Below are 288,358 nucleotides of genomic sequence, written 5' to 3'. Positions count from 1 at the left end.
GTCTTTTATGAAATCTTTGTTCAATTGTTTTCTTCTTGTGTTTTTTTTTTAATTATTAGAAAATTTTATAATAATAATTTTAATCCATTTCAGTATCTCAAAATCTAAATAAATGTAAATTTTTATTTACTATAAACTGATCCATTTTTGTATGAAATTGCCCTGCATAAGGGACTTTCACCCATGTTGCCATTTAGGTGAAATCATCTTCTCTAAAATAGATCAGCGAAATTAAAGGATAAATTTTCTTAATTTTATTAACCCTAATCCCTAAACCCAAGTGTAATACGGGCTTCAGATCTAATACTTTTAGCCATATGGCTTTACTGCTCTAAATTCTTATCAATCAAAAATTTTTGGAAAAAAGTAACTTAGAATTGAAGTATTAAGAGCAGGTGACCTATTAAATTCTGAAAAAGCAATAAAATTGGTTGATATTTAGGATTTTGAGACCTTCAGAAATTGAGCTAAACCTCTAGTCTGAAGACCGTTTAACTTACAGAACATAAGGGAAGAGCACCAGCGATCGGCAGTGTTCCTCGGATCGTCACGTTATTATCAGATTGTCGCACCAATTCAAATGAATTTATTTAAATTATTATCTACTTTTTACAATTTAACTCCGACAAGAATGCAGTGCATTAGTTCAGATTTAATTTTTAAATTCAATTTTCCGTGAGACACCTGATTAAATTTGTGACGATCCGAGGTACAGAATACATAGTTGCAATTACATCTATTTTTATTAATTTATTGTAAAAATTTAAAATTTAAATACGGAGATATAGTTAAATGAATCACTAATATACCGATTAACAGACACAAAAATACCAAATAGTATTTTGAGGCTCATATTTTCAACTAAAGATCGAGCATGTCTCTTAACATTCCGATCCGTGGTACTCTTCCCTTACCTAGTTTTAATAACTTTTATCATTTTTATAAAACTACCTCAAAATCCAATTTGCAATTCAGGGGCGAACTGCCCCACCCTTCCCTATTATCGGAACTCAATCTATACATTTGAACATCCATTTCTGTAACTTTGAAAGCTTTTCGAAATCATTTCCGAATAGCATATGACTTCGAATAATTACTTTTAAATGCAGGGTATAAGACAGTGGGAATGGTATTTAAAAAGCATAACATTATCCCATCAATTTGTAACGTTTGGAGAGCATTGCAATATTGTGAGCTTAAACTAAGGTCATAAATTTTCGAGTTAAGTGCCCCTCGGAAAGGACATCAATTGGAAACTTGTGGAGAGAAGTGAAATATTCTTAAGTATATCTGTCCAGTGTCAATTGCGATGTCGATAATAAATTGATAGAGTCGCCGAACAATTAAATAATCTGACGTTCTAAATTGAGAATAATAAAAATGTATATGAGTGAGCCAGTCAATCTAATTAAGCAGACAAATTTATACGAATTCGTATCAATTTCAATTGGACTGGAACATCTCTAATGAATTAATTGAATCAATTACTGGCTTTAGTTAAAAAAAGAGAATGCATGAGAGTCACTTGAGGTCCATGGGGTGTATTATTTTCCATCATTGATTCCTTTCGTATCTCCATGAGCATTTAGAATTTGTTAAAACAGAACTTTTTTATTGGTCTACTTCTTCTCTCTTAAATGCCAGTTTTGCTATCTCCCCAAGTAATTTTGTCAGGAGATTAATTTGTCGGTTAAACAAATTTCATTGTCGACTTTTGCCATCGAAGGGAAAATTAATGAGTGACTATGTCGTTTGGATTTTTATTGAATAATTTATAGTTTGATTTGATTGGAAGATAAAATATCTCTTTCCAAATAGAAGTCAGGCAGCTGTTTGCAAAATCTCCTTCTCCCCAATCTTCTTTGTCCGGTAGTTTCTAAAAACAAATAAATTATTCTCAAGGGTTCTCGCCACATCGTCATTTTCTATCTTTCGTCAATTAGAATCTCTCTTTTTGGTGTTCAGGCGAAAAAAAATAATACTTATAGATTATTGCGACTGACTTTTTATCCCATTTTTTCCACATTATTGGGACATGAATTAAAAGTAGACTCTTCTGAGCTTATAAGTTCAAAATTTCACGAAATTTATAATGTGATACGCACAGTAAACATGTTGAACATTTTGAACATATGTTTACAAAATAGAAAGAATTTTAATGTACAACGCAGAATCACCCTTTGTTTGGAAAACGTGTGTTTGGCATTTCTCCTGAAATACGAAGATTACAATGCCATGAAAAGTGCGTAGAATACTTCTTGTTTTGTTAGTATGTTTTTGAAGTTACGTAGGATATACCTACGTCTCCCGTTCTTACCTAGGATATTCCTAAAGATCTCTCTTTTTTCATACACTGAGAGAAATCCGAAAAAGTCAAAATAACATTCCGGAAATGTTAATTTTACCCTACAGTATTGATTCGAAAACGGTGTAAATATTATCCTTTTTAGGTGTATTATGGGTTAAAGTTACCCTTCTTTCATGTTCATTTTACCCTTAAAAGGTGTAAAATAACATTTAAAAATGTTGATATATTTTTACACCCAAAGTGTTAAATTTATGACGCAAAAAAGTTAATCGCAGCCTCTTTTTTTCAGTGTATTATATAAAATTTATTAATGACAAAATAAAATTAATTATGCGTAACTTGTAAGTTATCGCATCCTCTTTTTAAAATTTTAAGATATTATTGTGTCTTATTTAAAATATGAAGCAATTTAATCTAGGTTAACATTAAATATGTCAGCATTGTCAGCATTAGTTAAGTTATAATTTACAAACATAAATAAATGAAAAGCTAGGATAAGCCTAGAAGAGCTTAAGGTGAAATTCTTAACGTGAGATAACTTGGATCGTATGCAAATTCGATTTGGAACTAAAGATGACAGATATTATACAGTATTTTGGAATCAAATTTCTGAAAAATTGCAAAATTATTAGTTAAATCAAAAAATAAACCTATATGGGATAGGATCAATACCAAAATGGGATAAAATCAACACTGGAGTACTCTAAAATCAATACCAAAGAGGGATGACAATACCCTAAAATCAATACGAAAACTGGGATAAAAATATCCTGAATCAATACGAAAAATGGGATAAAAACACCCTAATATCAATGTAAAAATGGAATGAAATCAATGCCGATATACCCTAAAATAAATACCAAAATAGGATAAAAATAATACCACAATACCTCTAAATCAATACTGTAATCAAGTAAAATCAATACTCACGAGGTATTGATTCTAAAGAATCACTGAGAAAAAAGAGAGTGCGATTAACTTTTTTTCCACATAACGTTAACATTTTTAGGTATAAAAATATATCTACATTTCTTAATGTTAATTTTACACCTTTTTTAGAGTAAAATTAACATGAAAAAGGGTAACTTTAACCCCTAATACACCTAAAAAGCATAATATTTACACCGATTTCGGATCAATACCGCAGGGTGAAACAAACATTTCCGGCATGTTATTTTAACTTTTTCGGATTTCTCTCAGTAATATTTTTTAATCAATACGAAAATGGGGTAGAATCAATACCGAAAAACCCCAAAATCAATACCACAATAGGATAAATTTAAAACTAAATTTACTCTAAATTTAATACTATAATGGAATAAAATCAATGGTACAATGCCCGAAAATCAATACTGGTTACGAATAAAAATTAGTGAATTTATGGTATTGAATCTATGACAAGGAATTTTTTCAAACGTATCCCAAAATACCTTAGAGTTTAATACTCACGAGGTATTGAAGCCCTTTTACTACCAAAAGTATCCCATAAATGTATTGATTCTAGGGTCTTTTTTCTCTGTGTTTGGATGAAATACAGATATAAATGTCCTCTGCAATTATGGCGAAATGATCATCAAAATCGATTGAGCAAGTGTCGAGATAATTGAGTTTATGGAATATGGAAATTGTTCAAATGTTTTAGAAAGTTGTAGTATTTGGTGAGATCTTTCATTTGAGCCCTCACTCGTCAAAATCGGTCAAATAAAACCGGAGATATGGCGTTTTGAATTTAGTGAACTTTGACCCCCATATCTCTGGTTCCATTTCAACCACAGCGAACCCATGCCACTTTTTGTAAACTTCATATCCTAGACTACAAACCTCTAAAATGTGATCAACTTGGACAATGACACTTTTGAGAAAAAATTAGTTTGAATTTTGAAGCTATCGCAACGCCACCTGTGGTAGCTTTTTGAACTTTCAACTGAAAGGGCTCATCGAGACGAAACCAAAAAGCCAAAATTTGTATCATTTATAATTTTTTACGTAATTTCTGAAACATATGTTCATTAACAAATTTTTGACGCACACTGTAAATATTTACAAAAATAGTAATAATTTTCTTAATTACGATCTAAAGTATTTGCAAATAGAATTTAAAAACAAAAACATTTTTTCCCTTTGTTAAAACTCTAATGAGAATTCACTGCTGTTTCAAAGTTTTAAGTTGATAAGTCAGCAAATTTGATTTCATATTTCTTTAGGTTACTTGTTAGCTTCGGAAAATTTCATGAAATCGAAATTCGCTTTCCTTTCTTTCCTTAAAGTTTTGAGTATGTCTATCTTACTCTTCGGCATTCTTCCTCTTTTTATGGACGTCAAAATACAATCAATTATTTGACGTCCAGTTTTAAGTGCAAACGAAAAGGATAGACATATGCAAATCATTTGACAAAAAAGAGTTGCGAATTTTGATTTCATGAAATTTGACTAAGCTAAAAGATGTACCAGAGCCATTATGGCTTCAACTCAGCTTTTAGAACAGGAAAATTTGAACAAATTAAAATTCATGTTCCTTTCTTTCTCAAATCCATTGGCATGAGCTTCCCCGCTCCTTCGTACTCTTCTTCTCCTTTTAAACATCACATAATCCAAATGTTTGCAAAAGAAAGGGATGTGAATTTTGATTTTATGAAATTTTCCTACACTGAGAAAAAAGAGGGTGCGATTAACTTTATTTCTTCATAACTTTAACACTTTTTAGGTGTAAAAATATATCAACATTTTTTAATGTTAATTTTACACCTTTTTAAGGATAAAATTAACATGAAAACGGGTAACTTTAAACCTCAATACACCAAAAAGGGAAATATTTACACAGATTTCGGATCAACACTGCAGGTAAAATTAACATTTTCGGAATGTTATTTTAACTTTTTCGGATTTCTCTCAGTGTAGGGTAAAATGAGGTGATTTGGAACCATTTACAATTTGGGACATTTGAGATTTTCTCATTGTTTTAAAGATTCAAAATGAAGAAAACTGTTCCTTTTCTTTTTAAACGTCTTCTTCTTCTATTTTGCAGTCTTTGTTTTCTCTTTGCTCATTTGAAACAGTGAAAAAATCTCAAGTGTCCCAAATTGTAAATGGTTCCAAATTACCTCATTTTACCCTAATCTAAAAAGTATACCGGTATGCAATATTGACCAAATTTAAATTTTAAGTATCACATGCTGTAATAAATCATTATGAAATCTTCAGAAATATCGGAAAAATTTCAAAGTCTATTTCCCATTCTCAAATTATAAAATAAAAATATTATTAGATAAATCAAATTTTGAAAATTAGGAAGAGTGTTCGTATTTTGGAAAAATTCATTAAAATTACATAAAATTTTCAGTCTCATCATGTTAATGCCTTCGGTGAATGTTTCCCTTAACTTTGGGACTATTGCATGGGCAAGATAAGGCCACCCTCTTGAGTATTTGTGTGCCCAAAATATAGAGTGGTCTCGAAATTTCTGTCTGCCAGTTGCACGATAAGAACAGCCCGATGGCCATTGTATTTTCGACGGGGTGAAAGTTGCTCCGAAGGGATGGAAGTTCCACCTTCCCAGCCATTCCAACCTCTCAAGCGATTTCCCCAGAAATCCTGATTGCTGAAAGCAATAAATAGCAATTAATATTTTTCTCAACTTAATTTGCAGTAATTTTCGTGGAAAAAAATAAATATATAGCACTATACAGTTCAAGTTGAAATTGCGTTGCATTTCGTCTGGGATTTTCCTTGCGGAATAATTTTCCCTCGTTAGTGGAGTGTGCGTGTCACATCCTTGAATACACAATTTCCCATTTCTCTCCCAATAATGTTGCTGGTGCAAGAGTCCTCAATGGTAGGAATAGATGTCTGTGTGTGTGTGTGTGTTCCCGTGAATATCCTGTGACTGTCGCTATGACTACCAAAGTAATCAATTGTGGAGATGGCATCATTAAACTGTGAAAATAAAATGGAAATGCACGTTAGAATGAGAATGGGACATTTTCTATTCTTTCTCCTCACAAAACCCATCCTCATTAAATGTCAAATACAATTTTCATTGTATTTTTCTTCACTACTATACTTTTCTCACCATTTCCCATTTAGATCTTCTTGTAGCAGAGTCTTCTTCTCCCTACCAGTTAGATCCTTTTCAGGTAAATATGTCCAGCAATTGTAATTCTCTGGCGCACTGCTGGGGGCGCATAAAAGGAAAATTTGACCATCAAATGGATTCCTATTGATGTGAAATTATCCAACAGGAAGCACTTCAACCGTCTCCCTTCCATCGTCATCAATATCGTTTTCGGATCTTACGAAAAAAAAAAGGAAGATAAGAAGAAAAAATGTGAATTCGTTCATAATAGATTAGATACTGTTGAAACTCTCAATATTCTTAACGCTACAGCAATTTTCCCGGAATTTTCCCTTAATATTTTGCTAAGAGGGGTGTAGACAAAACCCAAATCTCTTCTATGTCGGATTTTACCCTCTATAGGTTCTGTTATAAATCTTTAAATCCGATTTTCGAATGAAAATCATACAAATTTTACAAAGGAATCAAAACCAGATTACTTCAAACTTTTTTATCTATATCAAAGAAATTCCTTTAAATTTGATGTTTTTTTTATGAATACAAAAGATAAACTGAATATTTTTTCGATTGAAACATTATCTGAAGGATAGAAAATCGAAATGCTTTGAGATATCGACTTCGGTCCTTGCATGACCCCCACCTTAATTTACAATGTTGCGCCTAAAACCAATTTAAAATTTAAAATACAATAATTCATCTTTCCATTACATTCAAATTAAAAAAAAATCCCCAATATATTTCCTTTCATTCAAAAAATATTTTTCTCTCATTCTCCTGTGCAATTGTGTCCATCACTGAATGCCAAGAATATAATGGCCAGTTCCTGGTGAATGACATGGGTTGGCATGAGGGTGGAATGGGAGGGAAGAATTTTGTGGTCAAGGAAGGGTTTGTGGAGTAAAATGATGGATTGGAAACTTTGCAGACGACATACGATAGAACGAAACCCTCAATAGAACATTCTCTAAAGTTATCTGAATTTCCACGATGACTTCGAGGAAGAGATTCACTGAATTTTTCCCTGAATAAAATTGTAATACATTAAAGCAGGAAAAGTGCTGAACATTCTTATTTTTCTCATCCATAGTGCATTGTGGGTGAGTGTTGAAGCTTCCAAGTGCTTTTCTCACTTGGACGATTAATCAAATTTTCTCACTCACAGACCCAAAAATAGTGTCTTCCCTGTGTCCATAGCACAAAGGAGATGATGGAATCTGAGCTGGAGAGCGGCTTATGGACCCACACTGCCCACAATGAAAAATGATTCTGGGAAGGAATTGAATATGAAATTATGCAATGTAATGCTCAATTGTGAATATGTCACACTTGTGCCTGACTTGACTGTCGACGATTGACAGCCTGATTTATTGATAGTCAAATATTGGAAAAATCATCCTTAAGAGGGGAGACTTGCAAACATTTTCCAGTAATATATTTAGTTTTGAATATCAGATCTTAAGTCATAACAACACAAGAACATAACTTTTTCAAAAATCATATATTTTTCTAGAAAGTTGTATTTATCTTCTTGCATTTGCCTAGTGAAGAGAATTTAGGTCACGCCCCTTCGAGAATTTTAATCAAATAAAGGTAAAATATAAAGAAATAGTATTGTTGAATACTGGAATTCTATAAATTCTAAAAATCATACAATTTAATTTTAAACCACGCCCTTTAAAAATAATGGCCAAAAGGAGTTCACATTTATCAAATTCCAGATTCAATAATATGGTTCTGTGTAATACTATTCAAGTACACCACAATAACCAGTTAAATCCATTAATTTTTTTTATTTAATTTCTTAAAGTTAATTTTAAGCCACGCCTCTTTAAGAACTGTGACTAAACTAAGTTACAATATTAATAATTTTAATATAAATTTATAAGATTCAATAAAATACTGCGCGAGTCTACCTCAACTACAACCATTAAATCTATCTGGTAAGCTTTTAATATAATTCTGATATGCATTTTTAAGCCACGCCTCTTTATGAACCACTGTAGAGTCTTCCAAATTCGAACGATATTTTCAAAATTAACGGAATTCATGTCAAATGAAATTGTGCTTTGAATCAAATACCCGTATCTTCTCACAAATCTTCGTGGTGACGAACTTCCTTTTCATTTCGTATACTACTCATAATCTTTGTAAATACAGAGGTACCTCGATAGAGTCGACTAATTATTTCCAGACCTGTTGACTCGATTGGAGTCCGAAAAAAATCAATTAAAATGTGAAATTTTGATAGAAAGGGATATTATTTTATGTTTGTACTAGATCATTGGTAAATTCAAAACGATAGCCATAAATTCTGCACCCTCTGGTCAAAAAAGTCGTATGTTTAAACAAAATTTTGAGATTAAGGAATGATTTTACGAAATGTTTTTATTATTAATACAAATCTTAAATATAAATTACTCTCCATGTGGTATTATTGAGGTCCACCCAAGATGTTAAGATAAGGAAATGGTTTCTCAAAGATTTCTGTTTTTCACTTTTTTTTAGAAGTGCTCCAGTAGATATTTAATTATTGAAAATTCTGATGCAATTAAATCAACGTTATTAGATAGAATTTTTTTTAAACTTTTAGTATAATTAAAGAAGAGATTGTTAGTTTTTCTTTTCGTTATGACAAAACTATGGCTCTAAACTTCACAAAAACAGCAATATAACAAAATTTTCTCATTTTCTGCTTCTTCTGTAATATGGGCGCTAAATGGTTAGAGATATCGACTTGGAGTCTTCAGATGACCCCCTAATAAGTCAACCTGAGGATCCCTTCACCACTAATAACGTATTTTTCCGATTACAAGAAAACACGTCGTATGGGTTTTATTTAGAAGATGGAGGGGAGGGGTGGGGTGAAACGAAAGTTGTATTAATAATCTTCAAGTTGACTTATGGGGGGGTCCACCGAAGACTCCAAATCAATATCTCTAACCATTTGGTACTTAAAGCGTAAACGTGCAAAAAAGGAAATTTTAACCGCTTTTTGCTAACCAATTTTAATTTTTAGTTGCCTATTTGTTTTTGATCTAAATTATCTCTTGAGATACTAATCTTATTAATTAGAAATGTAACTTAAAATAAATTTACATGTTTTCTTAAGAAGGGTAATTTTTAAGTAAGTTCTTTAAACAGTTTGAATAAGTTTGGAAAAGGTTTCTACACTAGGTTATACTCAAAAAATCTAGCATCCTATACGTTTTTCCTTTTGTAATCGAGTTCATTTTTGTTTTGGTTTGTGCCATAATAATATTCACTTCCAAATTAATGATGGCTCAAAATTCAAAAAAAAAAATAGCTGTTGACTCTATTGGAGATTGACTCTATCAGGGGTTGACTCTATCGAGGTCCCACTGTATACCGTAAACAGCACATAAATATGATTTTCAATCATCTATACAACACGAATTTTCAACAATAACCTCACAAGTGACATTTTGAGATCAACCGTCTTTCGAATTATGAGATTCATATTTGAGATACTCTACTATGACTAAACGAAATTGCAGAGAGTTCCGCTTTCAAAGAAATTCCCGGAACCGAAAAAAACCGCAAATTCACTCCAAATGCAACAGAAAAATTGTATACCCACAGGGGAGGTTTTTGGAATAAGTTATGTGGTCTTCAGATCAAAGGCTTAACTTCTCTAACTGGTTGTTGGTCAAGGTTTTTGGGAAAATTTTGATTTAGAATTATTAAACATAGAAAGCAAATGATCAATGAGATTTAAAAAAACCAGTAAAAGTGACAACAATTTAGGATTTTGAAACCTTCGAGTGCTGGGCTAAATCTTTAGTGAGAAGGTCACTTTATGGAAACGCCGTGATGTAAGCAAAACATTTTCCGCCTATTTTTCAGCCTATTTTCAGCGGCAACGGTTCATAAGAAATGTATTTCCAATAGTAGGCAATCCATGTCAAATTCCTTCAATCCATTTTCACTTAAGCTGGAACTCCTTGTACGATTTTAATAAGTTTTTAAATTTATAACTTATAAGATTCAATAAAATACTGCACAAAGTAAAATGTAATTTTAAGCCACGCCCCTTTAGTAGTCGTAGCTAAAAGAAATTAAAATTTTAATTAATGTAATATTTAATAATAAGCTTCAGATCTACTACCCGAGCATACCAGAATTATCAATTTAATCACTATTAGGATTTTTATATAAATCAGTAAATTTAATTTTAAGCCACACCCTTTAAGACGAAATGTACTAAAAATTTTAATAAATTCAACTTTCTATAATTAAACTCAGTAATTCTGAGCAATCCTACCACAACCATCAATTGAATATGTTAGACTTTTCACATAATTCTTAAAATATAGTTTTAAGCCACGCCTCCTCAGAATCTATAATTAAAAAATATTAAAAATTTTAAGAAGTTTAGATCCCCACTATTAAAGTGGGGATATATCGTGCTTCTCAAAAATACTACAAAAAACCAATTCAATCTGTTACGCTCTTTATTCATTATCCTACAGGGGCGTGGCTTAACTAATAATACTTGTAGCTCCACCTATATCAAACCTTATGGGGGTTGTGGTATCAGGCTGAGCCATAATATCATCGTAATTAACATATTTTTTTTATGAACTTCAGTTAACTGCATAATTCCTGAATGGGGTGTGGCCTAAAGTTATTTGTAGGTAGAGTTTTCTCAAACAATGTAACACTTCTTTTATTGAAAAATAAAAAGCATAGGTTTTATTTTTTCAGTGAATTACGAAACGAAATATCTACAAAAGTCTCTCATCTCAAAATTTACAGTGCTTATTTTTTCAGCAATTCTAAACAAAATTCGCCGAAGAATAACATTCTATAAGCTCATTTGATCCCTATCCCTTCAAGGGATAGCCAGCGAAATAGAATTCACGTCCACTTGAAATTTTACCAAAGGTTTTCCTTCTTAACCTCTTTGGATGTCCTGTGAAAGTGTATTCTTTTTCCCAGAAAATACCCTCAGTGGAAATATTTCTTCTATTTCCATTTCGTAGAATTTTCCCCATCCAACTGGAGCTTGGACAAGAAAAAACCTTGCCATGAGGGTGAATGTTCGTGTTCGTTTTCCTTCCATTGGGATTTTAAAGAAACATTTTTTTGTGATTTGACCGGGAAAAAGAAGCGGAAGAACCAGGGAGGAGAGAATATGTAATGCGGCATGTTTCCCTCGAGATGACGTCAAAATATGGCTCCTGACCACTTTGAGGGAGTTTGGGGGAGCTATGGATAAAAATGTAAACGAAAATAGAGGCAGGAAAATGAAAATACATAGGTTACCTTACATAAATATAAGGCACTGAGGGGATGTTTCCAGGGCTGTTATTTTGTTATTTTTCATGTTACCCACCCAGAATCTGGGGAGCGATTTACAATGTGCCCTTGTGTACACAAGGAAAAATATATATTTTTATCTGAATAGATTGGTTGGGATCCCAGGGCTTCTCCTTTCCACGTGGAGATGGGCAAAGAAAAATTGCCAAAAAGCAAGGGCTTTTTTGAGGAAAAGAAAATTGTATATGGCAGATTGAAGGGAAGAGAAAAAAGACATCTTTGTCATTTTGAGTCCTCGAGATATGGAAAATGTATTTTTGCAAAGGAAATTTATGTTTTATTGTTGTCTTTTCCCCATCCAACGTTACTTTTTTCGCAAATGCTAGAGGAAAATTTCACATCATCCCAAAACTGCCAATCATTCATCCCTCGCTCGCCTCGAAAGCTGTAATACCTGGGCAAAGGAAATGCTGGATAGAACATAAGGTGAATATTAAACTTCTAAAAACAGTTTCTTTCGATAGCAATAAGTATCTGGTCTAACGTAATTACAATTTTTGTCTTGCTATTTAGTGAAAGTAATAAAATATTTCTGATTAATTTATTTCAATTTTTAATTTTTAAGTAAATTATTTTGCAATAAAAAAATAAAATTAAAAAAGAGAAAGATTAAACAACCTTTGCTTCAAAAATTCAGCTAATTTTGTTGAAAAATCAGCAACTTTAACTTGAAAAATTCAGTTACTTTTTTTTAAGAAATCATCAATTTTTGCTTAAAAAATGCAGCTACTTTTGTTGAAAAATTCAGCTCATTTTGTTGAAAAATTGAGGAGCAACATCTTCTTAAAAAATTCAGGAACTTTTGGTTGAAACATTCAGCTATTTTTATTGACAAATTCAGCAACTTTTGCTTGAAAAATTCAGCAACTTTTGCATGAAAAATTCAGCAACTTCTGTTTGAAAAATTCAGCAACTTTTACTTGAAGAATTCAGCAACTTTTTTGAAAAGTTGAGCAACTTTTGTTTGAAAAATTCAGCTATTTTGTTGAAAAATTCAGCAACTTTTTTTTCAAAAAATTCAGCTCTTTTGTTGAAAAATTGAGGAGCAACTTCTACTTGAAAAATTCAGCAACTTTTGCTTGAAACATTCAGCAACTTTTGTTTGAAAAATTCAGTAACTTTAGTTTGAAAAATGTAGCTACTTTTCTTAAAAAATGCAGCTACTTTTTTGAAAAATTCAGCTCATTTTGTTGAAAAATTAAGTAACTTCAGCTTGAAAAATTCAGCAACTTTTGCTTGAAAAATTCAGCTACTTTTATTGACAAATTCGGCAACTTTCGCTTCAAAATTGCATCTACTTTTGTTGAAATAATTAGTAACTTAAAAAAAATCTTTTGCTTGAAAAAAACTTGATTAAAAAATGCAACTAAACTTTTGTTGAAAAATTCAGCAACTTTTGTTTGAAAAATTCAGCAACTTTTGCTTGAAAAATTTAGCAACTTTTTTGAAATGTTGAGCAACTTTTGTTCAAAAATTCAGCTATTTTGTTGAAAAATTCAGCAACTTTTATTTGAAAAATTCACCAACTTTTATTGAAAAATTGAACAACTTCAGCTTGAAAAATTCAGCAACTTTTGCTTGAAAAATGAACATGTGTTTTTATTAGCACTTTACTATCCTTAAGTGCTTCCACATTATGTTATGAACCACATAAACGATTTTTCCTTGTATTGGCTCCTGTCACGACTATTTGGTGGTTTCAGAACACGCCGAGGACTGGAGAAAATAGTCGAGACATGAACCAACAGAATGATAAGTCGATAACGCAGAAGCACTTGAGAACAGTCATGTGCTAAAAAAAACATGTTCATTTTTCATTAAATTAGCAACATAAATCAATACTATTTAATTTTATGTCTTATCTTCATATTGGGTTAATGTTTCCCTTCCTACAAATATGTCCATCGCCGTCTTAGCATTGAATTTAACTGCCGGAACAAAGCTTTGATGGACTAGAATTTTTTAACCATTACTTTAATAAACTTTCAACAGACATTGTATTTTATTTTTACATTTATTTTCATTCATTCGTCTGTCCGTATAGTCAAATATTTAGCTGTATCATGTCAGTTCCCCAAAATAATTTAACATTTTCAATGAAATTTCTCCTATATCGTTATAAATATTTGAAAAACACCCTGTAGAAAAGAAGAAAATTCCATGAAAGATACTGAAAATCCTCCCTGAGGCAGAAAAAAGCACCATGGAATTTTCCCTCGTCAGATTTTCCATCCATTCGTGTGTATAAAAAATTTAAATCGTAATTTGATGGAAGGTGGGTGGATCCCTTCAGTCTTCCTATAAAACTGAAAATTGATAAATGATTGCATGAATAAAAATGTTGAAAGGTCGAAGGGTGACCCTGGCTCAATCGACAAAAATACACCCAAGGCGAAGAAAAGCGGATTTTCGAGGGAACAGAAAAATTTTCATGAAGCTCGAGGGATGAATTTTTTCCTCCTTGATTGAGTTTAAAGGAGGCATAAAGAATTTTTATTGAAGTCTATAAAAATTTGTGGCTTTTCACCAACGGGGGTGTGTTCATTTGAGGCCCTTTTTTCTTCCTGCCCACATATGCCATGAGGGATGATTTTTCACTTGGGAACATTTTTTCCATAATCCCCCGGTGAAATGTGAAAATCTGCTGTTGTAAATTTATGGATATAAAATTGTATAGTCCAGGAGAAGTCCTCCTTAATCCCAGTGAATTGTCATCATCCCACAAACTTCTTTTGTCATTTTCCCTAACAACAATGACAAAAATGCTTCTCTCACCCACAGATTTTATGATTGTTGGCCTCGCATAAAAAATATCTTACATAAATTTGCAACATCTCCAAGGAGAAAATACTGTGCAACTTTTCATGTGGACACTCTTGCTGGATATGCTCTATATTGTGCCCTTTTTTATGGGGATCCTACCAGCTTTTGACGCAGCACACAAGAAAATGGCACAAGTGAAAAAAATGTCGCGAAACATGATCCGCATACAAAATCAGCAATGAAACCACTACCTCATTTTTCCATCGGCAAAGCTTATGACACATCCACAAACTAACACTCAAGAAAATCGAGACTGACGCCTAAGCATGAATAAGAAAATTTAAGACACGCCTGACTTTTATTTATTATCAAAATAAGCCATTGGTTGTGGAATTTGTAAGGAAATGTAACAATTAGGGATGCAACATATCAGCAGAAATTTTAAGAACATATTCATTCAATTCCAAAGAATTCATTCGCCAAAAATAACTGAGTATGATTCACTTGTTCAGTTTCTAAAATTTCAATAGCACACATACATAATTCATTGATATTTAATACAAGAGATATAGGGGATAGTGGGGCTATTCTTATCACGTTTTTCTTTTTAGTAAGATAGAGGTATAATCAAATTACTACTCTAGAGAAAAACTTTTGTCACTTCAACAAGAAAAGTTTGTTAAAATGATGTTCTCCTAGAATATGACACAGTTTTGTCAAATCAGAAGCCAAACAAGATCAAGTTAAAAATTTATCAATATTCGTTTTCCATATAAATTTTTATAAAATCCAGTTGGTCGTCTTACAAAGTTTTTCTTTCAGAATACTTTCGAGAAAAAGGTTTGTCATTAATTTGTTAAAAATACGTCAATAAGAAGGTTTTCATGGTTATGTGAAATTGATAAGTTCCACACAGTTAAAATAAATAATCCAAAAACAATTTCCTTGTGGAGTAAATTAGTCAAATTGAAACTGTTTTTACATGAAAATTTTAAGAAATTTCCCATCTAAACGACCTTATTATATAAAACTATTAAACAAATCTAATTACTGGATTACCTTGAAAAAAAGTTTTGTCAAATTAACGAGAAGTTTGTCAAAAGGATCTTCTTTCATGCAGAATATGGAAAAGTTTTGTTGAATAAGTGGTCAACTGAATCTTATTGAAGTTTGTTAAAACGATGTTTTTATATATAAAATGTGAAAGAAAATTTTGTGAAATTGGTAATCAACATCCTTTTGGCAAAATATTAAGAAGATGCTTTTGAGCGCATAAACAAAGCTTTTCTTTTTGCAGAATACCCAAGTACCTATTTGACCGTACTTCAGATTCAGATCATTAATTAGAAAACTAAACTATGCTTTTTTTTAATTCTAGTATGTTGTAGCTGAGGTCGGGACATTTCCAACGATGGGTCATGCCCCTTCCTTAATATTCCCTGACTTGAGCTATAATCAAAAATGTCTTGACTGGACTGCATATTTTCGGTATTAATACAGTAGACTCTCTCAAATTCAGGCATTTGGGACCGAAACGTCACCCAAATTAGAGAGAAATTCTGGCATCAAATTGTTTAAAATGCAATGATTTTTTGTTTACTTGCATACTCATATTAAGTTTACATGCTCATATTAATTGTAAATTTCATGAAAAATGAATAATAAATGACGATGTTAAAGGAGCCGAATTAGCTAGATTCTACTGTAAAGCGATTTCAAAAAAAAATTTAGTTTATCGTATCTGAGATCGAGACCTTTCTAACGGTGAGCTGAATCCGTCCACACTTCCCACTCCTCCCCATCGTATCCCGACCCTTACTATATCGAACTTGGCCGGGTTTTATCTCTAATATTTATTAACCGATTTTATTGAACTTTCGTTTACTTTTATTGGCCTACTGTGCTCAAACTATTTAAAATAGAAAATGATTAGTGATAAACTCAAATAAGCTTATGGTAGCTGAGATTCTTTACAGGTGACCTCAAAATGTGTGCAGCTCGGGGTGCTTGCAACTCGGAATGGGTCCAGGTCAAAATCCCGAAAGCCAAAATCCCGAAAGGTCCAAAATCCCGAATGGGCCAAAATACCGAAAGCCAAAATCCCGAATTCTTAAAAATTTCATAGCAACTCCCACGATTAAACCTGCGCTTTCTGAAGGAAAAGGGAAATTTTCTCTGCCTTGCGAAATTATTCTACACATTATCCTCCATATAATTTAATCCCTTTCAGGATTTTGGATTACGAGATTTTGGCCCTTTCGGGATTTTGGCTGCCTCCGGAAGTTGAACTGTTTCTTATGTGTCCTCCTTTACAAATTTTACCCTATAATAAATATGTGTGGCTTTTTTCCTCTCTTTATTATTTCTAGCCTATTTCCAGTGCAATTGTAACAATGATATTGTAACAAATAACATACAGTCTGTGAAAGGACGTTTCCATCATTTAGTCCTGGAGACTGGAATCAACGCTAAGACGGCGATGGTCGCATGGGAACGGGAAGGGGGGAAAAAGACGATATGAGATGAAAATAAATTGAATTTAATTTAAATTGAATTGAAATATGTAAAGTGAACGAAATTCAAATAAAGACGGACCTACAAGTAGGTGGTGTGGGTGGTGTGGAAGTGGAATGAACCTAATATTTTTTGTATAATACAGGCCTATGCAACAATACTGTTTATGGTAGTGATTCTCGTGCGGACTCTATGCTTCGAGGAGACGGGGGCAACCCAGCGTCCAATGGATCGACGCGACGGCGTGGACCAGGACGCCAGCTCATTAGGGATGCGAAACTGGAGAACAGTGGCGCGCAACAGTCTCGAGTGGCGACGGGACCTGAGTCAGGCTAAAACCAGTAATTGGTTGTACCGCCGGTTAAGTAAGTAAATAAGTAAGATCCTCGTGCATTTGCGTTCATGCGTGAAAGCCAGCCAAAATATCAAATTGTTGGGTGGTTTTTGAGCGAAATTAAAATAGGAACAATGCCGATTTTTTAAATAAAAGTGAAAAAATCTTATCAATGAGAATGATTCTACTAATTATAACTTGATTCCTTATTCTTTATGGTAGCAATAAGTCGTTTAGCCTTATTTAAGACCAATTTATTATGAAGAGTTTCTTGCTTAATTCGCTCCATACGCATTTGATATCATTCTTGAGCTCATCTACGGTGCCTACGGTCTGATACTGTTTAAACCCTGTGTTTACATCTCTTGCAATTATGTCTCATAGATTTTCACTTCGTTGGGATTTGTGTCAAATAAATCAACTGGCCAATACAAAATTAACAGTTGCTTCTTCTGGGAACCACTCCATTACAAGACTTGCTTCGTGAATTCTCGTATTATTCTACTAGAAGTTGACATTACCACTGGTTTAAACTTCGGAAAATTCAACGATTTCGTGTATTCATTCACATAAAATGAGTGAAAACTGTTGCACTTCACTTGGACATTTTCACAATTTTTCACAGAGATGTTTACCATCCAATAAGCTGACACAGAACTCAAAGTACATTATAATAAATGTTAGTACAACAATATACTAATTTTACTTGATTTTTAAAGTGTATTTTTAGCTAATACCCGTTTATTGTCTCATGAGACAGACATTTTCTGAATAAGCTAAAGCCATTGCAGATTGAATCTATACGAAGAATTCAATTATCTTTTGTGTCAGACTATTGGATGATGAACACCGTTGTGAAAAATTGTGAAAAAGTCCAAGTGAAGTGCAACAGTAAATTTCCCCACCTGTACGTGATTCTTCCTCCAATTCAAAACCGGATGAAGAGGACATTCATCCTCGAAAGATCGTGAAGAATTAAAGAGTAAAAATCAAGAGAGGTCTATTTTTCCGTCCCCTATCTGCGTAAATTCAGCGTAAATTAGTGTCAGTTGAAGCATAGTAGGGGAATGTAGGCATGGTTCGCACAGAGTGAACCTTCAAACGATGCGAATTTTCTCTTTATTTGCAAAGAGCTGACCTACCATTTCTCATCTCGTTTCATAAGCTTAATAATGATCTATCTTATGGCTAAGAAATAGCGAAATAGCTCTTTACAAAGAAAGAGAAAATTTGCGTTGTTTGAAGGTTCACTCTGTACAAACCATGCCAACATTCCCCTAAAGGAAGCTTTCAGGCTTCGCACACACTCTGGCTTCAAACAATTCACAGTTTTTCCATATTCGTTTTACAAATCTAACCTAAGTTTCTCGGGAAACTTGTATTGAAAAATTAGCTATTGAAATATATTGCTATAGATTAGTCAAATTCATTAAGGAGTATTAATTTATTATAATAAATAATAATAAATAATAGTAATAAAATTAAAAATTAAGGAGTATGGGAAAAATATGAAGTGTTCGAAGCCAGGGTATATGCGAAGCCTAAAAGCCTTCCCCTACTAACTAAGGGAAAAAGCGCGACCTTCGAACGACATATGCATATTTATATTTTTTCAATGTTTTATAAATGAATTTGGTCCATTATAATATTATATTTTAGTAGCTAGTCCAATACCTCAAATTTCCAGAGAGTAGCTATGGGTCAAATCCATAAGGAATATAGAAAAAAATGAATTGTGCGAAGCTTGAGTCGTCCGAAGGTAGCGCGCCGTCCCCTACAGGCGTGTTGTATAGAATTTTCTTTGCATTTTGATCGTGAAAAAAAATTATATTGGTGTTCTAGCACTACAATAAACCAGTTTTTCTTAAGGGAGGTGCTATTATTGTGAAATCTGTACTACATCCATTAAAAAAAACGAATTCATAACCAATAAAAAGCATTGTATAACCTGTTCAGGGACAACCCCACTGCAAAGGTAGAGGGTTTAACGCATGCGTCTCATCTAATTTAAATAAATGTAAAATAGGAAGGGTGAATAATTCCTGTCAGGATTGGTTAAAGGGCATTGCTTATTACGACTGTTTTTTTTCTAAAGCCGTAACATCTCCCTGCATAAAGGCAATCCTCAGCGGAACTACTAAATAACGACAGTGCCTGAGGATTGCCAAAGAACTTCCTCTAATCCCTTTGGGGTGCGTCACTCAACAGTCAAATCACATTTTTGTGACAGACAGTGCAATTTTCCGACGCACTTTATTGCATTGGGTGAAAATTGCCTCAAGTTTCTTTTTTTTTGCTCTCTCGGAGGAATTTCTTTTGGATGGTGATTTCTCTTTGTGATGCAAGAAAGAAAATTCCACGATGAATGCATATTTTCTTCGGGGGGAAAATCCAAGGGCGGATCCATAAGGGTAGCTCCTGGAAAAAAAATCATGAAATGCAAGCCATAGAAGTGATTTTCAACCCCTCAAGTGACGTTAGAACTCAAACACCAATACATTTGGCATTTGTGGGGTTTAATGTACATTTTATGTATTTCTGCAGCATATAAGATTGTGTCGTGTATTTGCCATAATTATCTTTCTCAAGCAGTCCACACACTTGTTTCGTCTCTTCACCCTCCTGACCGCCCCTTTTTGCCGCCCGAGAAAATCAGCGCCGGCAGAGGGTGGAGAATTTCCACCTTCTTCCGACATTCATCAGGACTTTCCATCCAACATGTCCCCCTTCTTGTTTGGCAATGCGAATGAAGCGTGAAGGAAAACTTTGACATTCTCAATGCAATGTGTACATTGGAGTCTTTGCATGTCAACTTTCTTTCCCCTAATCGAGGTGGTTGAGTGATATTGCTAAACTAAGGAAAATTCTCAACTCAATGTATGCGAGGGAGAATGTTTCGTCTGCTAAACATAGCTGTTTTCTTCTCTTGAAGTAAATCTTTTATACATAAAACATTCTCTAAGTAAGGTAAAATCAACACAGATGAAACATACCCAGAGAATTCAAGGATCAATTTTTTAAATAATATTTAGTACAGCAATGTACTAATTTTTGTTAATTTTTTTAAAATATTTTCTTTAATTCTAATGCTTGTTTGTTGTCTCATATATTAAACATTTTCTGAGTAAATTAATACCTGAAGAGATCAAACCTGCCCTACAAATTCAACGATGTTTTTTTTGCATTTTAGTACGACCGTGTACAAATTTTTCATCGTTTTTAATTTTTTTTATCTAAGGCCTGTTTATTGTCCCACATATGAAACATTTTATGAATAAGTTAAAACCTGTATAAATTAAACATAAGCTAAAGAATTCAAAGATGTTATAATTAATATTTAATACAACAATGTACTAATTTTAGTCGATTTTTTAAAATAAATTTTTTAACTAATACCCGTTTGTTGTCTCGTGAGAGAGACATTTTCTAAATGAGCTAAAGCCATTAAAGATTAAACTTATACAAAGAATTCAATGATTTTTTTCAAATTTAAGTATTTAGTACAACAATAATGTACTATTTTTTTTGATTTTTAAAATATTATCCTAATGCTTGCTTATTTTCTCGCAAAAGAAACATATTCTGAGTAAGTTAAAACGTGCAGAGATAAATCCTACCCAAAAAATTTATTGACCTTTTTTAGATTATTGAAATTGTATAGAATTTCCATTCTATAGGATCTCTTGAAAATAAGAGACGAAAGACGGTTGGATTTTGAATATGCATGGAGGGAGAGAGAAGGAGGAAAAAGTGGTGAATAAGATCAGCTGGAAAGAAAGTAGGGGAATGAGGGGGAACGAGTATGGGCATTACGTAAGAGACTTGATTTTTGCAAAGAGACGTGAGGAGAGAAAAAGTTATAAGTTTATTTGTGAATTATAAATTAAATATTAAATTAAAATACAGAAAAACGACAGTGACGTAGAGTTAAACTGTGTTCAGTCTAGTAGTGGAGAAATTGGTGGAAATAAATAATTGGTGAAGGTGATAATTGTGTTTCACTGCCTCAGTGATTTGGTGAAGGGCATTTGGCGGTCTTTGAGGGAACGTCTTCTGGAAAATCCAGCCGCCTACGTTCCGGATCACTGTTAAAGACATTTAGTAAAGGAATATATATTTCCAGGTACGTGAATATCACAAACGGTAGAAGGAAGCCCAAGAAACACACAGTCCCTGACAGATTTATAACACCACAATATATTTATAGGTAAACTGGGCAGGAAGAAGAGGGTATTAGATATCACAGAATCCTATCACAGAGAAATTATTGTTTACCACAGGTAATTCTCCACAGAAATATTTAGTACAACAATGTACGAATTTTTCTGGATCTTAAAAATATTTACTAACCCAATGCTAGTTTGTTGTCTCATAAAATGAAACATTTTCTGACTAAGCTAATACATGGAAAAATAAAACCTATAGAAAAAAAATCCAACGATTTTTGTTTAAATAATATTTAGTACAATAATGTGCTAATTTCTGTTGAGTTTTTAAAATTGAAATATTGTGTGAATCTGATGCCTTTTTTGTAGTCTCATGTATGAAACATTTTCTGAGTAAGTAAATATCTACTAAATAAGAGATCAATCCCACTCAAAGAATGCAACAGTCTTTCTTTTTTTTCAATTTTAGTACGACAGTGTGCTAATTTTTCTAGATTTCTTAAATACTTTTTTAATCAAATGCCCTTTTGTTGTCTCATATGAAACATTTTATAAGTAAGTTTAAACTTGCATAGATCAAATTTTGTCAAAGAATTCAGCGATCTTTTTATAAAAAATACCGCTGAATTAGTACCGCTATGTACTAATTTTTCAGGAGTTTCAGAATGTTTTCTAATCTAGGCTATTTATTGTCTGGTAATATGATTTTTTTTAATAAATTAAAACTTGCAGAGATCAAACTTACTCAAAGATTTCGACAATTTTTTTCTTTTCAGTTCAGTAAGGTAAAGTACCCTTACTCGACCGGGTTCCTCTATTCGACCGGTGGGTCAATTTTTGAATATTTGATGGTGAATTTCATCAATTTCTATGAATTTGTCACTTATTCGTATTATTTAAAGAATAATTGACCTATTAATGTTAGATCATACACAAAATATTATAGCAAATATAATTAAATTGAATAAATAAATCTACCGGTCGAATAGAGGAACCGGTCGAATAAAGGGTACTTTACCTTACGACAATGTACTAAATTTTGCTGAATTTTTAAAAATATTGCTTAATCTAATGCTTTTATTAGACGAATGGAATTAAATTGTAAAATGTTCAAAAATTCTAAAATATAAAGGATATTTGTACTAAATTGACTGTACTAAATTACAAAATACTATTTTCGATCGACAATCAGAAATTCACGTTACGAAATTTTTAGAACACAGAAGAAGGGAAAAACAACATCAAATACCAAAGAAAAAAGAACTGAGGAATAAATTACACGACTTAAGAATTAAATGATATACTTGATCCATAATGTATCAAATGACCAAAGCATAAACTGATATAAAATGATTGTGGAAGAAATTACTATCAAATTTCCCAGCATGTGGTATTCGATTGATCAGTAAATGGAAAATTTAATAATAATATGATTGTTGGGTATTTTCCAATTAAAATTGTGGGTGGAAAAAAATTTCTAGAAAACATTTCAGATTTTTAAGCTCCACCAACCCCTCTGTACAATTCTTTCGTCATCGAGAAGATTCACATACTGTGAAATACCCATAAGAAAACCAAAAGCAAAGTGAAACTTGTGTGAACATTCTCTTTGGGGAGTTTTAGATTTAAAGTTCGATCTAGAGAGTTTGAGAAGATGTGTGGCTGTTTGTCAAGGAATTTTTATTATTGCATTCCGAGGGATGTAAAAGTTTTCCGTTTGTTTAATTTCCCAACCATCACATTTCACCAGCAGATGAGAATTTCTGCTTCCATGCCTTCCTCCTTGTCTCATATGTCTTTTCGGCAGAGGGACTTTAATGAAATTTTCCCTCCAGCAACATAAGATGTTATTTACAATCAGGCTTCATTGCAAATTGATGAAATTTGTAATGAAAATTTTAAAAGTCAAATTTTACCACTGATTGTTGCATGAATTTTACTTTCACTCTTGTTTGTTGTTTTTTAGGTGACCGGAAATAAAATCAGTGAATTAAAATAGCTAAAATACCTGAAATATTTACAGTGCGCATAATGTATTAATTGCGATCAACAATTCACTAACTTTTGCCATCAATCTTGTACGCACCTCAAGTGGTGAAAGTAATTTTATTGGAAACACATTGAAATTATTTTCTGAATTGAATCTTTTGATTGTCAATAACTGAAAATTTAATTATATCATTTGAGTCATTTTTAATTATGCTTTGATATAGCCTGAATTTTGATGTTAGTCATCCTGAAAGAGAATGTAATAATGATTTATAAGTAACTGATGTCAACTTGTATAATTAACTTGTACTAAAAAAAACGCGGTTTAAAATGCTCCCATAGATATCTTTCATGAGAATCCTTGAAGTTCCAAACAAGGATATTATGAAAAAAAATCCCCAGGGAATCTCCTTTAGCAATTTGTTCACAAGATAAGATCTTTCAGCCATCGTTATAATCCTGCCGAGGTAGCCTGGACTAAAATAAAAATTCTGGCAGATTTTTCTATATTTTATATCAAAACTTTGAGAAGTTGTACAGTAGAGCCTCGCTATAGTCCATATTTGGTTCCAGATTTGACACTTGGGTCGCACTATAGTCTATGTCATTTTTTTAAATTTATCAACGACTTTTAGTGTTGAAATTGCTCGACGGCTTCCGCTTTCTTTGCGATTGTTGTACTTGTCCTCGCTCTCTTCATTATGGATCACAATTATCACAACTACTCAATAAAGTTTGCCAAAAATATTAAAATAATTATGACAACATTGCATGTCGCCCGTACTAGAAAACATAACCTAACTTAAATTCAGTGTTTTTAAATCAACGGTCGATAAATTGTGGACTATAGAGCGATGGCCTATAGCGGGGTTCTACTGTAAGTAGAAGTACCTCAAGAATGAAAATTTAAATTGTATTGAATAGAATTATTTTGTCATTTCAGTTTTCGAGCCCACCCTCCATGCGACTACCACTGTTTTTCAAAGAAAAATCTCTCATAAAAATTTTGTCACAACAGTGAGTCTTGTAATATCTTGCAAAATATTGTCAGAATCTTGTTTTTATTTGCCAAAATGTCTATTTTTGGATCGTAAATAGTCTTGAAAGTATTACTTGATCATAATCACTCTCTACAGGAAGCATACCGGACCGTAATAAATTTACATAATAAATGCAGATATGACAACAGCCGATGCAACCGACTGTTCGTGCATCACCGACTGAATCGTGCATCATTTTGATATTTTATGATGCACGATCAATATATAAATTATATACTGTTTATTTTTTTTAGAAAATATTGTATATTACATACATATATAAATATAATATTGTTATCGGTTAAAAAAATGTATTTTTTATAAGATCATTTAAAAAGTACACTTTCATTACTTCGTATAGCAAAGATTAAAATTTACTTCACATTTTTAATTAACAATTTTCTTACATTCATTGTTAAATAATTTGTTGAACATAAAGAAAAACTATAAAACTTCTAAAATTACAAAACTCGAAAATTTGGATTTGACATATCCGAATATTGGATGTCTCAAAAGTCATTTGAACAAGACATTTTACCTTACGTCGAAAAGAATTGGCCTAGGTTGTAGTAAAACTAAAGATCTTAAACATACCACGAAGACTTAGCTGAGATTCTTTACAGTCTCAGTTAGGGCAAGTGTACCAAATTTCGGCCAGCTCGCAATTTCGGCCACTGTTTTTATTCCTCGAATTTCCATGAATTTTTAGTTTTAACACAGTCCATTGATTATACAATGCAAAAAATAACAAAAAATGTCGCTTGCACAAACGAGATGATGTGAAAAAGACATTGTAAGAATTTCGGAAGGGCAAGGAACTATGAGAACGAAAGTGTCCGAAATAGGCCGCCAAAGCTATATATCTACATTTTATTTACATAGCAATATCTACGTCTAAAATGTGTTAAGAATGATTTTAGAGAAAATTAAGACGATAAACTATCTACAAGGTTCCAAGTAACACTTTTTAAAAAGAAGTAGCAAATAAATTAAACTTGTATTAAAAATATTACATTTCAACAGTGAAACTTTCGCGCTTGCATACAACTTTGCCGAAATTTTTCACACTTACCCTATGTGATGGATCGTTTTCAAGTTTAGAATGTTATGGATGGGCCTAAGACTTTCGATTAAAATAAAAACTAAAGCCCCCCCCCCTAGCCCCACTGATTCGAACTAGAAGAAAGAGTCAAAAATCTAATATTGAAGTGCCTATAACCCCGGTTACAATTGTCAGAATTTGATCATCTTGGGTGATTTAGAAAATTCTCATTTAAATACTGCAAGTCTTCTGAACAGTCCTATTTCGTATGACTTCATCGAAAGTAAGATTAATCGAAAAGTCCAATTTTCAAAAATTTCATGTCGAATATTTCGAAAACTACCCTATGCTTTCCGACGAAGATTTTAAAAGTGTTTGAGTGACAAAAAATTAATCGTATATCGATCTTAGGATCACAACATGATTTCAACATTTTTCAATACTTCCGCTGGACCATTAAGAAAAATTGTATAAAATCTAAGGCCCATCGTTGCATACTGAATAAACATAAATCGACTAAAATTATACAATTTCTAGCCCCAAATACGTCAGTCTTTCGTATCACCTTTGTCTATCTCAAATGTCTCTACACTTGTGTTCAATTTAATGTTGAAACATAATAAAATATTGCATTGTGATAAATTCGCATTTGTGCTTGACATTGAAGTGAAAAGAGGACGGTTTAAAAATAAAGCCTCAGCGACTGATTGAAAATTCTCCGTGCGTCCAACATCAAAGACTTTGCTGGAGGAGGTTATAGGAGTGCATTTTGGTATCAGAGGCGGAAGATCAATTTACTCAAAGTATCATTGATAATCAAATTATTCATAACTGTGTACGAATTCCCATCAATTTGGTCGAGGGGATGTATTTTCGAGGCAGCATAAAAAAAAGCAACCCAGCAAAGAAAATTGAATTGATAGGCATAAAAAAAGAGAAAAAGAATATTACTATAAGCATTTTCTCTGCAAGAAACTGAAGCATCCTCCAACCTCTAAATTGACTAAATCATAATGTGGTACGCATATCTGATGATAAGGAGTCATCCTGATGATTGTCCATAAATACATAAATATCTCCAACTCTCGGGCCACCCTACCAGTGATCTTTGGGATGGAAAAGTGGAATTGTTTGCTAGTGGACTGAGTTTCTATATCCCAATAAATTCAGATAAAATTTTCCACCCTTACCAACCCACTCTAGTCCACCTCTTGATTTTTTTCTCCACTCCACAAGATAACTTTTTTTCTGCCCACGCTCGTGCTTTTTCCCTCCAAAAATGTGCGCATAAGAAGCTTCTGTTGTTATCCATTCGTCCTGACCCCTGTTCTCTCCCCTGGCTTCTGGTCCAGGACCAAACATTTTATACTCATGTTAGGATTTTGCGAAGAGAGCAGAAAAAATCTCATCCTTTTTTTACCCTCCCCGGCAACATCATTTCTTCTTATTATACATTCTGCCAAACTGGCAGATATAAAAAATGCCTTGACGATGGTTGGCTGGAGTCTCTTATGCTCTCGAGCCCTTGGAATGCGAGGGTGAAATGTTGGAGTTCCTGGGGATTCCGAGGGTTTCCAGCATGAATACATTGAGTGGACCAAGGAGGAGAGATTTTATATCCGATAAATAAAATAAAGAAAGAACCCAAGAGTGGGTGATATGGAGGAAAACCCCACGGCCAGTTTTTTTTCCCTGAGAAATTGTCTAAGACGAAATTCACAATAAATACACTCAGATAAATTTTTATTTATGGAAATTATTATTCAAAATGTAAAGTTTTCTTTAAGAAAAATGAGAAAACGCCCAAGTAGCAAAAATGAAGGGAGTATTATTAAGAAGAAATACAATGTCAAACTTTCTAACCGAAAAGCTCTTCAATGACTGTTTAGTGAGTTTAGTGCTTACACTGACAGCACAATATTCAGTGGCCACCCTTTTGATCCTTGCTTTTGATGATCCCGTCATGAGCAATAGTCATCGTTACGTCGGCATTTCAACGCAAAACTTACATTAATGTTAATTGCTATCAGGCAAGCAAAATCTTAGTCATTCTTTAATGTAGCATTGAAAGAGATTGTCAACTCAGGTAAAACCTAAAACATTGAAACACTGTCGTTATAATATCATTTCTCGCTAGTCATTCAGTGTTACTTGGAGAGGTGTCCCTCCCAAAATAAACTTATACCGCAAATGGGTCCCCGTCAAAAATCCGAAAACCAAAATCTGGAATATCGAAATCCAGAATGGACCAAAATCGCGAACGCCTAAATTCCGAAAGCCAAAATCTTATACGTCAAAATCATGAAAATCCTAAAGTCCGGAACACTAATCGAAAGCTAAAATCCCGGAAGCCAAAATTCTAAAAAGCTAAAATCCCGAAAGTCAAAATTCTGAAAGCCAAAATCTTGAACGCTAAAATTACGAAAAACCAAAATCTCAAAAGCCAAAATTTTGAACGCCAAAATCACGAAAGGAAAAATCTCGAAAACCAAAATCCAAAATATCGAATGCCAAATTCTTCAACGCCAAAATCCCGAAAGCTAAAATCAAGAGAAGCTAAAATCTCAAAAAGCCAAAATTTTGAAAGCCAAAATCCCGAATTTTTAAAAGCGTCATAACTATTTCCACGATTGCATCCGCGCTTATTAGATACAAAGGAAAATTTTCCGTGTTTTGGGAAATTATTCTACACATTATCATTGGTATAATTTCGATCCTTTCAGGATTTTGCCCATTCAGGATTTTGGCTTTCGAGATCTTGGTTTTCGGGATTTTGGCTTTTCAAAATCTTGACATATATTTAAAATTTCGACGCATTTGGAATTTTGTTTCTTCGGGATTTTGGCGTTTATGATTTTAGCTTTCGGAATTTTGAATTTTCGAGATTTTGACTACACGGAATTTTGATTTTCGGGATTTTGGCTTTGTGAAATTTCGACCCATTAGGAATTTTGTCTCTTCGGGATTCTGGCTTTTCGGAATCTTGGCGTTCATGATTTTGGCTTTCGGGATTTTGACCAGTACCGCAAATTCAGATAATTTTTTTTGATATTCTCCCGAAAATATGCAATTTTTTATAGGCTGATTACTAAAATCTTTTAAAGCGTATATTTTTTTTTATAATGAATTTCTTATCGAGGACCTAAGAAGCTTTTCAAAAAATAGGAATATTCGTTGCCTTAGAATTATTTTCTTAAAAAAAGAAATATTTTTATTTAAAATAATTTTTTTTTGTAAACATCAAAAAATATTTTCCGCTCAATTGATTTATATTCAATCAAATAGTTGCCGCCAAGTTAACGCTACAAATCCATATCAGGAAATTGACCAAAAATCCGAACTAGGACCTATTGTATATGCATATTCCTATTAAGATAGCCCACTCTTGCTCTAAATGACAAATTTTAAATTAGAATTTCAATTCAGTTAAAAATGTTAATATAATTATTTTTATTTTAGGTCATTGAAAATATGTGTATGAAAATAAACAAGTATATTAAGTGATAATTATACACATATTTCAAGCAATTTCGTAATATTTTCTCTGAGTGTACAAAAATTTTCTCCAAGTGATGCTATTTTCATTTCTCAAACCCACAAGAGAAGGTCTCCTTATACAAGAAAAAAAATAGCTAAGATAGTCTTTTCATTCAGAGTCCAAGGGAGAAAATCTCGTTAGATCGGATTTTTTTTATTGATTTGAATAAATAATAAATCCCAACGCTATTACATGGAAAAAGCATTTGCTTAGTTTGATCTTTGAAACTTGCCAACAATGTTAGATGGAGTGAGAAAGAAGGGGAAGTAAAAAACAAACAAGAGAGAAAATGAGCAATTCTCAAGAATATGAAGAATTTGCACTAGATAACATTTATTGAAATTGTAAATAAATTTGCTATTTTAATCATATTTGAAGTAAGAATTGCATAAGATACACTCCAGAGTTGATATCAATTCAAGGATAGCCATAATTTCAATGCATTTTATATAAATATTCATTTTTTTTATATCATTACACCTGTATAATTGTTGCATTTTTAATTTGGAATTCTTTTCCATTAGCGCATTGCGTTTTTCGGTCGCGTCGCTTTATTAATGAGGTAACCACGCGAAAATACAAAAAAAAACCTCTATGAATCTTCATCCAGAGAGATTTTATTATATATATCTAACTCTTAATTCATTATACATTTTGCAGGCCTTTTCTGTTGAGTACACATCCAAAAACAACAGATATTTTAATTAGGCTGCAGCAAAGAAAAGAGAGAAGTATCTCTGGAATTTTTCTCGCACAAATTAGAAAATAATTTGATATGATCTACACAAATTCATCTTCTTTGACTAAATTATAACAATGTTGCAATATATCAACGAAATATCTTTATATTATTAACTAACACTTTGGTTGGAATTGCTTGATCCTTTTGTTATAAAATAATGTTTACCTATAATTTACACACAAAAAATTTGTAAGTGTGTGGACTTACGAAAGGCTCGTAAATCCCATAACTTACAAAAAAGTTCGTAAAAGTTTGTGCTTTGTTTACAAACATTGTTCGTAAAATCACAGAAACAAATAACTCTTTTTATTCTTTTACAAAAAAATCTCGTACATTTGTGTTTTTCTGACAAAACCTTACGAACAAATGACAAACCTTTACGAACACTTTTCTGCCTGTTTACGAATATTTGTAAACAAATGTTTGTAAAAGAACAAAAAAATGTTAAGTGATCATGTTACGAATAATATTTGTAAAAAACAAAGTACAAACGTTTACGAAGTTTTCAGTGGATTTTACGATCTAATAAAAATCATAAACACTTTAACAATTTTAGGAGAAATCTCTTTCTACATAGAAAAAAAATATTTTGTAAAAATGTTTGTAAATGTTTGTGAATGGCGGAGTTACGAAATGCTCGTGAATCGTATAATCCACAAACAAGTTCGTAAAAGTTTGTACCTTTTTCACAAACATTATTCGTAACATAATCATTTGACGAACATTTTTTGTACTTTTACAAACATTTGTTCGCAAATGTTCGTAAACACACAAAAAAAGTTCGTAAAATTTTATAATTTGTTCGTAAATGTTCGTAAAATGTTCGACAGGAAAACAAACATTTACGAACAAATGACAAAACGAACATTTACGAACATTTTTACAAAATATTTTTTTCTGTGTATGTAGAATAAACATCTAATTTGCTTTAATAAAACTGTATTTATTATGATGTTTTAAAGCTTAAAATTTAAATCATTCTTTGAAATTATTTAAAATATAGGGTGAAAGGAACGCTTATTGACATTTTAAGAACTCGTGTTAAGACATATTGACACCCTTAATCTGTATCATTTCGGGTATGAAATTCGAACATTTCACTTTATAAAAATAGGTATACTACTGAAGAAAAACATCATACTACTTAAATTTTGCTAGATATACTAAATAAATTTCGACATTTCGAAGAGGTGTTCCATCGACCCTACTTCTCCATATGGGAATTCTTCAATATTCCAAATAAGAATACAGATTTTTTCCTTAAGAAACATAGTACTAAATTTTTATTTTTAAAATTACCTATGTCACAACCTTTTGACTCTTTTCGCTCCAGATAAATCGATAAATCAATTCATATTGCAAAGCTTTATTAAAAAAAATCCATTTAGAGCATAATCTGCATTAGGCTATTGTATCCTATTCTGAAAAAAAATAATTTAAGAATTCTAAAAAGAATTTTGACTTTTACAAAATAATTATTTCCACCGTGTTCTTATTAAATCAACCAAACGTTTTTCTTCCTCTAATACAGTTAATTGCGTAAATATTTACCTATCCCCACCTGACGATCTATCATTAATACAATCGTCAAGAAACCTTCCCTTCGAATAAAAACGAGGTATATATTTTAAAAAGAATCGAGATAATCATGAGACGCGTGCGTGTATTTGCAGAGTTTACAATTTCAGGTGGAGGTTCGAAACAATAGTCCAATGGGGAAGACCAAAAGCGGCAAATAAGGCCAAATATCGCACTCTTTTCCTCAACATTTGTTCCATTTTAGGTGAATGTGACAAATAATCGCCACGGACGTGTTTCAATTGAGCACGTTAGCTGCCACACCCATAAGCACATTTTCACTTGGAAAAATCATAAAAGGCAAATAAATTGCTTAAAATGTTCTCTAACATTCTGGAACACTGGTAAACAGCTTACATATTGCCTCGATTGAATTTTAAATGCTTTTTTTTCCTGCGCAAAAGAGACACTTAACATCCATAATGAGCACAGCATATGGCGTCAATCTTGGGGCATTTTGTAATAATTTTTAAATAAATAATAAATAAATGACACCGTGACATAAGACGATGACAAAAACTCGCCCTGTTTATGCACGACCAACAGCCAAATCAGCAAGAATATTATGAGATTTTTTATTCCTTCACATAGGGTGGAATAACCTCCATTCGACAATGAAGTACCTTTTTACTTTTAAAACGCTTTATTTAACAAAGGTGTAACGGGGTGTAACCAAGATCTTAATGAGAGACGGGTTAAATTTCAGGGTTATCCCCCCTAAAGAAACGTTTTTCAAATGCATTTTGCATTTTTAATTTCAAAATATGGTACTATCGTAAAAAATAATTTTAGTAGAATCCAATATGAATGTTAGATAATTAAAAAATAAATTAAATATTGTTGTAGGATATTTAGAGAAAAATATTCACTTAGGAACTACTGTTCTTTGAAATTCTGTTCCTCGATCCATCTTTGCACCGATTTTAATTATTTTGTCGGATTTAGATAAATACAATAAAAATTATTTCGAGGATTTTGGATTTGGGAGTAGCTTTTCATTGAAGGAAATAGCGTTTTTAGCTTTGAAAGCAATGTTCCTAAAGTAATGTTTCTAAACCAAAATGGCTTTACTTGAATCAGCCAAAATCCTATCTATCCGATTTTGATGATTTTAAGTATTTCTGATAGCTAATAACTTTTTCATAAGTTTTTCAATGAAAGAATAACAATATTGTTATTAGATAGTAAATATTTACTCAATGTCAAACTAATGAAAAAGTTTATCTACTATCCTTACCACTTAAAATCATCAAAATAAAATAAATAAATAAACATTATTTCTTGGTTTTAGGAAGAGGAATCAAAAGTAGCTTAAATTTTTCTTTGAAATCCTCTTTGGAAGCGTTCTAATAAGTTTTCTCCGCTTTAATAACATAAATCCATTTACACATCGAAACATATAAATCCAAATTAATTTGAAAAGATGAAAATTCCAATAAAGAAAATTATATCCATTTATGTATATATTTAAAAATCTAAAATAAGCCCAATCTTGATGAACCTTCCAGATTTCGTTAACTGAAAGCTCACTAAAGACACTAAGGAAACTTTTCCTAGAAGAAAAGTCCGGTAAATTAATCAAAAATTGATTGAAAAGTGTTCCTTACAAATCTAAAAACTTTTATGTTAGTTTCTTTTAAAAATTCGAAAACTTGAACATTATACCGATTTTGATTATTTTGGGCGGAAGTAAAAAGCATGAAAGGTTTCCTAGAAGAAGAAATATTTTTCAAAAGCTTCCCAAAGGTCCTCCCAAAAATCCATATAAAGTTTTTAAAATTAGATTTAGTACGTTTTTTTAAATTTGTACGTTTTTTTAAAATAATTTTGGGTTTTTTAAAAAGTTCTTAAGATTCAACAAAAGACCTTTCAAAAACCAGTACGCCTTCATTGGTCAAAAATGTTCTTGAACTATTTTAACGTTCAAACGTTCTTGAATTATTTTTAATTTTGTGTTTTTTTTAACTTTATTAAATATAGTGTAACTGCCCCTCCATGTCCTCCCCTTGCTACGTCAATGTTATTTATCATGAATAATAATCTATCGGAAAATTTACAAGATTTTACATTGATTGAAAAAATATATCTTTAAAAAATCTTAAGAACCCTTCCAAATCAAATATCGGACATGTCACACAAAAGTACCAATATTCTAACATAAAAGAACATAAATTTTATCACAAATTTATTTTTCATAGAAAAATAAATAAATTTTAGAAGTGTTGTGGAAAGTCTTGAATTGTTGCTTATCGTCTTTCATATTATTAGTTTTATTCTTATTGATTTAACGATTTATAAAAATATGAAAACAGGACATTACTTTGCATGCAATATCGGACATTTTGTGTACAATATCGACCAAGATGATAATAATTTCTTATGCCCTTCTGGGACTTTTTTAAAGTACCTTCCACAGCGACTCTTTCGTAAAGGCGACGTATTTTTTTTTATTTGGGCAAATTACAACTTTGTAATATTGATAATTAATGTTCATTTGTGATTTTGAAACGAATAACATTAAAAATATATAGAGTCGAAGGAACACCTATGACAGGGAACCCTATTGACATTTTTGTAAAAATCTTCAAATTTATTTAAAGTAACTAATAAAATATAAATAATACGACGTTTTTTCGTTAGTCTACGTTTTCTGGTAAGGATAGATGTTCAAATTTCGTATTCCAAATGGTACAGAGTAGGGTATCAATAAGTCCTGCCACGACTTCTTAAAGTATCAATAGGTGTTCCTTTCACCCTATTCAAAAGTTAAGTAAAATTTGGTCTTGTTTCTGAGAGGTCAATAAATAGCATGGAGTGAAGTGGCGAGTAATGATTACGACGGTGGCGTAAAACTAATCAAAAGTGGCAAAAAAGAAAAAAATTTTAAATTGTGACGGAAAATGTAATTTTTAAACGATTTAATTAAAATTGAAGAATAATCTTCAGGGATTATCGATAATTTTTGAAGATTTTTAAAATAATGTTAAGCTCTATTTATCAAAAAGTAAAAACTTTGCAAAGTGAAACAAAGTGTATTTCCTTTAAACTGGCGAGAAGTGGTTAAGCCACCGTACTTATTCTATTTCCTCATCTCAATTCACGTCCTCCGTGTGATATTGAGGCTTTTAAGTTGACACAGAAAAGGGAGAAGACAGCAAAAGAGGTTGAGAGATGTGACTATAGTTCAAAGTTAGCAACTTATATACATGAGATTTTCCTTCGTTTTCTTTCCAAGCCCACCCTTCTTATGGATGTTTTCGCTGTAAAAAGGTGAAATCAAATTCAATCAATCTAATGGACGCCACCCACAACCGCCTCTTTTTTTATTGTAACATGTCAATGCTATGTGGACTGCCAAAGAGAAGGATGGGTAGTAAAGAAGTTTAGAGGAGAACTTCCTATACAAAATGAACTTGGACTAAACTGAAAACTTGAGACTTTTCTTCCTCATTGTACCTTTATACACAAATCAACAATTCATCCTTGCCTTCGACGTCCAAATTGAGCTTTGTCAGATGATGAGATGGCCCGTGAGGGGTGGAATTTTCTATTCTTCCAACTTTCTTTCCTGTGCTTTCCTAAATTGACGAAGAGGCATTTTCTTTTTTTTTTCTTCCTTTCCAAAAGTGCCTGAGAGGCATGAAAAAATTGCTACTTGGAAGCCAATTTGCCCTTTTACTGAATTCTCTTTCTCTTCAATATAAATTTTATGATAAATTTAAAGCACTTTAAGATTCTCACAGAGTTTTCCATCAAACGGATCAATTTCTCTTTTCAAAAAAGATATAGCAATGCTCCTCAGCTTGGCGAAATGCTCGAAATCACGAGATAAATGTCTTCTTGAATTATCATTTGGTTGGGTTTTTCAGTACATACCTATTTGCTACCTATTAAATCATTTTGATTAAATTCATATATAAGTTATCAGAAAACCATTCAGAAATCAAAAATTGGTTAAGTTAGACCTAGCGCGCAGACCCAGAGTTTCCCCGAGAAAAAAAGACATTCGAAGATCGGTTTCGGAAGCTAATAAAAGGCATTATTATTTTTCGTTTCGTCCGCGTGGCGGTTGAAACAATTCCTTTTCGAATTTCGAAATGCCATCAGTGTCAACCTGTATTTCGCTTTGTTATGGAGAAAATCACAGCAAAGAAGCTTATAATATTCTTGTCTCATTTAGTCCCTTTATAACCACTAAGTAACTCCTTTTGATCCTTTAAGGATGATAGGGACACCGGTGTCCCAATTTTTTTCCTACGGCTTTCTAAAGTTATGTCTTGCTCTAAGAAGCCAGAAAAAGTGATTTTTTTCTTACGCCCAATTTTTTACCCTCTTGTCCTTAAAGGGTTTAAAGCCTCTTTCTCTGGTATTAAGTTTTTACAACCTTGCGCGAATTTTTAGTATGAAAATTCTAACGGAATTTATTGAATATCAACGACATTTTATTCAAATAAAAAAAAGCTATTTACTATTTAGTCGAGGCACTTTTGGAAATTCAATCTCCGGCTGTAAGCACTCCCAGAGCGGTAAATAGTAATTTCGAATATTATCTCAGTTAGATTCATTTACTTCATTCACAGCTCGAGCTTTAAAAATCGAATATCGATTTCGAAAGCCAACAAAATTACTAGTTGAAGTACTACTAGTAAAGTCAGGGGGGTGAACAGAAAACAGCTAATAAACTCAAAAGTTTTTTCGGCTATTTATCTCCGGAATAAACGAATAAAACCAATGAAAAACTCATCTTTGGTGTTCGCTCAGATGAAAAAAAATTCAAAATGTCAATTTTACGGACGTCTATGAAGAGAATAGGGGGTAATTTTGGTAGAGAAAGCTTTATATGATGGGTTACAGAAGATTGTAAGTCAATGTCTTTTACTGTTTAACCTCCAAAACGATTACAAATTGCAAAACAAGCTGTTATAATATTACTACTCTCTCATTGAGTTCGCACTGAGAAAAAAAATATGGTGCGATTAACACTTTTTCTTCAGAACTTTATCACTTTTTAGGTGTAAAAATATATCAACATTTTTAATGTTAATTTAACACCTTATTAAGGGTAAAATAACATGAAAAAGGGTACCTTTAACCCCTAATACACTTAAAACGGGTAATATTGGCACCGATTTTGGATCAATACTGCAGGGTTAAATTAACATTTTCGGAATGTTATTTTAACTTTTTCGGATTTCTCTCAGTGCGGAAGATAAAATAATTCGAGTCCAAAAGAAGCATAGTCGCTGAAATACGCTCAAAAATTTCTTAAAAGTCTCCTCAAAAGAATTTTCTTACGGAAAGTTAATAATTTCTATATTATCTTCAATTAGATTGTTACATTTCAGAACACGATTTTTACATAGTCAATATTATTTTTAATCGCAGCTATCAACAATTGTCGTAACTGCTGTGTAATTCCTTATTAAACTTCAACAGTTTTATTATAGAAATGTATGTTTAAAATCCCTCAAATAAGGAGTCTAAAAATTCTCAAATTGCAGAAGACCTTCATCCAAAATGCCAATCTATAATATTGAAGACACTATCTGAATAATTCTAGTATAAATAAAATTTTCATATAAATTACAATTCAGGGGGGTGGGTGGGAAAAAAGGGCATGGGAGAAGACAAATCGTGGAAGAGTGACGATGGTCATCTAATAAAATGTTTGATGTGCGCCTCATGAATAAAAAAGTTCCATGAAAATTTATTCGAAGCACCTAAATAAAATTGACCTTTTTTTACACCCAACAGTCCAGCGAAAGAAAAATCAACCAAGTCCACCCTCTCCTCATCAAAATTCATCCCTTACTGAATGTGTTTCTTCTGCTCGAGATGGCCAAAAATGTAAGTAAATACGAGAAGAGAAACAGGTTGAAGTCCCCTTGTCCATCTTCTTCGTCTTCCAATCTCACACCCAAATGTCCATCTCAGGACAGGCATTTAACAGCCCATGGGGGTGATGGGTGGTGGGTGGTATGAAAAAAGAGTCACGCAGTATATTTTGGGGGGCGATTCTATAAGGAAAACAACCCATCAACGGGATAGATACAAATTTTCCCATACGGACGGAATTTATTTTCATTTTGTTGACTTTGGCCTCCCAACATTGCCCTTCCTCCTTGGCACCACCCCTCTTGGAGAGGCCTCTTTTGCTCGTTGAGGAAAAAGTATTGGAAATTCACCCTCGAAGACAAGGGGCCGTAATGTGGGTACAAGTTAGAAGCTCAAAAGATGTAAAATTGTCCGATTGCGTCAGCATGTTCTTTGATGATTGGGACAAGAGGGTGATTTCTTCTCTCCCAACATTCACCTTCAATCCATTCACTAACCCAGCTGACCACAAACTTATTCCAAAGTGATCAGCGACTATATGCCAGCTAGTACAAGGTAAAGTATTAATAACGTAATGGTATTATTTTATCGTCATGTTATTGTCAATGATCTAACTTAGGTCAAGAACATAAAATAAGTTCTTTACGAATAAAAGATGGCTCAATTAGACTGCAACTAACTTCAGATCCCTAAGTAACTTTCAAATTAATAGTGACAATGCTCTTTTACACAAATACGTTAATGAATAATGTATACCCCGTTGTACTTTTTTTTTACAATGTAATTTATTTTACGAATTTCTGTGTGATTTACATTTCAACGCTAATTCTAATAGTTTCCAGCCTAAGCTGTTCTCTATTTTATTTTTATTTTTATTCTTAATTGTTCTATAATAGTGTATTGTGTATATTTAGGGAGTATTTATAAAACCCCGTTGTACTAATTCATGTACAGGGATATGAATTAGCAATGATTTTTATGTATGATTTACAAGTGATTTTTTTTTAATTGTATTAGGGGTCCATCTGGAAGATGATTGCCCCAAACAAGTGATTTATGAAGTGACTCTAGTTCCCGGTTCCTAAAAAAATATAATCAACAGTAGGGGGTTCCGGAAGTCATCGGGAAACTAAGGATCACTCAGGGAAACACATCAATTATCTCCAGAGCTTTCGGCTCGGCCTCCAAGCCTTATTCAGTCAGTGGTCAAATCTTGTAATTTTTTTTTTCCTCTAAGACTCGTTCAGGGTTTTTGGTCAGTATTGCAACAGGATATGAAAGGGAACGGGGCACTACCTTACACTGTCCTTTGACAATTTTTCTCAATTTTTGGCACAATTTAGATATATTTTCTTTCTTCTTGGATTCTGCTGGGAGTCTTTCTTTGTTAGTATCTTTGTTATTACTCACAAAGGAAGACACCCAGCAGAATCCAAGAAGAAAGAAAATATATCAAAATTGTGCCAAAAGTTGAGAAAAATTGTTAAAGGACGGTCTAGAGTAGTGCCCCCGTTCCTTTTCATGCCCTGTTGCAATACTGACCAAAAACCCTTAGAGTCTCAGAGGAAAAAAATTACAAGAGTCCCAAAAGGAAAAAAATAAATATATAAAACTTAACCACTGATGAAGGCTTGGAGACCGAGCCGAAAGGTCTGGAGACAGTTGATGTGTTTCCCTGAGTGACTGTTACTTTCCCGACGACTTCCGGAACCCACTACTGCTGATTGTATTTCACGTCGGTTTATTCCCACAAAAAAATGGGTTTAGGGGAGACTGGGGCAAAAAGTCACAAAATAGATATTTTATTTTTTTACAAGCTACTCGAGCGCTTCAGAAATTTCTAATTAGCGCAGTCTTATAGGAAATTTACCGCTGTAAAACTTTGTGAAAGTAATTTTCCTCTATTTTGTAAGGAAATACGTTTATCGAGCCAATTTCTAAAAGGTAATTTTGTGACTATTCTCAAAAATTCTGGGGCAAATAGTACCAGACATTGGCTATTATCATATTTTGATTCGCTTCATTACGGGCTTCCGTAAATTTGAAAAAATACCTTTTTCATAGAAAATTTATTCATCTACACACCTTTGTAAAACACCGTTTTCTCTGCGAGAAAAGTGAGAAAACGAGAAAAACGCTTTTCAAGCTATTTTAGAAAAAACACACAAAAGACTGTAAATCGTTTGACCAATGCAAACAACAAGCGGCGAGACATGATAATGACGTTTCTTTTCGCCGTGAGACATCATAAATTGCTTCGCTTTCTAGTTGCTTTTTGCGCTATACCTTTTGTTACTTTTTACCCCAAGTGGCCACTTTTAATAAAAAGATTTCTGGAGAAAAGAACTTTTGTGAAATTCTAAAATAGATAGCGGATTCGTATTCAAAAAATGCAAATTATTCGGAAAATATTCACTAGTGTATCAATTTTTGGAAAATAAGTAGGGGAAAGTGCTCATGCTTGATACCATTGAAAGCTTCGTAATGACTAAATTTTCCCTATGTTTCTCAATAAACATGACTCCACAATATATCTTAAAAACTGGCCACTTTCTCATAGTTTTTAAAATATGGTTGCGATGTGTAACATATATATTGTGAAACATAGAAAATTTAGTCATTACGAAGCTTCCAATGGTATCAAGCATGGGCACTTTCCCCTAGGTAATAATTGTTATCTTCTGCAAGGAAAATATTTTAAAAATAGGACTAAAAATTTCGATATTTTTTATTTTCTGAATTCCTTGTTCGAATTTTAAGAAACTTACGACATTGAAGAAGGTCTATGGAGGCTATCTATTAAAAAAAATTTGAGTCGCTATTTTTTTTACCTGAAAAATGTGTGAATTTCCATTCATCGCGAGAGTTCCCCGTAAAATGTATGGGTTCCCCGAGAGTACACTGAAAAATGTACGGGTTCCTCAGGTTCCCTAAAAATGTATGGGTTCTCCGAGTTCCCCGTAAGTTCCCTGGGCTCCTCGTGGGTTTCCCATGGGTTCTTGGAGTTCCCCGTTGGTTCCCTGACCAGATTGCTTTGAGTTCCCCGAAATGAGTTACCCGTAAATTGTAATTCGCCTGATGACAAATTTCTCGAATGACCAACAGAAGCCACGTACCACCGTTTCTTTCTAATGCTTTAGACTTTCATAGCAAGAACAAAGCGAATGTGTATCGAAATATTGTCCTATAAGATAGCTTCAAATCTGTAAGTAACATACTAACAAGAGAAGTGTTACAACGTTCCATAGTACATATCCCGAAAAAATGTTTTTGAATTTTGATTGTTTTTGATTTTCCCGTAGTATCAAGAGCAATGAGATTCAGTAGATGCAAGTCAATTCGAACGCATTATTTTTCAGAAAAAAGCCTATTGACTGATGACCTAAAGAAGATTTCAACCTAGAACAGTTGCATCATAGAGCGAGTACTCTAACACATGAACGATTGATTGTTCATTTGAAGCTGTGATCAAGTACGAAATTCAGTTAGAAACAGTGGGCGTTCCAATTCCAACAAAATTTCGTACTGTTAAATTTCGCGTCCAACAAAAAATTGACTAAAGCCATTTATAGAGTAGGAAAATATTTTGTTTGTTTTGAGAACACAATGGCCATCACCGTAACCAAAAGCAAGTCCCCTAGTTTTCTTCAAATGGGACATTTTATAGTCCAAAGTCTGGGCTAAAATATACCAGAGTGTCGTGCTCTAAGGGCAGATACGTTCGTCGTAAACTAATTCGTATTCCGATACCTCACGTTTGGTCAACTGTTTGGAATTCAAGTCATTTTTTTTCTATGTTTTCAAATATGTTTTGGATTTGTCCCATTGCACTTTTCAGGAAATTTTAAGCTTTAGACTATCCATTAAAATCTAATATTATAATCGGAAAAATTCAATTAAAACATATTGGAAAAAATGATTTGTTCGAAGCTTGAGTTGTCCGAAGGTACAACGTTTTCCCCTATTTAAAGTTCATATGTTACATGATAAATTCTGTAAATTCTTTAAATCAGAAACCTTTATATGGATTTTTGATCATTCTCTCAACATGAACCTGCTAGCGTAGTATATATTAATAATCCAATTTAATTATCAATTTTAAATATGCAGTTTTTAATAAAGTTTCTGGAACATATTGACAATCCGGATGCCATTGATCAAAGAATTTGAAAATCAGTTTCGCAAATTAGAAAACACAAATAGTTTATGACTGGTCAACTGGGTTAAAGCAGTTGATAAATCCAATTCCTGAGCTAGACTGAATTTCATTTGATCACCAAAAAAAAGGCATCAAACCCAGTGACTGTTTATGGTAAATGGCCAGGCAATTCGGCGAATAACAATTGCTAATATAAAACGCCCTTTACATGTCTTCAGCGGTATCCAATCCTTCAAAATGCCAATCAATTTAATGGCTACTCACAAAACAAGGGTTGGGTATCAATTTTAGAATTTCACCCCCGCACACAAAACCCCAAAAGCATTAATATTTATCGACGTGCCGGAATTCCATCATCAATATTTGGTGCCAGAGAGCTTCGAAAGTGGTTCTAAATAATGCAGCGCAGAAGGAAAAATTTCGAAGAAATGAAAGCTCGATGGAAAATGACATTTGCCTTTTTCCATTATCCAAATATTGACACCCCGGGTTTCCCTTGTCAGACTGGGAATCCACATAAAATGACTGCAAACTGAACAATTCATAATGTGAAATGGGAAACCCCTTCCTTAAGTTCCTGGTTTTTTTTTTAATATTTCACCCATTGTTTGCTCACGGTGGTTTCCAATTTCACATTGGGGCATCTTTCAGGGTGGAAAAATAATCTTAAGGGGTGAGAAGTGGATTTAGTGACATCGCCCCAAATTGAGATTCCACTCACACTGAGGAAAAGCAAGGAAAAAGTGCAAATATCCGTCCTTTTGTATTACCTGCTAATTGAAAATGGCTCGTGAATCAGCCCCCTTTATTCACCCAACCGATGTCGTCATTAGAATCCACCTCAGTGACGGATCAAGAAAGAATGAGGAAGGGTGTCAGAATATAAGAAAGTAAGGATATTCGTATAAAAGTGGCACATCAGAGAAAACAATAGATATTTAATGATCATTTTACTCAGAAAAGAAAGGTTTGAATTGGCGTTTATTCTTAATGTCTCAACTACAGTCTCTAAGAAAAATAAAAGAAAATTCACATTATTCCAAGGCATGAACGTTCGAATGGAGAGTACTACTTTTGCCTACTGACCGACCTAGGGTTTCGACTAAGAGAGTTGATAATCGCATTGTAGGCATCTTTCTGATAGTGATCTTGTGATTATCTGCTTCAAAAATTTAGAGTCATGTGGTTGCTGTATAACTTTAGTAAGAGAATAAGTGGCGCACTAGGCAAGACCGTTGGGTCTTGGGCGGTCCTACTCGGTGCAAAAATCGGAATGTCTGATTTAGAAAATTTTCACATGTACAAAAACGTAATTATAATGCATCGCCTTTGCCTATGAACTCCGGGAGTATAAAAGAATCACCCACACTACGGGAAGGCACTCCTGGACGATCTACAATGTACCTAGCAGAGTCTTCAGACAAACAAATAAAAATAATTACCTTATAGTAATACATCGATACGATTAATAATAATTATAGTAACTCTAATTCTTTTTTCAAAAGAAATGTTTTTTTTTTCAAAATCTTTGGCATATTGTCAAATGCAATTCTTGTAGATATAATTTTGAAAGTATTTAATGATTAGGAAAGAAATATAAAAAATAAATTTAAAAAATAAATAAGATACAGTTGTGATCTATTTTAGAATATTGGTCGCAATTCTGAGAGCCAGATCAAAATCACGATCAAGAAAATTTGAAAATTTTGATATTCTTAAATCAAAAAATCAAAACCATAAGATTAAAATTCAGCCAAATGTCTCGAAATCTTGAAATTCAAGATACAAAGTGTGTAGATTTCATGATTTCTAATTCTGAAATCAGTATTTCAAGACGTTAAATTTCTTGTATAGGGGAGACTGGGGCAAAAAGTCACAAAACGGATATTTTATTTTTTTACAAAGTAATCGAACGCCCCAGAAATTTCTAATTAGCGCAGTTTTCTAGGAAATTTACCTCTCTACAACTTTCTGAAAGTAATTTTCCTCTATTTTGTAAGGAAATACGTTTATCGAGCCGTTTTCTAATAGGTAATTTTGTGAGCATTCTCAAAAATACTGGGACAAATAGTATCAGGAGTGGGATATTATCATATTTTTATTCGCTTTGTTACGGGATTCCGTAAATTAAAAAAAAATACCTAGATAACATATTTTCATAGGAAATTTATTCTTCTACACCTTTGCAAAACACCACTTTTTCATAACTGAACGATAAAAACGATTTTCAAGCTATTTTAGAAAAAAAAACACACAAAAGATTGCAAATCGCTTGACCAATGCAAACAACAAGCGGCGATACATGGCATTGACGTTTCTTTTCGCCGTGAGACATCAGAAATTGCTTCGCTTTTTTGTTACTTTTTGCTCTATATCATTTGTTACTTTTTACCCCAAGTGGCCGTTTTTAATAAAAGCATTTCTGGAGAAAAGAACTTTTGTGAAATTCTAAAATAGATAGCGGATTCGTATTCAAAAAATCCAAATTATTTAGAAAATATTCACCAGTGCATCAATTTTGGAAAATAAGTAGGTCATAATTATTATATTCTGCAAGGAAAATATTTCAAAAATTGGGCTAAAAATTTCGATATTTTTTATTTTCTAAATTCCTTGTTCGAATTCTAAGAAACTTACGACATTGAAGAAGGTCTATAGAGGCTATCTATAGAAAAAAAATTTGAGCCGCTATCTTTTTTACCTTGGAAGATATTGGATTTTGAATTTTTCGATTTGTGCCTTTTTGCCCCAGTCTCCCCTATAATTTTTAGTACATCGTATTTTCTAATGACTCCGGCACACCTTTTAGATCTGGAAAATTTCATGAAGTCAAAATTCGAATCTCTTTCTTATTCTCACACTTTGTATATGTCTATCTCATTCTCTCGCACTCTTCTTCTTCTTTTAATCATCACAAAAACTTCAAATTAATCTAAATCAAATTTGAAGTGCAATAGAATAAAAAGGGATGTGAATTTTTATTTTATGAAATTTTCCTGATCTAAAAGGTGTGACAGAACCATAATGAACTAATTTAGAAATCAAGACAATACGATTTAAATCTAGAAAAAAGTTAGTTCGGTTGATAACAGCTAAACTAAACCAAGAAGTAAATAAATCATCCAGCAACCATGTTTGACATCATAGGGGAGAATGGGACAATTTCATGAATTCACCGCTTTGTAATATGGATATATAATCATTTTCATGATAATCATTAATAATAATCTAGAAATTCTTTTAAACATTTCTTGATAATTAGTATCTAATTTGAGACAAGTAGTTTGTTTAGCCTAAATACAATTCATTTAGGTAAATTAGCGAAAACAATTGAGCTACGTGAAACTGACCCAATTCTCCCCTATCATGACAATTTAGAACAAAGTTTTTTTTTTAATAAAATCCAACTGAAGTATTATTGGTTAAAAGTAAAAAGTTTATAATGCATTCCAAGGGAAATAGTCAAATATTATTGTGCCTATTGTATTGTCAATGCGCGAAATGTGATTTTCCACCCTTCCCAGCGGACCACCCGTTCTCTCTGGCCCTGAAGAAGGGGTGCATGAGGATCAGACCAAACGCATGCGCTACTTCCTCAGACATCCCGCACACACAGTCACAAGAAGAGAGGGATTGAGTTATATTTCATAGTGGAAAACTCACCCCATTCACTTAGACCACCCTCCAGGTTTGTGCTCATATTCAGCAACTGCAGGAATAATTTAATGGTGGCAGACGATGGAATATTCTGTTGCAAATGTAGCGCAGGAGTTTTCTCAGCCATCCTTCTCGCACATACAGCCAGTACCAGTACTTTGTCTCACAGTCGATGGCGTTGCCAGTGGCCATGGCTCAGGAGGGTTGACGGCTGAAGGGGGTGAAATCGATAGAGAATATTCCTGAAAATGATATAAAGTTATAATTTCACCATAATTTTCTCTGTTAAGCTTTCTTCTTCAAAGTCATGTTACAAATGCTGAAGTGACAATAAATTGAGGACATTCTCAATTCATCTCATTCCGTCGAACCATCATCATTTTTTTTGCTAAAAAAATCAACCCCTATTTTATTGTAAATGCTCGAAAATACATAAAAATGAAATTGTAAAAACGAAACCTAAGGGTGAAACCACAACCAACTTTATCCTGCACTCAATTTTGCAAAAAAAAAGAGTGGGAAAACTTTATTACAAGCCAGTAAATTTGAAAACACAATAATATTATTTTTTATTCCCACCACTCCTCAATTGGGGTGGATTTCCACCACAGCAAGGAAAAAATCCGAATGTCAAATGTTGCGTGACAAAAATTATTTATGATTCGAAGAATTTTCCTCCAGAGCCGATTGTGACCTTTTGAAAATTTACAGTTTCCTCTTGAACCCTCCTTCTGAAATAGACTTCTTCACCCTTGTGATTTGTCTGAGGGTGTTTTTTTTTTGAGGTGATTTCATTTTCAATGCAAGACTATTTTCAAATAACATCAAAAATCACCCTCAATTTGTGGTTCATAGCTACATTTTTCGCATGAATTTTCGTGCTATCCCATGTTCCGATGATAATACTTCAAATCCTTCAAATTGAAAGTACATTACACAATTTTACATCCCTTTCCAAATGGGGTGAATCGATGTTATTTTTTATTAAGAATGGCCTTTTCAATTTATTTAGCATTCTTGAAGAGCACTTACAAAAGTGTTTCGTTGCGCTCTTATGGCGTGAAATTGGATTAAGATATGAATTAATGCCCTTAAAACTCATCGATTATTCAATGAACATTATTTAAAAAAAAATCATGAATGATTCTGTCTTGCGAACTGCATCACCAAGTGTCGTAATAGCCAAGTGTCGTATCGTAAAATTTTGACAAATTTTCAGAATGAAAAATTTTTCTTTTAATTTCTTTTACGCTAATTAAACAATAAATACTGGCCTCAATTCTGAGACCAAGATCAAGATCAAGATGAAGAAAATTTCAGGATTTTAGTATACCAAAATCAAAAACTCAAGATCAAGATGTCAAATCTGTCAAATGTCTTGAAATCCAAGACACAAACCGTGTGGATATCAAGATTTGCAATTCTGGAACCAATATTTCAAGATTTCAAGACGTCAAATTTCATGTTTTCTTGAAATAATTCCAAGAACCTCTCGGAGATGCTTGGAATTTTCGAGACAGTAACAATTTGAAGAATGGAAATGACTATTGATGAAGAATATATCTATAAGATAGATGGTACAAAAAGGGAATTACTTCGCAAAATACTGTGTTTGATCTTACAATGTAATCGAAATGGTACGTATTTCTAAATGTACATATCGAAGTAAACCATATCGAAGTAAACCAGAGGATATCTGCAAAATAATCACATCTTGCATAAGCATTTCTTGATTTATCACCGATCACGAGTTTGGTTTACACTTCCTGTACTCCCGTTTATGACCTCTCATGTATTCTTTAATACGTACTAATTTATTTTGATAATTTATATGACAAAATTTCAACAAATTCAACAGAGAGATGAAGATATTTGTCAGAAGTGACGTTTCGTTAAGTGTGGAAAATCTTGAAATTTTGGTTCTTAGCTAAGACATTTTAAGTTCCATAATTACCTCGCGTCAGAATACGAAATCTTGATTTTGAAAATTTCGAATATTTCAATTTTTCTCTTATTTTCCAAAGCAAAAACCCTGATCTCCAAACTATATTCAATACAACTAACTATTTTCTATTAACGTCGATTAACAAAATAGATTTTTTGCTTTGGAAAATAAGAGAAAAAAATGTTCAAAGGCTGCCGTATTCAAAGGCAGACCACTTTCCCCTACTAGTATTTTTAAATTAATCTGACAGTTAGTGTGACATTGTAACCATTAAAGTATGTTACGTCGTCTTTTACGTCTGCCGTTATCGTAACTGTATTTTTTAATTAATTAAGTGTTGGTTTTTGCTCAGTTTTAAATAAAACCTTTTTTGTGAATCCTAAATCTGATTTCCTTCAGTAACAAATCTTATTCAAAATAAAAATTCAAATTTAAAAATTAGAAAATTAAGATACGACAATGATCGATACAAAAACCAATTTGTAAAAAAGGCTTCGGATACTGTCAATCTGCTGAGTAGCTCAGTGACAAATACTCAGTAAAAATTATGGTCAGTAAAATCCAGGAAGCAGTATGTTAAATTAGGATTTGAGATGGTTACAGGTGAAGGCCTTGAATGCTTCAGACGATGGAAGTTTCGTTCCATTGGATTTTGTCCTATGTTTTTAATGGATCATGGTAATTTAGATTTTAGTAGGTAATCTTATGTCTCACATTTTTGTATAAGAACCATGAGTATAATACATTAGGGAATATAGCAAAAAATCTACTGATACGAAATATTAAACATCCAAAGCTTCAAAGCGTTTTTCTATATCGAAAAAATAGGCCACGCCCACTTTAAGGCTTACAAAAGAAAAAATAATAATTTTAAAGGTTTTTAGAGAATAAAATCTTCCTGTAAAACTAAAGAAATAATGTTTTTTTAATTCATACAACATTTAACGAAGTTGCAAACAATTTTCGCATTTCCCGATAGGGACAATAGATTTTGAGGATGGAAAATTGAGATATTAAAGTCTTGAACAAAACGCCAGCCCTATTTATGGGAAATTCTTTGGCACATCCAAAGTGCTGTGAGTAATGAGAGGGTGGAAAATGAGTCATCAGATTATGATTGATGAACACTTTCATTGTTTGGAAGATGGAGGTCTGTCCCGGTATTATTTCAACCCTATCATCTCAACTGCTAATGTTTAATATTGAGCTCACGAAAGGGGTGAACTTTCTTCCATTCTCTCTCTACCCAGCACCCTCGAGAACCTCTTCCATCTCATTTGGGATAACATAATTTTATTTATATTAAACACAGGGAAGCATAGTGACGAGACGGATGACAATATTCCAGGAGAGATAAGAACCCCCCTAAAATAGAATATCGAAAGGAGTATAAGATAATGAGGAATATGGAAGAGACAAAAAAAGGGAGAAAGATGAAGAATTTGTGAAACATTGATGGATTGTGTTTGCAAAAGTCCATCATTTGCCATCTCTCTTGCTCCTTTAGATATTTTTCATCCCTGGGTGAAAATTCCACCCTGTGCAACATTTTATTGTATATTGTCGTCCTGTGGATAGGGTTGTAAATATATTTTGCTCTCCGTTCTACCTCAACCCCCCTAAGAAAGTCTTGTGAGATTGGGTGGCAGTGGGAGCTTTTTGGATCAATAAAATTCAAGAAAATGTAATGTAATATTTCACATGAGAGTGTCATAAATCATGCAATGGTCGTCCATCATAGGGGATTCACCAATGGTGTAAAAGGGTGATTTTTCCTTCTACGATAAAAAAAATTATGATAAAACAATGAACAATTCTCAAGTGGCAGTTAAAAATATTTCCATCATATTTTTGCGGTGATGTCTGGACACAAATCGCAATATTATACGATTTTTATACTTTAATTTCTCTCAAGAAGGGCATGCAATAGATGAATATATTTAAACAATTTCGGTATCGAACTTATGATCACTTAAGTACATTTAATTAAGGAGATTTAGTTACGGATTTTATATCTTCGCATATTACTTGGTACGTACTAAAAATCCATGCTCATATTTTTAATAAATGTTAGAGATTTAACTGAGTTCTCGACTAGTCATTACTAAAGCAATCTCAGGGATTGCAATGGCAAAATTACACAATTTTTACAAATTTTTACAAAATCTACAAGGTTTGTTACGTATTGCTAAAACAAGAAAGTGAAAGTGTTTTAGTACGTGCATGTACTAAAATATTTTTCATTTTTCAAAATTGTTTTTGAATAATACACTTTGTAAACTTTTTCGGATATTTTCAAGTCAATTCAAGCCATTTTTGCGGGCCAAGTCCACCTCTTTTTCAATAAATAATTCAAACTTTAAAAAATATTAACTGATTCAACGACACAAGTCATACATTTTAAGGCGCATTGCGACAATAATTGTGAAAAGCAATACATTTTAATCAGAAAATACGATGCTCACGATGTACTCTTTATATTTCGCAATTTTTTTTTTACATTATTCACTACCTCTAACTTTTTAATTTATTTCTCTATATTTCATGGGAGGTGTGGCTACTTTGAGCTGTGGGGCTAGATTGTTATACGACTTTTTCGCCTATTTCTAAATGAATCTGGGCCTTACAATTATTTTATTTTGTCTATCCATTTTGTCGATTTTGTCTATCCAAATTGCAGTATGTTAAAACCCAGTTTCTTTTAGAAATATGCAAAAAAATCGTATAACAATGTAGCCCCACGGCTCAAAGTAGCCCCACCTTGCCCTGTAGATTTAGCTTGGAATAGCTTTAACAATAGCCTGAAGCCTATATCACCAATTCGAAACGGTTTAGTACATAGATGTACTAAATATTTTTTATTGTTTAAAAATATTTAATACTAACAATAAGATTCTTAAGCGGTCTTTAGACTACAGGCTTATGGTGCCATTCCTATGAAAAAGTGACCATGTTTTTTTAGCACATTACTGTTCTCAAGTACTAAAAATGACCACGTCTGTTCGCATACGCCATTTCAGGGAAAATAAGGAGTAGAGAATATTAATGCTGCTCGCCGACTTTTCACCACTGAGAATTCACGGAAAAATTCATGGAAAACCTGCGAAAACCTGCGGTTGAGGCTAAAGTTGCCAACTCCCGGCCATCCAACTGCATCACGCTACCAAGCTGACATGACAGGTTACTTCATCCTGACTGAATGTCAGATGGCATTGTGATCGGGTGAAAACTTGTTCGGATGGAATATTTGAATTCGGATTTCGGTTGAACTTTTCTTTTATGTCGGTTCCTGTCATGACTATTTCGTGATCTTGAAACACGACGAGGACTGGAGAAAATATGAAGTTTTTGTGTAGAGAGAAGAACCTTACATCTTATCAATCATGATAAAAAAAATGTAGAAAATACTCTGAAAGTGAAAACATTAAATTAATCTTGTCGATTTCCCAACCGAAATCCTAATTCGAATATTCCCGCCGAGCAAGCTTTCACCCCCGATCACAATGCCATCTGACATTAATTGAAATAACATGTGAGAACAGTCATGGTCTTTTTAGTACTTGAGAACAGCAATGTGATAAAAAAAACGTGCTCATTTTTTCATTGGAATAGCACCATTATACAGGCTTCAGACCTAAGGCTTAGCCATATGGCTTAACATCTCTAATATCTTATCAGTAAAGATTTTTTGGAGAATTTTGACTTAGGATTGGATTATTAAGGGCAAATGACATATTACATTTTGAAAAAATCAATAAAATCGGTTGCTGTTTAAGGTTTTGAGACCCTCCGGAACTGGGCTAAACCTGAAGATGGTCTTACACGGTTTCAGAGTTGAAGTTTAGCCCAATTCCCGAAGGTATCGAGATCCTAAATTACAACCAATCTTAGTGATTTATTAGAACGAAATGGATAATTTTTCCTTGATATTCAATCCTATGTCACACTTCCCAAAAATCTTTCCGGAATTAAATAAAATAAGCCATATGACTAAACCTTACGTCTGAAGCTCGTATTACCCCAGTTCACGAAGGTCTCAAAAATTTAAATAAACAAGAAATTTAATGTTTTTAGACAGAGAAACATATTTCGTAAAATCGTTTGTTTATATTTGTGAATTTCTATTGAGAACTTACGAAATGCTCTTAAATTGTGTAGCCCACCTAAAAGTTCGTAAAAGTTTGTACTTTATCACAAACTTTGTTTGTAACATGATCACCTAACGAGCATTTACAAAATCTTCCGAATATTTTTCTGTGTGTTTACGAACATTTACAAAAAAAAAATGTTTGTAAAAGAACAAAAAACATGCTCGTCAAGCGATCATGCTTAGAACAATGTTTATAAGAAAAAAAGTACAAACTTTTACAAACTTTTTAGTGGGCTATACTATTTGCGAGCATGTTTGTAAGTCCCCAGTAAAAATTCACAAACATTTACAAACAATTTTACGATATAATTTTTTCTGTCTAAAATATGAGAGAAGTGGGGCATCTTTGAAGTAGGGAACCTTTGAAACGGAGCTAGTTTAATTAATGATGATGAGCTGGCGCAATGTACTTTGAGAGGGACTTTCCGGTGTTCGCCAGTGAAAAAGGGTCACCCTAAGATGAAAAAAACACTTTTTTCGTCTTGCCCAGAGCTTTCGGTCCCGATGTGGACCTTCTTCAGTGGTCGACTGAATAATGTTCTCGCAATTACTCTTAGAGATCGTGAAGTTTAAGGGATACATATCACTCATCACTATAAGGATGTCAATGTGGGGTTTGGTTTTTCTTCTTAGGAGAACTTGTTCCCTAATTTTTGTAACTAATTTTCACGAAATTTAAGAAGGAAAAATTTGATGTGAATTTTTGGCGTCTGTTACAATAACTACTAATAATTGTAAAATACAATTTCAAAAGCAAAAAAGCAAAAAAAATCCAAAGGTACCCCATTCAAAAGTGCCCCACTTTCCCCTAATGGATCATTTACCATTTTTCCCATTTCTAAGTCAAAATTTTATAAGAAATCTTGACTGATAAGAAATTAGATAAATTAAGTAATGTGGTAAAGGCTAATATCTGAAGTCCATATTAAAGTCTCCTGGAAGCCGTATAATCCGCAGAATCTATTAAATTGCCAATCTTGGTACGTTTTCACCTTATGTCCATTCTGCACAACTTTATGCAGAATACACCCCTTGCCAGAGGAGCCAGAAGCAAAGAAAAACAGAGAGAAAGCCTTATCAAACGACCCCAGTATTGATTTTTCGTCTGAGAGTGCATATAAATTCGGGATTATCGTATGGAAGAATTTTCTCCAAACTCACCCTCTGCAGGAGGGTGAGATGTCGGTATGAAAAACTATTCGTAAGGGCCATTCATTCATTATGCATTCCTTTTCTTCTTTCACATCTCTCACCACCCTCGCACCCACTGAGGGAGAAAAAACATTTGGCATGTTCTCCCTAGATATATACCCTCAATCCTGGAGGGTATATGGATTCTCTCTGGCCATTTCCTTCTTTCAGCTGTAAAACACATGAGAAATGCGAGAAGACTTGGGAAAATTTAATACATCTCATTTCTATGCTAATCTCCATGAAACGGAAACTTACAATACTAAGGGATAAAATTTGGATGAATTTTCTCTGGGAAAAAAAATGGAAAAATCGAGAAGAAGACTGAAAAATTTTCCAACCAATTCACTCAACTCTTAACATAAAACAAACGATATTGTGTTGGAAAAGCCACAAAGAGCATTTTTTCCAATATCCAGTACGTTTTTTTCCTTTTAATATTTTGTCAGCTCCCCAAATACATAATAAATCTATTATATATCCAAAGTATATAGCAATTTTCGTTGAAGGGTGTGTATGTAAGAGACGGAGAAAAAAATAAAATAAAATAGGAAAAATGAAACCAATCAAATTTTCCATTCTATTTTCATGTCGATATCCGCCGTCACATTTTCCATCTCTCTTCCATTTCCAACCATCCCAAATGGATGGATTGTAATTCAACTGACTTTTATATCAGCCTTCATGGGTAAATCGAACAAGGACCTTAGTTGGAGAGTAAAATGTTTGATATATTATTAAATGATTTTTTTATTGTACTGCCTTGTTACATTTTCGACAATTTTTTTCCTCTTCTGCCTCTTGTATTATGCCTCGGAGGGATACAAATTTTCCCATCCACAGGAATGGAAAAAAGGAAAATCATCGAGGAGAAAAAAAGAGGACAGCTTTTCGCAAATATTGAGAAAAATTGTGATATTTCGCCAAAAGCTTTTCCATCAACAGTGAAGATCTCTGAATTGCCAAAAAATCATATATGAGAAATAAAATACAACCCGGCTGACACAACGTTCTGACTTTGCACTTGTTACAAAACCACTTTTTTACAAATAAATTTAGAAAACAAAATCGAAAAAAATAGATAAACAAATAGTTAAAAGGCTTGAAAAATGAATTCAAATTAAAATATTTCGTATTTTGTCAAAGCCTAAAGAATTTATGAATAAAAAATAAAAATAAAACTAGTCAGTATTTTGTTCAATTGGTTAATAACACTGAAATATATTTCTAATATTTTGCTATTTCAGCAGAAATTGTCCTTTTGGTGAGCCTCGGTGTGAGAGTTTAATCCATAATTAAAACACTCACACTTAAAACACTAAAATTAACACACTTTTCATTAATCTTTTCTTTTGGGTATTGTCAAAATTCTGCCTAAAATTACACTCATCAGATGGAAAACATGTGGGAGCTCTAGAATTAGAATCACTAAAAACAATTTTTATTATATTAATAATTATCTAGGCTAGGTAACCTAGATACAAGAGAACCATCCGAAAGGATCTTTATCAATCTTTGTAATGTTGCCATGTAATTCAATAATCGAGCAAATTTTTCATTAGAATTTAGAGATTTTCCATACATAAAGACGTTACAGAATTTTCCAACTTAAATTACCTACGTTAAGAAGTCACTAAAAAGAAAGAAGAAAAAATTGTTAGTGATATTTTTTGTGATTTTTTCATTAATATAAGTTATAAAGGTTCAAAAACAGTTAATAATTATTTTCACTAACTAAATAGGGGCAATATCCAAAAAATAAAATAATCAAAGAACCACCTTGTAGAAATTTAAAAATAGAAAAATTGTTACAATTCAAATTAAATTCCTTCAAACAGCCGCTGAAGAAGTCACACTAGAGTGTCCAATGCTCTGGAACCTTAAGTGTTTTAATTAAGGATTAAAGCACCACAACAACGCTCATCGGAAGAACAATTTGTCCTGAAATAGCAAAATTAAACTGTCACCATTGATAATTCCCGATCATATTGTATTTCTGATGAGTAAAAGTTGCAAACTAGTCAATGGAACATTTTAGTATGTACAAAATCAATATATTACATAAATGGGTATACTTTACACAATAAGTGCATAAAGGCCTCTAAACATTGGGAGCAATTTTTGTCAAAAATCGCATTTTTGATAGAATTTTGACATTTGCACCTACAGCACTGCAAGCAATCTCCTTCAAAAGTGCATTTTTTATGAAAATTGATCCCAAGTGTAGAGGCCTTAAAATCATTCTAAAGAATATAAGAGTTTTTTATTCTCTATTATGCTAAAATTCAATTTGTCAGTGTATTCAAGGTAATGTAATTCAAAGGATTTAATTTGTAGAAAATATGGCAGAAGACATATTTTACAATAAAGAATTATTTCACGCTAGTGCATGGACAAAAACTGTTTACATCTTTTCTATTTGTTAGAACACTATTAAAATCACTGAAACTTTCATTTTTTTTAGGCGTATGCGTATCTTTCATTTAACAGTCAGGTGTCATTATATCAGTCTATTTTATGGGGCAAATATTACTTTAAACATCAGCGTGACAGCGCTACCATATTAGGATTAAAATGGTCTGACAGTCTCACCATAATATAGAAGAAAAAGAAGAATTGAAATGACAATAGGACAAACTGGGGCAGTAATAAACACAGAGTACTCTTCAATTCTTCCGGTGTTCGTCAGAATCTACTTTCTTTTTCCAAAATAAAAAGAATCAGGTGTTTCTCCAGAGACTTCGACCCTTGGTGTGAGTCTTCTTCAGTGGGTCAATGACTATGAGTACTATATGAAATATTAAGCTCTTTACTTATCAGATAAACATAATAAAACTTCTAAAATTTTATTTAATTTAAAGTGTGAAATACGCGTGAATTGTGAGTGTCACATTCAACATTTTGCAAAATCTTCAGTGTGGTCAATTTTGCAGATGTCAACACAAACAGTGCTGATTTTTTTTCGATTTGAACCACTAAGTAAAATTTAAACAATTTTTTTATAAAACAGTGAAGTTTGAACCTTCTACTCAAAGGTAAATAATCAGTCTCAGTAAAATTTATTTGCATAATAGCCACTTTTGTTTGTGCCGAAATACCCAATTGTCCCGAAATACACCATTTTTACTTCTTCACATTTTTTGCTATGTTGTACAAAAAATTATGCATTTTTCAACATTTTTCGGTAAGAATCTTATTCTGGATAGAATAAAAAAACATAAATATTTGTATAAACAAAGAAAAAAAATAATTTTAGAAGTCATTAAGCTGTTTGAAACTTAAAAGTGCTAAAAAGTGTCCCGAAATACGACACGTTACCCTACGTTGATCCAATTATAAAACAAATTCAGATGAATGAAATCGATTTCTTTTAATATTATTAAAATACTGTGCCACTTTATGCTATTACCAATTTTCAAAGTAATACCTTCACAAAAGGCAAGTCTAACAGCTTACGAGTACTAACATTCGTCTAAATACTCTTCGTCAGCCGGGTTAAGCGGATGATTCTATGTGATAGCAATGATTTAGAAATCGTGTATCGCAACGAGAGTGTGGCAAATTTATTGTTCAACACTTTTTGATGGTGACAGTGGAGGACAATAATTTTTGTGATTATGTGTTTTGCGGATAAGTGAGATGACAAACGAAAGTGGTACGCGTGGTAATTCAAATAAATTCACCATATAAGCAAAATCCTTTATTTATTTTCATTTTATTTTACTTTTTTCTACTTCTCTTCCTCCAACACTGCAATCATATATCTATTTTTATTTCATCCCCGTGATATTTATATGGTAAGCCATAAAACACATTAAATCCCATAGAATAATCGAAATGTCACATTAGTTTGTAAAATATCGGGTCCAGATTTCCACTCTTACATCCGTTTTGGTAACATTTTATTCCTCGTGTGCTGTCCGTTTTTCCCTTTTTTTCCACTCGCCGTATATTTTTTCCGTTGCAGAATGGCTTTGTGGAGAGGACGGGGATCCAAGGGAATGAGAAAGAGGACCCTTGGGGGATAATTCAAACGACTTTGGGCTCGCACATTTATATTCAGCCATTGCCGCACGAAAAGTGTCTCCGCAAAATGTGAATTATTGATATATGGATATTGGCTTCCATGGAAGTTTCCCATTTTACAGGAGAAAACCCATCCCAAAACAGGACGCGCAGCAAGGGAATAAAGGGACGAGAAGCTATTCTGAAGGAGGAAAACCTGCAAGCATGTAAGAGTGCTAGAAAAGATAATTCTCTTCATGTCTCGAGGGTGGTTCGTGGATTGAGATTTATTTCAAATTGTACCTCAAGAAACTTCCATTTTCTATTTTATTCACACATTTCTCATTCTCTCTCATTTTACATTAAAGTATGGATAGCAATATATGCTTAAATTAACCGTCAAATTGAAAAAAACAATACGAAAGAGTAAAGTAAATTTTATCTCAAATATTGGATATAAAATTTAAATAAATTTCTTTGGGAATATTATTACTACACTGAGTGAGAGAAATCCGAAAAAGTTAAAATAACATTCCGAAAATGTTAATTTTACGCTGCATTATTGATCCGAAAACGGTGTAAATATTACCCTTTTAGGTGTATTAGGGGTTAAATTAGCCCTTTTTCATGTTAATTTTACCCTTAAAAAGGTGTAAAATTAACATTAAAAATGTTGATATATTTTTACACCTAAAAAGTGTTAAAGTTACGAGGTAAAACAGTTAATCGCACCCTCTTTTTTTCTCAGTGTATAAAGGAAGGCTTTCAGGCTTCGCACATATTTTGGCTTCAAACATTTCGTGGTTTTTCCCTATATTCCTTCAATTAGATCAGATTCATTAAAAAAAATATTAGGATAATATGAAAATTTCGAAGCCAAAGTGTGTGCGAAACCTGAAAGCCTTCCTCCAAGTAAAAAAAAATACAATAAATTAAAAAAAAATCTAATGCAAACTTTTTAAGAAATTAAACTAAACACCTATCCATTTAATTTTGTAAAATAAAAAAGAAAATCTCTCAGAATTTCATTGCAGTTCTTTCTGCAAATCACCCTCAAGAAGTACAACTTGGGGGATGTGTCACTTGGGGGAAGGCAAAAGATCGGAAGTGAGAGGCACGCGCCTCATGTCCATTTGAGTGATTCAAACTAACAAGGAATTTTCTTTCATTTCACCGGCTTGTCTTTCAATCAAGAATTCTTACTTTAAATCACCTTCCCAACCCTCAATCACCCAGAATCCTCTTTTTATCAGTAGCCGACGTCTCGTCTAAGAGGAAGACAAAGAACTTTTGCAGAAAAAAAAAGCAGGGGATCACATTTCCAATTTTGTAATTACTTGAGCCACTTTCCTTTTCAAACTCCGCACCCAAGTACCATTGTGCCTCTAAATTTCACAAGTGGGATCAATTCAGGAGGATTCCTCACTATAAACTTTCTCCCTTTGGACACAACATGATTTTCCTATTACACAAAAAAAAGAATAAGAGTAGGAATCTTTAGCAAGAGGCTGGGGGTATAGACAGGATGAGGAAAAACTCATCTCGCACTCGTATTGTTCATCCCTCGTCTTTATCTCACTTTTATCCACACCCAGAAGCTCAGAGGATTCTGTTACTCACGCACATTGGGACACCAATCAATTCCGACCCAACACCTTCTTGTGCTTCTTGCCAATCTCTCGTCCATCCGGTCGAGGAGTATGGGGAAAATCCGTCAGAATTCCGTTGTTTGTTAATGAAAAATCCTCAGACGAGTGCCTTTCACAGAAACTCAAATTCAACGTTATTAGGGGTAAAAGTTCCCCATCGCAGGCTTTTTGGGAATCTCAAAAAATAATGCACAACCAAGTTTGGTATACTTGGTGAAATGCTCGAAAGAATTTAAACAATATTTAAATATTATCATTCTTTCAAGGGGTTTCTAAGCAAAGGTCGAAAAAAGTCATAAAATTAATCTAAAATCAACAGAGGAACTTTAAGCTAAATTTAACTATTCGAAAATTTAAAAAATTGAGAATCAGCCTGAAAATTTATGCAAAGGGCTTCTAATCAATTATCCTCATAACTCGGTATGATAGTTTTTGAAAAATTTACTGCCAAACTTTGCAGGCCAAATATTTTAGTTTAGAGGATCAACCTGACTATTTAGGCCCATGAGCCCTCTACGCAATAAAACAAATTGTCAAAAATTGCATTTTTGACAATTAAAAGTATTAAAATTTTCCTTAATTTCTCTGAATCTAACTTTATAAAAATAATCCTGATATTTAGTATATTAGTTATTATTATTAATATTTTTTTCACAATAATAAGAGTCATCCCTTTTAAAATTGTGAAAGAAGGAAAAGCAAAAAAAAGAAGAAGAAAAAACAATAGAAAGAGAAAAAAATTACAAAATCAAAAAAAAAATTAAGAATTAACAACAAAGAGCAAAATAAACTAAATAGAAAAAAGTCAAAATCCTAATGCAGCCAGGCTTCAGACTGGAGGTTTAGCCGAGTTCCCGAAGATCTCAAAAATCTGAATAACAAGCAATTTTATTAATTTTTCAAAATCTAATAGATCATTTGCCCTTAATATTCAATTCTAAACAACAATTTCCTAAAAAATTGTGCCTGATTGATAAGGAATTAAAGGAGTTAAGCCAAATGGCTAAGCCTTATATCTGATACCCGTAGTACCGTATAAGCTTCTCAGGCTACAATTTGAAAAAATTGCCGAATGGCAGCTATAAAAGAGCGTCTGTTATTTTTAGATGCCATTAAAAACAGTAACGCCCTTAACAAAAAGCGTTCTGTAACGGCAGTCACCGTTAACTTTAGACACTAAGAGTCTCCGAACCCTGGCCGAACCCCCTCCCCCTCTTAGCCAGAAGACCCGACAGGTACTCAGGACATCCAGAGATCAATAGATGGAACAAGAACAGAATAGCTTGCATTCACAGAAGGGACACCAAATCAAAACCAATAAAAACGTTTCTGTGGGGCGTAATAAAGCGTGAAATCGTTTGAATTCCACCCGACTTCAAGCCGACTTCCACCAATTGCCTGGACAACAATACTATACGGCAAAGACTCGCACAGGTGTACACAGCAAGTATCGATATACAAGAACTACAACAAATTCCCAAAAAAAAAACTTGGTTTGGATGGCAATTTGCTCGTGTGGTCTTCGAAGTCAAGAATTTTTCATCACCGGGATCATGAACAAAGAGATTTACATCGAAGAGTGTCTCAAGAAACGTCTTCTGTCGCTCTATCGAAGCCATGATGTTCCACCATTGTTTTGGCCAGATCTAGCATCAAGCCACTACGCTAAGGATACGATTGCGTGGTTCAACGACAATAGAGTCATTTATGTGCAGAAAAAGTTTAATCCGCCCAACACACCGGAACTGCGTCCTATTGCAAACTATTGGGGAATTTTGAAGGAGGATCTCAGGAAAAAGGCTGAATCGTCCAATATAGTTTGCCTGATTTCAAGCAAAAATGGAAAAACGTCGTCAGAGCCTGTGGAGAAAAGCTAGTCAAAAACCAGATGAGGGGAATTAAGAAGAAGGTGCGGGAATTTGCTAATCAGCCATTGGAATAAAACAAAGAAATGGTTTAAAAGACTCACAATAAAATGACCTTTCCAAATCTGCATTAGGTTTTTTTATCTACTGCTAGACTAAGATTTGAGTGCCATTTTTCCATATGGAAATTCATTCGATTCCACGCTTTAGTTGTATGTTGACTTAAAGTCTTCCGGTGTCTAATCCTCTGACGAACACCGGAAGAACTGTAGACAATTAAACCGATATGTTCGATATTCTAAGATTTTCTAAGATCTAAGATTCTAAGATCTAAAACTCCAATTCGAAAAACATTCAAATTTTTGGAAACTTCAAGATAAAATTTTTTTGCATTCAATTACGATTAATTCTATCTAAAACTTCGCAGGCCATTATAACACGATCCTCGTTGAAATGAAAGATTTAATCATATACAACATCTCTTCCTTTTCAATCCATCACTCGAGTTTAAACTAAGAAGGGGATAATTCATGTACAATCTCTTGTTCTTCATCCCTTTGAGCTATGTTCTTGCCTTGTAACATGAACTGAAAAGTAAAATTAATTGGCCAATTTAGGGGGTGAGGGCGCAAAAAAGTTGCCCAAAAGAAAATCTCACATATTCAGTCGCTGGAAGCTAAAGAGGTTTCAATTGAAGGATGAATGCTATCCCTGATAATGCTTCTCCCGTCAGGAAAATCCTCCTCCTTTGCTATCCATCCCTGGGATATTGGGAATATCTCAATAGAAGTATTCCGAGGGCAGAGAGTTCAACAGCTTTTTGCAGCATTTGTTTATGCTTTGGCGATGAGGGTGGTGTTTTTTTTTGGTCCTCGGACCACATGTACGAAATGACTTGGTCCTTCGCTGCAGGGAATAAAATGTGGGGATGGTTGAATGTTATCTCTGAATGACAGAGCTGGTTGTTTAAGATTATTGCAGATTATTACGCATTTTTTTATTATTTGTACTATCTCGATACTTCTTCTGTTTTTTTAGTTCTGGGGTCCCTATCACCCCTTGGAATGACCAAGGGTTGCAAATCTCCTGCTGTTTCATCCATCGCTGGGCAATTGAGGAGGCGACATAGATCAGAGAGAGAGTGTATGAAAATTTCACAGGACATTTAGCTAAATTCGAGGGTTGGTATTCTATGGGTACTCCAATCACGGTTTTTATGTCACTTAAATTAATTACTTATTGATTTTGATTTTTTTTTGTTGCACTGGTAATCCTCATGAAAACTTACATTGCTAATTTTTTAAGCACTTTCATAGACGATCTTGATCACTGAAGAACCAAATCACAACTGATTCGCACTTCACATTCGCGACTCATCTCGTTTGCATATTCTAAAAAAGCGGAAGTCTTGAGTATTCCAATGAGGAATATTCCCAAACGCTTGCGCACCTTTTCTTCACCCCAAAATACCTCCCCCACAATTGTCCACATATTTAAAATATGAATTTTCACTGAAATTTCCGCTTAAACAATTTTTTTTCAAAGATTTTTTAACTCATCTGCCTTCAGAGACTTGCAAAATTCGAATGAGATTGCTTTTTATAGCCAGAGATCACACAACCCCTTTCGATTCTTTAGTCATTTCACCCTTTTTTAGGGGGTTCGCCATCTTTTTAGCATATCCCAGGGAAGGGTGAATAAAAAAAACCCTCTCCTCTGAGTGGAAAATGCACTATGGTGGGGTTGAAAGAATGAAAATCCATCATAGTCCAACCCTTTTCACTGGAAGGCTACTCTTCCGGGTCTTTCCGCGCAATTTTTTCAATTCAATTTGAATATATCTCCGAAAGATCGCATATCTTCACTACTAAAAATTGATTTTTCTTTTTAAAATACTTTCAAAAAACATAAAACATTATTTGCAATTACGAAAATAAAAGAATAAAGGATTTCCTGACCTTAAAAAACTCCCTTTGAGGGGTGGTTGTGCTAAAAAATGGCAAGAGAAGGATGAAAGGGGTAATATTCGGCATCTGGCAGGACTTTTCAGGGGTTGAAAGGATGAAAAATCCATCATAGTCCAACCTTTTTCATTGGAAAGTTACTCTTCGGGGTATTTTCGTATAATTTTTTGGATTTAATTTAAAAATTCTTGTGAAAGATCACATATTTTCTCTACTAAAAATTGATTTTTCTTTTTAAAATACTTTCAAAAAACAGAAAACAAGATTCGCAATCGCGAAAATAAAAGAATAAAAGGTTTTCTGACCTTAAAAAACTCACTTTGAGGGGTGGTTGTGCTAAAAAATGGCAAGAGAAGGATGAAAGGGGTAATACTTGGCATCTGGCTGGACTTGTAAGGGGTTGAAATTATGAAAAATCCATCATAGTCCAACCTTTTTCATTCGAAAGTTACTCTTCCGGGTTTTTTCGTACAAATTTTTGGATTTAATTTAAAAATTCTTGAGAAAGATCACATATTTTCTCGACTAAAAATTGACTTTTCTTTTTAAAACACTTTTAAAAAACAGAAAACAAGATTCGGAATCACGAATATAAAAGTATAAAGGTTTTTCTGTCCTTAAAAAACTCACTTTGAGGGGTGGTTGTGCTAAAAAATGGCAAAAGAAGGATGAAAGGGGTAATACTTGGCATCTGGCAGAACTTGTAAGGGGTTGAGAGGATGAAAAATCCATCATAGTCCAACCCTTTTCACTGGAAGGCTACTCTTCTTGGTCTTTTCGTACAAATTTTTGGATTTAATTTAAAAATTCTTGTGCAAGATCACATGCATTCTCTACTAAAAATTGATTTTTCTTTTTAAAACACTTTTAAAAAACAGAAAACAAGATTTTCAATTACGAAAATAAAAGAACAAAGGCTTCTCTGACCATAAAAAGCTCCCTTTGAGGGGTGGTTGTGCTAAAAAATGGCAAGAGAAGGATGAAAGGGGTAATACTTGGCATCTGGCAGGACTTGTAAGGGGTTGAAAGGATAAAAAATTCATCATAGTCCAACCCTTTTCACTGGAAGGCTACTCTTCCGGGTCTTTTCGTACAAAGTTTCAGATTTAATTTAAAAATTCTTGTGAAAGATCACATATTTTATCTACTAAAAATTTACTTTTCTTTTTAAAATACTTTTAAAAAACAGAAAACAAGATTTACAATTGAGAAAATAAAAGAATAAAGGTTTTTCTGACCTTAAAAAACTCACTTTGAGGGGTGGTTGTGCTAAAAAATGGCAAAGGAGCGATGAAAGGGGTAAAAATCAGCATCTGGGAGTACTTTGTATGGGGTTAAAAGATGGAAAATCCATCATAGTCCAACCTTTTCCACTCTGGAAAGCTACTCTTCCGGGTCTTTCCGCGCAAATTTTTCAATTCAATTTGAATATATCTCCGAAAGATCACATGTTTTCTCTACTAAATATTGATTTTTCTTTTTGAAATACTTTTAAAAAAACAGAAAACAAGATTTGCAATTACGAAATTAAAAGAATAAAGGATTTTCTGACCTTAAAAAACTTATTTTGAGGGGTGGTTGTGCTAAAAATTGGCAAGAGAAGGATGAAAGGGGTAATATTCGACATCTGGCAGGACTTGTAAGGGGTTGAAAGGATGAAAAATCCATCATAGTCCAACCCTTTTCACTGGAAGGCTACTCTTCTGGGTCTTTTCGTATAAATTTTTGGATTTAATTTAAAAATTCTTGTGAAAGATCACATGCTTTCTCTACTAAAAATTGATTTTTCTTTTTAAAATACTTTTAAAAAACAGAAAACAAGATTTACAATTGAGAAAATAAAAGAATAAAGGTTTTTCTGACCTTAAAAAACTCACTTTGAGGGGTGGTTGTGCTAAAAAATGGCAAAGGAACTATGAAAGGGGTAAAAATCAGCATCTGGGAGTACTTTGTATGGGGTTAAAAGATGGAAAATGCATCATAGTCCAACCTTTTCCACTGGAAAGCTACTCTTCCGGGTCTTTCCGCGCAAATTTTTCAATTCTATTTGAATATATCTCCGAAAGATCGCATATCTTCTCTAGTAAAATTTGATTTTTCTTTTTAAAAGACTTTTAAAAAACAGAAAACAAGATTTGCAATTACGAAATTAAAAGAATAAAGGTTTTTCTGCCCTTAAAAAACTCACATTGAGGGGTGGTTGTGCTAAAGAATGACAAGGGACGGATGATAGGGGTAAAAATTGGCACCTGGCAGCACTAAAATCAATACATTCGGCGAGTAAAATCGCCACTAAAATGCAGTCGGGCCTTAACAAACGAAGATAAATAGGAAATTTAGCAAAAAAATCCAAATAATTAGGGAATTAATGTGTGATCTCTAATGATAAAAGCTACCCTAAAATGCCCCTTGATTCATCCGAGCGTAAAATACTGGAATTTGAACCGTGGAATACCTGTTGGCTAATGATAGTCATCGGTTATACTCACACTTATGGTAATTCAACCCCTAATTTCAATATATAGTGTCATATTCAAATGGGGAGTCCCTCTCGTGACTTGGGACTTTTTTCAATTTGTTTCAAGTGTGATCACCTGTTTGGCTGGAAATTGCACCGAATAAATTGTATCTTCCGGAAATAATTTAGGGGGATAGGGCACAAATGATAGAGGTCAAGTAAGTGCAAATTACAAGGTTGATGTTGCATGATGAATAAATATTATGAGACTTCTAAGTCTCTCCATTACAAAAGGTTAAAAGAAAAGAACAAGATGATGAATATTCAATTATTTCCAATGAAATGCTTCTATTTTCAGGGATCCTCTTCCAGTTTTTTTTTCACCTCTCCGAACATTCCAGCCACTCTCCCAGTGATCATCAATGGGCATAAGACACATAATTTAATTCAGATCTAGACTTTGATGCATAGCTCCATTTCAAGCACTTGGATTACCGAAGGGTGTATGAAATTGGCTAAATTTGAGATAAATTTGAACTCTCTCTGGTTTTCTGCTTTCTTGCATTTCAGGAAAATCCATTCAGGAAATGCATTGTTGCTTACGTTGGAGGAAAATAGTTTGATGCAGAAATCAAAGGAAAAATAAATTTATTGCAAGTATGAGGCAGCATTCCCCAACATGACAATTGAAAATCTCTGCACAACTTAATTTAGTTAATGATATACTGGGCTTGTATAAATCGTCTTCATTGTCTTTCCCATTCATTCGACAAACACAACAATTACCAATCAGTGAACATTTGCACTAATTTCTATCCGGACTACCCTTATTCTGCGTCCATTCAGCAACTTCATCCGACGCCCTCAACATTGTTATAATCCAAAACACGTTGCACTTGTCCCCCTTGCTGAGCCCTCCTGGACATCCTATTGAATTTCGCAGACAAGGAGTCTGCCAGGCATTATGTTTGTTGCTCATTATAATGACTACATATGACTAAGATCCAGGAAAATTAGAAACATTTTCTTTGTAGTTGCATCTTAAATAATTGCTTGTTGTTATTTGTTTATGTGATTGTTGTTATATTCTAATATGCTACCATTTTTGCAATTAAAAAGAAATTCGTCTTCTAATATTTATTGTCAATATCTTATTAAGAATTTTGACTTTTCTTTTTTACTGCTCGAACTCTACGGAGAGAGCAGTATATAGGGTAAGTGTGCCAAATTCCGGCCAGCTTGCAATTTCGGCCACCTTTTTTGTTCCTCGAATTTCCATGAATTTTTAGTTTTTACATACTCTAGAGATTATACAATGGAAAAGAATAACAAAAAAATGTAGAATCGACAAACGAGATGACGTGAAAAGACATTCATTGGAAGAATTCCCGAAGGGCAAGGAACTATGAGAATGAAGGTGGCCGAAATAGGGAACCAAAGCTATGTCTATATTTTTATTAATTTTAAAATGTAATAAGAATATTATTTTAGAGTAAATAAAGACGGTAACATCTTTACAAGGTTCCAAGCAACACTCTTACAAAAGAAAGAATAAAAAATCAATTTGTATTTAAAATATTACATTTCAAACTTGAGACTTTGACGCTTGCATGCAACTATGCCGAAATTTGGCACACTTACCCTAATCCCTCGATAATTCCTCCCCTTACCCTCTAAAACTATGTTTTTTGGGATTGCTAGAAAACGCGTTGTGCGATTTTTTTTTCATTTTTGGATATGTTTTAGAGATTACCCAGGCGAATACTTCGTTCATATACGAAAATACCGTTGAATCATTCCTAACAACGGTTTTTCAAGGTCAAAAGTTTAAAAAAAAAACACTAGAGAGCGCATTTTTCAAACAAATGAGGTCATGTTTGGGGCCGTTGGAAAGGTCTTGGAATTTCCTATAAAACTGAACCGGTTCCAATCAATTTTGAATCGGTAATGAAGCGGTTCATAACCGATTAAATTTTTTATTTGAAAATCAATCCAATTACTTTTAAAACTATTTTGGAGGATCTTTTGAGAGATTTATGAATCGGTTCAAATCGGTTGAGAACCGTTAAACGGTAAATGATGCGAAAGTACTTTTGAGGTACAGCATCTAAGTTACGAGTTCGAGCATTTCGCAAAGCCTGGGACGCTTTGCCACCCCTTTTAATTTAAAGATTGTTAAATTAAAAGTGATTGCATAGTATCAAATGGTTTGATACATCATCGTGGAAAAAAACATCCAGAAAAACCATTATTACTTCTTGAGAATTAAAATACATAAAATATAAAAGCTTTATGAATATGACATTCAAACTCGTCACCCAGAGCAAAATGAATGTGATTATGGAAAAATAAGGATCACACTAAATAATTTGAGTAAAACATTTTTTGAACTATTTAGAATCGATAAAAATCCAATTCTTGTAGATTATTTCCTTCAAACTATGTAAGAATGTCCAGATCTTGAATATTTTTCCAGGACCTCGTAAAGATTTTTTTTTTTTCAAAAAAAAATGTGAAATTGGCTCGCACAACATGTCACGATCTGGGTATGAGTTAATATTTTTAGAGGAATACATCGCATAATTGCAATGGAACTGTTAATTAAGATCTGACCAATTTTTAGGAGATGGTATGGGGTATTTGATTTTCTTTTTAACTTTTGGGACAGCGAAGCTAGCCAATAAGGGCAGATGTATGCAAGAACCATTTAAAACCGAACAAACGTCAAATGAACAATCTTATTTTGACGTTTATTCGGTTTCAAACGGTTCTTGCACACCCCTGAATTAAGGAAAGGTTTTGCAGGTTCGTACTAAAAAGGTGTCCAATATTAAAGTTTTTTTAGTGAATGCCACACAAACCGAATCGATTTTATCACTATGTCATAAAAATCTCTTACTTATTAGGTTCATAATTACTCCTGACAAAATTCCTGGAAATCCTTGGATTTTCCTCTATAGGAAAATGAAAATGTAGTGGCACTTTTTACGAAATTGCCATGGATTTCTCAGCTGCGTCCAACTTTTGCTCACTTCTGTAGGCCTCATTTTCCCCGGAAGTATTACACTGAACATAAAAATTTGGGCATCACTGCTTAGATGGAACTTTCATCTAATTGCTCTCACTGTTTGTAGAAGGGATCACGCATTAAAAAAATCAATCTTACGCTATTTTTCTAACACATATTTTTTGACACTCGGAAAACCATTTTTGCACTGCATTCTGACAATCAATTAAGTGTGACCAAAAACAGTGAAGAATTCTCAAAGTCGGTAGTAAATAATTTTGACTATGTTTTTTAAAAACTGGAAAAAGTTTATGTTCCTGAGCTGCAGAGGAGGTAACTTTGTGAATTTTCCTCCACCCACAAAAACGACCCCTTTGGAGCAAAAAATTTTCACGGCAAATATTAACCCTGATAAACCCTCTATAACTTGGAATTTTCGAATCCTCATTTGGAGTAGTGGACAGACAGTGCGGGCAAAATTTCAGACAAATCACAGATTTGACCACTGAGGAAGACGCGTTGAAGCGTCGAAAGCTTTGGCAAAGAATTTTGTGTTTTCCTGTCCTGAAAGGATTGCACCCCCTGACGCAACCGGAGGGAGTTCATCTCCTTGACCTTCTAATATTAATTTACTTTTAGTTTTCCTAAGAAACTTACATATTTCTATTAAATGCTAGCTTATCATCAAAATTATGTGACAATCATGTGTAAATCTCTTAGGAAAAGTTGAAGAAATTCACATTATTCTAAGGCATGAACGTTCGAAGGGAGAGTATACTTTTCCCTATTTTTGAAGATATAAAGCTGAAAGAAAATAAGACATCTGGCAAATTTGCCAGCACTCTGTCAACCATTGTTAAGCACTTTAAAATTTCCAAAAATTTCGTGAAGCTTGGTGGCTTCCTCCTCCTCCAAAAAAAAAAAATAATCGCGAAAGACAACTAATTTTCGGTTTTATAATTCAGACTCTAGTTTCAATTTGTAATTAGTATACAAGTAGCATCAAAGGGTAATGTTATCACGCCACAGCTAATTCAAAAAAAATTTTTTTGATCACTTTGGGTATAATTTGAAAGAGGGCGTGGCCTATTTTTTGATAAGCAGTCCTCTGTGAACACGTGAAATTCAAATATTTATGATTTTACTTTAAGTTTGTTATGCCCTAGACACACTTACGACTTAAGCCGAGAGACGACTTAGTGGAAAATCGTGGAAATGCACTTTAACCATTATTTCTAATATAATTACGCTAAGGGCCTCGACATACCTGAGGATTAGCCGAGAGACGGCTTAGTGTAATTATATTCGAAATAATGATTAAAGTACATTTCCATAATTTTCCACTAAGTCGTCTCTCAGCTTACACTGGTAAAAATAAAAGGGTCAAATTGACCCTTTTCAAAAGGATGGATCGTATTTGACCCTTTGAAAGGTTCACTTTTGTATCTCTTGAAATTTAGTATGCACATTTATCACGAATAATCATGTTTTATTGTAAACTTATTACTGATATCATATTTCTCTCATCTGAGCGAACACCAAAGATCACTTTTTCATTGTTTTTTAATTCGTTTATTCCGGAATTAAATAGATGTCAAAACCGTGACCCTTTCGAAGGGTACCTGGTGACCATTTCAAAGAGTCAAATATGATCCATCCTTTGGAAAAGGGTCAATTTGACCCTTTTATTTTTACCAGTGTAAGTCGTAAGTGTGTCTAGGACATAAGCCGTCTCTCGGCTAATCCTCATGTCTGTCAAGGCCCTTATAGTCACATCTTCGTAGATTTTGAAAAACAGTACAAAGTTCTAGAGGCGTGGTTTAAATTTTTGAGCGGAATTTAATTTAAATTTTTAATACTGCCTTCTTGCAACAAATGCTATATTTTCCATAGATTGTCTCTCTAAAACAAGCAAATCAATGTCCAATTTGTATATAGAAAATTAATTTAAAACTAACTAAAGTTCTTTTCCTGGCAAAGAATCTCTCAATTGTCCCGTTTAAGCACGCGTTTGAATGACAATTCAATAGGTTTCATTTGCAGTCTAATTTAACTTTGCAGCAATTTGGTACTTTTCTTCATTTTCTCCTTCTCCATCCTCCTCATTCACATATTGCAGCATCTGGAGAAATAATATCCTCTCAATATGGAATGGTATGCTGAAGAGGCCATGCACAACATTAATTACATATTCTACCGACTCATGATTGACTATCAATAATAAATTCTCAATAATTTCAATTAATTTCAATTTATACTTCAATTAGCTAATTCACATTCATCATCATGATCACTCCATTGCAGAGTGTTGTGGCAAAATTTATAGGGCGAGTAATGCACAGGAATTTAATTAATTAGAAAATTGAAAATTAGGGATCAATTTTAATTTGATCAAGGAGATGATTTCAAGACGATAATTTAAAAAATAAAAAATAAAAAGAGCTCCCACATTTTCTATGGGGTTCATTTCTTTTGAGAATTATGCAGTAATTAAATATTTTATATTAGGCATAAATATTGTTAGTGGGTGGAAAATGTGATGAAATACAAGAAATTTTCTCGTCTCAACAAATTTCTGTTTATTGTTTGTTTTCATAGTGTCAGCACAGGAGAAATATGGACATGAATTGTAAAATTATAAAAAAAAAAGAGGGGAATAATTAGATGGAACAGAGGTTTGTCTTAAAAAAAAACTAGAAATTTCAAAATTCAATCTCCACGGCGCTCTTCACATTTTTGTTTTTTAAATTAAAACTTTGAAGAAATATTTAATTAAATTGATGCCATCGCATAATCTAATTAAATTTTCTCACACACTGAGTCTACTGCCTAAATAGTAAAAAAAAAAACAGAATTTAAATTTATAAAACTAAAATTAAACCGGGAATTACAAATTCCGCAGAAGGTTTGGAAGGGGATTGTGCAGGAGGAGATGGATATCTTGGGTGATTGCGAAGACACCCTGTTGTTATAATTACACAATGAAAATCAATAAATCGTCCAGTTGCGGTGGCACATATGCTACTGACCCTACCTCTCCGGCCACCACCCATCCACCCACAGAGATGCTTTTCTCTTGTTTCCACAATATTTCTTCGCATTTTCATATTTCCCGGCGAGACCAGGAGCCCTGGCTTGGACGTGGGGAAGGAGCTTGGGAAAGTCTTGGTGTGATGATTATTTTGCTCTGGATGTAATTTTTCAGTTTCATTTGCAGCACAGGAGAGCCCGCTATTATTTATATTAATTACTTCATTCTGCTACGAATGGAAAAAGAGCCACAAACCTTAAGGGGTTGGACCATGGAAAATATGATAAAGAGATAATGATGGAAATTTTCATAGCAGAAATATTATACCATATAGAAAAGGTGAATTAGACAAAGATGAGAGACATTTTGGAAGTAAAATTCTACGATATACTCTTAAAAATAATGGCAATATCGATTTTTTTATTTAGTAAATTTATTTTTAATAGTAAATGTCTCCTACAATGTTCAATTCAGAATGTCTGTAATATTTAAACATTTTTTTACATTTAAACAGTTACAATATTAGCAATAAAAAAGGAGAATCCCTCAAAGATGAATCCCCCATCATTGCAAAACGATAGAGAGGTACGGTAAGTGTGCCAAATACAACCTGAGAAGGAGTTTTCCACCGTTTTACTCTGGAGTAGCTTGGTCACTAACACTTAGACGCCGGTGGGCGCAATAGAATACTTCCTGACTACATTTATTTATTTGTTTATTATTTATATGTATCTCTGGAATTTTTTTTGTGTATTAAGCTTTCAAGAGTGCAAGCTCAAAAGCAATATATTGAATAAAATGAAATTGAAATTGAAATTCCGGCCAGCTTGCAATTCCGGCCACCTTTTTTGTTCCTCTGATTTCTATGAATTTCAAGTTTTTACTTAATCTAATGATTACACAATGCAAAAGAATAACAAAAAAATGTAGCTTCGACAAACAAGATGACGTGAAAAGGAAATTGGAAGAATCCCCGAAGGGCAAGTAACTATGAAAATGAAGGTGGCCGAAATAGGGCACCAAAGCTATGTCTACATTTTTATTCATTTTATAATGTATTAAGAATGATTTTAGAGTAAATAAAGACGATAAATTGTCTACAAGGTTCCAAGCAACACGCTTTAAGAAAAAGGAATTAAAAAAAATCAATTTGTATTAAAAAATATTACATTTAAAACTTGAGACTTTGCCACTTGCATGCAACTATGCCGAAATTTGGCACACTTACCCTATTTTTGGTTTTTGAGTGCACACCGTAAATGGTGTCTACACACTAGAAGCAATTTTCGTCAAAAATTGCCTTTTTTAAAAAATTCTGACGATTCTGCCTATAAGGACAGGGGAAATTTTCTTTAAAAAGACATTTTTAAAGAAATTTCTACTAATGTGTAGAGGCCAAGAGTGGAAAGAAGTTTATAGACTCAGACGAGGTTCAAGAAGAACACGTTTTGTCTGAGTCTTTAGTAATTATAGAAAAAAAATTGAAGACAAAGAAAATGCGAAAACGCAGAAAAGCTTTCAAAACGATTTATTAAAAATTCTTTTTAAATTTTCTCTGAATTCACGTTAACAATACAGGCTAAATATCATTAACCGAAACAAATAGTTGAGATCAGGAACGTAGAAACTAGTTACACAGTCGAACCTGTTTTGGCGGTCGCTCGATTCAGATGCGAAAAATGAGCTCTCTGTGAAAAGTAGTGATTTGTCGTGGTTTTTCGCGAGCTTTTGGTGATGGCTGTGCATAAGTGTATTTCCACTATCGCGGCGCACCGATTGTGAGCGATTGTCTGTCCCGCGAGTGTCTCTTTTGTAAGAAATCGTGAAATTTCTTTTCGCCCAAGCAGTGAAGAGTGAACAAAAAAATGGGTGGTTAGAGACATTGTGCCGTTGGTTTGAGAGTGTGTTGGTTGATTTGTTGCTTTGGCAGACACTTCGGCCTGCACCTCTCTGCATACCCTCTGGCGATTTTCTCCACCCTAGACACACATGAAACATGAGGCGCGAAACACGGTTGAAACATTCATGAGGCATTTCGAGGGGCGACTAATTACGACAATGACATACACAGTGAGTAACCAAACAGGAAAATTTGAGCCTTTAATGGCAAATATCATTAGCTCCCAGTACTCAGCGCCGCAAGGCAGGGGCGAAAATATTTCTGAGGAACCCACCGTTGGTGTATTAGGGGAATGCTCCAGCGGTGGTCAAGCTAATTCCCCAATAACACCTAATGTGCATCTTACAGCTAGCACAATTAGGAACACAATTAGCTGTATACAAGCTAATCTGCAGCACTGCCGCGCAGCCATGGTATCCATGGATGAAAAGCTGGCGGTGTCTCAGAAATGCATCGGACTCTTCCAAGAACCCTGGACAGTCCGAAACAAGGTTAAGGGTTTAAGTCAATTGCGCGGCACGCTGTATTATAGCAGCCGTGACAATGTAAAAGTGAGGACATGTATTTACGTCTCTAAAGATATAAATGTCATGTTCTTACCACAATTCTCTACAGGAGACTTGGCGGCTGTTAAGGTGGAGGTGGAGACCATAGGAGGAAGTAGAGAAATGGTCTTTGCCTCTGCATACATGCCATATGACTCGACTGGTCCGCCGCCACCTTCGGAGCTGGCGGAATTGGTCGAGGCATGCCACAGAAACTCGTGGGAACTCCTCGTCTGTGCTGATGCTAACTCACATCATATTGTGTGGGGAAGTAGCGGCACAAACAGGCGAGGGGAATCATTATTAGAATTTATTTGTATTAACGACCTTGACATACTGAACGTCGGTGATGAGCCTACTTTCGCCAACAGGCGCAGGAAGGAGGTCATTGACGTGACGTTTGGAACAAGACGCGCTGCAGAATGGGTCAGTGGTTGGCATGTGTCGGATTGCCTTACTATGTCTGACCATAGGAGGATATATTTCGGCATATCGGCTGTGACCACTGGACCAAGACCATACCGCAATCCTCGTAAAACCGACTGGTCAATCTTCGATCAGTCGTTCTGTGAGAATTGGCAAAACAGCACGGACATGCCTGGGGATGCTAATGGCATTGAAGAGTCAGTCAACAGACTGAACTCGGCCTTGCTTACGGCATACGAAAAGGCTTGTCCATTGACTGCTGGCTTAGTTAAAGCAAAACGGAATGCACTTCCTAAGGAACTCCACCTTTTAAGGCAGAGTACTAGGAAGTCCATTAACCGTGCCCGGAATACGATGCAGGATCGTGACTGGAATGAAGCGGCCGCACGTAAACGGGAATATAAAAAATCGATTAGAAAATGGAAAAGGGACAATTGGAGAGATTTCTGTTCTGAAATCTTGGCTGTGAAAGAAGCGGCCAGAATTAAGAAAGTTTTCTCCAAAGATCCTTCTGAACGACTTGGCATGCTGAGAACACCTAGCGGTGCCTATACGGGCTCTGCTGCCGAGGTCACACGCCTATTGCTTGAAACACATTTTCCGAACTGCTCGATTAATGAGACCAGTTCGGAAAATGTCTCCTCCATCACTCTTTTTGGGAGGAGTACTGATTGTGGGATAGTATCCGAAATTGTCACTTGTGGGAGTGTGGAATGGGCAATCGGAACTTTCTCACCGTACAAGACACCTGGGACAGACGGTATTTTCCCTGCCTTGCTTCAGCGAGTTGTGGGATTAATTACTGGGTCTTTGGTGAAAATTTTTAGAGCGTGTCTCGTTACCGGTCATGTACCGCATGCCTGGAGACGTGCACGCATTGTCTTCATTCCGAAGCCAGGTAAGAGTAATTATGAGGACCCGAAGTCCTTCAGACCTATCAGTCTGACATCATTTTTACTCAAAACACTGGAGAAACTATGTGATAGGTACATAAGGAGCCAAATTCTTACTAAGAATCCCCTTAGTCCTATGCAGCATGCTTACCAAAAAGGTAAGTCGACAGAATCGGCTCTCCATCAATTGGTGAGTCGCATTGAACAATCAGTTGGACACAGGGAAATGGCACTGGTTGCTTTTCTGGACATTGAGGGTGCCTTTGATAAGGTAAACTCTAATGTTCTACACAAGGCAATGAAAGACTTCGGTCTGGGCCATACCCTAGAAAGATTCATAACTAGTTTGGTGAGGCAGCGTGTGGTCGGGGCAGAGGTTGCCGGCGCTCATCTGACTGCGGCCGTTAGCAGCGGCTGCCCACAGGGTGGAGTGCTGTCTCCTTTGCTCTGGTCTATGGTTGTCGATAGCCTACTAGTGGAATTAAATTCGGCAGGCACCTTTGCACAGGGGTATGCCGATGACGTTTGCATAGTCATACGAGGTAGATTTCTATCTACTCTGTGTGATCTTATGCAAAACGCACTGTTTATCGTTGAAAGGTGGTGTAGGTCTCGCGGTCTGTCAGTTAACCCTGGTAAGACCGCACTAACCATTTTCACGAGAAAAACGAAACTGGAAGGTTTCGGACCACCCAAGCTATTTGGGCAAGAACTTGTCCTTCACAAGGAAGTTAAATACCTTGGTATTTTACTTGATCACAGACTATCCTGGAAGGGACATCTGGAAAACCGAATTAATGCGGCCACTAGATCCCTTTTCGGTTGTCGACGACTTTTCGGTAAGACTTGGGGTCTTTCACCGAAGATCGTATTATGGATGTACAAAGCAATCGTTAGGCCAATAATTTCTTACGGAGCTGTAATATGGTGGCCGAGAGTCGAATTTAAAAATTCGGCGCGGGCACTACAGCGGCTTCAAAGAATGGCCTGTCTTGCGATAACAGGGGCCATAAGGACAGCGCCAACCGCTGCTCTGGAGGTCATGTTAAGCTTGCCGCCACTACCGATTTTCATAAAGTCGGAAGCGAGCATGGCAGCTCTGAGGTTACGCTCAGCTGGAACTTGGAAGGTTGGTTGTCACCCAGCAGGCCATACGAGAATACTCGATAAGCCTGTTGCTAGACATCCAGACCTTCTAATGAGGGATGACTTCCACATTGAGGGAAGACTACCCAAGAAATCAATTAAAGCAACACTTCATACGAGGGCTGACTGGGCTGAACGCGCGGATGAGATCATTGAGTCCGATGCGGTCGCTCTATTCACTGACGGTTCTCGAGTTGAGGGATCCTCAGGCGCCGGTTACCATTGCTCGGAGTTTCAGATTGCTGGATCAGTGCCCCTCGGCCAGTACACGACAGTGTTTCAGGCTGAGGTCGTCGCAGTCCTGCTTGGTGCTCAGAGTCTACTGGAATCTGGCATCGAGGGTAGAAAAGTTCAAATTTTCTCAGATAGTAGAGCTGCGATTCTGTCTATAACAGGATATGAGTCGCGTTCTGCTATCGTGACTGAGTGCAGGAAAATGTTAGAAGCGGCCTCACAGAAATGTGACGTCGGTCTACATTGGGTACCTGGGCACAGGGGCATAGCGGGAAATGAAGAAGCGGACCGCCTCGCGGTAGCGGGGGCAAGGACCGCCTTCATTGGTCCCGAACCTGCTGTAGGGATTTCCTTGCAAATGAGGAAATCTATTATACGGGAGGATTCATTAAAACTTCATCAAACGGAATGGGCCGCGACTAAAGATTGTCGCGTGTCCAAACTGTTCATGACCAACTTGGATAAGAAAAGGACAGCGTACCTGGTGGGAGGTAGTCGCTGGAGAGCCCGGCAGATTGCTAATGTTCTAACCGGTCACTGTCTAAATAAACATCTGAATAGGATGGGTGTCCAATGTAACATAATATGCAGAGGATGCAATCAAACTGAGGAGACGGTCACTCACTATGTGTGTGACTGCCCCAGCTTATGCAACATCAGACGAGTGCTGCTAGGTAAAGCGGTACTGTCTGATGAAGACCTATCAAGATTGAAGCCGCCCTGTTTAATGGAGTTTATCCGAAAAACGGGCTGGCTTGAACCATCTTGCCCCTAACGGGGATTAACTTAACCGGGGATGCATAATGGGCCCAAAAGGAGGCCTGGGTGCAGCGGTTCCGCGAGGAACCGCCCCCACTGTAATCTAATCTAGTTACACAGTCCCTGAGATAGCTATTCATCTTTCCCGAATCAATAAAAAAAAGACTTTTGTATTAAAAAATTATTTAAATTTCATAAAAATAATCTTTCACGATTCAAATTTATTTTGTTAAATTTAAGGCCTGTACCAATAACTAAATTTAATTTCTGGAAAAAAAAGAAAAAAAGTAAAAATATTCTTTAAACTTAAAAAGCTTAATTTTTGTACAAAATCACGGTTAAACATTTCTATAGATTAGAATTCTATAGGTAGAAATAGCAAAGTTATCCGTGGCATAATGCAAGTTTTGTTATTTTAATTTGTATTTAATGGAAATTTACATCCTTCTTGCAATCCTAGCAAAAAAAAATCATCTCACAAAACGTGGGAAACTGATAAATTGTGCAATTGCAAATGAATTAAATTCAAAGTAGGTATATTTGACATTTAGATTAAGGGGTTACGTGGGTCAAAAATACGGAAAAACAACATATTTTCTCTAATTTGTTTTCAACTGATTTTATAATTATTTGCCTTCAGAAATATATTCAAAATTATATAAAATTTAATTTACATTTCTTATGAATCTTTTAATTATATTATTCTTCTCTATGTCAATAAATGTTCATGGTAAACCTTCTTTATATATAAATAGAACACCTTCTCGCTGCTCCAAAATATTACTCAAACTTAAAATGTCAATGAGTTGAGTACCTTACTATTATACAAATCTATTTAGTTCCATCTCAATGATTCCGGTTTAGAATGTATCGCTTTATTTACATATTATGGAATTTATGTTAAATCTATATTTTTTTTTCATAATAAAAACATCTCGACCGAAGTATATGCTTTTCAGGCTACTGAAATTTTCATATCTCCTTCTTGGGGAAATTTGAGGAAACTTCGGAAAAACTAAGAGAATATTTCCCATGCAAATCCTCGTGGACCTTTTCAAGAAATTTCTATAGCTTACCAAGAACATACTATACACGGTAAAAACTTTTGGACACTGACCAAAATATTGGAACAAGTTTTCCTTGGAACAAATCTTTTTGGAATCGATTTGCACCTAGAAAAGATATTTTTTTGTTCCAAAAAGTTTTCTTTACAGTTTCGTTACAAAATACAGTTACAATTTTGTTAGAGTTTTCATTTGGAACCGTTTTGATACAATGGAATGTCTACAAATTTGACTTGATTTCGTTTTATACAAATTTGATCCCGAAATTTGGAACAGAATTTGTTGCACTCGGCTGTTTTGTTCCCACTGTCAGGAACAAATTGGTACATATTTTTATAACAATATTATTCCTACATCTGTAACATATTTGTTCCAAAAATTTTCGATGTCTGTAGACGAGGTAATTTTTGGAACGAAATTGTTACTCATATGGGGAATCTTTTTGTTCCCATTGTCGGGAACAAATCCGTGTAAGTGATTTCGTCTTACAGTTAAGGGCCTATACTTCAGTCGAGATGGATTTCGGTGGCGAAAGCTCATAAGGAACATCAAATAAGAATCAACTTAATCAAATAAGAAATCATATGCGAGTGCTGGCAGCAAGAGGGGAAGGGAATCTCGAATTAAAAAAGTGGAACCATATAGCACGAAAATTGCCACAGATTTGGCGTCCTCTTCACTTCGGTGACGGGTGACTGAGTGTGAGAGGAGGGATACGCTTTTGTACTAGACGTGCTATTTATTGGAACAAATTCATTACTAATATTGGGTATCTTTTTGTTCCTCCTAGAAGGTAATAATTTGTTCCAAAAATTATGGTGTCCGTGGACGAGCTACAATTTGGAACAAATACGTTACAAATATTGGGTATCTTTTTGAGTCTCATAAAATAAACAAGATTATGCCAAAAATTATGGTGTCCGTGGACGAGCTAATTTTTGGAACAAATACGTGCCGAAATTTTTTACCGTGTATAGAGGCTTGGAGAATACTAAAGGAAAATTCTTGAAGTCAATATAGAATGTTCTATAGGAAAGTCTAGGGATTTTTTTAGAAAATTACCTGAGGAAATTTCCACAAGAAATTATCCTAATTTCTCTAGGAAGTTACCGATTTTTCCAAAGCTGAAAATGCACTTGGGAAATATCTGTGATCTCCATAGGAAATTTCTTCCTCTAAGCGAGGAAATTTCTCCAGTGATTTCATCCGTATTCCCATGAGTGGAATATTCGGGGATTTCTAGGACAAAAATTCCATACATGAATAACGAAATTTCTGTTGAAAATCCTAAGGAATATCATAGGAAATAATCAATGGAAAATTCTCAAGGAAATCTTAGGGAATTTCGTAGGAATTCTAATTACGAAAATTCGAACGGAATTTTCTGTGATCTCGTTGGGAAATTTCCACATCCCAGAAGGGCAATTTCTTCAGTTATTCCCCTCAAATTTCCAATAAAGGAACTCTTGCAGATATATTTTGGGAGAAATTCACCACGCAAATATTAAAATTTTTGGGACAAATCTCAAAGAATTTCAGAGAAAATAACCCACAGAAATTTCTCTAGAAATTCTCTGGGATTTCCCTGAAAGACTGACAAATTTCCCAAAAGCTGAAAATTCATAAAGAATTCCTTGTGATTTCCTTCGGAAATTTCCACCGCTCTATAGGGTAATTTCTTTTAAGATATTCTGCTCTAATTCCCTATATGGAAAATGTACGAGAATTTTGGGTGAAAATTCTCTAGATACATGATGAAATTTTCCCAAAGAATCAATAGGAAAATTTGTCCTGGGAGGCTTTTCTATGAAGTTTTTGGAGAACATTCAATCAAAATTTGTTTCATTAGAATTTTTCTTCCACCCGCAACAAAAAGTTTATTTTATGAAAAAAAGAGCTCGATATTAATTTCTCTGCCCCCGTTCTTCTACAAATATGAATCCATATGAATCCTTCGTCGCTTTTAGATTTTAAAATCTCCACTAAAACATTTGTTTCCCTTGAATTTGATAAAAAGCGGGTAAATCAAATTTTGGCGGGAAGTAATTCCGCATTTAAACCTCTTATGCGACAACAGCGCCACTTCAAGAACACGTGATGCAAAATTGAGGTTATGTTATTTTGTTTACATCGCAAAAATTGGAAGTCTCTGATGAATATTTTGTGTTTTCTTTCGGAAAATCGGGGAAATTGTGAATAAAATGGTGAGAGTTGTTATTTCCAGTCAAAAGGCTTTTATACAAGAGCATTATTTTCTTCCAATTGCAGGGAAAACAGAAGAAAACCCAGAAGATTCAGAAGCAGAAACTGGCTCAGCTCAAGAGACTCATCAAGCCACGAGATCACAGACTCAAGGAGAAAGACAAAGCAGCTCCGAAGAAGAAGAAAGATGATCCCCATGTGATAAAGATTCATGATGCTCCACAGATAAGTTCTGCCTTGTTCTTCCAGTACAACACTCAACTTGGACCACCGTATCACATCCTCGTGGACACGAATTTCATCAATTTCAGCATCAAGAGCAAGTTGGATATTATCAAGAGCATGATGGACTGCCTGATGGCCAAGTGTATCCCCTATGTGACGGACTGTGTAATGGCTGAACTGGAGAAAATGGGGCACAAACACAAAGTAGCACTGCAGATTGTCAGGGACAGTCGCTTTGAACGCCTGACTTGCATGCACAAGGGCACCTATGCTGATGACTGCCTGGTGAACCGGGTGACGCAGCACAAGTGCTACATCGTGGCTACAAATGACAAAGATCTCCGCAATCGTATCCGGAAGATTCCCGGAGTTCCTGTGATGTATGTCGCGCAGCATAAGTATGCCATAGAGCGTATGCCCGATGCATATGGCGTACCGATGTAAAAAAAAGGAAATAAAAGAATTTGACGATGATTTTTTGTTAACCCTCTAACGGTGTTTTCTTTAATATATGCGAAAAAAGTTCTAAAACAATGTTTTCTAGGATAATTATGATCCAATAAAGATCGAAAAAACCATCCATTCTTCATTATCTTTTTTAGTTTAGGCGCTAGGTGAGAAAATATAAAATTTTTTTGAAACTGCTTCTAAAATTCACATTTTTACTTTTTTCAAAATTTTTTAAATAAAATATACAAAGCAGAATGACATATCTTTCAGTAAAAAATAAATTTATTTTAGTAAGATAACTTTAAATCGGTATTTTTATGGAAATTGGAAATGAGTTTTTTTTTGCACAAATATTTTTTGTTGCTTTTTCTCTGACCTGTCACACAAAACTGGGAATAGCAACAAAACGAAGAGTCAAAATGAGTTCAAACTTTCAAGAGATGTTTATAAGACTATTACCGAGGACACTATAGCACTTTTAAATAAATAAAACCTTTATTGTCGCTGTAAATGTGAATTTTGTGAAGACCGCCTGGAGGCGGTCTTACCCGTTAATTAAGGGCATACCAAAGCCAAAAATGGCGTCTCCATTACAAATTGCCAAAATTGAAAAAGTAACTATTCCCACAATTTTGGAGGTATCTCTTTGAAAATTCAACTGGGGCTAGTTCTTTACATGCCCTTTCAATTCCCTTTTGTAATTTTTGGATTTTTTTTTCTTTTCGTGAAAATTCATCACTAAAGTTGGTACACTCTTGAAACATGCCACAAACAAAATGTAACTAGTCCTACAATTTTGAAGATAAAAAGCTAAAATTTTGTATTTAGGTTGAGAAAGACATGCTCTATGAATTGCCTTTTGCAGACTTTTAATTTTCAAACAAATTTTTTCAGGTATTTTTCAATTGAAAATTGGCTAAAAAATGGCAAATTTTATGCTCAATTTATGTTGAGAAAATCACTGTTTATTACCAAATAATCAAATTTCTAGAAATCTACACTTTATTAGCTATCCAACAGTACAATAGAATTGTGAAAACTTCAAGTAGTTTTTCTGCAATTAAATTTTTAGTATCATGCTGCAACAGGCTTTAGCAGGCCAATCGTTTTTTGCCATGAGACGAATACGAAAAAAAAACATGAGATTCGTGAACTCTGCCAGAGCTCTTCTGAATACACCGCACCGATTTTTTTCTGGCACTTCTCGATCGATGTTTCTTCTCAGCATTACACTTCTTGCAAGCAATAGGGGGGGGCTTTGAACTTTCGCACACAAAAATGATGTTCAAGTTCAGTGATTTTTTCTGACTACCATGCAAACCGTATGGATTCTCCAACTATGCCAAAAAAATGTCTTACTTATACGGTTCATAATCCCACCCCACAAAATCCCAGGAAATCCTTAGATTTTCCTCCAGAGGAAAATGAAAATTTAATGGCGATTTGTCCGATAGATGAATCAAGTTTCTATTATCGCACACGATTCATGCCATCATTGAACACCCCATTTTCACCGTAAATTTTGCACCGGACCGGACACTAAAAGTTGCACATCATTGTTTAAAGGGAACTCTAATCTACTTGATTAAACCATTTTTATAAGGAATAAAACATTTTATATCACTTTTTTTGAACTTTTCTGAGAGATGTTTTATTGACATTAAAAACCATTTTTTTGCTTGATTCTACGAGAATTTCACTCCGGAAACGGTTAAATCTGATGAATACTTTCTTGGAAAGGCCAAATATCACCAAATTTACACGAATCAATAAGTTTTTAAAGCTAAAAATTGACTAAAACTCTGCAAGCGAGAAGACCACACAAGTTTCCACCATTCCTCCACGGAGCCGGATATGCACAAAAACGTTTGAATGCGCGTCATTGAAGATTTCTCTGTTCCTGCAGCTGCAGGAATCGGGATTTAGCACATATATTGAGCTTCAGCAGGTGAACGGGCTACAATTTTCACAAAACAGCTTCTCACGGACAATTTTTTCTTTGACATGAAAAACAACACAAAAGTGAGGTTATGTCAAAGATTGTCACCAGTTGTAAACTGTATGAGCTTATTCTAGATGTGATTCTTTCATTGCACATTCAGTTTGTGCAAGCTTGAAAAATATTGTTATATCAAAGAAATGCAAAATTGCTTAAAAATTACTCAACTGCGATCTATTTGAGTCAAATTACTTCTTGTTTATCAACTTTAACATTTGTAAGTTTTATTTTTTAGTGGTAGATTAAATCGGTAGATTACAATAGATGTGAATATGAGGGATCGCATCTGAAATGAAGTTTCCTGGAAAATGTCTGAAGAAGCAATGTCTTCTATGTGCGATCGATGAATGTGAGTCAAGTTTGTGAATTTTCTTCCATCCACAAAAAGTGCCTCTTCAGTTCAAAAGATTTTTACATAAATATGAACACTAATAACCCCTGTTCCCCCTGTGATAGTAATTTTTCAGAAAAGTGATATTAATTGTGCAATATCGTATGAAATATTGCACAGCAAAATTACAGTTTTGGACCTGTTTTTATTTTCTGCTTCCTGAAACTAGGAAAAAAGGATTAGACTCTCATTTTTTTCAGGAAAGATAGGATTTAAGGCTAGCTATTACAATATATAGCCATATATGAGATTCATAAAGGAATATGGGAGAAATATGAAGTGTTTGAAGGTAGCGTATGTGCGAACGATTAAAGCCTTCCCCTTAATATAGAAATTTGGGGTTTATTTCTAAATTTAAAAAGTAAACTTTTATTTTATTTTCCCATAAAATATCGAATGCTACGTGTACTACTACTAATAAGTGATTAAAAAGAACTGTCAAAGTATTGGTCAGTCGGGTTAATTTCAAGGAAATTTTGGGAAATTTAAACAAAAGTTAATTCTTTTAATAGGAGTGGGTGGTATCCACAAATAGCCGATTTAAAATGAATAAAAAATTACAATTTCAGTCATATAGGGCCCATTTTGTGAATCACTTCCAATTTTGCGGGCCACTCAATTTTGTGCTTCTTGGAATTCCACTGCTTTCAGTCGGATATTAATACATTTATCATATTTATATCCATAAAATTGAACTTCTTTAAACGTTTTCTCTTGCAAACAATTCATTTTATAAAGATAATTTTTCATTTTTACATAGGAAATCAAGTTTTTCCAATATTCAATTATCGTTGATTTCATTTGCGTTTAAAAATTTCCCCACGCAGGTAACACAAAAATCATGGCGGATTCTCTAAGCACATCCTTGCGTTAGAGGGTTAACTCTTTCCGGACCACAGCATATGCTGCAAGCCAATTTCACAATTTTTTAACTCTTTCCGGACTGCAGCATATGCTGCAAGCCAATTTTACAATTTTTTAATCAAAAATATCAGGAATTAATTGAGGTCCTACCAAAAATATCTTACATTTGGACATTCTTATAGTTTGTAATCATCCACAAGAATCGGATTTTTATCAATTCTGAATAATTAAAAAACAATGTTTTCCACAGAACATTCATATGCTGCTTTGGGTACTCAGAATCCCAAAAGAGACGAAAGAGTTAATTATTTCACTTCAGAATTTAGTAAATAATTTTATTGAATGCTAAATTTGTGAGGAGACAAGCTGTGAATTGGGGGTTTTGTTGAAATACAAAAAATAAAATGTGAAATACTTGGAGAAAATGAGGGATTTTTTAGTTGATGGTATTGACGATGTCGTCAATCTTGAGGATGGATCTCACGGTTTCCGTTGACAGCGTGATCGCTGAAATGGACACCAGGAGCGGCTGAACGACATTCTCCGTGAGGATATCCGTAATAGCTCCCTTCCTCACATTAATCCCTGCATTCTTCTCGCCCTGGGCATGACGATTCCTCAGCTCTGTCACCGTCGAAATGGGATTGAGTCCAGCATTCTCAGCCAGTGTCGACGGAATCACTTCCAGAGCCTCGGCAAAAGCCCTGAAGCAGTATGCATCGACGCCAACGAGAGTTTGCGCATAATTGGCCAACTGCAGTGCCATTTCGATCTCCGGAGCACCTCCGCCGGCAATCAGACGGCGATTCCTCACCAAGCATCTCACCACACAGAGTGCATCATGCAGAGATCGATCCACCTCCTCCAGCACCAACTTATTCGAGCCCCGGAGCACCACTGAAACCGTCTTCCCGGGATTCTGAATGCCCATAATCTTGACAAATTTATTCGTTCCACTCGGCACTTCCTCAGCCAAATCCGCCGACACGAGATTCTCCGCCACAAAGTGATCCAACGACGCAATTGGCCGGCAATTGAGTGTCTTGCAGACAAATTCAATGTCCTCCCGTTCGATATCCTTCACCACCATCACCTTAATCTTGTCCAGGAAGTGCTGAGCCAGGTCCGAAATGGCATCCCTCAAAATGGATTTCTGCACTAGGAGAACATTGCAACCGCTCTTCTTGATCTGCTTCACAATATTCAGGATGTACTCCCTCTCCTGCTTCAGCACACGATCCATAGCGGCATAATCCGACACAATGACACTGTGATCCATATCCGTTTTCGGTGGCGAGATGCAGAACTGAATCAGTCCAATCCGAACCTTTTCCAGCCTCTTGGGGCCATTTGTTCCAGCTGCTCGCTGCGTAAACACCAGTCCCTCCACCAGCTCCGTGTCCTCAATGGTTCCTCCGAGGCTCCGGATGCACTTGATATCCTTGAGATCCACCACGTCATTCCGGGACGGATCAGAAACCTTCAGTACAGCATCCACCGCCAACGGAGCCAGCAATCCACTGTACTGCGACACCACCTTCGAGTTCAACGAAGTACTAGCACTCTTGACCAAACTCTCATGGTCCCCAATTTCCACCGGAATCGACATATCATTCAAAATCTCCACAGCCTTCTCTGCACACCTCTCAAAAGCATCCGAAATGGCCGTTGGATGCATTCCCATCTGCAGCAACTTCTCACAGGCCTCCAACAGAGCCCCAGCCACCACCACAACGGACGTTGTCCCATCTCCAGCCTCAATATCCTGAGCTCTGGACAATTCCACCAGCATCTTGGCTGCCGGATGCAAAACATTCATCTGCTTGAGAATAGTTGCACCATCATTGGTAATAGTCACCTCTCCATTGCCCGCCTGGATCATTTTGTCCATTCCCCGGGGCCCCAAACTCGTCCGGATGGCATCCGAAACAGCTGCAAGACAGAAAATGAGGTTATGTCCATGACAGAATCTTCCAGAAATCCCACGCCTTATGGTGACTTTTTTCCCATTTTCCCTCCAAAATCTCCCCTGAACCCCACACTCAGTGCCCCAGACAGTATCCCAGATGCCCAAATAAACCTCTAAATTCCACTTTACATACCTTTTGCAGCATTTATGTTGCTCAAACGAATATCAGCCGGTTTGCTTTTGTCTTTGTAAGCACTCGCCTGCGGTTTTCGCTTGGGGGCTTCGTTCTTGGACACCATTGCTGGCTAAAATTTGTTCACTGGGCTGGTAGAAACTGGGAAAATCACGTTTTTCACGGGAAAATTGACCACAACACGCGCTTTGAAATCACAAGGGAATTCTTGACTGAACAGTCGATGAAAATGCGACAGTGACAATGACAATCATCGATATGAGTTTTTAAACGCCTAAATTTAGGCAAATTAAAATTTTGAATAACCGCCACAACTGCTCACTTGCGTCACGTGAATTTTATTGATAACCAAAAACCAAAAGCAAATAATTTTTATAAATTATTGATTTCCTCTTATTTTACTGCTCGAACTCAAAAAGAGAGCAGTTATATAAGCGACTTTGTTTTTCAACTTGTCACCGTCCTAGAGCTTAAACGGTAAGGGATATCAAGTTCCGGTCTTCGACGACCCCCAATAAAAGAAAACGATATTTCTAGAAGTTGTTTTCCCTCCCAAATATACCTATGACTCAAAAAAAATCGCCATCTTGAATTTGTAAAGGAAAAAGTTTTTACTATACTTTGAGGGCGGCCTATTTTTAACCCTTTAAGGACGACTGGGTCACCCGTGACCCATAGAGAAAATAATTTTTCCTGATTACCTGAAGTTATTCCTTTCTAATGTTTTTACCAAATAACAAAGTAGAAAGATGTAGGAATCTAGGATATTTTTTGCAAATCTCCAGCTATTTGCTATATAAAAAATATTTGAGCTCAAAAATAACGAATTTTCAAATTTTCACGTTGGTGCTTGAATTTTAATATTTTTAATATTTCTAATTTTTTTTAAGCAAAAACCTCTTGGGATTAGAAACTATAATAACTATACATAATATTTCTCAACAAAGTAAAAATTATAGTTTATTGGTATTAGGTGAGATTCTTAACAATCTCTCCTACTATAATCCTAACAAAATTTCATGTCGTCCGATCGACCTCAAACTTGGCCAAAATGTGTTTCGCCACTTCCTGATCACGAATATATGGGGGGCTAAGTTACGTTCCCGGCCGGCCGGCCGGCCGTCCGGCCGCTCTTTGGAGCTTAATAGCTCCTAAACTAAAAAAGATATCGACTTGCGGTTTTCGGCAAAGGTTATATATCGGGTGAAAATTGCAACTTGGTGCATTGACCCCCCACCCCTCCTTCCGCCATTTTGAATACCCCTCTTTTTTTGTTTTCTCAATAGCTCAGCCCCTATGGTATCGATCGGGCTCAAATTTTAGTATGTTATAGCTGGGCCTTAGGGCTTTCCATCAATACCAAACTTAAGGTCCCCCGACCCCCCTGACCCTAGCTATAAGGGTCCAAAAAGAATTTCTTAAAATAGCCATAACTCCGGTTCTAATTGTCATAATTTAAAAAGTGAGGGCTTTTTGGAAAGCTCTCATGAAATGCCACTTCCCAGCAACGAAAGAGTTCCCTGTTCGAGATGCCGCGACGGTGGCGCCCTCCCAAATGTTCAGAAAGTGGTGGCCACTATGGAGAACTATTGCTTGAACCGGGTTCGTTTTTTCCCAGCCCGTAAGGATTTACATTGGACCGAACCCTGTTCCGAACGCGTTTGCTGAACGGTGTTCAAACAGGGAACTTTCGTTGCTGGGTTCCCCTTCTAACATCACAAGTTCATAAAACCACCTCTAGGGGCGCTATTTTTAAAAAGAAGATTTTTCAATTTTCTAAATTAAATAACTCAAAAATTCTATTGTGCATCGGGCTGAAATTTTAGTACGTTGTAGCCCTTGATTATACCTACCAAACAAAAAAATATTTAAGTCGATCCATAACCCCTGACCCGAGCTATAAGGGGTCAAAGTTCGAATATTGACCGGCCTCTATCTCCGGTTCGAATTAACATAGCGACCTAAATTTTACCTTTTTGGTTTCGTCTCAATGAGCACTTTCAGATGGAAGTTCAAAAATTCACCACAGGTGGCGCTGTGATAGCGTCAAAATTCATCGAAATTCAAAGTCACTTTTCTCAAAAACGGCATTGTGCAAGTTAATGAAATTTTAGTATGTTGTAGTCCAGTCTAGGACGTTTCCAAAATGGTGCAATTGTGCGCTGTGTTTGAAACAGAACCGAAGATATAAGGGGTCAAATTTCACAAAATTCAAAAAATCATATCTCCGGTTCTATGTGACCGATTTTGATGAGTGAGGGCTTAAACGAAAGATCTCACCAAATGCTACAACTTTCTAGAATATTTGAACTTCGTGGGACCAACACCAGGGGCGCCACAGTCGAAAAACCAATTTCAATATCACATAACCTCAAATGTATCGACTGTCGCTGAACCGATTTTGATGATTACTTCGACATAATTGTAGAGCACATTTGTCTCTACATTTCGTCCATACATCATTTTGCACTCAGACTACGCTATCACTCCGATTTTGCCGTTTAAGTGTGAAAAAATTGATTTTTCCCATAATAACGCTTTGAAATCACTCAGATGCCAATTTGACTGCCTCTACTCCACCAAGACACTTAAAATAGGGTTATAAATGGAAAGTCCCACAAAATACAACAATTCTTTGATATAGTTGAAGTTCAACAAATGACTACTTGGGGAACTCTGGATGAAAAAACGAGTTCAGAAACAAACAACCTCGATTATCTCGGCTTCTGATTAATCGATTAGATCAAGTTCTATGGCAAAAATTATAGAGTACATTCTGGTCTACATTTCACCCATATATCACTTTTGTGCCAGTTCATCCAAATCCTTGATATTTTGGTTTAAATACAAAATTTGTATAATTTCACGAATTTGATTCAAGATAACTGAATGGCGTCCCCCAACTTCAGCTCTAAATCGAATTTGCATGCATTCCGAGTTAGCTCACATTAAGAATCTCACCTACATAAGCCGGTTAGGATTATCTGTCCCTTTTGACGTTTATTCGGTTTCAACGGTTCTTGCACACCTCTGTTCTAGAGATTTTTTCATTCTTCCCCACCCCCTTTAATCCTTCCAAAAACCATGTCTTTTGCTTTTTTTGGTATAAACATAGACGAACATTTCGTCCAAATATACCTATGATGACCTAAAAAAAAATCGCCATCTAGAATTTTTGAAGGAAAAAGTTTTTACTATACTTTGCGGACCTATTTTTCAGCCGATTTGGATAAATTTAGATTGTTTGGAAAGGTCTTGAAATTTCCAATCCGATTGCATCGGTCGCAATAGGTAATGAGAATCGGTAAAGTATACTTACACAACCGAAAAAAGTAAGCCCTATTTCACCACATCCGTATATCTTTATTTTTTTTTGGAAAACACTATTAAAAACTGATATTAGAACAGCTTAGTTAATAACAGATTGGCTTTCTGTGAAGAAATATCGAATATTGTACTGCAAAAACATTAAATTATGCTATGCAAGACAATTTCTCTGAACGTTGACAAGTTTATTAAGAACTCCATATTTTTTGGTGACTATTCACCTTGTCGACAATTTCTTTAATTAACTTGCAAATAATCTAGTCGGTGGAGCACCAGATATGATTTTCTAATTCTTTAGGCTAGAGGCTAATTCTTTAGAAATATGTACTTCCCTTCCTTTTTTTTTTTGTTTCCCCCTTACCTGTCCCCCCTTACCAAGGTCTTAGGCCTTTAGGCCTATTTTGACCAGTATCCTGTGTAGAAAATCCTTTAAAAACCAAAAACGTCCACAAAAATAAATACCAAAATCATCAATCTATAAAATTACAATATCTCCCAAATACTGAGGAAAAACAATAAATATTTAAGACGGGACTTCCCTTCCTATTCATTGAAATATTTATCAGCCTCATACAAACATATTTTTTTTACAAATTATACGCAATTGAAAATCGCATTTGGTGGCTAATTCTACCCCGGTCTCCTATACTGCTTTTCACTATCTTGCAATGTTTGGAGATTAGAAAATATTTTTAACTTTACATTTTAGCCGAGACACATTTTGGTGCATTTCAAATCAATCACCTCCATTTAAATGGGACTTGCGGGGCTTGCCCTGACTATTAGGCATTTTTATAACCACAGCGAATCGGTTTAAGTTTTATAAAAAGTTCAATTTTAAATCATGAATAGGATCGTCAGAGTTCAATAATTTATTTAAATCACATATCAACCACTCCACTTGACTAAATACACTCTTTAGAAATTCATTGTAGGCACTTCCAGGTCAATAAGATGTGTCTCATCTATTTTTTGCTCCTCCTGATCGACCATACTGGCCGTTAAGAGGGCATAGTCTGGCTGCTGAACAGCTTCTCCAGACTTCTGTTCCATAGTAAGGCTCCTATCTCGGTCGAGGCTCATGATGCAGTTCTCCGTGTCGGTGCTGAGGAATTTCATCTCGTCAAAAGAAGATTGGGAGTTTTCTAGGAGATTCAGACAATTCTCTGCATCATTGTTGGGTTGATTGGAGGGAAATGGGGAAAAATTGCTGAGAGTTGTCCACTCGAGAGACAAATTGCTGCGCTCAAGGCATATATTCTGGTCAAAGTTGATACCCAGGAAGAGATTGGGAGACAATCTTGCACCAGATGGAGGCGATAGATGTCCATCATCGATCTGTGATGGCTTCATGGGATCTACTTCGAGAGTTTGGGTGGGAAGTTCAGCAAATATGTCACTGGGAGAGACTACAACTCCAGCTTCAGAGAGGACATCACTTGTGGATGGATGACCGGGGATTGCTGTGGAATCTGAGAATGCAGGCAGAGGCATATCGAAGCAGGGACTGCGAACACTACCCTTTTCCTGCTTCCTCCACTTGGCACGACGATTCTGGAACCATACCTGCACTCTAGCCTCCGTCAGGTCAATCAATCTGGCCAAATCTTCACGAAAGAAGACATCCGGGTAGTGGGTTCTCTGGAAAGCTCTCTCGAGCTCCTGCAGCTGCAGAGAATTGAAGGTGGTCCTGAGGATATTTGGGAAATAAAATCAGGGAATTTCCCTATCAAGATTGGGGCTTCCAATTGTACCTGTATCGACGCTGTTTTCTCTTCATTTTTCTTTATGTCCTTCCTACGGCTTCATCATGACGAGAAAACTATTTTTTCCCATTATTTTCTATGATATTGAACCACCGAAAATGCACTTTTTCCACCGCAGACATCATTTTTTAATGCCAAACATCTTTTTTTTAAAAGAAAATTATAAATATTTTTTGAAAATACTTTTTGTCGAGAAGACAAGGAAATTTTTTTGGTAAAAATCGCGCCACGATTCATGAGCTACTGAAGGTAGAAATTGCACGCAGAACCGTTGAACTCCCCGTGTGAAAAAGGGCGGAAAAGCCTTAAAAATGCAACTTTTCCTCTTGTTTCTCTCACAAGAACTATCGCAGAGACTCTCTTATTCTCTTTTACAGAGAGAAAAGGCAATGAAAGAGGAAAAAACAGTCAGGGAAATTGTGATTGTATTAATAACCCTACAGTGAAAAGATTTTCCTCCTGACTGGAAGGTTTTTAATAAGATTTTCCTCACTTACCTCGGGCCTGGTTGATCATCTGCTTCTGCCACTGAAGTCTGCAATAAAGAAAAAGAGCATTAAGTTTCCCGGAAAATGGATCCAAAATTATTAAAAGAATTCTCCAAGAGCCCACAATTATTTTTCAGGACTAAAAGCCATTGGGACTCACCAGGCCTTCTGGAGATCCTCGCTGGAGATGCTGGGGAATTCCCACCAACACCTCTTGGTGTTTCTGGTTCTGCTCCTCGAGGCAATTAATGTGATCTCCAAACGATCAACTTCCGGAGACGGGTACCCTTACTCCCTTATTCGCGCCGAATTTCCCTAACCTTAGTTTTGATAATACACTCCCGGAAAGCCCGGAAAGGCGCTTGCATTTCTTATTTTGGAACAATTAACACCACTCGGGATTGTTTTTTAATCACAGATTCACTACACTTTTCACTTAGCTCCCCACAAAACCCATCCACTACAGAATTTCCCGGGAAAATCTGCAATTTATTCGCAGGAACACTCTTTTCACTAACACTTTATTTCTTGCCCATATCACCGCTTCCTCTGTAGAAAACACTTAAACTCCACATCCATGAGATGGTCAAGAATCCCCACTGATAAATTTCACTTAGAAAATTAAGATAATCTCGCGGGAAAACTCGAAAAAGTGGGAAAATGCGAGAGCTTAGAAAAGGCTTCCAAGCTTCCCACATAGCGGAACTGCAGTGAGGAAATGAAGATGGCGCATCGAAAGGGGAAGAGCACCGTTAACATTTATTGTGCTTCCTCGATCGAAACCGTTCAAAGCCGGTTTGAGGGGTCACTTTGAAAAATGAATGAATAACAAATTGGGTAAAATTTTTATTTTTACACAGGATAATTAGATTTCACATTGTGATTTACATTCACAAGTGTATTATGGGTGTGTTTTCTTGGATCACAAGCAAGAAAATTTATGAAACTTACAAAATATTAAAAAATTACATTTATAAGGTTTTTAAATAACTTCCACCTTCCACACCCTTGAAAAACGGAGTCTGGAAGGGAAGAAGAGATTGGAAATGTCCATCGAAATAACCTATTGCAGAAGAAATTGAAATAAATTACAAAAAAAGCAAAACTGAGGGAAATATTTATATCTTTAAAAATTATTTTAAAAAAAATCTCAGAATATTTTTAACAGATTTTACTGTCATTTAATGTGCAGCAGATAGTTAAAGTTTGTAATATTGGTAATATTGCTTCTTAATACCACAATGAATTTTCTATGCCAATCAAAAACTATTTTCAGATAAAATTAATTCAAAATCCATTAGTTTTTTTTTAATCTCACAATCCTAGAGCAAAAAGTTGTTGTCAATTTAAGCAAAAAGATAAACAAATAAATAAATAAAAAAATAAATGAGCAAGGAAAAAATGAATTTGGTCAATAAAAAATAATTTTATCAGTAAAGTGTTAAATTTTGATTAGTTGAAAACCTAAATCTCTGCAAAAATAGGTGTAATTTGAATAATTAACATTCACGATAGTTACAAATAAAATGAAAACCTCTTTATTATTCCTTTGGCTGACTTGTATAAAATTTTATTACTTTTAAAATTTTATATTCAGCTACTGCTCACATTTAATTTTTACTGCTTATTTGTGCAATGTTTAATATTTAGTGTGAGACTTTTAGGTTGATCCTAAACATAAGATAGCAGGAGTTGCTAATTTATAGCCTCAATTTACAATGACTCAAATTTTTTTTCTGTGTCTATTTGGGTTAAATTTGTGGGTTGGGAATCATTTGTTCTGATTGTCGCTATCTGTGAACAAACACAAAATTTCTTGGGATTACGTACCAAGCGAACAGAAGTCTGAATCACTTTCCTAGGGAATCTTCCATATAGCTTGACCTCCTTGAGAAAGCTCCCGTAACATGGTACAAGAAAACGGGGATTTTTCTCAAAGAGATCCCCGCGAACATCCTAAGAATGATAAAGAAAACTAGAAGATTTAGCTCAGAAAAGAATCTCACCTAATATTCCCAGGAACTCCCCTGAAAAGGTCAATTGGGTCAAAAAAAAACTAAGGGACTTTTTTGTCAAAGAAATCCCTGGAAACTTTTCGGGAAAGATCGGAAAAACTTGGGGATAATTCACAGGGAAATCCTTGAGGAAAACCCATCAAAAATTTCCCACATTTTTTTCTTTTCTTTTATTATTTTTTATCTTTGTACTTCTTTTGCGAAAGATCGCAAAGCAAATTTTCCACACAGCTGGAAAAAACGCGGCAGAAAATAGTCTCACTTATTCACTCATGGGATAACGAGGCTAAGAACTACACACTATCTGGTCCTGTGGAGAAAACAGGGCGAAATATCGTCAGCACAGTCTCTCTTCCAGAGTGGAGAGAACGGGGCCGAGCAGCCTCACACTCTACTTTCCCAAAGGCAGTTATTAGATTTCTGGAACCGACCAACTCTGGTCCAATTTATCTTTATGGATTTGAGCTTCACATTTTTGGTCAAATATTTAAGTTCTGTTCACACGAATTCTAGCTTAAATTGAAAATCTCATTTTAAATCTTAAACTAAAATGAATTGATTTTGAAGAGTTTTAAGGAAAGGTTCGCCAACCACAGTTAATCGCGAATAACACCTCCTTTATTGCTTTTATCTGCATGTGTTACACTCATTAAATGTCGGATTTTTAGGCACGAATTTGATTTATTAATTTCGAATTCGTAGCAATATCAACTTTGCAATTAAAAATACATCTCGCCCGAAGTATAAGCTTAACTTTCAAAGAATTTCCCCTAAGATTCTACATAAATTGGGCACGGAAATCTCACGTATCTCCAGAATGATTTTCCCCTTCCGGAGGGAATTTTCCTTTCGATTTCCCTGGGAAATCTTCGAGAATGGTCTGGAAAATTAGGAGACATTTCCTCGGAAAATGTAGAAGAATCGTCCAGGAATGGCCAGGGCATTTTTCCAATCACTAGGAGGAAATTTTCACTTTAAATCCTCTAGTCTATAGAATGCCTCCGTGAATTCATCGGGAACTTGGAACCAGCTAAATTTCCGAACGAATTAAAAGAGATCTCTTTGGAAAATGTCGACACCTCAGCGACTTAATTTCTCAAGAGATTCTACCCTAACACTCCTGGCTGAAATTGTCGGAAATTTTAGGGAGAAAAACCCTGATGTAAATATCGAAATTTTGGTGGGAAATCTTAGACAACGATAATGGAAATTACCGTTAGAAATCTCTCTAGAAAATCTCTAGGAAATCCATTGGAATTCCCTAGAAAGTTACCATCTTGTCCGAGAGGAGAAAATTCCAATGGAAACCCTTATGGTCTACTTGGGAAATTTCCATTCTTTAGTGGATAATTTCTCAAGCAATTCCACAAGAAGTTCTATGGTAGATATTCTTGGAGACTTGTAGGGAAAAATTCCTTGGGTATGGAATGCCCTGATGAAATTTCCTTGGGGAGGATTTTTTATGGGGTCAAGTTCACCTCGGTTCCTTCCTGAGTTCTCTCAGGTTAAGGATTAAAATTTACCGATTTGACGCCGGACCCCGGTCATGGGGTAGCCAGGGGTAGTCATTCATTACCTGACTTGAAGGTAATTTGTATTTGTCAAGGGTTCATTCGGATTTCAGTTGAAGATACCATAAGAATGAATTAAAGAAATCAGTTAAAATGCTATCCGCAATATCAGTGAATTTATCATAAAGAATACGAGCAAAAATCAAGGAGAGAAACTCAAAAGCTGCAGCTTTTCCAATATTTGAGCATCAAAACAATTTTTTTACAATTATTTTTTTCATATATATTTTCAATCTTAATTTTAACCCTCATACATTTAAATACTTTTATTTTTTCTCATTTATCTCTTGTGTTTTAAATAGTGTAACCTTTTTTTTCTCAGTCCATTTCAATATTCAGTTTAAAATAGTCCTATACAAAAATTAAATTCATATTTCCCAACTTTATCCCCTTTTTTTCAATATACGCTAAAAAGTGCTAGAAATAATTTTTTGTCTTTTTATTGCCTAAAAATATTCTCACTCTTCTCCCCTTCCAAAGTACACTAAAAAAAAACAAAAATATTGTGTAAAATTTTAACACACTAAATGATGGTCAATATAGAAAGAGAAATAAACCTAAAGAAGAAAATTGTCACGAAATCACCATCATTCTCACTTAAATTAAAGTTTTTCTTTCTTTATTTTCTTTTTTTTTAAAGATTTCTTTATATTTTTTTCAGTGAGAAAATGCACAACCAACAAATAGTAGGAGATTTTTTAATTATCCTTTTTTTTCACTCATTTATCTATCTTTGATTTTCTTTTTCACTACATTTTTTTTCCATTAAAATGATTTAACGACTATCTCCTATTTACAATTAATACATTTTTTTCTCAAAACAAAATACATTTATTTAACTTCTCTATCCGTTTTCTTCTTTCTACAAAATAATATTCTACAAATGAACTAAATAAAAATGGGAAAAAGAACATTTATACAATATTCTAACTGTGTACATATTATCGCAATTCTATCATCTTACAAAGACATTCTTAAAATCTTTACAATTGTTTAAAGGATGGATTTTACAATCTTTTGTGGAAATATTCATTTGAAGGAATTAGGAAGGGAGAGATGATCACAAATATTTCACCTAACTTCACCAATTTTTACAAAATAAAAATCTTCTTTTTTTTTAAATAGTTTCTTTTTAGGAGATTCCTGTCAATTCACATTTTTTGAGTGTTTTTTTTTTATTTATTTATTTTTTTTATAGAAAAGCTGTTGCGACATTTTCTAATTCTATTGCAATATCCAATAGACATCATCTGTTTTTTTTTAATTCTTTTATCTGGCTACAATTATCCTTAGTTATTTAGTGCTACAAATTGTCTGAGTTCCATCAAAAAATTATACTTCACAAGAAGTATTATTTTTTTCCTTTTTCCTATTTAATATTGTCAGATTTGATTTCTTTTGTGATATATTTCATTAAAAGTGCTTAGAAAAAAAAATAAGAGTGATTCACGTTTACAAATGCTCATGCTACATACTTCTTTCGTTGATTCATCCAACGGGAAGAAATTCGAGAGCTGAGGTGTACTGTACACATCAAAGAATTATTTACGTATTTCCATCTTTTGAAGATTGAATATTAAAAAGAAATTTCTACTTTGAGCATATTCGTTAATTAAATTTAAAAAAAAAACTTGTGACAAATTATGAAAGCAAAAAATATGAGTGAATTAGAATTTTGTTTAAATAAAATTCGATAAAAATACGGTGATTTTCTCTATAGTTGTCTACACATTGGAGTTGATTTCATCAAAAATTATTTCAATTTTTTTTTTGAAAGAAAAATTCTTATTTTTGAAGGAATTTTTGAAGAAAAATGCCTCCACATTGGGTTTATTTTCCATCAAAAATTTTTGACCGATTGTTATTATTGCAAGGTCCCTTGCCTCCAGCATACCAAAACATACCAAAAAAAAATGAATGAAAAACCTCGGGCCAATTTAATTAAAACCCCAAAAAAAACATGAGAAAGGCGACGGGGTTGTAGGGTAAGGACTCATGATTTTGGGCAGGATGCGTATATGCATCAATGTTCCAAGTTTGAAGTGCGATAATTTCAATACTAATTGGATTTTTTTATTGTTCTCCTTTCAGAAGGGATGATTAGAAACTTGAAAAGCTGTTTATTGTATTTGTTTTTACTAAAATTAGTTAATTAGTTAAATTACTTAATATGTTGAAAAATGAATTGAAATGTAGAGGTGAATTTGACTCAAATTTTGGACACTTTGGTTGTAAGTTTGGACACTTTGGTTGTAAGTTTGGACACCTTGGTTGTATATTGGGCAACTTATTTGCCTCAATAGGATGTTCATTGATCTCCATTTTAAGAACCTATCTTACCAAGTCCTCTTTCTGTTTAAGTTAGAAAACCGTAGAATGTCACAATAAGCCCGGAAACTTTTCATGTCATTCATTAAAGTGAGTTGACTTCGGTACTCCAAGTATGCGCGGATTCGCGCATTCCCTGGCCTTTACGGGACCATTTTAAGGCTTTTCTCTCTACATCTCGTTCGTAGAGATGATGCTCCTTTGTTTCTCGAGGCATTTATACAACCTATCCATCAAAAAAGCTAAAACTTCACGAAATTTCGAGAGAAAACACCTGTCCAAAATAATGAGTATCACCTCACTGGTGAATACCTTAGAAAATTGCCCATTTTTCACACGAAAAACGTAATTCACAAGGCAAATCTCACTTCAGGTCAAATGTACAAATAACTATTTATGTGAATCAACGCAATATTCAATGATTATTTAATAATATCACTGAAAAACTGTAAGGAAAAATTTTTAGGACTTCACCACAGCTAAATAAGACTGAAGTAAATACGAAGTTGTCATATTTCTCGTAAGCAATTGCTCACACTGAAGTTTCACCAAAGCAATTTTAACCCAAATCATATTCAAAATTTAACGTATTTAATGTTAAAATCTTCCAAAAAGAACAAATATTTAGATAGAATTCATTATTCATCAAATATTGGATTAAAAATCCATAATTTTAATCAATTTATTTTTAGTGTCCAAATTTACCCTCAAAGTGTCCAAATTTAGAAACTCTCCAAAATTATGAACTCTTACCCTATCTATGGGGACTTGTAAAGGAAAAAACTTTTGGAGATAATATTCTTTTTCAATGGGGGCCACCGAAGACCGAAAGATTTGTCAAAACTAAAAATCTATGAAATTTTGAGAAAAATAACCAGTGTCCGATATTTCAATCTGTCCGAAATTTAGCACAGTTCCCTTAAAATTACTTTTCACATTAGAGATTTTGTTAGAGTTCTGAGATTTTGGTAGCAAGATTAAAGATGACCCAGGTAAATTGAAAATAATCAGTAATCTAAAACGCAAAGTACTCCTTGTAATATACCGAAAAATACCGTACGTTTTTGAAACGAAAACTTCTAAAAACGTGTGATTTTTTTCGGAATGAAGACAGTATTTACGTTAATATATGGAATATTTTAATACACTGGGAGAAATCCGAAAAAGTTAAAACGACATTCCGGAAATGTTAATTTTATCCTGCATATTAATCCAAAATCGGTGTAAATATTATGCCTTTTAGGTGTATTAGGGGTTAAAGTTACCATTTTTCATGTTAATTTTACCCTAAAAAGGTGTAAAATTAACATTAAAAAATGTTGATATATTTTTACACCTAAAAAGTGCTAAAGTTATGAGGAAAAAAAGTTAATCGCACCCTCTTTTTTTTCTCAGTGTACACAGAAAAACATATTTTGAAAAAAATTTCGTAAATGTTTGTGAATTTCTATGGGGGAGTTACGAAATGCTCGTGAATTGTATAACCCACAAACAAGTTCGTAAAATTTTGTACTTTTTCACAAACATTGTTCGTATCATGATAATTTGACGAACATTTTTTGTACTTTTACAAACATTTGTTAGTAAATGTTCATAAACACACAAAAATGTTCGTAAAATTTTGTAATTTGTTTGTAAATTTTTGCCAGATAAATAAAAATTTACGAACAAATGACAAAATTTTACGAACATTTTTTCATGTGCTTACGAACATTTACGAAAAAATGTTTGTAAAAGTACAAAAAATGTTCGTCAAATGATCATGTTACGAACAATGTTTGTGAAAAAGTACAAAATTTTACGAACTTGTTTGTGGGTTATACGATTCACGAGCATTTCGTATCTCCCCCATAGGAATTCGCAAACATTTACAAACATTTTTACAAAATATTTTTTTTTCTGTGTAGGCATAACATCAGCAATTGTCCCATGTTCGGATTTACTTGTGCATATATTATTATTTCAGCTGTTATTATTTAAATTGAAAAACAATTATCTAAATATATTAGAAACATTAAGAAACCCAAAAAAGTAAAAAAAAAAATATTTTTAAACTAATTAATTTTATCATTCGCCAAAATATTTCTAAAATGTCTTTTCTTGTTTCATCTTGAGATCCTATATTTTTTTAATCAAAGTTTTGACAATTGCATAATATTCTAAGAACAAAAACAATTGTTCATAATTTTCTTTCCTTGAAAAAAAACTTTTAATCCACTTTATAATTATCTATCCTAAATTGAGCACCTAAAAGTGTCCCAGAAGAAAAATTGAGCATGTAATCACAAGTACACCGCATATCATTCAAATATCTTCCCCTTGGCAATGAAAGTCCAAAAAAAAAACAGAACACCGAGAGTAAAAATCAAATGTGTGCTACTTACATTACAGTATTTATCCTGATTTCTCCTGACATCATCTCTCGTGGTCGGTAAAAAAGAAAAGGAATCCTCCAGTGATGAAAATGAAAAAACAAAAACAGCAAATAAAAAATAGAGCGTTGCGCGCGAGAAGTCTGCTGTTAATACTAATTGTTTCTAGGCGGTAGCTGAATTGGCGGCGGCTGCTGTGGAAGTGGTTGGGATGGCCCATGGCCAGAGCCACGTCGCCTGAGGAAAGCCCTGCTCCCGGTGGGATACATCCGGGGCAGGGTGATGAGCGCTGAGGCGAGAGCAAGGCCCACGGGAGTACGATACTTCCCTGGAAGACGAATGAACACAGTACCAACAGCTGCAACGCCATCTGCCGTCGGTTCAACAGCCACCGGACGCACATCCTGCTGCTGCTGCTGCTGCTGCTGCCCCTGAGACAGCATCTGCCTCACCTTTCCCCGTCCCCTTCGTTGCTGCACCGGGGATTCGGCATCTGGGTCCACATGAAGGGTCACCGTGGCAAAAGGACGCTTGGCCATATGCAGCATCTCCACCACATGCCTCCTCCTAGCCCTCCTCACGTCCGCCGCCTGTTTAGCCTTCCACGCCACCACGCACACAGCCAAAAAGAGGAAGAAACACGAGAAGAAGACAGAGAAGAACACAAACAGATCAATGTGCAGTTGATCCTGCCGGAAGAACACAAGTCCATAGCTAGCAGCTGGCCCCGCACTCGCTCTCAGCGCCATGAAGAATCTCGTGGCACTGAGATTGTGTGCATTCTGTGGCAGCGTCAGCACCAGCCGATTCCTCAACCCAAACACCCTCAGGAGCGTATTGCACTGATGCAGAGTGATGTAGGTACTCAAGTCCTTGGCATGCTTGTCCTTGACATAGAATCCACTTCCACTGAGTGACTTGCAGTCATGAATGTGCGGCGTCCAGAAGATCTTCTCCTCTGACGTTATCGTCATGTTATCAAAGTCATATTTGGTGGCTGGACTGATGTCCAGTGGCGTTATGATGTCCGAATCGATTTCCGTGACCCATCTGTAGTGATGATCGAGGGAAATGTGATGGTAACCCGTGGATTGATTTGTCGTCACCACGAAAGAATCCTCCTGAGGACTCATGTACAGATCCAATTCACCCTGTGTCACATCAACAATTATCCTAATGTCCACATTCATGAAGCGCGGCTGGATGACGAAGAACACCGTCTGACCAGGTTTCAACGGAGACGGTTTGATCTTACATTCATCTGAAAGGAAAAAAATGGCTCTTGCTAAAGACTCAATTATTTTTTAGTGGTGATTATGAGAAGTTATGCAATTAGGCTGAAAATAAATTGCCATACAGCTGACTAGATTAGCTTGGCAATCTTGCTCTCTCTTTTTGCCTGGCCTATCCCCAATGAAATGTAAAACATATTGTAAAATCCGTAACATACAACCAGAGAAAGGACATTTCCACCGTTTAGTCCTGGAGGTTGGAATCAACGCTAAGACAGCGGTGGCCGCATGGGGGGTGGGATTCAATTCAAAATTCAAAATTATGCTTCTCTATTTTATTTTCATTTTAACTTTTTTTTCAAATTAAATTATTTGAACGTTGATGAGCAAGCCATTGCGTAGGAGACCTCGACCTCGAGGCAGACCTAGGACAAGGTGGCTAAATCAAATTCAAAATCTTGCCTTGGAGCGCCTTAAAAATTAGTCGTATTCGCGTCGAATTTTGGTCACAGAATTACTCAAAATTGAATTAGTAAGATAATCGTTATTTTACGGTTCTAAAATTTACTCTACCATGCAGTAACAAAAGCGACTCCGAATGACGGTATTTTTCCGTACAAAAAATGACGCGCCAAAAACATTACATTTGGCGTCCTTTACTACCGCATAGGTAGGAAATCGACGTACGCAATTTGAATGAAAACGTCAAGTGCACTTCACAACTTTGTACCATCAGAGACACTATTTTCTCAACAATTCTTCACATTTTCTATCGTTTTCTACTACGTTCTATGTAAATTTCTCCAATGTTTTCCTAATTCAGTGCTCACATTAATTTACGAAGATTTTTGCCGTTCGACTATTGATGAATTATCCATTTGACATGTCGAAAATTTTCCCACTGGATGGCAACAACACAAAAAAAAATCTTTTAAAATTTTCACTAAATAGGTCTTTTCGACACAAAATTTTTATCACAGAACACTCCAGAAACTGGAGCAAACTCCTGAATCACAAAATTTTATTTTCCAAAAAATTGTCCATGTATTTATAATACAAAGCACTGTCTAATTTTCGTTTAATTTTTCTTGGCACTGTCTTTTTATGAATCACAATACATTTCTCTACCGGAGGAGCTCTTGCTCGCAATGCACAATATAATATTATTGAGAAAACAGGCGAAAATATCAACTACTTTGCGGATTCACAACATTGAGTAATTCAATTTTCCATTTGATAGGGGAATGTAGGCATGGTTCGTACAGAGTGAACCTTCAAACGATGCGAATTTTCTCTTTGTTTGCAGGGAGCTGACCTACCATTTCTCATCTCGTTTCATGAACTTAATAATTATCTATCTTCTGGCTAAGAAATGACGAACTAGCTCTTTGCAAACACAGAGGAAATTTGCGTTGTTCGAAGGTTCACTCTGTGCGAACCATGCCAACATTCCCCTAAGTGAAATTTCCCCTTAGATATACCCAGTGAAGGGAAGATTTTTTATAGGGACACTGGAAGTCGGCGTCATATTTTAGTAGTGAGCGAGTAATCTCAGAGTTATTATGACACCAAATGACTTCCGTAATTACCGTCATATTATTCCCCACTTACCGTCATTCGACTTTCTGACGACCGTCATAGGACCCATTTTTAGAATCCAGAATACATACATCCAACGGTACCCAAATAGCAATTTGGAGTAAGATTACCGATAGATGCATGTAAAAAAATTTATTTAATCTATTTTTTTTATTCCCCTCCCCCCAAAATTTCCACCCAATGATCATATCTCTGCTTCTAATTATCAGAATTTGAAAAATTTTGGTGTTTTGGAAGCTCTCGCGGAGGAGTACTACAACCTTTATGACACCCTAATTTCATCTGATTTAATCAAAGGTCCGACTAATCGAAAAATCGATTTTCGATTAATCGATCTCGAATATTTCGAAAACTAGACTATGCCTTTTCTTTAAATTTTAGTATGTTGTAGCTGAGGTCAAGACCTTTCCAACGGTATAGGTCACACTCCTCCAAGATTCTCCCTGACCCGAGCTATAACCAAAAATGTCTTGACCCGACTGCATTTTCTGTGTTTATGAAGGGATTTCGATGAAATTTTAGCATATGTTGTATCTGAGAGCAAGATCTCTTTAATAATGGGTCCCATCCGTCTCTACCCCAACCCACTGTACCCCGACCCTTACTATAGCCATATGGACCGGACTCCATCTCCAATGTTTATTAACCAATTTCAATGAACTTTTTTTTCTTTTGTTAGTCTTCCCCACTCAGACTATTTAAAATAGAAAATGACTAGTGATAAACCCAGATAAGCTTATGGTAGCTGAGATTCTTTACAGGTGACCTCGAAATGCGTGCAACTCGGGGTGCTTGCAACTCGGAATGCGTGAAAATTCAATTGTGAGTTGAATTTTGGGGGTAAAGAATCGCGTCGAGCCAATTTTATCCATTTCGGTTACCGAGAAGCGTTTGCTCGACGCGATTTTGTACCTCCAAAATTCAACGCACAACCGCATTTTCACGCACTCCGAGTTGCAAGCACCCCGAGTTGCACGCATTTCGAGGTCACCTGTAAAGAATCTCAGCTACCATAAGCTTATCTGGGCTTATCACTGATTTTTCAACTTCAAGATGGTTTTGTGGTAATTTATAAACAAGTTTAATTCGACAATAATTTTATATGCACCAGTAAAATTTGCAAAGTCAGAGCTCTTTCTCGGGAATTAGAGCAGCTCGCTAAGCCTCGGGCGCTTTGCCACCCCTTTTTCAATATGTTTTTTTTTAATTTGATCCATTATAACATCATAATTTAATAGTCAGTTCAATTCCTTAAAATTCCTGAAAAGAGCCATGGTCAAATCCATTTACAACATAGATAAAAAAAAAAATGAGTCGTCCGAAGGTAGCGCGCTTTCCCCTTCATCTTAATTTTTTGTATCAAGTTATAGAGGAATGTAAACTGGATTCGCACGTGTGAGCTTTCGAACGATGCGAATTTTCTCTTTATTTCCAAAGAGTTGGTTCCGCATTTCTTAGCCATAAGTTAAGTATTTATGTACCTCATCTTCATTGTAAAAATAGGCAGCCAAGCCCTTCTTTCCTAGGTGCTAGGATCACAAATAGAAAATTTTCCCAAAATAAGTAATTTTGATGGCGCACATTTCATTTGATTTCTCATAGTTAAATTCATTTCTAAAAAAAATCACTTACACAGTGGATGAAGAGTTTACTTGAGATGATATTTACGTAATAATTTTTTGCATAGGAGAGAAATTATTTTCACGGTGGCGGAAAATTCGCAAGTACTACACTGTGTGTGGTTTCAAACACTGAATGTGTGAGCGTTCGCACATCCATATCAGACAATCCCAGATTGAAAATCATAACCTCACTAAAGCCTATTATAAGCCACAATGAGACATTCGTGGTCATTTTCCTCTTCGACAGGCGTATAGTCTCCTTCCCATCTCCATGAGACGACGGTTACACTCAGTCCCGGGATTATGCACATTTTCGGGACCGAAAAAAACGCGCTAAATGGCATTATGCATCGAGAAAATTTGCCTACCCGTAGGGGCTTTCTTTTGAATAAATCTGCCGTAGAAGGAATTTCGCGCGGAGTAAAAGAGTTCAAACAAAAAGATTCAATTGTTTAATAGAAAGGCATTAACAAACAGAACTTTTTGGCCAGAGTTCTTCAATAAATGGTTAGAATATTTAAAAAAAAATACCTTAATAAAAGAAATTAAAGTTTTATTCTGAAAAAGTAACAAAATGTTTTCAAATGTTCCGCGTCGCAAATTAGTATACATTCAGGCGTATTTTAAAAATGAGTTTATAAATTGACTCCCAAGGGTAGGCAAACGTGCATAATTGTATGTGCATAATTCCGTGAGGTGCATAATCCCGAACGACTTAATGCCGGGACTGAGTGTATTGACAGTCTGAACCGTGTGAACATGTTCATAGCCGATTTTTCGATATTCATTTGGAAGAAAAAACAGTGCTCCAGAAAATGTGAAAAAATGTGTTTTAAAGATCTTTTTTTTTAGTGCAGTGATAGTTTCCGCGGGTTTTCAGGGGGGACAGTATAACAATCGGAAAATAATTTTTAATTGTGGATAAAATTTATTTCGAGAAAAAAAGCAATGACGAACCCAAACCCCCATCTTGTTAACGCTGCCCCCGGGGGCAAGAATCGCACCAATCGTCATATGTTTTTCATTTTCCTGTCCAAGAAAAACCAACAATTCTGTGGATAGTGAACTAGGCATGCATAGAAACCTAAAAGATCAGAAACCTTTTTGGTGCAGTGCAATTCACTACCCATTTTACAGTTTAGTCAGAAAAAAGTCCTAAATATGAAGCACGAAAAAATGTGCGAAGGATGCCTACATTCCCCTATTCCTATTCCTATCTTTCCATTTTCCTTGTAATTTTTCAAATTTTTCTCAAATATTCTTAAATGTCCTTTAATTCTTCTGAAATTTTTCAGAAAAACGTAGTTACTAAGAAATTTTTAACAAAAACCTCAGAGTACTGCTTAAGTTTAACTTAATGGCTTAAGTTTTTCAAAAAAAGATATCGTTTTTAGGACCCTACAATCTTTAAAGTCCTTAATTATTTTTCCAAGGAGAATATTTCTGTACTTTAGAAATTGTCAATTGATATTGACCGAAATTGTATGTGTATTTTCACACTACTGTTTCAAGAATTGCTGATAAAGATGATGAAAAAGTTACGACAATTGCTGATCCAATCGACAAAATCACAAATAAGAAAAATCCAAGTGAAATCTTAATAAAATTAATCAAACTCACCGATAATTTTGGCGTCGAAACACATCTTGGACTCGACATTGATATGCTTGTAGCACTGATGACCCTCAATGGGATTCCCACTGTAGGTCTCCTTGCACTTGGAGCACTGCACACTCCAGCATTGCTGAGCGGAGTTCTTGCTGGCGGCAGCTGAGCACGTGGCATCACTTTCAGTGTTATTGCCACAATTGCACTTTTCCCCTGTCACCGGATCACAAGTATTCCCATGCCCATGGCACTCACATGGCCTACACGCATCTCTCTGATTGTCCGTGCCGCGAAAATGCCCAAAAATGCATCCCTCGCAGCGATCTCCGTCAGTTCTGTTGTCGCACCTCAAGCACACGGCATCCATTGATGGACCCTCGGTCAGATACTTCTCCAGCTCATTTCGCGTGAGATTGAAGACATGAGCATCGGAGGACTTCATGACGCACAGATCCGAGTGGCCATTGCAGAAGTCAGCACATGGCATGCATTCGCCATTGTTCCGGGGATCACCCACGAAGAATCTCTGACACTTTTCACATTGAGCTCCCATGGTATTATTGTGACATTCCAGGCACTGATCCAGACGATCAGGCCCTTCACAGTTCGAGTGACCATTGCACTGACACTGAATGCTGCAATTGGCTCCGACATAGCCAAAGTGACACTCACAGACATTGGGCTCCAGACAATTACCACGGACACAGCCTTGTTTGCACACTGGAATACACTCATCCTGACTCTCCTCGTACCCCACGGCACAGACACATTCATATCCCATCACCAGATCCACGCACTGTTCAGACTTTGGACTGCACGTATGATGGCCATTGATGCACTCATTCTCCGGCGGACATTGCACGTAGTACCTGAGGAATGAGAAAAGATATTCCTGAAGCCCTGCCTAGAGAATCTCGAGCACAAAAACGAGAAATTTCATCTCTAAAACCGAAATTCCAGTCTGAAATTGGTTTCTGTCCTGATGGAATTTTCTTTTTTATTCAACAATTAATTGACCTTGGAAGAATACTACGGAATGGGCAAGTTAAAATATTTTCTAAAAAGCTTTTCAAGTGGTTTGAAAAACCAAACGAGCTCGAGTTTTCTTAATTCATGTGTTTTGTGTGTGTTTATTCGATATGTTCAGGATATAACCTGCAATTAGAATTACGCAAAAAATCGGTTTAGCCATAAGGGATTACGGGTTTTTACAAATTCAAAAAAATATTTATTTTATATAACTGGGCTAATTTTTGCCATTTTATATTTTGTTCATTTTACAAATATTTTCAAAAAAAAAAAATAACTTCTTTTTTTTATTAACCGAACTCGAAGAGAGAGCAACATATATCAGATGATTGCATAAGTTCATGTGACTTTTTCATGTCATTAAAGAGTATTCCATTCGTAGCTTACCACCACCATACATGTTTACTCTTTTGCGTATACTGCAAGGATTACAGTATCCTACATCCCTTCAATGCAAAGCATCCATAAAAAAAGTCGATATGTCCTTTGGAGGACTTTTACAAGATGAAGAACAAAAAGGTGAATTTGCAACAGTTAATGCTTGACCTCAAGTCAGTTGCAGTAAGCTTTGGATCTTGTTTTTTTTACTTCTGTGTCATTTCAAGAGGATTTAAACAACTTTCTTTTGATAAAATTCTTATTAAAGAATATTGATTTTTTAGATACCTCAATGACGCCCAAATTAGTGTACCAAGTTTGTGGAAAATTGTAAGAAAGTTCGCCCATTCCATGAACGACTCTCAGAGAACATTTCAAAGGCTTAACCATTAATGAAGGCTTGGAGATCGCGCCGAAAACTCTTATGAAATGGATGTGTTCTCCCTGAGTGATTTGTCCCCGATAATATCCGGAATCTCCATTAGTTAAATAAACTACGACAGTTTTTTACAATGAGTTAGAGGTTTTTCAGGACAATCTGTCCTTCCGGAGAGCGTCGAAATCTGTTGATCAAATCCTATGAATCAAACACAGAATTTTACCAGAGCTTTCGACGCTTATCGTGTCTTCCTCAGTGGCTAGCTCAATTGAAAGACCTAGCTCAGTTCCGCCACCGTCAGTTATCCCTTTATACAGTTTATACAGTAGTAAAGGTCAATATTTTGTTCATACAAAGACATCGTAGAAATCTATGACCAAAAAAAAGTTTCAAAATCGAATTCTCGAAGATCAAAGTTAAACCTGCACACAGTAAAAAATTGTGTGAGAAATAAAGTTGTGTATGGGAAAAGTTGTGTATTGTCACAAGCATTTTGGTTGTAAATTGTAAAATTACTATCATATTTGTTGTACGATACTAACATAATGCTAGTAAAATTAAGTTTGTGTAATGAAATTTGTGTATGGGAAAATTTGTGTGAGAACTGTCAAAATTTCATTGTTTACTATTGCAATTTTTCTAATATTTTAGTCATTTTTCGCATTTCTAACTGTCTAATTGTCTTCTAGAATCATTCATTGGAATCTTAAAATATGCCTCAGTCGTAAAAAATGAGGAATAATTATGTAATAACAGAAAACAGAGGAAGCATCATGTAAATTAGAAAAATTGACGATGCAACTCTTGGCCAATTGCTTAAGAGAAGTAAGCAAGTTCGTGGCGCGGCCGGAAAACGCGAGACCATCAACGCAAAGGCTATGGGTTCAAGTCTCAGACCCTCTCTTCATGTTTTTTTCTTTTTTTGTTCTTTTTTTCTTTTTTTCTTTATTTAATACAGAGACTTTTCACAGATAATACACATAAACCGAACAAAATTGCTCTACAACCAAAATTATAGACAGGAAGCCATTTTATAAAATTGACAATACACAACTTTGCCAATACACAACATTTCCAATACACAAACTTCACAACCATAGCGCTCGTGCAAAAATTACCAACGATAGTGGTTGTAAATTTTTTTACTGTGTGGTTGGCCATTTCTTAACCAACTTTCTTAAATTTGGATTTTTTGATTAAATGCCTTGAAATTTCAAAACCGATTGCATTAATCTTTTGGAAGTGATAAAATATTCGTAATTGATTTGAATCAAAGCTGGAGACCAAACGGCAAAAGATATCGACGTTTTCGATGGCCTAAAGGCCTTGACAGACCTGAGGATTAGCCGAGACAACGGCTTAGTGTAATTATACTCGACATAATGGTTAAACTTCATTTCCATAATTTTCCACTAAGTCGTCTCTCGGCTTAAGTCGTAAGTGTGTCTAGGGCATAAGAGAATCTATTTTAGATTGATTGGTAACAAGCAGCATCAAAATCATCTGCGAGACCTTCAAAATTCCAAACTATTTTACAGATGGAAGGCCTGGAGATGCTTGGTTCAAGAATTTTCTCAAGCGTCATCCAGAGCTCAGCATGCGCAAGCTAAAGTCATTCTCATTGGAAAGGGATGTGGTTACTGCTGAATAACTCATGGAATAGTTTCAGAATTGTCGAGAATATTCTTGTAAATTGAGTGATCCAATTAAAAGACCATTTGAGCCAATTAGCGAACAGGCGATCCACTTAGTGCATGCTAACTTATTTCAGTATTATCATTATTTTATAAATTTTCTTTAATATTTTTGATATTTTTTTATATTATGTTTCTGAATGAAACAGTGAATAATTCTATGGATTTAGAAGAAGTAAAAAAGAATTTCGTCAGTCCAAAAACCAGCGTTTAAGTAGCACTCTACGGAAAACGATCCAGTTACCCCACCTTACTATATTAAAGATATATTTTTAGAAAAATTATCTGTTGAATTTTATCTTTGTATGGCCGCCAAAGTTACTATTGAGAAAATATTTTTCTATGAAAAATACCTTCAGATTTTTGGTACGAGTGCCCTTTCCGCAGTATTCTTCCAAGTTGCTAATTGATTGAATTTATTATTTACCACTCATTTTTTCGTTCAATTTCATTTTTTATTTTTCATTTCTGACCGAATTTTTATATTTCTGATAATAATAATAATTTTTAAATAAGTTTTTGATAAATTATTAATAATTTTGCGATTACATATCTTTAAAAGTTAATAAGAAATTCTTATTCCAAAATCTTAGAAATTCAAACGAAACTGAATCAAAATATTTTATATGCAAAAATCATTGTACTCACCATTTGAACTCATCCTCAGGATTGACTGTTGTGATATTGTGTCGGCTGGCGTAGATGATGTCACACGTAGAGGCAGCTGGATACTCCGTGGGACTCTCAATGCTGCCCTCAGTACATACCCCATCTCCCTCTCCACCTTCCCTCGCGCACCAGCCACAATGGGCGTGTCTTAGGCAAGTGGAGCACTGCACGAAAGAACTACACGGTTCGGGACAGTTCAGCTGATCCTCATGCGTCAGCACCAGCCCACAAACCCCTCCCGCGCAGTAGAGAGGCTGGTAACTGGGTGAGATGCACTCATTGAGCTGCGTTGACCACAAACAGTGCTCCCAGCCACCCTCGGAAGTATCTGCAGCCAGGCAAGTGCTGCAGTTCTTGTGCACATTGCACCTTGGTGGACACACTCCCACTGGCCATTTCTCCTCCTCAACCACATCCAAAGACACACACTGCCACGGATCTGTGCCATTCTGGGCCCAGGCACATCCCGAAATCGCATGACAACTGTCACAATCTGCTGCTGCACATTTCAAACTCACACACTGCGTCACTAGGCCCATGGCCGTCTGAGGAACTCCACAGCTATCTTCCTTGTCACACACCTGCCCCGCTGAAATACACTTCCCCTCACCCCCACATCCCTCGCACCACTGACACGCCGGTGCCAGTTCCGAGTGCGAAGGCCAAGCTGCCAGGCAGGCCGTGCAAGTGGGAAAAGTTGAGCACTTCCTCTTCGCTAGCCACCCTTCATCACAAACTGCGCCATAATTGAAAATTGTCCGGGCATTCTGACCAGTGCAAACCTCCGGACGTCCATTTGAAAAACAATGTGCAGTATTGTCCACTGAACAGAAACTGCATCCCATAAAATTCCTACATTGATACTTTCCGCTGCTCCAGAGCTCACACAAATCGGACGGAACTGTTATTCGCGTAACTCGACTTCGAGTGTTCCCATCCCAACCGCCAATCACATAAATGGACCCACTCTCTTGGTCATAGGACATGGCTTGAGCATAGGTAGGCGATGGGAGATCTCCCACAATCTCCACTTCCTCGGTCAGTCTCACCCAGTAATTACACCTGGGAAAGGAAGGTGTGCATAGTCAGCTTTTACATTGCAATCAGTGATCTTTTTATCGAGTTAATGGATTAAGAATGACACTTTTCCACATCTTCTTTTTAAATCTGTACAGACATGAGGATTAGCCGAGAAACAACTGAGCGTAATAGAAAAGAAAAACCAGTGATAAGCCTGATTTGGCTTATGGTAGGTGTAATTCTTTCATTGCAAATTCGGATTGGGGGCAAATTCAAATTCCAGTAGGGAATTCTGTAACAGTATGACAATGTCATATGACAAATTTTCATGGTAAATACTGGAGTAGGCCAAAATTAAAGCCCAATGGGCATTTAATGGGCGTTGTAAGCATCTCTGTGAAACTCTCAGTAACTAATATGATTCGGATTTTTAATTACTCCTTCCGAATTTATCACATAGAAATTTTTAAATTTGTAAAATGACATTGTCATACTGTTCCAGAATTCCACTACAAATAAGCTTATGGTAACTGAGATTTATTACAGGCAACCTCGAAATCCGTGCAACTCGAGATAGATGAGAGACCTCAAACTTGACAACGATTTTGTTAGAGTCTTCTTTAGGCTTGAGATACACCAAATTTCATTTGAAAATTAAGAAAATTTTAAGAGAAATGCACAAAAATACCAGTAAAACTTTAATGCTGTATATCTCAAATTCGTGAAAATCCGCGAAAAATTCCGTTGTCCTCGAAAAATCGCAAAAAATTCCGCAGTCCACGAAAATCCGCGAAAAATGCAGAGGTCCACAAAAAACCGCAAAAATTCCGTGTTCCCCGAAAATTCCCGAGAAAATCCGTGGTCCACGAAATTCCGTGAGAAATACCGCGGTCTTCAAAAATATAATACACAAACAGTTTCGCAGTCCGATAAAATCCACGAAAACTCCGTGTTCCATAATAATCCGCAGAAAATTCCGCGGTCCCCGAAAATTCACGAGAAAATCCGTGGTCTGCGAAAATCCGCGAGAAATACCGCGGTCTGCGACAATACACGAAAAGTTTCGTGGTCCGCTAAAATTCACGAAAACTCCGCGATCCACGAAAATGCGCGAAAAATTTCGCGGTCCGCAAAAATCCGCGAGAAATACCGCGGTCCGCGAAAATACACAAAAAATTTCGCGGTCCGCTAAAATCCACGAAAACTCCACGGTCCGCGAAAATCCGCGAGAAATTCCGCGATCCGCGATGATCCTCGGAGAGTTCCTCCAAGTGCGCCACAAGTTATGAGAGAGAGTGGCATCATATACCGGATCTCCCGCATGATCCCGCCTTTTACATTAGCCTCCATTTTGTTGTGAGAATTCAGAAATGTAAATTTCTTCTTTTTTCATCTTTTTATTCATATTCAAATAGCAATATCGAGAACTAATATAGGATAAAGGGGGAAGGGCTCATAATTTTGGACAGTTTGCTTATAAGCATCGATGTTCCAAGTTTGAAGTGCGATATTTTCAATACTAATTGATTTTTTTTTGTTACTGTTTTCCGAAGGGTTGTTTAGAAACTTTGGCTAGCTATTTGTCGTTTACTAAATTTAAACTCGTTAAATTTATTACTCGTTTACTAATTAAAACTAATTTGTTTGTACTAAAATTAGTTTTAATACGTTTAAAAATGAATTGATATGCAGAGGTGAATTTGACTCTTATTTTGGACAACTTGGTTATTAATTTGGACAACTTGGCTGTAAATTTGGACAGCTAATCTGCCTCAACAGGATGCCCATTGTTCTTCTTTTCGTGAACCAATCTTACCAAGTCGTCTTCCTGTTCATATAAGGGAAACGTAGAATGTCAAAAGAAACCCGGAAACTTTCCATATCATTCATTAAAGTGAGTTGACTTCGGTACTCCAAGTACGTGTTGATTAGCGCATTCCTTGACCTTTCCGGTAGCTTTTCAAGGCTTTTTTTCCCTACATCTCCTTCGTAGAGATGATGCTCCTTTGTTTCTCCAGGCATTTGTCCAACCTAGTTATCACAAAAGCTAAAACTTCACGAAATTTCGTGAGAAAAACACCTGTCCAAAATAAGGAGTATCACCTCACTGGTGAATCTCTAAGATAATTGCCCATTTTTCACAGGAAAATCGTAATTCACAAGGCAAATCTCACTTCAGATCAAATGTACAAATCACCATTAACGTGAATCAATACAATATTCAACGAATATTTAATAATATCACTTAAAAACAACGAAGAGAAATTGTTAGTACTTCACCACAGCTAAATAAGACTGAAGTAAACACGAAGTTCTGTCATATTTCTCGTAAGCAATTGCTCACACTGAATTTTCAATAAGGCAATTTTAACTCAAATCATATTCAAAATTTAATGTATTTAGTGTTAAAATCTTCCAAAAAGAACAAATATTAAGATAGAATTCATTATTCATCAAATATTGGAATAAAAATCCATCATTTTAATCAATTTATTTTTAGTGTCCAATTTTATTCTCAAAATGTCCAAAATAAGAAACTGGACAAAATTATGAGCCTTTCCCCTAAGTAAGAGACTTTTTTGGCATAGTTGGAGAATCGATACGGTTTGCATGGTAGTCAGAAAAAATCACTGAACTTGAACATCATTTTTGTGTGCGAAAGTTCAAAGCCTCCCACTAGTAATAATTTAGTCATAATTAGGTAATAATTTGGTTATTTAGTTATTATGTAATTTAATTGATTGGTAAATGATGAAATTCAAATCCTAGCTAAATTAAATCACATTTTTGAACTCACCTGAACACATAAGCCACCATTACATCCGTCCCATTGTAGGGATTCGTCTGTCCGCCAAAGATAATCATGTACCCGTCGGTGGCGATTGCCGAATGCAGAAACCGTCCCCTGGGAATATGAGTAACTCCCCTTAGCATCTCCGTGAATATCGGCACCTCACTCCACATCATCTTGTCATACTGCAGCACAAAGAGTTTATTGGAGATCACCGTTCGCTGACCCTCGAACTCCATTCCGCCAAAAACATAGAGAGCCTGATTGTTGGCATGGAAGATGGTTGAGTGACCATAGACAGCCACTGGACCAGCTCCCGTTGCTGCCAACTTCTCCCACTTTCGCTGATGTATATCAAATTCCCATAGTTCATTCTGCATGCCACGTTCCGTTGAGAATCCCCCAATAATCACCAGGCACTCCCTGTCTCCGTCCTTGATGAAGGTCAATGTGTGACCTGCAAGTGGCGGAGGTCTTACTACTTCATCCATTTCCACTTCATCCCAACGCTGATTCTGCAGAGAGAATTGCCAAAAGTCACCAAGGATGCTATTTGCATAGCCTTTGCCTTGTCCCGTGAGACCGCCGTAGACAAAAATGGCCTGCTTGGATGAGACAATTTCTGCCGCCTGAAAGTATCGTCCTTGAGGCATTTTGGCTTCTGGCGTTGAATCTACCGTCACTTGCATCCACGTGTTGTTTTTCGTGTCAAATTGCCGGATGTCATTGAGGGGTCCATGCGATAGGGAATATCCTCCAAACATCCACATCGAAGCCCTCTTGTCGGCTACCATGGAATGTCCGAAACGTGGGAGGGTTTTCCGAAGATGCTCGAGACTCTCATTGATCAGTTGCGAATTGAAAATTTCCGCTATGACGATATTTCTGTGCGTGAGCTTAATTGAGCAATTTGCACCACCGTATCCGGGAGTACAGAGGCATCTGCCATACGTTAGATCACATTTTCCCCGCCCGAGGGCGACACTGCAGTTCCCTGGGCAACGTTCAATGGCACAATGGGGTCCTGTGAATCCCGGCGGGCAGACACATTTTCCCTGATCATTGCACACATGTGGCGGTTGACAGGTTCCGGAACTACAACTGAAGACACTGTACATGGCATTGAAACCCTGTCCAGTTGGTCCTTGACGGTAGTAAACGGTTAGGTGACCCGTATGAGCTTCAACTGTCATTGCTGTGCTATCCTGATTGCAGAAGACCGCTAGAAGTTGACTCTGTTGGGTGTTTCCCGTGAGATCGGGGAGGCCATCGTAAACATAGACGGCATTGTCAACGCAGGAAACATTGAGATCCTCTCGATTGATGTGCAACTGAATGAGGCTGGTATTGAGCAGAGAACCACCAGATGTCCTCGGTCGGATAATCCAGAGACATTCCCTCGTCTCAGATCCTCCGTAGATTGACTTGTGCGATTGCATCGATCCAATTCCCTGACGTCCAATATGCGTCAACATTCCACGCGGTTCACACTGAAAGAAGCACTGTCCACCATCCCGGGGATCTCCATAGAATTCCCTATTGCACACTTCACAGTGAATCCCTTCGGTATTGTCCTGACAGAAGCATTCTCCTGTCTGAACATCACAAACCCCAAGAGCCTCATTTCCATGTCCATTGCAGTCACACGGTTGACAGCCAATGATAGAAGTTGCATTACCAAAACTCCCAGCCGAACACCGCTCACAGAATTCACCCTCTGTCCAATTCTGACACTCATCGCACTTTCCCACCGCCTCGGAGCACGTTGAGTGATTGTTGCAGCCACAATTGATACTACAATCACCACCAGTCCAACCCAAATTGCATTGACACTTGTAATCCGGTGCCCCATCGCAGTAGCCATGGATGCAGGTTTCAAAGCACGTCCGAACACACGATGTCCTCCCATCGCCAATAAATCCCCTTCGACAGTGACAATTGTACGATCCATGCGTATTTGTACACTTTGCCTCCCGATGACAATCATGCAAACCCAGTCCACACTCATCAACATCCGGACACTGAGCATACGCCCATTCCGCCTCCTGCTGCGTCGTATTCAACGCAGCAGCACAGTTCTCCGTGGACCTATTGAAGTCTCCCTGCATACAAATCCCCTCAATCGGATTATCCCTGTCAAAGCACCAACCACAACTCAGAGATCTCAAGCACGAAGTACAATTGGCAAATCTCGCACAGGATTTACACTGTTGCGTCGGTTGATTCTGTTGCACAGCCATAGCCAATTCGTCCGGTCCCAACCCATCCAACTGCATCCCTCCCAGTGGCATTGTCTGATCCAACCACTCCCGACACAGCCCAAATTGATACTCACTCGTGTACACGGAGAAACTGAAGCACTGCTGTGTAGCTTCACACCAAACACACCTTCCACGCTCATCCAAGCACGCCGAACACGATTCCCTGGCATAGCACGGCGCTGGACACTCTGCAGCCGTCACAACGGCCAACGGTGCTCTGCCCCTACGGGAACATCGTGCATCTTCTGGCCACCATTCACACAATCCCGATCCCACGCACTGTTCACACGAAATGTAGTTGGAACAGTTGGCACAGTGGGCCGGCTGCAGTGTCAAATACTGCCATTCCTCATCGACTCGGCACAACTCTGTCTCATTCTCCGTTCGCCTCAGACACCTATTGGTCATCTCGCACCAACCACATGCAGAATCGGAGAGACAATGGAGACAATTCCAGTAACTTTCGCACTTACTGCCATTCGTAAAGGGCTCCAGGTACTCAAAGGTAAAAGCTTTGGCATTTTCATTGGTACGATTGTGCTGTAGACCCATTTTACTGTGATGCAAATGATGATAGACATTCCCAATGCCGACACTTCGTTTAGCCTAGAAAAGAGGCTATTCTCAAATTTCTTGCAATAATGGTGCTTATTGGTCGTGAACATTGTTTTTTCTTAAGTAAATAGCTGTTCTCGTGCACTTCTACGTAATCGAATTTCCTTGTGTTGGTTCCTGTCACGACTGATGATTTTTCGGAACACAACGAGGACTGAGGAAAACAATCAGTCGAGACACGAACCAATATAAAGGCATCGATAATGCAGGAGCACTTGAGAACAGTAATGTTACTAAAAAAAATGTTCAAGAGAAAGCTTTCGGGTGAACATAATCGACACTTCTTTGTGATAGTTCTTGTCTCGACTATTTTCCTAAATCCTCGCCGAGTTCTAAAACCACCAAACAGTCGAGACAGAAACCGACACAAAAAAAGTCGATAATGCAGAAGCACTTGAGGACAGTAAAGTGCTAAAAATTATGTTCATTTTTCATTGGAATAGCAGGAATTAGCACTATAAGTTTTTATAATTTTTCATGGCAAGAATGCACTATTTATGAGAATATCCGATCAAAATAACCGAGTACCGTCGTTGCGGGTGACTTTGCACGTTTTTTCGCTGTTTTTCAACTTTGCCCTCTAAAAGTGGATAGTTAAAGTGAAAGTAGGGGGTTTTTTGAGTAAAATTATTTGTATTCAGTTGTTAATGAATGGATTTTGTGCCACTAGCATTAATTTTATAAAATTTTACTATGTTTAAAAAAATCAAGAAAAAAGGCTTGCACTGGGGATAAGGTGCGGGTGACTTTGCACTTTTTAATAAATACTAAAAAATCAACAATTTCTGATAATAAACGACAATGAAGATCTTCACATCTAAGGGTAAGATGCACGAGATCTACAAGATGACATGATCGCCATCTTGATTTGACGTTTCTGTCCGCCATTTTGAATAACTGTCAAAATCTAAAACAGGTTCGATTGGGTTGAAATTTTAGTATGTTGTAGCTGTGAAGCGTATATTAAAACGCCTGCTTCATATTAAAGACATTTATTGTCTAAATTTTCCCGTCCAACTCCTCGATTCTGTCAATAGCGCGGCTACTTATGGGTTCTGCTGACCCAAATAAGATTGCGCTGTACATAGGGGGACAGAATCGGGAACAATAACAAGAATTTAAAATAATATAATAATAATTATGTGTTGTTCCGCAACATTCCTCCCTCCTTAGGAAAACGCACGTCCTCGTGCGAGATAAAGTTTTGAGGGAAAGGTTTACAATGTTTTTCCTTAGTGTTAATATGTTATTAATACATAAGACTAACAATTTTTTTTAATTTTCTGCTCATACAATATTTATTATTTTTAAATAAATATGATCAAATTTTTTCTTTCATCAATAAACTTCTCAAATTTTGCAAATATTTTTCAATATCTCTTTTCTTTGAAGTTTAATAAGAGTTTTGTGAGAATTGTTTTATATTAAAAATGTTATACAATTTTTTTTTGCTTTATGATTTTATTTTTCAAACCGTTTTTGTGTTTTTTGTCTGGTTAGTTATGTTTTTTTTTTGGTAATTGAGTTTTATCTATGTTTAATCTTTATTTTTTGTGCAGAATATTAAACCAAGTTCATTTGCTGTAATCTTCATCACTGTTTTCAATCGAACAGAAATTTAAGAACATTTTATCCTACGCCTATACGCGCGAACTTTTGGAAATCAAATTCTATATAAATATATTTTTGAACTGTTATTAGAAATTTATACAATAGTATCAACAGTTTGTTAAATACCCTGTTTATTTGAACTTCTTTGTTTTGGAAATCTTTTAACTGTAATGCGTAAAAGTATGAGTTTCTTTTCAAAGAACTGACCTTCTTAAGCATTTGCAATGTTTTGCAACTGTCATCAATTTTGTTACAATTCAATTTCATTGTCACGGTCGCAAATTGGGTTCTTTCCTTATTTTGGCATTTATTATTATTTTTATTCTCAAAAACTGCTGATTGTCTCTTTGGCAATATTTTTGTGGCATTATCGTCAATAATTTTTAAATAGGACATTCTCATTTTGTTTTCTTTCACTTTATGTTGCAATTTGACTGAAATTATTTTATCGGTATGTGGATTTTCTGGATTGAGCAATATTGAGTGAAATTTCTCTGTGTCATCATATATTTCGGACTTTAACGTTTGATTCTCTAACTTCATTAGATCTTTCTGAAAAACAATTTGAGGTTTTTCACAATTGATTGGATCATTGATTCTAATGCGTTTTAATTGACATGTGACTTTCGATTTAATGCAGAAGTTTTCTTTTGTATCTTGATTAGATGTTACTTTTACACTTTCGGGTATTTGTATTTTCAATTCTTGAGCATATTCAAATAATGGTTCGCATAGATCAATAGAAGCATTCTGAAGTTGAGGTCGAGGAGTTGAATAAAAATCCGATAGAATCAAATCATTAGTTAGATCAGATGGAAAATCATCGTCATCAACGAAATAATTATACAATAATGCTTCTCTGAACTCAGAATATTTGGTAATTGATGCACCATTTATACAGCAAAATACATTTGAACTTACTTTCACTAATAGATAAAGTACCCATCTCTTGTCATTAGAATAATCAGGACAGTAAAAATAATTGTAGTAGATAAAATCGCACAATTGTAGAAATTGCGGCAGTGTATGAGGTTCTCCACGGAAGATTGGGAGTCTGCGAAAAAGGCTGGTAAGTCTTGAACTGGCCTGGCTGTCATCTTGTACGTTGCATCTGATCACCGTCGTAGGATCATTGCAATCGTTTATGCTGCGTTTCGTCGCTCGTGGACGGGAAGAAAGTAGTTGAGGAGATGGAATCATTTTTCTAGGCGAAGTGTAGTTCAAATATCGTTAATCTGGCGCTGATATATACATCAATTTTCGATGTGGTTATTCCATTTCTGAAGATGGGTTTATTTCTGCATATCTCTTGGGTGTTGATCTCTGGGAGTGTTGACAAATTTTATTCACTTGGAATCACCATTTTTAAACTTTTTTTTTTCAATTGGCATTAGCTATGTTATCTTTGTTTTTTTTTTTGTTCTTCACAATTATTTAGGAGCACGGTTCACTTTTTTTATCCACTGGGATAGAGAGATGCAGAAACATTGCATCCCCCATCCCACTTCTGACACCAATGAAGCGTATATTAAAACGCCTGCTTCATATTAAAGACATTTATTGTCTAAATTTTCCCGTCCAACTCCTCGATTCTGTCAATAGCGCGGCTACATATGGGTTCTGCTGACCCAAATAAGATTGCGCTGTACATAGGGGGACAGAATCGGGAACAATAACAAGAATTTAAAATAATATAATAATAATTATGTGTTGTTCCGCAACAGCTGATATCAAGACCTTTTCAGAACGTATCTATGTTCCGGTCTACATCAAGTATTTACCTTGATACAGAGGCTCAAAGTTTAAAAATTTGAAATATTCATATTTTGGCGATCTTTATTTTCTAATCCTGATTTTTAAAACCTAAATGAAATGCCTCAGTAACCATTAGAAATGGTTGAGGCTTTTATTTTATATATTTATTTACTCTTACATAATTAAAAAAATAAATGAAAAGTGCATTTATTTATTTTCTTATTTTTTTCATCTTTGCAAAAGTTTTTCAGATCTTCAAATAATATGCTGTTATAAAGAAAAACATTACTTTTCTTTTTGTTTGTTATTTAGATCTCATCGCATAACGATAATACTGCCTTTTTTTGTGATGGTTTTGATAAAAGAACTCTCCGTAGTTCTATATTAATGAAAATGTCAAAATTTTGAACTTAGAGCCCCAGTATCCAGACAATCGCTTGACCTAGGTCGGATTTTATATATGTTCTGAAAAGGTCTTGACATCAGCCAGAACATACTAAAATTTCAGCTCAATCGGATAAGTTTTTTGTTTTGACAGTTATTCAAAATGGCGGACAGAATCGTCAAATCAAGATGGCGACTACACCATCTTGTAGATCTCTTTCATTTTATCTTAAGTTATAAAAAAATTGGATAATTTTTGGCCAAATACTTCTATAATTAAGCTCAAGAAAGTCCATTATATGCAATTTTATAATATAAATCATGCGTTCTTAGGAAGACTATAGTGAAAAAAGGAATTTACTAAAAATAATGAACAAAATCGAAGTGGATTATTCTAGCCAGATAAATTTAGAATAGATTTGGGCAATTTACTACTCTGAAATCGATTTTGGAATTGCACCTTCAGATAACTTTTTCGCGTAGTGGTTTTTTGACAAAATACCTATACTAGGATTTCATTGACTATTACTGAAACTACAAGAATCCTTTTGAGGATCATTGTACCTTACTTGGTACTTAACATATCCCTATATACTTTGACATGGTAGACCGGATCGGCGAAGACTATCAATAAGTGCTAGAATTGTTCAAACTCTCACGAACAGCAGAGTGCAAAGTCACCCGCAACGACGGTACTTAGAAAGCGGGGAGAGAAGCACAATTGGTGGTGGTGGCCCAATAAGATTACTCTTGTTAACTCTTTCGCGTCATTAGGGTCATGTATGACCCGGAGAAAAATCAATTTTTTTGACTATTTACATTAATTGAAATCTATCGGTTTGTGCACGACATCATAATAGAAGGATGTAAGGTTCTTGGCTAATTTTCTCAAGACTCCAGATATTCAGGAAAAGAAAATATTTGAGATCAAAAATCACTAATTTCGAACTTTGTGAAATGACTTTTCTTTTTCGAAATTTTTTCTATTAATTTATTTTTTTCAGCAAAAAGTTCTTTAGAAACACAAAATAGAATATCCAAAGATTGCATATTGCATATTTTGATTTAATAAACTACTCTCAATTTTCAAGAAAAGCGTGTAGAATTTTCCGAGTCATATATGACCCTATTGTCCCCAAGGGTAACAGTTTTTTCTTCCCAAACCTATAACGAAATGTAGTTGGAACATTTGGGGTACAAATGGGTCCTGGACATTTCATCTTATATCTGATGAATTATAACATATTTTGCAATATTTTAGAGTATTCTGCAAGCGTCTCATATTGTGCAATTGTATTGTGTGTGAATAAATATGTGGATAAGTTTATTTTTGCCAAATACCACTCAAAATATTGTGACAGTGACTGTTCAAGGGATTACCAGGAAGATTCCTTGAACACCAGGAGTACAGTGTTCATCAAGACAATCCAGTTTGCCATGGTTTTGGCCAAATTAATAAATTCAAGTAAAAAAAAAACTATTAGAGAGCCCGTGATATAGATTTTGAAAATGGTATGTACACTTCCCTTGAGGACAAGAAGGTCATATGACCCAGGGTTTTTCCGAGTTTTCACGCAATGGAAAATTTTTTCCTCTCTGAACTATTACATTTGATCATAAAGCATTAGGAAAAACTCAATTTTACATGAATTCATCTGCTGAATAAAAGTGGGACGCTAAAGAGTTAAGTCAGTCGATAACCCCTGACCCGCGCTATAAGGGGTCAAATTCCGAAAATTGACCGACCTCTATCTCCGGTTCTAATTAACATTTTGACCTAAATTTTGGGTTTTAGTTTCGTCTCGATGAGCACTTTCAGATGGAAGTTCAAAAGGTCACCACAGGTGGCGTTGCGATAGCGTCAAAATTCATCGAAATTCAAACTAATTTTTCTCAAAAACGGCATTGTGCAAGTTAATTAAATTTTAGTATGTTGTAGTCCAGTCTAAGGCGTTTCCAAAATGGTGCGTAAGTGCGCTGTGGTTTCAATAGAACCGGAGATATGAGGGGTCAAAGTTCACGAAATACAAAAAATCATATCTCCGCTTCTATGTGATCGATTTTGATGAGTGAGGGCTTAAACGAAAGATCTCACCAAATGCTACAACAAACTAGGATAAACGCTATGCGCGCCACAGTCGAAAAACCAATTTCAATATTACATAACCTCAATTATCTCGACTGTCGCTGAACCGATTTTGATGATTACTTCGACATAATTGTAGAGCACATTTGTGTCTACATTTAGTCCATACATAATTTTTCGATCAGATAATGCGATCTGTCCGATTTTGTCGATTTTGTCGGCGCCTCGAGTAGGTCAGTGGATAGAGCAGTGGCTCTGTGACTGCGAGGTCGTGGGTTCGGAGCTGAGCGGCAGCAGAAAAAAAATTTCTCATGCCATATCGGCTTCGAATTCGTCCAGTGAATGAATGAATAGTAATGTCAATGGTACATATTGGCAAAAAAGTGAACCGCCTAAAAACAATAGAAGCTGGTAAGAAAACGAGTTTCGACATGAAAGTGGTACTTCAGTCGATACAAGTATTCGCTGTCACTGATCCCAAACACACACCGAGAAGGGATGCTGTGACATAGTAACGGCACTGACTGCTCACAGAGCTGTGATATAGAGCGGCTACCCGTATCGGGGGATAAGATAGAATAGGAGTGGGGAAGCATAAGGGGCTCAATTGGTGGCCTGGATGCATCGGAATATCCGAAATGGAGAACTGACCCCTGGCAAAATCTTATCTCTTATCTTACTCGACCAAGACAATCAAAATAGGGTTTTAAATGAAAAGTCTCACAAAATACAACAATTCTTTGATATAGTTGAAGTTCAACAAATGAACACTTGAGGCGCTCTGGTTGAAAAAACGAGTTGAGAAACAAAAAACCGCGCTTATCTCGGCTTCTGAGTAATCGATGAGATCAAGTTCTATGGCAAAATTATAGAGAACTTTCTGGTCTACATTTCACCCATATATCACTTTTCTGTCACTCCATCCAAATCCTTGATATTTTGGTTTAAACACAAAATTTGTATAATTTCATGAATTTGATTCAAAATAACTGAATGGCGTCCTCCAACTTCAGCTCTAAATCGAATTTGCGTACATTTCGAGTTATTATATGTCCCTTTTGTAAGAATTTTGCAAATCTGAAGTTTCGAGTTTTTTTTTTTTGGCGTCACGCTGTTTGTCCGTCTGTCCGTCCGGCTATCGCCAGCTCTAGAGGCCAAACGGTAAGAGATAGCGACTTGGGACGTTGGGAGGACCCCCCCCCCCATAAGTCGACCTAAGGATCGTTAACATGCCCCTCATTTTCTTCCCACCCCTCCCGTTCCCCTCCAAAACCATGTTTTTTGGGATTGCTCGAAAATGCGTCGTGCGATTTTTTTCATTTTTGGATATGTTTTAGATAGAGATTACCCAGGCGGACATTTCATCCTTATGGTGCCTACACACTAGAAGTAATTTTCGTCAAAAATTGCCTTTTTTTAAAATCTGACGTTTCTGCCTACAAGGATAGAGGAAATTTTCTTTAACCCTTTAACGACGAGACAGTTTTCGATGGCCGAAAATTAGCAATAAAAATGAAACCGATAAACAAAACTTGTGAATCGTTTTACATCTAAACTTCGCAAAGCCAACAGAGTCTGATTTGGTGTATTTTTTGTCTCTATGAACGATAGGAACAAAAATAGCTCAAAAATTTAAATAATTTTTCTGACGATACCAATGACTGATAATTTTCACTTTGATGAAAAATATAATGTTTGAGTATTGTAGTTTCTTATTCCAAAATGGTAATACTTAAAAAATTGGAAGTATAAAAATAATTAAAATAAATTTTCTAAATGAGAATTTAAAAATTCGTGATTTTTGAGCTTAAAAATTTACTATATAGCAAATAGCTGTAGAACTGCAAAAAATATCCTAGATTACTTTAACCTACTACTTTGCAATTACGTGCAAATATAAGAAAAAAATAATTTTAGGTAGTCAGGAAAAATTATTTTCTTTATGGGACACCGGTGTTCCAATCGTCCTTAAAGGGTTAAAAAGGCAGGTTTAAAAAAAATTTCACATAGTGTGTATAGGGCCTTAGACGAAAATACCTTTGCATCATTCCTAATAACGTTTTTTCAAGGTCAAAGTTAAAAAGACACTAAAGAGCGCATGTTTCAACGGAATGGTATCGTGTTTGGAGTCGTTGGAAAGGTCTTGGAATTTCCTATAAAACTGAACTGGTTCTAATCGGTTCTGAATCGGTAATGAACCGGTTCATAACCGATAAAAAATTTTTATCTGAAAATCAATTCTATTACTTTTAAAACTATTCTGGGGATCTTTTGAGTGATGAATCGGTTCAAATCGTTTGAAAACCGGTAAATGATGCGAAAGTACTTTTGCGGTATATCATCTAAGTCACGACTTCGAGCATTTCGCAAAGCCTGGGACGCTTTGCCATCCCTTTTTATCAATAGATGTTAAAAATACAGACCCGACAATTTCTTAAAGAAAAAGTTTTGTGAATTAGAAAGAATTTTGTCTTACCTGAAAATCTACCATGATCCTCCCTCCTCTCAACGCTGGCCAGTTAGCCATGGCACATTGTGTAGCTTCCGACGTGATATTGGCCGCCAAACTGGGCGTATCGTAGGGAGTGGAGAGCCTCAGGGTTGCTTCTGAGTAGCTGGCACAAACTCTCAGCATCTCGCCAGATTTGTCCCAGGAATGCGGCGGACGGATGTATCCAGCCAATCTGGCCACCATGTCCCCATTGAAGGATTGCTCGGTGTGCGTACTGGATGAAGGCGCATTGAAATCCACCATCGTGGCATTGACTATGGTCACTTGATCCGGCATTGTCCAGTTCACTGGATGGAGATACTTAATGAAGGTCAGTCCTGGACGTTTGTCGAGTTTTGTGCATTTATTGGCTGACGTAATTTCTGTTCCTTTCATGCCCCACCATCCTGGACTCTGAGACGGAGTATCCTCACCACAGACTCCGTAGTTGTCATCCTTGTGATGACATCTGGCATTCTGAACACACCAAGTGCACTGTCCCAAGCCCAATTTGTGCGCCACAGTCTGATGCTTCTTCTCCGCATCAATATTAACAGCTCCATGCAGAAGACACGAATGACAATCTCCAAGAGCTGGACAAATTCCTGGACATCGTGTTGTCTGGAGATTTGTTGTGCAATTAGCCCCAACAGTTCGCCCATAGCAAACCCCATCAGCTGAACACCAGCCACATTCGGGATCCGACAGGCATTCACTGACACTTCCGTGCTTCGAGCACAGTGGCTCTGGCTCAAAAGTCTCCTCATCCTTGATCACCAGCATCGGCGGGAGGGTGTAGGCCAACAGATCGCCATTGACATTCCCATGGTAACCACCTACAATCAACAGAGCATTGCGATTCCTCAGGGATGCTGCATGAGCAAAAACTCCTTGTTGCTTCGGATATCGCGATCTCTTGCCCACTCCCAGAACATCCTGATTCACCCACGTATGGCATCCCAAATGATACAGATACATTTGATTGTCATAGCAGATCTCCTCTTTGTTGTGCCGATGGGAATATCCCCCAAAGACTATCAGATAATTCCCAACGATTGTTGTCGTGTGAAAAGCTCTCTCACGCGGAATGTAAGCATCCCGAAGAGGAGTTCTAGGATACATAATCTCCGTCCAGTGACGCTCATCCAACTGAAAGGCGAACATCCTGTCAGAGAGCTTCGAAAATCGCGCAACTCCAGCCACAACGCCTCCATAGACAATCAAAGAATTGGAAGATTTGTGATAGACTGTTGTATGAGCCACAACTCGAACATCCAGTACTTTGCCTCCACGCGGAGACACCTCCTGCCACTGCTCGCCATTCTCACTTTCATCATTCGTCTGGTCAGATATCTTTATCTTGAACAAACTGTGGGAAAAAGAGTGGATTTTTTTTTCTTGCAATTTAATATAGATTGCAATGAATATTGGATGACACCGTGAGAGTCGCACAGTCATTGGACACAAAGTTACAAGCACTTGTGATTTTCTAAAGCGTGTCCACGATAAGATTATTCCAAATGATTTGATATTTTTATGACAGATGTCACTACACCTGAGAGAAATCCGAAAAAGTTAAAATAACCTTCCGGAAATGTTAATTTTACCCTGCAATATTGATCCAAAATCGGTGTAAATATTACCCTTTTTATGTGTATTAGGGATTAAAGTTACCCTTTTCATGTTAATTTTACCCTTAAAAAGGTGTAAAATTAACATTAAAAAATGTTGATATATTTTTACACCTAAAAAGTGTTAAAGTTATGAGGAAAAAAAGTTAATCGTACCCCCGTTTTTTTCTCAGTGTACTTCCGCATTTTCGTTGTTGTAAACATTGTAACACGTGTTTTTACCTAGGGTAGAGTAAGTACTTTTCGCCACCTTAAGGTTTGACAATCTTATAATTCTTACACTTTTTGTCGAAATAAAAAGAAATTTTGTGTACAAGTGCTTTGAAGCATTGTCTATCTATTGAACCAGGAGACTTCCCGGGAACTTTTGAGTATTAGTAGAAAAATACATTTTCTGCAGCAATGCATGTTTCAGTACTTTTCGCCACCTTGTAAACACTTTTGCGCCACTGTGTAAGCACTTTTTCGCCACTTGTTTTCAATTGATTTTTAAGAAACAGCAGCTTTCGAAAACCCCAAAAGTACACGGCACAGTACTTTTCTTATTTAACACCGATATTAGACAATTATTAGAGTATTTCGAATGATTTTTTGCACATTTTTTATTGGCGACAAAAATCAATTGAAAATTACGCATGTTTCAACTAAATTCCGCGAGGAGCGCCACTTGTAAAATGCTTGGAAAAATTAGTGGCGAAAAGTACTTACACAACCGAAAAAGTAAGCCCTATTTCGCCACAGCCGTATTTCTTTTTTTTTTGGAAAACATTATTAAAAAAATGATATTAGAACAAAGCTTAGTTAATAACGGATTGACTTTCAGTGAAAAAATATCGACTGAAAAAACATAAAATATTGCAAGACAATTTGTCTGAGCGTTGACAAATTTATTAAGAACTCCATATTTTTTTGGTAACTGTTCACCTTGTCGACAATTTCTTTAATTAACTTGCAAATAATCTAGTCGGTGGAGCATCTGATATAGTTTTCTGATACATTTGGCTAGAGGTCACGAAATAACAGTCATTTCGTAGTTCCATGAACTCATAATTTTCTTAAAATGCGATTTTAATTTAGGTGGCGAAAAAGGGTTACTGGCGAAAAAGTACTAACTCTACCCTAGTCAGTTAAATCAGCATTTGTCGTAACTTGCTTTTGACAACTTTTCAGGAGACGAAATTTTCTGTTCAATATTATTTTTCTTAAAAATGAGCCCCGAATGCGATACTTTTGAGTCAAAATAATAAATGTGGCACTAATAAACTGTAAGTCAACTCGAAAAAAATCTTTATAAATAATTTAAAAGCTGAGATATTGAGATATATATTCGATGAAACACAATAATATTTTATCGTAACTTCCGTCGTTTATAAAGCCATAACTTTCAATGTATGGAGATCTTGGAATTTACGACAATTTTCTAAAATGAATTATATCAATTTGAATTATTTTAGTGATAATAAGCACCTTTATTTGACTAAATAATTCAATCAGGCATGAGCTAAAAGAAAAGCCGAAGTGAATTTGGTGGTGCCTGTTGGAATTCTTCGAAATGCTGCGAAAATTCACATAGAGAAAATGAGAGGTTTTTTAATGTGAAAATTTGTTTAATTTCTTAGAGTTAAGTCATTTTCACAAGAAAATCCTTTTAATAATTTAGTTGAATACAGTTATTTAGGTTAATTGTGAATAATTGTTGATATTACAACAAAAACATTGGGATGAAATTTTGAGCTGGAAGACTCATATTCTTTTGAGCTGTCCCAAAATTCAGGATAGGTTTGAGAAAAACCCTTTTGTACAACATTATTTTGGTTGATAAGGAATACAAAAGAACATATTACAAGAAGAGACACGACTGCTAATAAGGATACAATAGAGAAGAAAATATTTTGTCGCATTTCAGTGATTTTTTGCAACCGCAGCGCCGCCAGACGTTTGTCAAGTGAGTTATTTGTGTCTCTATCTCTCTCTCTCGAGTTGAATTACGCGCGATTTATGAAGCTTGTCATTTGAAATGATATTTTCTTTAAATTTATTCATATTTCCGCAAGATTCAAGTAAAAGGGTGTTTAGTGAACAGCTATCCGTCTTCCGACAAAGTTATGAAAAAGACAATTTCTTTCTATATGAGTTTTTATGTCTGTTATGTCTTTTTGGCGCAAAAATATTTATCATGACACCGTGAATGAGCAGGATTAGTGTTACCAGTATGGCTATCTGTAATTTCCATTAAAATTATCAACACAAAATTTCCGATATTACACGACTTTTAACGAGCACAGGTTTGAATTAAACTCTTATCCCTGTCCCTAAAATCTTTCATTTCGTAAATTTTATTGAAAAAAATTTGTGCGCCTCGTCGCTTGTTTTGTTTTGAATTAATGACAGATGGGTAGGGATTTTTTCTCACTTTTTTCTCACAAATATCGAATTAAAATGATTTAATGTTGCATTACTCGGACTTTCTTTGGATATTTGAAGGAGTTTGTGAACGTTTTAATGAAAAATATTACATTTTTGTTGCAAATTACAAGCCACGCAAGTGAGCTAAAAAAGTTACGGCAAATGCTGATTACTGAAAATTTTGTATGGAAATTTGTCGTAACTTCCCCAAAAATGGAAGTTACGACAAATTCTGATAATTTTTTCTTAATTAAGGGCACTTACGATAATTTTTGTGTAAAATAATTTTTAAAGGGCTTTCAAAAGTTTCTTTTTCTCAAGTGCGTTTAATAAACAAAATATCTAAATATCGTCAGTTGAATCAGCATTTGTTGTAACTTCCTCATCGCTTCATCAGTACTTCTTCTAACAATATGGAAATACACATAATATACAAGAACTGCTGATGAGGTGATGAGAAAGTTACGATAATTGCTGATCCAACTGACGATATGTATATATCCCAAAATCGCAAAAATGAAGTTACGACAAATGCTGATTTAACTGACGCCCTTTCTTTTGGTGAAACTCTCATCAAATTCTGTTCATTTTTCACTGAGATAGGGTAAGGGCTCATAATTTTGACCAGTTTCTTATTTTGGACACTTTGAGGATAAAATTGGACACTAAAAACAAATTCATTAAAATTATAGATTTTTATTCCAATATTATTCCAATATAATTCTATCTAAATATTTGTTCTTTTTGGAAGATTTTAACACTAAATACGTTAAATTTTAAATATGATTTGAGTTAAAATAGTTTTGTTGAAAATTCAGTGTGAGCAATTGCTTACGAAAAATATGACAGAACTTCGTGTTTACTTCAGCCTTGTTTAGCTGTGGTGAAGTACTAATAATGTTTCTTCGCTTTTTTAAGTGATATTATTGAATATTAATTAAAAATTGTGTTGATTCACGTCAATGGTGATTTGTACATTTGACCTGAAGTGAGATTTGCCTTGTTAATTACGTTTTTCGTATAAAAAAATGGGCAATTTTCTAAGAGATTCACCAGTGAGGTGATACTTCTTATTTTGGACAGGTGTCTTTCTCTCGAAATTTCGTGAAGTTTTAGCTTTTCTGATGACTAGGTTGTATAAATGCCTAAATGCCTATACGAACGAGATGTTGTGAGAAAAGCCTTAAAATGGTCCCGGAAAGGCCAGGGAATGTGCGAATCCGCGTATACTTGGAGTACTGAAGTCAACTCAATTTAATGAATGATATAGAAAGTTTTCGGACTTTTTGTGACATTCTACAGTTCCCTTACATAAACAGGAAGAGGACTTGGTAAGATAGGTTCTTGAAATGGAAAACAATGGGCATACTATTGAAACGGATTGGCTGTCCAAAATTACAACCAAAGTGTCCAAAATTACAAGCAAGATGTTCGAAAGAAGAGTCAAATTCGTCTCTACATAACAAATCATTTTTAAACGTATTAAGACTAATTTTAGTAAAAACAAAGAAAATAAACAGCTTTTCAAGTTTCTAAAGAACCCTTCTGAAAACGGAGTAACAAAAAATCACTTATTATTGAAAATATCACACTTCAAACTTAGAATATTGATGGTTATCACCCTGTCCAAAATTATGAGCACTTCCCCTATAAATTGTCCTATTCTTTCTATGAGTTCGTTAAACTAAGAAGAATTATTTCATGTGCTCTATTTTAATTATTAATTGTAACATTTCGTATATTTAATTAAAATTCAGAACACAGATCAAGTTATAATAGAGACACCTTAAACTCAAATAATTTTATTTAAACCAATTTTTTTTGCTTAATGCGACCTTCCCCGTAAGAAAAATTAAATGTGTGTTCCAATAGACTTTTCTAATAATTGGTTTTCCAGTCTGGTGAACAGAAGATGTGAAATGAAAAAAAATCCAAAGAACAAAAAGACATTATTTAACTGATGACTAATGAATAGATTAATTCACATATGTCTTCTTTTTTTTATCTCATCAAAACACTTAGAGTGAGTGCATCTACCTTTGTGCCCAGCATCTGTCTAGCGAAAGCAAAACACAGTTGAACACCTACATCATCTCTTGGCATCATTTACTAGTGAAGAAAATGTGACTCACCGTGATGAGAATTCTCCATTGTCTCGACTGCCACCGAACAAATACAAATAATCACCGGCTAAAGTGAGAGTGTGACGTGTAAGAGCTGGAGGCTTCAGCGTTGAATTAGCCGCCCTCAAGCTCCATTCGCCCCCACCCTGGCTGACATTGTAGAACCACAATTCAGCCGAGAGACTCCCATTGGCCAGTTTCCCTCCGTAAATGACAAATCCATTGGGAATGAGACAGGCAGCATGTCCATATCTTGCACTGGGCCTCGAAGTGCCCAGAATATCATCAATGAGATCATCAGCTGTTCGATTGACATGGTGCGTTGGGGATCGCTGATCTCTCATCATAGCCAGCTGCTTGTCCCCGTAGAAAGTCGACAGGGTGGATAAAGTGTTGCGGAAGAACGAGGCCGATGCACTCAAGCCCCACTGACTGCTGTCTGTCTCGAGTGCCTCCTTCACATGGGTCTTATCGAACTTGTGGGAGTTTTTCAGCTTAACACCCCACTCATCTTCCCAGCGGCTCTTTGCAAAGCGATAAATCTATCCCAAGAGAAAAGACTACAATGTAAACAGCCACATGCGGCGTGACAAATTCTTATACGAAGAATAACTTCTGTTTTTAGCTCACAGCAAACACTTGATAAAATTAGGTGAAATTCTTACATTATTGCTCAAAGTACACAATGAGAGTAATATTTAATCGTTCTATTTTGTTCTCTTGGAGAATGCTGCCTAATCCCCTTCTCCACCCTCGGAGAAAAAAATTTATCATTTTTTTTGACAAATTCTGAAAATTTAATACACTCGCCTGCTATTCTCAAAATTACTAAAGTCTCATGCAGGCTATACGGGTATAGATAGCGACATAGGATCTTGGGGGACCCTCCATAATCCAACTTTTCCACTACAGGGGATACCGGGATTTCTTCTTCAATTGGCAATATTTTGCATATTTTACGGCGTTTCTGTAACTTATTCGAAAGAAATCTCCTGGAGCTATGCAAGTTTTCTGAATGTATAATGTCATTTCGCGCGATTATCTCCGGTCCTGAAAATGTGCATAATTCCGGGACTCCCTGTTTACACACGATTTTTAATCTCTCACTACAATTCCCCTACCCCATAAATAAAAGAAATTCACATTATTCGAAGGCATGAATGTTCGAAGGGAGAATATTTTCCCCTACTGGTTTACTATTGACGTACTGATCAAATTGATTCAAAAATCATAAAAAAATATTTCAAAATCGAAAATTTATAAAGAAATGTATATTTTGGATTGTTTTGGCATGAGTTATGTCCAACGCACAATACTTTTGATTGTAAACGTGTTTTCAAAATTTTCTGTGCAAGATGACTAGATCTCTGTTTCATTCACTCTCATTGAAATGTCAAAAACATGTTTATAAAACAAAAGTTATTGTGCGCTGGGCATTACAAGCACACTAATAAATTTAAAAAAAAAGTAAATACAGGGGATCCTGAGATTATGCATATTTTCGGGACTGAAGAAAATCGCGCAAAATGGCTATAATGCATAGAGAAAATTTGCATACCCACAGGAGACTTCTTTCGAATAAGTTACACAAACGCCGTAAAATATGCAAAATATATTTGACGCCAAATTTTCAGGCTATTTTCAGCGCCAATAGTTCTTAAAAAGCTGATTTCAAATTTACCTTCCCAAAAAATATATACATTTAGGGATATGGTCGGTTGCGGCTACCTCTGTCGTATCTGCATTTCTTTTGTGTCAGCATTTTACGCAAGAGGGGACGTCTGTATTGTAGTTGCTCCGAATGCAGACACGACAAAGGTAACCGCAACCGACGATATTTCAAAAATGATTTCACAAATTAGCTCCTAATTGTAGGCATAGATGCATAGATATGTTTGCGTAATCCTCTTTATGCATAACCCCGGTATGTATAATCCCGGGACCCCCTGTACGAGAAAAATAAATCGTTTACAGATACCTCACCGATTTATTATCGATTTCAAGACCTTTAAAAAAATCTAAATTTTATCAAACCGGTTGAAAAGTAGGCCCTAAAGACCGGTTAAACTTTGACCTCCAAATATTCAAGATGGCGATTTTTTAACATCATTGATAGACGAACATGGACTACTTCAAAAAAAAAAAGAAATCGTAGGAAACGTTTTCGAAATAAACCAAAATTGTGATTTTGTGAGGATAGCCGGAGGCAGGGGGAAGAAAAAAATGTTTGGAGATAATGATATTTTTTAATTGGTGGTCACCGAAGACCGGGTGTTGATATCACCTCCTACTATCGAACCCCTACCAAACCATATTCTTGAGTAGTCTCCAAGACGGTTCCAGCGATTTCTTCTATTTTTAGATAAGTTTCGGAGGTAGCTCAGGTGGAAGTAGCCCATAAACACCTATGATCGAATAATTCGAAATTTTGTGTTTTATAAGGCCAAAATTTAACCATCCCCCGGTTAATATGTTTTTTGATTTATTTTGAAAATATCTCTTGATTTTTTTTATTTGTACAGGACTAAGAGGTCATTTCTTTCATAATGGGACTCGGTCAAAATCCTGAAAGAAGACATTTCTCAATTTTTAAAAGTGTCATAACATAACTAATCCCACGATCGCACCCGTACTTGTTGGAGGCAAATGAAAATTTTCTGTGTATTGGGAAATTATTTCAGACATTTTCCTCCGTCCGTATTATTTCGTCTTTTCAAGTATTTTAATTATTCGGTGTTTCGGCTTTCGGTGTTTTGACTTTTGAGATTTTGGCGGTGGGAATTTTGACTTTTTGGAATTTGGGTTTTCGGTATTTTGACTTTCAGGATTTTGGCTTTCGGGATTTTGAATTTTTAAGATTTTAGCGTACGAGATTTTGCTTTCTCGAGATTTTCGCGTTAGGGAATTTGGATTTACGGGATGTTGATTTTCGGGATTTCGACTCATTCAGAATTTTGTCTTTTCGGGATTTTGGCGTTCGGACTTATGGCTTTCAGGATCTTGACTTTCGCGATTTTGGCGGTCGGGATTTTGGCTTTCAAGATTTTGGCCCTTTCGGGATTTTGGATATTCGAGATTTTGACTTTTCGGGATTTTAGCTTTTCGGTATTTTGGCGTTCGGACTTATGGCTTTCGGTATTTTGACTTTCGATTTTGGTGATCGGAATTTTGGCTTTCCGGAATTTTGGCTTTCAGGATTTTAGCTTTCGGGATTTTTGCTTTTTAAGAGTTTAGCGTTCTATTTTAGCTTCTCGGGATTTTCACGTTGGGGATTTTGGTTTTTCGGGATTATGATTCATATGGGATTTCGACTCATTTTGGCTTTGGCTCGATTTTGGCTTTCAGGATTTTGGCTTTCGGGATTTTGGCATTCGAGATTTTGGCTTATTGGGATTTTCGCGTTGGGGATTTTGCTTTTTCGGGATTTTGGTTTTCGGGATTTTGGATTTTCGTGATTATGATCCATACAGGATTTCGACTAATTCAGAATTTTGTCTCTTCGGAATTTTAGCGTTTGGACTTATGGCTTTCGGGATTTTGACTTTCGCGACTTTGGCCTTATCTGAATTTTGACTTTTTCGAGATTTTAAATGCCACCGCTTTCATATATGAGAAGGACCTCAATTCGTTCGTTTTACCGATTTTTCAATGTTTTTTAAACTTTTTTCACAGTCAGTACAAATTAACTAATTAAGTAAGCTTCTATTTCAGGATAATCTTCTGATTACTTTTAAAACAGAAGCCAATTTATATGCAGCCAACAACTGTGTGAAAGATAATTCACGGAGAGTTCTATTTCGTGAGTTCGGGCATTCTGCAAAGTTCGAACGCTCTATCATATATTTTGGTCATTCTGTCGATTTCTCTCATTTTCGGATACAATTTTTAAAAAAAAATTGTTCAACATCCCTCTAAAATTTTATTTCAATGCCAATATGTATTAAAATGACTTGAAGGTGAGAGGTCGAGAGGCATTGAATAATATGAACTTCTCAACTAATTTTTAATCTTGAATTGGTTTTCTGATAATTTATGAACCAGTTTAAATCGTTAGGAAACCGGTTGATACCCAAAAAAAAAAAAAACAGTAGCAGTGTATGAAAATTCGCGGAATGCTCTATATCTTGCATTTGAGCATTTCACGCTAAAAAAAAAGTCAAAAGAAATAAAGTCAGTTATCTTTAAAATAATGGCTTACCTGCAATTGGCTTAGGATGTTGTTGAGATCATATCCACCAAAGACGTAGAGGGAATCCGTTTCTGGCACATAAACAGCCGTATGAGCAGCTCTTGGAGACAGTCCCTCGATAGAATTAGACAACCAGTGCCACTCATTCCCCACCGGATGACTATTGTGGAGACTACAGCTCTGCCCTGAATACTCATCTCTGCACCTACATTCACCCGAACAAACCCCATGGCCTTCCTCTTCGCCACATCTGTCTGGACAGGCATTGCCACTGCAATCCTCCCCCATCCAATCCCCATGACAGATACATTTGTGATTAACACATTTGCCTCGATTGGTGCAATTATTGGGGCAATTCGTGACGGAAAATTCAGCCTTGAAGCCATCCAGTACGTAATTTGTATCGCTATACAGGAGAATTAGCATCTATGCACGGAAATTTTATTATGTGCAACAACAGCACAAAATATGCGCGAGAAGGAGAGAAGTTTTATTAGACCTCAAAATTGCTATTAAAATTTTTTTTTCCCATCCCAAAAAGGAAAATCCAAAAAAAAACTTACACTTCCGGAAGTAGCGACAACCTGCTGTGGCTCAGTCTTGCCACTGAAACTCCCCAAAAGCGGAGATCTGAAGCTGTCACCGTCGTATACAAAAATGTAATCATATGAGCATTCTGTTCCCATACTCCGGAATGTTAGTGTTATATATTGACTATCGTTTTTCGCCTTGATGAGCCATTCGCAGTGTGAATCCTGAGATTACAAAAACGCGTCAATTAACACAATTTCCATACAATATCTCGCCATATAGCTATCAATTATCAGATATAACTTCTCACTCATTCAGCTTGTGTTTTTCCCTCCCGCCCACCCAAAAACCTATCCCACCTTCTCTAATTCACCCAAGCACACTGTTGATGAGGTAAAAACGAAAAGAACGAAGGTTTACGATTTCGCTTAGTGCTCAATCACACTGCAAATATACTTCACATGAAATTACACTGAGAAAAGACCCTGAATTTCTAAATTATATTATATTGTAATAGGTTTTTTTTTGAGGAATTTTCCTATACAAAGAGAAAATTATCACAAGTATCACGAGTAGCTTTTTTGCATACATATATCACCCCATTAAAAAATTATCATTAAGTAGGATCATTACTTTTTTTATGGGCAAAATTGTGAGTAACACATTAAGATTTTATGATTCTTAAAAGTCTTAAAACAATAACATTTAACAGAGATAGTGTGTTACGTCTTGAATTTCTTGAGTCTAACTTTACTTATGCCGGGTTAAAATTAGGGCTTTAGCCTAGTTTCTAAATAATTACAATCCCGAATTTGAATAACAAGCAATTTTACTGATTATTCAAAATCTTATCGAATATTTTCCTGCAATCCTCCGTTCCGAAATAAGTTGTACGTTTGGGAAAAAACTAAAGATTAAGGAATGGTTTCAGAGAATGTTTTTGTTATATGCAAATATCTTACACTGAGAAAAATCCGAAAAATTCAAAATAACATTCCGGAAAAGTTAATTGTACCGTGCAGTATTGATCCGAAAACGGTGTAAATATTACCCTTTTTAGGTGTATTATGGGTTAAAGTTACCCTTCTTTCATGTTGATTTTGCCCTTAAAAGGTGTAAAATTAACATTAAAAAATGTTGATATATTTTTACACCCAAAAAGTGTTAAAATTAAAATTATGACGAAAAAAAGTTAATCGCAGCCTCTTTTTTCTCAGTGTATGTACGAACTATACTCCATGATCAGGGATAATATGGGCCTACTACTATGGTGAGTTGAGGAATCGATATGTTGAAATTGCCCATTTTTGGCGATTTTTTTTTTTCAAAGAGCTCCGGTAGATAGTTAATTACTAAAAAATAGACTTTGATTAACATTATAGGCTAGAATTTGTTCTGAATATTTAGTATACATAAGTAGAACTCAACAGTTATTACCGATAGGACACTTTTTATTGCTCAAATTTTGAACAATCCCGCAACCCCAATAGGGATAAGCGGTTGAAAATGAATGAATGAATGAATTTTGCACAATTAACAATGAAAAGAACATCCTTTTTATGTGTTCGAATTCGAATATCTGGGTACTAAATGACTACACTAAGAAAAAATTTAAAAAGTTAAAACAACTCTATGGCAGAGTTGAATTAACTCTACGAATATCGATGTAATTGTTACTCTTTTTCGTTGTAAATTTTAGTCAACAAAGTTGAAACAACTCTTCGTGCGAGTTGAATTAATTCGTGGGATATCGATGTAATTTTTACTCTTTTCCGATGTAAAATTTCATCTCGACTGAAGTATATGCTTAAGTGTTTTCGTTTTAACAATATTCTTCAGTCAAGAAGAAATTCGTGTGACAAAGTTCATATGGAACATCAACTAGAAATATGTGCTCCGGATAGGAACATGCCTTTTCTTCAATATATGAGAAATTGTATGTAAAACCCCACGAGCAAAAATGATAAAGTTTAGGCTTAGATTTTTTGCACTATAATTGATCCAAATTAGAAATTATCCGTCTCATCAAGCAGATATATAATCCAAATATGCTTTAAGATAGTTTCATCCTTTAAGGATCATTAGTTTGCTTAATAATCATGCCAATCCTTGGGCATAATATTCAGATACAGAATTTCTCATTAAGTACTAAATTACATATTTTTAGGGATAGTTTTTTATCATAAATATCCGTAGTTTATCATTCATATATGCAAGATCATTTTTCTACACTATCAAATTATAACTATACTTGATATCGTTAGTCCAATCCTTATAGTGTAAGAAAAAACCATATGAATCCTTTATCATGTCTCATAGCATTTTCAATTCACTATTAAATGCACTTTTAATCCGAATTTCAGATGGAAATTATCATCAATAGAATTGTACTAAAGTCAATTATCACTTTCTAAAGGATTCATCCTTCAAATCAATATATTTCAGGGTATATTTGATACGCTCAGAGCAGAAGTGGTTTCCTTTGTATGCATTTCCCTATTAAAACAGCCCACTTCTGCTCTGAGCGTCTCATTTAAGAAATTCATTTTTATATGAGAATTCACCCAGTGAATGACCGACATGCAAACAAGAAAAATGCAATTCTGCATATCAGGCATATATTCAAATATAGGGAAAATAATATTCAAATAGAGTTAAAAAAGATTTTTTTTTAACTTTTGAAACGACTTATTTTAACTCTTACAATGAGTTATTTTCAGTCTTAAAAAGAGTTAGTCTTTTGTCATGTAAATTTTAGAAAAAAAAGTTAAAAAAAACTCTTCCGAATATTACACCTAAATAGAAGTAAAATCAACTCTAAAATATAATTAATCGAAAATCACAACGAAAAAGAGTTAATTCAACCTCGATTTGAGTAAATTTCACTCTGTTCAAAGATGAACATGGATACACTACATTCAAATATTTTAAGAAATTGTTCAATGTTGTTTAAAGCCCACTTAAAGCACATGTTAATGGTGTAGGGACTTTATCATCAAAATTTACAGCGAATCCCGATACATCCTGTGAGGGAACTATCATCAAACAAGTCCTTTAGACTAAAAAGGCAGAAAACCTTCATCTTTCTTCTCAGAATGTTGATAGGATCCGTTGAAAGACTGAACTATTAGAATAGAATATTGAGTATTACTGAGTGATTGCAATGCCCAAGGATGGAGCATGTTATTTTCCTTACTATAAGGACCAAAGGAACGGGAGTAGTCTCAATATATTTTCTATATCCTTAACTAATAGGACAATAGAGTCTCGTCCTTTAAGGACCCATAGTTTCCTTAATATATCAAAATCACTTTGTGCAATTTGCTCTTAAAAACTTCTAAATTTATCGATATTTGACTTGAATTTTCAAGGACTTTTGGAATGAATCCTGGAACAAAATTTGTATCAGAGTATTTCTGGGACTTTTAATTCCAAGGATTCATTCATAGAATCCTAATCATCTTTACAATTTAGCTAATATTAATGAAAAAAGTTATGATGTTTTCCAAATCATAAGAGCAAAATTGTACATTTTTAAGGCTAAATTTAACACATTTACAAAGGTAAATTGGAATTTTGACCTATGGCAAACTATTTTTGAACTATTCAAAAATATGTTTGCTAAATCAAAATTATAAAATAATCAATAGTTTAAGAACTATTGAAGATTAAATATATCTTAATTTCCCATCAGTAATTGGGTCACCCGGCAATTGTGAAAAGCGACACCGGGAAGTGAAAACAAAGCATGCAATCAGTCAGCAAAATTTTAGTAAATAAGAAAATTATGTCATTAAAATTGCATATTTAGGTTTGGGTCATATTTTGATATTGAATGCTTGAAGTGGGATATCAAATTTTGTATAAAAGCCTTAAAATTTTTCCTAATAAATCAGACTAAAGCCAGCAATCAACAAGGTGTTTCACTACCGGCAGCAAAGTACAGCGGCATTACTGTTAGAAAGAGCAAGTGCCTTAATGACTTTGCAGGGCTTTTTTCTCACCATCCAGGGCCTTCCTGATCATCGGCACTTGCGTGCCTAAATAATCAACGGCCCAGCTCCAATTGCCTCCAGTGGCAATTTAGAGTCGGCTTTCAGAGAGATTCCTAGTGAATCTTCTGCTGAGATCCTGTACTGAGGCTTACCACAGCCGAGTTGCGTGCAGATTTATCTGCCTTCCCCAGAGAGGCAACTGATTGTTGCCTATAACAGGTGGCATTTCTGCCTAAGACCTGAGGCTCTTTAGCCAACCATTAGGGGCTGTCAAGAGACGCCGGGGACAACTCAGCCAGGATCCGCAGACCAGGAAGCTCCTGGAAGCCACTCGAAGAGCAGGGAATTATTCTGAGCTATTCGGAATAATTTCCTCCTCTAGCCTGAGCTCTGCTCAAGGCGGAGCTTGGACACACTCGATTTTTTTTCTGAGTGTAGGGATAGGGACGTGGGACCTTCGACGGATCCCCTTCCCCTATAAGTTGACCTTGGTCGAAAACACGTCGTGCGATTTTTTTTTCAATTTTGGATATGTTTTAGAGATTACCCAGACGGCATTCTATTATGTAAAAAAAATAGCGCTGAATACAAAGCATGGGCACTATCCCCTTCCACCTTGATTGATTCGTTTAAGAAATTCATTGTCATTTGTTCAATCCGATCGATCGTTGAGTGAGGACGTGGTACACTTTTGCTCCTCATCGTTCGTTCTCGTTGTTCTTTGTGATTTGGTTTTGTTTGGACTTTGAGTAAATGTATTTGTGTGGAGTTTGTAAGATTGGGCCCAGGGGCAACAATGTCCTGAAATTGAAGTGCAATGAATGTACGAAGTACTACCATGGAAAGTGCGTGAATCTTACGCCGAAGGATGTGGAGGCAGTAATGAGCGCTGACATACCTTGGAGATGCTATGCGTGCCAAGACAAGAGAAGCGAGTTCATGAGGGAATCTGTGTCTGAGCCAGAGGCTCCGGAAGGGTCTCTTGAGGATTTTCGGAGGACTTTTGAAGTGACCATGGCGGATATGACCAAGAGGCTTGAAGCGACAAATGCTGTTTGTCAGGGCCTTGAGAAAAAGGTGGATGAAACTAACTCTACATGCAGAGATCTGGGGAAAAGTGTGGATCTCGCAAATTCTACTCGGCAGGAACTTTTGGAGGCAGTAAAGCGTCTCAGCAATGAGAACTCTGATCTGAAGCGGGAGATTGATTATCTTAGGAGAAAGGTGATGGACGCGGATAGAGTGGCGGAGCTCACGGCAGTAGAGATCCACAATGTTCCGGAGAGACTTGATGGTGACATTCACATTCATGCAGAGGAAATACTGTGTTCAGCGCTTGGCACTGATATCTCAGCTGATAAAATAGCGGACAGTTTTGTGATAAGGCGCAAAAAAAAGTTTGACTCCAAAACTAGTTCCAAATCAGGTTCTGCTCGAGTGCCCGGAGATATTCTTGTGGTGAGGCTTGCTAGCCGGCGCTTGCGTGACCAGGTTCTCGGGATTTCCCGCCAAAAGATGAGACGCGACAATATGGGACTGAAGGCAACGGTCTTTGGAGGCGAGGAGATCACTGTTCGTATCAAGGAGAGAATTTCGGCCTATGCCAGAGAGCTTCTGAATGAGACTTGGATTTACGCAAAGGAAAATGAGTGGAAATATGTTTGGGTAAGGCAGGGCAGGGTTCTTGTGAGGAAGAAGGAGAAAGACAGAGTTCACGTTGTGAACTCCTTTGATGATTTGAAACTCATAAATGACTCGGATTAATTCAATAACAAACACTCACACAAACCCACTTTGCCCTGCTAAATCCCCAAAAAATTGTAAGTTGAGAGTTGCTTTGCAGAATATCCGAAGCTTACGTGCAAATTTCGACAGCCTTGTCGCACATATTTCGTCTTTCCCAGTTATGCCCAATATGATTTTCGTTACTGAGACCTGGATCAGGGATCATGAAAAACTAGTATACCATATGAATGATTTTACTTTTTACGCAAATTGCAATGATGCATATAGGGCGGGCGGAGTTGGTGTCTATGTGAGCAATGAGCTAACGGTAACAGAATTCAGGAAAATATCCGTAAACTCGTGCGATTGTCTTTGTCTGAGTTGTAATATCAGTGGGGATACGTTTCTTTTTCTATGCATATACCGGTTTCACTCTGTGGCTGTCCAACAATTTTTTTCGGAGCTCGAAGATTTTTTGTGCTCTTGTGCATCAGTCGCCAATGTTTACATACTGGGTGATTTTAATATCAATACACTCTCTGATTCCATCGAGCGAGACAATTTTTTGTTTCTGTTGTCGTCTTTTGGATTTGAAGCCCTCATTCATGAACCTACTCGTTTTGGCATTAATGATAATAGCTCGTGTATCGATAATATTTTCGTTAGAAATAACACAAACAAATTTGTAAATAATTCTACTGTGCGCAATCTCGGAATCACTGATCATTCGATGTTGGTCTTGGATATACTGAATGTTCTCCCGAACTGTAAGCCCACAAATGCCATTCATACTTCTTCTATTTCTTTCCCCCGTTTGACAGAGATGCTGATGAGAGAGGATTGGAAGGATGTGATTGAAGTTAGAGATGCCAATGTATCTTTCTCTCGCTTTATTGATAAGCTCAATGAATATATTGCTAGATGCACCATTCATTCTGGTCAGGGTAGGCGTAAAGACAAGAAATTAAAGCCCTGGATCTCTAATGATTTACTAAAGTTGATTTCCTATAAAAATAATCTTAGTAGGCGATACAAGAAGCACCCTGGTGATGCTCGTTTAAAGGAAAAGCTTAGAGCCATTGAGAAGAACGTGAGAAGATTGGTCGTCGAGGAGAAGCGTAGATATTATGAGGACAAGTTTCGGGAGGCGGGAAGGGATGGAAGAAGGCAATGGGTAATTATCAATAAGGCATTGGGTCGTAATGCCAGGAGTAGGAATGATTTGATAGAGATAAAGTGCGGTGGTATTTCGATAACTGATGAGAAGATGATCGCGGATAAAATGAATGAATTCTTTGTTGAGGGTCCTTTGAATATAATTAATTCCAATAATGCAAATGCATCAAACAACCATAGAAGCAACGTTTCCTCATGCTTAAATAGTCTTTATCTAGGTCCTATAACCGGGATGGAAATATTAAAGGTTATAAGTTCCCTTACTAATAAGAAGTCTGTGGGTTTTGATGGTATTTCCACCACTTGCGTAAAACATATAGTATTCTATATCGTCGATATTCTGAAGGTGTTGTTTAATCGTTGCCTGGAAAATGGGGTATATCCCGATTGCTTGAAATCCGCGGTAGTCGTGCCTATCTTTAAAAAGGGTGACAAAACAGAAATGAGCAACTATCGCCCAATATCTTTATTATCTGTTTTTTCAAAAGTTTTTGAGAAACTCTTGAAGACGCGTTTGATTGATTTCCTGCACAGGACTAAATTCTTCAGTGATTATCAGTATGGCTTCAGGGAGGGTAGAAGTACCGAGGACGCTATGCTGAGGGTAATGACGGATGTGTATGAAGCTGTAAATAATGGGGACTGTGTCTCAGCTATTTTCCTTGACTTGACTAAAGCCTTCGACACTGTCAACCACGAGATCCTTTTGGATAAGCTGGGTAACTGTGGTATCAGGGGGATTGCCTTAAATTTATTTGCTTCCTATTTAGATAACAGAACACAACTAGTGAAGATTGGGGGTAGCTTTAGTGGGGCACGCACTCTAAATCGCGGAGTACCTCAGGGCACAGTCCTTGGTCCGCTCTTTTTTCTGATATATATCAATGAGTTTCTGAACATGGAGCGTGAAGGGAGGGTGGTCGCATATGCGGATGATCTTGTACTGCAATACAGAGGAAGTTCGTGGGCGGAAGTCGATGGCAGCGTAAGCAGGGACTTGAGGTCCTCCAAAGCCTGGCTTGATGAACATAACATGGTTATCAGTAACAAATCAAGGGGTATGCGTTTTCTCCCTCGAAAATCAGATACTACTCCTGAACCTATTGTATGTCATTCATCTGTTTGTAATGGATACGTCTGTCGAAACTCTTGCTTAACAATTCCATATGTTGAAGAGTTTTGTTACCTTGGAGTAACTATTGACGCCTCACTCAATTGGAAGCCTCAAATCCAAAAACTGAAAAATAGCCTGCTCTCTATTATTAGTAGTTTATTTCATATTGGCCGCTTGTCCCCTTTGAGTGTCTCCCGCATGTTTTATTTCGCGTGTGTAGACTCTCGCTTACAGTATGGTCTTACACTTTGGGGCAGTGCCTATCACACTAACTTGAAGCCCGTGAGAATGGCTCAAAGAAGTGCTTTGAGAGCCATACTTCGTAAAAGTAAGCGCGATTCCTTATTTAAGTCGTTCATTGATCTCCGTATACTCCCTCTCTCGTACAGTTTTAAATATAAGACTCTTAGAGTGTTTTTTGTCCGTGGTGGTTTTTATAATACTAATAGAGGTAGACCACTGCGAAGTGTAGCACCCGCAGCAGTTCCATTTCCGCGGAAGGAACTTTTTAAAAGATCCTTTTTATATGTGGCACCTTCTCTATATAATGAACTGCCTCTAAACTTGAAAGAACCACATATAAGCTACCAGACCTTTTCGAATCGATTGAAGCGCTTGATTTGGGCGGAGTATTGCGCTGAACGTCCGGGGTTCATTTTCGCCGCGGGATAGTTACATAATGCGATGCGTGCTTGGGATAATCCAGTCTCTGCTTCTTATGAGTGGTTGGCGGCTTGCGGGGATACCTTATGTACTGCCTGGGCTAACTCGTTTATCCTGTAACTGAAGCTCCCCCACTAGCTTTGCCTATGTCTGGGTTTTTCTCTCGGCCTTCAGCTTCTCTTTTGCCCGAAATTGTGAAGGTCAGGTGGGCGTGGGAGGCTTTGGGGTTTGCCACGGCGGGGGTTTTCTTTGGGTTGTTGTCTGGGCTCTGGGAGGCGGTGGCTGGTGTCCCGGGTTCTTGTTGCGTGTGTGGATGTCCCGTATTTGATTTGATTACTTCTGCTGATGCTCGGGTCTCACTTTTCATATGCGCATTAGAATTTGTAGTCTTTTTTGTATTATTTGATTTGCACTCGTGTAATTTCTGACATTCTGCTTGATCTTGTTTTATTTTGTTTTGTCTTTTTCTCCACGTCTCTTCATTTTTCATCGCGTGTCTATTCACTTTTTTTTTTTTTTTTCTTCTTGTTTGATTTTCTTTTTGTTTTCTTCTGGGGGCCTCTTCGCGGCCTTCATACGTTTGACAGTTTTGGTTTTCTTTGTATCCCTGGTGTTGATTATTCCCTTTCCCCATCATCCATTCCTATCCCCTGCTTAGTCTCCAGCAAATACGTACTCCTCCTAGGAGTCCATGCTGGGACCCACCTCTTTCCATCTGCAAAGCTTCTCAAAACACACTCATAAATGATGATTTGTGAAAATAAATATGGCCTATACGACCAGTAATTCGGGATTTTCTGCCGTCTTGCCCGATGAGGTCGGTTGTGAAGTCGGCGGCAGCCGCAGATGGTTTAAGAGCAAATAAATCTATCTATCTATCTATCTATCTAATTGCCAGAAATCTGAAATAGTGTGACTGCTGACAAAGCCACGTGAGCTGAAATGACAATGTCATGACTACAGAATCACATTTTCGAAACAGCTACAGCTCTCGCGAAATCGAACTCGAATATTGTCATATGGCATTGCCAGAGTGTTATAGAATTCCCCTACTGAATATTTTTTAGCACATGTGTGTTCTCATGTACTTCTGCGTTATCGACTTTTTGTGTTGGTTCCTGTCGCGACTGGTTTCCCTATTCCCCTTCTTGTTCTGTAAAAACCAAACAGTTGTGACAGGAACCAATAAAAGAATCGTCGGTTATCGACTTTTCTTTTATAGGTTCTTGTCACGACTAGTTTCTCTATTTTTTTAGGATTGTACGAAAATCAGTTCTTAAGAAATGTCTCAAAAAAAGGATAGTTCCATTTGAGATAGAACAATTTGGTTTTCACCTCGTAGATAATTTAGTCACATTTTGCTTGACATTCTCTATCCTCTCTATTCGAATAAATCAAATTTACTATCTATTACTACTGCTATCTGATAAATGAATAATCAGAATTCCATTTAACAATTACTCTAATTAGCTTTAATTAATAAATACCCCCAGTTACCTCTGTCAAAGTTCATTTATATAAATTCCCCGTATTTACATTTTTTAATTCAATCTTCATTAATATTTCTTTGCATATTTGGGAAAATATGGCAGGCCTATAGATAACTTTCCTGCTAATCCCAAAATCATCACTCATTTGATAGACATTACAGATAACAGTTGTAGTATTTGCTGAGCACATTAATGGGATTAAGCTAATCTTTTTGTATACATATCTCATCAGTGCTAAGCTTTAATATGAATATGATACATTTTAGGCTTTTAAGGTTTTCAAAAATCTATACTTCTAAACATCAAATCTTTCTGAGATTGCCGATAGGGGGATTCATTTTAAAGCTAGGAGAATTTCGAATTAAATTATCTGAACCGGGTTTTCTTCAAATTGAAACACAACTTGGCTGTGGGAAAAGCTTTCAGGGCTTTGAGGCTTCGCACATACTCTGACTTCGAACTCTTGATATTTTTCCGATATTTCTTTTATGGACCTGGCCTATATCTAACTTAATAACAATAATATTTTAATAGCTATCTGAAAAATAAGGTCAGATTAGGTTCGAAGTTCGAAGCCAGAGTATTTGCGAAGCCTAAAAGCCTTCCCCTAATCTGTTCTCAAATTTATTTAAAATATTTCTTGCTGAATGCGCAGATTGTTTACTTGCAAGTTGCAGTAGAAATTGCACAGATGCTTTTGGGAAGGAAAGATCCCCCTGAAGGGTGGGGCATGTTAATCCCTTAAATTGGCAAAATGCCTATCAATTGCAATATAGCTGGCCCATTTAGAGGCACGCGAGCGAGTTTGGAGGGGGACATCACCTGAGTGTAATTGAATCCGGATGGCCCATCGCTAATCTCTCCGTAGGCTTCTGTGAAGATCCTTCTGGTGCGGTCGCATGGCTGATTGGGTGGATTGGTCTGTCCAGGAGGAACTGCCACCCGTGGGAGTTCTCCCTGAGCCCACAGTGGGGCACTGTGGAGCAGGAGAAGGAGAGTGACTCCCACAGGCACGCACCCGGACGACTTTCTACAGCCACCAGCGATCCTCCTGTCCATTACACCCATGCTGGTGTCTCATCTGAATCCCTCATGTGGCACTGATGACCACGGCTGGACAAATTGACGGACACACTCAAACACAAAATGCGATGGCCGCAAAATCTCGCATTCGCGGGGAATAAATTTTTCCAAGGCCCCCTCTGATTTCTCTCTCTCCACGGGAAGTTCAATGTGCACCCTCTCCCTTTCCTTTTTTTCACTTTTCTTCACCTTTTCACGTCACTTTGCACAGCTTTTCCACTACCACCTTTTGCACCACACTCATTGAACACCTTTCAGTCCACTACATCACTGATATGTGAATTATTTTGCACAAAATCTCACAAAAATCGCCACTACCAAAAATATTATCGACTCTTCTTCTTCTTCGTTTCTACTTTACTGCTCTTTCGGCATTGCTGCCACCACGCGGCGCTGCAATCACTTGAGAGACCTTCTATCCAAGACACAAAACCCAAGAGAATTCCCGCCAAAAATCCAGAAAAACAATATTTTCACGAATATCAATTTATTCTTGTGATATTAAAAAAAATGTTGCTGGTTCTTGAATGTTGAATTTCTTGTGAAAAAAAAATCAGCCTGATAAAATGTGCCAACACATTTTCAGCATTAATCTTTAGCTCATTCAATCTTGAAAATCATCACTTACAATCTATTCCACTAAATCAAATTACTTAAGTTTAAAGTAAATGTTTGACAAAGTTAATAATGTCCAAACTGTTTATCCTCTATCGTCCTTCAACTGCAAAAAAACAAACAATAAAAATTAAAAACCAAAAACTCAAAAAAATCTTCCAAAAAAAAAACTTACTGTAAGAAGACAGATCAATCTCATCGGGAAGTTCCGTGATATTAACATCAAAGCGATCCTGCACCTCATTGAGAATCTTGGCATCAGCTTCATCAGAGACAAAAGTAATGGCCAATCCTTTGGTGCCGAAACGTCCAGCTCTTGCCACCCGATGCAAATACGTATCTGAATCCTCAGGCATATCGTAATTGAAGACAATATTCACTCGTTCAATGTCCATTCCGCGTCCAAAAAGGTTTGTCGCCACCAGAATTCGCTTCTGGAAATCCTTAAACTGCTGATAGCGTGACAAACGTTCCTCCTGCACCATCCCACGGTGAATCCCAATTGCTGGGAAATTCTGTTCAGTCAGCAATTGGGCCAAAGCCATACAACGCTGAACAGACTTTACAAAAATCACCACCTGCAGAAAGGAAATTGCAACATTTTTACCTTCCTGCATTTCAAGAAGAATCAAAAAACAAATAAATAAACTAAAAAGCCAGTCAATGGCGCAAGGTCAAATTGTGATAAACCAAAAGTCTGCACAACACCTAACATGTGGCTCGTTGGTCTAGGGGTATGATTTTCGCTTAGGGTGCGAGAGGTCCCGGGTTCAAATCCCGGACGAGCCCAGTTTTTTTTTCCATTAGAAAAAAAATTATTTTTTTGATTTTACAACTAAATTCCACTGTAAAAATCTCATCAATGCCCAAAATATCCTTATAATATACAGTGGGACCTCGATAGAGTCAACTAATTATTTCCAAGCCTGTTGACTCCATTGAATTCGATGACTTTATCGGAGTCCGAAAAAAATCAATTAAAATGTGAAATTTTGATATAAAGGGGTATTGTTTTATGTTTTTTACAAGACAATTGATAAATTTAACACGATTGTAGAATATTTCGTTTACTAAACCCGTGACTTCTACACCCTCTGGTCCAAAAAAGTGGTATGCTTGGGCAAAAGTTGAAGATTAAGGAATGATTTTACAGAATGTTTTTATTATTAGTAAGTATCTGAAGTGAAAATTATTATCCATGTGTTAATATTGAAGTCGATCTTAAAGATTTCTTTTTTCACTTTTTTTTAGAAGAGCTCCGGTAGATATTTAATTCTTGAAAATTCTGATGACATTAACGTTATTAAATAGAATTTATTTTAAACTTTTATTGTATGAAAGAAGAGATTGATAGTTGTTCTTTTTGTTATGTCATAAACTATGGCACTAAACTTCACAAAAAGAGCAATAAAACCAATTTTTCTCATTTCCTTCTTGTTCTGAAAAATGGGCGTTAAATGGTTAGAGATATCTACTTGAAGTCTTCAGATGACCCCCTAATAAGTCATCCTGGGGATTATTATTATGACCCTCATTTCCTTCCTACCACTCCGCTTCACCACCAAAATCGTTTTTTTTTTTTTTTTTTGTGATTACAGGAAAACACGAAAACGGGATCATAGGGCTTAATAAAAATCGGCATTGAATAAATGAGCAGTAAAAAGTTAAAATTGATCAGTAACAAAAAACTTTGAAACAGTGATATTTTCGTCCAAATTTTGGCAAAGGGAAAATAAAGGGCTTTACACTTTATATGGAACTATTTTAAATGTTAAATATATAAATTAGGTCCATTTTTGTAAAGATTTAAGGTTTTTACTTATCATAATTAGATATTTTACTGCTCATTTTTAATTTTTTACTGCCCATTTAGAACTTTTTACTGATCGTTTGTTTTTTGCCATAAAAATCTTAAGACAAGGGAACTTTCAGTCTGGTTTAAAATCACGAAAAGAAAATAATTTTCTCGAAAATTGATTACACGGTTAATATACGGATTTTATCATAATATTGTTTTTTTTTTGAGTAGAAACGTTACATTGATACACCAAATCACTGATTTTAATTTCGAAAAAGTCATACAATATAATTATTTCAATAATAATGAAAAAGTTTTTCGGAGTCAATTTGGGTCCAAGTTGATTCTATCGGAGTCCGTAGAGTAATAAAATAGCTGTTGACTCTATTGGAGATTGACTCTATCGGGGGTTGACTCTATCGAGGTCCCACTGTACTTTCAGACCTCGACTCTTTTGCATTTTTTGGTACTCTGAACTAAAGGAAAATAATGAATACTCTTTAAAAACAATTCCTTGGAATATTTAGAATCGATAAAAATCATATTCTTTTGAATGGAAATGACTAAATTTAAGACATTTTTGCAGGAGCCCAATTAATTTCTGAGCTGATGTTTTTGATCAAAATTGTAATAATAATTTGTACCTTACGTGCAAATTAAAGTTGAATTTATCCATTGAAAGCGATATTGTCCAAATGCAGATGGACCGTTCTTTTCCAAATCAATTTGCTAAAATAAACTCTCAGAAACCAAAGATTTGCAATTGCGTTTTAAAGAAGATGTAACGCGTGTAAAATTTATCTTGAGTGAAGAAGTTTCTTATGGTCAAGTGGGGTTCATTGTGGATTCTTTGTACGCCCTGTAGGGGACAATATGACTAAATCGAGAATTTCTTATGTGGTAAAATTCGAGATGACTGTTTGAAAATGCGATTAATATCAATTATTAATAGCTTCACAGAGCTCTCTGCAATAGGCATTCGATATTGACTCTATAGTCCTTAAGTGATGTCCTACTCACAAATTTAAGACCAAATTTTGTCGTTATGACACTGTCGTATTTTTATAAAATTTCCCTATCTTGTAGAGATTATGCAAGTGATGTAATCGATTCACTTGCATTTTGAATTAATTGTGAGACTTTGCTTAATAAAAATTTAAAAAAAATATTAATTTTTAACTCTTTCGTTTCTTTTGGGACTCTGAGTACCCAAAGCAGCATATGAATGTTCTGCGAAAAACAATGTTTTTTAATTACAGTAGACTCTCTCAAATTCGGGCATATGGGACCGAAATGTCAGCCGAATTAGACAGAAATTCGGGCGACAAACTTTTTGAAATGTAACGATTTTTTATTCATGTGCATATAGATATTGTGTTTACACACTCATATATAACGTAAAATGCATGAAAATCCTTCAATAATGCAAAATCACATCAAAACTAATACAAAACATGCCAAATTTGAGCATATTTGATTCATTTGATAATCATAATAAAACTTGAAAAATGACAACAAACTTTTTTCAAATGTAACAGCTGCCCGAATTAAAAAGTAGCCCGATCTTAAAAGAGCTGAATTAGCGAGAGTCTACTGTATTTCTAAATGAAGCTGGTTCTTATAATTATTTTATTTAAATCCTCAATTATTTGGTCTATCCAAATTACATCACGTTAAAACCTAGTTTCCATTAGAAATATGTGAAAAAAATCGTATAACAATGTAGCCCCACCTTCCCTTATTGTGTTATTTTCGAGTTATATTCCAAAGAACTATCTTTACAAGAAAACGCTAGTTTGGGAAAGGAGAACTGGGGATAAATGGGTTAAATGAGGAGGAGCCAATCAAATGCCATTTAGGGCATACTGACTATTTTTTACCACAATATTAACCATATTTAATTATTTTTTATGAATACATTTCACATGGAAAAGCTTTTCAAAAAATTATAATAAAAGGCACGAATTCATGATCAGAGAATTTAAATTATTCTGGAAATTTTCATCAATAAATTTAAATAAAAATCAAAAATTGATATTTCATGCCGTTTTTTTGTTTCTGCTGTTTGTTGTAAATGGGTTAAAAAGAAAAATGATTTAAATTTATTTTTGGTGGAGAAAGACCAATATTTATCCCGATTTACCAATTAAATTTATTTAATGGCATAAAATCTGTATGAACTCTAATCATTGTGAATTTATCAGAGACGTAACCGACGCAAACAGGCGTTGACTCCGTGTGACACTCTTCTTTTTCAATTTATCACACTTGCAGTATTTTATAAATATTTCTCCATCAATGTTCCACAGAAAGTAACCCAAAACTCAGTATTGCAAAATGAAAGCAGATTTTGCGCGACACCTAGCATGTGGCTCGTTGGTCTAGGGGTATGATTTTCGCTTAGGGTGCGAGAGGTCCCGGGTTCAAATCCCGGACGAGCCCGGACGTTTTTTTATATTTTTTTTTCATGAAAAATATTTTTTTTATACAACACTAACAATCCTTTTTATCAATAATTATCCTCTGATTGATCCTCGAGGCCAAATCCTCAACATTTCCTTGCCTAAGTAATAAAATAATGAATTTTCGACTCACCTGATTGAACTCCAAGACGTCCAGCAATTCAAAGAGTTTCTTGTTCTTCTCATTCTCCTTCAACTTGACATAGTGCTGCTGCAATCCATGGAGCGTCAGCTTGGCTTCATCATCCACATAAACCTCCATTGGCTGTAAATAGTTCAAGCAAAACAAAAAATTGCCGTATAAGTATCTTCAATCCAAACAATTCCCACCCAACAAAACATCTCAACATTTTTTTTGTTTCTGTTTTAAACACGTTATGGGGTCCAAAATTGTCGTCAATCTCTTTTTGTGGGCCATGTCAGCATCATATTCCATTATTTTTCATTCTACACTTCATTTTAAAATTTTCCATATTATTTTTTTTTTGTTTTATCCGTTCGGTTTTTTGTGCTTGCTTTTTTTAGACGCGTCTTTTTTTTAGATTTTTTAGTGACAAAGATTTTTTATTATTAAAAATTTGACTTTTATGAGCTTTACATACGAAATTCCGACGCAGGATATCTCTCTCTCTCTCTGGCTTCCAGGATGAGAAAATCTAGATGATCTCTCGAAGAGGAAATCTCTCCATCCGGAAATTGCACTTTTTTTACTTTTTAGTATTTTAGTTTGTTTGATTTTAATTTGGTATTTTTTTTTAAAGAATTCCCCGATGTTTCCCTGAAGTCCTCAATGTCCTGCGTTGAATCCTCTCTTCAGAGCGCTGGGTGAAGCTGCGTCTCTGCGATGTTCCCTGCTGCGTTTAGGGCCTTCTTCTGACTCTCTCGAGGTCCCTAAACGTTCCCAACCCGACGCGAATTTATTTTTTTTTGCTCAAATTCATTTTTTAGTTTTTCTTCAATCCCAGGAAAATCCCCAAACGCGAGCTCATCTCTCTCTCTCTCTCTTTCTCTCTTTGTGATTTGCAGTTTTTAGACCACCCCAAAAGGGTAAATTATTTGGTTGCGACTCTCAAGTGACCCCATAACTTGTCTCTCCCAGATTGGGCTCCGTCCATCGTGGAGTTGGAAGCCGCCGTGAGAATGGCACTGGCTGAACTCGTTCTGGAGGAGTTGTGGTGGAAAGGTTGATAGAAAACGGATAAAAGTGGACAACAATTACATCTTGCATGAATTTCTTGCAGACTGGACGAATATCTTTGCTGAGTGTCGCCGAAAACATCATCACTTGCTTCCCATGAGGTGTATTGCGAAAGATCTCCTGGACATCTCGACGCATATCTGCAAAAGAAAGAAAATAAATATTAGTGGAGACTGGGGCAAAAAGTCACAAATCGAAAAATTTAAAATTCAATATCTTCCAAGATAAATAGGATAGCCTCCATAGGTCTTCTTCAATGTCGTAAGTTTCTTAGAATTTGAACAAGGAATTTAGAAAATAAAAAATATCGAAATTTTTAGCCCTGTTTTTGAAATATTTTGCTTGCAGAAGATAACAATTATTAGCTACTTATATTAAATTCGATGCACTAGTGAATATTTCCCAAAAGATCTGGATATTCTTTGAATACGAAACCGCTATCTATTTTAGAATTTTACAAAGATTCTTTTCTCCAGAAATTCTTTTATTAAAAACGATCACTTGGGGTAAAAAGTAACAAAAGCTATGGAGCAAAAAGTAACAATAACCGAAACAATTTATGATGTCTTAAGGCGAAAAGAAACGTCAATACCATGTCTCGCGGCTTGTTGTTTTCATTGGTCAAACGATTTGCAGTCTTTTGTGTGTTTTTTGTAAACTTCTTAAATTGAAAGCGGTTCCATTGAAAATTACCGGGGGTTTTCGCTAGAATGAACTTATGTAATAATATCTACAGATTTATCGGCAGAGGGGTCGATATTCTCTGCAGAAATCTAAAAGACATCTGACGAAAAAATTTAAGGGTAAATTTGATTACGTGAGAATTCAGTGATGACCAAAATCCCGTAGAGACAAAATCTCAAAAAGGTAAAATCCCAAATGGTTAAAATCCTCAAAGGAACTAAATTACACGGAAAATAATGTGTAGAATAATTTCCCAAAACACAGAAAATTACCCTTTGCCTCCAGTTCTTTTTCAATGTCACCCTTTGCAGGTGCAATCGTGGGATTAGCTATGACATTTTTAACAATTCTGATTTTAAACTTTCGTAATTTTGGCCGAGATTTTTTTTTTTTTTTTGAGATTTTAGCATTCGAGCTTTTGGCTTTCAAGATTTTGAATTTCAAAATTATCGACCCATTCGGAATTGTGGTCTTTTCGAGATTTTGGCTTTCGGGATTTGACTGGGATGCATAATGATTTAAACACACTTACGATTTAAACCAAGAGACGGCTTAACTTAATTATAATAAAAATAATGATCAGTGGTGACATAATAACTTATTTTCGATACTATCGACTGTCAATTCTGAAAAGTTTAAACGATAGCCACACTTTTTGTAAGTAAATTAAATATTTTTCAAAAAGTCACATTATTTTAGAAGTATTACAATAAATGGCACAATAATGCGAAAACAGCCGATATTTGCTTAATCCAGCAGATGTAGATTCATCGATTCGACATTATCGAAAAGTTATCATTCCTCCCCAGATTACATTTCCATCAGTCTCTGAGTAATCCGTCTTTCGGTTTAAGCTCAGAAACGGCTTAGTTAGTGGAAAACTGATGGGTACAGGGAGTTCCGCTTTCAAAGAGATTTTCGGGATTGAAATAAAGCCCGCGAATTCTCTCCAGTGATATAGGAAAATTGCAGACCCACGGGAGTGGCATTTGGAATAAGTTACAGAAATGACGTGATGTAATGCAGAACATTCCCGGCGCTAATTTTTCTGCCTATTTCAGCACCAACGGTTCATAAGAAATGTATTTCATTTACCGCGTGAAAAATATTTGAATCATTTGAATACATAATAGGGGAATTTCAAAAATTAATTTATAAATGAGCTCCCAATAGTAGGCAATTCATATCAAATTCTTTCAATCCATTTTCACTTAAGATGGAGCTCCCTGTATTTGGTCAAGTCATTATTAGGTGAGATTCTTAACAATCTCACCTACTATTTTGATTATAATTACGTTAAGCTGTCTCTCGGCTTAAGTCTCTAACGGGTAAGACCGCCTCCAGGCGGTCTTCACAAAAATCACATTTACAGCGACAATAAAGGTTTTATTTATTTAAAACTGCTATAGCGTCCTCGGTAATAGTCTTATAAACATCACTTGAAAGTTTGAACTAATTTTGCCTCTTCATTTTGTTGCTATTCCCAGTTTTGTGTGACAGGTCAGAGAAAAAGCAACAAATATTTGTGCAAAAAAACTCATTTTCAATTTCAATAAAAATACCGATTTAAAGTTATCTCACTAAAATAAATTTATTTTTTACTGAAAGATATGTCATTCTACTTTGTATATTTTATTTTAAAAATTTGAAAAAACTAAAAATGTGCATTTTAGGAGCAAAGAGTTTCAAAAAATTTTTATATTTTCTCACCTAGCGCCTAAACTAAAAGAGATAATGAAGAATGGATGGTTTTTTCGACTTTATTGGATCATAATTATCCTAGAAAACATTGTTTTAGAACTTTTTTCGCATATTAAAGAAAACACCGTTAAAGGGTTAATTTTAAATTCAATTGAGCCAATTGAGCATTATAAGATTTCTAGAATTTACTTGAAAATTCTCAGAGTCAGGACACATTTTGCAAGAAAATTTGCTCAATTTTAAATACAGTAGAGTCTCGCTATAGGCCATCGCTCTATAGTCCACAATTTATCGACCGTTGATTTCAAAACACTGATTTTAAGTTAGGTTATGTTTTTTAGTATGCGACATGCATAATTATTTTAATATTTTTGGCAAACTTTATTAAGTAGTTGTGATAACTGTGATCCACAATGAAGAGAGCAAGGACAAGTACCACAATCGCAAAGAAAGTGGAAGCCGTCGAGCAATTTCAATACTAAAAATCGTTGATAATTTTAAAAAATTACATGGACTATAGTGCGACCCAACTGTCAAATTTGAAACCAAATATGGACTATAGCGAGGCTCTACTGTACTGCCGCGAGATTTTTGATTGTGAATGACTTCGGAAAAAGTGTGATAGTACTTAAAATGTCTTATAAATCACTTATCTGTTACTCAGAAGGATGCACAAAGCCAAAAGAAAGGGCTACAGGAAAGGGGGCTCATGAAAAGACTCTCATAGTGTCTTGTTGAAAATCTGTATGAAGTTATTCAAACTGGAGATTTCTGGGCACAACAATTTCATCACTATATAGTTGTACTTATTTTATTTTTTTTGGCCACAAATAATATTAATTACGAGTAAATAAATTTAATAAGAACAATGTTCTTCAAAGGGGTACTGGTTTAACTGCAATAAAATTGAAATTAATGAGCAATTTTAACATTTTAATTAGCTGAATTCAAATTAATTTGAGCAACCTCATTTATGTTATTTTAACATATTCAAACGTGTTTTAGTGGACCAAGTATTAGTTTTTATTAATAAATAAATGAAGATCTATCAATTTAATTCCTTTTTAATGCAAATTAACGCACAGGAACAATTCATCTGAAAATTAAATTGAATTTACAAATTGAAAAAAATCATAACACAGTAAATATTTAACCCTTTAACGACGAGACACTTTTTACAGACTGAAAATCAGCAATAAAAAAATAAACTGAGAAACATAATCAATGATAAGTCTTACATCTAACCTTGGAAAGTCCAACAGAGTCTGATTCGGTGTATTTTGTGCTTCTATGAACGATAGGGACAAAAATAGCCCAAAAATTTAAGTAATTTTTCTGACAATACCAAAGAACAATATTTTTCGCTTTAATGAAAAATATTACGTATTAGTATTGTAGTTTTTATTGCCAAAATGGTTTTTCTTAAAGAAATTTAGAAGTATAAAAAATAAATAAAATCAATTATGAATTTGAGAATTTAAAAATTCGCCATTTTTTAGCATAAATATTTACTAAATAGCAAATAGCTAGAGACTAGCAAAAAATATCCTAGATTCCTTTAACCTTCTACTTTACAATTATGTAGTAACTTTAGATAGTCAGGAAAAATTATTTTCTTTATGGGACACCGGTGTTATAATCGTCCTTAAAGGGTTAAATGCTTTCACAAGAAACATTTTTCCTGTCTTCCAAACGGAAAGCTTGAGAAATTTATTCTCTCCCCAATTTATATATTTCCCTTACGTTTTCCCTTGGCAGTAAAACTCAATTCAATAAAATTCTAATTACGCATTTTTAATGTGAAACATTCAATTTTAAAATTGTAAATATGCAAATTTGCCCCAAAAAAAAATTGCTATCTTTGCAAAAAGTCACTGTAGTTCCCTGGTTAAAGTAGACACTGTCCAATTAATAGAGAACAAGTATCCGTGGAGTGATAAGAACAAAAATTATTCTACCCTCATTTAAAATCAATGCAGAAAGCTTCATTTTTGGATTAAGAAAAAATCCCGCATTTTTAATGAGGGACCCAAAATTAGGGCAATTTGTCGAAGTGATTTTAATAGAAAATTAATTGACTTACCAAGTTGCTCGAGCATCTTGTCGCATTCATCGAGGATGAAGTGTTTGAGGTGTTTGAGATTGAGTTTCTTGCTGCGAATGAGAGCCAGGATTCGCCCAGGAGTTCCAACCACAATGTGTGGATTGGTACTCTTGAGGATCTCCTCGTCCTTCTGAATGGGCAGCCCACCAAAGAACACTGCCACTTTTACAGTTGGCATGTACTTGGAGAAACGCTCGTACTCCTTGCTAATTTGGAATGCCAGCTCACGCGTGTGACACATCACAAGGACGTACACGTGATTCTCCGTTGGTTCCAGCTGCTGCAGCGTGGCCAAGACAAACACTGCCGTCTTGCCCATACCTGACTTTGCCTGGCACAGAATATCCATGCCCAGGACAGCCTGAGGGATGCATTCGTGCTGAACTGTTGAAGGGGAAAAAGAAATATCAATCTTTAGGAAATAAATCAAGAAAAAAATCTCTTGAAATTCTTTGGAAAAGCTCAATCAGAAAAAGATAAATCAATCACTGGGATTCCTCTGTTGTCCCTATCAAAATTATCATCATTTTGAACTTTTGTGGTTATCTTCCATCTCGCTTGCACTCACCTTCAGACGGATGCTCAAAGCCGCAATCGACAATGGCACGCAGAATTTCGGGCTTCAGCAGAAAGTCCCGGAAACCAGAACTGTGAATGGACACATATGTGCCCTTCACGTCCTTCTTGGGTGCCTCGGCAGTCTCAGCAACAACTGGGTCATTCTGCTCCTCATCCTCGTAGTCCAAAAGGTCATCATTGTCGGCCATTTTTCACCCTCAAACACTTCCTGATGCTCTTGCTGTATTGAAGAAAAATCACCACAGCGTCACTCACACAATACTTTCTGATAAACTTTCACTGAATCCCTCCTCTCTAGACCACAAGCCACAATTTGCGATGTGAATTGGGCAAATACTCAAATGATAATGATTGTTTTTTGAGGCTTTTTCTCCAGCACAACGCCGGCTTCGTTTAATACTCACTGCAATATGGCCGATACACATGCTGTGAGTTTTTTTGGGACAAAATCTACCCAATAATTTCCGGCGTACATTTCGCAATTTTGTAAAAAAATATCTTCAATTCTCCTTATCAAAAACTTTACATAAAAAAATCAAATTTTTCCTCAACCAATTTTATACTATCAAAATTAAAAACGGAAATGCGACTGAAATTTTCTTGTAAACAAGGAAGCATGTGTGAGCTCTCAATTTTTCTTCTCAAATTTCTCATTGGCAAATATATTAAAAACAAATCTTTGTACACTTCATTATTCAGAATCTCAATTAGAAAGTTTAGAAGACAATAAAATGTAGTAATTACCTTAAAATTGATGTAAATTTAAGAAAATTCGGGATTGCGACACAAAACCACACTGTCAACAATTGTCCCAAAAATACTGTGAGATGATTCACCCGAGTTGCTCAAATTATATTGTTTAAATTACACGTAATAAAAGTAACGTAGAAAAATGGGCCGTATTGACAGAATTAACCTCCGCGTTCGGCCTAAAAACTTAAAACGAAGAAGACGAAAAGAAGAAGAAAAAGGAATTCGATATTCAATTGTGTAATATTATTAAAAAAAAAATTATGATCAAAGTTGCAAGTAATTTCGACAATTGAATCAGTGTTTGTCGTACACACGGCTCTTCGTTGTCCGGCAACGAAAATTACTGAATTATTCATCAAGGATGTTTCTTGCAGGATATATATTCTTGAGACAGAGACAGCCTTAAATGTGTGTGAGTCAATTTTATAGGGAGACAAATTGTAATTTATTTGTTATTTATTTATATAGCATTTTAGCTTTTTCAGAAATGGTGCTCGGTCATAATAGACCGAAGGGCTTTAGACCTACAAAATGGGTAAAGGGAGGAACACAAAAAGTATTCTTGAGACAAAATATTCAGCAAGATTGTCAGAAAATTCGGTCAGTATTGAAAAGCTCTCGTTATAAACCAGCAACATCCAAAATTGCAGTCCAGAAGCTGTAATTGAGATTAGTGTCACAATTATTTTATATAAGGAATCATAAGATATGGCAACTTATATTATTCTACTTCATATATCAATCTCTACCTTTTTTATACATAAGATTCCTGCATAATATTGCGAAATTCTATTAAAAAATTACTTTTATGCGCTACAGGGACTTATTTTGACATATTCTTCTGAAATTTAATTAATATTGAGATAAAATATTGCATATCTAACAAAATTAATTTTAAAAAATAACATTTTGTATCGCAATTTGATCAACTTCATTGAAATTCAACTGCAATAATGCTCTTCGGGGCAAAAATCTATCTCCCTCGAGATAGCTTTTTGCTTCCGAAAAATTCCGAAAAATTTGTTTGGAGTATTTTTGAGCAAGTAATATATGGAAAAAATTGTAAGATCTACTATAGTCACTATAGTGAATGAAAATTGATTTTGAAAGCAAATTTGAAAACGAATAATGATATTATAATAAAATTTGAAAACTGTGGAAAAATTTTTGCGTTTCTGAACTGAATTAAATCTTCATAACATTTCAGAGGAGGTTTAAATGATTGGAAAACTAGATTCAAAATACTTTTTTTTCAATAAGTCCCATTATATAAAAAATGTTAAGAATATAATAATTTAAATTAAAAAATACAAAGAATAGTAAGAGCTGCGAAGTTCAGTGATTAAAGGTATAGCCAGAATCATATAAACTATTTATTAACTACATTATTTTAAAGACTTTGTCACAATAATAATTGCGTATAAACGACAACACGTAAGTCGTGAAATAAAATATTTAGTGCAGAAAATTTTATATACGCATGAGTTTCATATTAAGTTATTTAACCTCCATATTCTAAAAGACTCTTATTATTCAAAACAAAAATATAAACTAAATTAACCCTTTAACGACGAGACACTTTTTTGCGGACTGAAAATCAATAATAAAAATTAAACTGAGAAACATAATCAATTATAAGTCTTACATCTAACCTTGGAAAGTCCAACAGAGTCTGATTCAGTGTATTTTGTGCTTCTATGAACAATAGGGACAAAAATAGCCCAAAAATTAAGTAATTTTTATTACAATACCAATGAATAATATTTTTCGCTTTAATGAAAAAATATTACGTATGAGTATTGTAGTTTTTATTGCCAAAAGGGTTTTGCTTAAAAAATATTAGAAGTATAAAAAATAAATAAAATCAATTATGAATTTGAGAATATAAAAATTCGCCACTTTTGAGCTTAAATATTAAATATTTACTACATATCAAATAGCTAGAGACTTGCAAAAAGTGTAGATTCCTTCAACATTACAATTATGTACAGACATAAGAAAAAAAAACTTTGGGTAGTCAGGAAAAATTATTTTGTGGTAAATCCTTGTGGTATAATAAAGCCACTTTAAAGGGGGTGGCAAAGCGTCCGAGGATTTGCGAGCTGCTCGAACTCCTGAGAAAGAGCTCTTACTTATATTCCTTTTCGCAAATTTATCTGGTGCATATAAAATTATTGTCGAATTAAATTTGCCTATAAATCACCACAAAACCATCTCGAAGTTGAAAATTGTTTAAGAAGAGGGTTTTAAAAAATCATTAACCTTTTAATTAATAAATTTCTCAAAACGGGTGAAAATTAGGCTTTTGACTTTGAATAATTACAGATGGCGAATTTTCCGATGATAGGTGTCTAAGGACGAAATGTTCAGCTGGACTACATCCAAAACATTCTAAATACACATTCCGTTATTTATATTCGGAAAAAACACAATTTGAAATTCAAATCTTCGGGGCATTTTTGTGTTGCGTTTGAAATCCACTAGAGGCGCATAGAGCAGATGGCAAAAATTTCCATCCGGAATAAAATATTTCGTGGGAATTCCGTCTGTTTGCACGGCAATATTCCGTAAATGTTGATTTTACCCTGCAGTATTGATCCGAAATAGGTGTAAATATTATACTTTTTAGGTGTATTAGGGGTTAAAGTTATCCTTTTTCATGTTAGTTTTTCCCTTAACAAGGTGTAAAATTAACATTAAAAATGTATTATATTTTTACACCTAAAAAGTGTTCTGAGGGAAAGTTCTGAGGAAAAAAAGTTAATCGCACCCTCTTTTTCCCCGTGTAGAATATTCAACTGTCGTTTTGAATTTGCTCAGTTTAGAGTAATTTTTGTTTTTGTAAAAAGTTTAGTGTGGTCGAAAAACAAGAATGCATTGCAAATTCTGGCAGTGAACTCACAAAGTTTGAGGTTCCTTAAAAATAACACGCAACCAAAAACTGATACAATCAGAAACAACATTTAGAGAAGAATTATAGTTTTCATTGTCGGATTGTCCTTTATTTCTCTCCTATTCTGGATAAGAATTCAATAAAAGCAATAAAATTTTCAAATTTTGGCGCATTCTTGAGCAATTATCCACAAGAGGCGCTCACTTCGCACACCCTCGCAGTTTTTTCTGCTTATTTTGCCAGTTTGTATTAAACCGTTGTAGGAGGTGGTTGTGCGTTCGAGTTTTCCTCAAATATACCCATCCTTTTCTGCTTCACGTGAATAAACTGTGAAAAGTGTTTTGTTTTCCTTTTGAGTCCATTCACCCTCCCGTTCTATCGCACTCAATTCTGCAGGAGTGGGAGTGAGAAAGGTGCATCCACCGCACCCAAAGCCACCCCTTGCTGAATTTTGTTATCGCGTTTCTTTTTTTTTTTTTTTGCAAACCTCTTTCTGGGGCTTCCTGGGCATAGAGTGCTCTCTGACTGGATATCCACCTAGACAAAATATCAGGAAAGTCAGGAATATATTTGGTATGTTAAAAACAAAACCCACATTGAAAATTTTTAGGGAGTAAATTGGGGAAACGCAAAGGCACTTTCTCTGCTAAATTTTCCCACATTCCGTCATCTTTTGTGCCTTGTGTTTTGTCGCTCGAGAGATCTTGATGAGAACTTTTTTGCTCCAGTCGACCCAAAAATAGATTCCTCTAAGGATGATTTATGTCATATACAAATTTCCTCCGAGTAAGAAACATCAAAGTCGATTTGATTCTCCAATTTTAACTTTTTTGGGCAATATCTGGAACATCTTCCAAAACTGTCCAGGAATTCGCCAGAAAACCTTTAACAAAAAGGCTGTTCAACAGGGATAAGTGCAATAATTCCGAGGGAAAGACATCCCCCTCATTTTATTACGTGTCGTAAAGTCTGGATCAATGTGAAGGAGAACGATAGGATTCCTTGAGGAATATAAATAGGGGTTTAGTTTAATCGGTTTAATTGGTAAACCATAAACGTATATATTAATATTCTCAGACTACAATTATGAGAATTTATTCGAGAACATTTTTAAAAGTACCTACAAAACCTAATTTGCGGGGTGATCTTGGATTAAAAATGCAGCATTTACCTGCGAAGGCGTACTTTCCCCATAAAAAGGCGTCCCAGGAGAAATTTCCCTGATTATTTGGGAAAAGTTCACCGTGTACCGGTGTACCTAGTGAATTTTCACCCAAAATTCTCGCACACTTCCCATATTGGGAATTTGAGCGGAATATCTTAAGAAATTGCCCTATAGAGCCTTGGAAATTTCCCAAGGAAATCACGGAATTCTTTATGAATTTTCAGCTTTGGAAAATTCGTCAGTCTCTTAGGGAATCTCCAGAGGATTTCTAGAGAAATTTCTGCGGATTATTTCATCTGGAATTTCTTTGGATTTTCCCTAGAAATGTCAATGTTTTCGTGGTGAATTTCCCACCAAATCTCTTCAAGAATTCCCTAATTGGAAATTTGAAGGAAATAACTGAAGAACTTACCCTTCTGGGATGTGGAAATTTTCCAACGAGATCACAGAAAATTCCGTTCGAATTTTCGTAATTAGAATTCCCAATGAATTCCTTGAGAATTTTCCATTGATTGTTTCCTATGATATTCCTTAGGATTTTCAACAGAAATTTCGTTATTGATTTATGGAATTTTTGTCCTAGAAATCCCCGAAGATTCCACTCATGGGAATACTGTTGAAATTACTATGCAAGAAGCCAAACAGCCTTTATGGCTAGGTTTTCTTTAAATTCTCTCTATGAGCATACCCATCTTCCCATGTACCAATGAAAAAACTTTCCATCGTTTCCGTCCTGGAGGTTGGAATCAACGCTAAGACGGCGATGGCCGCATGGGGCGTGGGGCAAAAAACAGACATGACAATAAACAAATCAATCAATCAATTACCTCGCTTAGAGGTAGAAATTTCCTATGGAGATCACAGATATTTCCCAAGGGCATTTTCTGCTTCAGAAAAATCGGTAACTTCCTAAAGAAATTTTGATGATTTCTTGTGGAAATTTCCTCAGGTAATTTTCAAAAGAATTTACTGGACTTTCCTACAGAACATTCTATGTTGACTTCGAGAATTTATCCTTAGTATTCACTATATAGGAATTTAAGTGGAATCAGTATTGAAATGTTCTTGGTAAACTATAGAAATTTATTGAGAAGGCTCCTGAGAATTTGCATGGGAAAAAATCCCTTCGTTTTTCCGGATTTTCGAAAGTTTCCTCAAGATTTCTTGGGAAAATCTTTGAGAAGTTTCCTACAGAGGTTGTATGAAAAATTCACTAGCCTGTCTCTGGAAAATTTATTTCCACTTTACATATACTTCAATCGAGATGAATTTAATAAAGAAAAGTTATATAGGAAAAAGAAATTTCTTAAGACTTTCATGGAAAAATTCATAGAAAATAATTTTTCACTTAAGAATATACTTCAATCGAGATGTTTTTATTACAAAAAAAAAAATAGAACATCGAATACTCAAGTAAAAAGAGTAAAATTTGTAGAGAAAAGTTTGGGAAGATTAATAGAAAATTATCAACAGAAATAAAACCGGGTCAGACTTGAACTCAGAAACACTGTGAGTCAAGCCGGAAATCAATCCGTCCAAGAGCCAACGGCCTTTCCTATTGCGCCACTGAGATTCCCAATAGAGATGGAGAAAATTCAATAGGGTTCTACAAGTAATCCATATGAAATTAATTTTCACTTAACGATATACTTCCGTCGAGATGTTTTTTTTTTTGGAAAACGTTTATATAGAACTTCGAAAAGTATCATATGGATATAATATTTCAAACAGAGAATTTAACAAGAAGTGCAGGAAATATCTCCATATAGGCTGGGAAAACTCATTAGCCTCTTTCGAGGATGCTTCGAAGATCTCGCGTAGAAAATCAAAATTAGAAATAGAAAAATAGATAAATTAAAACATAAATGAATATAAAAAATAAAAAGTAAATGCAAGAAAATAAAAAAGGAAAAAAACAACAAATTAAAAAATCATAATAAAAAAAATCAAATAAATTTACTATTGGAATTGCCAGGGAAATCTAGGGAAAGTTCTACATGGAGGTACGTAAGGGCCTTGACAGACATGAGGATTAGCCGAGAGACGGCTTAGCGTAGGAAATATTAGAAATAATGGTTAAACTACATTTCCATAATTTTTCACTAAGTCGCCTCTCGGCTTAAGTCGTAAGTGTGTCTAGGGCATAAAATTCAGAAGCCTCCAGGAAGATTTCCCATTTTTTCCTACATTTGGACCAATTTTTTTGGAAAATTTTTAGATGCACGTGGGGATAATTCATCAGGCTTTCCCGGGTATATCCATGGAACATCCCCTAGTTTTCCAGTAATTTTACTAAAGATTTTTCTGGAAAATCTATAGGAAATTTCCTTAGGAAAGCGGTAAGAAGTTCGTCAATCTTTCCTAAAAATATCCCTTGGAAAAATTCCGGAGTATTCTGGTTGTCTTTTCGAAATATCTCCAGAAAATCTATAGGAAATTTTCTCGGAAAAGCGGGAAAAATTCATTCCCCGACTATGTCACTGGAAAAGATCACATTCAAAGATTACTTGCGAAAATCTATGCGAAATGTTCTCCCCAGAATGGGAACTATACCTATAGGGACAGTGCGTAACATTCCTTTGCAGCTTTCCTTTATGACCATGACCTCCTAAAGATTTCACCGGGCACGTGAAGTGGAATTTTCTACCCGGGACATGGGTCACGTGGGACACATTCTTTACCGTGCTATCACACTAGAATTTTTTCAATTTGTAAATTTAATTTAATTTTCAGATGAATTGTTTCTGTGCGTTATTTTGCATTAAAAACCAATTAAATTGATACATCTTCATTTATTTATTGATAAAAACTAATACTTGGTCCACTAAAACACGTTTAAATATGTTAAAATAGCATAAATGTAGTTGCTCAAATTAATTTGAATTCAGCTAATTAAAATGTTAAAATTTAAAATCGCTCATAAATTTCAATTTTATTGCAGTTAAACAAGTAGTCTTTTAAAGAAAATTATTCTTATTAAATTTATTTACTCGTAATTATTTGTGGCGTTTGTGGCCAAAAAATAAGATAGGTACAGTGATTTAGTGATAAACTTGTACGGGAGTAAAGCTTTAGTATCGGGAGCAATTTGCTAATTTCCTCCAAAGCCATTTGAAAGAAATTATCGTGCCAAGAAATGTCCTGTTTGTATGACTTTACACAGATTTTCAATAGGACTATGAGAGTGGCTTCATGAGCTCTTTCCCTACAAATTTTTCTTCTAGCTTTGGGGATTCTTCTGCATAACAGATATGTGACTTATAAGACATTTTAAGTATCACATATTTTCCGGAGTCATTCACAATTAAAAAGCAAAATGTGTCCTGGTTGAGAGAATATTCAAGTAAATTCTAGAAATATTATTGCTCAATTGGCTCAATTGAATTTAAAATTAAAACGTGAAAAATCCTAGTGTAATAGCACCGTTAAATTTTCCTAGGGAATTTCATGGGGGCAGTTTTTATAGGGTTCCGGGGGGGAACAAAAGGAACAACAAAACCGAGAAGAAAACTCCTTTAACTATTATAATATTCATTTTATATACTGTTTAACAAGTATTAAAATGAATTTTAAAAAATTGAAATTAAAAAAAAATCCTCATGTGATATGTTGATATAGTGTTTTCAGGAAAACATCTAAGCATGAATTAATTATAAATTAGTGTTCATTATTATTACATTACTATGACGTGAGTTTTTTTTAACATATAGACAAAGAACTAAAATGGCAAAGTGCAAAATAAGCAAAAGTGTTTGAGAAGGAAGAGAAAGGAGGTTGGGAAATAAGAGTGTGCGTGTGTGAAAAGTGTCAGTGAAAGTATGGATAGTTCACCGGATTTGTCATTAAAGCTCCGTCGGGGATCTTCAGATTCCCGGGAGTCTTTCTACATGGACTTTGCTCAAGGGATCGACTCAGACATTGAAGAAGTCACCACAATTGTAGAGCCACCTCCTGTGGCTCCTACTCTGGCTGAGCTTCCTCCGCCGCCTGAGTTGCCTGATGTTGAGAATGTTCCGATCCTGGGCGAAGTTGGGGCTCCTCCGGTCATTGCTGAGGAAGACGAAGTGATTCTCAGTGATGTTGGAGAGGATGAGCAAGAAGTTATTGAGATGGAGGAGGAAGAAGTTGATGAAGGATTAGAAATTGAGGCAGAAAATGAAGTGGAAGAAGTTGTTCAGGAAGCCGAAGAGGAAGAACAGGAAGAAAATTTTCGTGAAAATCCTCCTGAGGTTGTTGTTGATGAAGTGAATTTAGAGGAAGTTGATGATGAGGCTCAGGATGAAAATGAATTTATCCAGGAGGAAGTACTAGAACATGAAGAATCGCCTGAAGATGACACAGAATCACATACAACATCTCTCCCACCTGCGCCACCTACCCCACCGCCTCCACTCACAGATATTGATGGAAGGTGAGTGACTTTCTTTTCTCTCAATTCTGATCAATCATCTTATTTCTAGAGTTGAAACTTTTGTCACCCTCGCCCTTTGAAAAATATGTTTTATATTCTTTTGGCTCGAAAGTGAAGAGGAACACTGTAAAGGTAGACCCTGTGTAGACAATTACAATAGCAAAAAGAAGAGGAAAAATTGAAAGGGTGGGAAAATCGCTAGAAAGGGAGCTTCCTTCCTCCTCATGTTACCGCACTTGAAAAATTCATTTTTTTTATCCTCCATTCGCTTTGCTGGGATTTCTTTAAAAACAATTCCCAAGACTTGAGAGCTAGGGTAAATGTTCTAATTCAAAACCATTTCCAGACGCTTTAACTTTGACAGAAGATTCAACACATTAAGTTCAATTTTTTTCTGAAGAGAATTACATAAATTTGCTCCTTGTCCTTTTCGAATGTTACTGTTTAGTGAAAATTCTTTAGATATAATTTAAAAACCTCGAAAAATACGCGAGTGTAAAATGCTTCTATTGGAAAAAAATTAATCCAAATGGAGACAAGGGAAAGTTTCTAATTGGAGACAAACAGTGTATAAGTGAAACCACGACGAAAGGCTTCAAAAAAGCTGTTCAGTTGATTTGAGTGTAGGATTTGTTCTTATTCCTGGTCTTTTCTCCTTTCTCATCTAAAACAATAAGAAAATCTCTAAAAAAAAAATCATATTTCCGGGGTTTCCTAATGAAGCATTTGCAGACACTTCAGAAAAACTCTTTTTGTTCACGAAATAAGGTAATTATTTCATTTGAAAACTTCACGAACCGTTAACAATAAAGATTAGCACTATAATGTCAAAACCTTTTCAGAAACTATATATAATCCGACCTAGGTCACGGGAATATCTGTATACAGAGGCTCAAAATTAAACATTTTGACACTTTCATGAATACAAAACTACGGGGCGTATCTTTTACTAAAACGATCACAAAAAAAAACAGCGCTATCGTTAGGTGATAGGTCTACCAAACAATGAATAAGAAAAGTAATGCTTTTACTTATAATTGCACAATATTTGTAGAGCTCAAAGGCAAAATGGAACATATCCTATGGCTAAAGCAAAAGGACATGTTCCATTTTGCCTCTGAGTTACACATTTAAGGATCTGAAGACTGTTGTTGCAAATATTGAAAAACAAAATAATAATAAATATATAAATTAAAAGCCTCGACCAATTTAATGCTTACTGAGATATTTCGTTATGGCTCCAGATATAGAAAATTAAAAAATAAAGACCGCCAAAATATGTATATTTCAAAATTTTAAATTTTGAGCCTCTGTATCTAGGTAAATACTTGGCATAGACTGGAACATAGATACGTTCTGAAAAGGTCTTGATATCAGCTACAACATACTAAAATTTCAGCTCAATCAGACGAGTCAAACGACAATGAAGATCTTCATTGTCGTTTATTATTAAAAATTGTTGATTTTCTAATATTTATTAAAAAATGCAAAGTTACCCGCACCGCCTTCACTTTATCCCAATTGCAAGCCCTTTTTCTTAATTTTTTTAGCATAGTAAGATTTTATAAAATAAATTCTAGTGGCACAAAATCCATTCACCAACAAATAATTTTATCCATTTGCCTCCTTCCTTTACTTTTAACTATCCACTTTTAAAGGGTAAAGTTTAAAAATAGCGAAAAAAAGTGCAAAGTCAGCCGCAACAACGGTATGAAAGAGAAATCAAATTAAAATTTATGATTTAATTTTAGAATTATTCTGTACTATTATTTTTACTGTTTTCGAGCTATGCAAGCACCCCGAATTGCCCTCTAAGGTCGCCTGTTAAAATTATTTTAGTTAGGCTTATCTAAACTCATTACTGGCAATTTTAAAGAACTTATTAAACAAAAAAGCTTATTGAATCGATATTAATATACACAAAGATTAACAGATAATCTTTTTCACGCCTAATATGGCTATTATGAAAATGTCGACATTTTGGTAATTTTGTATGCGACTTAGCATGATGTTTAGCAATAAAAGAGATAATAATGTATGAGAATGGCCATGGTAATTGTATTACACATTTCTATGCTAATTTCTCGATAAAATTTTAGTTTTATTTCTCTAAAAGCAATAATGTTAATTTGGAAAATTGAGATATTTCAAAAAGATTTTCCTTTAAATTCTTTTCGAACTGATACTGAAATAGATCTTTACGATATCCCTAAGCATGTTTTTTTTTAAGTATTACTAGAGCAAACTTTTAGTTTTCTTGTAGACACGAATGAAGCAATGCCATAAATTTATAACTTTTAGGTTTTCTTCAATTTTAAAATTAATAGGGAGGACGGACTTTTAAGCTTTACTTTAAATGCAAAAAAAGATGAAGTAATATTAGAATAGATTGAGCGTCTTTACCTTTAATTAGGTTTAAAAGTTAAGTAAAAATTTGACATTTCAACTATACACTAAAAGACCAAAAAACAAGTTTTTGATTGACAAAATCGGCAGACAAATTAACTTAGTAGTACAAAAATTTCAGAAGCCAATTCGAAGTATTTTCGAAGATACAGAGGAGAAGGCCATCAAAGACCACAGAGTAAATTTGAATGCCTTTGGACAAAGATCAAAAACTTTGAAGTACTCGAAGTGACAAAAAATTCTGATTTCTTCAAGATTTTCTCTAGTTTATCTTGGTTTAAAAATGAAATAAACTTATAAAAATTGAAAACTATTTTGATTTTTCTTCATACAAGTACTGCCAGATTCACATTTCCCGCTAATAAGGGAGTGCAGCGACGAGGCGCACTAGTTAAGTACTTTGAACATACAGTGGGTGTCAATAGTTTGTTGCCTAATGTATATTTGAGAAACTAAGTGGAAAAAATGATAGAAAAAATTACTTTTCCATTTTTTTCTTTTTGCAAATGAGTTCCCTGTAATCCATTAAAAAAAACATTAAATAATTTTATTTCATATAAAAAACAATTGTTTTCCAAAAGTTGATCATTTTTGAGGAATCACAAGTTTGTTGCCTCATTTGAAAAAATAATTGAAAATGGTCAAAACATGCAACCAACTTAACTCAAACCGGTTATACTTTGAGTTTATGTCATTTAAGAGACAAATGGTGAGTTTGTACATTTCCAAACTTTTCAATGGTCAATATAATGTACATAAAAGTGATGATAAATAACAAGAAATAAACTGATTTTTGAATAATTTACAATTTAGGTTAAAAAATTGAAAATTACAAGAAATTAAGAGATGCTAAATCATTCAGAGTTGCTGCCAGCAAGAATCTGTTTTGTCAATTGTTTAATTTTATGGAAAATCTCATCAGTATATCGTCGGTTGCCTCAGCAACTGTGCTAACTGCATTTGCTTTGCGTCAGCATTCGTTGTAAACAACGCATCGCTGCGCGGCGTTTGCAATGAATGCAGACACAAAGCAAATGCAGTTAGCACAGTTGCTGAGGCAACCGACGATATATATAAAATATTCAGAATTGAAGGTGAAGAGGTGCAAGTATATTCGGAAAAAACTACAGGCAGATAAAAAAAATTGGCAATTAATGACGCAGATTCATTCCGGTAGTATCTCTGGACATTTTTACATCTTTTAACTTCTTGTAACTTGTCACTTTTTTTTCTAAATTATAAATTAACAAAAAATACATTATTTCTTGTTATTTATCATCACTTTTATATGAGTATATTGACCATTGAAAAGTTTGGAAATGTACAAACTCACCATTTGGCTCTAAAATGACATAAATTCAAAATATAACCGGTTTGCTTTAAGTTGGTGGCATGTTTTGACAGTTTTGAATTACTTTTTCAAATGGGGCAACAAACTCTTGATTCTTCAAAAATGATCAACTTTTGGAAAACAATTATTTTTTATATGAAATAAAATTATTTAATTTATTTTTTAATATAGATAAGATCTATGGATTACAGGGTACTCATTTGCAAATAGAAAAATTTGGAAAGGTCATTTTTTCTATCATTTTTACTGCTTGAACTCAAATAGAGAGAGCAGTTATATAATCGACATTTTTTTCAACTTGTCACTGTTCTGGAGCTTAAACGGTAAGAGATATCGACTTCCAGTCTTCGATGACCCCCAATAAAAAACAAAATCTCGATGTTTGATTTCCCCCCTCCCCTGCCCCCCTCTATCCCCTCCAAAAACCACGTTTTCTGTTTTTTTTTTTCATTATTGGCCCAAGCTTTTTCAATGATTTTTGAATATGTTTTAGGGCTAATCCAGGTGAACATTTCGCCCAAACATACCTATGACCAGAAAATTCGCCATTTTGAATTATTGAAGGTCAAAAGTCAACCACTTTGGAAGGATCATTTTTCAACCGATTTCGTTTAATTTGGATTTTTTGGAAAAGTATTGCAATTTTGAACCCAGATGAATCGGTTTTCATCGGTAATGAATCGGTTAAGTACCGATTTTTGAATAATTTTACTTCCCGAATAATTAATATTCCCTAAAAATAATATTTTTTCGGTTTTTCTCAAAATTGACCCAAGCTTTTTCAATGATTTTTGGATATGTTTTAGAGCTAGCCCAGGTGAACATTTCGCTCAAACATACCTATGACCGGAAAATTCTCCATTTTGAATGATTGAAGGTCAAAGATCAACCACTTTGGAAGGCTCATTTTTCAACCGATTTGCTTAAATTTGGTTTTCTTGGAAAGGTATTGCAATTCCGAACCCAGATGAATCGGTCTTCATCGGTAATGAATCGGTCAAGTACCGATTTTTTGATTTTCAAATGCTTTTCTGATTTATGAATCAATTTGATCTCTAGTAGATCAGTGATACCAAAAGATTGTGCAAAAAGTGTAATTCACGTTTAGCTCTATCTCGCGAGTTCGAGCATTACGCAAAGTTGGGACGCTTTGCCATCTCTTTGAGATGTATTCACTGAGAAAAAAGAGAGGCTACGATTAACTTTTTTTCGTCATAACTTTAACACTTTTCGGCTGTAAAAATATATCAACATTTTTGAAGGTTAATTTTACACCTTTTGAGGGTAAATTCAACATGAAAAGGGTGACTTTAACCCATAATACACCTAAAAAGGGTAATATTTACACCGATTTCGGATAAATACTGCAGGGTAAAATTAACATTTTCGGAATGTTATTTTAACTTTTTCGGATTTCTCTCAGTGTTCAGATTTTTTCCCTATAGTTTCTCAAATATACATTAGGCAACAAATTATTGACACTCAATGTTGGTTGGAAAATCTCAATTTTAAAGATGCCCCACGTCTCCCTACAGAAATTTATGAAGACTTTAAGCAATTTTTTCGATAAATAATTTTACACACAATTTTTTTGTGCTTTCCACTTCGACAGTCTTTCTGGATAAGAAATAGTATACTTTGTCTTTCTATATTCCTTTGAGTATCATGAATATTCAATTATCCTTCTCGCTAAATTCTTTGCTATTGCTATGCCTAGCTAAGTGGTAGTTCTCCTTTTGTTTAGCCATTTCCGTCAACCTCTTGAGCCAGCAATATCCTCTCTGAAATTTAAAAAGGTCCCTTTTTTGTGTGAAACGGTCAACTCAACTTGGTGTGAATATCTGTCTGAGTATCACCTCAAATCTGGCCAAGTTTTGCGGTGGAATCTCTATGAATTGTATATGATGATGTATGTGGGTGAAATGGCAGTGAACAGATTGTGTCTGAGAGGAAGATTTCAATCAGGAAAATGACCTTCATCAAGAGCTTAGAGTTGTGTTAGTTCATGTTGAGTGGTCAGATCAGAGATGATCTCTGCGCGAGTTTGAATGAGGGTGATCAGTTGGTGAGAGATCTCAGAGACAGAGTGTCTGGTGAAGTGTTTGAACTATGCAGACTACTTTCAACGTTACTGACAGGTAGTTCCTCTTACCATTTCCTGGACTGAAACTCACTATAAAAAAAAACGATCGTAAAGAAATTTTCATCGGGTCAACTTATAAGGCAATTTTTCTATCAGAAATTCACTTTTTCGATCCACAAGTATGTTGAGTGTTATTTTTATTGGCTTTAATAGGCCACTTAGGGGAGATAATAAATCACAGTGTGTCGATTTGTCAAGCAATTCCGGAAGGAAAGAAACTAAATGTAAAATTTCCTATAAAATCAAAAAATCAGTTTCGGAAAGATTGAAATTTGCAGGAAAATGTGATTTTTTGGGGAAGTCAACAAAGGCGATGATATTGGTGTAATATTTTTGTTATTATTTTTAATATTTACTAACGGTTCAGACAATTATCCATCCAAATGATTCTTTTTTCATAGAAAAGATTCAGGATGATTTTTTCCTAAAATTTCTAGCTCAAGCAATGATGTTGGCAGTGAACAATTTGCTACATCTCCATCGCCAGTCAACGTTACGGTTATTTCACCAGAAACCGTGAGTCATCAAACATCTCCAGCCAAATCGCCATCACCTGTGCAAATGCCAAAGTCTCCCCCACCGTTGCATCATCATGTTACAATTGATGAAAGTTCCCAAAGGACTTCTCGTGCCCAGAGTCCGCCGTCAACTATCACAACTCGACCAGAAACGGCTTCAGTGGAACCTCTGATCTCCCATGAGTCTGAGACGTGCATCGTGGAGACGACTACGAGGTCCTCCACGCCAAATCAGGTGGCTCTCTCGACGCCAACATGCTCAACTAGTGGCACAACTCAACACTTGGCACTCTTATATCATCATCATACTCACCATCAGCATCTACATCCCATCCTCACACAATCGAGAAAGCTCTCGCGCCTTCCGGAAACCTCCATGATGAGATACTCAACGGGTTCTGTAAGAGAAATCAGAGCGTGAGTACATAAAACTTTTAAATGAATCTGGCGAATTTTGATATGCTTTTCCAAGGATTATTTTATAACTAATGAGTTTTTCCTACCCTTCCAACCAAAGATACTTGTTCAAAGAAAAAAAAACAACGTTTAAATTGGCTTTTGGCGAAATTTGCAGATTTGGATTCATAGTTTCTTCCGTTTCTCTCATATAAGTACAGAGAAAAAAATATTTTGTAAAATTGTTCGTAAATGTTTGTGAAATCCTATGGAGGACTGACGAAATGCTCGTGAATCATATAACCCACAAACAAGTTTGTAAAATTTTGTGCTATTTTCACAAACATTTTTCGTAAAATGATCATTTGACGAACATTTATTGTACTTTTACAAAAATTTGTTCGTAAATGTTAGTAAACACAAAAATGTTCGTAAACTTTTGTCATTTGTTCGTAAATTTTTGTTTGTTTGGCCAAAATGTACGAACAAATGACAAAATTTTACGAACATTTTTTTTGTGTATTTACGAACAAATTTTTGTAAAAGTACAAAAAATGTTCGTCAAATGATCATTTTACGAACAATGTTTGTGAAACAAGTGCAAACTTTTAAGAACTTGCTTGTGGGTTATACGATTCACGAGCATTTTGTAATTCCCCCATAGGAATTCACAAACATTTACGAACAATTTTACAAAATAGTTTTTTCTGTGTTAATAAAACCATAATTTAACTTTTTACTGATCGAACTCAAAGAGAGAGAGATTTGTTTAGATTTGGAGTTTTTGAAAGATCCTAAAATTTCTTTCTCAAAAATGTTTCAAAAATATTTTTATTTTTACGAAAGTTTGTGACACGGCTAGAAGCCAAACGGTAAGAGATATCGACCTCCGAACTTCGACGAACCCCCCATCAGTCTACATTATCTACGACAGTTCTTTCATTTCCCCATATCCTCATCTTACCCCTCCAAAACCATGTTTGTTTTCGAAAACAGCTCCTACGATCTTTTTCGTTTTCAAATATATTTTTGAGATAGTCCAAGCGAATAATTCGTCCATGGACATCTATGTTCGAAAATCATTTCGATATAGAATTTTCGACCATTAAATTTTAACCACTTTAGAGGGCCTGTTTTTCAACTCATTTCCTTAAATTTGGTGTTTTTGAAAGATCTTGAAATTTCTAACCCGACTGCATCGGACTTAATCGGTCATGAGTCGGCATAGTACTCGTATATCTTTCTCAAAAATTTTTCAAAAATATTTTTTATTTTTTCGAAAGTTTGAGATACGGCTAGAAGCCAAACGGTAAGAGATATCGACTTCCGGTCTTTGACGACCCCCCATAAGTCAATATTATCTAGGGCAGACTTTTTTATTTTCCCCCCACCTCCCTCTTTCCCCTGCAAAATCATGTATTTTTTTGGTTTATTTCGAAAACGGCTCCTATGATTATTTTCGATTTCGAATATGTTTTACGGGTAGTCAAGGCGCATATTTCGTCCTTGGACATCTAAGTTCGAAAACCATTTCTTTATAGAATTTTCTATCATCAAAGTTTAACCACTTTGGAGGGTTTATATTTCAACCAATTTGTTTAAATTTGGATTTTCTTTTGAAAAGATCTTGAAATTTCCAACCCGACTGCATTGGACTTAATCGGTCATGATAGTACATACCCGTAAATGATTTACTTTTCTCGGATTTCCTTTTTTATTTGTTCGAAAGTTTATTACTCATGCTAAAATATTCTAAAACATACTTTTCTTAGGCAATTTCTAATTTCGGAATAACTTTTTAAATTTATCTATAATTTTAATGGATAGTAAAGCCTGTACCTACAAAGCATCCGGAAAATTAAATTACGGATAGCTCTTTCTCGTGAGTTCGAGCACTCCGCAAAGCTAGGACGCTTTGCCATCTCTTTTTGTAAACATTTAAAATTAATGTGAATCAATCTGCGATGTAATTAAATCTCTTATCAAATTGACAATTGGTTAGCAAAACCTAGAAGAATTAGGGCAGAATCACATTGACAGTTAAATGCTCACCGTTTTTTCCTTAATTTACACATTTTCATTGCAATTCTTATGTAAATTCTCGATTACCGTATTGCCGTATTTTACCATGCTATCACACTAGGATTTTTCAATTTGTAAATTCAATTTAATTTTCAGATTGTTCTTACGCGCTTCAAAAATCATTTGAATCTTATTTATTGATATAAACTGGTACTTGGTCCACCAAAACACGTTTAAACATGCTAAAATAGAATAAATATGGTTGCTCAATTAAATTTGAATTCAGCAAATTAAAATTGCTCATTAATTTATATTTTAGTGCAGTTAAATATGTAGCCTTTTGAATCAAGTTGTTCTTATTAAATTTATTCACTCGTAATTCATTATTATTTGTGGCCAAAAAATAAAACAAATACAGTGATTAGTGATAAACTAGTGCTCGAGTGAAACTTCAGTATCGGGAGTTATTTGCTGAATTCCTCCAAAGAAATTCGAAGGAAATTGTTGTGTCAAGAAATCGCAGTTGGGTGACTTCAATCCGTTCTTCTAGCTTTGGGGATTCTTTTGCATAACAGATATTAAGTGACTTATAAGTCACTTTAAGTATTTAAGTACTATCACACATTTTCATTCACAGTCAAAAATCTCGCGGCAGTATTTAAAATTGAGCAAATTTCTTGCAAAATGTGTCCTGGCTGTGAGAATTTTCAAGTTAATTCTAGAAATCTTATAATGCTCAATTGGCTCAATTGAATTTAAAATTAAATTGTGAAAATCCTAGTGTGATAGTACCCTCATATAAAAATCTGTGTGAAGTCATACAAACTGAAGATTTCTGGGCACAATAATTTCTTTCGAATGGCTTTGGAGGAATTTAGCAAACCAGATAGTGAAGCTTCACTCCCGTACAAGTTTATTGCTAAATCTAAGTAAATTCTAGAAATCTTATAATGCTCAATTGGCTCAATTGAATTTAAAATTAAAACGTGAAAATCCTAGTGTGATTGCACCGTTATACTCTGTGGAACTAGGTGAAAATAATATATGAAAAGTGAAGAAATAAAACGAAAATGCGTTTTATTTTTTCACTCTTTTTAATATTATTTTCACCTAGTGCCACGACGATAATGCGTAGTAAATTAAGGAAAAACGGTGAGAATTTGACTGTCAATGTGATTCTGCCCTTAGCCTCAGTAAATGAATTTATTCTTCTCGTAATAATTTGTAAAAAAGGAAATGTTTTAATCACATTGATAAACATTTCAATGAACAAGAAGGGAAGTGTTTACTCTGAGCAGACCATGGCTTGCTCAATATTTCTTCTAAGACAAACTATAACACTTCGCTGTTTCATTTTTACCTTTAACTAATTCTATCTCGGTTTCCCTTTTAGTGTCGTTAATATTGAGCAAACCAGGAACAACTCAAACATTACTTTGTAATACTTTTTAAATTATAAAATTTTTGATGTGGCTTCAAATAGCGCTATATTTGCCAAAACTTTGTATCTTTTCTGCAGAATCGATGCGTTCACTACCACACTGTCGGCTCTTTATGGAAAATTGATTGTGATTATGGGGGTAGCATTTCCGCTGTCTGAGGTAAAATTTGTCCTCTCGAATGTTGTGTGATGAATCAGTTAGCAATTAGCGGAAGTGGAAGATTTTTCCGCTGAACTCGAGGGCGTTGCAAGGGGAGGGTGGCAGGCAGGGGCGGCGGTGCCCTTCTACATTATGATTAAAGATTTAAATGTGGATCTCAGAGGCAAAATGACACATATCCTATGGTTAAAGCATAGGATATGTGTCATTTTGCCTCTGAGCTCCGCAAATATGCCTGATAATGATAAAAAACACACCTAAAAAATGGAAGTATACTTTTTATTGCTGAATTTTAACCCTTTAAGGACGATTGGGTCACCGGGATCATCCGTGACACATACACTGAGAGAAGTCCGGAAAAGTTAATTTTACTCTGCAATATTAATCCAAAATCGGTGTAAATATTACCCTTTTTAGGTGTATTAGGTACCCTTTTATATGTTAATTTTACCCTTAATAAGGTGTAAAATTAACATTAAAAAATGTTGATATATTTTACCACTTAAAAAGTGTTAAAGTTCTGAGGAAAAAATGTTAATCGCACATCGCACCCTCTTTTTTTCTCGCTGTAGAGAAAATAATTTTGCCTGACTATCTAAAGTTATTTTTTTCTAATGTTTGTACGTAATCGTAAAGTATAGAAGGTTATAGGAATCTAGAATATTTTTTGCAAATCTCTATCGACAGGGAGTTCCGGCTTAAGAGAAAACGGACTGAAAGGATTTGATATAAATTGCCTACTATTTGGAGCTAATTTATAAAATCGTTTTCGAACCGTTTGTGCTGAAAGTAGGCTGAATAAATGGCGCTAAAAATTTCTTGCATATATCACGGCGTTTCTGTAACTTATTCCAAAGATATCTCCTGCAGATATGTAATTTTCTGTGTCACTGGAGTTAATTTGTGGGCCTTTTTTCGATCCTGAGAAATTCTTTCAAAGCAGAACTTCCTGTATTTGTTCGAAAGTGACGAATATTCAAATAACTGTATTGATGAATGATTTTTAATATTTTTTTTATATTTCCCATTTTTTAAGCAAACCCCTTTTAGGAATAAAAAGCACAATATTCATATTCATACGTGATATTTTTTATTAGAGTAAAAATTATCATTCATTGGTTATAGTCAGAAAAAATACTCAAATTTTTATGGTTATTTTTGTCCCTATCGTCCATAGAAGCAAAAAATGCAACGAATCAAACTATTTGATTTTCCAAAGACGGTTCACAGATTTTGTTTATTGGTTTCATTTTTATTGTTGATTTTCCGTCATTGAAAAGTATCTCGTCCTTAAAGAGTTAAAGACGCGCCAGAAACTTCTATAGATTGAATTAGTGGAGAGAGAGGGACCCATTTTATCATCCAAATCTATCAATAAGGGATTATCAAGTTTTTCAAGCATTTGCAAAATTTTGTTAATGGTGCAAAACTGTCCTGAAGAGAGGCTTGTGAATATGAGGTAGTCAAGTTTTTTTTCTAATAGTTGTCAAACAAAACGGCACATATTTGATCTAAATCGGATAATCCTAAGTAGGTATATTAATTTCATCTTCAAAATAAAGCTTAAAAAGGCTCAAGCCTGTTTACTTGGCCTTATAATTAGGTTTTTTGGTCAAATATGTATCCTGCACACCTTTTAGATCGGTAATATTTCATGAAATCAAAATTCGTGTCCCTTTCTTTTCATAAGATTTGCAGAAGTTTATCCCACTCTTTCGGACTTAAAATTGGACTGAACTAAATTTAATTTGGTGTGATTATCAAAAGAAGAAGAAGAGTGCGAAAGAGTAGGATAGACATATGCAAAACTTTAAAGAAAGAAAGGCACTTGAATTTAGAGTTTATGAAATTTTTCTGTACCAAAAAGTGTGCCGGAGCCATTAATTTATTAAATTAAATTTCGAATTCTATGGCTCCGGTACACCTTTTAGATCAGGAAAATTTCGTGAAGTCGAAATTCACATCACTTTCTTTCTCACCCGTTTTGCATATGTCTATCCCACTCTTTCGAACTCTTCTTCTTCATTTAACTATCAGACCAATTTGAATTTAGTTTAATCAAATTTGGAGTGCAAAAGAATAAGTCAGACATATGCAAAATGTGTGAGAAAGAAAGGGATGTGAATTTTGATTTCATGGAATTTTCCCGATTTAAAAGGTGTGCCGGAGACATTAAAAACTTTTTTTTTATTCGAATTTAGAAGTTTAAAAACAATTTTCCACTTCCGAGATTTGTTGAATGTTATCGCAGAGCAGGATGTGAATTTCAATTTCCACCCTCAATTAAAATGTATTTTTCGCTTAATTAATTTTAGGTTATTTCTACGTACATTCCACCGTCATTCTACGAGGTGAGAATTGGTCATGTTTATCGTGTATATCTCTTCCTTAGGAAGGATTAAAATGTGATTAAGTGTTCGTGATTCTATATTCTTTCTCATTCTGCAGAGTTTCTATCTCTATCTCTACATCGGTAGTATGGTATTCCTTCTCTTCATGTATGCTACTCTTCTCTGGGGACGTCCAAATCCAAAGACAATCTATACGACAAGTAAGTGTATTGTTACTTGAAACTTTTTGACAAGATTTATCTCGCACTGTAGAAGTTTTTTTTTCTTTTTGATTTGCCGTTGATAGGTGTTAATCAGAACAAAAAGTCTCCCCGGCGGAATTCTTCATGTAGCTCAAACAGTGGCAATGAGTCAGATAGAGAGAGTGAGACTGGAAGCTCAGGAAACAACAGGCGTCTCAATGTTACCATTTCACCACCTCCAAGGAGGCCTTCGCTACTGCCAGTCAGTGGGTCTGGCCAGCAGCACTATGGGAGCTTCTACTTGAGAATGGGAGCAGTTGGTGAGTCGAATTTAAATTATTTTCTTTTATTCAATGTCCAAAGGTCCAAATTTCAAATTTTCTCAGTAAAAAATTGAACTAATAACTCTGGCTCACCTTTTAGATCAGAAAATTTTCATGTAAGCGAAATTCACACATCTTTCTTTCTCAAACATTTTGCATATGTCTATCTCACTCTTTCGGACTCTTCTTCTTCATTTAAACATCAGACCAATTTAAAAATTAGTTCAATCTAATTTTGAAAGAAAGTGATACGAATTTTGATTTCATGAAATTTTCTTGGTCTAAAAGGTGTGTCCGAGCCCGATTTGAATCCATTCTAATGAGCAAGAATATTGTTATAGGATTACTTATTTAGAAAACTTACAAAAGTAAATAAGCATAAGGGTTGCATTTTTATTTTGGTGAATAATGGCTCCGGCACAACTTTTATATCTCGAAAATTTAATGCAGTCGAAATTCGCATCCCTTTCTTTCTCACACGTTTTGTGTATGTCTATCTCATTATTTCGCACTTCAAATTCGATTGAGCTAAATTGAATTTTTTTCTGATGTGTAAAAGAAGAAGAAGAGTGCAAAAGAATGAGATAGACATATGCAAAACATATGATAGAGAAAGGGATTCCAATTTCGACTTAATGAAATTTTCCTGATCTAAAAGCTGTGCCCATCCTTCCCATCCAAGAAGTAATTATTATTTTCTACTCGAGAATTCCATATTTGTATACTTTAAAGTTTTCTATAATTTCTTGATGATAAAACTCGAGCATTCCGCAAATGTGTTTCACCATTGTCACTGAGCTTGATGCCTTCAATAATTTTTTATTCTGTTCAATGTTTACTAGATGAGAAAAAATTGTTAATTAGATTAAACGAAAAATAATATTCAAAAATTTAATAATTCAGTGAATCCGATTATACATTTAATTTAATTTAATGCCAATAAAATTATATGTAAAACATTTCATCATGCTTTTGCGACAATATTAGGTGAGATTCTGACAAAGGGTAACTCATTTCCATTTTTTCTGACAAGGGTTTCTGGTTTCACGGGGTTTCGCGATGCAAAGAGTGGGTTCCTCGGGTTTCGCGATGCAAAAAGTGGGTTTCTCGAGTTTCGCGATGCACAGAGTGGGTTTCTCGGGTTTCGCGATGCAAAAAGTGGGTTTCTCGGGTTTCGTGATGCAATTTTTGGGTTTCTCGGGTTTCGCGATGCAGACACTGGGTTTCTCGGGTTTCGCGATGCAATTTTTGGGTTTCTCGGGTTTCACGATGCAAAATGTGGGTTTCTCGGGTTTCGCGAAGCGTTTCTCGGACAATTGACGAGGGTTTCTCAATATGAGTTACCCCTTGGATTCTGAACAATCTCACCTACTATAATCCTACCAAAATTCATGTCGTTCGATCGAGCTCAAACTTTGCTAGAATGTTTTTGGCCACTTCCTGATCACGTATATATGGATGGCTAAAAACCGTTCCCGTCCGTCCGTCCGTCCGGCCGCTCTTTGGAGCTTAATAGCTCCTAAACTAAAAAAGATATCGACTTGCGGTTTTCGGCAAAGGTTATATATCGGGTGAAAATTGCAACTTGGTGCATAGACCCCCCACCCCCCACCCCTCCTTCCGCCATTTTGAATACCCCCTTTTTTGTCTTCTCAATAGCTTAGCTACGCCCCTGTGGCATCGAGCGGGCTCAAATTTCAGTATGTTATAGCTGGATCTTAGAGATTTCGATCAATACTAAACTTAAGATCCCCCGACCCCCTGACCTAAGCTATAAGGGTCCAAAGAACAATTCTTAAAATGGCCATAACTCCGGTTCTAATTCGTCAGTTAAATCAGCATGTATCGTAACTTCCTTTTGACAACTTTTCAAGAGACGATATTTTCAGTTCAGCTTTATTTTTCTTAAAACTGAGCCCCGAATGCGATACTTTTGAGTCAAAATAATAAAAATGGCACTAATAAACTTTAAGTTAACTCGAGAAAATCTTTAGAAAATGATTTAAAAGCTAAGATATAAAGATATACATCTGAAGTAACACAATAATATTTTATCGTAACTTCCATCGTTTATAAAGTCGTAACTTCAAATGTATGAAGATCTTGGAAGTTACGACAATTTTCAAAAATGCATTATATCAATTTCAAATGCTCTAGTGTTAACAAGCGCCTTTATTTGACTAAATTATTCAATTAAACTCCCTGTCCCTAAAAGCTTTTATTTCATAAGTTTTATTGGATAAATTCTGTGCGCTGCGTCGTGTCGCTTGTTTTGTTTTGAATTAATGACAGGTCTGCAAGAATTTTTTTTCCATTTTTTTTCTCACAAATATTGAATTAAATTGATTTAATATCTAATGATTATCACTGTCTTTGGATATTTGGAAGAGTTTATGAACGTTTTAATGAGTGAGAAATATTACATTGCAGTGGCAAAAATATAACATTTTTGTTGCAAATTACAAATTTTGTATGAAAATTTGTCGTAACTTCCCCAAAAATGGAAGTTATGACAAATTCCGATAAATTATTATGAATTAAGGGCACTTACGATAATTTTTGTTTAAAATAATTTTTATTGGGCGCTTATAAAAGTTTCTTTTTCTCAAGTGCGTTTAATAAATAAAATTACGACGATTCTAAATATGCATATATCCTCAAAATCGCAAAAATTAAGTTACGATAAATGCTGATTTAATTGACGAATTGTCAAAATTTAAAAAGTGAGGGCATTTTGGAGCTCTCATGAAATGCCACTTCTCTATCGACATCGGAAGTTCATAAAACCACCGCTAGGAACGTTATTATTAAAAACCTTTCTTTTTATTTTCTGAGTTAAATAACTCAAAAATACTTAAGTCGATCGATAACTTCTGACCCGATCAATAAGGGGTCCAAGTTCGAAAATTGACCGGCCTCTATCTCCGGTTATAATTAACATTTTGACCTAAATTTTGGATTTTTGGTTTCGTCTCGATGTGTACTTTCAGATGGAAGTTCAGAAAGTCACCACAAGTGGCGCTACAATAGAGCGCAAAGTACAGAGGTCAAATTCTTGAACGTAATCATTCACAACTATGGTTACTGGTTACTGTTTATTTCGTTTATCGATTGCCTGGCTAATCGGAAATTTAGCGAAAGCCAAAGCCAATTGTCTCGTACAGTATTCCATTTTGTATTAATCCGAGATACTTTCCCTTCTTTAAGTTGTGAGTCAATATTATCTTTACAAACTATATTAATCACCAGTGAACAACTTAACTGGTTACGGTCGTGAATTACTCCTCATTACGACTTTCTAGAACATTTGAACTTCGTAGGACCAACGCTAGAGGCGCCACAGTCGAAAAAACTATTTTCATAACACATCCTCAATTATCTTGACGCCTGCTTAACCGATCTTGATGATTACTTCAGCATAATTGTAAAGCACGTTTATATTTATATTTCGTCCAAACATCATTTTTTGCTTAGACAATGCCATCTGTCCGATTTTGTCGTTTTATTGTGAAAAAATAGATTTTTCCCATAATATCACTCTAAAAAAAATAAACAAAATATATTTTTTTTAATATTTATTATTTTATTTATTAAGTATTTCTTATTAATTATTTTTTAATTAATAAAATAATTAACAAAAAATAATTAATAAATAAAATAATAAATATTAAAAAAATACTTGTGTTTCCTGGAAAATAAAAATTCTTTCAAGAAGAAAATCTTTGGAAAATTAAATTTCTAATTCTTATCAAGTTCTGCAGAGAAGAAACTTCCTTAAAAAAAGTTAAAAAACCATTGCAAAAGAAATCAAGCAAGCGGAGTTAAAAAACTAAGTATGTTTAATTTCTCGTTCAAAGCTTTTGGAATTGGAAGTATGATTTACTCCGGACTGGAGTTTGGGCAGTACTTTGAACTTGAGAGGGATACCAAGTGCCATAATGTCCTTCTGGCTTTAACTCCGGCAACCCGAATGGCATTCATTTTCATCCAAATGTACTTTATCTTCCTAAATAATGAGGTACGTGTGTGTGTGAGCTTCTCTTTTCATGTAATTAACTCAGCATAAGCTCAAAAATTCTTTTGCCAATTGGCGTGGAAGTATATTGCACACGGAAATGGAAGAGAGAATAGGGGTTATTCTTTTTTTAATTTGGTTTATATTTCTCTTATAGCAAATTAAAGTATATCGGCACAAAATTCTGGCACGATTTGGACTAATGCACATGATTGGTACGAATTTGTCCGTTTGGCTGAATGTCCTGATTCAAGTGAGTATAGACAGATTTTTGTGGGTGGGTACAAAAATAAGAGATATTGGTTGAAATTGATGAAGAAGTTGATAAATTGTGTCTTGTTTGTTTTCTTTCTTTTTCCTTCATTAGGAGACGAAACATGAGATTCTCACTTTCTATGATCCGGAAAATAGAACGTTAAAGATCTCGCATCGATTGGGTAAGTTTTCTTTATATACTTGTTTTTTTTTTTACTTTTTATTCGTAAACATATTTGTATTATCTTTTAAGTGAAAGTTAGTTTTATGCTGCAAATTTAAAAACAAAAATATCGAGGCATATATTTTTTAATAAGCCTAACATTAGTAAAACATCCTAAAATCTGAAAATCATACTTCATTTAACGAGGTTTTAAAAATAAGGGAAAACCTTAAACTAGGGCCTCTACTCACTAGCAACAATTTGTTGATGAAAACAATTTAATTATTTATTTAACTATTTTATTAAGACAATTTGAGATGTTTATGAAAAGTGAGTTTTACGTGTCTATAAACCGCCCGGTCAACCCATCATAGGTTATTGGCTTTTTCTTTTAAATTTCTTTGTGCAGTCTAATTTTTTGGATAAAACATATTATTTTCTTATGGTCCACATAATAAACTTTGTATAAACTGACCTCCTAGAATTGAATTTCCTTGTCAAATATATTTTTTTGCTAATGTTTAGTAAATGCAGTGAGTGCAGTACGTTTATAAATCAGTATTACACATATCATATATATACAGGTGGATCGGTTCTCTCAATTAGGTGTGATTCTTTCATAGACTCTTTAACGCAATATAATGTACTTATTTTATTTTATTCACCTTGTCAACATGTAAAATTTAAAAAAAATATATATTTTTATTGTTAAAAATAACACAAAATCCGGCATGATGCCACTCTTTTTCACTCTCTCATAATACATGGCGCACTTGGAGAAGTTCTTCACGGATCATCGCGGATTGCGAAAATTCTCGCGGATTTTCGCGGAATGCGGAATTTTTCGCAGATTTTTGCAGATCGCGGAATTTTTTAAGGATTTTCACAGACCGCGGAATTTTTCACGAATTTTTGCGGACCACGGATTTTTTGCGGATTTTCGCGGTCTGCAGAATTTTCCGCAGATCTTCGCGGACTGCGGAATTTTTCGCAGATTTTTGCAGATCGCGAAATTTTTTCACGGATTTTCGCAGACCGCTGAATTTTTCGCGGACCCGAGATATTCGGCTTTAATCCTATAAGGAGGAGACACTTTTTATAGATCGAAAATCAACAATAAAAATGAAATTAGTGAACATGATAAATTGGTAAAATGATAAATCTTTTACCTAATCTTCGAAAAGCCAATAGAGTTTGACTCGGTGTATTTTTTACCTCTATGAACGATAGGGACAAAAATAGCCCAAAAATTTAAGTAATTTTTCTGACAATACCAATGAATAATAATTTTCGCTGTAATGAAAAATATTACGTATGAGTAAAGTAAAGTACCCTATGTCGACCAGTTAAGGATAGATTTTGTGAAAAACTTATGAAAAACAATTATAATTTGTATTTTTTGATAGGATTTTTACCTAAAATTATAGAATAGATTTTTATCTACCTAAATGTGAATTTCATTTAGCCATAATATAATTTAAAATTACAGAAAAAATAAATAAAATGTTTAAAAATGCGAAGTGTTCCTCTATTCGACCACTTTGATATCAGAGTGCCTCTACTCGACCGCCTGGGGTTCCTCTACTTGACCACGCATTTTTTCTTAAAATGAAATAAACCACAAAACTATAAAATAATTAATGCAACTTTAGGCTTTTTGTACACTTCACGGATAATGCCCAACGCACAATAACTTATGTTTAGTAAACATGTTTTTGGCATTTCAATGAGAGTGAGTGAGATCTAGATCTAGTCATCTCACTCATTCTCATGGGAAATTTTGAAAACATGTTTACAAACAAAAGTTATTGTGCGCTAGTCATAACACTTAAAATTAAACAATCATTAAAATAAAATAGGAAAACAGACTTTTAGGAATTGTTGCAAAATAGAACAATTTTCAGTGAAAAAAGTTTCACTTACTATGATTCGACGACCGGTCGAATTGTGGAACCATACTTGAGACACACCTTTTATTTTAATCATAGTACTAAAATTGATGCACAGTAACATAGATAAAGTGCTTGACTCGCGATTAGACTAAAAATTTAAATTTTCTAATAGTCTTTAAGTGTAATATTGAAATAATTCCTTAAGAAAAAACTCAAGAATATCAAGGATGCTATGCTAAGGATGCTATAATTTGCTGGAAAATTGCGAATTTTTATTTAAGAAATTACTTTAACGCTTCCCATTTTAATTATTTTTTCAGTCTTTAACACTTCGTAGAACCTTAACTGAATGTGTCACAGAGGGACCAAGTGGCACCCGCTGCCATTTATCGTATTTTACAAAATATTTTGATATTTTTACTTATATTTTAACATTCGGAGCTTTAGTCAATTCTTTTCTGGTGTCTGAATCAGAAATTTCATCTCTTGTTACTGTATCTAAAGATTTCTAACCATTCGATGTTTTCATCTTTATCAGAATTATAGAGTAATGCTTTTTCATCGAACACTTCACGGTCAAAGTAATACACTGAATTTTCATTTTTTTTTCTTCTCAATAATTTGCAAAAACACTTTCAAACTGTTCTTTTAAGGGTTTTACATATTAACAATCAAGAAAATTACATCTGCAAAACGCCAAACTCCCAAATAAAATGCATATAGCAGCAACTGCCACTTGGTCCTTCCGAGTGTAGTTTTTTGTTTTTGCAATATATTTACATTAATATTAATTTTTTTATTAAAAAAAGTTATAAGGAAAAAATAGCCAGATAAATTCTGCATGCATTCAATCAGGCCTTCAGGCGAAATGATATATTCTGTATTATAAAAAAACAAAATTGAAAACGAAATTGGCAGCGGCTGCCACTAGGGTCCTTCCAAGTTTTAATGGTCAATTTTTACAAATTTCCAACTGATTCGTATTATTTATAAAATAATTGACTCAATTATGTTAAACAATTCGCTAAATATTATTGCAAAAATAAATAAATTGAATAAATATTTCCACCGGCCGATTTAAGGAACCTAGGGTGATCGAATCGAGTGGCGGTCGACTTGAGGATACTTTACCTGACAAACATTAGAAAAAATAACTTTAGGTAGTTAGGAAAAATTATTTTCTTTATGGACACCGGTGTTTTAATCGTCTTTAAAGGGCCTTTTTAAAATTTTTCAGATATTTTTATACATTTCTCTTACAATTTTATTCATTTTTAAATGAAACATGGCAAATCTCAAGCCTAAAGAAGGCTCTGAATGGATATCAAGTTCGAGGTCTCTACAGTAGACTCTCGCTAATTCGGCTCCTTTAACATCGGGCTACCTTTAATTTCGGACAGCAGTTAGGGTAAATGTGCTAATTCAAAACCATTTCCAGATGCTTTAACTTTGACAGAATATTCAACACATTAAGTTCATATTTTTTCCGAAGAGAAATACAAAAATTTGCTTCTTGACTCTTCTAGAATGTTACTGTTTAGTGAAAATTCTTTAGATATAATTTTAAAACCTCTTAAATACAAGAAAAATACGCGAGTGTAAAATACTTTTATTGGAAACAAATTAATCCAAATGGAGACAAGGGAAAGTTTCTAATTGGAGACAAACAGTGTAAGTGCAACCGCGATGAAAGTCTTCAAAAACCTTGTTGAGTTGCTCTTGAATGCAGGATTTGTTCTTATTCTTAGTTTTTTCTCCTTTCTCATCTAAAACAGTAAGAAAATCTCTCCAAAAAATCATATTTCCGGGGTTTCCTAATGAAGCATTTGCAGACATTTCAGAAAAACCTTTTTTGTTCACGAAATAGGTAATTATTTCATTTAAAAACTTCACGTACCGTTAACAATAAAGATTAGCACTTAATTTAACTAAAATTAGCCAGAAATATGACATAAATATTAAACAAGATGTATAAACAACAGTCACCTTATTGTGTTTTTCATTGGAAAACATGGTCGATCGATGAAAAATTCGATGGTGAAAAGGTACACTTTTAATTTTTGTGAGAAATTAACAAATTAAAATTTGTGAATATGAATGGATTTTCGCTTTATTTGGAGCAAAATTAACTAAATAATGAAACTGTGGTATAGAAAATATATAAATATAATAATTTATTACTGTATTTATCACGAAAACAGTGACGTTTCCATTTGGAGTAGCGAAAAATCTCCATTTGGAGCAGGTTTTGAATTAGCTTAATTTATCCTAAATTTGAAAAGAGTTTGCTGATATTTTTCAAGTTCGATTGTGATTATCGAATGAAGCAAATATGCTCAAATTTGCCGTGCTTTGTCTCAGTTATGATGTGATTTTGCATTATTAAGGGGCTTTCATAAAATTTACAATTAATATGAGCATGTAAGTTTAATATGAGTACGCAGGTAAACAAAAGATAGTTGCATTTCAAAAAAATTCATGCCCGAATTTGCGAGAGTCTACACTGTATCATAGCTTCCGAAATATTCGACTTTAAAGTTTTTCACATATATTTTTGTTCATTTCTCTTACAATTTACTTCAATTTCAAATAAAACCTGTCTCTGTCTCTGATAGTTTCCGAGCTATTTGACTTTAAAGTTTTACAAGTATTTTTGTGCATTTTCGACAATCAAATTTGCACACTTGCCTGTAATGAATCTCAGCTACCATAAGCTTATCTGTGCTTCGAATTTGCCCCCAATCCGAATTTGCAATGAAAGAATCACACCTACCATAAGCTAAATCAGGCTTATCACTGGTTTTTTCGTTTTATTTTTTATATTTTTACATTTATTATTATTAAAATTGAATAAATAAAAGGGACGATGAGAAGATTTTTATTGGAACGATTGTCTTGTATTTTTCTTTACAGGTCACAAAACAGCCCTTCATCCACCAGATACTTCCGTTCATTTACGTGTTCCCCGAGGTCTTAAAGGACCCCATCATATTTTTGAGTGCAGACGCACAAATATTATCGGAACCCTTGTCCAGGATGCCTCTCCATTTCTCTTTCCCTGCACCATTGAATACTCTTTGATTTGCGCTGCAATTCTCTATGTGATGTGGCGGAATGTCAGCAACCCACCGCAAGAACCTCCAGTCCGGAGAGATTTGTCCTTCAAGAGATCCCCTCATCACTACTCAGTAGATTGTGCTAGGGCTCATAAGGGACTTTTTATCGGAATTCTTATTTTGGTACTCACGATAATTTCACTTATTTTGTTCTTTGTACTGATCTCGAGGCCGGAATTTGTGAGTTTGGCCGTGACTGAAGTGACTGTCTGTGAATTGACGCTGTATGCAACAGCTACGATAGCTACTTTGATTGGGATGATTCAGGTGCGACACCTGCAGTACGATGCCGAAAGAAGTTTCCAATTGGATGATATTTTACTGGTTGGTGCTCAGTCGGGCTTGTTCCTCTACAGTACTTTTACGGTAATTGGAGGACATTTTACTATGCGAAAAGATACGATTCTGGTGCTGATAAATGCCCTGGCATCTATTGTTCAGACAGCATGTCAGACAATGTTTATTTTGGATGCTGGACGACGAAATGCTGCAACTCCTGAGCATATTCGTAAGAAGCCAGGTAGGGAGATTGTGACTTTTCTGCTGGTAGCAAATCTAGCCATGTGGGCTATTAGTACACTGGAGAAATCCAGAGCAGAAAGTCATCCGATTCAACTGAATTTTTATGGACTTTGGGCATGGACAATTATAACGCACGTATCCATGCCTTTGGCCATCTTCTACAGGTTCCACAGTACAGTGTGCCTCTGTGAGATCTGGAAGAGGGCGTATAAGCTCAAGCCCACTTACATGTGAAAATTTACGAGGGAAACTACTGGACCTTTTTAAAGAGGGCTTCTTCTCTTGCCAAACGAAAGGTACAGAAAATTAATTTTGTTTTTGTTTACTAAAAATACGATAAAAGATTATGCCTGGCGCACAATAAGTTTTGTAAACATATTTTTGGCATTTCAATGAGAGTGAGTGAGATCTACATCTAGTCATCTCGCTCACTCTTATAGGAAATTTTGAAAACATGTTTATAAATAAAAGTTATTGTGCGCTGGGCATTATTTTGTTCAGATTTCTTATTCCCAACGCACAATAACTTTTGTTTTGTAAACATGTTGTTGATATTTCAGTGAGAGTGAATGAAATCTAGATCTAGTCATCTCGCTCATTCTCACAGGTAATTTTGAAAACACGTTTACAAACAAAAGTTATTGTGCGTTGGGCATTAATCTAATGCACAACGCACAATAACTTTTGTTTAGTAAACATGTTTTTGACATTTCAATGAGAGTGAGTGAGATCTAGATCTAGTCATCTCACTCATTCTCATGGGAAATTTTGAAAACATGTTTACAAACAAAAGTTAATGTGCTCTGATCATAATGCCCAACGCACAATAACTTTTATTTGTCAACATGTTTTCAAAATTTTCTATGATATAACTAGATTTTTGTTTCTTTCAGTCTCATTGAATTTCTAAAAAGATGTTTACAAAAATAACTGTGCGTTGTGCATAAAATAGAAGTTTGAGTTTTTTTGTCTTGTTTATTTTGCTACTTTTTTTAATATTCAAATTCCAATTTTTATAAGTTTTTTTTTTTAAGAAGAGGAACAAGAAAAGAACATTTTACATTTTTTAAAGATTTTTGGTCGCAAACCTTACGCGCAAAACATTTAAAAAAAGTCCTCTCAAATGAATGATTATGCTGAAAATCAATATACTCTTTAATATTTACCATGTAGGTATTCAAAAACAAAATATTAATCACTGTCTCTCTACAATTTTTAATGGTTAAGTATTTTTTTCTAAGAAAAATTTAAAAAAAAAGATCTTAGTCTTTCTATTAAAAAGAAACAATGAATAATCAAACGACAAAAATGAAACTTATCCCAAAGAGAAATCTAGTGTTAAATTTAAAAAAATAAATTGTACTATTTTCTTTTCATTCCTTTATATACAGTGACGAATTAAATAAAACAAAATTTTGTTGTTTTTCGACGAATAGATGCAGGTGACTTATATAAAATGACACAAAAAAAAGAAATTTTGAAGATTGTAGAAATTACGGGAACAAATCTTTTTTATCAACTTTTTGATCCATTGTACATTTTGTAGAAGTGAGAGTAGTTTTGATGAGATTTTTAGGAATGATAAAAAAGTAAATATTTTTTCATAATTGCTTTCTCACAATCTCCATTCTAGGTGAATCTTTTACTTTCTTATTATGTAGGTTAGATATTTTATCAAAATGAAAAAAAAGAACTGTAATTTTAAAAATAAGTGAAAAACGTTAGAATTAAAAAAAAATGTGAAAAAAATCTGTGCGAAACGTGTAATATTTTTTGCATTTTTTGCAATTAACTTTTTATTAAAGAGAGATGTCATGAAATAATTCTAGTTACGTGCTTGGCTAAGAAGATTTTTATTCGAGTTGCTAATTGATAACTATTTTGTTGTTTTTTAGTCAGCAATATTTTTTTGTGTTTTATCGAGTTTTCGACAAATAAATTATACCCGATTACCCGATATATATATTGAATATTCTGAATAGCCGGGATAAAGTATGTAGCTGTAAGTTCATTTGTTTTTGATCTAAGAAGTTATTGCTTGTGAATTAAAAGAATCAGCACAGAAAAATATAATTGTAATCAAAATGTTCTACCGAAAATCAACCATCTGTGTGTTTGTCCTCAACAAAGGTTGTAGGTGAGAATTTTTTTTGTAACTTATTGAATTAATAACATTAAACGATATTTACTATAAATATTTCTGTTATATTTTATTCAGACACTAAATTTTAGTGACTAAAAAATTATCCAATTTTAAATTTTTAATAGCCCTTAACCCTTTAAGGACGATTGAATCATCAGTGACCCATAGAGAAAATTATTTTTCCTGACTATCTTAAGTCATGTCTTTCTAAATGTTTGTATCTAATCGTAAAGTAGAACGTTGTAGGAATCTACAGGAAAAGCGTTCCAGGGTTTGCGAAATGTTCGACCTCGTGACTTAGATTCTATACCTCGAAAGTTACTTTCGCATCATTTACCATTTACCGGTTCTCAACCGATTTCAACCGATTCATAAATCATTCGAAAGATCCTCCAAAATTATTTTAAAATATGATTGATTTTCGGATCAAAATTAGTTATCGGCTAAAAACCGGTTTATTACCGGTTCCGAACCAATTGAAATCGGTTCAGTTTTATAGGGAATTCCAAGATCTTTCAAACGAGCACAAATATGACCCCATTGGCTTGATAAATAAATAAATGCGTTCTCTAGTGTCTTTTTAACCTTTGACCTTTAAAAAACGTTATTACGAATGATTCAACGGTATTTTCGTATATGGTCAAATGTCCAGCTGGGTAATCTTTCTTTAAAAAATATTCAAAAATGAAAAATAGTCGCACGACGCGTAAAACAATGGTCTTTGCGGAGCTGATTCTATTATTTTGCCCACCATACTGTAATACTAAAAGTTCATCGAAATCGCTTCATAAACACCGAAAATGCAGTCAGGTAAGAACATTTTTGATTATAGCTCGGGCCAGGGAACATCGAGGGAGGAGTGTGACTCAGCGTTGGAAAGGTCTCGACCTCAGTTACAACATACTAAAATTTAAAAACGCATAGTCTAACATAGAAAACGCATAGTCTAGTTTTCCAAATATTTGAGATCGAATAATCGAAAATCGATTTTTCGATTAATCGGACTTTCGATTAAATCGGATGAAAATCAGGTGTCATAAGTCACAACCATAGGGGTTGTAGCACCCCACGAGAGCTTTTCAAGACACCAAAATTTCTCAAATTTTGATAATTAGAACCGGAGATATAGCCATTTATAAATTGAATTTTTGACCCCATTTGGTTCGGGTCAGGAAGATTGGGGTGTTTAATTTTTTTTTAATTGAAAGCTCTAAGGCTCAGATATCACATACTAAGATTTGAGATCGAACGATGCCATAGGGCCTGAGTTATTGAGAAAACAAGATTTTTAGGGTATTCCAAAATGACGGAAGGGAGGGGGAGGTGGATCTGGCATCATCTACTTCTAGTCATCTATCGATATTTAACCTTTTCCGAAAACCGCTTGTCGATATCTCTTTTCGTTCTCTCTCCAGAAGCGTTTGTACTCCGGACGGGATGGACGGGACGGACGTCCACGAAAATCGATTTTTACGGTCAAAACGTGTAAATCCAAAATTTGTGCCCGATCAGACAAGGTCGGATTTCACCCGTGACTACAAAAGCTGAGATTGTAAAGAATCTTAGCTAAAATCATTTGAAAGTTCTCATTTTTAGTAAATCCAAGTAGATGATAATATAAGTTATATGTAACTCGATTTAACTTTAATATTAGGTGAGATTCTTAACAATCTCACCTACTATAATCCTAACAAAATTTCATGTTGTCCGATCGACCTCAAACTTGGCCAAAATGTGTTTCGCCACTTCCTGACCACGAATATATATGTGGCTATTTTACGTTCCCGGCCGGCCGGCTGGCCGGCCGGCCGGCCGCTCTTTGGAGCTTAATAGCTCCTAAACTAAAAAAGATATCGACTTGCGGTTTTCGGCAAAGGTTATATATCGGGTGAAAATTGCAACTTGGTGCATTGACCCCCCACCCCCACCCCTCCTTCCGCCATTTTGAAGACCCCCCTTTTTTTGTTTTCTCAATAGCTCAGCCCCTATGGCATCGATCGGGCTCAAATTTTAGTATGTTATAGCTGGGCCTTAGAGCTTTCCATCAATACTAAACTTAAGGTCCCCCGACCCCCCTGACCCGAGCTATAAGGGTCCAAAAAAAAATTCTTAAAATGGCCATAACTCCGGTTCTAATTGTCAGAATTTAAAAAATGAGGGCCTTTTGGAAAGCTCTCGTGAAATGCCACTTCTCCTTCTAACATCGCAAGTTCATAAAACCACCGCTCGGGGCGCTATTATTAAAAAGAAAATTTTTAAATCTTAAAAGTTAAATAACTCAAAAATTCCTTATGCAATCGGGCTGAAATTTTAGTATGTTGTAGCCGTTGATTATACCTATCAAACGAAAAAAAACCTTAAGTCGATCCATAACCCCTGACCCGAGCTATAAGGGGTCAAAGTTCGAACATTGACCGGCCTCTATCTCCGGTTCTAATTAACATATCGACATAAATTTTACCTTTTTGGTTTCGTCTCGATGAGCACTTTCAGATGGAAGTTCAAAAAGTCACCACAGGTGGCGGTGCGATAGCGTCAAAATTCATCGAAATTCAAAATCATTTTTCTCAAAAACGGCATTGTGCAAGTTAATGAAATTTTAGTATGTTGTATTCCAGTTTAGGACGTTTCCAAAATGGTGCGTATGTGCGCTGTGGTTTCAATAGAACCGGAGATATGAGGGGTCAAAGTTCACAAAATTCAAAAAATCATATCTCCGGTTCTATGTGACCGATTTTGATGAATGAGCGCTTAAACGAAAGATCTCACCAAATGCAACAACTTTCTAGAACATTTGAACTTCGTGGGACCAACACCAGGGGCGCCACAGTCGAAAAACCAATTTCAATATAACATAACCTCAATTATCTCGACTGTCTCTGAACCGATTTTGATGATTACTTCGACATAATTGTAGAGGACATTTGTCTCTACATTTCGTCCATACATCATTTTCCGCTCAGACTACGCTATCACTCCGATTTTGCCGTTTAAGTGTGAAAACATTGATTTTTCCCATAATAACGCTTTGAAATCACTCAGATGCCAATTTGACTGCCTCTACTCCACAAAGACACTTAAAATAGGATTTTAAATGGAAAGTCCCACAAAATACAACAATTCTTTGATATAGTTGAAGTTCAACAAATGACTACTTGGGGCACTCTGGATGAAAAAACGAGTTAAGAAACAAAAAACTTCGCTTATCTTGGCTTCTGAGTAATCGATGAGATCATGTCATGTTCTGGTCTACATTTCACCCATTATCACTTTTCTGCCAGTTCATCCAAATCCTTGATATTTTGGTTTAAATACAAAATTTGCATAATTTCACGAATTTGATTCAAGATAACTGAATGGCGTCTCCAAACTTCACCTCTAAATCGAATTTGCATGCACTCCGAGTTAGCTCACGTTAAGAATCTCACCTACATAAGCCAGTTAGGGTTATCTGTCCCTTTTATTTACAGAGTAATTCCTAACACACAATAGCTTTTGTTTGTAAATATGTTTTCAAAATTTCCTATGAGAGTGAGCAAGATAACTAGATCTAGGTTTCACTCACTCTCATTGAAATATTAAAAACATGTTTACAAAACAAATGTTATTGTGCGCTGGACATAAAACTTGACTAATATTTCTCAACCTAATATTAGGCATAATATTATCCACTAAAAGAATTTTTTCAATGCATTTAATTTGCGAAAAACTTTTTTGAATCAGTTTGATAAATATTTCAATGAAGGGGAGAGAGTTTTGCACAATATTCTTTCTAAGGAAAACTCTAACACTCCTCTTAGTAATTGTACTCCTGACTACAGTAGACTCTCACTCAATCGGCTCTTTTTCAATCGGGCGTCAAATTTTGTTGACAATTTTCACGCTTAATTATGAAGCTAATTCTCTCAAATTCGCTGTAGTTCTTCCTATTTTATCGTGATTCTTTATAATTCAGTGCTTTTTGTGGAATTTACAAAGGCTTTGACGCCCAAATCTATCTATAAACCGGATGACATTTCGCCCCATATTCCCGAGAGAGAGTCTACTGTAATTCTACCCCGATCTCCCCTACAGTAGACTCTCTCTCAATTGGGCATTTGGGGCAAAATGTCATCCGGTTTATTGATAGATTTGGGCGTCAAAACCTTTGCAAATTCCACAAAAAGCGCTCAATTATAAAGAATCACGATAAAATAGGAAGAACTACAGCGAATTTGAGCGAATTAGCTTCATAATTAAACGTGAAAATTGTCAACAAAATTTTTCGCCCGATTGAAAAAGATCCGATTGAGCGATAGTCTACTATATTTCTTTTTGTTAATTCTTATGTGGTGGTTTTGTATGTTACCTGAATAATTGTAAATGAATCTTGTAAGATTGATTGTAATACCTGCGTCACTATTGCTTGCTCTGAACTGTACCTGATGAATGTAAATAAATGAATGCTGCGTGAATATTCTGTCCCGTGTCCCGTGCGTGCATGATTATGAAAGATTGTGGCGTACCGCGTACCTGTAAGGTGATTGAGAGAGACGCCAACTTGTACCCAAAAACGCTGATTTCTTGATGAATTCAACTTTATTTATTGATATTTTTAATTCATTGGATTTAGTCTAAACTTATGCCCAGCGCACAATAAGCTTTGTATGTAAACATGTTTTCAAAATTTCCCATGAGAATGAGCGAGATGACTAAATCTAGATCTCACTCACTCTCATTGAAATGTCAAAAACATGTTTACAAAACAAAAGTTATTGTGCGCTGGGCATTAAATTGAACAATAAAACATAAGAATGACTTGGATAATAATTGAAAATTAAGATAGAATTGATAATTCTCGTGGTCGCCTGGTAATATGGCTTCAAGATGATGTCGTAGTCCGTAGAGGAGGGGTTCGAAAAAATGTCCGTGATGCGTGTGTTTGGTAAGAGGGGAAATTTCCCAAAGGGGATTTATCTCATTTCCGCATCGCGGCTCTGTTGTCGCATGAGCGATAACGTGGAGCTGGGGATATTTGTATTGGTAACAGAGTTTGTCCAAGCTTTACGAATTTGTCTCCGGGCGAGTCTCCGGGTCTCGAAAGTCCAATGTTTGGAGAACAGTTACTATTATGCCCAATGCATAATAACATTTGTTTTGTAAACATGTTTTTGACATTTTAGTAAGAGTGAGTGAGATCTCAATCTAGTCATCTCGCTCACTCTCATATGTAATTTTGAAAACATGTTTACAAACAAAAATTATTGTGCGCTGGGCATTAATCATATCGGAATATTTTGTTACAACGTAATTTTGTTACAGTTATACAAACGCCCATCAGGAGCGGCTTCCCCGTGATGTTGATGCTTCTTCCATGCTCCCAGAGTTTTTTGGGCAGAGGCGATGCATTTATATTACGTTTTATCACAGTGAAAATGTCTTTTGCTGACATTCAGTTGCTTCAGTCGAATCCAGAAATCTCATCCGTACAAGGATCAAGGACCCGGTCTTGCGTATTGCGCCAATTGCGTTACTGTTTCTAACAGTGTTTAACTGTCGTTTCGAAATTGCTCAGTTTGTATTAATTTGTGATTTTTGTAAAAAGTTCAGTGTGGTACAGTAGTCATTGCAATGCAAAGAAAAATCAATTTTATCCGATAAGAAAATAAGAGTAGGAGTTTAAATATTGATTGAATGATATAAAGGAGTGCTTTTTGTGAGCAACAATGACATCAATGTTTGACCAGTACAACAAGACTCTGAAGAGAGATGAGAGCTCCAGCAAGAGCAGTGCTGTGGTGACGCCAACTTCCAGTGGTTACATCTCGGTCAGGATGTCACAGGAGGCGCCAATCTTCAGCAAACTGAAGATGAATATCTCCATGCCGCATGTCATCAACCACTTGACTGTGTCCAATGGGTGGCTGATGTTGGTGATGGCCAATAATGTAGTGTTCCGTATGCAACTTGTTGACATCAATCGCTCTGATGAGGTGCCTCTGGAGAAGTACATGGCTGGCCAGGAGATAGCCAGAGTGTTCCTGGATCCTCTAGGTGCACATCTGTTGATTGCTCTTGTGCCTAAGTCCACACAATTCGTCCCAGAACTTCTCTATCTGCATCGCAGTCAGAGCAAGCCCAAGAGGATTGACAAATTTCGAGATCACGAGATTACCTGCGTAGCCTTCAACTATGAAAATGATTCAGAGACATCCACAGGAGCTATTTTGCTAGGAACCAGCCGTGGTCTCATCTTTGAGGTGGAGTTGGCAGTGGAAAGCGATAAAGTTGTCAACAACAATTGGAAGCAGGTTAGTGTAATAATTTTTCAGGGTATTTCTTTTTTAGAATTGTTGTAGTCAATTTGTAATTCTCACGCAAGCTGCCAAACTATTTGCCCCTCTACGGCAGCAGAGATGATGAGGGATTGGTAAAATATACCTCATCTGTTGTCCCAGGGATTCCTTTTAAATAGTACCTCTCCCTGTTCTCTGTAGGTCTTTGACATTGGTCGCAATGAAAATATTCCAATTACTGGAATTGAGTACTTCAGAGTTCCCAGCACCAATGAATACATTGTCTTGGCTTCGAGTCTCGATCGTTTCTACAAGTTCCAGGAGACTATCAAATCCGATGATAGACAGCCGCTTCAAAGTATTTTCAACTCCTACCTAAATGTTCCCGAAGACATTCAGGACTTTTACGAGATTAAGAATGTAGCCAAGGGAAAAACTACTAAACTCCGTGTCTGCTATGACTACAAGAGTCACTTCCCACGATCCTTCGGCTGGATTACGGAACCGTGCATTTTTTATGGAGAAATGGACCCAAAATCCGATAATCCAGCCAGAATTGTGCATAACAAGAGAATACCATTTCCGGAGAATGAGAAGAACAGTCCAGTAGCTTTTGCTCTGACCGATTTTCATGCTATTCTCGTGTATCCGGATCATCTTACGGCGATTTCTCTGCTCAACTATCAGACGGTCTATGAGGAGTTTATTAGTGAGAACTTTGGACCACTAATGAATGCCGTTAGAGATTATCGGGAGAATGTAATCTATGTCTACAGCACCAAAGTCATCTTCCGGTGAGTCACTTTCTTTCATGACGCACATTTTTTTAAATTAAACTTTAAAATCATTAGGGAAAGTGTGCCAAATTCCGGTCAGCTTGCAATTTCGGCCATCTTTTTTGTTCCTCGAATTTCCATGAACTTTTAGATTTTACGTACTCTAGAGATTATACAATGCAAAAGAATAACAAAAAATGTAGCTACGACAAACGATATGACTTGAAAAAGATATTGGAAGAATTCCCGAAGGGCAAGGAACTATGAGAATGAAGGTGGCCTAAATAGAGCACCAAAGCTATGTCTATATTTTTATTCATTTTAAAATGTAATATGAATGATTTTAGAGATTTAGAGTAAATAAAGACGGTAAACTCTTTACAAGGTTCCAAGCAACACTCTTACAAAAGATAGAATAAAAAAAATCAATTTGTATTTAAAATATTCCATTTCAAACTTGAGACTTTGACGCTTGCATGCAACTATGCCGAAATTTGGCACACTTACCCTAATTGCTTGATTACCACGTTATTACGACATAATCTTCTGAAACACAAATCGTTAACCATTTAAGGACGAGACGTGTTTTTCTGATCGAAAATCAATAATAAAAAGGACACAAAAAAACCAAAATTAATTAAATGTTTTACGTCTAACCTTGGAAAGCCCAACAGAGTCTGATTCGGTATATCTTTTGCTTCTATGAACGATAGGAACAAAAATAGCCTAAAAATTTAAGTAATTTTTCTGACGATACCAATGAATGATAATTTTTACTCTAATGAAAAATATTATGTTTGAGTAGTGTACTTTCTATTCCCAAAAGGGTTTTGCTTAAAAAAAAAATTGGAAATATAAAAAATAATAAAAATCATTTATCAGTGCGGTCATTTGATGAAAATTCGACATTTTAGCTTAAATATTTACTATATAGCAAATTAGTTGGAGTTTTGCAAAAAATATCCTAGCTTCCTATAACCTTCTACTTTACGATTACGTACAAACATTAGAAAGTAAGAACTTTGGGTAGTCAGAAAAAATAATTTTCTCTATGGGTCACGGGTGACCCAATCGTCCTTAAAGGGTTAAAGAAAATTTTATTTTTGTGATTTATATTGATAAAGAAGCTAGAGGCGGCAAAGCGTCCCAGTCTGAATATGTAGTGATTTCTAACAAATTTAAATCGATTACGACCTCAATAACATGCAATCCGCCAAATAGGACTTATTTCCTGAATTTGGACTTAAAATTTACCTTAGTTGAATTAGAATCGGCAATTTCACATAGTAAAGGCAAATCCAAAGGACTCAATGAAATCTCATATAGCATGATATCAAACCTACTTCCAAGAAACAAAACTCTATTATTATACTCTACAATGCGATGTGGAATGAAAAATCATACCCTTCCAAATAGACAGAGGCCAACATTATACCCATTCCCAAATTCCAAGGACAGACACCACTCAATCCTGAATATTGACCAATCTCCCTCACAAACTGTGACCTTAAAATTTTTAAAATAATAGTAAACTATCGACTCATGTGGACCCTAGAATCAAATTGCCTTCTCGCAGAATCAGAAAGTGGATTCAGAAGAAAAATAAGCACAATTAATGCCCTGCTTCGATTGACTCATGATATTTATTCAGGTTGGTCAAAGGGGGATCATACTATTTCCATATTTTTCGATCTCGAAGAAGCATATGACCGGATCTGGATCTGGAAAATCACCACTATTACCCAACTTAAAGAATGGAACATAGAAGGATCTATGCTTGCTTTCATAGATTTCCACCTATGCCGAAAAAATGTTCGTGTAATTGCAATTGGAAAACAGTCTGATCTATTAGGTGAGATTCTTAATAATCTCGCCTACTATAATCCTAACAAAATTTCATGTTGTCCGATCGAGCTCAAACTTTGCCAGAATGTGTTTCATCACTTCCTGATTACGAATATATATGTGGCTAATTTACGTTCCCGGCCGGCCGGCCGGCTGGCCGGCCGGCCGCTCTTTGGAGCTTAATAGCTCCTAAACTAAAAAAGATATCGACTTGCGGTTTTCGGCAAAGGTTATATATCGGGTGAAAATTGCAACTTGGTGCATTGACCCCCCACCCCCCACCCCTCCTTCCGCCATTTTGAATACCCCCCTTTTTTGTTTTCTCAATAGCTCCGCCTCTATGGCATCGAGCGGGCTCAAATTTTAGTATGTTATAGATGGGCCTTAGGGCTTTCGATCAATATCAAACTTAAGGTCCCCCGACCCCCCTGACCCGAGCTATAAGGGTCCAAAAAAAATTTCTTAAAATGGCCATAACTCCGGTTCTAATTGTCAGAATTTAAAAAGTGAGGGCTTTTTGGAAAGCTCTCGTGAAATGCCACTTTTCCTTCTAACATCGCAAGTTCATAAAACCACCGCTAGGGGCGCTATTTTTAAAAAGATGATTTTTCAATATTCTAAGTTAAATAACTCAAAAATTCCATTGTGCATCGGGCTAACATTTAGTATGTTGTAGCCGCTGATTATATCTATCAAACAAAAAAATACTTAAGTCGATCTATTACCCCTGACCCGAGCTATAAGGGATCAAAGTTCGAATATTGACCGGCCTCTATCTCCGGTTCTAATTAACATTTTGAGCTAAATTTTGGCTTTTTGGTTCCGTCTCGATGAGCACTTTGAGATGGAAGTTCAAAAAGTCACCACAGGTGGCGCTGGGATAGCGTCAACATTCATTGAAATTCAAACTCATTTTTCTCAAAAACGGCATTGTGCAAGTTCATCAAATTTTAGAGTGTAATAGTTCAGTCCAGGGTGTTTCCAAAATGGGACGTAGATGCGCTGTGGTTATAATAGAACCGGAGATATGAGGGGTAAGTTCACGAAATTCAAAAAATCATATCTCCGGTTCTATTTGACCGATTTTGATGAGTGAGGGCTTAAACAAAAGATCTCACCAAATGCTACAACTTTCTAAAATATTTGAACTTCGTGGGGCCAACACCAGGGGCGCCACAGTCGAAAAACCAATTTCAATATCACATAACCTCAATTATCTCGACACGTGCTTAACCGATTTTGATGATTACTTCGACATAATTGTAGAGAACATTCGTGTCTACATTTCGTGCATACATCATTTTTCGATCAGATAATGCGATCTGTTTGATTTTACCGTTTAAGTGTGAAATAATTGATTTTTCCCATAATAACGCTTTGAAATCACTCAGATGCTAATTTGACTGTTTCTAACTCGACCAAGACACTTAAAATAGGGTTTTAAATGGAAATTCTCACATAATACAACAATTCTTCGATATAGTTGAAGTTCATCAAATGAACACTTGGGGCGCTCTGGTCGAAAAAACGAGTTCAGAAACAAACAACCTCGATTATCTCAGCTTCTAATTAATCGATTAGATCAAGTTCTACGGCAAAATTATAGAGAACATTCTGGTCTACATTTCACCCATATATCACTTTTCTGTCAGTCCATCCAAATCCTTGATATTTTGGTTTAAATACAAAATTTGTATAATTTAAGCATTCCGAGTTAGCTCACATTAAGAATCTCACCTACATAAGCCGCTTAGGATTATCTGTCCCTTTTTAGATAGCTTTTAATGCACAATTTCGAAATATATCAGACTGATAAGTCAATTATCTTTAGGAAAAAACTTGCCAAAAGTCTTCAGTGCCTCTATGCAAAAACATATGGAAAAATGAAATGTCGAGAGGCCCTTGATTTCATTACTAAAGCGTGTATACGATAAATTTTGGCTATTTAAAAATGGCTCTCACATGTTAACCACAGTAGTGAAAAAAAAATAAATGTATTTTCTGAAAGATAATTTTATTGGAGTTTTTATAGGATTTTGTTTTTCTTTTTATTCGAATGGCTTCTCGCTGAATCCTCGCACCTTCTTCTTAATTCTCTTCATTAAGGACTTGACCACTTGACAAACCCGTCTCCACGGTATTGGATGGCTTTCATCTACTTAATCTCGAAATCCAGAAAATTTTCGGCTGTCTGACCCTTCTTCTTAACATTTGTCTTCAAAATTTCCCAGTATTTCTCAATCTTCTGGAGTGCAGAACGGGTTAAATATCTTTCTAATAGCCTTGGAATCCTTTGAAAAGATGATCGTTGAGTTTCCGCGACTTTGTTAAGCATTTTTACGGTGTTTGTTGGTCCGATGAGGAGCAAAATGAGCTTTGTAGGTTTTCAAACAAATGTATTCCCATCTTTTTGCCAACATCTCACACGGAAAGATTGAGTTGCTTCTCGAAAAGCTCAAGCACTTGAATTTTCCATCCTCTTGTCCTCAATTACAGGCTTTCGGCTACTTCCTCCTGAATTCTGATGACCATTCTTGAGTTTCTAGAACCCAATTATAATCTTCCGAAAAGTAGATTGGTTCACTTTCCGATCAATTTCGCGATTTCAATATAGCTCACTTTTGGATTCTTGAGATAGTTGTCAACTTTTAATCTTCGCGTGGTCTCCATCTGTTTGCAATTGCTCAGCCAAAACTCAATATTTTTTAACAAGAAAAAACAAAATCCAAAGCCTACTGGAATTGACTTCATATCAAGTGTTGGCCAAAATTTTTCGTATACATGCTTTATAACAGCGAAGTTTAAAGTTAGACATGTTTCCTTCACTATATATTCGTGGATTTGTCAATTAAATGTTTTGTAGACTTTGAGACTCATACACAAATATTCTTCCATGATCCTGAAAAATTGGTACACTGAGAGAAATTCGACAAAGTTAAAAAAATAACATTCCGGAAATGTTAATTTTACCCTGCAGTATTGATCCTAAATCGGTGTAAATATTATGCTTTTTAGGTGTATTAGGGGTTAAAGTTACACTTCTTCATGTTAATTTTCCCTTAAAAAGGTGTAAAATTAACATTAAAATATGTTGATATATTTTTACACCTAAAAAGTGTCAAAGTTATCAGGAAAAAATGTTAATCGCACCCCCGTTTTTTTCTCAGTGTAGTTTTCATTTTATTCCAGAATTAAAGTGACCAAGGAAGAACGCAACGTGTGGCAGATTTTTCTGGAGAGAAGTGAATTTGATAATGCCCTCAGATATGCCAAAGACAATCCAGCTCATGTGGACATTGTTCTCTGTCGTCAAGCTCAGCAATGCTTCAATCAGAGGGAATTTATCGAGAGCGCACGACTGTTTGCCGAGACAAAGAGTAGCTTTGAGGGCATTTGTTTGAAATTTCTGGAAATTAATGAAAATGAAGCTCTGATGCTTTTTCTTCGGAAGCGTTTGGAGGGTCTAAAGGCGCAGGATAAGAGTCAGATAACGATGCTGGTAGTCTGGATGGTGGAGCTGTTTCTGACCGAGATGGCTAGGAAGAGTGAGAATCAGGAGCAAGTGAGGATTCTGCAGAGAGACTTTGATGCTTTTATGAATACACCGAGAGTGGTTGAGTGCATGAAGACCAATCGATCGGTTATTTATGAGTTGATGGCTTCACATGGAGATGTTCACAATCTAGCCACTTTTACAGCGGTCAACCGAGATTTTGAGAATGTAGTGAATCAACACATTGGTCAGGGGAAATTTCTGGAGGCCCTGGTGGTGTTAAGAAGTCAAAATCGGCCGGAATTGTTCTACAAATATGCACCGATTTTGATGGAAGACATTCCAAAGGAGACTATTGCTGCAGCCATGATGCAGGGAAAGCGTCTAGATCCTGTGAAGCTTCTGCCTACGCTAATTGTTATTGAGAGTGATGTCCATGTGGCTGAGATAATTAGGTATTTGGAGTTTTGTATTCATTCAATGGGCTGCACTGAGACAGCCATTCACAATTTCATCATAAAACTGTATGCGCAGCATCGTGGAGAGAAATTGATGATCTTCCTTGAGACTCAGGGGAAGGATGTTACATTAATTCACTACGATGTTCACTATGCACTAAGAATTTGTAGGCAGCACGATATTCCGGAAGCCTGTGTCTTCTTGCAGTGTCTGCTGGAGATGTGGTATCAGGCTGTTGAACTGGCATTGACAGTTAATACCAAATTAGCTCAACAAACAGCCTCAATGGTGCAGGATCGCGATCTCAAACGAAAACTCTGGCTGAGAATTGCTGAGCATGAGATTCGTGGCAAGGAAGATGTGAAGGAAGCTTTGGAGTTACTAGGAGAATGTGATTTGTTGCGTATTGAAGATCTTCTGCCGTTTTTTTCGGATTTTGAGCGCATTGATCACTTCAAGGAGGCCATCTGTGATGCCCTCAAGGAGTACAACCTGAAAATCCAGGAACAGCGTCGAGATATGGATGAATCTGCCAAGTCGGCAGAGAAAGTTCGTGCAGATCTGCAATCATTCCGAAATCGATCAGTAACTATCTCAGCCACTGATCAATGTTCAATTTGTACTGCATGTCTTCTGGTTAGACCCTTCTTTGTCTTTCCCTGTGGTCATAAGTTTCACGAGGATTGCTTGGAGAAGCATCTAATGCCTCTTTTGGCCACTGAAGTGGCTCAAAGGCTTTCAGGATTGAAAGTGAGGCTCAATATGCTGGGAGGAAGTCACACAAATCAAGAAGGAGATGCTCAGAATGCCAGAGAAGCACTAAAAGAGGAGATTCAAACAATTGTCGCTTCGGATTGCGTTTTCTGTGGGGAATTGACCATTGAGACTATCGATAAGCCTTTCATCAGTGATTGGGATAGAGTCAAGAATGACTGGAATTGAAGAGGCAAAATAGGTAAGAAAGTAAAAAGCATATTCTATTGTGATTTATTAATATTATAAAAATATATTTAAATGTGCATCTTTTTTTTGCCCAATTGAACAAAGGAGCCATTTTCTTAGCCTACTTACACAGGAAATCCTAATAGAATTATTATTCTGAACAAGAAGTTAACTCTTTCAATGTTTGAGATTCTATTCTATACGAAATTCGGTATGATTCTTACATAATCACATCTATTTTAATGCTTCTTCCATTTGAAGTTGTTGGGCAGAGGCGGTTCACTTTATTACGTTTTATTTAATGTGAAAATGCCTTTTCTAAACCGGTTTGCACCGGGCTGAACTCGAACTTGCAAGTATGAGAGGCGAGAGTCAGACATCTTATCCGTCCAAGACAAACGATCTTGCCTATTGCGCCACTGAGATCCCCATTTCGAAATAATGACTAAGCCTTTTCGATCACTTTAAGCCCTTAGGCTAATTTTTTAGAGTTATTTGAGTAGATTAATTTTGCAAAATAATTACTGAGAAAATAGCTTAGTTTTCAATATTATTTACAATTAAAGAAAAATCGAATTTTGAAAATTTTACAGATTTTCTAAACTTTTTCGAAATCTGTTTATGCGATTTTGATCATTTTAAAGTTCACCAATTTAGTAGGCCAATTAAAAAATATATTTCTAAAACGGTACCTTATTTCTCGAGATATTGCAATGTGAAATTTAAAATGTATTGTTGTGGATGAGACTTTTCGACCTTTATACGGGTTTCAGACTTTCAGACCTAAGACTTAGCCATATTTCTTAACTCCTCTAATTTCTTATCAATCACGATTTTTTGGAAAAATTTAACTTAAGGTCATTGTCTTTGGAACTAAATAGTCCCGTAAAAACTCAGTTTTCTTTATTGTATCTTTTATGGCGCTGCGATCGCTTTTTCTGCAGGCAAATTTTTTACCCCTTCCCTTAATCGGTAATGAATCGGTTACGTACCGATTTTGAATAATTTTTTCGATTTTTTTTCACTTGACTAAGTTTGTTCCCGAGCTAGAAGTTAAATGATAAGAGATATCGACTTCCGGTCTTCGATGACCCCAGGTCCAGAACTGTGACAAGTTGAAAAAAAGACGAATTTATAACTGTTCTCTCTTTTAGTTGGAGCAGTAAAAAACGCCATCTTGAATTTTTGAAAGTCTAAGTTGAACTGGTCTTGAAATCAGTACTGAATCGGTTAAATATCCGAGAATGACTTATCTTTCTCGTGTTTACATTTTTTGTTTGTGCGTGTCTCATGCCAGAACATTCTAAATTGATCATTTCTTCATTGGGAACAAGTTTACGGACAGAAAAGGAGAATATTTGAAAAAGATTGGTCATTTACGGGTACTTAACCGATTCATTACCGATTGCGACCGATGTAATTGGATTGGAGATTTCAAGACCTTTCCAAAGCATCCAAATTTATCCAAATCAGTTGAAAAATACACCCCCTAACGTGGTAAAAACTTTTTCCTTCCAAAATTCAAGATGGAGATTTTTTTTAAGTCTTTGGTATGTTTGGACGAAATGTTCGTCTGAACCACCTCCAAAACATATCCAAAAATAAAAGAAATCGTGGGAGCCGTTTTTGAAAAAATAAAAAAAAACTTGGATTTGGGGGGTATGGAGGAGGGTGGGGAGAAAAGAATAAAAAACGTCTGGAGACATCGTTCTTTTATTGGGGGTCACCGAAGACCGGAACGTGATATCTTTTACCGTTTAAACTCCAGGACGGTAACAGTCGAAATTTAGAATTTTTTGAATAAAATAAGGCATAGAATCGATACATATTGCAAGTGTACCGCAGAGTCCAAAGAGTACTCAGGCAGTAGAGCAATGCGGGCCAAACCGTCCAAAAAGCCAGAAAACAGAAAAATTCATTCAGACAAGAAGGATCGAATGAGCCGCTCGCTACTTCTTCTCTCTGGGTAGCTCATTTCAGAGAGTCACCCCCATGACAGAGTGAGCAATGAAGAATGCGGTTCCCCGATCTGGGGACGACGAGACAGGAAGACCTGGTAGACGAGCCCGGCTGCAGTAGCTCAGCCAGATAACCAGGCTGACCGCATTGAAACACCCGACATAAAAAATAAACTACTCGTGACTGCAGGAAGAGTGGGAAAGATTGCCCCAATACTACATTATGATAATGAGAGACATGGTCGTAAGGACGAAGTGAATATATGAAACGAATGCAATTATTAAAAGTTACGGTCAAGCGCCGAAGCGAGGCTTTATCGCACGAAAAAAATAACTCAGCACCATAGGAAAAAAGGGGAAGGAGCAGGGCACGAACTAAAAGTAGCCGAATATCCTGAGGGATGAAGAATTGATTTCTAAGTGTATAGAGGGAAAAGTTCGCTCTCCTACTGATGTAGGAGATATGATCGTCTCAGGCCAAAGAATTGTTGAAAATGACTCCAAGATTTTTAGCCTTATGGACGTATGGGATAATTTCACCATTGAGATTAAGAGGACCAGGAGAAGGACGGGATCTCCCACACGAGATGATCAAAGCTTGGGACTTTTTAGGGTTCAAGAGCAGTTCATTAGAACTAGCCCAGCAACTTACTAAAATCCCGAACACCAAAATCTCGAAAGGGCCAAAATCCCGAAAAAGGGCCAAAATCCCGAATGCCAAAATCCCGAAAGCCAAAATCCCGAAAGCCAAAATCCCGAACACCAAAATCCCGAAAGGGCCAAAATCCTGAAAGGGCCAAAAACCCGAAAGCCAAAATCCCGAACGCCTAAATCCCGAAAGGGCCAAAATTTCGAAATCCAAAATCGCGAAAGCCAAAATCCAGAACGCCAAAATCTCGAAAGGGCCAAAATCCCGAACGCCACAATCCCGAAAGGGCCAAAATCCCGGACGCTAATATCCCGAACGCCTAAATCCCGAAAGGGCCAAAATATCGAAATCCAAAATCCCGAACGCCAAAATCTCGAAAGGGCCAAAATCCCGAACGCCAAAATCCCGAAAGGGCTAAAATCCCGTACGCTAATATCCCGAACGCCTAAATCCCGAAAGGGCCAAAATCTCGAAAGCCAAAATCCCGAAAACCAAAATCCCGAACGTTAAAATCCCGAAAGGGCTAAAATCTCGAAAGCCAAAATTCCGAAAGCCAAAATTCCGAACGCCAAAATCCCAAAAGGGCCATAATCTCGAAAGCCAAAATTCCGAAATCCAAAATCCCGAACGTTAAAATCCCGAAAGGGCCAAATCTCGAAAGCCAAAATCCCGAAAGCCAAAATCCCGAACGCCAAAATCCCGAAAGGGCCAAAATCCCGAATGCTAAAATCCCGAAAGTTAAAATCCGGAAAGCCAAAATCTCGAAAGCCAAAATTCCGAAAGCCAAAATTCCGAAAGGGCCAAAATCCCGAATGCCAAAATCTGGAAAGCCAAAATCCCGAAAGAGCCAAAATCTCGAAAGCCAAAATCCTGAAAGGGCTAAAATCTCGAAATCCAAAATCCCGAAAGCCAAAATCCCGAATGCTAAAATCCCGAATGCTAAAATCCCGAAAGCCAAAATCCCGAAAGGGCCAAAATCCCGAAAGGGATGAAATTATGGAGGATAATTGTGTAGAATAATTTCCCAAGCCAAAGAAAATTTCCCTTTGCCTCCAGCAAGCGCGGTGCAATCGTAGGAGTAGCTATTACACTTTTAAGAATTCGGATTTGTGGCTTTCGGGATTTTGGTGTTCGTGATTTTGGCTTTCGGGATTTTAGCTTTCGGGATTATGACCGGGACCCATGATAAGAATCATGTGAGGTTGGGAATAAAATGTAGAAAAATGATGCGCTATCATGATGGCATGATCATCTCTCTGCAGTTCGCCGTAAGGTTAATTTTGCTCTTTATACTTTACGTAGAGTTGCTATTTACACACCAGAAGATATTCGCTTGCTCCTGGTCCGCTTCCTTCTTGTGCCACACTTTCTCTATGCTGTAGAGTTCTTTTATTTCTGTGATACTGACTCAAGACGTCGTCTGAATGCTACCTTTAACTGCTGTAACAGGTATGTTTTTGGTTTGCGAAAGTATGTCCATATCTCTGCACATGCGGACGCTGTCCTTGGGTGTCCGCGGTGTCCGCTCTTCACTTACCTGTGTCCAGAATCACCACTTTTATCACGCGTTTACTGCAGACTGCTACTCCTAATTACTTGGCTGAGATTCTTGATGTGGGGTCATCTGTCAGGGCTTCGCGCCTGACCGTGCCATCTGTTTCATGAGACTTTTTTTGTGGCGGGTATTGCCATTTGGAACACTCTCCCAAGGAATGAGAGGCAGAAACTTCTTCTGGAGCTGTTTAGTTGTTTTTTCTTTCTTTTTCCTGTCTCGTACTGTTTGTTCTTGCGACTCAGACTTCCGCAATGTAAAATACTTTGTATAGACATTCTTATTCAAAGAAAGAATGATAGACGGAAAAATTGAGAATCAAACACTTGAGGATTACCTTGGGCTGTAGTGCTTCAAACAAGACACTCCAGACACTCCCTCTTTGAAAAATCGGTTAATTTTAAAAAGTTAGCTGTGAGGTTATGTCACTGCACCCCCCACCACGTATCAGCTTTCCCCTGAGGTACGATGAACAAAAAGAGTCGGCCATTTTTGCCCAAGATCCAGCCATATAACATTGCGTGTGATAGAGCTGGACAGATACTGTTGTTGGAGTATTTTTGACTCCCTTCTACCCCGGATGGGAGATTATGAAAAATTGCCCGCGAGAGTGTGTTGCATGCGAAGGAGTGTCAAAAGACGAGTGCAAGTGTGAGAAGCATACAATAGAGTGGCGAGATTTTTCTTTTCCCGATCCCAGAGAGTATATAGTAAACGAGTTTGGGGATTGCAAGTCCCTCTTTCATCCAATTTTTCCACACGTGTTTCGTGCATAAGTGCTATAGGTGATAGTTGAGGTTCTAAGTGATCGATTAAAGGTTGAATTTGTGACAATTTTGACGTGTTGGGTGGTGAAATTGGTTGATTTTGGGATTGTTGTAAAAAAGTTTGTCGTTTGTGTTTATTTGAAATGGCTGCCACGAGTGTGGTTGTTCTTGATAGGGGAAATAATACCACTTGCACCATTAATTTACATGGTAAGTGACAATTAGGTCTCGGTAGATGGTGGAAATATTGCTCTTTGGCTGGATTGAAAAGGGTACTGTGTGAAAATTAGGCGATGACAAGGCCATTTTCAATTGGAAAAGTTCATATGAAAAAAAGCGCGTGGATACACACACACTACCGATTCAAATACATCTTCTACACTAATATAATTCAGCCGCCATAGTGTATGAGTGTGTGTTGAAAAACAATATGACAGAAATTAGGGGGCAGCACTCAGGGGGTGTATTTTATAGAGGGCGTCTCAGTTTCCACTCAGACCTTTTTCCCTCGCTTTTTTGTTCCCGGAAATTGTTCTATAGGACACCTGCAATCAATCCCGGAAAAACTATATTCGCTTTCCTCTTAACACTCTCTCGCGAGTTCCATTGTATGGTACGTTTTCTCCTAATGATGATGACGAAAATTAACGATAGAGCGAGAGAAACAGCATGTTTTTGTTGGTGTTAAGCCAAGAAAAAAAAGCAGAGAGGCTAAATAATAGAGAATAAACCATATAATAACATTTTCGAGCTTTTAGGAAAAAAAACGCAAGAGAGAAGGGAAGTGTTGAAAAAAAAACATGAACAAAAAACGGGTACATATTCCAGCGCGCGTTTTGTAGTATGCTATCTTTTATTGCATGTCGTTCTCCGAGCTCCAAACACTCTCAAAAGGTGCTTTTCCGGGCATTTCTGGAGCCCGCCCAGAACTGTCTTTGACCAATGTTGCTTACTTTCCAAACGCTCAATTTTTGCAGAGAGAAAATAACGAGTTTTTTTTTGGTATTTCTCATTCAGCAAACTCTCACTAATTGTTTGTTTTTGTCGAAGACGAACTTTGCAAATTTCTAATGAGATTTCAGTTTCTGAAAATTAAAAATATAGGTGTGATTATGAAGGAATTACACCTAAAATATGTCTGCAAATGAAAGTTTTGCGATAGGTTTTTGGTAGAGAAAAGGGAGAAAAAGGAAAAAAAAAAGTTCCTAGATGGGTGGAGAAGTGGTGAAATGGACAAAATGAGTGCTCTAACTATCAAGAATTTATTTTTTTCAGGTGCAACTGTCGTGTCTTGGAGAGTCAACAATCAAGAACAATTATTTGTGAGGTAAGTTCAGCTTTAACTTTTAGCCTCAGCTTTTCAGCTTTAGCTTTTAACCTCACAAAAATATCATCCCGCTAAAAATCCAATTCAATCTCAACAGTACGATATAAACAGACAAGATTGGATTCGGATTTTGGGACAATCCAATCTCAATCTAATGCGACGATGTAAATGGCATCATTGATGATTTAATTGTCTCTGTAAACAAGTGCACAACTGGTAAAGTTTGCACAAGATGAAGATTTCCAGTGGAAACTGGGAATTACTCTCCATTTTTTACAATAAAAAATTGCACGCCACCTACATTCTTGTAGAAAACCAACGTCCCATTCATCCCCTTTCAGGTGTCCCAAACATCCCCGCGGGTAGTTTCGGTATTTAAAACCTTTAAGTAAAAAACAAGAGCGTAAAATCTCTGAAACTTTTATAAAAATATGTTACCAGATTATACTGCTAGCTAATGAGATAAAAAATTTTGATTATATATCGCTGATATAAAATACAAAGAGCAAAACTGAGAAATCAAAAAGTACAATTTTTATCAATTTTTAGGAAAGTGTTCATAGAATTAAAACAATAAAACTGAGGATATCCATTTTTTTAGTCAAGATACATCTTAATATTGCCTACGATACAGTAATGGTTAAATCCCATTTATTTCAAAAATTAATTGAAAAAATCGCCTTGTCCCACACTACCCCTGTCCCAAACATCCCCGGTCTCCCCTATCAATGTAGCCCCACAGTTAAAGATAGCCCCACCTCCCCCTAACTAAGTTTTTTTGCAATTTTAATGCACTTAGAAACAGAATTTAATAAATTTTCCAAATATGTATATATATATTTTATTTTATTTTTTATCATTTTGATTGCTTGCACAATTTTGTTTGAAGTAAAGGGGCACAAAATAGATTTATGACTCATTTTTTTTTTGTGAAACAAGGAACTCAAGCAAGTTGATCCCTTGCCATTCTAATTTGAGGAAAATTTACGCATCATTTAGATTTTTTAGAATAAAAAGAAGCTAACTCTGAATACAGTAGAGTCTCGTTATAGCCCATATTTGGTTTCAGATTTGACACTTGGGTCGCACTATAGTCCATGTAATTTTTTAAAATTATCAACGGCTTTTACTATTGAAATTGCTCGACGGCTTCCACTTTCTTTGCGATTGTGGTACTTGTCCTTGCTCTCTTCATTATGGATCACAATTATCACAACTGCTTAATAAAGTTTGCCAAAAATATTAAAATAATTATGCTTGTTGCGTACAAAAAACATAACCTAACATAAAATCAGTGTTTTGAAATCAACGGTCGATAAATTGTGGACTATAGAGCGATGGCCTATAGCGAGACTCTACTGTAAGTGAATCTCAAAGTGCACTGTAAGCGGCGATCGGCAAAATTGTGCCGATGTGGAGCTAAAAATAGACAGATCGGTATTGTTTTGCTAAGATATCAAGAAATCGGCACAATTTGACCAAAGAATGACCGATCGGCGTGTTTATTAGCAAAAGTCGGCAGATCGTATCGGTAGTATTTGGTACATTTCGTAGTATCGGTAGATTTAAATTAAGTAGGGGAGACTGGGGCAATATTTGTCAAAACGGATATTTGATTTTTTTACAAGCTCCCAGAGAATCTAATTGATATCTATTGAGCGTATTCTTATAGAAAAATTACTGCTCTACAACTTTGCCGAAGCTCACTTTTCTCTATCTCGAAAGGAAATGCGCTTTCCGAGCCATTTTCCAAAAGATGATTTTGTGGAAATTCTCAAAAGTGCTGGGGCAAAATTTGTCAGGCAAGGGGCATTTTTTGTAATTTTCTTTCCCTTTGTTAGGAGCTCTGGTGAATGAAATAAATATTCTATTGACATATTTTGGTAGGAATGTTTGTTCCTCTACAATTTGTTGCAAATTACTTGCCTGTAAATAAACGAAAAATATGATTTTCAAGTAATTTTCCAAGAGCTGTTTCTCGCAAGAAAATTCTCTTCGGCCGCTCAAAAAATGCAGAAAAGGCGAATTGGGCGAGTTGAATGAACGAAGTTTGCCGACTAAATGTCACTTGTGGCGAAACAAAAAGAAGAAGAAGAATATGGCCAAGATGAAGGTTGTGTTTACCTTTTACAGAATTTTCAGATTTTAGAGCTTAGTAGTGAATAATTGGCATTCTGTGTTTATTATCTTCCTCGTGATATCCTACTGTCTTGAATCCCGAAACTTGACTTGATTTAAACCTCTTCGAAAAATAATGTTGGAATTATAAGTGAATAAATTTGTTACAACAAATACTTAAATAGTGTCGCAGAGTTATTTTGGTCACTTTTTTCATTTTTTTCAACGTTTTAAGCTCCTTCAATGAGATTATTGGCTTCTTGCTCGTAGGCAATATTATTAAAAATGTTACTAACGTCAAGTGGTCCTAATAATAGGATGAAGGAAATACGAATCAAAAGATAAATATTCTTTGAGCCAGTTTATTTCAGGATAGGTACTAACTAGTTGTAACTTTGTATTTCCTATGTTTTCTTTGGCAGACGTCCCCTCTTTTTCGGCCTCTCTTTTGCAGCCTCCTTCTCAGTTTTTTGTTTTTTAGCAGATTTCTGCTCAGCTGCAAGTTGCGACATCATATCGGGATCTGTTAAAATCTCACTACATCTCTTCTTGCGTCCGGGACGGGATGTAGATCGTGGTTCTGCTTTTGGCAAAGGCCTTATGGATTCAAGAAGGTCGTCAAAATTTTTCTTTTCACTTTCCGGTGCAGATCTTGTATCAACTGGTTCCTCCTTTATATTTGAAGCTTGAGGAGAATTGCAAACTGCAGGTATTTGAGGGATGTCAGTTACCATGGATGGCTTGAATGCATCGTCATTAAAAATTAAAGGATTGAAGGGCCATATGCCAGTGGCTTTGAAACCAGAAATGTTGTTGGCTCTTGTCACTGCAGCGTCCATGGCTAGAGAAACTACTCCTGGAAGATCATATATAGACAAAGATCGTCCAGGATGTGCATTCATCCAAGAATCCATGTGAGCAGCCATTGCTCTCTTGAACGGGCCATACACTGAGCGGTCTAGTGGTTGGAGTTTGTGGCTAGAATGTGGAGGAATTGACAACACATTGATTCCATTGTCAACGCAAAACTTCAGTCCTGCGATAGACAAATGGGATTGATGGTTATCTAAAACCAGAAGCACTGGGTTTGTCATGGAAGCACCGGAATGCATTTTGAAGTGTTGCAAAAATTGAAGGAAATGGTCAGCGTTCATCCAGCCTGATGGGTTGGCTGCCCCAATACTCCCAGGCGGTGCACCATTGATAAAGTGCTCATGGTATTTTACACGCGGGAAAATAAAAAATGGTGGAATGGAGTTTCCTGCAGCGTTGACCGCAAGTGCCACTGTGATCAGTGTGCCCCTTTCACTCGAGGTTATACGTCCAATTTGCTTAACGCCTCGACGGCAAATTATTTTTCCAGGATCCTGCACAGTGGTTACTCCCGTTTCATCCATGTTATATATGTGGGAGGCATCGAAGGAGTGTCTGGCATATAGTGAACGGAGCTGGGTGAAAAACTTATTTACATTTGTCTTGTTAAATCCCATCGCCCTTTGCAAGCTTGTTGCTTCCGGCTTTCTCAAAGACAAATTCGGATGGCGTTTACGAAAATTGTAAAACCAGTCAATCCCTGCAATCTTCTTCCGATCCCAAGATGATGGTGTATAAATCTTCAGTTGATGGGCAAAATCGAAGGCCAATTTTCTTACATTATTTATAGTTAAGCCGAAGTAGCTGTCCGAACAATCCAACAAATATTTTTCCAAAGCAGCTTCCTGTGCTTCATTGAACACACTTGATCGACCTGGCTTCACAGTTTTTAGGAGTTTAGTATTCTCCAATTCTCCTCCTCTTACTTTCCAATAGAGTCGCAATGTTTCGCGGTTGATTCCTTGGGATTTGGCAGCCGATCTCACCGATACACCATCCTTCACCGCATTCAAAGCCAACAAGAGCTTCTCAGGGTCAAGCACGTTGTTTCTTCTCTGATACTCTCGGACCATGATACTCTTGAAAGGTTGATTAATGGTTATAATTATATTAATATAACTACAAGCTAAATATCCAAATATTGATGTTCTCACTTAAGCTGGAATAGATCAATCTGGAACTCCCTGACGTCGAGGAACTAGGAAAAGCGATAAAACTGCTCTGAATCTTTTGATAAACAAAAACAAATAACAAGCGGCGAGTTTTTGACAATGACGTTTTTCTTCGCCGTGCAAAACATCGGAAATCTTCGTTTTTTGCCAAATTTTGCCCCATGCCTTTTGACAAATTTTACCCCGAGTGCTCTTTTCTAATACAAATATTTTTAGGAAGAAAACTTTTTAGAAAAAGCTTAAACTGATACCATATTCATGTTGAGCGGGTTCAAATTATCATAAAAATACACACCAATGAAAAAAATTTGGAAAGCAAATCAATGAAAATTGATATCTCCTGAAGGCCAAATATTTTAAAAAGAGGCCTCAAAATTTCAATATTTTTTATTTTCTATATTTCTTACTTGAATTCTTTAAAACATTGGACGTTTAAAGGACTTCATGCAGGCTATCTGTGGTAAAAAATCTAATTTTTTATTTCTTTTCTCTTCAAAGTTATAGAATATTAAAATTTTTGATTTGGCAAATTTTGCCCCAGTCTCCCCTATATAGAGTTCGTTTAAATTATATCGATTTGTAAATCACTCGAAAGATCCCACAAAATAATTTTAAGAGTAATAAAATTAATTATCTGACAAAAATTACTTATCGGTTCATAACCGGTTTATTACCGATTCACAACCGATCTGAACCTTAGGTCCTAAGTAACTATCTCTAACCGTTTGGTCTCTAGAGCTGGCAACAGCCGGACGGACATACGGACAGTCGGGCAAACAGCGTGACGACATTTGTCAAAAATTGTGTGAAACGCAAAGATTTGTTGAGAAAAGTGGTCTTCGGGGAGGGGAATGTGGAAATTTGGGGGGGGGGGGGGGTTGTGAAAAAATTGATTGATTATATATCGGTACTGCTGTCTAAGTGGAGTTAGAGCAGTAATAAAAGACATAAACTGCCAGTATACTAATCTTTGTAATGAATAGAAACTCGTTATTTTCCGTTTTACCATTCATGCAGAAAATTTCAATTTTCTGTAATTTTTTTTTATAAAAATAAAAATTGAAATTTTAAGTGTGTTTTCGGTCAAGGAAATTGTTTCAAGAAAATTGTACACGGTGATGACCTTTGTTCTTTCTTCTCCGTTATTCTCTCATACGACGTTTCGGAGGCAGATTTCCTCCTTCCTCAGGTCTACAAATACATTTTTAACAAATTTTGGACAATTTTTGAAAAATATTTTTACAAACAATAATAACAATCTCAAAAACACTTACACGGAAAATTCGGGAAAAAATGTCACAGTTGTGGTAACGAAAGATTGTGACATTTTTCCCCGAATTTTCCGTGTAAGTGTTTTTGAGATTGTTATTATTGTTTGTAAAAATATTTTTCAAAAATTGTCCAAAATTTGTTAAAAATGCATTTGTAGACCTGAGGAAGGAGGAAATCTGCCTTCGAAACGTCGTATGAGAGAATAACGGAGAAGAAAGAACAAAGGTCATCACCGTGTACAATTTTCTTAAAAATTGAAAATTTATTTGTCTTTCACACACAAAATTGTTCAACAATATTTCCACTGAGAAAACCCTCTTTAAAAGAATTTGTCAATAAAATTGCATTGTTGAAATTACAAGGAAAAAGGAGTAAAATTTCTTGTGCAATTTGGGTATTTTACTGCTCGAACTCAAAAAGAGAACAGGGTAAAGTGGTACAAATTGGACAGTGGTACAGTTGAACAGTGGTACAATTTGAACAGGGCCTTTTTGCTTGATAAAGGAGAATAGTCAAATCCGGTCCCGGAATCGCCACGAACGGGGGACCTATGTCATTGGATAGACATTAGTATAGGTAACAACTTTTGTTCTGGGATCAATGTTCTAAACCATGGAGGAACAGTTCTAGAGCATAAAAACTATTTTTTAGAATGATGAAAAATGATCAAAAGTATATGGGCGCTGGTTCATCTTCATACAAAGATTAGAGTAGACGCATTTTGAAGATATTGATATAAGGTTGAGAAAAATGCCAGGACCCAGGACGATAAATGCTGGGAGTCCTTGTAAAAAAGGCCTTTATCCTTCCGAAAAATTGTTGTTTTGACTACGAATTATACAAGAACCGCTAAAATGATATTGATGAAATTCGGTATAGGGTCAGTGTATGTTTTAAACTTTTTATTTATGCATACCACCCCCTCCCTCCACCCTCCGTTCTGGTAGCACTCATACAAAATGGGGGCACTTTACCTTATAACTCCTTTCTAAGAGGATGTAGAAAGCTAATATTCAACAAGGGAACAAAGCTTATGGCAGACACTTAAACCATGCATGTTAATCCCCTCCTCCACCACCCCTTCTAGTAATCCTATACAAAATGAGAACATTTTGACCTCTTTTCTGAGAAGAAGTAGTTTGTTTGTAAAAGAATGAAAAAAATGAATAACTAATAACGTTAACAATAATTTTCTAGATTTTATATGCATTTATAGACATCTAGTCGAATTACAGCTTTCTGCCTCCTCTTAGAAAGGAGTTATAAGGTAAAATAGTCTTATTTTGTATGGGGGCTACCAGAAGGGGTGATGGACGAAGAGTTTGGGTAGTATGGTTAAAAAGTCTTCTTTAACCCTTGTTACCATGCTCTATTTCAACTTTCTATCTTTTCTCAGAAAGGAGTTATAAGGTGAAATGCCCTAATTTGGTACGAGGGCTAGCAGAAAGGGGGACAGAGGAGGGAGATATTATACATGGTTTAAAAGTCTTCCCTAAGCTTTGTTCTCTTGTCGAATTTCAGCTTTCTACCTCCTCTTAGAAAGGAGTTATAAGGTAAAGTGCCCCCATTTTGTATAGGGGCTATCAGAATGGAGGGTGGGGGGAGGAGGTGGTATGCATGGATAAAAACTTTAAGTCATACAGTGACCCTATACCGAATTTCATCAAGATCACTTTAGCCGTTCTTGCGTAATTCGTTGTCAAAACAGCGATTTTTCGAAAGGATAAATGCATTTTTACAAGGACTCCCAGCGTTTATGGTCCTGCGTCCCGGCAATTTTTCAATCTTATATCAGTACCTACAAAATGCGCTTACTCTCGTTTGTGGCGATTCCGGGACCAGCGCCCATATAGTTTTGACCATTCTCCTTTAGTACTTCATTTTTTTTTTGGTTCCTTGTGCTTAAAAACAAATTTTGTACTGTATTTATCAAGAAAAAAGCCATGTCCAACTTGTACCGGCGATTTGTCCAACTTGTAACACTAATTCCAAATTATATCACTTTACCCTATATAATCGTATTTTTTTCAACTTATCAGCGTTCTGAAGCTTAAACGGCCAGAGATCTCGACTTACAGTCTTCAATGACCCCCAACAAAAAAAAAAAAAAACAATACATCTAGACGTTTTTTCCCTCCCTATCTCCCCTCTAACTCCTAAAAAACCATGTTTTTTTGTTTTTTTTTTCTCAAAATTAGTCCAAGTTTTTTCAATGATTTTCGGATATATTTTAGAGGTAGTCCAGGCGAACATTTCGCCCAAACATACTTATGACCAGAAAATTCGCCATTTTGAGTTATTGAAGGTCAAATGTGAAACACTTTGAAGGGCTCATTTTTCAACCGATTTGGTTAAATTTGCATTTTTTGGAAAGGTATTGAAATTTTGAACCCGGCTGTATCGGTCTTCATCGGTAATGAACCGGTTAGGGGAATGTAGGCATTTTTCGCACACAGTGAACCTTCAAACGATGCGAATTTTCTCTTTGTTCTCAAAGACCTAGTTTACCATTTCTCATCTAGTTTCATGAGGTTAATATATTTATCTTATGGCTAAGAAATGATGAACTAGCTCTTGACAACCAAAGAGAAAATTCGCATCGTTTGAAGGTTGACTGTGTACGAACAACCATGTCTACTTTCCCCTAAGTACCGATTTTGAATAATTTTTTTCGGAAAATTTTTTTACTTGACCTTAAGTTTGTTCCCGAGCTAAAGGTCAAACGGTCAGAGATATCGACTTCCGGTCTTCGATCACTCCCAATAAAAAAACTATCTCTATACGTTTTTCCCCTATTCCCCTCCCCACCCCTAAAAACATGTTTTTTTTTCGGTTTTTCTCAAAACTGAATCAACTTGATCTCTAGTATAGATCAGTACGCACCAAAAATTTATGCGAAAAACTAATTCACGGTGAGCTTTTTTTCTGAAGAATGTTTTCCAAGGACAAAGAATCTTCTGACAGTTATTTTCCTGACCAGGGTTGTATCCGTTGTATCTTACAAGTAGAAAGTGAAATAAGAATCTCACCTAATATAGGCAAAGAATAGAGAAATCTGTAAATGTGGGAAATTTTTAGAATTTCTGCAAGTCCTCAAAACCAACCTTTAAAAAAAACAAAAACTCACCAGTTCTCGAGGGATTCATTAAGAATTGAAGCTTGTAAGAAGTGAGGCATCATCTGGTTATCTGAAGCTATCTGCCCTCGGCAAAATTCTTCAGGAAATTCTTCTTGGTCCAGCCATTTTCACAGACGCTGTTCCACCATCAAAATGTGTTGCATGATACTAAAAAAAAAAAGCGACTGAGAACAGGGGGATGAGTGGGTGGAAAATGTGTGGGGTTGAAGCACTTTTTCATCAGCTTCATCATCAGGCAATGAGTGCAAAAAAGCTCGGAGAGGAGAAAGCACACAAATTCCCTGGATCGATATGGGGGAGAATTATAACAAGAGCACATACAAAACTTTTAGGGAATAATAATTGTAGGGATTATTTTGCGGTGCACGTTATGGAGTTTTCTTTTTACTCTAGAAAACCCTTGTGGGTGAAGCTTTTGGCTTTAAAACATGACTTAAGAAATTGCAATGTATAAGTATAATATGTTAGTTGACAGATTTACTCGTTTGGAGAGCTGTCAATTTAAATTTGAAAATATTAAGAGTTAGGGGAGACCGGGGAGGAGGTTTGGGACACTTTTCTATGTTTTGACTTTCAGACAGTATTCCAAAAAATCGCGATAGCGTATCGTAATTATATGCGGTCTATAGGATACTTATGGGTATTGACTTTATAAAAAGTACTCGATAGAACTTGGAAAACAACCGAGTTTTTTTTTTTGGAGAAGGTAAAACATTTAACTTGACGCTTTGTCCCAAACCTCCCCGATGTGGGGCAGTATGGGACGCAAAAGGGGATGTTTGGGACGCGTTTTTTCTTGCAGAATTTGCATTATTGGAGCACGTTAATTAATTTTACGTACTAGATTAAAAATATTTCTAATAGAAATAAAAATGTTTTATCTTTTTTTTCATACTTAGAAATTAATATCAATCTAATTTGTACAGTAGAGTCATTTATTGTCAATCAGTTATTTAAAGTATTATTTTATTATTTTCCATCTATCTTTCTTTGCTTTTTTTTTATTCTAAGTATTGCAATCATGATCATCAAATTCCTCACACGAGTAGATTTTCTTGCAACTCAACAAAACTGAGAAATCACAAAATACAATTTTTATTAATTTTTAAGAAAGTGTTCATAGAATTAAAACAGTAAAACTGAGGATATCCATTCTTTTAGTCAAGATACATCTTAATATTGTTTACGATTGAGTAGTGATTAAATCCCATTTATTTAAAAAATTAATGAAAAAAATCGCCTTGTCCCACACTACCCCTGTCCCAAATCTCCCCGGTCTCCCCTAATTAAAATTTTTCAATTACGAAGAATTCAACTTTAAACTCTGAGGACGATTGGATTACCCGTGACACATAGAGGAAATAATTTTTCTTATTAGACATTTCATTGATTTTGTTCATCGATTTCATTTTTATTGTTGATTTTCGGTCAATAAAAAGTGTCTCGTCCTTAAAGGGTTAACGAGGTTCGAGAAAATTCCAGAGGAATCCGGGATTTCATCGGTTTTGCGAAATTGAAAACAAAAACTTTCGATAGTTTTTTTATTTATTCACATTCACAAACACAAAATTTTAGTGTTTAGGAAACACTGAAGAAGCATCCATATGCCAAGGAAAGCGCTTTTGGGCGGTCTAAAATGAATTGAACAAATTCAAAATTAAAATTAATTGTGAGATTTCTAATTACACAACTAACACATTTAAAATTGATTTTTGTAGAAGTTATAAAAAAGAAGTTCCGCGAAAATTTTAGAAACAATTACCAGTGATAAGCCCAGATAAGTTTGAGCTTATCACTGGTCATTTTCTATTTTAAATATTTTGAGTACAGAGCGCAAACGATAAAAAAAGTTCACTAAAATCAGTTAATAAACATTAGAGATGGAGAGTCCGCTCCATTTGGATATAGTAAGGGTCGGGGTACAGTAGGTTGGAGTAGAGACGAATGAGACCCTTCGTTAGAAAGATCTCGATCTCAGATACAATATATACTAAAATTTCATTGAAATCGCATCAAAATCAATGAAAATATGGTCCGGTCAAGATATTTTCGTTTATAGCTCAGGTCAGGGAACATCGAGGGAGGAGTGCGATCCACCATTGGAAAGGTCTCGACCTCAGCTACAACATACTAAAATTTAAAGAAAAAGCATGGTCTAGTTTTCAATATATTCTAGGTCAATTAATCGAAAATCGATTTTTCGATTAATCGGATCTTCGATTAAATCGAATGAAGTTAGCGTGTCATAATGGTTGTAGTACTGTAGGGTGAAAGGAACACATACTGACACTATAAAAACTCGTATCAGGACCTATTGATACCTTACGCCCTCGACGCCCTCGACACACTTACGATTTAAGCCGAGAGACGACTTAGTGGAAAATTATGGAAATGTAGTTTAATCATTACAGTAGAGCCCCGCTATAGGCCATCGCTCTATAGTCCACAATTTATCGACCGTTGATTTCAAAACACTGATTTTAAGTTAGGTTATGTTTTTTAGTACGCGACATGCTATGTTGTTATTATTATTTTAATATTTTTGGCAAACTTTATTGAGTAGTTGTGATAATTGTGATCCATAATGAAGAGAGCGAGGACAAGTACCACAATCGCAAAGAAAGTGGACGCCGTCAAACAATTTCAATACTAAAATTCGTTGATAATTTTAAAAAATGAAATGGACTAGTGCGACCTAAGTGTCAAATCTGGAACCAAATATGGACTATAGCGAGACTACTGTATTGAGAAAACAAAATTTGGGATTGTTCCAAAATGGTGGAAGAGGATGCGGGAGGATGGATCAGACAATACTTTTAGCCACCCATCGATATTTCATCTTCACTGAACAGTGCTTGTCGATATCTGTTTCCGTTCTCTCGCCAGAAGAATTTGTAATTTGTATTACGTAGAATCGACCGGACGGACTGCCATGACAATCGGTTTTTGGCAAGTTAAAATGTATTTATACAAAGTTTAAGCGCGAGATGACGAGGTTGCCTTTCATCTCGGATCATAGAAGTTTAGATTGTAAAGAATCTCAGCTAAAAACTGTAGTTATTATAAGGTTTGCTTTAATGTTCTGACATTGACAGATAAGTCATTTTCATATTCGAAATCTTGAAGTATCACTAAATTTTTTTTTTAATTCTCCCTGAAGTATTCAAAATAAGGAGATTGATTCTTGGATTTGTAAATTAATTTTTTTTGTAAATTGAGAGTATAACAGATTGGAGTTGTCAATTTTAAATTCGTACTTACAATTAGATATACTCATACTTAAGAGGATTTTTTGCACTCGGAAAGCATTTTAGTGACCACATCAGTCTCGCACGCTGTGCAAATATTCAAACCAATTCATCTCTGTTCTGTTGTGCGCTTTATTTGAAAACAGTAGCGCCTACTTTTTGTGTCAAATCCCATTTCCGACGAGCACTTCTTGCTTCTGTTTCTCCAACTCTTCTCATCATTGATGTTTGTGCCGCTTCCAGTGTTTTCCCTCAACCAACTTGTTCATCTAATTCTCCCAATCTTTCTCTGTATTCTCCATCCCAAATTCTCTCTCTTTAGCTTCTGCCGCATCTTGGGACTTTTTTCACTGGTTACTTCCATGTATATAACATCTAACTCTTGCCCATATCCCAGAGACACTGTCTCGAGAATGATGGGGATGTTTCATTGCAAAAAAGTCAGTGATTTTCTCTTCAGAACGAATGTCTCTTTTTCTTGAGCTACTCAATTGTCTCTGCAGAAATTCACTGTAATTTCTTGAGCTTTTCTTTACGGGGTGGGATAGCAAAAAAGCGCGGGAAAAAGCCACGCAAAGTGGAGGACAAAAGATTCACGATGCGATCCACTTTAATCCAAAACTTCTTTTATACTTTCACATCCTCATCATTCACACTGAACTCATTCGTTCTTTGCGTATTGAAAGACTCTACCAAGTAACAGCCTGTTTTTGCATAATCCACGTCAAAGGGAATATTCTTTTCATTCTTAAATAAGCAAAATTCTTCTTACCACAAATTGATGATTGTACCAAAAGACGATACAGAAAACAATTCGAGACCCATTTTACCATTTTCAACCACAGTATTAAAAAAAAAAAAACAAGATGAAACTTGGTCCCGGAAGTGCAAAAGATTGAGCTGATGATCGATGTTTGGAGAATTGTATATATTCAGCGGTGATGGAACGAACTCTTGAGACATTGATTGAGGCTTTTTAGAACCAAAGAGAGTCAAGTTCCTCTTCCAGAAAAGTTTCACTGCTCGAACTCCATAGAGAAAACAGACACGCTGTTTCTCGGTCCAAATGTCGTCGGGTCTAGAGGTCCAACGGTAAGAGATACCGATTTGGGAGCTTTGGAGTGCCCCCCCATAAGTCGACTCAAGGATCGTTAACATGTCCCTCATTTTCCCCACCCCTTCCCTTCCCCTCCAAAAGAATATTTTTTGGGGTTGCTCTAAAACGTGTCGTGCGATTTTTTTTCTCCATTTTTGGATATGATTTAGAGATTATCCAGGTTGACATTTCATTCTTATACGAAAAAACAGTACACTCTCTCTCATCGGGTATATGGGGCAAAATGTCATCCAAATTATCGAGAGATTCGGACGTTAAATTCATTGTAAATTCCACAAAAAGCGCTCAATTATAAAGAATCACGATAAAACAAGGAGGAACTACAGCGAATTTGAGCAGATTTTCTTCAAAATCAAGCGTGAAAATTGTCAACATTTTTCGCCCGATTGAAAAAGAGCCGATTGCGCGAGAGTCTACTGTACCATTGAATCATTCCTAATACGGGTTTTCAAGGTCAAAGGTTAAAAAGGCTGCAGAAAGCGTATTTGTCATCTGAATGGTGTCCCTGTTCTTATCCGATGACTAATTATTATTTTAAATTCAGTTCTATTACTTTTGAGGTATATTTTTATTTTGGGCAATGTTTTGAGTGATTACTAAATCGGTCTAAATCGGTTGTGAACCGGTTGTGAATCGGTTACGAATCGATCATTAATTCTCGACCGAAAATCAATTCTTGCTCTTAAAACTATTTTAGAGGATTTTTTCAGTTATTTATGAATCGGTTTAAATCTGTAGATAACCGGTAAACAGTAAATCATGCGAAAGTACTTTTGTGGTATAGCATCTAAGTCACAAGTTCGAGCACCTTGCAAACCCTGGAACTCTGTACGACATCTTTTTAAACTAGAGATAGAGTTGGAAAGGTGATAAGAGAAGGATTGCTCAATGGTAGGATTTGTGCCAAGAGATTTACGAAAATGTGTCAGAAATCCCTTCATAATTCGATATTTTTGGAACAGAGGAAATTTCGAAAAGAATCAAATTCCAAATGTTTTATGACCATGTCTCATATAAGATTTATTAAGATTAGTTACTTTTTGAACTGCGAGAATGGCAAAAAGAGATAACAATTGTTTTATATTGCCTCTCTTCTCGTATTTCCCCCCTACGTACAAAGTTGGCAGCAATACAATTGCTCGAAAACTGACCGAATCACAGTTGACAAGCATGGAAAGTTGCTGAATTGCCTGTACACTCAATCCCGCTATTATGCACATTTGCGCAAATGGCATTACGTATCGAGAAAATTTGCATACCCGCAGGGGCTTTCTTTTGAATAAATCTACCGTAGAACGAATTTCGCGCGGAGTAAAAGTAGTTCAAATAAAAAGATTCACCTGTTTAATAGAAATGCATTAACAAACAATACTTTTTGACCACAGTTTTTCAATAAATAGTTAGAATATTTGAAAAATTTACCTTAATAAAACAAATTAAAGTTTTACTTTGAAAAAGCAGCAAAATGTTTTCAAATTTCCCGCGTCGCAACATCCCGTCTGACACAGGGTAAGGGGGCCCAGCGTTGAGCCATTAATTAGCACCCATCTTTAGGCACTTTTTTAGCCCTCATCGGCAAGATCTAAGTAGTAGGTCCGAATAAAGGACTAGATTTTGCCACGTACATCAATCGCAGACGAATAAAACTGTCAAATACGCACCTCCTGATTTCACTTCCGAATGTTATACAAACTGCAGAAGCTACAAGGATAACGATATGTTTTATTTAACTGATATTAACGATTTAACACTTTAGAAAAGGAAAAATCATTTTTTACTTTTCCCTACACTAAACACAGTGTCGCATATTTAAATAAAATCATTCAAATCACGTCAAATCACTAAGAATCTTTGAATAAATTTGAAACAAATAAAATGTTTTGGAAAATATTCTATCTTGTCACTGACAGTTGAGCAACACGACCGGCAACATAATTTTTGCAGTTCCAATGCTCACCTCTAAGAGCGCAAAACAGTGTCCTTTACATATATTTGGTAAGGGGTATTTTGTATGGGACCTTCTTAAAAGTAAGGTATGAACGATAAGGGTTAATTCAGGCTATAATCCACGCTTACCTAGTCAGACGTGATAGTATACATTCAGGCGTATTTCAAAAATGATTTCATAAATTGACTCCTAATGTTAGGCAAACTTGTATAATTTTATGTGCATAATTCCGTCAGGTGCCTAATCCTGAAGTACTTAATGCCGGGACTGAGAGTGTAATACTATTCAGAAAACAATTAATACGATCAGTGATATACTGCACTAGAGAGAGTGTAGTCTTTCTAACACACGTGATTTTGCATTTGAAATTTTGCATACTATACACCTCTCTTTCCGTCTTTTCTAGTATTAATCTTATACACTGATAAAAATAAAAGGATCAAATTGATCCTTTTGCAAAGTATGGATCAAATTAACATGTTCTATTATGATAAACGTGCATTCAGAGTTTGAAATTTGATCCATTCTTTGCAAAAGAATCAAATTGAATTAAATTTGGATCAATTTCATCCTTTTATTTTTACCAGTGTATGTGACACCACGCAATTCCAGCAATTTTCCATGCGTGCCAACTGTGATTCGGTCAGTTTTCGAGCGATTGTATTGCTGCCAACTTTGTACAGTGGGAAAATACGAGAGAGACAGAGGCAAGATAAAAACAATTGCTATCTTATTTTGCCATTCTTGCAGTTTAGAAAGTATTAATCTTAATATTAATCTTATAAGTGATATATGGTCATTAGATTAATCTTATATGTGACACCACGGTAATAATTATTGATTTTAGAAGAGATTTATCAATTATATTTGATCACATCGATGTTAAGTTTGCTTGACTTTTAAACTAACATTTTGTTGGGGGATCAACGAAAAAGTAATTAATCACAGTGTTTTATTTTAATTCTTAAAGTTTTTTTAATGCTAGATTATTTAAATTACTTTTTAACCTTCTGTCCAAAATTAAAAGTTTTTTTTTCTTCGGATAACCTACTTTTTGGGTGGAATTCATTGGGGAAAGGAATTCGAACTTCAGAAATTCATGGAAGAAATTGTTATTATGATGAATTTCATCAATAGCTCTGACGAACTTGCAAGAAATAGAAGAAGATGATTTGGTATATCTGTTGAGCTTCAAGAAAGAAAGTAATTCAATCTCATTTTTCCATCCATAGCAAATGCTCATCAGAGAATTCAAAATAATGATGAATGCGTGATTTTTTCTACTGATTTTTTTTTAAGATCCAGGGAGATTGTGTTAGTGTTTAGAAAAAAAGAACTGGTTTCTTCTCAAATTATTCTTGAGATTATGAAGAGTAGATGTATTTTCCTAAGCCATTTATGAGTTTGATTATTACACAATGTTCGTGTATTAAATCAGAATGTTATTATCATCTTCAAATAGTCTCTTTTGAATATTTTTTATAAATTATTTTACGATTTCTTTGATCTGATTTGCTTAGCTAATCAGTTTTGAAGGTGGTCGTCTGTTTTTGACATTCTTAATTTTTGGATAGTCCTTTTTGTTATATTATGTAACCTGGGCATCAACCAATAAATTATTATTATATTGGATGAGTTCATATATTCTGTCAGTAGAAGAGGTCGAAAGTTTGGAGTGGTATATCTCAGCTCCTGATGAACATAATTGGATGGGTGAACTATTGTTGGAAAGCTTGGCTCATTAGCTTTTAGAATCTGGTATACTTAATCTGCTATGGGTAAACCATGGTCATCCAGAACCATTTATGTCGAAGAAAACATTTTTTGCAACGTCTTTTTTGGCCATCTACTGCTAGGACCAGGAGTGACCCACTTTTCTCGCACATGGACTGTTCGTTAGAGGAACTCAAATGGTACAATTTGTGGAATAAATTTTTTTTTGGACATCTTACTTTTTTTTATTCATCGACTTTTGCAAGAATTTTGAAGTGTTAAACGCAAGGAAAAAATTACAGAAATCCTAAAAGAGTGGTTTCTGGAGGAGAAGGATAGACGTTGGGGTGAAATTGAAGTGACATTTGGATTCCTTGGATCAACTTATGGGGGAGTACTTAGAACATTCCAAGTCGATATCTTCATTAGTTTGCCCAGAAAATGAGATAGAAGGATTTCTGTCATTTTTTTCTATGCGTGTAAAATGTTAAAATTCTTGCAAAAGTCGATGAATAAAAAAAAGGAAGATGTCCAAAAAAAAAGTTTCTTCCACAAATTATACCTTTTGAGTTCCTCTAACAAATAGTCCTTGAGCGAGAATTGTGGATCACTCCTGGTCCCAGCAGTAGATGGCCAAAAATGACGCTGCAAAAAGTGTCTTCTTCGACATAAATGGTTCTGGATGACCATGGTTTACTCATAGCAGACTACATATACCAGATTCTAAAAGCTAATGAGCCAAGCTTTCCAACAATAGTTCACCCATCCAATTATGTTCATCAGGAGCTGAGATATACCACTCCAAACTTTCAACCTCTTCTACTGACAGAATATATGAACTCATCCAATATTATTAATTATTCTTATTGTTTATTAAATCAATTTATTTTCCAAATGTAGTTCTTTTATCGTAGAACATACTTCAGTATAAAAAAGTCTTAGAGTTAAGGCCTCTATACATTAGAAGCAATTTTCGTCAAACATTGCTGTTTGACAGAATTTTGACGTTTCTACCTACAGAACTACAGATAATTTCCTTCAAAAAGCAATTTTTGACGAAAAGTGCTGCCAATGTGTAGAGATCATTACGCATTAGTCTCTTGTTTATTTATGAAATTTTCTGTAGATATTTTTAAGTACAGTAGACTCTCACTAATTTGGCTCTTTTACATTTAAAAAGTTTGTTGACATTTTTCAAATTTGATAAAGATTATCAAATGAAGCAAGTATGCTCAAATTTTCCATGATTTGTCTTATTTTTCATGTGATTTTGCATTATTAAGTATGTAAACTCAATATGTGTATGCAGATGAATAAACAATCGTTGTATTTCAAAAAATGTGTCGCCCGAATTTCTCTCTAATTCGGATGACATTTTAGTCCCAAATTTCCGAATTAGAGAGAGTCTACTGTAGCCTCGTACTTAAAATGATTTCAGATTATTTCAAACATTTCCAGTAATAAATGACTCAATTTGGTCTGGGTTTGCTCTAGTTTATCTTAAGGTTTCTTTGTCTTTTTTTTTGTGTCATTCTAGCAAATTGGCGGTTTTTGATGGCAAGAAAGCAATTAGAGGAGGAATTCCATTTGTATTTCGTAAGTTCTCTTCTATGTTTTACATTTCTTTTTTGTATGCTTTTTTTACATTCCAATACAAACGGAATAAATGCACAAAAACTATGTATGGAACCGAAGATGTTGCTCAGGAAGGAGCGTAGAGAAGTGTTCAGTGATTTGGAAAAAGAAAGATTCAATGAAGCATAATCTTGATGACTATATTCAAATGATGTTCCTTAATGACCATGACTGATTTATTTGGTGGTGATTGTAGCACAATTTGGACAGTGGACTTTTGGGCCACAGCACGGATTTGCCAGGATTACACGATGGGCCCTCGAGAGGGCACCAGAGAGATTGCCAACGGGTGATGTTGAGGCAGTTTTTAGTTTGATGGACAACGAATTTACGCGTTCAATGTGGAACTATCCGTGAGTTACTGGAAGCCCAAACCATAAACAATCTGTTAAGTAAGAGAATGATAGGCTTAATGTGTTAAAAAATTATTTTTTTTATTCTTCATTGATACATTTGTCATGCTCCTTGAGGACCAAAACGTTTTACCATTAATGAATGGATACAGTCTATCCACTAATAAAAATTCGAAGTCTCAGTCGAAGTGTTAGTCTTCATCTTTGTTGTGAGAAAAAACACAAAGCAACGACGTTTATTCTTTCTGTCCCTTTATTTAATCACTCCGTAATCACTGAGTAACTTTTGCGAGCTTTTTAGTTCATAAACGTTGGAACATTAAAATTATAGTGTTGCCAGATTCACTATCCGAGACATAATAATTCTTAATGTGCGATCGATGAATATGAGTCAAGTTTGAGAATTTTCTTCCACCCACAAAAACGGCCTTCTTCATTCCAAAAGGTTTTTATACAAATTTAAACCCTAATAACCCCTCTACATTCTGTGATAGTAGTTTTCCAAAAAAGTGATATCAATTGTTCAAAATTGTACGAAATATTACACATAAAAATTACAGTTTTGCACTTGTTTTTAATTTTTGCTTCCTGAAACTAGGAAAAAGGATTAGACACCCAATTTTTTCAGGAGAGGTGGGATTTAAGAGTAGGTACTAAAATAAATGGTCATAGGTGAGATTCATAAAGGAATACGGAAGAAATATGAAGTGTTTTATGGTAGCGTATGTGCGAACGATCAAAACCTTCCCCTATGTCTTTTTAATCTTCTTTAAAACTTTTATTCTAATTCTAATCGTACAAAGAAAATCAAAAAATAATCTTGTATTTGTATTATATTTTCGAGACGTTGAAAAAAAAATAAAACAAAAAATACATCAGGATAACCCGGATAATGAAGCGGACATCTGTCATTTTGTTTCCCAATCATCCGAATAACAAAGCAGGCACTGTTACCACTTTTCCCGATCACGATCTTACTTAACAGACTCTAAATTATATTTTTCAATAAATCAACCTTGTGATATTGACCAGTTGTCATTTTTTGGACATTTGTATTTAAAATACACCTAGATTTCGGATTACCTATCGGCTTATTTTGCGCGAAAAAGAACTCCATTTTCACATTGGCGTCTACAATCCCAGCAAGGACCTTACGTTCTCCTTCAACATGCTCTTGCACACATATTTGAAGGTTCCGGATGTGCGTAGATGCCAAATTACCGGCCTCCATGGATGTACTTTTATTGACAAGACACGCGAAAACGCCATCTATCAGGAAGGTCGTGATGTAGTGACCATTAATGAATGGACAGATCGCATTTATCAGCATACCCCTCAGGAGCATATTATCACAAATGTGGTGTCTGGGAGGAAAATGCGTGTGCAAAAATACAATTTTCCGGACACGGTAATCTGGAATCCGTGGATGGAAAAAGCTCGTGAAACTCCAGACTTTGGTGATGATGAGTATCCCAATATGCTGTGTGTGGAGTCAGGACATGTTTCCAGTCCGGTGATTCTTTTGCCTGGGACGGCATTTGAAGCCAGTCAGGTGTTGCAGGTAATAAAGCTGTTACAAAAGTATCCGCTAGGGTTTTAAAATCTCGGGCACTAGGACCAATGCGAAAAAACGTCACTTTGACATCTATTTTTCTCCATCTTTTTTTTTTCTCTGTAATAGGTGAGTTTCGTGAATGGTGTCTCGGGAAAGCGACGCAGCAAAAAGCAACAAAATACCAGCAACGTCGATTTCAGGTAATCTTCTCCGGCATCAACAAAAATTTCTTCAACCGAAATCCTCTCATATTCTTGGCAATTTTCTCAGCAATCCTCACCTTCCACCCAGATTTTCACCTCTTTTACCTCGTTTCTAAACTCGAGAGGATTTCCCGTACGTCGCTTTGACAGATAATATCCAACGCAAAATGTCAATTTGACAGCGCGAGAGTTTTTTGTGCATTTCAACATACGTTTTTGTACCCCTTTTACGTCTGTTTTATTTTTGGATATAATTTGTGAATTGGATTTTTTTTCTATAAAATGTATATATAGAAATATTTTTAGGGAGTAATTTTTAAAATGAAAGAATGGCTTAAAAGTGAACTTTTTTTTTAAGATTCTGTGGTACATTATTTATTAAGTTTTTGGATATTCTTTTGTTTCACTCACTTTTTACGATTTATATTCAAATTTACACTTTTTTTGGGTAGCTCTTAATTTTTACTTTGTTGTAAATATTTTAGAAGGATTTTCGATAATCTTTCACTTACTATAAAATAATGAAATGAAAAAAAAAACATTTTTAACGAAAATATATTCTCTCTAGTGAGAAAAAATATTGAAAAAGCATCATTCTTTTATTTGACCTAGGCCTGTAAGATATTTTGAAATAATGATATTTTTACTATTTCTAACCTCAATGGGATATATTTTAAGGAAAAACTACAAGGTAATTTTTATTACACTGATATTTAACTTTGTGAAAGGCAAAAGAAGATCAGATTGAATGGAAATTCACTTAAGGTACTTCGTGGTAAACTCTCAACATTGCGAAATTTTCTAATATAACCTTTTCGTCTAAGGATTTTTCTCCATGATATTTGAGGTTAGATTTAGTAAAACATTCTATTCAATAATTTCTTGGGCAAACAAAAGAATGAGGGCGAGTAAATAAAAAAAAAAAACAAAACTTACTTAAATGTAACCATAGTAAAAGAAATAATGGTTAAAAAGCATTAATTAAAAAAAAATATTGAAAATTGTCTGTCCAATGTATACGATTAGTGAGTTAAAAAAAATGAAATCAATTAATACAACTGGGAGCTAAATAATGAGAAAAATAAATGTCTAGAAGATTGAGAGAGATATAAAGATGAAATTTATAAGAGGCTGTAAATGCAGAAAAATGTTGACAACACAAATATTTTTTTTTCTTTTTAAAAATGATCGTCATTCCAAAGATGTTTGTTTAAGAGAGATTCAATGCTCTATTTTTTTCTTGTTCCCCACATGTTTTTAATGTCTATGATTGAATTTAATTTTTTTTCAATATTTTCTTTCTATTATGATTCTGGGTTTAAAAAGTTTACAAAACATTGTCATTTTTTGTCTTTTTGTATAATGTTTTTAGTTAATTCTCAACACTGCAAAGTTTATATTTTACTTTGTAATATTATTTGTTTCTCAGTTAATTACACTTTTTTTTTAAAATATATAGACTTGATTTTCTCCACAATTTTCAGTGGATTTGTGTAGGAAATAATTATGCAAGAGAAAATTATGAAAGAACACGCAGAATTTTTCTCAATATCTAAAAGTAGCAATAAATTTTTGATCTAAGAAGCGCCAATTCATAATAAACTGTACTTCATTATATAGAGATGATGGTGCAATAATAAAATTGATGAAAATTTCATTTTTGTTTTTTTTTATGAAATTCCCACTTCGGAGGGCAAATTTGTGAAACTTTTACTTGCACCCGTGAGCTCTTTAGTAGCCAAGAGAATTTGACTCGTACACCCCGCAGATCCTTGAGTACATTCAACGAGTACTATGTTATACACTCAGCTCTTCGCGTTATCCGGCACTTCGATATTCGGGTGACAGCTGCCAAACGTGGCGGTTGTCAAAACGTTTTTTTTTAATAAAACATCAGTTTTTTTTTCAGTGTAAAATTCAAAATTGGACGAGTTTGACACGGATCGATCTCTTTCTGTTACAGGTCTTAATCTTTACCAGTGTGATCGTGGCTCTAGTCGTGTTAGTGGGGTTGCGATGTACCTGTGTATCTCGGGGCATTTCTACTACCGTTTTATCGTCAGAACATCTTGATCGTCTTGAATTCTTGGTTTTATCATTGAATATGTGTAATCGTGCCCTTGCGGTGGCCTATAATCCTCCTCCGGTCGGCTCGATTGAGTCGCTGTATCACCCCCTTGATTATCTTGTTGACTCTGTTCACTTTGTGATTGCAGGGGATTTTAACATTAATCATTTATCATCTACATTGATTTGCAAAAAGTTTCAGTTTTTAACGATTTGCAGCAGTTTTAGTAAAAGATAGTGATATCCTTAATTGCCAGACACGATCCAAATAAATATTTATCCACAATACACGAATTAGTTTTTTTTTAACTAATTAGTGATATGGATTTCAGTAAAGAAATGATTAAAACAGAGAATGCAATCACAATGTGCACATAGAATGAAAGATATACTTTCACAATCAGTTTGAGTGCAGGTTTCCAAATGATTTTTTCCAAAACAAAAATGGTTTGGGTCTTCGACCTTTCTAATCTTTTATAAAATTTCAATAAAAACTATAAATAATATTGATAACGATCCTCAGATAGCTGATTGTAAGTACATACAGTTTTTTTTTTTAATTCTTTTACTAGCAAATTGATAATTCGATAAATTATGCGATGCACTTTTCATCGCTTTCAAAAATTTGTTGAGGATTTTAATTCGGCTCTCTAGATAAGCAATTTATACTACAATAATACTACTTAATAAAAAATAGAATTTTTAATTGAAAAAAAAAAAATTAAAATGAAAAAAAAGACGGAGCCAGGGATCGAACCCGCGGCTCTCCCGTTGAATGTCCTGTGCTGTACCGCTGAGCCAGCGCTGCATGCAGCCTCATTCGAATTTTCTTTATTAGGGTCGGAGGAACGTCTGTTCGACAGGGAACCCCTATTGACACTTTTGCCAAAATCTTGAGAATTTATTTAATGTATCTAGTAAAATATAAGTAATGTAACGTTTTTTCTGTAATATACCTTTTACTATAAACAGAGAGGTTCAAATTTCATATCCCAAATGGTACAGAGTAGGGTGTCAATAGGTGCTGACACGAGTTCTTAAAGTGTCAATAGACGTTCCTTTCACCCTATGTGCTGCATATTTTCAACTTTGGAAAATTAAAAAAAAAAAACCGATTTCGCACTTTTTGAATATACCACGTTTAATTTGATGCCTTTCCGCGTAGTTGAGCAAAGCCCCAGATTTATATGAATTTGATGATTCGAGTACTTCCCTTGTGAGACGTCTCCAAGTAACTTTCAACAACTGCTTACGTTATATTTTCAATCTTCGTCCTTAATGGCCTCCGCACACTAGGAGCAATTTTAAAAAAAAAAATGCTTTTTTAACCCTTTAACGACGAGACACTTTTTAAGGACTGAAAATCAACAATAAAAATTAAACTGAGAAACAATCAATGATATCTAACCTTGGAAAGTCCAACAGAGTCTGATTCAGTGTATTTTTTGCTTCTATGAACGATATTGACAAAAATAGCCCAAAAATTTAAGTAATTTTTCTGAAAATACCAATGAATAATATTTTTCGCTTTAATGAAAAATATTACGTATGAGTTTTGTAGTTTTTATTGCCAAAAGGGTTTTGCTTAAAAAAATTGGAAGTATAAAAAATAAATAAAATCAGTTATAAATTTGAGAATTTAAAAATTCGCCATTTTTGAGCTTTACATAGCAAATAGCTAGAGACTTGCAAAAAATATTCTAGATTCCTTCAACCTTCTACTTTACAATTATGTTCAGACATAAGGAAAAAATAACTTTAGGTAGTCAGGAAAAATTATTTTCTTTATGGGACACCGGTTTCCAATCGGTTTAAAGGGTTTAAAGGGTTAAAGAAAATTTCCCTTATTCTTGTACGCTGAAACGTCAATTTTTTTTAAAACAATTTTTGACGAAAATTGCTTCTAGTGTGAAGACACCGTAAGATCATATCGCTCCTTTAACTAATTCTATCTTAGGACAATCCTTATCATGCTTTCTGGAGTCACGAGCCGTAGAATTAATTTGCCGTATTTTATTAACTAAACAACCTGAGTATTTAGCCGAGTTACTCGTACCTGGCTCATCCACTTACTTACTTAGGTGGCGCTACGTCCCTTTGAGGGACAAGGCCCCTTGCACCACCTCCAGCGCCTCAACACACCAGTCGTTTAAGGACCTCATCCACTACTTCCTGCCATCTCCTTCGGGGGCGTCACCTAGGTCGAACTCCTTCCGGCTTCGCATTCAGTAGCTTCTTGGGCATTCTATCATCTGGCATTCGGTGCACATGGCCGAGCCAGCTCAGTTGTTTCGCCCGAATGGAGGCAACAATGTCGGGCTGTCTATAGAGTTGCTCCAATTCGTGGTTCATTCTAGTGCGAAATTCCCCGATTGAATATCCCAGACAGCTCCAAATATCCGTCGGAGAATTTGTCTCTCACACATCAGTAGCGTACTTTCTTCGGCGCGAGTCAGTGCTACTACCTCCAAACCATAGGTAATGATGGGCTTAACTATGGTGGTGTAAATTTTGATCTTTGAAGACCTTGAGACAATCCTCGCTCGGAAAATTGATGATACAGCATAGAAACATCTGCTTCCCGCCGCGAGCCTGTCATTAACCTCCACCCTGACGTCATTGTCCGTTGTCAATACCGACTCGAGGTATCTGAAGTTCCTTGCAACCTCAAAATTCCACTGGTCAATAGTGACATTCTGCCGGACCCTTGGTGCTGATTTGCTAGTTACAGTCGACTCTCACTCAATCGGCTCTTTTTCAATCGGGCGACAAATTTTTTTGACAATTTTCACGTTTAATTATGAAGTTAATTCGCTCAAATTCGCTGTAGTTTTTCCTATCTTATCGTGATTCTTTATAATTGAGTGCTTTTTGTGGAACTTACAAAGGCTTTGACGCCCAAATCTATTGATAAACAGGATGAAATTTTGCCCCAAATGTCCAATTGAGAGAGAGTCTACTGTACTGTACCATGTATGTACTTCGTTTTCGCTTCGTCGATCCTGAGGATCCTCAACCCAATCTTTTCTGCTGCCGCAGCCACTTCAAGAAAACGTCTCCGTGCTGGCTCATCCACCAAAGGACCAATTTTTTTTTAACTTCCTCACTCGCACCCGCGTCAGCTCTTTAGGACCATCAAATCCACTCGCACAACCCGCAGATTCTTGAGTAGCTTTACTACGTCTAGCCGTCTAGCAACTACGTTCGCAGTATGGTGGTCAATCGAGAAACTTTTTCAATTGCGAGTGTGTGGGATTTTATGACATTTCCTCTTTCAGGTGCTCTCTACAATGGCGCTACCGGCGCTACACAGTTTGTAATTTGAGGTTATGTAGATCAAAACAAAAAAGCATACGTTGAGAATTCTCCCTCTAAATGAGTGAAAAAAGGACAATTTATGTTGGTGGCTTAGCCGAGGAAGTGACTGAGAAACTTTTAAATAACGCCTTCATCCCATTTGGTGATCTAATAGACATTCAAGTGCCCATTGATTATGAATCTCAAAAACACAGGGGCTTCGCTTTTATTGAATACGAGAGTCCGGAAGATGCTTCTGCAGCCATTGACAATATGAATGACTCTGAGCTCTATGGGCGCACTATCAGGGTGAATCTGGCTAAACCACAGCGCATCAAGGAGGGTAGCAACAGGCCCGTTTGGGCAGAAGACTCCTGGCTCATCAAACATGCCGGGGCGACGCTTAAGGACAAAGTCGAGACTCCTGGGGGCCCTGCAGCGGAAGGAATTGCCACGGAGGAAATTGCCAAAGAAGTTAAGACCACGGAGAATCGCAATCCACAAGTTTACTTTGACATTAGAATCGGGAATAGCGATGCGGGGAGAATCATTATGCTTCTGAGGGCAGATGTTGTTCCCAAGACTGCTGAGAATTTCAGGGCACTGTGCACTGGAGAACAAGGATTTGGGTACGCCGGCAGCATATTTCATCGCATCATACCTGATTTTATGTGTCAGGTAAGAAGACCTAAGATTTTGTGATTGTCTAGTAAATTGAAAGAACTTTTTTGTGAAAAGATACTGAATATATTTTTTTAGGGGGGCGATTTTACCAATAAAAATGGAACTGGAGGTAAATCAATCTACGGACGGAAGTTTGCAGATGAGAATTTTGATCTAAAACACACGGGCTTCGGGACACTTAGCATGGCCAATTCCGGACCAAATACCAACGGTTCCCAGTTCTTCCTCTGCACCACCAAGACGGATTGGTTGAACGGGAAACACGTGGTGTTTGGTCATGTGATCAGTGGAGCGGATGTTTTGAGAAAGATTGAGAAATGTGGAGCTAAGAGTGGTACACCGACGCAGAAAGTGTCCATTGTGGCTTGCGGAGAACTCAAGTGATTCTGGTAATAAAATCCACTTTTATTTTTCTTCATACAATTTTCTTGTCAATCCTGAGAGTGTCCGGGAGAGAGTAAGAAAGAGGGAACATCGGGAGGATTATTACAATGAAGCTGGAGACTGTGCTGATGTTTCCGGACGCTCATCTTTAAGTTAGGCCTCTATCTGCTTCCGGATGCAGCTTTCGATCCACTAGCATTGGCATCTTCCTTCTTTTTCTGCTTTTCACGCATCACTTCGGCATCCCTGGAATCAGGCTACGCTTCAGTGAGGATGGGTATATTCAGAGGATTTCCTTAAATGTCAATCCAAGTAGCCCAAAATCTCACCTTTGTTTCCTCTGTTCCACCGTCAGGCCGTCATCTCGTTTGCCCTTCTGCTTCTCAGACTGCTTCTTGAGATTCTTAGCACGGGCCAAATCACGCTGATTACCACCTACATCACAGAGTACTTTTTTGTTATCTCTGCTACCAACAAATCCCGCGGGAAGCCCATTTGTCATCCATGCTCCAAATACATTCAATTTTCACGCATATCCACGGCAAATATGCATTCAAATGCCCTGCATACTCACGCGTCATGGTCTGCCGGAGGTGCTGCAGCAATCTTGAGTAAGTTTTCTTGTGGCTTTGTGTCCTAAAAATGTACTTTTCTCGATTTTTCCACGCAAAAGTCCCCTCCTCAGCAGCAATGGCGAACTTTCCGGAACTTTCCTACACTACCGCCATCTACTGTTAAACACAAATTTCCGACATTCTTTTTTTTTTAAATAAGGCATTTTTACCGCATTTTTATTTGTGGGCTAAAAATATTTCAGGAATTTTAATTTTATTAACAATTTGCATGTTGACCTGGAGTATGCCTGGAACTACCTCCAGAGTCCTGACTGCTCCCACTCTGATCTGTTTCATCGCATCCTTCGGGTGGCTCTTTGGGATCTCCATTGGCATCTGGAGGTATTCGTTTTTTCTTGCGCATCTCCACATGCCCGTAACAATGTTCACATTCATCTTCATCCTCAGACGAACTCTCGCCAAAACTTAGAGGTTTGTGGTAGACACAGCAACATTTAGACTTCTTCTTGCCCATTCCCTCATTGTCCACGGTCTCTGAGCCCCAGGAGACCTTCTTGTCGCTTTTAGGTTTGTGGAGTCGAAGCCTAAGAACTGGCTGTTCCTGGAAGAGACACCCAAAATCAGAAAATTAATTATTGTTCTTGAAGTTTTTCAAATTTTCTTACAAGAACATTAAAGTTTGGGATATTTTGATACAATTTTCCTTTGACAAATATTTGATCCGTGTGTCTGCTGTACTGCATTATCTTATCATTTTGGGGAAGATATATAAAAAAGATAAATGATCTCTTTTTCTGAAGATGCGATAAATGTCAGGAGAATTTTTTAGAGTAATTAAACAAATTAATTAAACAAATAAACAGACAGCTAATGCAGAATACGCAGAATACGTACATTACCATTAAATGCTTTCCTCGAATATTTTTTTGCATTTACGTGATTCCTTTTAATCACACCTATTGTAATCCTCTGATTTTCTCAAAGTGGTCAGATCGAGCAGAAATTCACAGGGTATATGTTTTTAACATCCCTGATGCCGAAAATCATAAGCCGGCAATTTCGGGTCCGGCCGGCCGTCCGTCCGTCCGGCCGTCCAAAGTACGCAATATCTCTGGTTTGGAAAGAGATATCTTCATAAATTTGTTTTTATATTTTATTATTATTATTGTTTATTTATTCACTCCCGGCGTTCGGGTAACGAGATATTCCATTTTTCGAAAAAAAAAAAAAATTACACAGGCAGCATATGAAATCGCCAACTTCAAATGGCTCGATATATCACGACTATATTCGGAGAAATAAAAGGCTAAGTCGACTTAGCATACGCGCGTACAAAGGTTTCTGTGCCAGGGGAAAGTGCTCTCCCTTCGAACGTTCATGCCTTCGAATAATGGGAATTTCTTTTGTTTTTCGTAAGAGATTTACATTAAATTATCACGAAATTATCAACAATTAATGATAAGCCAACTAATATTTAATAGAAATGTTTAAGTCTCTTAGGAAAACTAAAAGAAAATTCACATTATCCGAAGGCATGAAGTTCGAAAGGGGAGTACTTTCCCCTATTAGTTTTTTGAAATATCGGTTCTAAACCGGTTAAAAATCACGTTTTGTAGTTTATCTCGAAATCTAAGCATTGCGACTTTAAAAATTTAAGTTTATGCTGTAGCCCAGAAAATTTAGATCGATTTCAGAAAAAAATGGGACATTGGTTGAGTATAGTGCTCGAAATATTGCAATTTAAAGATTTCAATATTAAGAAAATTTGCTTATAGCGTTAGGCGAGGAAAAAGCGGGAGAAGCAGCGTCGGACAGGCTTTTCTTATATATATAGCACTCTCTGTCTCTCTTCATATGTACATAGTGAGTCAAAATTCAAAGATTGTGTAAGGTAACGCAGGTCGCGAATTTTCGCGAGGCGCGAATTTCTTCGAAGGGGTCTAAGTTCTAAAATTGACCGGCCTCTATCTCCGGTTCTAATTAACATTTTGATCTAAATTTGGTTTCGTCTCGATGAGCACTTTCAGATGGAAGTTCAAAAAGTCACCACAGGTGGCGCTGCGATAGCGTCAAAATTCATCAAAATTCAAACTTATTTTTCTCAAAAACGTCACTGTGCAAGTTAACCAAATTTTAGAGTGACGTAGCCTAGGCTATGAAGTTTCCAAAAAGTGGTGTAAGTTCGCGGTGGTTAAAATAGAACCTGAGATATGAAGGGTCAAAGTTCATGAAATTCAAAAGCTCACATCTGCGGTTCTATTTGACTGATTTTGACGAGTGAGGGCTCAAATAAAAGATCTCACAAAATGCTATAACTTACTAGGACATTTGAACTTTGTGGGACAAACACCAGGAGCGCCACAGTCGAAAAACTAATTTCAATATCACATAACTTCAATTATCTCGACTGTCACTGAACCGATTTTGATGATTAAAATATTTCGTCCATACACATTTTCCGCTCAGACTATGCTATCTCTGCGATTTTGCTGTTTCAGTAAAAAAAATTGATTTTTTCCAATAATGGCGCTGAGAAAGTACACAGGTACTGATATGATCGCTTTTATTCAATATTTCATTTAAATTGCGGTTAAAATTAACAGTTTCACAAAATTAAACAATTCTCTGTCATAGATATAATCGAAGTTCGTCATATGGACACTAGGAAATAGGGTCGCTAGAATCAAAAAATTAGTTCAAAAACAAATAACCTTATTTATCTCAGCTCCTGAGCAACCAGTAACATCAAATTCTTCGAAAAAAATATAGAGAACATTCTGGTCTACATTTCACTCATAGGGGAAACTGGGGCACCACCAAACACGGGGTAGCACCAAACACTGCAATTTTTTAATAGGATATTCGACTTCAGAGTACAAGACTTATAGAAATTTTTAGGCATTATAGGGATGCTTGTCCACTAAAGAAATGGTCGAGACACTCCAAGTAGTTTAGAAATAAAAATTAGTGTTTAGTGCTACCCCGTGTTTAGTGGTGCCCCAGTTTCTCCTATATCACTTTTCTGCCAGGCCATCCAAATCTTTGATATTTTGGTTTAAATACAAAATTTGTATAATTCCACGAATTTGATTCAAGATAACTGAATGACGTCCCCCAACTTCAGCTCTAAATCGAATTTGCATACATTCCGAGTTAGCTCACATTAAGAATCTCACCGACATAAGCCGGTTAGGATTATCTGTAACTTTTCTTTCCTTGCTCGAATTCCTTGAAACCTTTGACATTTATTGAGGTTCACGAAGGCAATACTGTGATAAAAATTTGAAGTCTCGGTCTCTCTTTTTCTCTTTGAAGATACAGTATTTCTCGCTTATCCGTGGACCCTTTTTCCGGGTGACATAAAAAAAAATCCGTGAGAGTTGAATTTTAAAAATTTTGTTGACATAATTGTCCCCGTTTTGGGATTTTTTGTTAAAGCAAATGTGTTCTATCTATTGTAATTCTATCTCATTGTAACTTGTTTGGACAGTACGCATGTTTAGAGAGAATGTCGATCAGTCAGGTTAGGATTCACTCCACAAATTTTCAATGTTAACAAAAAAAATCGGTTGAATTTCAAACAATTTGATGTGTACAGTAGACTCTCACTCAATCGGCTCTTTCTCAATCGGGCGACAAATTTTGTTGACAATTTTAACGTTTAATTATGAAGCTAATTCGCTCAAATTCGCTGTAGTTCTTCCTATTTTATCTTGATTCTTTATAATTGAGCACTTTTTGTGGAATTTACAGAAGCTTTGACGCTAAATTCTATCGCTAAACCGGATGACATTTTGCCCCATATTCACGATTGAGAGAGAGTCTACTGTATCAATCTCAAAATCCGTGTGACATTTTGGTCCCATTCTCACGGATAAGCGAGAGTCTACTGTATCTCCGGTTCTATTTGATCGATTTTGACGAGTGAGGGCGTAATTTAAAGGTCTCGCAAAGCGCTACAACTTTCTAGAATATCTGAACTTCGTAGGACCAACGCTAGAGGCGTCACAGGCCTCACATTTTTTTTAGTATATTATAGCTGGGCCTTTCAATTAAAAAAATTAAGTGCCCCCGACCCCTTTGACCCGGGCTAGAACAAGGAGTCAAAAATTCAATTTTCAAATGGCCATATCTCCGGTTCTAATTATCCGAATTTGAAAAATTTTGGTGTTTTGGGAAGCTCCTGTGGAGTACTACAACCCTTTTGACACTCCAATTTTATTCGATATAATCGAAAGTCCGATTAATCGAAAAATCAGTTTTTGAAATTTCGATTTCGAATATTTCGAAAACTAGGCGTTGTTTTTTTTTTTAAATTTTAGTATGTTGTAGCTGAGGGCGAGACCTTTCCAACGGTGTGTCGCACTCCTCCGTCAATGTTCCCTGACCCGAGCTATAATCGAAAATGTCTTGACTGGACTATATTTTCGGTGATAATGGAGCTCTATATATGGATCGAGTATATCCAATGGATCGAACTGTAAAGATCTGTATAGAATCTCAGCTACCATAAGCTTATCTGGGCTTATCACTGATTTTTTATGGTTATTCTATTTTTTTTAATTTTATAAAGAAAACTGCAACTGATTAATATTATGCGATTTTCATATTTATATTACGTCTAATGATTTTTACATAAAAAAAATATTAGGAAAAACTTTCTGAATCTCTTCTCGTAAGTGTCACTGGATAATTTTATTCCTCTTCAATTTCTCAATAATCTCTGGGCTATACCCAAGAACCTCTCTGAGAACTTCATCAGTATGCTGCCCAAGGAGAGGAGGAGCTGTCCTGACACTGTTTTCGGCCTCACTGAAAACAACGGGAGGACCAACGACCTTCACTTCTCCAGCCACCGGATGGGGCACTGTCTTCACCAAGTCAATGGCTTTCACATGATCATCTTCGAAGACTTCCCGGATGGAATTGATTGGGGCTACTGGAAAAGAGGCTTTCTCAAAGACTTTCATCCATTCTACGGAGCTCTTCTGAATGAAAATTCCTTCTAGGAGGCTTATCAGTTCTTTTCTATTTTCCACTCTTTGAGTATTTGTGAGGAATTTGGGATTTTTGGCAGTTTCCGGGATCTTCAAGAGATTGCAGAGATCTGTGAAATGGGCATCACTTCCAGCTCCAACTGTTAGATATCCGGAAGTAGTTTTGAAGGCTTGATAGGGAACAATAGACGAATGGGCAGTTCCCCAGCGTTTAGCTTCAAGGCCAGAGTTGAGAAAGTTACTGCCGACATTGATGAGACAAGAAATTTGGGTAGACAGAAGATCTACTTCGATCTTCTGACCTTTTCCGGTGTTGTTCCTGGCCAAGAGAGCTGCTAAAATTGCTCCATGGGCATACAAGCCAGTGGCTATGTCTGTCATTGCGACTCCAACTTTTGCTGGAGCTCCATCTTCGGCTCCAGTGATGTGCAAGAGTCCTCCCATTGATGCTGCAATAACATCAAATCCTGGTCTGTTGGCATAGGGCCCTTTGGATCCATATCCTGTGATTGAACAGTAAATCAATCCCTCATTTATGTTCCTGAGAGACTCATAGTCCAATCCGAATGCCTTGAGTTTCCCTGGAACGTAATTTTCCACCAGAACGTCACATTTTCTCGTTAAGTCTTCAAGGACAGCCCGTCCAGATTTCATGTCAATGCAGATACTCCTCTTATTCCGATTGGAAGCCATGAAGTAGACAGAATCCGGGGAATTGGTCAAGAAAGGAGGTCCCCAGTGTCTGGATTCATCACCAGATCCAGGTTTCTCTACTTTTATTACATCTGCACCCAAATCTGCCAAGATCATGGTACAGTATGGTCCAGCGATTATTCTTGTGAGATCCAGTACTCGGATTCCCTTGAGAGGTTGTGCTTTTGTCGAGTATTTCCTCCAATTTCTTCCAAATTTTACTGGGTTTTGGCATACTTTCACAATTTTTAACATTATCACTTTCTTGGTTGTGCAATGGGGGGCAAAATAGCGACTCCAGAGGGGTCAAAACACAAAAAAAAAAACAATGCGATACTAAATTGATTTTTACCTCTGTCCCATTTGCCGGACGTGCTATCACTTCTGTGGTCGTTACTGTGGGCGCACTTCTCTCCATATTGGAGCTGGGTGATGTTGCCATCTAACACACACACTGATAAGGAATTTTTCTTTTAGAATTTTCACGAAAATACTATTTTTTGCGCTTTTATTGAACTCTCGTTTTATCTTGCGACATGTCAAATCTGTCAAGAGTACACACACTTCCCAGCAACGAAAAGATGCTTTACATAAGTCTTACATGTTAGTGCATGTGTAAGCATTACTAATCACTATCGCCACTATCGCTTATGAAAATTTACAGTACTCTCGCTATAATTCGGCTCTTTTAAGATCGGGCTAGTTTTTAATTCGGACAGCGGTTACATTTGAAAAAAGTTTGTTGTCATTTTTCAAGCTTGATTATGATTATCAAATGAATCAAATATGCTCAAATTTGGCATGGTTTGTCTTAGTTTTGATGTTATTTTGCATTATTGAGGGATTTTCATGCAATTTACGCTATAATGAATGTGTAAACTCAATATCTATATGCACATGAATAAAAAATCGTTGCATTTCAAAAAGTTTGTCGCAGGAATTTCTGTCTAATTCGGCTGACATTTCGGTCCCATATACCCGAATTTGAGAGAGTCTACTGTATATGTACGGCTGTGTGGATGTTGTCAGGACGTCCGGCCTAAAACTTTAAAGCGAAGAAGAAGAAGAAGGAGGTATGTACAGTAGACTCAAAAATTTTCAAAAAAAGACAAATTTTGTTGACAATTTTCACGTTTGATTATGAAGCTAATTCGCTCAAATTCGCTGTAGTTCTTCCTATTTTATCGTAATTCTTTATAATTGAGCGTTTTTTGTGGAATTTACAAAGGCTTTGACGCTCAATTCTATCGCTAAACCGGATGACATTTTGCCCCAAATTCCCAATTGAGAGAGAGTCTACTGTATGGTATAACCACACTTTTGTCACTTACACAGTAAAAAAAATTAACACTATGCCTAGACACACTTACGACTAAAGTCCAGAGACGGCTAAGCCAACGACTCCTGTATATGTACCATAGACTGTAGGTAGAAGTTTGAATGTATTTGATAGGAATTTTAAAGCGCTCGCATTGGTGCGGCACTAGGTCACATGACTCTTCCCTCTCTTTTCTTTCTTCTCAATTTTGCCGCGCGTTTGAATTTAAATTTCAAAACATTTTCCTTCTTTAAAATCAAATACTTTAGGAAAATATTCGATGTTCATCTGAAATATGATGGACCAAGAAAAAGAAGAGAGAAATTACGAAATTACCAATTACGAAAACAATTGATGCATCAGACGATGTTGAGGAATTTAAATACGTCGGAGAACTTCATTTTATCAATAATCAGCTTAATCTGATGGTTAGCAACCGAAGGCGATGGAGATTAGTTTCCTACTTCACAACATTTCACCTTCAGCATACAGAGAACTACGAACCTTTTTGATTTTGCCTAACCATACTTATCTGAGGCAATTAAGCAGTCGGTTGAGCGTGTCCATTGATCAGGAATACTCAAATATCTTGTTCCTAAAGCAAATTGTGTCCACGATACAAGACGTTCAAGATAAAATTGTAGCTTTGCTGATCGACGAAATTCATATTAGTTCTCGAGTAACTTATAGATCTGGGACAATATCAGGATATGCAGACAATGATCCCTCCAAAGTTGCAAAGACGGCCCAAACATTTATGGTGTCTTCAATATATGGCAATTTCAAACAAGTGATTGCTATAATCCCAGTTAAAGATTGCACATTGATCATCCCAGTTAAAGATGGATATAATTAAGAAATGGTGGTCAAAATTCAACACGAGAAATTATTTGATTGGTATTCAGAAAAGAAACGACTGGCAAACCCCGTTTTATTCAGATTCTGACCTCCGCATTGGGTTCCTGTACGATTTTTTGGCATGGCTGGAGATATGGAATTGTGATGGTAATAAAGGTTGTCTTACAAGGGAAACTTACAGCGCCATGTCCCAAACTACGGAATGTATGATCGAGTTCATTAAGTTTTCCATTAGAATTCAGAACGTAGCATACTACTGAACTTACTGTACCTGAAAAAATACAAACAGATTCCCTCGAAAGAAGATTTGGAAGGTATCGCTTTTTATCAGGTTCATACTACCATATTTCAATCAACAATTTAGTGGAATCTGAGAAAAAAAAGGGTCCAAAATATTTTGCGATACTCCAACCTACTGGATTTCAAAATTGAAATCCAGAAGTATTGAAATTAAAACGTCTTTTTAACCAAAACCATTGTCTTTTTGGTCCAAAGACAATAGCAAAACCATAAAACATAGTCCTCCTCTCTTTCTCATTATTATCTCTTTCATATCATCGGCGTGTTGAGCGAGTGAGTGGGGTGAGTAGCAATCGGCAAAAGTCGTTGGGCTTCGAGATACCTATCGGCGACATCTATGTATGAGTAAAATTGTCTAGTTTTCGTCTATGATAATATGAAGGAGTTGTTGGATAAGCTCGTTCATAGCCAAGTCAGTTCCTGACACACCACAAACGAGGTTTAACATTTTCTGGCACTCACAAAACATAACTTTCGTGGGTTTTTATGCAGATATTTCTACTGAAATGCATTAGCACTCCGTACTCCTTTGAAAATGAAACTACTTGTAAATTTACTTGACAATTCACTTATAACAATAAGAAATATTTACTAGAATCGCGGAAATTGGCTTAAGTTGCGAATTAGCTTCCACCTCACAAATAATTGTAATTAACAATAATTATTGCACGTGTACTGAGGGTACTAAGACATGAATTTACAAATAGTTTTGTTTTCAGAGGAGTATTAGTGCATTTTAGAAGAATATATCTGCATAAAAACCCACGAAAGTTATGTTTTGTGAGTGCCAGTAAACGTGTTAAGCCTCGTTTGTAGTGTGTCAGGAACTGACTTGGCTATGAACGAGTCGTCTCTGGACTTTAGTGGTAAGTGTGTCTAGGCGCAGAGGAGTGCAAGAACGGTTTGAAACCGAAAAAACGTTAAAAGAAACTTGTACGTCAATGGTCAAAACACTCATTGAACAAACTTATTTTGACGTTTATTCGGTTTCAAACGGTTCTTGGACACCTCGGGTCTAGGGCATTGCATTACACGGATGCCTTACAAATCACTATCACTTACATGTAAGTTTTACTCTCTCGCTGCTGGGCCTGCTGGGACGGTTGACGGATACACCACTTTGTTTGCTGTGTTTACCGCATTTGGCGTGATTAGCAGTAAGTGGTGAAAATATTTTTCATCCTCAGTTGGCGCGTTTTCTCGGTTATTTTTTTTCGTGAAAAAAATTGTAAAAAAATCATGAAAGATAGATTGAACTGCGAGTTTTTCTAATGCTAAGTGTCATTCAAAGTCTTATGCTGTGATTAAGAAGTGTTGCTTTATACAATTTTGAGTGTTTCTTGTAAAATTCTGTGTACAAAAATAGCGGTGTTTTGTATTAAGTTTTTTACGGAGCTTCGTTTTTTTTTCATAGGGAAATCAAAGAAATTGTGATGTATCGTTGAATGTGAGTGTTTTTGAAGATTTAGTGCTGTTTCTAGTAAATTTTCTGATAAACTTGTGTAAAATATAAGGTGTGAAGTGAATATATTTTTAAAACGTTCAAGGACAGCGTTGGTTTTTATGAAGAGATTCCTAATGAAAATCAGGTGAGTTTTTAGATAAATTTCCAATTTTATTATTCACATAATTTCGCGCGTTTTTGAGAAAAGTTTTAGTTGTCAGAAAAAGCTCCCCCAATCTGAGCAACATGAGCAACTTTTAAGTTCGCCATTTTTGTGGTGAATATCACCATTTCGCGTGTGTGCGTGTGTGTGTTTGTGGTGATTGTTTGGTGCTCTCGAAATGCAGAGATTTTTGAGGTTATCGATTCCTCCATGGAGTAACATTTCACGGAATTACCCAAGGAATTGCCCTCGAGGATTTCCATCAGTACAGCGCGGAAAGTGTTTCAGAATGGCCACAATGGACCAGAGTACCATGTCCGGAAACAAAGTCAGGGATTTGGTCAAATTTCTCGAATTGGTGGGAAATTTAAAGGTAGGTGCTAAACAATTTCAGTCTCTCTGCCTTCTTCTGGTCAGCAATAAATTAAAGGTGTTGATTGGAAAATTAGCGTAATTTTCCGAAACATTGAATAAAGAAAAAGTATTGATTAGAGCTGACGTATTAGTGTTTCTGGGGTGTTATTGCAGCATCTGAAACGGACGGGATGGTTACTGAGAAATGTGGCAGATTGTGAGACAGTTTCAGCTCATATGTACAGAATGTCCATGGTGACATTCCTCCTTGATGGATCTGAGGGTCTGGATAGGCTAAAATGCATGGAATTGGCCTTGGTTCATGATCTGGCCGAATGCATTGTGGGTGATATTACTCCTTATTGCGGAGTGTCCAGGGAAGAGAAGAAGAGGCGAGAGATGAAGGCCATGGAAGACATCACGAAAATGATAAGTCCTCGAGGGAATCGTATGATGGAACTCTTCCATGTACATCAATCTTAAGGCATCCCAATTCAATCCCATTTCTAAAGCATCTTCCCTTGCAGGAATACGAGGAGAACACCTCTCCAGAGTCTAAATTCATCAAGGATCTCGATCGTTTGGACATGGTTCTGCAGGCCTTTGAGTACGAGAAGAGGGACAATTGTGTGGGGAAGCACAAGGAATTTGTGGATACGGTACATGGGAAAAGTCTCCATCCATTGGTTGGAAGTCTAATTGACGAGATCAAGGCTCAGCGAGAGGCCTTGATGAAAGACAAGGAGGACAGACGATCCAGTTGATTCAGCAATCGACATTCCCATTAGGCTCAATTTATATTTATTTTCTCTTAGGAGGTTTTTACGGGTTCTATTTTAGGCATTTTGTTCGAGTATATAGGATATGATCCACAATATACTGGACTTCTTTTAGTCAAAAGCACAAATACTTAAATTAGTCCACAAATTATAAGAAAAATATACTTAAAAAATTTAATCGGAAAAATTGGACAATGTAAAAGGATGATTTGCGAAATTCTGGAACTCATAACTGAGATGCATAACACCTTAAAATTATTTTCGCATATTTAATTTTATTAATGAATAAAAAAATAATACAATAAAAAACTTAAACTTTCATTTTTTACCGGTTGATGACTATTTTGAACCGATTTATAAATCACTCAAAAGTTTGCCCAAAATAACTTAGAAATACAATTGATTTTCGGATAAAAATTACTTATTGGTTTATTTATCATTGTGAGGAATTCCAAGACCTTTCCAATGCACGTAAACATGATACCATTCGATTGAGAAATACTAATAGGGTAAGTGTACCACATTCCGGCCAGTTTGCAATTCCGGCCACTTTTTTGTTGCTAAAATTTCCATGAATTTTTAGTTTTTGCATACTCTAGAGATTATACAATACAAAAATAACAGAAAATGTTGATTCGACAAACAAGATAATGTGAAAAACCCACTAGAATTATGGAAGGGCAAGGAACTATGAGAACAAGTATGAGAATTAAGATCGCCGAAATAGGCCACCAAAGCTATGTCTACATTTCTATTCATTTTAAAATGTATTAAGAATGATTTTAGAGAAAACAAAGACGAAAAACTGTTTACAAGGTTCCGAGCAACACTCCATAACCCCCTGACAGTGTTTTCTTTAATTATTCGAAAAAAGTTCTAAAACAATGTTTTCTAGGACAACTATGATCCAATAAAGTCGAAAAAACCATCCATTCTTCATTATCTCTTTTTGTTTAGGCGCTAGGTGAAAAAATATAAAAAAATTTCTCACCACAATATAAAAAATACTCTTTTTACTTCTAAAATTCACATTTTTAGTTTTTTCAATTTTTTTAAATAAAATATACAAAGTAGAACGACTTATCTTTCAGTAAAAAATGAATTTATTTTAGTCAGATTAACTTTAAATTGGTATTTTTATGGAAATTGGAAATGAGTTTTTTTGCACAAATATTTTTTGTTGCTTTTTCTCTGACCTGTCACACAAAACTGGGAATAGCAACAAAACGAAGAGTCAAAATGAGTTCAAACTTTTAAAAGATGTTATTAAGACTATTACCGAGGACCACTATAGCACTTTTAAATAAATAAAACTTTTAATGTCGCTGTAAATGTGATTTTTGTGAAGACCTTTTTGAGACGGTCTTACCTGAGATAGGGTTAAGAAGAAGTTATAAAAAATTCAATTTGTATTAAAATTATTACATTTCAAACTGGAGAGTTTGGCGCTTGCATGCAACTACAGTAGACTCTCTCTCAATTGGGCATTTGGGGCAAAATATTATCCGAATTGTCGAGAGATTTGGGCGTCAGAGTCATTTTAAATTCCACAAAAAGTGCTCAATTATAAAGAAGCTTAGTGATAAGTATAGATCAGCCTATTGTATGTGAGATTCTTAACGTGAGCTAAATCGGAATGCATGCAAATTCGATTTAGAGCTGAAGTGGGAGGACGCCATTCAGTTATCTGTTCAAATGTTCTAGAAAGTTGTAGCATTTTGTGAGATCTTTCGTTTCAGGCTTCACTCATCAAAATCGGTCAAATAGAACCGGAGATATGATTTTTTGAATTTCGTGAACTTTGACCCCTCATATCTCCGGTTCTATTGTAACCACAGCGAACTCACGCCTTTTTTGGAAACCCCATAGCCTAGACTACAACACTTTAAAATTTGTTTAACTTGCACAATGGCGTTTTTGAGAAAATTGAGTTTGAATTTTGATGCTATCGCAGCGCCACCTGTGGTGACTTTTTGAACTTTCATCTGAAAGTTCTCATCGAGACGAAACCAAAAACCCAAAATTTAGCTCAAAATGTTAATTCAATTCAATTCAATTCAATTCATATTTATTCATCAGATTAACGCTTCCCCCCTTCCCTTGCGGCCATCGCCGTCTTAGCGTTGCTCCCAACCAACTCCGGGACGGAAACGATGGAAAGTCCCTTCTCTGGTTGTATGTTTTGCAATCCCAAGATTGCTAGGAAGTCTGGGCTGCGAATCTGAGATGATTAGAGCCAAGCCTGTAAGGCTGTTTGGCTCTAGCGACTCTAGTGGATTATCTTCTATACATTGATGTTAGAAGACCCTTGACGGCTGCGGGTTCCATTTCTCTCAAAACATGGCGGACTTCTCCTCTAGTCAAATGTCGTACGAATTTCGCTAAATTATTGACTACAACAGGAGCAAGATAGTTAATGCTTCTCATGAACGCTTCCGAGTTTGGGCGTGGCACCTGCAGCAACTCACCCATGCGTGAGCCAGCGTTACTTCTGACAAAGAAGTTGGTGTGCAAGGACTGCGTCAAAAAAATGTCAAAAACTTTGTAGCAATACAGCTGAAGGACTGTCATAATTCCCCATTTGAGAAACAATGGACCCGTGTGTTCTCTTGACCGCGCAAATGACATTGCACGCAGAATGTATTTTTGTGCCGTAATAACGTGTTTTATATGGGTTTCAAAGGCACCGCCCCAGAAGATAAGTCCATATCTCACTCTAGACTCACCAAGAGCGAAGTAGAATGCACGAAGCAATTGCAGAGAGCACGAGTTTCTGATGGCAAAAACCTGCCTACACACCATGCGCAATCCATCCCGAACCAGGCTGGTATGAGCGGTCCATTTCAAGGAGCTGTCCAACATTATTCCAAGGTATTTGAATTCATCAACTCTTCTTATGAGCACACAATCCTGATGACAACCGTCGAGAGAGCAGCGAGACGAATGGCAGACTACTCCATTCAAATTTGGCTGAGATCTCCCAAATTCCATCAGTACAGACTTCGAGCTTAGCAGCATTCCATGGCTATCAAGCCACTGCCTCAGGAATCTCAAGTCCGCCCGCACTTTGCTCTCAATCACCTCAGCACTGCCGTCCACGTAGAGCAAAGCGACATCATCAGCATATGCGATTGCATGGCCATACAGATTGCTGTCAAGCAAACTATTTATATACAGCAAAAAGAGCAGAGGGCCCAAGACTGAGCCCTGTGGAACACCCAGAGAGCATACTGAGGGCTCACTGACATGGTTTGGATGTAGCTTCACCCTCTGCGTTCTCCCAACCAGGAACGAAGTCAGCCACTGCAGGGCAGCGCCCCGCACTCCAGCCCTTTCACACTTTATCAGTAGTTTATCATGCCTCACCGCATCAAAGGCTTTTGTAAGATCCAAGAATATAACTGTAGCCTTCCTCCTGGGTAGTCTATTCAGCGAGTCGTTGAGCATCCCCAAGAGCTGGGCCACAGCGTCCTCACATCCCACACCTTCACGGAAGCCATACTGAGATCTAGACAAATAACTATTCGCAGTAAGGAAGCCGGAGATTCTGGAGTGCATAATTTTTTCAATGATCTTTGAGATTGAAGAGACTAAACAGATTGGGCGGTAATTGGACATGGATTCCCTATCGCCTTTCTTAAATACAGGGACAACGAGAACTGTCTTCAACACAGCAGGGAATTCGCCTGACTCAAATGAGACGTTTACAAGATACGCCAGTACATCCACAATGTAAAAAGACACCTGCTTAAGAACCTTGTTGCTCAAGCCATCCGAACCAGGCGCACACTAACCGAATTAGAACCGAAGATAGAGGCCGGCCAATTTTCGAACTTTGACCCCTTTAGCTCGCGTCAGGCGTTATCAATCGGCTGTAGTATTTTTTTGTTTGATAGGTATAATATGCGACTACAACATACTAAAATTTTAGCCCAATGCACAATGGAGTTTTTGAGTTATTTAACAAAGAAATTGAAAATTATTCTTTTTAATTATAGCACCCCTAGCGGTGGTTTTATGAACTTGCGATGTTAGAAGAGGAAGTGGCATTTCACGCGAGCTTTCCAAAAAGCCCTCACTTTTTAAATTCCGACAATTAGAACCGGAGTTATACCCACATTAAGAAATTTTTTTGGACTCATAGCTCGGGTCAGGCTCTAAGGGCCAGCTATAACATAATAAAATTTGAGCCTGAAAGATGCCATAGGGGCGGAGCCATTGAGAAAACAAAAAAGGAGGGTATTCAAAATGGCGGAAGGAGTGGTGGGGGATGGGGGGTCAATGCACCAAGTTGCAATTTTCACCCGATAACCTTTTCCGAAAACCGCAAGTCGATATCTTTCTTAGTTTGGGAGCTATTAAGCTCCAAAGACCGGACGGACGGACGAACGAACGGGAACGTAACTTAGCTCCCCATAATATATTCGTGATCAGGTAGTGCTGAAACACATTTTGGCTAAATTTTGAGCTCGATCGGACGACATGAAATTTTGTTAGGATTATAGTAGGTGAGATTATTAAGAATCTCACCTATTACCATCAATTCGCTGCACCTTACGAAAAATGGTCCAAAAGCAAGAATCTTGATTCTTTTTTAGCATAAATGTGCTGGATGGTGCATTACAAAGAAAATTAAACTTATGAGACAATAGAATTTATTAGAAAATTCTGTGGTTCATAAGTCATTCAAATATGTAATTTCTGGATAACGGTATATTTTACGACCCTATGATATTCAGGAGACTATTTTTGTAAAGGATTCAAGTCGTCCCACGCATCCTTTTCATAAATTTGGAGGATATTTGTGTTTATGAAACAAATCTAAAAAATGAAGGGATAGTGATATGCGATGTTCCAGGAGAATTGTCCTTGAATCCTCCTCTACACATCCTTGAGTTATCCTTTGATATCAACATCCTAGGATGTAGCGTTATTGATAAACAACTTTTTACAAATATTTCGAAAAATTTCTTAAAGATTGTTGCAGATTCGAATTTGAAATGAGAATGTACTAACCCAGCGAGCACCAAATGCTAAGCTTTTTCAAATCAGCTAAAAACATATATTTTTTCAGCTGAGCTCTGCTGACCTCGAAGTTACACTAGCGATCGCAGTGGCAATTAGTCAAAGTTATTCTTTTTCCCCAATCGAGTGAGAGACTTTAATGCACTTGGTTTTTGTCTTTGCTGAGTTGAGTAGAAGCTAAGGTTAACCTTTTCCATTATTACAATTTTATGATTCTTACAATAACCACATTTGACATTAAAAAATAAAGCAAAAAATTTAAAAATTCACAAAAATTTTAAAAAATCATATTTATAATATATTTTGAATAATATGTATTCTTAAACCTTTTCCGACCAATAAATTTAATTTTTTTGTCTAATTTTATCAAAAAATATTGTGAATTCATTTATAAAAAAATATACTACACCTAAATTAAAATTGCATTGCCAAGAATTCTTGTCCGCTGTGATTTTAGAAAATTAATAACCCAAGAAATTCTTGGGAATTCTCAAGATATTTTGATATTTAATGAAATCTAAATTCGAGAAATATTGAAAAAACTTCGGAACCTCATGGAAATACCAAGAAGATCAAGAACATATAGAATTTAGAGCCTCTATAATTTTTATTTAATGGTATACACAGTCTACTCAAAATTATTTGAAATGATTTCCAACAAATTAGCATATTTTCCTGACTTTAAAGGTATTTAAAAACTCTCTTCTAAAAAATATAAATGCATATCATTTTAATTTAAAAAATGAATCATCAAATTGAATAAATTTTTCATTTAAAAAAGAATACGTACAGTATTAAAAAAAACGATAATTGTTGGTTTGTTATTTTACCACGATAATAAAAGTAGTTTTTTGCGTAAAAATGCGCTTTAGAAAAGTTATTATCGAAAATTCATAAATAGAAAAATGCAGCATATACATTATGCATATGCATCGTGCACGGATCATACATTTATTTCACTTGTAAAATATAAAACATTTTATAACATAAAAAATATATATTTTCCGCATTTGCCGCAACAAACAAAAACGCTTTTATGTAAATTTTTCAACTTAAATTGTGATAAAACAATTATATTTTATTTTGTAGTATCCATAGAAATTTTTTTGTAGTATTTTTAAAAGGCATTATTGAACTCATTAACTCTTTCCGGACCGCAGCATATACTGTAAGCCAATTTCACTTTTTTTTTTAAATCAAAAATATCTTTGCTCAGAAATTAATTGAGGTCCTACAAAAAAATATTTTACATTTAGACATCCTTATAGTTTGTAATCATTCACAAGAATAGGATTTTTATCAGTTCTGAATAATTAAAAAAAAAAAACATTGTTTTCCACAAAGTATTCATATGCTGCTTTGTGTACTCAGAGTCCCAAAAGAGGCGAAAGAGTTAAGTGGGGGAGTCACAACTTTTAAATGGATTTTTTTTAAATGCATCTGCAACTTTATTTACCATAAAAAAGTTAAAAAAGTAGAAAAATCCTGTTTCAAGATCAATTACAATAGTTGTGACCGACTGTGAGCATAATACATCAATGGCTGTTCCAGGAAAGATGCCAATATTTAATTGCGAAAATTGAGGAAAATATGCTTTTTGCAAAAGAAAAAACATATTTTTCATAAAAAATGAATAATTTTATAACCCCCGACTGAATATTTGCTCAGAAAAAAATATTTTTTTTTCTCGGGAAAATAATGACGCAATTCACTAAAAAATGCAACATTTTTGGTCGGGAGTATGTTTAATACTCCTATTTGACCATTCTCTATAGGCAGCATACCGCAGCATAATTCCTATAATAATATAAGTAATAAAAATCGTGATTATAATATCCCCCAAGTTGATAAATAATTTCACGGGAAATTCCAAGTCCATTTGACATTTTGAGAGAAAAAGAAAAAAAATGAAAGTGAAAATTTGCTGCTAAATGCTTCCTGGCGCCATCTATCGGCAGTATTTAGTTCTGCCATCATCCACTGCGAGCGCTAAACAGTGCCATTTTCATGGATTTGCTTAGCACTTTTTGTTCGAGAGCTGCTGATTGGCCAGCAGACCGATTCAGCAAAAAAATGCTGAAAATCCTATTTTATTCTGCTAACTGTGCTCGCTGGGAAATGTGAGGGGTCAGCCATTGTTTAGTTTAGTATTGCCATAGCAGAAATGAAATGTCATTTTGTGAGAGAGATTCCGAGGACGAACACGCGAGACTAAAATCTGTGAAATCTATTGAAAACCTGTAAGTAGGAAACAAGGAAAATAGGGATTATGCAAGCTTATAGAATGTTCTATTTATAGGGAAATTTATATTGAAAGGAAAGAAAGGATTTATAGCGATTTAAAGAGGGCAAGTCGACTGCTCAGGTATGAAAGGTTAGGGTTACAATAAAATAGATATTCATGGCTGACTCCCTCTTTTCAGATCTTTAATCATCATCATTATCATTACCATTACATTATCACATCACATTATCACATAGAGATTTTTCACGAACCAGTTTGATACGGATTTTTGTTTAAATAAAGAAAATATTTCCGATGGAGAATTTTGACAACAACAAAGATCTTTTTCTTAAGATATCTCAGAAACTTGAGGTGATAGACCACAAGTTTCTTCGGGAGAAATGTTCAGGACATACCAAGGAACAAGAAACTACTCATTATTTTCCATCCCATTTGTGGCTGTTGCACAGTCTTATCAATAATTGATGATAAACCAACTATTTAATAAAAGTAAGTCTCTTAGGAAAAATAAAAGAAAATTCTCATTATTCGAAGGCATGAACGTTCGAAAGGAGAGTACTTTCCCCTATTTTTCTGTTCCAACAAGAGTCGTACACACTGGTTAAGAGAAGAGAAGATCTTTTAATTAAGATTCACATACACTCAGTCCCGGGATTATGCACATATAATTATGCAAGTTTGCCTACAATTGGGAGTCAATTTATGAAATCATTTTTGAAGTACGCCTTAATGTATACTATTCAGTGATGCGGGAAATTGGAAGACACTATGCTTATTTTTCAGAATAGAACTTTATTTTCTTTTATTAAAGTAAAATTTCCTAATATTCTAACAATTTAGTGAAGAACTCTGCCCAAAAAGTTACTGTTTGCAAATGGATTTCTTTTAAACCAGTTGAATCTTCTTGTTCTGACTGCTTTTACTCCACGCGAAATTCGTTTTACAGTCCATTTATTCAAAAGAAATCTCCTGCGGGTATGCAAACTTGCTCGATGCACAATGCCTTTTCTCGCGTTTTTTTGTCAGTCCCGAAAATGTGCATAAACCCGGGATTAAGAGTATTCTTGTTTGTCTCTCAATACGTTTTCAATTCTTGTAGCACTGGACATAATCCATTTGGCTCTTACTTTGGAGTGTATAAAGTGTCATGATTGACCAGAAATACCATAAATAAAAGCTTGCTGACAAATGCCATTACCTTCATTTTTTCCGTCTTTCTCAGGTCCTTCAGGTTTGAGTCTGCAAGAGAGATAAAGTTGAAAAAAAATCAATTAACTTTCCACTTTATGGTGTGCTTCTTGATGATTTCGCACATCACAAACGGGTGAGTTGATTGAGGTGAAAAAGATATTGGTTGGAAAATAGTGTGATGTTGAGTCTGCTGGCTTTTGCCCATAAACGCGAGGCCTCCAGAGGCAGCACACAGCTTCTTGATCAAGCACTTACATAATCAGCTGCCTCACTTTATCACGAGAGCGAGAAAATATATCGCTCTTTTCTCATTCTCCAATTGAGATGTCCAATTCGCATTGTCGGTGTCATAAATCATTAGCTATCCACTCAATTGACTGCCACGGAAAGATAGATTTTCAAGCTTCTTACCATGGATGGCATGACGAATGAAATAGATGAGAATCTCCAATTATGGCTAACATGAACATGTTCTGCTTTTATCTTTCTCCTCATTTGTCCGTTTTAGATTTTTTTAAATTAATATTTCTCATCAAAATAACAACTTTTCCTGTCAAAATTTGTCAAACATAGGGTGGAGTCTACACTGTGGCTATGGATGTTACACACTTATGGACAGCGTGCAAAAATCTTAAGTTCTTACGTAAAACAGATTTCGAAGAGTTATAAAATTATTAGTTTATGATGTAATTAACAATTCTTTTGACTTTTCAAAATCTGTTTAACGTAATAACCTAAGATGTTTGTGTTGTCCATAAGTGTGTATAACATCCATAAGTGTAGACTCCACCCTAATCTGTTACTGTCGTGTTGACAGTTAATTTTATTTGCAAAAATATTACCGAAATTCAAACTTACGTAGTAAAATAACATAGTCTTATACCCTTCTAAATGTTCATATTTGAGGAATTGGACTGTATTTTTTCTTAATTATTTGTAAGCATTTTTAGATAAACTTTTTTTTACACGTTTTATTATGCTTTTCTGAAGTGGTAAACCAGTAATACGGGTTAATAAAATTCATTAGGGGAAAGCGCGGTACCTTCGGACAACCTAAGCTTCGGACAATTCAATCTTTTCTCTATATCCATAATAGATTTGACATAGGGTAAATTAAGCTAATTCAAAACCTGCTCCAAATGGAAATTTTTCGCTACTCCAAATGGAAACATCATTGTTTTCACGATAAATACAGTACTAAATTATTATATTTTCTATACCACAGTTTCATTATTTAGTTAATTTTGCTCTAAATAAAGCGAAAATCCAATCATATTCACAAATTTTAATTTGTTAATTTCTCAGAAAAATTAAAAGTGAACCTTTTCACCATTGAATTTTTCATCGATCGACCATGTTTTCAATGAAAAACATAATAAGGTGACTGTTGTTTATTCGTTTTGTTTAAATTTATGTCACATTTCTGGCTAATGTTAGTTAAATTAACTGCTAATCTTTATTGTTAACGGTACGTGAAGTTTTCAAATGAAATAATTACCTATTTCGTGAACAAAAAGGTTTTTTTCTGAAGTGTCTGCAAATGCTTCAATAGAAAATCTCGGAAATATGATTTTTTTGGAGAGATTTTCCTATTGTTTTAAATGGGAAAGGAGAAAAGACCAGGAATAAGAACAAATCCTGCGCTCAAGAGCAACTCAACAAGGTTTTTGAAGCCTTTCGTCGCGGTTTCACTTACACTGTTTGTCTCCAATTAGAAACTTTCCCTTGTCTCCATTTGGATTAATTTGTTTCCAATAGAAGCATTTTACACTCTCGTATTTTTCTTGTATTTAAGAAGTTTTCAAATTATATCTAAAGAATTTTCACTAAACAATAACATTCTAGAAGAGTCAAGGAGCAAATTTATGTAATTCTCTTCAGAAAAAATATGAACTTAATGTGTTGAATCTTCTGTTAAAGTGAAAGCGTCTGGAAATGGTTTTGAATTAGGACAATTAGGACATTTAACCTCTGGCTCTTTTTAAGAAATTTGAGGGTTCGGAGTATGCTATAATATTTATAATATTATAATGAGTCAAATTCATTAAAAACATATTGAAAAAAAAATGTTTGAAGCTTTGAGCCGTCCGAAGGTAGGGTGCTTTCCTCTACTTGTCTTACTGGCTTTGTGACCTCTGCTGTTTCTACAATATTCGGAAGTAAAAACTGGACGTTCATGAGACAATTTAATCACAGGAGAGCAAGAACCGTTTGAAACCAAATAAACGTCAAAATAAGTTTGTTCACGTAGCATTTTGGCCACTGACGTATACCATTTTCATTTGACGTTTGTTCAGTTTCAAACAGTTCTTGCTCACCTCTGATTTAATTCATCTGCCTTTTATGTTTGTGGAAAACTCTAGTCCTTAATTAAGCCCTACCATTCAAATCTTATCGTTAAGGTCGTCAGTAATGCATCTAGCTAGGTGTTATAGTTATAGGGTAAAATGGTGCAAGTTGGACAGTTTTTTTTGACAAATTTATTACTTCATTTTTATTTCTATGTTTTTAATGCTTCAGTTTTATAATTTGGTTCCTTGTGCTTAAAAACAAATTTTGTACTGTATTTATCAAGAAAAAAGCCATGTCCAACTTGTACCGGCGAATTGTCCAACTTGTAACACTAATTCCAAAATTATATCACTTTACTCTAAAGCCTTAACACTGAAGCACACTTACCCTGTGTTAGACGGAAATCACTTTAAAATGAAATCTATTATCGTTAAATCACCGTTTTCTATAATGTATTCTGACCATCTCGTTGAAATACTGAGTGTTAAATATACAAAAAAAACTCAGTTAAAAGATGGCAAAAAGATTTTTTAATTAAAATCAATTTGTTGCTTTTTCACCTGATTCATATCGTATACTTTTCAGCAGTATATCATTGAAACACTGGCCTTCCCAATGAATAATTCAATTTTGCATTTTTTTAGCTCAAGCTAATAAAAACACTAAATTTTTTTTAGTGCTTTGCAACAAATCACTGTGTGATGTTTCCGGGGATCATAAAAGAGTTATAAATTGAGCTGAAATTAGAGAAGAAAATAACGAAATTCACCAATTGTGCATTTTTGTGCAAATAAACCTTAAAAAAATGTGAGATAGAGGAAAAGAATTATTGATTCACGGGACTTTGATAAATTAATTCTGGTTAATTGTTCGAATGGGTCGAATGAATATATGACGATGGATTAAAATTAATAAATCACAATTAATACGCCAATTAGGTATTAAATATTCATCAATCGTTGGTCGATTTGTATGCTTTTGCACAATAAATTGCATGTGAAAGCATCCTAATAATACCATTGGCTTCAGATATCTTGTGAATTTGTTTGGAATGGAAAAAAAGATCAGAGTAATTTATCATTTTGGTTGCACTGCTGTGCCATACTTGCCAGGGAGAAATAAATCTGGTAAGACGAGTGTTAATCACTTATTAAGGCAATGTGCAATGGAAATAAATCAGTAATGTTTTCTCTCGGTATTTTCTAGAGATGTTCTCAAAATGGTCCTGATTAGTTTCTTCTTCGGTGTACCAGTATGGTAACTGGTAACCTGCTAACTCTATAGTTGCATTTGACAAATGTACAACAATTTTCAATAAATTGATTGTCATCAATTTATAGATCCTTTCTTTGGAAGACGAATTGATGGTAATCCATACATGGAGTTGCAGAGAAATTGATATGGTTTTCCTAATAGTGTGATTGATAAAAATTTAAATTAGCTAGGGGAGACCGGGGTACACCCGGTCCCCCAAAATTCAACTCACAATCGAATTTTCACGCATTCCGAGTTGCAAGCACCCCGAGTTGCACGCATTTCGAGGTCACCTGTAAAGAATCTCAGCTACCATAAGCTTATCTGGGGCTTATCACTGGTTTTTAGCCTGTCACTGAAGAGTGGCTAATCTTCCCCGAGGGCTGTTTCAGTGTTTATCATCTTATATAAAAAAGGAGATAATTATTATCCAAGTAAAAAAAATACCTTAATTAGTTTTATTAAACCTGAAATAAGGTAAGACTATGATATCTTGAGTAGCAACTCAGAAAACAAAATACTGGACCAAAAATTGTTACATCAAAATTATAATTTTATTCCCATTTTATAAAAATGATTCTAAATTGTAGGATAACTGGATCAGACTTATAAATATTTCTGGCAATATAGGGATTCTACCCCTGTCTAATTGTATCCTGGTCTCCCCTATAGGGAAAATCCTTCGGTCTTCGAACATACACTGGCTTCAAACACTTCATATCTTTCCTATATTCCTTTAATTAATCTAGCATAGTGTATACAGTAAAAAATAAGTACCACTACAATAGTAGGTAATTTTTGACATCTCTATTATAGTGGTAATTTTGGGAAAAGTGTATTTTTTAAAACGTGTAATCTTCACCGTGTAATTTTTTTGCGTGTAATTTCCAGCATGTAATGTTTTTCGCGTGTAATTTACAGAATGTAATTTTTAAATATGTGTAAAAAGCAGCGTGTAAAATAAAAAAATGTGTAATTTCTAACGTGTAATTTTATTTCTTTGCAATTTTTATTTTACATTTTTTTCTAATATTTTTTCATGACCGCCAAAGATTCCTCCACGTCCATCATTCAATTGCCTCGTTTATTTGGAAAGAGGATGTAATTTCGGTGACATATCAGGAGTATTTCACTTTTTTCATGAGGGATTTGGTCTCTTTTCGCAAAAATTAGAAGCTATAAAACTCACAAAACTAAAGAAAATACACACCGAGGTGGATGCTTCCAGCAGCTGTCAAACTATAATGGCGATATTTTACATGTTTCTGATTACACGAACCAAATTTTACACGATGCAGGATATTTACCACTTTTTAAGTGACACTGTCCCACTTTAATAGTGGTAAAAATTACATGTTTAAATTATACGCTAAAATTTTTTACACAAATTATTTTTTACACAAAATTTACCATTTTAATAGTGGTAAAAATCAAAATTTACAATTTCTTTAGTGGTAATTTGGAAATTACACGTTTTTTTACACGATTTTTTATTGTGTAATTAAATAGCAAGTTTTAAGTCACACATTTCCTGAAAAAAAATCGGTCAGATTCATTAAAGGAATATGGGGAGAATATAAAGTGTTGCCAAGCCTAAAGGACTTCTCCTATAAACATTTGATTTTCTAGTCAAAAATTTATTTCTGACAAGTGACAAGTATTACGTAGAGTGAACACTCCATTAGTTAACCCATTGTGGTCCCAATGAAAACGTGTTACAAGTTACATTTTTTAAATCTATGTGAACTTCTAAAAAGATGTTTGAATATCTGAAATACAACAACAGTAATGCAAACAGCTATTTGCTGTTAAAGTTTAGGAATTGCATAACAATGCTTTTGTCATAATTAACATATAAATCTGCACAGAAAATATTTGTGATGACTATTTAAATATATGCTGACCACTATGGAGTACTGTCAAAGTGACAAAATTTATCTGTCAATGTCACTTTGGCAGCACACTCTTGTGAACGTTTTTGTCATGTCTACATGTGTATGTTACAACAATTATTTTTATAAGCTATTCATGAATCAAAATAAGGAGCTGTGTAGTGGGAGAGAGGGAAATGCATACAGTGTATAATTTGTTGTTTGTGTGCCCAACAGGTGTAAGTAAATGCGATAAATTTAATAAATAGGTACAAAGATTCATATATCAAAGGCACCAAAAGCATTTATATGTGAAACTTGGCTTGTTTGTGCTGGTTTTCTCTATCCCCTTAGTCCCCCGGCTCTTGCTCTCATCAGGCATCCCCTCTTGTTCGCACTCTGACCAAAGAGTCTTAATTTACACTTATTTTTCATTGTTATGATTTATGAGCATTCATTAAATCGTTAAAAATTTTACACTACGGTAGTCACTGGTCGCACACTGTGCACAACAAAAAGTAATATAATTTGTCAGTTTTTCTATGTAACGTCTCATTCATATTATATAATAAAATTTTTTGTTATCTCTTTTTCCACGGGCCTCTGTCCCAAAACCAAATGCCTAAGTTTAACTTGCTAGACTGAGAAAAAAATATAAATTATTGTCAATTGTCAACAGGAAAGTTGTAAAAACGAGGCATTTTTTACGGCTCCTGGACACACAGACACTATATTATGGGCATACGCTTAGCAAAAAAAGTAACACACTCATAAGAGAATTATGCTTTTGAGGTTTGACATTAAAATTAATTACACCTTGTCTCTTTTATTGCGACCAGACATCCAAATCGACGAATGAGTGGAATATAATTTGTTAGCAGCAACGAGTTGTGAAAAAATTGCGTCGTCTATAGTTTTTGCATAAAAAATTGGAATAATGAACGAAATTTGATGTTTTTATAAATATTTATGTCAATGGCTGGAACACTTGTTAATTAATATGAAAACATTACGTTTTACTGTCGAAACTGCCTTTCTCATTTCTTATCCACATCAATTTGCAAAAATTAAAAAGAATTACCTCCTGAATGTAGATTTGCATTTTAATTCAAATGCATAAAGTATTTAATTTTGATTATTTTTATTTAAATTTTTGTGAAATTAGGGTAGAGTAAGTACTTTTCGCCACCTTAAGGTTTGATACCCTTGTAATTCTTATAATTTTTGTCGAAGTAAAATGAAATTTTGTGTACAGATGCTTTGAAGCATTGTGTCTCTATTCAACCAAGAGACTTCTCGGGAATTTTTTGGGTATCTGGTTGAAAAATTACATTTTCTGCAACAATACACGTTTCAGTACTTTTCGCCACTTTGTAAACACTTTTTCGCCATTGTGTAAGCACTTTTTCGTCACATGTTTTTAAGTGAATTTTAAGAAACAGGAGTTTTCGATAACCTTCAAAAATACACGGTACAGTACTTTTTCATATTTAACACCGATACCAGACAATTATCAAAGTATATTTCAAATGATTTTTCTCATTTTTTATTCGAAATAAAAGTTAATAGAAAATCACGCTTGTTTCAACTATATTCCGCGAGGTGCGCCACTTGCAAAATGCTTGGAAAAAATGAGTGGCGAAAAGTACTTACACAGCCGAAAAAGTAAGCCCTATTTCACCACATCCGTTTATCTTTATTTTTTTTGGAAAAGAATATTGAAAAATGATATTAGAGCAAAGCTTAGTTAATAACAAATTGATTTTCTGTGAAAAAATATCAAATGCTGTACAGCAAAAACATAAAATAATGCAAGACAATTTTTCTGAGCGTTTACAGATTTCTTAAGAACTCCATACTTTTTTGGTGATTGATTGTTCATCTTGTCGAGAATTTCTTTAATTAACTTGGAAATAATCTACACTGAGAGAAATCCGAAAAAGTTAAACTAACATTCCGGAAATGTTAATTTTACCCTGCATTATTGATCCGAAATCGGTGTAAATATTATGCTTTTTAGGTGTATTAGGGGTCAAAGTTACCCTTTTTCATGTTAATTTTACCCTTAAAAAGGTGTAAAATTAACATTAAAAAATGTTGATTTATTTTTACACCTAAAAAGTGTTAAAGTTATGAGGAAAAAAAGTTAATCGCATCCCTGTTTTTTTCTCAGTGTAGTCAGTGGAGCACCAGATATGGTTTTCTGATTCATTTGGCTAGAGGTCACGAAATAACACTCATTTCGTAGTTCCACGAACTCATAATTCTCTTAAAACGTTATTTTAATTTAGGTGGCGAAAAAGGGCTTACTGGCGAAAAAGTACTGACTCTACCCTACTTAGATATCGGCAAAACAATCAGGAGGCACTTATAACATGGGGGAGAACTGGATATTATTGTGGAAGGTTGATCCAATCAGCTTGATGTTCGTTGATCGACTGATCGTTTATTGAGTACTTATGCTTAATATACATACATTTGACATGCATATACATTCATATATTATGTTTATGCCACACCTCCCCCCAAAAAGGAAAAAAAAAATTATAATCTAACATGATTTTTTTTTACATTTTGTATTTTCTATATTTTTTTTTTAAATTTTATTTAATTTTTTTTTATATATGTTCTTTAATATGTAATCCCAGTGTAAAACTTAATTATGAAAATGTTTAAGAATATTGTTATGAACTATTTTTTCCTTATTTGTTTCTATATTTCTAATCTTACTGTTAACACCTAATCTTTCTGTAATTACGTAGGGACCCTCGTACAATACATCTAGTTTCTTATTATTAAATTTCTTTAACCATACAGTATCATTAACATTAAAATTCGATTTCCTTATATTTTTATCGTAATAGTACTTATATTTTAATTTTTCTTTATCTAATTTTTCTTTAACGAATTTCCAACATCTTTGTAATTTATACTTTAGCTCTGCTGAGTACAAATCTATATTATAAACAGGCTGTACACACTCTGTTTGTAATGTTGACGGAAAATTCGCTATTTTACCGTATACCAGTTGGAATGGACTGTAATCATGGACAGTTGGTGTTGTATTGAAACAAAATTCAAAATATCCTAACCAATTGTCCCAATCGTCCTTTTGCTCATTAATATAGGACCTTAAAAATTCATTGAGAGTCTTATGACTCCTCTCAATACTACCAAGAGATTCATGGTGATATGGGGTCGAATGGACTTGGTCGATGTGAAGCGTCTCACATAACTTTTCAAAAACATTATTAATGTATTCTGTGCCCATATCCGATTTTAAGGTTTTCATTAGTCCGTATTTCAAGATAAAATGTTCTGTGATTGCTCTGGCAAGTGTATTCGCTTCTTTATCTGCTATTGGCACTATGCAAAGAAATTTTGTTAAATCGCATTGCAAAGTTACTGCGTAACGATTTCCACGACTTGTTCTAATAAAAGGACCAATCGTATCAACCGATACAATATCAAATGCACTTTGCGGAGTATGCGTTAACATCATTGGCTCCTTCTTATTCAAACTACTTTTTGCAATTTGGCAAGATTGACACGATTTTACGTAATTAGAAATATCCTTAGACATTCCCTTCCATCGATATATCTCTCTTAATTTTTTATAGAGTCGATTTTGGCCAACGTGACCTCCCATGGGACTTAGATGGTGTTGGTCTAAAATTGCTTTAACTTCTTGTTTATCAGAAATTAGTTTTGGCGGCTTATACAGTAATATTCTAATACGCTGCAGGGTTTTATTAGCGATTGCTTTAAAACTTTCAAAGTTAATAAAGCGAAAGACAGCATTTTGTAAGGATAAAGATATCTCTTTTACTTTTAAATTTATGCACGTGCTTTCAATAATTTGTAGATCTTGCTCTAGTGCCAGATCATTATAATTTGCCGTCATCTTTACTGTATATTTCGAATTATTTTTCTTTTTAAGCGCGCTTGAGCCACCTGAGCAATTTGATGGAATTAAATCTGTGTCTGTGTAGAAAATGAGTTCAGGCATATTGGAAATCTCAGAAAGCTTAGAAACCTCGACTATACCAAGGTGATCAGGCTTAGCACAGCTAGGAGTCATTAAACTTTCTAATTTTTTCTGATCTTTCAATTTTCTTTCATTTTGAGCCATACTTCTAGTTTGAACAGGAAGAACTAGAAGATTTTTAAGAAATTCTGAATCAATATCAATTCGACTAAGTGCATCTGCATTCGCGTTTTCTTTACCAGATCTATGTATTATATCGAAGTCATATTCCTCCAAATCTAAACGCATACGCATAAGTTTCGAAGACGGATTCTTCAAGTTAAACAAATATACCAAAGGCTTATGGTCAGTGATTATTGTGAATTTACGACCATAGAGGTAAGGACGAAAATGTTGAATGCCCCAATGGATTGCAGTTAACTCTTTTTCTATCGTAGATTTATTCTTTTCGCCTTTTGTGAAAGATTTACTTGCATACGCAATTGGTAAGTCTTCACCAATTTGTCCTTGAGACAAGATAGCAGAGGCTGCAATATTGGAGGCATCAGTTGTTAAAAGAAAGTGCTTATCGAAATCTGGATATTGTAATACTTTCGGACTTATCAGATCTCGTTTGAGAGTATCAAAAGACTTAGCACAATCATTGTCCCAGGAAAATTTAATATTCTTTCGAAGAAGTTTATTAAGGGGTGCTGCCTTTTCAGCAAAGTTAGCAATAAATTTACGATAGTAGTTGCAGAAGGCAACAAATCTGCGGACATCGTCTGCAGATTTTGGGACTGGATAATTTTGGACGACGTGAAATTTTGAGGGATCTGGTAGTACACCTTCAGGTGTCAGTCGATGACCGAGATAAGTAACTTCATTTTGCAAGAATTTGCATTTATTAGGGTTAAGTTTCAAATTGAATTTCCGCAATCTAGTAAAAACTTTAATTAAATTTGAATTGTGGTGGGCCAGACTAGCACCAAACACTACCAGGTCATCAATATATAAGAATGTTGCTTCGGGAGATAAACCGGACATAGCTAAGGACATCATTCGTTGGAAGCTATTGGGGCTAATTTTCAAGCCAAATGGAAGTCGTTTAAATTGGAAGTGTCCTTGGCAAGCCGTGAAGGCTGTAATTTCGCGTGAATTGTCTGTAGGGTTAATCTCAACCTGATGAAATCCTGATTGAAGATCTAAAACGGTGAAGAACTTTGCTCTTCCTAATTGATCTAAAATCTCTTCTATTCTCGGAAGTGGGAATTTGTCTGCTACTATAGATTTGTTAATCTTTCGGTAATCAATGACCAATCGCCACTTCTTTTCCACACCGTTGGATTTCTTTGGTACTAAGAGAATGGGAGAATTGTATGGTGAAGTTGAAGGTTCAATTATGCCATCCTTAAGCATATTAGTTACTTGCGTTTGAATTTCAGTAGCTTGAGATTGAGGAATACGGTAATTTTTAATATAGACTGGTTCAGAATTCGCACATTTAATTGACTGTTGATAAAAATTATTACACGTTACTTTGTCATCTTTTAAACAGAAAATATCATTAAAACTGCTGCAAATTTTTTGAATTGAATCTTGAGCAAATTCTGGAACGTTGGATAAATCTATTTCATTAAAAAGTTGTTTTAATCTTCGCTCATCATATTCCTTATCCTTCTTTAAAGAATCAACAGTGTAAAATGAATTTAAAGGCATAACTTTCGGTTTAAAGTTTTTCAATATTAATTTCTTATCCGTTGTATTTAAAAATGATACTAACGGTACATTACTGACGATTGAACTTGACGAATACACTCCAGGAGCAATTTCTTCTCCAATGACAACTGAATCTTCGGTTATAATTGCATCAACCCTTCTTACGACTTGGCTTCGAGGTGGTAAAATTAAGGTACCTTCCTCAGCTCTGTCATAGAGAGGAATTGAAATGACTTCATCTTGTACGGATAAATGTAATAAGTAACTATAATAGTCAATATTACATTTATATAATTTTAAGAAGTCTCTTCCTAAAATACCATCAAATGGAATTGAAAAACTATCATCAATTAAATGAAATTTATGTTGAACGGAATGACTCGAAAGCAAATTTAAAATAATATTACATGTTCCAAGAGATTTAAAATTTTCTGTACCAACTCCTGTAAAATTTACGGAGTCATTTCTATTTTGAAAAGTTGAGTGTATTAGTTTTTCAATTTTAAAAAGTGATATATCTGCACCAGAGTCAACCAAAAGGGTGCAGATAGATTGTGTATCTGGTACAAAAATTTTGATAAAGTTGGATAAAGAAACGTTTACTGAGTAAATCGATGGTTTTGCATCATTGCCCCCGGCTGTTGCTCTGCTGGACCAGGGGCCACAGCGTTTCCCAAATGTTGGCAACAACCGTGCGTTTGGTACGCACCAGGACTTTCTTGCATCATACAAACACGGTAGTTATTGCTGTTATGAAAATTACCCCGTCCGCGATAATTTGCTCGATTACCATGACCGCGGTAGTTCCCTCTATTATTGTAATTTCCTCTATTATTTCGGCTGTTATTATTCGAATTATTTCCACTACCAGAAGATTGTCCTCGACTACTGGAATTGCCGCGTCCTTGGAATCCTCCGCGCTTGGAATATCCTCTTTGACCGTTACTATTGGAATGTTTTTTCTGACCATATGATTTTACAAAGTTAACTTGCTTTATATCTTTAGGGAGAGAAGCTTCAGCTTCATGAGCTACAGAAACTACTTCAGAAAAAGTTTGAGTGCGTGACGCTAAAACAACTACCTTAAGATCATTCTTGAGGCCATTCTTGAATGCACTTGCTGCTGTCGCATCATTCAGTGCCCGAATTACTTCTGCATTACTACCATCTTGAGCAAGAATCTGAATCTTTGATAATTCATGGGAAATCTTTTCTATTTTATCAGCAAATTCGGTAACTGAACTTTGACCTTGTCGAGCTTGTGCTAATTCGTGAGTTAAGGTACTGACTGTCTTCTTAGATTCGAAGCGTTCAGAAACAGCTTTTTTCAACTGAGCATAAGTTGTAATGTTAGAAAAACTAATAGAATTTTTGGCTTTACCCTTGACCTTTATGCTAATTACAAAATTGATTAACAAAGTCTTGCTCTGTTCATTCAGGGTGTTCCAATAAAATTCTACAGCCGAAAGAAAGTCTAACATCTTATCACTTTCTCCACTGAAATCAGGAATAATTTGAGAAGCCGTTTTTATATCGAATTGAGCCATTTTTTCTATTGATGTCTGTTCTGTTTCTGTCCGATCTTCAAGTACTAAATTTTCTTCAATTTTAGCTTTATTTATCTTCTCCTGTATACTTTTATAAAATTTTTCAATTTCATCAACCAAATTCTTTTCTTCTTGACCTTTCTTTTTCAAAGTTTCTAATTCTTGAGGTTCTAATTGAGTAAGTAATCTTCTATAGGCAATGACAAAACTATTATGCCAATCATTGGTAACTTCTCTTTTTATTTCTACATAATCAACAGCATACTGTCGATCAGCATTGTGCTTCTTAAAATTCTGTAGGAGTTTCTTTAAATCCTCAATTACTTTATTTAAAATTGAAAAGTCACCCATTTAGTTAATAAAAACTTAAAATTTACCCATATCTTAGATAATATAATTTGACCTATATGATTGACCTACTTTCTATGTTATTGTTTACTAAGTGTTGACAATACTTGCAATTCATTGTTTTGCTACTTGATCCGACTTTGCTTCATCAGCTGCTAGTTGTTGTTCAGTGAACTCTGCAACTTTGCACACGCTGTCTTCAATCGGCAACTCAGCAATGATGAATCGTTGACTTCATACGATCCACTCTCTCGCCAAAGTCCATCGTTGGTCGCTCACCTTAGGTGCAATTGCCTGTCGACTCAGCAACCGGATGCTCCCAGACGTCATCAGCCAGACTATATGCAACGTACGCAGGACTTTAGAAATTTGAACTTTGTGGGATCATACCTCTACGTGAAAAATTATTCATGATGAATTTTCGGAGATGTGGCAATCTTGTAGTTTATCCTATGACAGCTTCTTTCAGCATTCTCCTTTTTTGATGATTTATCTCGCTGATTCTATTGATGTGCAGCTGATTTTCTGGACTCGGTTTTATTTTTATTCAATGCATTTTTCTCACTATAGTTCATTTTTATCACTATTCTGGATGTTAGAGTTTTTAAATCACTTTTTTTTCACTTTCGTGTTTATTGTCCAGATTCTAAAACGTTCTCTGCGGATCTTCTCAATGCTAAAACTGCTGCTTGTTGAGATGCTCTGGCCTTAATACGAGCTTTCCATTTTCTGTAGATTGCATACAGGATGATAGTAGTGATCACTGATAATATCACAAATAATATTATTTCCACTCGCTGTAGCTTCGCGAGCTCCTGTAATATGTCTTTTTCGCATCCCATCTTATCATTCTGTGGCACTATCTCAGCATCCACTTCATCTTCACGCTTATACACTCGACGATAATGGTAGCGATTATTGCACATTTTCACTACCGATTAACTTTTGGGACACAATGAGATTTTTAAATTTTTTAGGATGTGGCATTTTGTGACCGAGTCACGATCGCCATGTGGAAGGTTGATCCAATCAGCTTGATGTTCGTTGATCGACTGATCGTTTATTGAGTACTTATGCTTAATATACATACATTTGACATGCATATACATTCATATATTATGTTTATGCCACAATATATTTTAGTTTATAATTTATTTTATATATTTATAAATTTTAGAATTTTAGACATCTGAAGTTTCTAGTTCTTTTGGCGTCATGGTGTTTGTGTTTGTCCGTCTGTATGTGCGGTTGTTGCTAGCTCTAGAGGCTAAACGGTGAGATAGTTACTTGGGGCTTTCAGGGGACCCCCCCTTTATCAGTCGACCCAAGGATCCTTAACATGTCTTAACAAAACATTTTGGGAGTGTTCGAAAACGCGTCGTGCGACTTTTTTCGTTTTTAGTTATGACTTAGATATTACCAAGGCGGATATTTTGTCCTTATACGAAAATACTATTGAATCATTATTAATAACGGTTTTTCAAGGTCAAAGGTTAAGGTTCTAGAAAGCGTATTTCTCAACCGAATGGTGTCATATTTAAGCTTGTTGGAAAGGTCTTGAAATTTCTGATAAAACTAAACCGATTCTAATCGGTTATGAACTAGTTTATAACCGAAAACTAATTTTTATTCTGAAAACTAATTTTTATTACTAATTGAATTATATTACTCCTGAGGTTTTTAGTGATATTTTTTGTTTTGAGTATTTATCAATTTGTACAAATCGATTGTGAACCGTTTTTGAACCGGTTTTGAATCTACAGTAGAGTCCCGCTATAGGCCATCGCTCTATAGTCCACAATTTATTGACCGTTGATTTCAAATCACTGAGGTTATGTTTTTTAGTACGCGACATGTAATGTTGTCATAATTATTTTAATATTTTGGGCAAACTTTATTGAGTAGTTGTGATAATTGTGATCCATAATGAAGAAAGCGAGGACAAATACCACAATCGCAAAGAAAGTGGAAGCCGTCGAGCAATTTCAAATTCAATACTACAAGTCGTTGATAATTTTAAAAAATTACATGGACTATAGTGCGACCCAAGTTTCAAATCTGGAACCAAATATGGACTATAGCGAGACTCTACTGTAAGTAATTCTCGTCCGAAAAGCAATTTTATAACTCTTAAAACTATTTTGGGGGATTTTTTGTGTGATTTATAAATCGGTTTCAAATCGGTTGAGAACCGTTAAACGATAAATAATGTAAAAGTACTTCTGAGGTCATCAATTCAAGCAATTTGCAAATCTTGGGACGCTTTGTTATTGTCAAATATATTGAATGAAATGAACTGTGTGCGCAAAATGTATGAAATGGCAATTATTGAATGGCGTTTTTATAAATGCCACCGTCGAGCAATAGAGTGTGGAAATCGCGGTGTAGTGACATGATTTAACATATAACTTATTTTCAAAGAAACAAAGTGACATTGTAATATCACACGATCTTAGTGTAGAAAATCGATTGAGTTTAATTAATAAAGTTCTTTGAGTATGCGCACTCGTGTAAGACACAATTGGTGAATGATGGAGTTGAACATTGTAGAGGAGTAGAAATTAAAATAAAATAAAAGTTATTGACGTTCTTGTCTATTGGGGGAATTTTAGAATTGCACACGTAAATACAGGCAGCTCATTTGCAGCCATACTTTTTCAATGGACATGCCATTTATTATTTGCACAAAGTATAATTGTCATTTAAGTGTTTGCACCGATCACACAGCACAAATGCACGATAAATCATAAAATTAAATACTGAATGGGTGTTTCACAGCAAAACTTTCAATTATTACTTCTTTGCATTTGCTGGGTGTCTTGCCTTTGGCACTTTTTTATATTATTTGTTTTTATAATGTATTTCTTCAGTGTCTTTTTGCTCAACTTCACATGTAAAACTCTTGCTCAGGTAGGCTGAATAAGTGGCACATGGAGTTTAAAGTGTTGTAATTTTGCAAAATACTCAAACTTAAACATGAAAGAATTGGGCATATTATTTATTGACTAGTTTCACTTGTTCACTGCTTGTTGCTTCTTTATGTTTTCATTTGCAGAAAAAAATCAATAACATTCAATCAAACAGCGGAATAGCTTACCTTGCAACTTAATATCTGCGGCATAATTTTATATCATATCATAGTTTTTCCGGGAAAATCCGGGAAATCAATTTCAATTTTATATAAAATTAAAATTTCGTCACGTCTCTTTTAGGACACTGAGAGAAATCCGAAAGAGTCAAAATAACATTCGGGAAATGATAATTTTACCCTGCAGTATTAATCCGAAATCGGTGTAAATATTACCCTTTTTAGGTGTATTATGGGTTAAAGTTACCCATTTTCCTTGTTGATTTTACCCTCAAAAAGTGAAAAATTAACATAAAAAATGTTGATATATTTTTACACCCGAAAAGTGTTAAAGTTATGACGAAAAAAAGTTAATCGTAGCCTATTTTTTTCTCAGTGGACTTACGTGTGACTCATACGAAATTTGACTTTTTTTTTTGAATCTTAGATAAGATAATTCCGTCTGATATAGGGTAAGGAGGCCCAGCGCTAAGACCTTGTTTAACACCCAGCTTTGGGCACTATTTTAGGGCTTAACGCTAAGATTTGAATGGTGTCTTAAATAAGAACTGGATTTTTCCACGAACATCAATGGCGGACGAATGAAATTGTCTCTGACGCATCCTGTCCTTAATCCGAAATATTAAACAGAAGAAATAACAAGCACAATAATACAGTCAAGTGTGCTAATCCGGGCACTTCGCTATCTGGATCGTTTATGACTAATCCACTTAAAATAATATTTTTATTTTTATTTCCGTAATTATTAATAAAATTGCGGAAAATCCACTGAAATCACTATGAAAACCTTTGAATAACTTTAAAAACAATAAATTCTCTTGGAAAAAAATCCATTTTGTCAGTGACAGCTGAGCAACACGGCTAGCAACATTATTTTATTAGTTAGGGGTATTTTCTATGAGAGCTCCTTAAAAGTAAGGTATAAAAGGGGTTAATTTAGGGTTTAATTTACGCTTATCTGGTCAGACGGGATACTACAACACAATCAACAAATCAATTTTGTTTTTTTTTAATTATCACACCTGTTAAAAATACAACGTTTCCATTAAAATTTTGTGCAAAGTGATAGATTGACTAGACAGATAGATAAATAAATATTTTCAAAATTGTATATGAGAGTAATGGTCTCTAAACACTCTAGAGAAATTTATGTCCATATTGAAGAATATTTTTTATGCTTTCGTAGGAAAAACTCTTCAATATGGACATACATTTCTCTAGTGTGTAGAGGCCATAAGAGAAATAACTAGATCCAGAGTTCATTCATTCTCAGTGAAATATCAGAAACAAGTTTCTAAAAGATATTGTGTGTTTGGCATAATAATAACTGAAAATGTTGTATTGATCGATTTATTAGCAAACCCATCAGACACACAGGGTTGGGGACTCAATGTCAAGGCTTCAATTTACAACTAACTATAGACATTATTTTATGCCTTATCGGTAAAATCTGATTGGTAGGCCCTAATTAAGGACTGGATTTTTCCATGTTTATTAATGGCGGGCAAATGAAACTTTCAAGCGTAAGTCTTTGATTTCACTTCCAAATATTATACAAACGGTTAAAGCTAATAGTGATAAATTTTATTTAACATATGTTGACGATTTAACACTTTAGAAAAGGAAAATCCGTCGTGTGAAAAATGTTCTCCTAAAAAATACCCACGAAAATTAAATTAAAACATGTATTTTATGGTTGTAATTTTTTTCGTTAATCAATTACCGAATACATTTTTTTACATTTCTTGTCATAATTGTCATAAATATGTTCTAACTCAACTCAACATTTTCCTCGTAAATTCTTGATGAGTGTTTTCTTTCGGTCTTGTTAGAAATCGATATATGCAGTTTACTGCCACGGAGAGTATATAATATGTGCAAAATGTATGCTTTTCAATTTTCAATGATTTATGGCCATTTTATCGTCTAGCATGATATATTTGGTACATATACCATGTCTCTTTTATGCTCATACACACTTACTCAACTAATAATGGTTTTAATAAAACAATTTTGACACGATTTGGTCTATTCGGGGGAATTTAAAGAAGGAGAAATCAATGCATTTTGTAGAATGTTTTCCCAAGAAGTTCAAATGGCCAAAGGGTAAATATTTTCTCGCAAAATTAATGGAGAAGAAAGAGGTTAACTATTTGTAATTCATTTGTGTCATGCCGAATTGACCTTTTTGTATGTTCACATTATTAATCTAATCAGTAATCATGATTTTGGCTTTTCTACCGCGCTAGTTGAGTTTTGTAAGAAAGGGTCAGGCAGTTTGCATCGTCTAAATATATTTCCGAATGGAATTTTAATTTAGTGATGTACGATGGAGTCTTCATTTATGGATGTTATACATACTTACGGACAACGCAAAAATCTTAAGTTATTACATTAAATAGATTTCAAAAAAATAAAATAAAATGTTAATTACATCATAAGCTAATAATTTTATAACTTTCGAAACCTGTTTTACGTAAGAACTTAAGTTTTTGCACGCTGTTCATAAGTGTGTAACATCCATAAGTGTTAAGAGACTGTTAAGTTCATCAAGAATAGTTGAGGAATGAATATAGAGATATTTTTCATTTTTAATATAATCTTTAAAATGTTGTTATTTTGTATGTATCATGTATCAAAGAGCCATTTCTATGCATTGTTCTATCTTTTTGCTCTAGAGGGTTTCTAAATTGTAAAATTAAATTGCAAGATGAAAAGTCTAGGATTAAAGAAATTTTTAATTAAGATTTTGTCAGGATTTAAATTCTAGAGGTTAAACCGAGCAAGAGGGCTTATCCAAGGTCTTAGGCCTTGAGTCCTATTAGGTGAGATTCTTAACAATCTCACCTACTATAATCCTAACAAAATTTCATGTCGTCCGATCGACCTCAAACTTGGCCAAAATGTGTTTCGTCACTTCCTGATCACGAATATATATGTGGCTATTTTACGTTCCCGGCCGGCCGGCCGGCCGGCCGCTCTTTCGAGCTTAATAGCTCCTAAACTAAAAAAGATATCGACTTGCGGTTTTCGGCAAAGGTTATATATCGGGTGAAAATTGCAACTTGGTGTATTGACCCCCCACCCCCCACCCCTCCTTCCGCCATTTTGAAGACCCCCCTTTTTTTTGTTTTCTCAATAGCTTCGCCCCTATAGCATCGAGCGGGCTCAAATTTTAGTATGTTATAGCTGGGCCTTAGAGCTTTCCATCAATACCAAACTTAAGGTCCCCCGACCCCCCTGACCCGAGCTATAAGGGTCCAAAAAAAATTTCTTAAAATGGCCATAACTCCGGTTCTAATTGTCAGAATTTAAAAAGTGAGGGCTTTTTGGAAAGCTCTCGTGAAATGCCACTTCCCCTTCTAACATCGAAAGTTCATAAAACCACCGCTAGGGGCGCTATTATTAAAAAGAAAATTTTTAAATCTTATAAGTTAAATAACTCAAAAATTCCATTGTGCATCGGGCTGAAATTTTAGTATGTTGTAGCCGTTGATTATACCTATCAAACAAAAAAAACCTTAAGTCGATCTAAAACCCCTGACCCGAGCTATAAGGGGTCAAAGTTCGAACATTGACCGGCCTCTATCTCCGGTTCTAATTAACATAGCGACATAAATTTTACCTTTTTGGTTTCGTCTCAATGAGCACTTTCAGATGGAAGTTCAAAAAGTCACCACAGGTGGCGCTGTGATAGCGTCAAAATTCATCGAAATTCAAAGTCACTTTTCTCACAAACGGCATTGTGCAAGTTAATGAAATTTTAGTATGTTGTAGTCCAGTCTAGGACGTTTCCAAAATGGTGCGTATGTGCGCTGTGGTTTCAATAGAACCGGAGATATGAGGGGTCAAAGTTCACGAAATTCAAAAAATCATATCTCCGGTTCTATGTGACCGATTTTGATGAATGAGGGCTTAAACGAAAGATCTCACCAAATACTACAACTTTCTAAAATATTTGAACTTCGTGGGACCAACACCAGGGGCGCCACAGTCTAAAAACCAATTTCAATATCACATAACCTCAATTATCTCGACTGTCGCTGAACCGATTTTGATCATTACTTCGACATAATTGTAGAGCACATTTGTCTCTACATTTCGTCCATACATCATTTTCCGCTCAGACTACGCTATCACTCCGATTTTGCCGTTTAAGTGTGAAAAAATTGACTTTTCCCATAATAACGCTTTGAAATCACTCAGATGCCAATTTGACTGCCTCTACTCCACAAAGACACCTAAAATAGGGGTTTAAATGGAAAGTCCCACAAAATACAACAATTCTTTGATATAGTTGAAGTTCAACAAATAACTACTTGGGGCACTCTGGATGAAAAAACGAGTTAAGAAACAAAAAACCTCGCTTATCTTGGCTTCTGAGTAATCGATGAGTTCAAGTTCTACGGCAAAATTATAGAGAACATTCTGGTCTACATTTCACCCATATAACACTTTTCTGTCAGTTCATCCAAATCCTTGATATTTTGGTTTAAATACAAAATTTGTACAATTTCACGAATTTGATTCAAGATAACTGAATGGCGTCTCCCAACTTCAGCTCCAAATCGAATTTGCATGCACTCCGAGTTAACTCACGTTAAGAATCTCACCTACATAAGCCGGTTAGGATTATCTGTCCCTTTTACTTGTTTTTGTAAAGTCTTTTTGGATGATGAAGATGGCTGGGGGTTGGTTACCAAGACTAAGACGGCGGTGGTCGCTATTACTCAAATATGAAATTCTTTAAACAAACTCTGTATCTCTGAAATATGCTTTCAAAAGCAGTTGTAATAAAAATAGTAATAAAATGAGTAGAAATGAAATTTATTAATTTTAAATATTAATTTTCTAGATGTATTAATAATCTTTGGCATTCATAGTTGACTATAGATATTTATTAAAAATGAATTTTCAGTAACGTCTTGCAAACCGTCCATTCTTCCGAATCACGCCTTTACAAATAGTGGGTCTAAGAATGCAAATAATTTTAGCAAATAAGGTGAAAAGGTTTTCACTATATAGTAAAATTTGAAATTCAACACGGAATTTTAGCCAAATCAATTTGAAAGTTTGAACTTTGATAATTTAGACATAATTAGTAATCCTGAAGTTTTACAATACTTAAAAAATTATATAAAGACTTTTAATCAAGTTTTAAAAGAGTTGTCCGAAATTGCCTGACCAAAATATTGGAACAAATTTTCTTTGGAACGATTTTTTTTAGAACAAATTTGTACCTGGAGAAGATATTTCTTTGTTCCAATAGTTTTTCTTTAAGGTTTTATTACGACATTTAGTGACAGTTGTATTTAAGTTTTCTTTAAGAATCGTTTAGATACGGTGGAATACCTACAAATTTGAGTCGATTTCGTTTTATATATGATTTTATTTCTAAAGATTGGATTCGAATATAGACATTTTGTACCCATTGTCGGAAACATATTTGTGTAATTTGAAAGATTTCGTCCATTTCGTCTTACAGTTAAGGACTTACTTCAGTCGAAATGGATTTCGGTGGCGAAAGTTCATAAGGATCATCAAATAAAAGTCAACTTAATAGTGTTTTATACAGACGTTTACATTACAAAATCATATGCGAGTGTTGGCAGCAGTAGGGGAAGGGGATCTTGGGAATCTCGATTTAAAAAAAAGTGAAACCATAAATACTGTAGCTTGAAAAATGCCACAAATTTGGCGTCCTCCTCGATTCGATGGTGGCTTTCGGAACAAATTCGTTACTAATATTGGGTGTCTTTTTATTTCTCGTAGAAGGTACAAATTTGTTCCAAAATTTTTCAGTGACCGGACGAGCTTATTTTTGGAACAAATTCGTTCCTAATGTTGAGTATTTTCCTGAGCCTCGTAAAAGGAACCAGATTGTGCCAAAAATTGGGGTATCCGTGGACAAGCTAATTTTTGGAACAAATATGTGCCGAAATTTTTTACCGCGTAACTATACGACTTATACGAAATTTTATTTTTAACTTTGGGTAAATTTGCTCTTTTATCTAATAGTATTTTTTTTATTTTCAGAATCCTGCGTCTGTCTACATTGTAGGTAAGTTTTATTAATCTTGAAAATCTGCGAAAGGTTTATTTTATTTCTAAGGGCTGTCCGCAAAGTTTTTCTAAGTTGTTCTTTTAGACTTGTTTTAAAAATTTTAATTTTTTAATACAAGTGAGGTGTTTTTTCCTTATGATTTCTCTAAAATGGGAATAAAATTATTGGTTTACGGAATTTTCGTATTTTACGTTTCGTATATTACATGTTCGTATTGCGGTTTTATCTAATATCGAGATCATTGTACTCATAAGTCATATCCGTCCCTATGTCACCCCATTGTACCTCGAACCTTACTATACTGAAATAGACCGATTAGATTCTTAATGAGCTTATCTTAAAGCTTTCCTAACCGTCTGGCTTCTAGAGCTGGCGAAAGCCATATCATTGAGAAAAAAAAGAGGGTGCGATTAACTTTTTTAAAAATATATCAACATTTTTTAATGTTAATTTTACACCTTTTTAAGGGTAAAATTAACATGAAAAAAGGTAACTTTAATCCCCAATACACCTAAAAAGTGTAATATTTACACCGATTTTGGATCAATACTGCAGGGTAAAATTAACATTTCCGTAATGTTATTTTAACTTTTTCGGATTTCTCTCACTACGGACAGACGAATCACCTTTTCACACGTAATTTACGGAAGTTGTATTAAATTTTCTATATTTCTAAACAGTCTATACCCCCTAATTCATCTCTGTGTCCTTATTCTAAAGAGCTTGAGTGAATATTCCGTGTTGGATGAAACATGGCTTTGGGATGGCTTCAGATGAATTGATGTGTATGTGGTTTGAGATGAGGGTGGAAACCAGAGTCGACACTTTTTCAGAAACCAATTAGGATTAAATTGAGAAAAAGCATTACTACACTGTGAAGTGGCAGCTTTCGCTCGCATACACTTGTGTGTGTGTTTGTGTGTGTATGTGTGTATAAAAAAAGAAATCTTGAGGGACGCGGTATAGTACATTAAAATGAGAGATGCTCTATTTCATTTCAAACCAGTAGCAATTTTGCAGGAGGATGGCAGAGTGGAATGTCTTGTGAATAATGCTCAATTTACATGACAACTTGTGAATAGTTAAACACTTTGGTGAGACACTTTGTTGGTGGCATCCGTCACCATGAGGTTGGAGTGTGAGCTGCCAAGAGAAAAATTAATATGTCGTAAATTAGGTTCTTGTTTTTTTTCTTATTTTGCACCGCTACTGTTCTTCTTTATCTTCTTTGGATGAGATCTCTTTTTAATTAATGGTTATGTTGAAATACAACTCTAAGTTAGATGCTGATGGAAAATTAATCTGTTTTGCCTCTCAATTTGTGCATGAGTGTTTGGGGCTGCTATGTAATCTATTCTCAAAAAATCAAAATAAATAAATAAAAATAATTTAAAATAGGGTAAGTGTGCCAAATTTTGGCATAGTTGCATGCAAGATCCCAAGTCTCAAGTTTGAAATACAATATTTTTAATTCAAATTGATCTTTTTATTGTTGCTTAATAAATAATTCTTAATAAATACATTTTAAAATGAATAAAAATCCAAATATAGCTTTGGTGGCCTATTTCGGCCACCTTCATTCTCATGCTTCCTTTCCCTTCCGGAATTCTTCCAATGTCTTTTTCACATCATCTTGCTCGTCGAAGCGATATTTTTTGTTATTTTTTTGCATTGTATAATCTCTAGAGTATGCAAAAACTAAAAATTCATCGAAATTTGAGGATCAAAAAAGGTGGCCGGAATTACAAGCTGGCCGGAATTTGATACACTTACTCTAAATAATGACAATTTTGACATAAGTCAAAAAATCATATTTTTAGATGGGCTGGAAAGGGTGGAGGGGGGATTTGGATAAGTTAGTTCATTGAGTGCCTTTTTTGTGTGATTGAGTATGTAAATTTAATATGGGTTTTGAACGTTTTGAACAAAAAAGCCTTGGATTTCAAAGAGCTTCACGTCCGAATTTACCAATTGGGAATTCGGATGACATTTTGCCCCAAATGCCCAATTGAGAGAAAGTCTACTGTATATCCAAATTCCAAATTGAAAAGAATCACATGTCGAGTTTTCGAGCAAGCCCAGAAAATCATGGTTTTGCAAGGGAAGGGTAGTGTTTTCGTCGATTTATAGCGAAGTTTCCCGAAGGTCCAATGTTATTTCAACTAACCGTTTGGTTTCTAGGTCTTCTTACGACATCCAGACTTATCAGACGGAGAGACAAACAAGCAGCGTTACGTAAAAAACTCGAAAATTCAGATTTACAAACTCCTGCTAAAATATGACCTCATAGGTGGTCATATTTTAGGTCCATAGGAGAAAAGGAGTCGAAATAATATATAAATAATATAAAAAATAGAGAGATTAATTATATATACTGCTCTCTCTATGGAGTTCGAGCAGAAAAAAGTAAGGAAGTTGAATTGGTGTGTGAGAGAGTGGCCTGAAGAGTATTATAACGTGGCAGCAATTAATTTCTTGTCAGTTGTTATTAAAAACCTTACACCAGCCGCTTTTCACACACACCCAATAAAATATAATTACACTCGAATAAATCATAGCGTCTAAATAATACAGGAATTGTAAACACGTCAGAATTATTAGCTTCGACTCGAGTGGTATTTTCTTACATATTTTAAGATACTCATTCAATGATGATATCTCTTTCATTTTAGAAACTAGGTACACCTTTTCTTTAGCGATGTCTTTAAATTTGTCTAGTACTTTGCCATTTTCATATTTGAAAAAAATGTATTTCGTTGAAATTGAAGATTATAGTATATTTTTTCTAATTTCTAAATATCATGTAATAGTACAGACAGACTTGATTTTTAGTTCGGAACATAACGTCGGCTCCAAAGAAGACTATTGTAAGTCTAAAATGTATACTTTTCAGATGAGAGGTTAAAAGTTTGACAATTAATATTATAGTAGAACTGTTGAGCCTGGAGGAATTGGAGGGAGAAAGTCTGTCCTGACTATAACTTTTCTAAGCCAATGGCACCAATCACTGTTCAGCTGGATGGTAACTTTGAGGGGTGCTATAACGGCGGTTAATTTTAAGTTTCGATATCGCTCTAGCTCTGCTAGATGGGGTTGTAAGTACTCAACGAGTTATTTCGAAGGCACAATCGAATCGGCTCCTCAGTCGATCTTCACCGGTGAAGCGAGGAGGACGCTCGATTCAGATTTGGAATGGGTAATGGGGCTCAATCTCCAGGAAGCTAGCGATGAAGGGTGCTCCAGAACTTTCTTCAGAACTTGCTTCCAGAGCTTTCGGGACTGACAAAAAAACTCGCGAAATGACATTATGCATCGAGAAAATTTGCATATCCGCAGGAGATTTCTTTTGAATAAATCTGCCGTAGAACGAATTTCGTGCGGAGTTTGAGTAGTCGTATCAAAAACATTCAAATGTTTAATGGAAATATATTAACAAAAAATACTTTTTGGCTGGAGTTCTTCAATAAATTGTTAGAATATCTAAATATTTTATCTTAATAAAAGAAATTAAAGTTTTATTCTGAAAAATAAGCACAGTGTTTTCTATTTTCCGCGTCAAAAAATAGTATACATTAAGGCGTATTTCAAAAATGATTTCACAAAATGACTCCCAATGGTAGGCAACCTTGTATAATTTTATGTGCATAATCCCGTCAGTTGCATAACGCCGGGACTGAGTATGAACTTGATATTTTGAATTTTATTATTTTAAATCTCGCGCTTTTCATTAAAATTCCCTCTGTCCCTTTTCAGGTTTTATACATTATTAAGAAAACATATTAATATATGTTTATATTAATGTGTATATTAATACATATTGTCGTTAAGAAAACATATTTATGTATAGCAAATGTAGTCCTCATTGCTTATAAGAAATTTAGAGGTACTTGTCCCTATTTAGCTCGGTGCCACTGTACATATCTGTCTCATCGTATTAGATACATGATGGATATGTGAAAAATATCAATTTCTTCCATCACTTTAACTGTAATTCCGTGTGTCGAATTTTTGGCACTTATGCCAATTTTAACTCATGTTTCACCCACGGGGATAGCGTGATAGAGGATTGTGTCTTGAAATTTCCCAATAATGCATTGAACTTGGAATAAGGATGGAAATTTTAGGAATTCTATCTCAAATTTCTGAGAATTTGTTAGATAAATATTATTTTCATCAACAATTACTTACAAGTACAGTATAATATCATTATTTCAGAAATCTGTGATTTGCGTTTCATTACAGAAGATTTTTTGACAAGTATCCTTTTTTTAAATTATCCGATTTTACTGCTGGTAAGGAATTCAAGGAAATTCAATTTTGTTGAAATATGTTGAAAAATATAATCCTATATGATGGAGTTTAAATTTAAACCTTGAAAATAAAGGAAATGCAATGAAGTGTAATATCTAAATTTAAAAAATCACAGTGTTTACAACTACCCCATGTTTACTACTGCCAGTTCCCCCTATATTATGTACATAATCCCTCGATCTTTCAAAATAATTAAATCGCAAAAATAGATATAAGAGAAGAGTACCAGCGATCGGCAGTGTTCCTCGGATCGTCAGGTTATTTCTATATTGTTGCACCAATTCAAATGAATTTTTAAAAATTATTAGTTATTTTTACCATTTAACTCTTACAAGAATGCAATGCGTTAGCTCAGATTTAAATTATAAAATCAATTTTCCTTGAGACACCTTATTAAATTCGTGACGATCCGAGGTAAAGAGTACGTAGTTGCAGTTACACCTATTTTTTATTAATTTATTTTAAAAATTTAAAATTTAAATGCACAGATTAGAGTTAAATGGATCACTAATATACCGATTAGCTTACATAAAACTACCAAAAAGTATTTTGAGACTTATATTTTCAACTAAATACCGACCATATCTCTTAACATTTCAATCCGGGGTGCTCTTCTCTTATTTCTTTAATCTATGAATTTTATATCTCGTGGATTTTTTTGTAGTCGTACTTTTTCCGGTGTTTTAAATTCTATGAGCGATATATAATTGCATAATCGAGGTACCTATTACATTAAAAATCCGTTTCTCCCTTTTTTGAACAACCAAATTGGGTTAGGGGAAGGGCTCATAATTATGGACAGGGTGCTTATAATCATCAATATTCTAAGTTTGTAGTGCGATATTTTCAATGCCAATTGATTTTTTTTGTTGATCTCTCTTCAGAAGGGTTGTCTAGAAACTTGGCAAGTTGTTAATCGCCTTTCTTTCTACTAAAATTAGTCTTAATACGTGTAAAAACGAATTGATATGTAAAGTTGAATTTGACTGTAATTTTGGACACCTTGCTTGTAATTTTGGACACTTTGGTTGTAATTTTGGACACCCAATCAGTTTCAATAGGATGCCCATTGTTCTCAATTTTAACACTAAACACACACATTTTAACACTACATCTCATTCGTAGAGATGATTCTCCTTTGTTTTTCCGGGCATTTGTCCAACCTAGTCATCACAAAAGCTAAATCTTTACGAATTTTCGAGAAGAAAAACATCTGTCCAAAACAAAATGTATCACATTGCAGGATCTCGTAGAAAATTACCCATTTTTCACACGAAAAACGTAATTCACAAGATAAATCTTACTTTAGGTCAAATGAACAAATTAACCATTAACGTGTATCAACATATATTCAATGAATTTAATAAAATCACTCAAAAAAGCGAGGAAAAATTGTTAGTACTTCACGACAGCTAAGTAAGACTCAAGCAAACACGAAGTTCTGTCATATTTCTCGTAAGCAATTAATCACACTGAAGTTTCAACTAAGCAATTTTAACTCATATCATATTCAAAATTTAACGAATTTAGTGTTACAATCTTCCAAAAAGAACAAATATTTAGATAGAATTCATTATTCATCAAATATCGGAAAAATCCATAATTTTAATCAATTTGTTTTTGTTGTCCAATTTTACCCTCAAAGTGTCCAAAATAAGAAACTGGACAAAATTATGAGCTCTTCCCCTATATTCTACCGTCAAGTATTGAGGTGAACTCACCTACATTTCCGCTTTAAGTACAGCAACCCCCAATTCCTTTAGCAGTATTAGTGTCACAATTCATTTTCGGTTTACGGCAAAAGTCATGGAGGAGACGTGGAATGATAATATATTTTAGCCATGGTAAAACTGAAAACTGCCTTTGTTACCTATTTTAGTTTGTTGGTTCTCTCTCTTTCTCTCAATTTGAAGCATGAGGTGTCGATTGCAATCTGGATATTCAGGATTTATGTTTTAGCACACGCTCATGCCTCTGCGAACGAAAGTACGGGAAATGAAAAATTGCCGACTGCCAACAGTTGGATCTCGTAGTAGCCAGTGAAAAGTGCTTTGAGAGACTGTAATCGTCTCCAGCGTAGACTTCCAGGGTTGCTGTTTTTCATTTCTATTTCTTCTGAGTATTTCCTCCCACAAATTTTATTATATTGTATGCTATTAGTCTACTGGAATTTACAATAGAAAAAAAACAACCCCTAAATACGCTTCCTCACTCCCAGAACTTCAATCTGTTCTTCTTCACTTTTCACTTTCGGCTGTTTTTCTTTTTATCCATCCACTTTGCACTTGTTTTTTTCCGATATCAAATGCCCCTGCCTCACAGGAGTTATATGGAACAGGTCCGTAACATCCTTGAATTTTTTTTTGTGTTCGTGGAGGTGGTCCTTGGAGAAAAATGATGGATTGAATTTTAATTCTATGTTAATATTTTATAGCTGGCAGTTTCTTTTACTCATTAATTTTAATATCCCACTATGCAAAATGTGCAGTTCATCTCTCCTGGATGTCTTCCCCCTTGTTAAAGGAAAAAAACACTCTCCCTCACGAGGGAGCAGCCAAAAGACTAAAAATGGTTGTAGAGAGGAAAGAAGGAAGCATTAAGTTCGTGGCGGAG

At 35.3% G+C, this 288,358-nt stretch overlaps 13 protein-coding genes, 2 long non-coding RNA genes and 2 other non-coding genes across 18 annotated transcripts; 9 read left to right on the top strand and 8 right to left on the bottom strand.

Moving 5' to 3' along the window:
* Positions 1 to 5,659: 5,659 nt before the first annotated feature.
* Positions 5,660 to 45,314, bottom strand: LOC129808298 (uncharacterized). Its single transcript, XR_008752363.1, has 4 exons — positions 45,084 to 45,314; positions 6,378 to 6,596; positions 5,993 to 6,241; positions 5,660 to 5,906 (listed from the first exon to the last, which is right to left on the bottom strand). It is a non-coding gene; the product is annotated as an uncharacterized LOC129808298 (long non-coding RNA).
* An 18,818-nt stretch (positions 45,315 to 64,132) lies between these two features.
* LOC129808296 (uncharacterized) lies at positions 64,133 to 65,362 on the top strand. The gene is made up of 3 exons (XR_008752361.1): positions 64,133 to 64,342; positions 64,432 to 64,522; positions 64,663 to 65,362. It is a non-coding gene; the product is annotated as an uncharacterized LOC129808296 (long non-coding RNA).
* A 14,049-nt stretch (positions 65,363 to 79,411) lies between these two features.
* On the top strand, positions 79,412 to 80,233 carry LOC129808291 (rRNA-processing protein FCF1 homolog). Its single transcript, XM_055858130.1, has 2 exons — positions 79,412 to 79,513; positions 79,578 to 80,233. The coding sequence occupies exons 1-2, from the start codon at positions 79,511 to 79,513 to the stop codon at positions 80,178 to 80,180; spliced, it is 606 nt and encodes a 201-aa protein (XP_055714105.1). The 5' UTR covers positions 79,412 to 79,510; the 3' UTR covers positions 80,181 to 80,233.
* A 3,528-nt stretch (positions 80,234 to 83,761) lies between these two features.
* Positions 83,762 to 85,790, bottom strand: LOC129808270 (T-complex protein 1 subunit delta). Its single transcript, XM_055858105.1, has 2 exons — positions 85,543 to 85,790; positions 83,762 to 85,372 (listed from the first exon to the last, which is right to left on the bottom strand). Exons 1-2 carry the CDS (start codon positions 85,646 to 85,648, stop codon positions 83,877 to 83,879), a joined length of 1,602 nt encoding a protein of 533 aa, XP_055714080.1. The 5' UTR covers positions 85,649 to 85,790; the 3' UTR covers positions 83,762 to 83,876.
* A 3,930-nt stretch (positions 85,791 to 89,720) lies between these two features.
* Positions 89,721 to 90,965, bottom strand: LOC129808285 (homeobox protein ARX-like). Its single transcript, XM_055858126.1, has 2 exons — positions 90,624 to 90,965; positions 89,721 to 90,559 (listed from the first exon to the last, which is right to left on the bottom strand). Exons 1-2 carry the CDS (start codon positions 90,647 to 90,649, stop codon positions 89,788 to 89,790), a joined length of 798 nt encoding a protein of 265 aa, XP_055714101.1. The 5' UTR covers positions 90,650 to 90,965; the 3' UTR covers positions 89,721 to 89,787.
* Positions 90,966 to 98,989: 8,024 nt separating this feature from the next.
* LOC129808263 (multiple epidermal growth factor-like domains protein 8) lies at positions 98,990 to 147,172 on the bottom strand. Its single transcript, XM_055858094.1, has 10 exons — positions 146,499 to 147,172; positions 135,546 to 135,737; positions 134,992 to 135,408; positions 130,803 to 131,335; positions 124,619 to 126,002; positions 113,437 to 116,297; positions 109,599 to 110,681; positions 105,483 to 106,339; positions 99,566 to 100,670; positions 98,990 to 99,487 (listed from the first exon to the last, which is right to left on the bottom strand). Coding segments are annotated over exons 1-10 (8,679 nt in total). The 5' UTR covers positions 146,745 to 147,172; the 3' UTR covers positions 98,990 to 99,486.
* A 64-nt stretch (positions 147,173 to 147,236) lies between these two features.
* On the bottom strand, positions 147,237 to 158,730 carry LOC129808277 (ATP-dependent RNA helicase WM6). Its single transcript, XM_055858117.1, has 7 exons — positions 158,645 to 158,730; positions 157,890 to 158,120; positions 157,301 to 157,705; positions 152,854 to 152,972; positions 151,768 to 151,899; positions 147,550 to 147,952; positions 147,237 to 147,480 (listed from the first exon to the last, which is right to left on the bottom strand). The coding sequence occupies exons 2-7, from the start codon at positions 158,086 to 158,088 to the stop codon at positions 147,467 to 147,469; spliced, it is 1,272 nt and encodes a 423-aa protein (XP_055714092.1). The 5' UTR covers positions 158,089 to 158,120; positions 158,645 to 158,730; the 3' UTR covers positions 147,237 to 147,466.
* Trnap-agg (transfer RNA proline (anticodon AGG)) lies at positions 148,092 to 148,163 on the top strand. The gene has a single exon. It is a non-coding gene; the product is annotated as a tRNA-Pro (tRNA).
* Trnap-agg (transfer RNA proline (anticodon AGG)) lies at positions 151,543 to 151,614 on the top strand. The gene has a single exon. It is a non-coding gene; the product is annotated as a tRNA-Pro (tRNA).
* A 7,608-nt stretch (positions 158,731 to 166,338) lies between the features above and the next one.
* On the top strand, positions 166,339 to 192,573 carry LOC129808267 (proton channel OtopLc). Its single transcript, XM_055858103.1, has 10 exons — positions 166,339 to 167,122; positions 173,460 to 173,957; positions 177,478 to 177,559; positions 179,875 to 179,910; positions 180,008 to 180,110; positions 180,197 to 180,412; positions 184,273 to 184,433; positions 184,588 to 184,683; positions 184,798 to 184,867; positions 189,654 to 192,573. The coding sequence occupies exons 1-10, from the start codon at positions 166,530 to 166,532 to the stop codon at positions 190,610 to 190,612; spliced, it is 2,814 nt and encodes a 937-aa protein (XP_055714078.1). The 5' UTR covers positions 166,339 to 166,529; the 3' UTR covers positions 190,613 to 192,573.
* Positions 192,574 to 198,090: 5,517 nt separating this feature from the next.
* LOC129808266 (vacuolar protein sorting-associated protein 18 homolog) lies at positions 198,091 to 206,392 on the top strand. 2 transcript variants are annotated; one of them, XM_055858101.1, is made up of 4 exons: positions 198,097 to 198,811; positions 198,883 to 198,930; positions 198,998 to 199,590; positions 204,607 to 206,392. In XM_055858101.1, the coding sequence occupies exons 1-4, from the start codon at positions 198,227 to 198,229 to the stop codon at positions 206,309 to 206,311; spliced, it is 2,931 nt and encodes a 976-aa protein (XP_055714076.1). In that variant the 5' UTR covers positions 198,097 to 198,226; the 3' UTR covers positions 206,312 to 206,392. The 2 variants fall into 2 exon arrangements, with proteins under 2 accessions (XP_055714077.1, XP_055714076.1); XM_055858102.1 differs by lacking the exon at positions 198,883 to 198,930 and having other exon boundaries at positions 198,091 to 198,811.
* A 4,664-nt stretch (positions 206,393 to 211,056) lies between these two features.
* LOC129808283 (uncharacterized) lies at positions 211,057 to 234,567 on the top strand. Its single transcript, XM_055858124.1, has 7 exons — positions 211,057 to 211,447; positions 212,513 to 212,564; positions 230,702 to 230,760; positions 230,996 to 231,152; positions 232,224 to 232,713; positions 232,834 to 232,907; positions 232,978 to 234,567. The coding sequence occupies exons 1-7, from the start codon at positions 211,381 to 211,383 to the stop codon at positions 233,024 to 233,026; spliced, it is 948 nt and encodes a 315-aa protein (XP_055714099.1). The 5' UTR covers positions 211,057 to 211,380; the 3' UTR covers positions 233,027 to 234,567.
* A 3,698-nt stretch (positions 234,568 to 238,265) lies between these two features.
* Positions 238,266 to 239,376, top strand: LOC129808284 (peptidyl-prolyl cis-trans isomerase E). Its single transcript, XM_055858125.1, has 2 exons — positions 238,266 to 238,952; positions 239,034 to 239,376. Exons 1-2 carry the CDS (start codon positions 238,353 to 238,355, stop codon positions 239,340 to 239,342), a joined length of 909 nt encoding a protein of 302 aa, XP_055714100.1. The 5' UTR covers positions 238,266 to 238,352; the 3' UTR covers positions 239,343 to 239,376.
* LOC129808294 (putative SERF-like protein) lies at positions 239,343 to 240,067 on the bottom strand. Its single transcript, XM_055858134.1, has 3 exons — positions 239,917 to 240,067; positions 239,672 to 239,777; positions 239,343 to 239,588 (listed from the first exon to the last, which is right to left on the bottom strand). The coding sequence occupies exons 1-3, from the start codon at positions 239,921 to 239,923 to the stop codon at positions 239,504 to 239,506; spliced, it is 198 nt and encodes a 65-aa protein (XP_055714109.1). The 5' UTR covers positions 239,924 to 240,067; the 3' UTR covers positions 239,343 to 239,503.
* Positions 240,068 to 240,095: 28 nt separating this feature from the next.
* LOC129808292 (E3 ubiquitin-protein ligase PPP1R11-like) lies at positions 240,096 to 246,162 on the bottom strand. The gene is made up of 2 exons (XM_055858132.1): positions 245,960 to 246,162; positions 240,096 to 240,518 (listed from the first exon to the last, which is right to left on the bottom strand). The coding sequence occupies exons 1-2, from the start codon at positions 246,047 to 246,049 to the stop codon at positions 240,174 to 240,176; spliced, it is 435 nt and encodes a 144-aa protein (XP_055714107.1). The 5' UTR covers positions 246,050 to 246,162; the 3' UTR covers positions 240,096 to 240,173.
* Positions 244,502 to 246,009, bottom strand: LOC129808281 (succinate--hydroxymethylglutarate CoA-transferase). The gene has a single exon (XM_055858122.1). The coding sequence runs from the start codon at positions 245,860 to 245,862 to the stop codon at positions 244,600 to 244,602; it is 1,263 nt and encodes a 420-aa protein (XP_055714097.1). The 5' UTR covers positions 245,863 to 246,009; the 3' UTR covers positions 244,502 to 244,599.
* Positions 246,163 to 249,820: 3,658 nt separating the features above from the next.
* LOC129808290 (5'-deoxynucleotidase HDDC2) lies at positions 249,821 to 251,132 on the top strand. The gene is made up of 3 exons (XM_055858129.1): positions 249,821 to 250,063; positions 250,219 to 250,512; positions 250,572 to 251,132. The coding sequence occupies exons 1-3, from the start codon at positions 249,869 to 249,871 to the stop codon at positions 250,806 to 250,808; spliced, it is 726 nt and encodes a 241-aa protein (XP_055714104.1). The 5' UTR covers positions 249,821 to 249,868; the 3' UTR covers positions 250,809 to 251,132.
* The last annotated feature ends 37,226 nt before the right edge of the window (positions 251,133 to 288,358 follow it).

Source organism: Phlebotomus papatasi, chromosome 3, assembly GCF_024763615.1.
Source record: "Phlebotomus papatasi isolate M1 chromosome 3, Ppap_2.1, whole genome shotgun sequence".
Lineage (NCBI taxonomy): Eukaryota > Metazoa > Arthropoda > Insecta > Diptera > Psychodidae > Phlebotomus > Phlebotomus papatasi.
The sequence above is the reverse complement of the archived record's forward strand: the minus strand, read 5'-3'. Positions and strand labels throughout refer to the sequence as shown.

Bases quoted from the DNA above. Each gene is read 5' to 3' on its own strand.
- LOC129808277 (XM_055858117.1), bottom strand. From the start codon at position 158,088: ATGGCCGACAATGATGACCTTTTGGACTACGAGGATGAGGAGCAGAAT. The intron at 151,900-152,853 runs GTAATTGTTGTC...AACTATTTACAG, and splicing joins GCAAGAAATTCATGCAAGAT to CCAATGGAGGTTTATGTGGA. The intron at 147,953-151,767 runs GTGAGTCGAAAA...TCCTTTCTGCAG, and splicing joins ACGTCTTGGAGTTCAATCAG to GTGGTGATTTTTGTAAAGTC.
- LOC129808285 (XM_055858126.1), bottom strand. From the start codon at position 90,649: ATGAAGAGAAAACAGCGTCGATACAG. The intron at 90,560-90,623 runs GTACAATTGGAA...AAATATCCTCAG, and splicing joins AGAAAACAGCGTCGATACAG to GACCACCTTCAATTCTCTGC.
- LOC129808263 (XM_055858094.1), bottom strand. From the start codon at position 146,744: ATGGGTGTAATGGACAGGAGGATCGCTGGTGGCTGTAGAAAGTCGTCC. The intron at 135,738-146,498 runs GTGATGTCCCCC...TTGTAATCTCAG, and splicing joins CCGGATTCAATTACACTCAG to GATTCACACTGCGAATGGCT. The intron at 110,682-113,436 runs GTGAGTTCAAAA...TTCCTTTCCCAG, and splicing joins ATGGTGGCTTATGTGTTCAG to GTGTAATTACTGGGTGAGAC.
- LOC129808267 (XM_055858103.1), top strand. From the start codon at position 166,530: ATGGATAGTTCACCGGATTTGTCATTAAAGCTCCGTCGGGGATCTTCA. The intron at 184,434-184,587 runs GTACGTGTGTGT...TTTCTCTTATAG, and splicing joins TTATCTTCCTAAATAATGAG to CAAATTAAAGTATATCGGCA. The intron at 184,684-184,797 runs GTGAGTATAGAC...TTCCTTCATTAG, and splicing joins GGCTGAATGTCCTGATTCAA to GAGACGAAACATGAGATTCT.
- LOC129808284 (XM_055858125.1), top strand. From the start codon at position 238,353: ATGAGTGAAAAAAGGACAATTTATGTTGGTGGCTTAGCCGAGGAAGTG. The intron at 238,953-239,033 runs GTAAGAAGACCT...ATATTTTTTTAG, and splicing joins TACCTGATTTTATGTGTCAG to GGGGGCGATTTTACCAATAA.
- LOC129808270 (XM_055858105.1), bottom strand. From the start codon at position 85,648: ATGGTGTCCAAGAACGAAGCCCCCAAGCGAAAACCGCAGGCGAGTGCT. The intron at 85,373-85,542 runs GTATGTAAAGTG...TCTGTCTTGCAG, and splicing joins CAACATAAATGCTGCAAAAG to CTGTTTCGGATGCCATCCGG.
- LOC129808294 (XM_055858134.1), bottom strand. The intron at 239,589-239,671 runs GTGAGATTTTGG...GCCTGATTCCAG, and splicing joins GTGGAACAGAGGAAACAAAG to GGATGCCGAAGTGATGCGTG.
- LOC129808281 (XM_055858122.1), bottom strand. From the start codon at position 245,862: ATGTTAAAAATTGTGAAAGTATGCCAAAACCCAGTAAAATTTGGAAGA.
- LOC129808290 (XM_055858129.1), top strand. From the start codon at position 249,869: ATGCAGAGATTTTTGAGGTTATCGATTCCTCCATGGAGTAACATTTCA. The intron at 250,064-250,218 runs GTAGGTGCTAAA...GTGTTATTGCAG, and splicing joins AATTGGTGGGAAATTTAAAG to CATCTGAAACGGACGGGATG. The intron at 250,513-250,571 runs GTACATCAATCT...CTTCCCTTGCAG, and splicing joins GTATGATGGAACTCTTCCAT to GAATACGAGGAGAACACCTC.
- LOC129808266 (XM_055858101.1), top strand. From the start codon at position 198,227: ATGACATCAATGTTTGACCAGTACAACAAGACTCTGAAGAGAGATGAG. The intron at 198,931-198,997 runs GTAAAATATACC...TGTTCTCTGTAG, and splicing joins GCAGAGATGATGAGGGATTG to GTCTTTGACATTGGTCGCAA. The intron at 199,591-204,606 runs GTGAGTCACTTT...ATTTTATTCCAG, and splicing joins AGCACCAAAGTCATCTTCCG to AATTAAAGTGACCAAGGAAG.
- LOC129808292 (XM_055858132.1), bottom strand. From the start codon at position 246,049: ATGGCAACATCACCCAGCTCCAATATGGAGAGAAGTGCGCCCACAGTA. The intron at 240,519-245,959 runs GTAAAAATCAAT...TGTCTCTTCCAG, and splicing joins GTCCGGCAAATGGGACAGAG to GAACAGCCAGTTCTTAGGCT.
- LOC129808283 (XM_055858124.1), top strand. From the start codon at position 211,381: ATGGCTGCCACGAGTGTGGTTGTTCTTGATAGGGGAAATAATACCACT. The intron at 212,565-230,701 runs GTAAGTTCAGCT...GTGTCATTCTAG, and splicing joins CAAGAACAATTATTTGTGAG to CAAATTGGCGGTTTTTGATG. The intron at 230,761-230,995 runs GTAAGTTCTCTT...TGGTGATTGTAG, and splicing joins AGGAATTCCATTTGTATTTC to CACAATTTGGACAGTGGACT.